The sequence below is a fragment of the Dendrobates tinctorius genome, unplaced genomic scaffold, assembly GCF_039654945.1.
Source record: "Dendrobates tinctorius isolate UK_male_01 unplaced genomic scaffold, ASM3965494v1 ptg000143l, whole genome shotgun sequence".
In the NCBI taxonomy this organism is placed as follows: Eukaryota; Metazoa; Chordata; class Amphibia; order Anura; family Dendrobatidae; genus Dendrobates; species Dendrobates tinctorius.
Window position 1 is genome coordinate 9,555,963 of NW_027361810.1, and position 288,358 is coordinate 9,844,320.

The window sequence follows — 288,358 nt, forward strand, 5'->3', positions numbered from 1 at the left end:
TTTTCCGCAAAATTAATGAGCATGCTGCGTTTTTAACCGCTAAGCGTTTCCTATGCGGAAAAAAATGCATCAATTGGCACAAAAAGGGAAAAATGCATTACAATGAATGGGAAGCTTATTTTAAGCGTTTGTGAAGCGGTTTGACTCCGAAAAACGCTTCAAAAATGCTTACGTGGTCACACAGCCTTACACTTAATGGCCGGCGGCACAAACTGAATGCCGATTGGAAACTTTTAGGAGATCAACAGTTGTTTAATTCACTGTTCACACAAGCAGACGTCACTTATTGATTTGTAACACATCTAGATCGTTCCCAGCAGACTGTCGGCCACGGTTATCGGCAGCGCAGGTCCTGTTTACAATAGATGTTGTGCTGCCAAGAAAGACGATCTCTTGTGCTGCCGAAAAAAATCTCTTCACACGATGAAGATTGATTGGAAGCTCAAGATTATCGCGGAATCAGTATTCATAGGAAGGATCGCTCACACGAATCTGACAGTGTAGACATGTAACTTAACCCAATCACAGAAAATCCATATTAAACAATTTATGAAATTACAGAACATGGAAAAAAGAACATTACTAAGATTGTAAAAACTTCAGTCACACCAAAGACTTTTCTGGCTTCAGGACAGTATCCTATTTTATTAAATTAATAAAGCAATTATATACATAAACAAAAGATCAGTATTATAGTAATTATATTCTTGTATATAGGGGCAGTATTATAGTAGTTATATTCTTGTACATAGGGGCAGTATTATAGTAGTTGTTGTGATGGTGTGATATGTTATGTGGATGTCATTTTTTGTATATTCCTATTTTTCTATTTCAGTTATTTTCATAGTGTTTTTCTTATTACATTGTAAGTCTACAGCCTCACTGTATCTGTCTCTTGATGACCCCCCTGTAGTGCATTAATCCCTAAGGCCCTTTGTTCTCCTCTGGGAGGCCTGGAAACCGCCCCCAACTTGTTTGACTTTCCTTGGACAAGGAAGGGGGTCGGGGGAGAACAGGAGCTGGGCAAGTCAGTTCCAGTGTGGACAGGATCGTGTAAAGACTGCATTTCAGAGAGAAGGACCCATTTTATCCTCTGGTGCTAGAGTTTTGTAATCTCGTTTCCCTAGACATTTTATCCTGTTACTGGACTGCATTCTTATTCTGGACTATCTTATCCTTTGTGTGGTGGACTGAATATGGACCTTTTCATATTTTTGCCTGAATAAAGGTCTTGGAATTGTTCACTCTTCGCTTGCTCTGTTGATTGTGTGATACCAGAGAAGGACCCCGTGACAACTGGTGGCAGCAGTGGGATCAACAGAGCGTAATCCAATGGAGAACCACCCACAGAGTGAGTACAAAAATTGGACTGTATGCAGTTTACAGGAGAGAGCCAGAGACCTGGGCCTGAACTACCAGGGACTGACTAAAGAGGCCTTAATCGATCTACTGGTGGGCGCTAGCCCGGCCACCTCCTCCCAGATGTCTGAAGGACGAGCACTGGAGACAGGGATCCCCATCCAGAAAAGCCAGTGGTTGGTGTGGTATGAAGAAGAGATGGCGGTTCTGGGCCCCGACGTCTCTCAGGAGTACAAGGAGGAGGCTGCCCGCCGGGCACAGCAGAGACAGGAAGCAATGGAGCTTGAAAAAGGGAGTAACGCAATGTGGAGTGTAACCCCAACAATCCGGGAGCCTGTACGGATCACTCGGACAGAGTTTAAGCCATTTGATGAGGCTTCCGGAGATGTGGAGGGGTTCTTCAAGGACTTTGAGCAGCAGTGTGCTGTGATGGAGGTGCCCCACTCTAGCTGGATGCGTTTGTTAGTGGGGCTCCTGAACGGAAGCATGGTGGAGGCTTACCGAACCATTGACGCACAGCGGAATCGGGATTATAACATTGTAAAGCGGACTATCCTGGATTACCATGCTATCACCCCAGACTCATATAGGGCCAAGTTCCGAGACCTCCCATGCACCACGGGGGGATCGTTTAGGATGTATGCACATAAGATGTCCGAGGCATGTCGGAGATGGCTGGAAGCAGAAAACGCCTTTACTGTGGAAGCTGTTATCCAGGCGTTCCTTTTAGAACAATTTCTTGCCAAGTGCCCTGCAGAGGTACGGGAATGGGTCCGGGAGCGCACGCCGTGTACCATGGATAGAGCTGCAGCCCTGGCCGATGAAGCCCTTAATATCCAGCCGCAATGGAGGAGGCTTCTGTACAATGAACCACGGCCTGCTCCCGCGCCCCATCCCCCTCCAATTATATCTGCCCTTCCACCTAGTCGCAAGCCGATGACAATCACGCCTCACAATCCTAGGCCCCAACAGTTCCGACCACGACCTGGGGGTACCACAGAGAGGAGGTGTTATGGGTGTGGGCAACCTGGACATTTGCAGTCTGGCTGTCCCTCCAGGATTCGGAGGGAGCCCCACGCAGCCCCACCTCGTCCAGTGCATCTTGTACACTCCACCACACCTGAGGAAGAGCTACTACCACGCCCACCAGAGTGGACCACCGACCACGGCACCATAGATACCCCTCCTGGAGTGTACGGACTCCGGCCTCTGTCCTTTATCTACTCAGAGCAACGGCAAAGCCACCTGCAGGATGTCTTTATTGATGGATACAAAGTGTCAGGATTTAGAGACACGGGGGCATTCTTGACTATCGCTGACCCCCGTGTGGTTCGACCCGAGGCAATTTACCAGGGTCCGGGAATTCCCATTGTCCTGGCGGGGCGTGCACGCAAATATATACAGCGAGCTTCTGTGCGTTTGGATTATGGTTGTGGAGAAAAACTGTGTTGGATTGGAGTTATGGGAGGACTTCCTGCAGATATCCTCCTTGGGAACGACATTGGGGAGTTACAGTGCCAATTTGTGGGAGCAGTCACCCGACTACAGGCCCTTCAAGCACTACGTCATCCGGACCCCACCGGGGAGCAACCACCACGAACCGCATCAGAGTCGGTAAGCAATACTTTCGCTGCTACTACATTGGGAGAGTCTTGGGACAGAGAGGAGTTTAGGAGAGAAATAGAGGGTGACACTACCTTAGCAGCCCTTAGGCGAAAGGCAGAAACTAGGCACTTGGGAGATAATGGGGATGGTTTCACTCGAGGAAACGGACTGTACTATCATGTAATAAAGGGCAGTGACCAGGGCAACCAAGACGCAACGACCAGGCAACTCATTGTCCCTCAGAAGTACAGGGCACAGCTACTTCAACTGGCCCATGACATCCCCTTGGCTGGGCATCAAGAGAGAAAAAGGACTGAAAAGAGACTCACCCAAAGTTTTTACTGGCCGGGCGTCTCGCAGTCGGTAGCCCATTATTGCCGCACCTGTGATGTGTGCCAGCGAATGCGGCATCCAGGAGCTCGACATAAGGAACCCCTGCAATCCATGCCCATAATTGAGGAACCATTTCAACGTGCAGCCGTCGACATCCTAGGTCCTCTGGCCCACCCCAGCAGGTCGGGGAAAAAATATATCCTGACCGTGGTGGACTATGCCACTAGGTATCCTGAAGCTGTGGCCCTGTCCAGTATTACAGCAGTAAAGGTAGCCGAGGCCCTTGTTACCATCTTTACCCGGGTAGGGTTTCCTAGTGAAATATTGTCGGATCAAGGCACTCAGTTCATGCCAGATCTGGTCCAGTCCCTATGGCATACCTGTGGTGTTCGAGCCATTCGCACCACCCCATACCACCCGTAGACCAACGGACTATGTGAACGCTTTAATGGAACCCTAAAAAATATGCTGAGGGCTTTTGTTGACGTTGAAAAAGACTGGGAAAAGTACCTGCCACATCTCTTCGCCTATCGGGAGGTTCCCCAAGAGTCCACAGGGTTCTCTCCCTTCAAACTACTGTTTAGCCGGAAGGTCCGTGGGCCTCTCACTCTTCTGAAAGAACATTTGGAGGGAGACATCTCAGATACCGGAATGCCCATCGTTCCCTATGTTCTAGAGCTCAGAGACCGTCTCGCCCAGCTAGCTACCTTCGCTAAAGAACATCAGCGAATGGCCCAGTCCAGACAAAAAACCTGGTATGACCGTAATGCCAGGAACCGGGAATTTATGGAAGGACAGCAAGTGCTCATGATTACTGCTTCCCCTGCCAACAAGCTTCAAGCAGTGTGGGAAGGCCCTTATCAGGTTGTCAAGAAAATTAATGACACTAGCTACGTTATTGCCCTGGACTCTAGTGGTCGACGACAGAAAACCGTCCACTTTAACATGCTGAAAGACTACCACGACCGATCTCTGCCTGTTCTAGCTGTCTGCCACCCCCCTAGTGATACCGCCGACGACGAGTATCTCCCAGATCTCCTCCAGTTTGCCCAAGCGGGAGGATCACTGGAACAAGTGCCCCTGGGCTCCCATTTATCGGATATACAAAAGGACGATATTGTTGCCGTACTAAGGCTGAGGGCTGCTGCTTTCTCCTCAAAGCCGGGGAAGACTACTCTCACCAGTCACCATGTGGAAACCCCCGGACAACGCCCCATCCAGCAGGCTGCCTACCGGGTTCCAGAGGCTGTTCAAGGCATGATAAAGAACAAACTGGAGGAGATGAAACAACTGGGAGTTATTCAGCCATCTCACAGTTCTTGGGCCTCTCCTGTCATCCTGGTCCCCAAGAAGGATGGTACAACACGATTCTGCGTTGATTACAGACGACTAAATGATGCCACCAAGAGTGATGCTTATTCCATGCCCAGGATTGATGACCTATTGGATCGTCTGGCCAGTACCCAATTTGTGACCACGTTAGACTTGAGCAAGGGGTACTGGCAGATACCCCTAACGGAGGACGCTCGGGAGCGCTCAGCCTTCATTACTCCATTTGGGCTTTATGAGTTCCTGGGAATGCCCTTTGGGATGAAAACTGCCCCCGCTACTTTCCAGAGACTGGTGGATCGACTGTTACAACAATGTCAGGACTTTGCCTGTGCTTACTTAGACGACATCGCCATTTTTAGCACAACCTGGGAGGAACATCTTAAACACTTGGGCATAGTGCTGGACTGCATCCTTACTGCAGGACTGAGCATTCGCCCTGATAAGTGCCAAATAGGGATGGCTGAGGTGCAGTACCTCGGGCATAGAGTAGGGGGTGGGACACTAAGGCCTGAGCCTGCCAAGGTGGAAGCCATTAGCAACTGGTGTAGACCCCAGACTAAAAAGCAGGTACTTGCGTTTTTAGGAACTGCTGGTTACTATCACAAATTTGTTTCTAACTTCAGCACCTTGGCCAAGCCCCTCACCGACCTGACCCGCAAGAACATGCCTAGGAATGTGACGTGGACGACGGCATGCGAGGATGCCTTTTCAGCGTTAAAGACTGCCCTCGTCACTGCTCCTGTCTTGGCTGCCCCGGATTATAAACGCAGGTTCCTCGTGCAGACAGATGCATCCACCTTTGGGATTGGGGCAGTACTTAGCCAAGTGAACGCCGGAGAAGAACATCCTGTTGCTTTTGCCAGTCGGAAACTACTGGATTGGGAAGTTGCCTATGCCACTATTGAAAAGGAGTGCCTTGCCATCGTATGGGCGCTAAAAAAATTGCAGCCATACTTGTATGGCAGAGACTTTACAATTGTTACAGACCACAACCCCCTCACATGGCTGAATCACGTATCAGGGGACAATGGAAGATTGCTGCGGTGGAGCTTGTCCTTACAACCCTACAGCTTCTCCATCCAATACAAGTGGGGAAGCCAACACCAGAACGCTGATGGTCTGTCTCGACAAGAAGAACCATAGGCTCCCCAAGCCGACCTACCCCTGCCACTGTACAAGGAATTATAAATAACTGAGCAATGTGGACTAAAGTGAGCAGGCCAGAGGTCTGTGTAGACCTCATGGCGCGCTCACTTATTATGGGGGGGGAGAGGTTGTGATGGTGTGATATGCTATGTGGATGTCATTTTTTGTATATTCCTATTTTTCTATTTCAGTTATTTTCATAGTGTTTTTCTTATTACATTGTAAGTCTACAGCCTCACTGTATCTGTCTCTTGATGACCCCCCCTGTAGTGCATTAATCCCTAAGGCCCTTTGTTCTCCTCTGGGAGGCCTGGAAACCGCCCCCAACTTGTTTGACATTCCCTGGACAAGGAAGGGGGTCGGGGGAGAACAAGAGCTGGGCAAGTCAGTTCCAGTGTGGACAGGATCGTGTAAAGACTGCATTTCAGAGAGAAGGACCAATTTTATCCTCTGGTGCTAGAGTTTTGTAATCTCGTTTCCCTGGACATTTTATCCTGTTCCTGGACTGCATTCTTATTCTGGACTATCTTATCCTTTGTGTGGTGGACTGAATATGGACCTTTTCGTATTTTTGCCTGAATAAAGGTCTTGGAATTGTTCACTCTTTGCTTGCTCTGTTGATTGTTTGATACCAGAGAAGGACCCCGTGACAACTGGAATTGTTTAAAAAAAAAAAAAAAAAAAATGACATCCACATAGCATATCACACCATCACAGCTATATTCTTGTACATAGGGGCAGTATTATAGTAGTTATATTCTTGTACGTAGGAGCAGTATTATAGTAGTTATATTCTTGTACGTAGGGGCAGTATTATAGTAGTTATATTCTTGTACGTAGGAGCAGTATTATAGTAGTTATATTCTTGTACGTAGGGGCAGTATTATAGTAGTTATATTCTTGTACATAGGGGCAGTATTATAGTAGTTATATTCTTGTACGTAGGAGCAGTATTATAGTAGTTATATTCTTGTACGTAGGAGCAGTATTATAGTAGTTATATTCTTGTACATAGGGGCAGTATTATAGTAGTTATATTCTTGTACATAGGGGCAGTATTATAGTAGTTATATTCTTGTACATAGGGGCAGTATTATAGTAGTTATATTCTTGTACATAGGGGCAGTATTATAGTAGTTATATTCTTGTACATAGGTGCAGTATTATAGTAGTTATATTCTTGTACATAGGAGCAGTATTATAGTAGTTATATTCTTGTACATAGGGGCAGTATTATAGTAGTTATATTCTTGTACATAGTAGCAGTATTATAGTAGTTATATTCTTGTACATAGGGGACAGTATTATAGTAGTTATCTTCTTGTACATAGGGGCAGTATTATAGTAGTTATATTCTTGTACATAGGGGCAGTATTATAGTAGTTATATTCTTGTACATAGGGGCAGTATTATAGTAGTTATATTCTTGTACATAGGAGCAGTATTATAGTAGTTATATTCTTGTACATAGGGGACAGTATTATAGTAGTTATCTTCTTGTACATAGGGGACAGTATTATAGTAGTTATCTTCTTGTACATAGCGGCAGTATTATAGTAGTTATATTCTTGTACATAGGAGCAGTATTATAGTAGTTATATTCTTGCACATAGGGGGCAGTATTATAGTAGTTATGTTCTTGTATAGGAACAGTATTATAGTAGTTATATTCTTGTACATAGGGGCAGTATTATAGTAGTTATATTCTTGTACAAAGGAGCAGTACTATAGAAGTTATATTCTTGTACATAGGAGCAGTATTATAGTAGTTATATTCTTGTACATAGCGGCAGTATTATAGTAGTTATATTCTTGTATATAGGGGCAGTATTATAGCAGCTATATTCTTGTACATAGGAGCAGTATTATAGTAGTTATATTCTTGTACATAGGAGCAGTATTATAGTAGTTATATTCTTGTACATAGGAGCAGTATTATAGTAGTTATATTCTTGTACATAGGGGGCAGTATTATAGTAGTAATATTCCTGTACAGAGGAGTAGTATTATAGTAGTTATATTCTTGTACTTAGGGGCAGTATTATAGTAGTTATACTCTTGTACATATGGGAAGTATTATACCCGTGTTTCCCCGAAAGTAAGACCCTGTCTTACATTAATTTTACCCCAAAAAGTCCCACCCTGTCTTACTTTCGGGGGAGGTCTTACATTAGCCGAAAAAAAATGACAATTTCTTTTTAACCAATAAATTAACATTTATTAACATGCTGTTATACCCCATAACAGTGCCGTATCCCACTGCACACAGCCCCACACCCCATAACAGTGCCGTATCCCACTGCACACAGCCCCACACCCCATAACAGTGCCGTATCCCACTGCACACAGCCCCATACAGTACATGTTTCCCTACTTGGTTTTTAAATGCTGGACGTTTTCCTCTGCGGTGCGGCTGTGGGTGCGGAAGGCCTGTGCTGCAGGGAACGCTGTGCCAATCAGCAGGGAAACAGCGGTGACGTGGGGCTGGGGCGGCCAATTACAGCCCGAGCTGCTGGACCAATCAGTGCTCGAGCCGGGGGCCGGCGGTGACGTGGGGAACAGGGGCGGCCAATGAGCTGTTGAGCTGGGCGGATTGCGGGGTTAACACGGCGAGTTAACCCCATGAGCGCTGGACCCACCCAGCTGCACCTGAGGACACCTCTGGAGCCTGGGGACCCAATGGGGGACAGCGGCGGCCCAAAGGTAAGGGCCTTACATTTCACAGCGGCCCCCAACCCTGCCTTACATTCGGGGGAGGCCTTACATTGAAGGACCCCCCCCGTAACCCCCACCCTGTCTTACTTTCGGGGGGGTCCTACTTTCGGGGAAACACGGTATAATACTGCCCCTATGTACAAGAATATAACTACTATAATACTGCTCCTATACAAGAACATAACTACTATAATACTGCCCCTATGTACAAGAAGATAACTACTATAATACTGCCCCTATGTACAAGAATATAACTACTATAATACTGTCCCCTATGTACAAGAATATAACTACTATAATACTGCTCCTGTGTACAAGAATATAACTACTATAATATTGCTCCTATGTACAAGAATATAACTACTATAATACTGCCCCCTATGTACAAGCATATAACTACAATAATACTTCCCATAAGTACAAGAATATAACTACTATAATACTGCCCCTAAGTACAAGAATATAACTACTATAATACTACTCCTCTGTACAGGAATATAACTACTATAATACTGTCCGCTATGTACAAGAATATAACTACTATAATACTTCCCATATGTACAAGAATATAGCTGCTATAATACTGCCCCCTATATACAAGAATATAACTACTATAATACTGCCGCTATGTACAAGAATATAACTACTATAATACTGCTCCTATGTACAAGAATATAACTACTATAATACTGCTCCTATGTACAAGAAGATAACTACTATAATACTGCCCCTATGTACAAGAATATAACTACTATAATACTGCTCCTATACAAGAACATAACTACTATAATACTGCCCCCTATGTACAAGAATATAACTACTATAATACTGCTCCTATGTACAAGAAGATAACTACAATAATACTGCCCCTATGTACAAGAATATAACTACTATAATACTGTCCCCTATGTACAAGATGATAACTACTATAATACTGCTCCCTATGTACAAGAATATAACTACTATAATACTGTCCCCTATGTACAAGATGATAACTACTATAATACTGCCCCTATGTACAAGAATATAACTACTATAATACTGTCCCCTATGTACAAGAATATAACTACTATAATACTGCTCCTATGTACAAGAATATAACTACTATAATACTGCTCCTATGTACAAGAATATAACTACTATAATACTGCCCCTATGTACAAGAAGATAACTACTATAATACTGCCCCTATGTACAAGAAGATAACTACTATAATACTGCCCCTATGTACAAGAAGATAATGTCACGTCTCCGTCAGATTTGTGGCCTGCTGTTCCGGTCACAGCCACTAGGAGGCGCCGGGCCGCCACTTCGCCGTCAGACTCGGGGACGGCTGTTCCTGCCTCGGCCACTGGGAGGCGCCGTGGTTTTATTACATCGCCGTCAGACTCAGGGCCTATGGTCCCAGCTTTAGCCACTAGGAGGCGCCGGTCTGTCACGTCACCGTTTGATTCGAGGCCTCCTGTTCCGGTCACGGCCACTAGGAGGCGCCAGACCGCCACTTCACTGTCAGACTCAGGGATGGCTGTTCCTGCCTCGGCCACTGGGAGGCGCCGTGGTCCGCCCGTGAGTTATGGTGGTGACAGAGAAGTGGCTCCTGCGCAGGCATCTGGTGGGCGCAGGCTCCGCCCCTCTGTCAGTCATCAGGGGGTTACTGCAACTCCATCTGGCCTGGTCCTGGGGGCGGCCCTAATGACATCACCAGTCCAGGAACCTGTGAGGGATGACCTGATCCCTCAAATACCTTGGGACTGGTCTTGCAAGCCGCCGGATATATTCTTGGTTCCCCTGTGTGTTATTTAGTGATTGATTTCTGTTTGACTCTGACCTCAGCCTGGATTTCTGACCCCTCTTTTGCCTGACGATTCTGTACTTCTGCTACTCTCCTGGTTTGTGACCTTGGCCTGGATATTCTGACTCTGCTACTTCCTAATGATTCTGTACCTCTGCTGCCCTCCTGGTTTTTGACTCTGTCCTTGGCCTGAAATTGACTCTGCTATTGCCTGCCGTTTTTGTACTTCACTTTGACGACCGTCCTGCTCTGGCCGCTGCTCCTATTCAGACAGTGCCTCCTGGGCTCTGTTGTAAATCCAGATCCCTGTATAGGGGTAAAGGGTATCAGTGTTTCTCGGGGTGTTGCCTGGCTGCAGCCCAGAACCGCAGATGGACGTTACATTATATCCGGCCCTAAAATTAACTGCTTCTTGTGTATATACCCAACATATACAAATGCAGTCTCCCTGAACTTTTTTTTTTTCTTCTTCTGACTGAGCTGATTTTTAGCCTGAACACCTGTTGCAGTGCACAGCCTGGAAGATCTCTCTCATTTTCTTGGACAACTATGCGGCAGTCTGGAGTCTTCAGGGAGAGAGCTGCACCTCAGAGATCCATGCTCCTGGCACGTCGACCTCTGGGCAACTACTCTGGCTATGGTTGCCCAGGGGCTCAGGTATTGCCCGCAGATGCGGCTAAAGTTTTATTACCCATTTCAGTTTCATGTGGTCAGAAATCGCTGTGTTTAAACGCGTATGTGGATAGTGGCTCTGAAGGAAATTTTATGGATTCCTTGACTGCTAGGAATCTGGGTGTAACTCTACTAAAACTTAATGCCCCTATTAAAACCACGGCTATTAATGGCACATCTATTATTCAGGAGGGGGTTAAGTTTGTTACTGCCAAGGTTGCTATGTCTGTGGGAGCCTTACACACTGAGCTGGTGTCATTTTTTGTGATGGACAATTTATCCTCTGCAGTTATTCTGGGTATGCCGTGGTTACGCCAGCACAATCCTGTCATCGACTGGCACTTGGGTGACGTTGTACGCTGGAGTCCACAGTGTCAGAAAAACTGCATATCCTTGGCAGTAAACCAAGTTAAGGTTAAAACCCCCCGCATACCGTTTGTTTTCAGAGATTTTGAGGATGTCTTTTCTATTGTAGAATCTGAAAAGCTACCCCCTCACAGAGAGTATGATTGCCCTATTGATCTGATTCCGGATGCCCGTCTCCCTAAGGGAAGAATATTTAATCTCTCTGGCCCAGAGCGTCAGGCCATGAATGACTATATTGCAGATAGCCTAAGAAAAGGGTTTATCAGACCGTCCATTTCTCCAGTTGGGGCCGGGTTCTTCTTTGTGGAGAAGAAAGATGGTGGTCTCAGACCCTGCATTGATTATCGGGAGTTGAATGCAATCACTATAAAAAACAGTATCCGCTTCCACTCATCCCTGATCTTTTTAATCAGCTAACAGGAGCCCGTTGGTTTACTAAACTTGACCTCCGGGGGGCATATAATCTGGTCCGCATAAGAAAGGGAGATGAGTGGAAAACGGCCTTCAATACACCCCTTGGCCATTTTGAGTACCTGGTTATGCCGTTCGGACTCAGCAACGCACCTGCCGTATTTCAGCACTTTTGTTAATGATATTTTTAGAGACATTTGTGGGGTGTATGTCGTGGTGTATTTAGATGACATTCTGATTTACTCTGCTGACCCTGTGACACACTCTCAACACGTCTGTTCTGTGCTACAAAGACTACGTGAACACTCCTTGTTTGCTAAACTGGAGAAATGTGTCTTTTTTGCTGAGGAGGTACAGTTTTTAGGATACATGGTTTCAGGTAAAGGCTTCCGCATGGATCCTGCCAAGGTCCAGCCTATTAAGGCTTGGGTGCAACCAAAATCGCTGAAAGCGCTGCAGCGATTTTTGGGGTTCGCTGTTTATTAGAGGTTTCTCAGAGATTGCCAAGCCACACACGGATCTGACCCGGAAAGGGGCGGACGTGGCCAACTGGAATCCTGAGGCAATTCAGGCGTTTTCTACGTTAAAAGAGTTTTGTGGCCAACCCAGTTTTGGTTCAGCCGGATCTGGACCGTCCATTTATTGTGGAGGTGGATGCCTCTGAAGTCGGAGTGGGAACAGTGCTATCACAAGGCACTACATCCCTCACTCAGCTTCGTCCATGTGCGTTTTTTTCCCGCAAATTCTCTCCCACGGAGAAAAACTATGATATTGGGAATCGGGAACTATTGGCAATTAAATGGGCCTTCGAGGAATGGCGTCACTTCCTCGAGGGCGCCAAACACAAGATCACGGTAATTACCGATCATAAGAATCTGACATACCTAGAATCAGCAAAAAGGTTAAATCCTAGACAAGCAAGGTGGGCATTGTTTTTCTCTAGGTTTAATTTTATAATCACCTTCCGCCCTGGTACAAAAAATGTGAGGGCCGATGCCCTCTCTCGCAGTTTCTGCCCCTCACAAGCCGAGGACTGTGAACCAGTTCCGATATTGGCCACTGGGATTATTGTGTCCGCAGTGTCATTGGACCTTCTGGAGGAGATCCGTAAATCCCCAGAACAAGCCCCTGACACTACGCCACCCAACAAATTGTTCGTTCCACCTGCATTTCGCCTACAAGTGCTTAGAGAATCACATGACTCTGTTTTGGCAGGCCATCCTGGTCTTAATAATACTGCCAGATTGATAACTAGGAATTTTTGGTGGCCGACGGTGGTTAAGGACTGCAAAGAATATGTCTTAGCATGTGAGGTCTGTGCCCGCGCCAAGTCCTCCCATACTCGCCCTGCCGGCTGGCTCCAGTCCTTGCCCACCCCCGAGAGTCCATGGACCCACATCTCCATGGACTTCATTACGGACCTTCCGTCCTCAGATGGAAAGACGTGTATTTGGGTGGTGGTGGACAGGTTCAGTAAACGATGTCATTTTGTCCCCCTGTCGGGGTTACCTAACTCGGAAACGTTGAGTAAACTGTTTATTGTACATGTGGTACGTTTACACGGTGCCCCGGTCAATATTGTGTCTGACAGGGGTACCCAATTCGTGTCAAAGTTCTGGAGGGCGTTCTGTAAACGCATTGGTATTGAGCTATCTTTTTCCTCGGCTTACCACCCTGAAACCAATGGGCAAACCGAACGTGTCAACCAGGCTCTGGAGCAATACCTTCGTTGCTACATCTCAGAACACCAGTCCGATTGGGCAGAACATCTGCCACTAGCCGAGTTTGCCCTAAACAATCAGTATCAGGACTCCATTAAGTCTACCCCCTTTTTTCTGCAACCACGGGCTGCATCCGCGCTTTGGCTCATTCTCGGCCAGAATGTCGGAGCTTCCTGGGGTAGAGAAAAATATTCATCGTTTAAAAACCATTTGGTCTGAGGTAAACTCTAACTTGAAAGGGGCCCGGGTTAGACAGACCTCGGCAGCGAACAAACGGCGATCCAAAGGACCGCACCTGGGAGTTGGAGACAAGGTTTGGCTCTCCACCAAAAACATCAAGCTTAAAATACCGTCTGCCAAACTGGGTCCCAGATTTATTGGTCCATACGAGATTATAGAAGTGATTAACCCGGTGGCCTTCCGTTTAAAACTCCCTCAGTCTTTCAAATTACCCAATGTCTTCCACAAGTCTCTCCTCAAGTTGTATCGCTCCCCAATTCACCCTGTCCCGTCCCCTCCTCCTCCCGTTTCGGTCGGAGGGTCCTTGGAGTATGAAGTCCAGGGTGTCCTTGACTCCCGCCTTGTAAGAGGGTCCGTACAGTATCTGGTACACTGGAGGGGCTACGGCCCGGAGGAGAGGTCCTGGGTCCCTGCGCGGGACATCCATGCAAAAGCACTAATTAGAAGGTGTCACCTCCTTCACCCTGACAAACCAGGTTTTGAGGGTCTGGAGGCCCCTCTTGGAAGGGGGGGTACTGTCACGTCTCCGTCAGATTTGGGGCCTGCTGTTCCGGTCGCAGCCACTAGGAGGCGCCGGGCCGCCACTTCGCCGTCAGACTCGGGGACGGCTGTTCCTGCCTCGGCCACTGGGAGGCGCCGTGGTTCTATTACATCGCCGTGAGACTCAGGGCCTATGGTCCCAGCTTTAGCCACTAGGAGGCGCCGGTCTGTCACGTCACCGTTGGATTCGAGGCCTGCTGTTACGGTCACGGCCACTAGGAGGCGCCAGACCGCCACTTCACTGTCAGACTCGGGGATGGCTGTTCCTGCCTCGGCCACTGGGAGGCGCCGTGGTCCGCCCGTGAGTTATGGTGGTGACAGAGAAGTGGCTCCTGCGCAGGCATCTGGTGGGCGCAGGCTCCGCCCCTCTGTCAGTCATCAGAGGGTTACTGCAACTCCATCTGGCCTGGTCCTGGGGGCGGCCCTAATGACATCACCAGTCCAGGAACCTGTGAGGGATGACCTGATCCCTCAAATACCTTGGGACTGGTCTTGCAAGCCGCCGGATATATTCTTGGTTCCCCTGTGTGTTACTTAGTGATTGATTTCTGTTTGACTCTGACCTCAGCCTGGATTTCTGACCCCTCTTTTGCCTGACGATTCTGTACTTCTGCTACTCTCCTGGTTTGTGACCTTGGCCTGGATATTCTGACTCTGCTACTTCCTAACGATTCTGTACCTCTGCTGCCCTCCTGGTTTTTGACTCTGACCTTGGCCTGAAATTGACTCTGCTATTGCCTGCCGTTTTTGTACTTCACTTTGACGACCGTCCTGCTCTGGCCGCTGCTCCTATTCAGACAGTACCTCCTGGGCTCTGTTGTAAATCCAGATCCCTGTATAGGGGTAAAGGGTATCAGTGTTTCTCGGGGTGTTGCCTGGCTGCAGCCCAGAACCGCAGACGGACGTTACAGATAACTACTATAATACTGCCCCTATGTACAAGAATATAACTAATATAATACTGTCCCCTATGTACAAGAATATAACTACTACCGTAGTAGTTATATTCTTGTACATAGGGGCAGTATTATAGTAGTTATATTCTTGTACATAGGGGCAGTATTATAGTAGTTATATTCTTGTACAAAGGAGCAGTATTATAGTAGTTATATTCTTGTACATAGCGGCAGTATTATAGTAGTTATATTCTTTTATATAGGGGGCAGTATTATAGCAGCTATATTCTTGTACATAGGGGCAGTATTATAGTAGTTATATTCTTGTACATAGGGGCAGTATTATAGTAGTTATATTCCTGTACAGAGGAGTAGTATTATAGTAGTTATATTCTTGTATATAGGAGGCAGTATTATAGTAGTTATATTCTTGTACATATGGGAAGTATTTTAGTAGTTATATGCTTGTACATAGGGGGCAGTATTATAGTAGTTATATTCTTGTATATAGGAGGCAGTATTATAGTAGTTATATTCTTGTACATAGGGGCAGTATTATAGTAGTTATATTCTTGTACATAGGAGCAGTATTATAGTAGTTATATTCTTGTACATAGGAGCAGTATTATAGTAGTTATATTCTTGTACATAGGGGCAGTATTATAGTAGTTATATTCTTGTATATAGGAGGCAGTATTATAGTAGTTATATTCTTGTACATAGGAGCAGTATTATAGTAGTTATATTCTTGTACATAGGAGCAGTATTATAGTAGTTATATTCTTGTACATAGGGGCAGTATTATAGTAGTTATATTCTTGTATATAGGAGGCAGTATTATAGTAGTTATATTCTTGTACATAGGGGGCAGTATTATAGTAGTTATATTCTTGTATATAGGAGGCAGTATTATAGTAGTTATATTCTTGTACATAGGGGGCAGTATTATAGTAGTTATATTCTTGTACAAAGGAGCAGTAGTATAGTAGTTATATTCTTGTACATAGCGGCAGTATTATAGTAGTTATATTGTTGTATATAGGGGCAGTATTATAGCAGTTATATTCTTGTACATAGGGGCAGTATTATAGCTGTTATATTCTTGTACATATGGGAAGTATTATAGTAGTTATATTCTTGTACATAGGAGCAGTATTATAGTAGTTATATTCTTGTACAGAGGAGCAGTATTATAGTAGTTCTATTCTTGTACATAGATGGCAGTATTATAGTAGTTATACACTTTTACTTCCTCCTCATTTGATATCTCCCTTATTATTATTACATATTATTATAGCGCCATTTATTACATGGCGCTTTACATGTGAGGAGGGGTATACATACAAGTACAGTAATCTTAAACAATACAAGTTTTGTCTGGTAGAGGATGAGCGAGGACCCTGCCCGCGAGGGCTCACAATCTACAAGGGATGGGTGAGGATACAGTAGGCGAGGGCAGAGCTGGTCGTACAGCGGTTTGGTGGATCGGTGGTTACTGCAAGTTGTAGGCTTGTTGGAAGAGGTCGGTCGTCAGGTTCTTTTTGAAGGTTTCCACGGTAGGCGAGAGTCTGATATGTTGGGGTAGAAAGTTCCAGAGTAGGGGGGATGCGTGGGAGAAAGCAAGTGATTGCAAGGAGCAGAAGTAGGAAAAACCTGTATGGAAAAGCTGGGTGACGTACCTGTAGGAAGAATAGAGAAATGGACATGTGATTAGAGTGCGATGGTGGCAGATGGCAGGGTAGAGTCTGTATACATCGTATTAAATTCTGGACTAATTCTTTCATTGCTCCTCACACTTATATGATGCACTGGGCAGACTGACCATACAGCACAGTACTGAGCTGGATGTGACGCTGCCCACAGGGTAATGAGACTAATAGATTTGTTTCTGTTCTCATCTGTGTTCATAGAATCTTATTTCTGCCTTTGTTCTTCCGGTCAGGGCAGACCTCCTGGGTGGGTCATGTTTCTCCTGCTCTGTGGTTCTGAAAGGTTCCCCCCAATTCTTGATGGTTATTTTTGACTGTAGCGGTTTTGATGACAGATGCTGAAGTGTGTGAGCATCGATGTCCCTATAATTATGGCCGGGGCATCTGCTGCAGACACTAACACAGCTGCGGAGCTGAAATCCTGAGACTACATAAATGACGCACATGGAGAAATCACAGTGCGATGAGGACATTCAGGACAAGTTCTGCTGACTTCTGTGGACGGGAGCTTTTAGGGTTCCCATGGGTGACTCTTCCATGATATTTTGTCTTAAGTGCTGTTTTTCGACTCTGCACTTTTGAGGGGCAGCTATCATGATTGACTTCAGCCTAGCCGTGTTTTCTTCTTGAATCTGAGGAAATGTAAAATTCATCCACCTTCTGCCTGTAAAAAATACTTCATCTGCAGGTGTTTTTTTTTCCTTCCAGTTAGTTTCTATCTATAAGCATCAGCCCAGCAGCGAGTGAAGACATGGAGACGATTAATTACAAGCAACTAAATTATCTTATTTGTAGAAAAATCCAGTAATGATACATCAGCGAGAATTAGATACACAGCTCAGCAGACAGTATCACACAGGATAGGATTAGATACACGGCTCAGCAGACAGTATCACACAGGATAGGATTAGATACACGGCTCAGCAGACAGTATCACACAGGATAGGATTAGATACACAGCTCAGCAGACAGTATCACACAGGATAGGATTAGATACACAGCTCAGCAGACAGTATCACACAGGATAGGATTAGATACACGGCTCAGCAGTCAGTATCACACAGGATAGGATTAGATACACGGCTCAGCAGTCAGTATCACACAGGAGAGGATTAGATACACGGCTCAGCAGTCAGTATCACAGAGGATAGGATTAGATACACGGATCAGCAGTCAGTATCACACAGGATAGGATTAGATACACGGCTCAGCAGTCAGTATCACACAGGATAGGATTAGATACATGGCTCATCACAGTATCACACAGGATAGGATTAGGTACATAGCTCAGCAGTCAGTATCACACAGGATAGGATTAGATACACAGCTCAGCATCACACAGGAGAGGATTATATACATAGTTCAGCAGTCAGTATCACACAGGATAGGATTAGATACACGGCTCAGCAGTCAGTATCACACAGGATAGAATTAGATACACGGCTCAGCAGTCAGTATCACACAGGAGAGGATTAGATACACAGCTCAGCAGTCAGTATCACACAGGAGAGGATTAGATACGCGGCTCAGCAGTCAGTATCACACAGGATAGGATTAGATACACAGCTCAGCAGTCAGTATCACACAGGAGAGGATTAGATACACGGATCAGCAGACAGTATCACACAGGAGAGGATTAGATACACTGATCAGCAGACAGTATCACACAGGAGAGGATTAGATACGCGGCTCAGCAGTCAGTATCACACAGGATAGGATTAGATACACAGCTCAGCAGTCAGTATCACACAGGAGAGGATTAGATACACGGATCAGCAGACAGTATCACACAGGAGAGGATTAGATACACGGATCAGTTGACAGTATCACACAGGAGAGGATTAGATACACAGCTCGGCAGTCAGTATCACACAGGATAGGATTAGATACACGGCTCAGCAGACAGTATCACACAGGATAGGATTAGATACACGGCTCAGCAGTCAGTATCACAGAGGATAGGATTAGATACACAGCTCAGCAGTCAGTATCACAGAGGATAGGATTAGATACACGGATCAGCAGTCAGTATCACACAGGATAGGATTAGATACACGGCTCAGCAGTCAGTATCACACAGGATAGGATTAGATACATGGCTCATCACAGTATCACACAGGATAGGATTAGGTACATAGCTCAGCAGTCAGTATCACACAGGATAGGATTAGATACACAGCTCAGCATCACACAGGAGAGGATTATATACATAGTTCAGCAGTCAGTATCACACAGGATAGGATTAGATACACGGCTCAGCAGTCAGTATCACACAGGATAGAATTAGATACACGGCTCAGCAGTCAGTATCACACAGGAGAGGATTAGATACACAGCTCAGCAGTCAGTATCACACAGGAGAGGATTAGATACACTGATCAGCAGACAGTATCACACAGGAGAGGATTAGATACGCGGCTCAGCAGTCAGTATCACACAGGATAGGATTAGATACACAGCTCAGCAGTCAGTATCACACAGGAGAAGATTAGATACACGGATCAGCAGACAGTATCACACAGGAGAGGATTAGATACACGGATCAGCAGACAGTATCACACAGGAGAGGATTAGATACACAGCTCAGCAGTCAGTATCACACAGGAGAAGATTAGATACACGGATCAGCAGACAGTATCACACAGGAGAGGATTAGATACACGGATCAGCAGACAGTATCACACAGGAGAGGATTAGATACACAGCTCAGCAGTCAGTATCACACAGGAGAGGATTAGATACACGGATCAGCAGACAGTATCACACAGGAGAGGATTAGATACACGGCTCAGCAGACAGTATCACACAGGATAGGATTAGATACACTCAGATCTCATGTCCTGGTGCTGGAATTAGTCACAGGTCCAGACCAGGGAGGGAACATAACAAACCCTGAAGCTCAGGAATCTGAGGAACAGGGAATATTTGGGGTTAGTTTGGCTTCAGTCCTATTCACCAGAGATAATAAGAATTCCTCGGTTTTCTCTTAGACTCTCACCCAACGACCAATAAATAACCTGCTATTATGTGACTTCAAACACCATGGCGGCTTTACCCCGACAGCGAAATTATTGCCAGATCGTGGCATCTGCTCAACCGCAGACCCCAGAGAGGGATCAGATGGCGAAGCAAACATTATGTAACCTCCGCAACTTCCTGCACCGAGCAGCCACTGGTTACGGGCACCAGCCCCATCTGCTACTGCTACCTGTGGAACTACAAGTATCAGCATTCACACAAAAATATATTGTTGTGTGTCGTCTTTAGTATTCAGTATTTAGAGCTTCTAAGAACGTTAAATCATTTGTGAACAAAATATATCAGTTGCACTAAACTGGTGATGTCAGGGACTTTAAGAAAGTTTCCAAAGAGCCGTAATTATTATAATATAGCCTTGTGATATCCCCACCTGTCCTGGAGTGACGTCATCACAAATAGCATTCCTATGGCTGGCATCACAGTGATACCTATATGTAGGACTGCAGGGGACCACGAAAGCGGCAGCAGTAATGGAATCATTTTCTTTTGTGTTAATCCACTTTCTTGTAATTCATAAAACCCTTTTTATTTTTCAAATAAGTAATTTCATTTTTCTTGCATACTCTACTCACATATAGAGCTGCAAGAACTCAAGAGCGGACATACCATTGGTGCAACCAATGAACCCGCACAGGGGCCCACATCCACCTCCAAAGCAGCCCATAATGGGGTGCATTATGATGAAATATTGGACTGCAAGAGGCTCATATACTTTTGCACAGGGGCCATCTTCCATCTGTGTCTGCCCCTGCATGAACTCACAGATAATACATTTAATTGGACAATATATTGTAACAAGCTATCAATATTCAATATGGGAAGAATATTTGTACTACTGATGTGTTGATCTCACACATGATTGTCTACTCTGGATACAATTGTGACAAAACCACGTGTGACAAGTATTAGATGGCTGATTTGTGTCTGCGGTGCAGTTTCCACTCTGGCCACTAGAGGGATTCCTTGCTAATAAGATTTTTATTTTTTTCTGCAGCTTGTGACTATGTTTTATTTTTTTTTATATTCTTTATTTGTAGATTATTAAACACAAATGGATATAGCAAGTCATATTTTACATTCTGATTGAATCGCAACATCAAAATGGAAAATAAACCAGGGGTTTATTGGGTGAAAAAGGGGCAAAAACAAACTCACTACATATTTTATTTATTTTACTCATTTACATAGCGCCATTAATTCCACAGCTTTACAGACATTATTACATATAGTTTTTTATCAAGGAAATATCCATGAATTGTAACTATTATTGAAATTATCACTGATTATATAACAGAACCTTTTCTGTCTTCTGTCTTTTTTTTTTTTTTTTTTATTTCATCTCCTTTCCAGTAGTTTATGACAGATCTGATAGTTATCACAGAAGAGAGTTTGCTACAATGCAGAATTGACTTCCCACTCGCCCTATATTGTTTGATGCCTTAGATTTCTCTTCTATAACTCGTCAGTAGCACAAATCTCTCCGCGCGCTGATAATCTGTTACAATGTATCAGTGCAGGTAAGGCTAGGTTTACATTATTACGGACTCTCTGCCGAGCGCTACATCTGAGATTCTGTTGAAAGCCACGAATAGCGGTATTCCGATGGGCACCGCGACAAAGACATTCACTTGAATGAAGCTGCAAATTAACCCTTAAAAACTGATCTCTCACTTTTGCCCTGGTGGTGACAGGTAGAGTTGAGCGACTTTTGTTTTTTAGGGTCGAGTTTCGTTTCGTGAAACCCGACTTTTCCAAAAGTTGGGTCGAGCAAGATCGGCCGACTATAGGGAAAAGTAGGGGTCGTCCCGAAACACGAAACCCAATGTAAGTCAATGGGGAATAAAAGTCGGCAGTGAGAGGAGGACAGGAAACACACCTACAGTGCCCATTTGAATGTCAAAAGCATCAATTCTTCTTACTTAAGCTTGTCAACCTTAATTAACTTCATAATACAAGTTACGCACTGAAAAATAGGGGTTATTTGGCTAAAGTTGTGGGGGGGTAGGGCTGGCTCCAGGTTTTCATGTGCCCTGGGCCAAAGAGCGTCCCTTTAACACATACCACAACTCATCATGCTCCGATACGGCAGAGAAATAGCGGTATAGTACAATGAAAAATACCTCACTTTTTACAGCTCATGACGAGGCCCATCTATTTCTCCATACAGAATCATTGGTCCCATATAATGTTTGAAACAGTATATGATGAGCTCCACATAATGCTACAGTATATGTTGGTCCCCATGGATGAAGCTCCACTGTCTTATGGGCCCAAATAATGCTCCAAACATAATGGGCCCCATTTCTAATGCTCTAGTGTATAATGGGCCCTGTAAATGCTGCTCCAGTGTCTGATGTCCACCTTTGGAATGCTCCAGTGTATGGTGGGCCCCATCTATCATTCTCCAGAGTATAGTGCTCCCCAAAAATTGCTGTCCCAACATTGAAAACAATCAAATAAGTCTCCTCGCTAGGGATTCCCTGTACTAGTCTGGACTCCTCGTCGTCCCCATCTTCCATCTCACTGCACAGTATTTCAACCTTACAAGTGCTGTGATCCTGAGCAAGCAGGGGGGGCCCACTCGTTGGCGACAGCACTGGCACAGGGCCTCTGATAGTACGGTGGTGTGTCTGATGGCGGGTGGGCCGAACCTGCACTTTCATCTGCAGCTTCCTCTTTGTCACCGTGTAAGATGGAACTGTATATGGGAAGGGTAACCTGAGTTTCATCAGGGTCAGATTCAGGCCGGTAGCGTGCGAGGGGAATGTAGTGGTCTGGGTCAATGTACCAGCAGATTCATCGAGCAGTGGCTGGGCATCAGTGCACTTGTGTCGCCCCCAGGAGTACGGTCGCCACAGTGGCATTACCTTCCTCCTAGGGAGTGTGATGTCATGCTTGGGAGCAACGAAGGATCTCTCTAGCAGGTTAACTGATTGGGCGGCGTTATTCCCACGAGTCATGACCCTCCAAACAGCGTTCATGAAGGCAAAGTGTTTGTTTTACGTGGGCAGTATGGTTGCAAAGCTGAACCTTAAAGGAATGTCCAGAAGGGCACCACCAGGAGTGGAGCCTACGGTTAAATTCGACTCCACCTGGGAAACCTCAACCATGCCAGCTACAGAACAGATGCACACATTGCAAGCTTAATTCCGTTAACGAACGAGACTCCGTCATGCCCCGCGGTCCGAGTCCGGCTTACTAGAGGGACACGTGAGGCTCTGGCACATGAGATTGGCCAATAACTGGTGTGTCATGCCCTTACATGTCTGTGGCTGCATGTGCGCTACACTGAAAAGGCCAGCGTTTGTCGCTTACAGGTGCAGATAACCCGCTGAACAACGTTAGTGATGGGGATCACTGATTACAATTATTACCCGCGAACAATGATTTCCCAGTAAGTGCAGGTCAACCGCAGTTCCGGAATTAGGCCTAACCGTCATTCCTGAAAAAATGAAAAACTTACGTGTGCAAACCACAGGTGCTGTAGCTTGCTTAACAGCTCGCCAGCCGTTCTCACGCCCAGTATGGATTACACGTGATTGCACAAAGGTGAGAAAGGGTACCGTATCCCCAGATAACATGTATGGATAGCGTACACATTCAAAATATATGTCTATACATCAGGAGGCAGGCTCAGACGGTGTTAGGCCCAGTATGGATTGCACGTGATTGCACAAAGGTGAGAAAGGGTACCGTATCCCCGGATAACATGTATGGATAGCATACACATTCAAAATATATGTCTATACATCAGGAGGCAGGCTCAGACGGTGTTAGGCCCAGTATGGATTGCACGTGATTGCACAAAGGTGAGAAAGGGTACCGTATCCCCAGATAACATGTATGGATAGCATAGTGTACACATTCAAAATATATGTCTATACATCAGGAGGCAGGCTCAGACGGTGTCAGGCACAGTATGGATTTGACGGCCCAGACTACACAGCGGAGGAGCAGGAGAGAGGTAAAGATTGCAAATGCTGGGGCCCTGCCCAAGCAAGGGGGGCCCACTCGTGGGCGTCGGTACTGGCACTGGGCCCCTCATAGTACGGCGGTGTGTCTGACGGTGGGTGTGCACCACCACCGTCAGACACTTGATTGCACTATGAGGGACCCTGTGCCAGTGCCCGCGCCCAAGAGTCGGCCTACCCACCTGTCCAGGGCAATGGCACTCGCACGGTGTCGTGCGCTAGGTGGTGACCCCGGCCATGGGGGGGGAGGCAGCACAGTTAGGGAGTTTTAGAAAGTGGCATATGTTGATGTTGGACATTCAGCTGATGCAAAAGGCGAAATAGGTGAAGTCCCAGGAAGAGGTGGACCAAAGCAAGCCATTTTTCTGTCACCCTATGTGTCATCAGGGGAAGGTGGGACAAAATCCTTGACAACCCATGCGTGGTTCATTTTAATGAAGGTTAGATCATCCACATTTTGGGTTGACAGACGGATCCTTTTTTCTGTCAGGATTGATCCAGCTGCACTGAAGACTCTTTCCGATAGCACACTTGCAGCTGGGCAAGCGAGCTCCTGTAAGGCATATTGTGCCAATTCAGGCCAGGTGTCCAGTTTAGCGGCCCAATAGTCAAAGGGGAATGACCTGTGTGGGAGAACATCGATATGGGAGGAAAAGTAGTTTGTAACCATAGTTGACAACTGCTGTCTCCTGTCACTTTCCATCGATGCAGTATTACCAGTTGTGTGAGCGGGACTTGAAAAATCAGTCCACAACATTGTCATGAAACCCCTGTCTCCAACGCCACTTCTGCTGTGTGCACCACGAACACCTCTGCCAAGCTGCCCCCGGCCCGTACGGCTCGTGTGAGAACCATCACCGCTGCTGTGTGCTGGGAATGCCTCAAGCAACCGATTTACCAGAGTTGCTTGTTTATTAGCCAATATTAGGTCAAGGTTCTCCTGTGGCATGATGTTTTGTAATTTGCCTTTATAGCGTGGATCCAGGATGCTGGCCAACCAGTAGTCGTCATCCTTCATCATTTTGGCAATGCGGGGGTCCCTTTTTAGGATCTGCAAGGCATAATCTGACATGTGGGCCAATGTTCCCGGTGTCAATGATGCACTGCGAGTGCTGGGTGGAGGAGCACTTTCTGGCAAATCCACATCCCTCCAGTCACGCACAAACCCTGTACCAGACCTTGCCACGCCAACATTTTCACTTGCCCCACGAGATGCATCCTCCTCCCCTAAGTAATCATCCCCATCATCATCCTCCTCCTCCTCTTCTTCCTCCACCTCGTCCAGGAGAGGTCCCTGAGCAGACAATGGCTGAATGTCATCAAGGATTCCCTCCTCCTCTTCCTCCTCATCAACATTGGCTGCAGACGCCTGCTCCTTAAGGTGCGTCAAAGTTTGCATGAGCAGACGCATAAGTGGGATGCTCATGCTTAGGATGGCGTCGTCTGCGCTTACCAGCCGTGTGCATTCCTCAAAACACTGAAGGACTTTACAGAGGTCTTTCAGCTTCGACCACTGCACACCTGTCAACTCCATGTCTGCTCTCAAAGTGCCTGGCCGTGTATCCTCCCACAAATGCATTATGGCCTGCCTCTGCTCGCACAGCCGCTCCACCATGTGCAGGGTGGAGTTCCACCTTGTTGCAATGTTGATAATGAGGCGGTGGTTGGGAAGGTGGAGCAATCGCTGCAGCTTCTGCATACGAACGGAGTGTACAGGCGACCGGCGGATGTGCGCGCACAGTCTTCGCACCTTCTGGAGCAGGGCTGTTAACTCCGGATAATTATTGAGGAAGCACTGCACCACCAGGTTCAAGGTGTGAGCCAAGCAAGGTATGTGGCTGAGTTTTGAAAGGGCTATGGCAGCCACAAAATTACGGCCATTATCACTAACTACCTTGCCTGCCTCAAGATGTACACTGCCCAGCCATGACTCAGTTTGTCGCTGAAAGTACTCGGCCAGCACCTCGGCGGTGTGTCTGTCGCCCAAACACATCATCTGCAACACAGCCTGCTGACGCTTTCCACTAGCTGCTCGATAGGGGGACACCTCGTGTGCAACAGTGGCAGCTGCAGATGGAGTGCTCGTATGACTGCGCTCTGTGGACGAGCTTTCGCTTCTGGAGGAGGAGGAGGAGGAGGAGGGTCGAACGCCTACAGCCAACTGTTTCCTATACTGTGGGCTAGGCAGCACTGTCCCACCACCGCTGTCCCCTGTGGACCCTGCATCCACCACATTAACCCAGTGCGCAGTGATGGAGGCGTAATGGCCCTGGCCATGCCGACTGGACCATGCATCAGTTGTGAGGTGCAACTTTCCGCTCACTGACTGCTTGAGTGCATGGACAATGCGGTCTTTCACATGATGGTGGAGGGCTGGGATGGCTTTGCGAGAGAAGAAGTGGCGACTGGGTAGGTCCTAGCGTGGTACTGCATAGGCCATGAGTTCGCGGAAAGCTGCGCTTTCCACCAACCGATAGGGCATCATCTCAAACGAGATTAGTTTGGCAATGTGGGCGTTCAAACCCAGTGTACGCGGATGAGACACTGAGTACTTTCTTGACCTACTCATAGCGTCTGGGAGGGTGAGCTGGACTTGAGAGCTGCATATGGTGGAAGTAGCGGTGGACAGGGCAGACTGAGAGAGGGTTGATGATGGTGATGGACTTGGTGTTCTTTCTGATGGCCTAGATTCAGTATTTCGTTGATATAACAGTGGGATTCCCTGACTGCTGTGGCCTTGCAACGACACCTCAACATTTGCTGCTGTGCTGACCGGTGGGCTTACAGTGGGGGAAACAATGTAGCGTTGCTGACTACCTTCGTTGTGATCAGTTGCACATGTGGCACTTGAGGTTTGGTGTTGTGTCCACGCTTGCAAGTGCATGCTGGTTAAATGTCTAAGCATGCAACTGGTATTCAAATTTTTCAGATTTTTCCCTCGGCTAAAGGTCTTTGCGCACTTCTTACAGATAACCTTGGCCTGATCATGAGGATTTTGTTCAAAAAAGTGCCACACTGCACTCTTCCTACTTTGGCAGACATTTTGCGGCCTAGCACGCTGTGATATTTTGACCCTCTGGACAAGCTGTCCAGCAACTCTTTTGATGTTTGGAACCTGTCTTTGGAGTGCTCCGTGCCTGCCAGATAACAGCTGTTGCGATGTCGATGTCTGCTGTGGATGCTCCTCATCTGAGCTATTGGAAGCAGCACCCTCTTCCCCCAATGGATGCCAATCTGGGTCAACAACTGGGTCATCCATCACCTCCTCTTCAATGTCATGTGCACCTTCCTCTGTGTCACCGTGTATGGTGGTATAGTGTGCGGGAAGGGGCACCTGAGTCTCATCAGGGTCAGAATCTGGCTCTGTACACTGCGAGGACAATGTAGTGCTCTGACTGAATGTACCAGCAGAATCATCCATCAGCGGCTGTGCATCAGTGCACTCCATGTCAGATTCATCTTGGCCTGGGTAGTTCACCATTTCACTTGATAATCCAGGCATGGTATGTGAAAACAGCTCCATGGAGTAATCAGTAGTATGGCCTGCGTCATCCTTCAATCTTGGTTGGGGTGAAGGACACAAGGAAAGGTGTGGTTCATGAACATGAGCCTCCAATGACGACTCAGTGCTTTTACTTTTTACAACTTCAGAAGAGGAGGCGATAGAGCTGGAGGCTGAGTCAGCAATGTAAGCCAAAACTTTTTCCTGCAGCTCTGGCTTTAAAAGCAGTTTGCCAACTCCTAGAAAAGTAAGCCTTCGAGGCCTTGTGGAGCCAGACGATGACACAGGCTCAACACCTCCTGCATTCGGTCCTATTTTGCTTTTGCCACTACCATCAGATCCAACACCATCATTACCAGCTGCCAACCCCCGCCCAATTCCACGGCCTCTTCCACCAGCCTTCCTCATTTTTGGTAGAAATGTAGACAAAATCCAACAAACTATATAGTAATGTAAAACAAGGTACAAGGTGTCTATAGGACAGGGGAGATTTTGAATTTCTGCACACACTTGTGGACACTGGACACTTATGGATTGTGTGAGACCCACTGAATATCAGAGCGCTATGTCACAGGCTCGATGGCACAGGTGTGAAAAAAGTGACGAGAGGATAATGGAGATTTTGAATTTCTGCACACACTAGTGGACACTGGACACTTTTGGATTGTGTGAGGCCCACTGAATATCAGAGCGCTATGTCACAGGCTCGATGGCACAGGTGTGAAAAAAGTGACGAGAGGATAATGGAGATTTTGAATTTCTGCACACACTAGTGGACACTGGACACTTTTGGATTGTGTGAGGCCCACTGAATATCAGAGTGCTATGTCACAGGCAGAAATTGGCTAGTGTATCAGAAACTACAAGGTGTATATAGAATTGGGCAGAATAGGAATCTCCCTTGAGTGTAGGTCTGTAAGAACGGAACAAGTCCTCCACTTATCCTTCCACAGTGACACACAGCTTCACTGTGGCCGTGATAACAGCCTTTACACGGTAAAGGAGAGGAGCGTGCACGTACACGGCTGTCCGGTGTACGTAAAATTGTCAAGCTCCGTTTTTTTATGTATACGGACTGACACACGCTGTCTCTCTATAGTTTTGAATGGGATCAAACAGCAAATATATTTAACTGTTTGAAAGCTAGACAAAACTAGAAGGTGCAGGTCTGTAAGAACGGAACAAGTCCTCCACTTATCCTTCCACAGTGACACACAGATAGCTTCACTGTGGCTGTGATAACAGCCGTTACACGGTACTGTGTGAGGAGTGTGCACCGCTGTATGGTGTGAAAAAATGGGGATTGCTTTTAAAAAAGCAGTTTGCAGAGCAGTGGGTAAACAGCAATGCAGCCGTCAGGAAGCCTTAGAAGGCAGCCTAACAACCAACACCACAATATAGCCTCCCCTTGCACTGCACACACAGTGACTGGTGTGTTGTACAGGCAAAATCACTAGCAGCAGAAGCAGTTTTTGTTTCTTCTTCCCTGCCTAACGCTCTCCCTACAGAATCAGCAGCAACCTCTCCCTATGCTAAGATCGGCAGAAGTAAGATGGCGGTCGGCATGCACGCCCTTTTATACCCCCTGTGACGCCCACCAAAGCAAGCCAATCACTTGCATGCCCTTCTGAAAGATGGTGGTGACCCCTGCCTATGTCATCACGTTGCCCACAGTGTCCGTGGATCCTGATTGGCTGAAAGAGCGCAAAGCAAACTTATGAAACGCGACTTTGGCGCGTAAGTCGCCGACCTCGTGGCCGACCTCATCCTAGGGTCGGGTTTCGTTTCATGAAACCCGACTTTGCCAAAAGTCGGCGACTTTTGAAATTTTTCGACCCGTTTCGCTCAACTCTAGTGACAGGTCCTCCTTAGGGCGAGTGCGGATTGAGCTGTGGATTTTTCCGGGTGGATCCGCAGGTAAAACCGCAGGTAAAGTGACCTGCGGTTTACCTGCAGACTTGCCAGCGGTTTGACACCTGGACAATGGAACAGGTGTCAAACCGCTGCGGAATCCGCAGAAAGAATTGACATGGTGCAGATTTAAAACCGCAGCAAATTCGCATGGAAAAATCCGCACCGTGTGAACAAGCCCTTAGATTTCTGCTGCGGATTTTTTTTTTGTAATGGCACCTGTTTAAACTTGTTATCAGTATAAAAAGACACCTGTGCACACCCTCAAACAGTCTGACTCCAAACTCCACTATGGTGAAGACCAAAGAGCTGTCAAAGGACACCAGAAACAAAATTGTAGCCCTGCACCAGGCTGGGAAGACTGAATCTGCAATAGGCAACCAGCTTGGAGTGAAGAAATCAACTGTGGGAGCAATAATTAGAAAATGGAAGACATACAAGACCACTGATAATCTCCCTCGATCTGGTGCTCCACGCAAAATCCCACCCCGTGGGGTCAGAATGATCACAAGAACGGTGAGCAAAAATCCCAGAACCACGCGGGGGGACCTAGTGAATGAACTGCAGAGAGCTGGGACCAATGTAACAAGGCCTACCATAAGTAACACACTATGCCACCATGGACTCAGATCCTGCAGTGCCAGACGTGTCCCACTGCTTAAGCCTGTACATGTCCGGGCCCGTCTGAAGTTTGCTAGAGAGCATTTGGATGATCCAGAGGAGTTTTGGGAGAATGTCCTATGGTCTGATGAAACCAAACTGGAACTGTTTGGTAGAAACACAACTTGTCGTGTTTGGAGGAAAAAGAATACTGAGTTGCATCCATCAAACACCATACCTACTGTAAAGCATGGTGGTGGAAACATCATGCTTTGGGGCTGTTTCTCTGCAAAGGGGCCAGGATGACTGATCCGGGTACATGAAAGAATGAATGGGGCCATATATCGTGAGATTTTGAGTGCAAACCTCCTTCCATTAGCAAGGGCATTGAAGATGAAACGTGGCTGGGTCTTTCAACATGACAATGATCCAAAGCACACCGCCAGGGCAACGAAGGAGTGGCTTCGTAAGAAGCATTTCAAGGTCCTGGAGTGGCCTAGCCAGTCTCCAGATCTCAACCCTATAGAAAACCTTTGGAGGGAGTTGAAAGTCCGTGTTGCCAAGCGAAAAGCCAAAAACATCACTGCTCTAGAGGAGATCTGCATGGAGGAATGGGCCAACATACCAACAACAGTGTGTGGCAACCTTGTGAAGACTTACAGAAAACGTTTGACCTCTGTCATTGCCAACAAAGGATATATCACAAAGTATTGAGATGAAATTTTGTTTCTGACCAAATACTTATTTTCCACCATAATATGCAAATAAAATGAAAAAAAACAGACAATGTGATTTTCTGGATTTTTTTTTCTCAGTTTGTCTCCCATAGTTGAGGTCTACCTATGATGTAAATTACAGACGCCTCTCATCTTTTTAAGTGGTGGAACTTGCACTATTGCTGACTGACTAAATACTTTTTTTCCCCACTGTATTTACCAAAACGGACACTGTAGGAGAGATGATAGGAGCCATTCACATCACAATCTGGTTCTGCTTTGGATGTGACTAGAGAAGGAGACCTGGAATAACTTGACTATTAAATGAATGTGACACAATTGATGCGTCTGCCCCTTGTGTAGCTGGATGCACTTGGCAGCAGCCCCATGTAAAGTGTAAGCTGCGGTACATTATGGGATTCGTTCTTGTGTTTGAACTGAGGAAACATATAATTAAAGTGATACCATTTATTGGCTAATAACAGTGTTAAAGTGCAAGGCTTTGGCATAATTAGAGCTTCTCATCAGGCTGTGGGATGATGGGAGTACATAAAGACCACAGGGGTTACATGAAAGCTGAAGGAGGGCATTAGGTAATAGGGTATGGACGTGTCCGGGGGCTCGGATGTTCATTCAAGGAACATTTGTAAATGCAATGTGCTTGATGAATGGGGTAGGTATAAGGAGATCCAGTATAAACTAAATATTGTGCGGCTTTGATTAATAATTTTTTAGAATCGCCATTTTCAAAATTTCTGCTTGTTGTCAGTCAATGAAACCCTCTTGTTTTAGTTTCAAATCTGAAAATGTAGCCTGACCCGACAGTGTTTACGGCTGAGAGAATGCTACAATATCAGGACAAAAAAAAAATCCGCAGCAGAAATCTAAGGGCTTGTTCACACGGTGCGGATTTTTCCATGCGAATTTGCTGCGGTTTTAAATCTGCACCATGTCAATTCTTTCTGCGGATTCCGCAGCGGTTTGACACCTGTTCCATTGTCCAGGTGTCAAACCGCTGGCAAGTCTGCAGGTAAACCGCAGGTCACTTTACCTGCGGTTTTACCTGCGGATCCACCCGGAAAAATCCACAGCTCAATCCGCACTCGCCCTAAGGAGGACCTGTCACTAGAGTTGAGCGAAACGGGTCGAAAAATTTCAAAAGTCGCCGACTTTTGGCAAAGTCGGGTTTCATGAAACGAAACCCGACCCTAGGATGAGGTCGGCCACGAGGTCGGCGACTTACGCGCCAAAGTCGCGTTTCATAAGTTTGCTTTGCGCTCTTTCAGCCAATCAGGATCCACGGACACTGTGGGCAACGTGATGACATAGGCAGGGGTCACCACCATCTTTCAGAAGGGCATGCAAGTGATTGGCTTGCTTTGGTGGGCGTCACAGGGGGTATAAAAGGGCGTGCATGCCGACCGCCATCTTACTTCTGCCGATCTTAGCATAGGGAGAGGTTGCTGCTGATTCTGTAGGGAGAGCGTTAGGCAGGGAAGAAGAAACAAAAACTGCTTCTGCTGCTAGTGATTTTGCCTGTACAACACACCAGTCACTGTGTGTGCAGTGCAAGGGGAGGCTATATTGTGGTGTTGGTTGTTAGGCTGCCTTCTAAGGCTTCCTGACGGCTGCATTGCTGTTTACCCACTGCTCTGCAAACTGCTTTTTTAAAAGCAATCCCCATTTTTTCACACCATACAGCGGTGCACACTCCTCACACAGTACCGTGTAACGGCTGTTATCACAGCCACAGTGAAGCTATCTGTGTGTCACTGTGGAAGGATAAGTGGAGGACTTGTTCCGTTCTTACAGACCTGCACCTTCTAGTTTTGTCTAGCTTTCAAACAGTTAAATATATTTGCTGTTTGATCCCATTCAAAACTATAGAGAGACAGCGTGTGTCAGTCCGTATACATAAAAAAACGGAGCTTGACAATTTTACGTACACCGGACAGCCGTGTACGTGCACGCTCCTCTCCTTTACCGTGTAAAGGCTGTTATCACGGCCACAGTGAAGCTGTGTGTCACTGTGGAAGGATAAGTGGAGGACTTGTTCCGTTCTTACAGACCTACACTCAAGGGAGATTCCTATTCTGCCCAATTCTATATACACCTTGTAGTTTCTGATACACTAGCCAATTTCTGCCTGTGACATAGCACTCTGATATTCAGTGGGCCTCACACAATCCAAAAGTGTCCAGTGTCCACTAGTGTGTGCAGAAATTCAAAATCTCCATTATCCTCTCGTCACTTTTTTCACACCTGTGCCATCGAGCCTGTGACATAGCGCTCTGATATTCAGTGGGTCTCACACAATCCATAAGTGTCCAGTGTCCACAAGTGTGTGCAGAAATTCAAAATCTCCCCTGTCCTATAGACACCTTGTACCTTGTTTTACATTACTATATAGTTTGTTGGATTTTGTCTACATTTCTACCAAAAATGAGGAAGGCTGGTGGAAGAGGCCGTGGAATTGGGCGGGGGTTGGCAGCTGGTAATGATGGTGTTGGATCTGATGGTAGTGGCAAAAGCAAAATAGGACCGAATGCAGGAGGTGTTGAGCCTGTGTCATCGTCTGGCTCCACAAGGCCTCGAAGGCTTACTTTTCTAGGAGTTGGCAAACTGCTTTTAAAGCCAGAGCTGCAGGAAAAAGTTTTGGCTTACATTGCTGACTCAGCCTCCAGCTCTATCGCCTCCTCTTCTGAAGTTGTAAAAAGTAAAAGCACTGAGTCGTCATTGGAGGCTCATGTTCATGAACCACACCTTTCCTTGTGTCCTTCACCCCAACCAAGATTGAAGGATGACGCAGGCCATACTACTGATTACTCCATGGAACTGTTTTCACATACCATGCCTGGATTATCAAGTGAAATGGTGAACTACCCAGGCCAAGATGAATCTGACATGGAGTGCACTGATGCACAGCCGCTGATGGATGATTCTGCTGGTACATTCAGTCAGAGCACTACATTGTCCTCGCAGTGTACAGAGCCAGATTCTGACCCTGATGAGACTCAGGTGCCCCTTCCCGCACACTATACCACCATACACGGTGACACAGAGGAAGGTGCACATGACATTGAAGAGGAGGTGATGGATGACCCAGTTGTTGACCCAGATTGGCATCCATTGGGGGAAGAGGGTGCTGCTTCCAAAAAACGTTTTCTGTAAGTCTTCACAAGGTTGCCACACACTGTTGTTGGTATGTTGGCCCATTCCTCCATGCAGATCTCCTCTAGAGCAGTGATGTTTTTGGCTTTTCGCTTGGCAACACGGACTTTCAACTCCCTCCAAAGGTTTTCTATAGGGTTGAGATCTGGAGACTGGCTAGGCCACTCCAGGACCTTGAAATGCTTCTTACGAAGCCACTCCTTCGTTGCCCTGGCGGTGTGCTTTGGATCATTGTCATGTTGAAAGACCCAGCCACGTTTCATCTTCAATGCCCTTGCTAATGGAAGGAGGTTTGCACTCAAAATCTCACGATATATGGCCCCATTCATTCTTTCATGTACCCGGATCAGTCATCCTGGCCCCTTTGCAGAGAAACAGCCCCAAAGCATGATGTTTCCACCACCATGCTTTACAGTAGGTATGGTGTTTGATGGATGCAACTCAGTATTCTTTTTCCTCCAAACACGACAAGTTGTGTTTCTACCAAACAGTTCCAGTTTGGTTTCATCAGACCATAGGACATTCTCCCAAAACTCCTCTGGATCATCCAAATGCTCTCTAGCAAACTTCAGACGGGCCCGGACATGTACAGGCTTAAGCAGTGGGACACGTCTGGCACTGCAGGATCTGAGTCCATGGTGGCATAGTGTGTTACTTATGGTAGGCCTTGTTACATTGGTCCCAGCTCTCTGCAGTTCATTCACTAGGTCCCCCCGCGTGGTTCTGGGATTTTTGCTCACCGTTCTTGTGATCATTCTGACCCCACGGGGTGGGATTTTGCGTGGAGCACCAGATCGAGGGAGATTATCAGTGGTCTTGTATGTCTTCCATTTTCTAATTATTGCTCCCACAGTTGATTTCTTCACTCCAAGCTGGTTGGCTATTGCAGATTCAGTCTTCCCAGCCTGGTGCAGGGCTACAATTTTGTTTCTGGTGTCCTTTGACAGCTCTTTGGTCTTCACCATAGTGGAGTTTGGAGTCAGACTGTTTGAGGGTGTGCACAGGTGTCTTTTTATACTGATAACAAGTTTAAACAGGTGCCATTACTACAGGTAATGAGTGGAGGAAAGAGGAGACTCTTAAAGAAGAAGTTACAGGTCTGTGAGAGCCAGAAATCTTGATTGCTTGTTTCTGACCAAATACTTATTTTCCACCATAATATGCAAATAAAATGAAAACAAAACAGACAATGTGATTTTCTGGATTTTTTTTTTCTCAGTTTGTCTCCCATAGTTGAGGTCTACCTATGATGTAAATTACAGACGCCTCTCATCTTTTTAAGTGGTGGAACTTGCACTATTGCTGACTGACTACTTTTTTTCCCCACTGTACTTGTTTACTCCATTGTGTAAAATTCTGGACTGTTCTTTTATTAAATCTCTGCATTGTGCTGTTCCTCTGTTGCACCTCCAGGAAAATTACAATGAAATTTGTAGCGGGTGTCACTATTCCCTTTGTCAGTGGGGATGTCCCGCGCTCATTGGCATTGTCAGCTCTGATGGGAGCATATTTTGGGACAACCCCCAAAACTAGTAGTTATTAATTTATTCTTAAAGCTGTATCTCTTACTGGGCTGCTTTCGGTAGTTTTGATACAATCACAGTTTTATCTGCAGAATATTACCACTAGAGGACAAGATGTATCATGCCATGTAGTCCTTTCTGCCTATGCACAGTGTGCACAAATAGCTGTCAATCAGTAGTGTAGGGGCGAGGTCATACAGAGCTCAGCATTCAGAGCACTGCTAGATCTGCAGCAGATAAAACTTTTGTATCAAAACTGCAGCAAGTAGGCACAGTAAGTGACACGTCGCTGGAATTAGCATCTCTGTCCATACATTCTGGTGCACATGGAGTAAAATATCCTGGTGACAGATTCTCTTTAAAACTTTCATAACTTATTACAATAAGTTTGTTTTCTTAATATTATTGACAAGTAGCAGCATGGGATGCTCTAAGTCTCTTGATGACCCCCTGTAGTGCATTAATCCCTAAGGCCTTTTGTTCTCCTCTGGGAGGCAACTTGTTGGACTACCCCTGGACAAGGAAGAGGGTGGGGGGAAGAACGGCAGCTGGACAGGTCAGTTCCGGTAGAGACAAGATGGTGAAAAGGCTGCATTTCAGAGAGAAGGACCCATTTTTTATCCTCTGGTGCTAGAGTTTTGAAATCTCGTTTCCCTGGACATTTTATCCTGATACTGGACTACATTCTTATTCTGGACTATCTTATCCTTTGTGTGGTGGACTGAATATGTACCTTTTCGTATTTTTGCCTGAATAAAGGTCTTGGAATTGTTCACTCTTTGCTTGCTCTGTTGATTGTGTGATACCAGAGAAGGGATCAACAGAGTGTAATCCAATGGAGAACCACCCACAGAGTGAGTACAGAAATTGGACTGTATGCAGTTTACAGGAGAGAGCCAGAGACCTGGGCCTGAACTGCCAGGGACTGACTAAAGAGGCCTTAATCGATCTACTGGTGGGCGCTAGCCCGGCCACCTCCTCCCAGATGTCTGAAGGACGAGCACTGGAGACAGGGATCCCCATCCAGAAAAGCCAGTGGTTGGTGTGGTACGAAGAAGAGATGGCGGTTCTGGGCCCCGGCGTTTATCAGGAGTACAAGGAGGAGGCTGCCCGCCGGGCACAGCGGAGACAGGAAGCAATGGAGCTTGAAAAAGGCAGTAACGCAATGTGGAGTGTAACCCCAACAATCCGGGAGCCTATACGGATCACCCGGACAGAGTTTAAGCCATTTGATGAGGCTTCTGGAGATGTGGAGGGGTTCTTCAAGGACTTTGAGCAGCAGTGTGCTGTGATGGAGGTGCCCCACTCTAGCTGGATGCGTTTGTAGTGGGGCTCCTGAACGGAAGCTTGGCGGAGGCTTACCGAACCATTGACGTACAGCGGAATCGGGATTATAACATTGTAAAGCGGACTATCCTGGATTACCATGCTATCACCCCAGACTCATATAGGGCCAAGTTCCGAGACCTCCCATGCACCACTGGGGGATCGTTCAGGATGTATGCACATAAGATGTCCGAGGCATGTCGGAGATGGCTGGAAGCAGAAAACGCCTTTACTGTGGAAGATGTTATACAGGCGTTCCTTATAGAACAATTTCTTGCCAAGTGCCCTGCATAGGTACGGGAATGGGTCCGGGAGCGCACGCCGTGTACCGTGGATAGAGCTGCAGCCCTGGCCGATGAAGCCCTTACTATCCGGCCGCAATGGAGGAGGCTTCTGGACAATGAACCACGGCCTGCTCCCGCGCCCCGTCCCCCTCCAATTATATCTGCCCTTCCACCTAGTCGCAAGCCGATGACAATCACGCCTCACAATCCTAGGCCCCAACAGTTCCGACCACGACCTGGGGGTACCACAGAGAGGAGGTGTTATGGGTGTGGGCAACCTGGACATTTGCAGTCTGGCTGTCCCTCCAGGATTCGGAGGGAGCCCCACGCAGCCCCACCTCGTCCAGTGCATCTTGTACACTCCACCACACCTGAGGAAGAGCTACCACCACCCCCACCAGAGTGGACCACCGACCACGGCACCATAGATACCCCTCCTGGAGTGTACGGACTCCGGCCTCTGTCCTTTAGCTACTCAGAGCAACGGCAACGCCATCTGCAGGATGTCTTTATTGATGGATACAAAGTGTCAGGATTTAGAGACACGGGGGCATTCTTGACTATCGCTGACCCCCGTGTGGTTCGACCCAAGGCAATTTACCAGGGTCCGGGAATTCCCATTGTCCTGGCGAGCGGTGCCCGCAAATATATACAGCGAGCTTCTGTGCGTTTGGATTATGGTTGTGGAGAAAAACTGTGCTGGATTGGAGTTATGGGAGGACTTCCTGCAGATATCCTCCTTGGGAACGACATTGGGGAGTTACAGTGCCAATTTGTGGGAGCAGTCACCCGACTACAGGCCCTTCAAGCACTACGTCATCCGGACCCCACCGGGGAGCAACCACCACAAACCGCATCAGAGTCGGTAAGCAATACTTTCGCTGCTACTACATTGGGAGAGTCTTGGGACAGAGAGGAGTTTAGGAGAGAAATAGAGGGTGACACTACCTTAGCAGCCCTTAGGCGAAAGGCAGAAACTGGGCACATGGGAGATAATGGGGATGGCTTCACTCGAGAAAACGGACTGTATTATCGTGTAATAAAGGGCAGTGACCAGGGCAACCCTGACGCAACGACCAGGCAACTCATTGTCCCTCAGAAGTACAGGGCACAGCTACTTCAACTGGCCCATGACATCCCCTTGGCTGGGCATCAAGGGAGAAAAAGGACTGAAAAGAGACTCACCCAAAGTTTTTACTGGCCGGGCGTCTCGCAGTCGGTAGCCCATTATTGCCGCACCTGTGATGTGTGCCAGCGAATGCGGCATCCAGGAGCTCGACATAAGGTACCCCTGCAATCCCTGCCCATAATTGAGGAACCCTTTCAACGTGTAGCCGTCGACATCATAGGTCCTCTGTCCCACCCCAGCAGGTCAGGGAAAAAATATATCCTGATCGTGGTGGACTATGCCACTAGGTATCCTGAAGCTGTGGCCCTGTCCAGTATTACAGCAGTAAAGGTAGCCGAGGCCCTTGTTACCATCTTTACCCGGGTAGGGTTTCCTAGTGAAATATTGTCGGATCAAGGCACTCAGTTCATGTCAGATCTGGTCAAGTCCCTATGGCATACCTGTGGTGTTCGAGCCATTCGCACCACCCCATACCACCCGCAGACCAACGGACTATGTGAAAGCTTTAATGGAACCCTAAAAAATATGCTGAGGGCTTTTGTTGACGTTGAAAAAGACAGGGAAAAGTACCTGCCACATCTCCTCTTCGCCTATCGGGAGGTTCCCCAAGAGTCCACAGGGTTCTCTCCCTTCGAACTACTGTTTAGCCGGAAGGTCCGTGGGCCTCTCACTCTTCTGAAAGAACATTTGGAGGGAGACATCTCAGATACCGGAATGCCCATCGTTCCCTATGTTCTAGAGCTCAGAGACCGTCTCGCCCAGCTAGCTACCTTCGCTAAAGAACATCAGCGAATGGCCCAGTCCAGACAAAAAACCTGGTATGACCGTAATGCCAGGAACCGGGAATTTATGGAAGGACAGCAAGTGCTCATGATTACTGCTTCCCCTGCCAACAAGCTTCAAGCAGTGTGGGAAGGCCCTTATCAGGTTGTCAAGAAAATTAATGACACTAACTATGTTATTGCCCTGGACTCTAGTGGTCGACGACAGAAAACCGTCCACATTAACATGCTGAAAGACTACCACGACCGATCTCTGCCTATTCTAGCTGTCTGCCACCCCCCTAGTGATACCGCCGCCGACGAGTATCTCCCAGATCGCCTCCAGGTTGCCCAAGCTGGAGGATCACTGGAACAAGTGCCCCTGGGCTCCCATTTATCGGACATACAAAAGGACGATATTGTCGCCGTACTAAGGCCGAGGGCTGCTGCTTTCTCCTCAAAGCCGGGGAAGACTACTCTCACCAGCCACCATGTGGAAACCCCCGGACAACGCCCCATCCAGCAGGCTGCCTACCGGGTTCCAGAGGCTGTTCAAGGCATGATAAAGAACGAACTGGAGGAGATGAAACAACTGGGAGTTATTCAGCCATCTCACAGTTCTTGGGCCTCTCCTGTCATCCTGGTCCCCAAGAAGGATGGTACAACACGATTCTGCGTTGATTACAGACAACTAAATGATGCCACCAAGAGTGATGCTTATCCCATGCCCAGGATTGATGATCCATTGGATCGTCTGGCCAGGGCCCAATTTGTGACCACGTTAGACTTGAGCAAGTGGTACTGGCAGATATCCCTAACGGAGGACGCTCGGGAGCGATCAGCCTTCATTACTCCATTTGGGCTTTATGAGTTCCTGGGAATGCCCTTTGGGATGAAAACTGCCCCCGCTACTTTCCAGAGACTGGTGGATCGACTGTTACAACAATGTCAGGACTTTGCCTGTGCTTACTTAGACGACATCGCCATTTTTAGCACAACCTGGGAGGAACATCTTAAACACTTGGGCATAGTGCTGGACTGTATCCTTACTGCAGGACTGAGCATTCGCCCTGATAAGTGCCAAATAGGGATGGCTGAGGTGCAGTACCTCGGGCATAGAGTAGGGGGTGGGACACTAAGGCCTGAGCCTGCCAAGGTGGAAGCCATTAGCAACTGGTGTAGACCCCAGACTAAAAAGCAGGTACTTGCATTTTTAGGAACTGCTGGTTACTATCGCAAATTTGTTTCTAATTTCAGCACCTTGGCCAAGCCCCTAACCGACCTGACCCGCAAGAACATGCCTAGGAATGTGACGTGGACGACTGCATGCGAGGATGCCTTTTCAGCGTTAAAGACCGCCCTCATCACTGCTCCTGTCTTGCTTTCCTTGATTATAAGCGCAGGTTCGTTGTGCAGACAGATGCATCCACCTTTGGGATTGGGGCAGTACTTAGCCAAGTGAACGCCGCCAGAGAAGAACATCCTGTTGCTTTTGCCAGTCGGAAACTACTGGATCGGGAAGTTGCCTATGCCACTATTGAAAAGGAGTGCCTTGCCATCGTATGGGCGCTAAAAAAATTGCAGCCCTACTTGTATGGCAGAGACTTTACAATTGTTACAGACCACAACCCCCTCATATGGCTGAATCGCGTATCGGGACAATGGAAGATTGCTGCGGTGGAGCTTGTCCTTACAACCCTACAGCTTCTCCATCCAATACAAGCGGGGAAGCCAACACCAGAACGCCGATGGACTGTCTCGACAAGAAGAACCATAGGCTCCCCAGGCCGACCTACCCCTGCCACTGTACAAGGAACTAGAAATAACTGAGCAATGTGGACTAAAGTGAGCAGGCCAGAGGTCTGTGTAGACCTCATGGCGTGCTCACTTATTATGGGGAGGGAGAGGTTGTGATATGTTATGTGGATGTCATTTTTTGTATATTCATATTTTTAACAATTCCAGTTATTTTCATAGTGTTTTCCTTAATACATTGTAAGTCTACAGCCTCACTGTATCTGTCTCTTGATGACCCCCTGTAGTGCATTAATCCCTAAGGCCTTTTGTTCTCCTCTGGGAGGCAACTTGTTGGACTACCCCTGGACAAGGAAGGGGGTGGGGGGAAGAACGGCAGCTGGACAGGTCAGTTCCAGTAGAGACAAGATGGTGAGAAGGATCCATTTTTTATCCTCTGGTGCTAGAGTTTTGAAATCTCGCTTCCCTGGACATTTTATCCTGATACTGGACTGCATTCTTATTCTGGACTATCTTATCCTTTGTGTGGTGGACTGAATATGGACCTTTTCGTATTTTTGCCTGAATAAAGGTCTTGGAATTTTCACTCTTCGCTTGCTCTGTTGATTGTGTGATACCAGAGAAGAACCCCGTGACACGGATGAATGCAATGCGATAAAAAAATCGCATTGCATTCGTCCCAAAGTTATTCTATGGGGCAGCTCCCATCATCCAATTTTTTTCGGAACGTTTCCTCGGACCGAGACAATCATTGTCACCGATTTTCGGATCGGACTCGCCAATGCAAGTCTATGGGTGCGATTAAAAATCGGATTACAAACGGACCACAAGTGTGACTTGCGATAAAATCGCAAGACTTCTCCAGGTCAACAGGAAAGAGCATCAGGCATTGGCATTGGATGTCAATTGGATGCTTAGATGCGAATAAAATCGGTTCATCGCCGGAAATTCGGATGACAGACGGATCCCTGGACAAGAAACTTTTATGAAATTTCGTACCGTAAAAATCGGACCGATTTTTTTAATCATTGTGTGTGACTCCAGCCTAAGGAGTGTTTTATTTTGATTGTACAAAGCATTGTTTCCTAATCTTCTCCTGCAGTGCTATATGTGTAAAAATCTGCAACCTGTTGCCACCACTAGGGGGAGATCATGTCATAACTGTACATGGCTTTCACTGTCTTAAATAGAAGCTGCTCTCCCTCTAGTGGCAACAACAGGTAGTGCCTGTATATAGATCTATGTATATAGACATCTGTGTACTAGTGAAATAGTGCATTAGACCCATACTAAATATATATAAAAAGTGTTTCAAATACTTTGTACTAATGATTTCCTAGAAAGATGAAGTGTGAAGTTACATTCCCTTTAAATCTACAGTGTAGACATCCACAAAGTCCTCTGTGTAATTAGCGATGGAGTAGGGCAGTAAATATGTGAGCGGCGTAATTACACATTGTGCTGCACTTCTAATGCTCTTTCATCATGCAGCACAATGATAAAATCACAGGTCTGTACAATGACACAGCGCATATTACAGAAAACCTCGCTGAGTTACATTGTTGCTGAAATTCCTATTATGTTGTTGACGCAGATAAAAGCATATTTGCTGCGAGGAGAGTAATTTATGAGCGGCCGCTGTCAGCGCGCGGCGGTGGAGTCTGGGACGCCGCGACATTACAGGGACGCGTAAACTTTTACATGTTACTGTATGTTGTAATGAGAAGAGTGGGACAAGAGCTCCAGGCTGCCGGCGAGAAGTATGTGACTTACTGAAGAGGAGCTTCCCCGGCACAGACTCATGTGTGCATCATCGCAAAGAAATGGTAGAGTTCATCCATAGGAGGGAGGAAGGTCAATATTCTAGTGACGCTTTGCTATTAAACATCATATTACAAGTTATATTAACATGACTGCGTTTGCAAATACATTACTTAGTTTTTCATTTTATTGATTCTCTTTTCCACTCACATCCCCAGCTGCAAAGATACATTTTATCTGCGCTGATACATTGTAACAAACTATCAGGACAGTAAAGATGATGGATTCAGCTCCCAGGGGATACAGACAGAAGAGACCCCTGTGCAAGAACAATACATGGGTCCTTTGCAGCCCTATAGCTTCTCATAAAGCACTATTCCACCTGCTTTGGAGGCAGTAGTGGCCCCTTTACCTCTTGGGCCCCTGTGCGACTGCACCGATGATGTGTCCGTCCCTGGCCTACATTACAAGAAATGATAAATTGTGGAGTTGTCAGAGACACCGCACTACACTCGCTCACAGAGCCAGTGTGCGTGTCCTGAGTACAGAAAGAGACCTAAAAGATACCTGTAGAGCAGGGCAGCAGAGGTGACAATGCGTGCTTCAAAAATTAGTGTCAGGGTCCAGTCAGCGCCGGAAAGTAAAGATGCACAGGACCTGGGGACACTGAAGTTAGCAAGCTGGCACAGGATCAATGGTCAGGTGACTGCAAGGGGGCGGGGCTTAGCATCCTGCTTTCAGATATGACAGGACACCATACAACAACTCAGAGTCAGGCAAAGCGGAGGTCACAACAGTACAGGCAAACGAGGCACAGGAGGGACAAACAGACGGGTAGTCAGACAAATCCAAAGGTCATACACAAGAGGGCGACGTGGTACCAAGGGGACGAGCAGAGAGAAGTCGGGTCACAAGCAGAGAGTCATACACGAGAGGTAGCGCAGTACAAGAGGGGCAGGCAGAACTCGTAACAGGGACAGAACCGGATCAAAACCAAACAAGCAAGCAAGATATCAGGCACAAGGCACACATACACACAAGGTCAACTAACTCAGCCGAGGGCAGGAGTATAACTGACACCGGACCTAGGTCCAGTGAGCATTAAATAGTCACCCTCTGCCAGATAGAGGCGGAACAATTAACCCCCAGTCTGATTAGGACGGGCCAAAGCGAAATCCCGTCCTGGATCATGACAGTACCCTCCTTTCAATGGGGGGCCACCGTACCGCCAGGTCTCTCAGGGTACTTGACGTGAAAGGCCCGGACCAACCGATCCGCATGGACCGATTGAGCAGGAACCCACGACCGTTCTTCAGGACCGTAGCCTTTCCAATGTACCAGATATTGAAGGGCACGACGGACCAACCTAGAGTCGACGATTCGTTCCACCTCGTACTCAGACTGCCCGTCTACCAAAACCGGTGGTGGGGAAGCTGATGATCCCTCCCCACCGGACTTCACAGGTTTCAAACGGGCCTTATGGAAAACATTTGGGATCCGCAGAGATGGCGGGAGCCACAACCGAAAAGCCACCGGGTTAACTGCTTCGGTAATTACATAGGGACCTATAAACTTGGGTCCAAGCTTCGCAGAGGGGACCTTGAGCCATATATTCTTGGTGGACAACCATACCTTATCCCCAATCTGAAACACCGGTCCCTCGGATCGTTTTTGTCCGCAAAAAACTTAAATTTGTCCTGGGCCTTCGTAATGTTACTCTGGACCTCCCGCCATACCTCCCCCAACGGCTGGATCGTCTCATGCGCCCCTGGACACCCAGAATTCAAACGGGAAAATTCTCCAAAATGAGGATGAAAGCCATAATTACAGAAAAAGGGAGATGTACCGGTAGACTGGTTAATGCGGTTGTTAAATGCAAACTCGGCCAACGGTAACACAGAACACCAATCATCCTGTCGGGCTGAGGTCAAGCAACGCAAAATTTGCTCCAGAGATTGATTGGTCCACTCGGTCTGCCCATTAGTCTCAGGATGATAAGCGGATGAAAAGGACAGACCAATACCCAACCTCTTGCAAAAAGCCCTCCAAAATCTGGAAACAAATTCCACTCCTCTATGAGACACCAAATTCAAGGGTACCCCATGCAACCGCACCACATGCTCAACGAACAATCTGGATAACGTTTCCGCATTAGGTAGAGCTGCCAAAGGTACAAAATGTGCCTGCTTACTAAACCTGTCCACCACAACCCAAACAACGGTATTACCCTTGGAGGGGGGAAGGTTGGTGATGAAATCCATGGACAAATGAGTCCATGGTCTCTCAGGAATTGGCAGTGGTACCAATTCCCCGGCCGGTTATGGGGGGTTTTTGCACGGGCACAAACATCACAAGCAGACACATATTCCCCAACATCAGAGGCTAAAGCAGACCACCAGAATACTCTAGCAATGGCCTTCCAGGTAGCTGAGATCCCTGGATGTCCACCTAGAACTGAGTCATGGAACTCCCGGAGGACCTTGAGACGAAACTGAGCTGGCACGAAAAGCTTATCCACCGGCTTAGTCGGAGGTGCCAGAGACTGAGCCTCCCGAATCTCTCGTTCCAACAAATTAGAAATATCTGCCACCACCACCCCAGGCTGAAGAATGGAGGACGGAGGTTCCGGGGGGGACCCCGGATCTAGACTGCGTGACAAGGCATCCGCTCTGACATTTTTAGATCCTGGCCGAAAAGTGATCGAGAAATTGAACCGGGAAAAAAAAAGTGACCATCTAGCCTGTCTGGGAGTCAACCTTTCAGCTGACTCAATGTAAACTAGGTTTTTGTGGTCCGTAATTACTGTTATAGGATGGACAGCCCCCTCCAAAAAATGCCTCCATTCTTCAAAGGCCAACTTTACGGCCAGAAGTTCTCGATTCCCCACATCATAGTTTCTCTCCGCAGGGGAGAACTTCTTTGAGAAAAAGGCGCAAGGTCTCAAATTGGTCAAAGTGGCGGGTCCCTGGGACAATACCGCCCCCACCCCCACCTCTGATGCCTCTACCTCAACAATAAATGGTTCCGACGGGTCCGGTTGAATAAGAACCGGGGCAGACACGAAACATTTTTTAAAAACTGAAACGCCGCTACCGCTGCGGTTGACCAATTCTTGATATCGGCCTCCTTTTGTGTCATGTCTGTGAGGGGTTTAACCACCTGTGAGAACCCCCTTATAAATTTACGGTAGTAATTGGCGAATCCTAGGAAACGCTGCAGTGCCTTCAAATCACAAGGCTGAACCGACTCGACAGTGGCCTGCACCTTATTAGGATCCATGCGATACCCCTCAGCAGACACAAAGAACCCCAGAAAAGACAGTTCCTGGACAAAAATTAAGCATTTTTCTAATTTAGCAAAGAGACAGTTCTCCCGGAGCCTTTGGAGAACTGCCCGAACATGACCAATGTGAGCCTGTTTATCAGGAGAGTAGATCAATATGTCATCCAAATATACCACCATAAAACGTCCAATGAAATCAGAGAACACATGATTAATGAAATTTTGGAAAACCGCTGGATCATTAGTCAGACCGAAAGGCATGACCAAATTTTCAAACAGCCCTTCAGTAGTGAGAAAAGCGGTTTTCCACTCATCTCCATCCCGGACTCGGATAAGGTTATACGCTCCCCGTAGATCTAACTTTGAAAACCACTTAGCTCCGGACAACTGATTGTATAAATCAGGAATAAGTGGAAGGGGATACGTATTCCTCACAGTTATCTTATTTAACTCATGAAAATCGAGGCATGGGCATAAACCACCGTCTTTTTTCTTTACAAAAAAGAACCCCGCCGCTACGGGAGAAACAGAAGGACGAATGTGTCCCTTACGGAGACTCTCGGAAATATATTCTTTCATCGCGGCCCGTTCTGGACCCGAAAGGTTATACAAGCGGGCCTTGGGCAATTTAGCACCTGGAACCAGGTCAACGGCACAATCAAATGGGCGGTGTGGTGGTAAATCCTCAGCCTCTTTTTCGGAGAAAATATCCGTATAGTCTTTCAGGCACTCCGGAATACCTTCCTGACTCACGGACGACACAGACACCATAACAAGACATTTCTCAGAGCAATAGGGACCCCATTTAACAATGTCCCGATATTCCCAATTAATTACAGGATTATGCAATTGTAACCAGGGGAACCCCAACACCAGTCCCGCAGGCAGGTTGTCCATAACAAAACATGAAATACACTCACTGGCCACTTTATTAGGTACACCTGTCCAACTGTGTGTTAAGACTTAATTTCTAATCAGCCAATCACATGGCGGCAACTCAGTGCATTTAGGCATGTAGACATGGTCAAGACAATCTCCTGCAGTTCAAACCGAGCATCAGTATGGGGAAGAAAGGTGATTTGAGTGCCTTTGAACGTGGCATGATTGTTGGTGCCAGAAGGGCTGGTCTGAGTATTACAGAAACTGCTGATCTACTGGGATTTTCACGCACAACCATCTCTAGGGTTTACAGAGAATGGTCCGAAAAAGAAAAATCCAGTGAGCGGCAGTTCTGTGGCCGGAAATGCCTTGTTGATGCCAGAGGTCAGAGGAGAATGGGCAGACTGGTTCGAGCTGATAGAAAGGCAACAGTGACTCAAATTGCCACCCGTTACAACCAAGGTAGGCAGAAGAGCATCTCTGAACGCACAGTGCGTCGAACTTTGAGGCAGATGGGCTACAGCAGCAGAAGACCACACTGGGTACCACTCCTCTCAGCTAAGAACAGGAAACTGAGGCTACAATTTGCACAAGCTCATCGAAATTGGACAGTAGAAGATTGGAAAAACGTTGCCTGGTCTGATGAGTCTCGATTTCTGCTGCGACATTCGGATGGTAGGGTCAGAATTTGGCGTAAACAACATGAAAGCATGGATCCATCCTGCCTTGTATCAACGGTTCAGGCTGGTGGTGGTGGTGTCATGTTGTGGGGAATTTTTTCTGGGCACTCTTTGGGCCCCTTGGTACCAATTGAGCATCGTTGCAACGCCACAGCCTACCTGAGTATTGTTGCTGACCATGTCCATCCCTTTATGACCACAATGTACCCAACATCTGATGGCTACTTTCAGCAGGATAATGCGCCATGTCATAAAGCTCGAATCATCTCAGATTGGTTTCTTGAACATGACAATGAGTTTACTGTACTCAAATGGCCTCCTCAGTCACCAGATCTCAATCCAATAGAGCATCTTTGGGATGTGGTGGAACGGGAGATTCACATCAGGGATGTGCAGCCGACAAATCTGCGCCAACTGTGTGATGCCATCATGTCAATATGGTCCAAAATCTCTGAGGAATGCTTCCAGCACCTTGTTGAATCTCTGCCACGAAGAATTGAGGCAGTTCTGAAGGCAAAAGGGGGTCCAACCCCTTACTAGCATGGTGTACCTAATAAAGTGGCCAGTGAGTGTATGTTCCTGGTGTAAGGAACTCACTTTAAGGAGAAACTCTTCAGTGCCAAACATAACGTTATTCTTAACCAGTGGTGTTTTGTCAATGGCAACAATGTGAATAGGAGTCTCCAACCTAACTGTCCCTAACTTACACCTGTCCACCAAGTCCAAGTCAATAAAGTTCAATGATGAACCGCAATCTATGAAGGCAGAAGTGGATGTGGAGACACTCCCACAGCAAAGTTCCACTTGTAACAACATTTTAGAGAAGGCAGAAAAGGGTACCTGAGAGCCTGGGTGACCTCCATGACAATCACCCGGGCTCAGTCGCTTGTTGGTCAGTGGACCGGAGGGGCAATCCTTTTTCCAATGTCCAGAATCGTCACAGTGAAAACAGCATTTTCCCATGCGCCATTGTCTCCTTTAATTTTCTTTGAGGTCGATGGTTCCCATCTCCGTGACTTCCAATCAGCGTCGGACTGGAACACCTTGGGCCCACCAGAGAAAATCATTCTTGGGGCCCACTATGTAGCTGCATAGAGTTAAATACCAGACCACCAATTATGCGGTAAAACACGCTAATATCCGGGTATAATATAAGGTTGTACAGGTCTTAATTATGTAGCAGGAGTTGGGGTAGCCCCCTCATAGAATATAAAGCAGCCCCCTCACATAGTATAATGCAGCCATCTCATAGAATATAATGCAGCCATCTCATAGAATATAATACTGCCCCCCTCATAGGGGATAATACTGCCCCCCTCATAGGGAATAATGCACCCCCTCATAGGGTATAATACTGCCCCCCTCATAGGGTATAATACTGCCCCCCTCATAGGGTATAATACTGCCCCCCTCATAGGGAATAATGCTGCCCCCTCATAGGGTATAATGCTGCCCCCCTCATAGGGTATAATGCTGCCCCCCTCATAGGGTATAATACTGCACCCCCTCATAGGGTATAATGCTGCCCTCCTCATAGGGAATAATGCTGCCCTCCTCATAGGGAATAATGCTGCCCTCCTCATAGGGTATAATGCTGCCTCCTCATAGGGTATAATGCTGCCTCCTCATAGGGTATAATGCTGCCCCCCTCATGGGGTATAATACTGCCCCCCTCATGGGGTATAATACTGCCCCCCTCATAGGGAATAATGCTGCCCTCCTCATAGGGTATAATGCTGCCTCCTCATAGGGTATAATGCTGCCCCCCTCATAGGGTATAATGCTGCCTCCTCATAGGGTATAATGCTGCCTCCTCATAGGGTATAATGCTGCCTCCTCATAGGGTATAATGCTGCCTCCTCATAGGGTATAATGCTGCCCCCCTCATAGGGTATAATACTGCCCCCTCATAGGGTATAATGCACCCCCTCATAGGGAATAATGCTATATAGATATATAGATATAGAGTTAGATAGATATAGATAGATGTAGAAATAGATAGATATAAAGATAGATAGTAGATAATGGATAGAAAGTAGATAATGGATAGATATAGATAGAAAGATTCATAGAGATAGATAGCTATAGATAGAAAGATATAGAGATAGATAGATATAGAGATAGATAAAGATAGATAATAGATAGAGATATACAGATATTATAATAAAAATAATAATAATAATAATATAGATAGATATAGAGATAAATATATATAGATAGATGGCTATAAATAAAAATAGATATAGAGATAGATAGATATAGAGACAGATAGATATAGAAAGATAGATATAGAGATAGATATGGAGATAATAGCTAGATATAGAGATATGTATAGAGATAGATAGATATAGAGTTAGAAAGATAGATAGATATAGAGAGAGATATAGAGATAGATAGAGATAGCTGGATAGATAGATATAGATAATAGATATAATAGATAGATCAATAGATAGATAAAGAGAGAGATAGAGATAGATATAGATAGATAATGAGATATAGAGATATAGTGTTAGATAGAAAGATAGATATAGAGATAGATAGTTATAGAGATAGATATGGATATATAGATAGATATAGAGATAATATATAGATAGATATAGAGATAATATATAGATAGCTATAGAGAGATATAGAGATAGATATAGAGAGAAAAAGATATAGATATAGAGATAGATATAGAGATAGATAGGTAGATAGATATAGAGATAATAGATAGATATAGAGAGAGATAGATACAGAGATCGATAAATAGATAGAGAGATAGATATAGATATAGATAATAGATAGAGATAGATAACTATAGAGATAACAGATAGATATAGAGATAGGTAGATAGAGATAGCTAGATAGACATAATAGATAGATATAGATATAGAAAGATAGAGATAGATGTAGAGATAGATATAGATAATAGATATAGATAATAGAGATAGATAGATAGAAAGAGATAGATATACAGAGAGATAGATATAGAGATAAATAGATAGATATAGAGAGAAATAGATATAGATATAGATATAATAGATATAGAGATAATAGATATAGAGATAGATACGGAGAAAAGATATAGAGATAAATAGATAGAGAAAGATAGAGCGATAGATATAGAGATATATAGATAGATAGATATAGAGATAGAGATATATAGATATAAAGATAGATATATAGAGAGAGAGCGATAGATAGCGAGAGATATAGATATAGAGATAGATAGATACAGAGAAGAGATATAGAGATAGATAACGGATAGATAAATAGATAGATAGGTATAGAGATAGATAGATATAGATATTAGATAGAGATATATATAGATAAAGATAGATATAGATAGATATATATATATATATATAGATGGTAGCTAGATAATAGATATAGAGTAAGATAGATAGAGATAGATAGATAGATAGATAGATATATATATAGATAGATAGATAGATAGATATATAGAAAGATATGGAGATAGATAGATAGATGTAGATAGAAAGATATAAAGAGAGAGCGATAGATAGAGATAGATATAGATATAGATAGAAAGATAGATATAAGAGAGATAGATAGATAGATAGATAGAGAGACAGACAGAGCGAGAGAGATATAAAAAAAAAAAAAAAAAAATACTCACCTCTCCTCCTCGCTCCCACGCTGATCCCGGCTTCAGTGTCAGGAGCTGCCCCCTCTGCCAGACACACAGCGGGTGCGCGATGTAGTGACGTCATCGCGCACTGGCTGTGAGTCAGGAGCAGAGAGGACTGAGGGCGGCGCCGGCCCTGATGCAGAGCGGCTTACTGGGCTGGGGGCGGGGCCTCTGGGGGTGGAGACCTGAAATGATATTCTCTGCTTCGCAGTGAATATTCATTTCTCTTTAGCAGCGGGGACAGGGGCTCCTGCCTCCTGACACCCGCTGCTGCTCTGCTGGCAGGGGCCCCCATAGCAGCTGCATGGTGTGCGACACACCACTGGCTGGGGGCCCCTGGAGGAGCGGGGGCCCTAGGCAACTGCTGGCCCTGTGTGCCAGCAGGTGCCAGGGCCCACCAGATGCCAGGGCCCACCGGAGAATCCTCCGGTTCTCCGGTGGGCCAGTCCGACGCTGCTTCCAATGTATGACTGGCTCCCCTTCCTTGGGAGAATAACGGTCTCTCAATTTGCATCACTCCGCTCGCCCGTAGCCTGCGATCCATTCGGACGGCCTGTGTCATAGCCTCTTCCAGGGAATCAGGCGGAGGGTGGAGAGCCAAGGCATCTTTCAGATGTTCAGACAGGCCTCTACGGAACAAACCCCGGAGGGCGGCGTCATTCCAGCAGACCTCAGCAGCCCAGCGTCTGAACTCTGAGCAAAACCACTCGGCTGAGTGCTTCCCCTGGCACACACTCATCACCATGTCCTCAGCCATACGCATTCGATCAGGCTCATCATAAATATGCCCCAGGGCTTAAAAAAATGCATCCACATTCATACGCTCTGGGGCCGTGGTCGGAAGGGAGAAAGCCCAAGCTTGGGTGGCTCCCCTTAACAGAGACATAATGACTCCCACTCTCTGACCTTCATCCCCAGAAGAGTGTGGTCTTAATGAAAAAAAAAGCTTTACAGCCCTCCTTGAAAACTCTGAATTTCCTTTTAACTCCAGAAAAGGTATCTGGTAACTTAACCGGAGGCTCAGGGGAAACTAATGTAACATCCCGAGCCCCCGATGAGAATACCCCATGCACAGTGTCAGCGATCAGCTGCTGAGACTGAGCCAGGACTCTTTGTTCTCCAAGGAGTTTCTGAGTCAGGTGCCTCACCTGCTCAGAAAGAGCGTGCATAGGATCCATCACACACACAGGAGAAGGGGAGCAGAGAAAAAAAAATGGTATGGGTCAGTTATAATGTCAGAGACACCGCACTACACTCGCTCACAGAGCCAGTGCGCGTGTCCTGAGTAAAGAAACAGAGCTAAAAGATACCTGTGGAGCAGGTCAGCAGAGGTGACAATGCGTTCTTCAAACTGTTAGTGTCTGGGTCCAGTCAGCGCCGGAAAGTAAAGAGGCACAGGACCTGCGGACACTGAAGTTAGCAAGCTGGCACAGGACCTATGGTCAGGTGACCGCAAGGGGGCGGGGCTTAGCATCCTGCTTTCAGATATGACAGGACACCATACAACAAGCAAAACGGAGGTCACAACAGTACGGGCAAACGAGGCACAGGAGGGACAAACAGACGGGAGGTCAGACAAAGCCAAAGGTCCTACACAAGAGGGCGACGTTTTACAAGGGGACGAGCAGCGAGAAGTCGGGTCACAAGCAGAGAGTCATACGCGAGAGGTAGCGCAGTACAAGAGGGGCAGGCAGAGCTCGTAACAGGGACAGAACCGGATCAAAACCAAACAAGCAAGCAAGATATCAGGCACAAGGCACACGTACGTGCAAGGTCAACTAACTCAGCCAAGGGCAGGAGTATAACTGACACCGGACTTAGGTCCAGTGAGCATTAAATAGCCGTCCTCTGCCAGAGAGAGGCAGAACAATTAACCCCCAGTCTGATCAGGACGGGCCAAAGCGAAACCCCGTCCTGGATCATGACAGGAGTTAACAGGAATGTTTGCATTCACTGATAGGAAGCAGGGATCTTGAATTCAGAATTAAAGATTTATTCCCAAACTAGCAAGTTATCCCCTGATTTTAAGACAGTGGATAACTTGCTGAATGCAAGGGGTCTGATCGCTGGGACCCCCATATATTCCAATAACGGGGCTCTGTTTTTGAATGGAGTGAAGATGCACAAGCTCAATCTCGGCTCCAGTCATTGTCTAGCGGAGTGCTGTATTCAGCTTTCTCCAGCAGTCCCATAGACAATGAATGGAGGGGAGGCCGAGCATGTACTGTACATCTCTGCTCCATTTTAGAGGGGGCTCTGACCCTGTTCTCTGGGCTCCAGAGACACATTCTTGGCAAGGCTGGGGGTCTCAGTGGTCAGACCCTCAGCAATCAGCAAGTTGTTCCTTATCCTATGGATAGAGGATAGATTGCTATTCGGAGAATAACCCTTTTAATTATTTAGATGAATTTTTCAACTGTTACAAAATCATTTTCTGGTTCTTTTCATTCACTGACATCAAGGGGAAATAAAAAAAAACTGCAAAGAATTTGAATACAAAGTATATTAGAAAGTTGAAGAACTTTTCATTACACATTGATTTAAGCGATTTCCCCTCCACAAACATCCCATTTCATTCTGATCACCGCAGGTCATCACAATTTATTTTATTTTCCTCCCGGTTGGCTGCAAATGAGCCAAGATACGTCAAATGACTAGTAAATCATCCCGGGGTCTTTCCTTCCTCACTGCACAGAATTCTGGGTAATATTTTGGCCCCTGTTGGCAGCAATCAGCAGTGAACATGTTAACAGGAATCCCAGGTCCTGCATCCCTGCTAGTCTAGCTGTGAATTCTTAGGAAATTGTCCATGACAAACATGCAGAACCCACCCTGAGACTTTCTCCTCTTGGGCCTTTACCCTCCCGGTCTCAAAGAATTGGGCAGTCAGATTAACCCATTCATTCCCAACCGGTTTTCCAACTATGCGCCACTTTGAAGATCTCCGCTTGCTGTCTCCTCTTCACCAACCCAGACATTTTGAATTAATACTTTTCACAGCTGAGAGTTTATTAGAATTGTATCCAGTCTAGACAATGTTCCATGAGCTAAAACACATCAGATTCAGCAGCTCTAACCTCCTGTGATGAGTGTTTGTTACAATGTATCAGTACAGCTGAAATGTATCAGTCTGGAATCCAGGCTGTTTATCTCATAGATTATTGCCTCGCCTGGAAGAATAAATAAAGTATCATGTCTGGACAGACTTTCAATCTCTAAGTGAAAATTTAAACTTTCCCATTCAATGACAACAAACGGAGATCTATAAAATGCATTAACTTTCTTTTTTTTAAGGCCCTTTTACAAAAAGGCAGAGCAGATTTTGCGTCCATTTCTTTTTGCTACTTTGCACATTTTATCTTTGTAGTGTGATGTCATGCGTGCTCTAAGCCAATCAGATCACAGCAGGCAGTATCACAGACACAGTGAGAAGCTGCAGCTGCATACCCCTCCTCTCCCCTCCTCTCTGTCTTTTCTATAATGACTTACACCAATTTACTTTTTGGGGATAATTTCTGACACTTTTACAGAAAAAGGGAACTACCAGCTGCCTGAGGGAGAGGAAGCTACCATTTTCTCCTAATAACAGATATTTTAGAGTTTAATGTACTCACAAACAATGAGTCCACTTGGCCCTATTTGGGCTGTTACACATTTTACGTTGGTGTGCTATATCCTCTATCAGGTGATTCACAGGTTTAAACGGAACTGGCTACATTTAATATTTCCTTCACGGGAATTATGTAATAGAGCTGTGGTTAAATAAAGGCTTGTCAGCGGTTACTGCTACTTAAAGGGGAAATGCAAGTTTCCCAAATAATTACTAATATATCAATATTGACCATTGTCCCGATCACCTGACCCCGGCATGGTCAACAGAACGGCTCCAAAATAATCCATTAAGGGTCTAAAAGGTTCTCTAATGAATAATTTATCTCCAAAGCTCTGGTAATAAAAAGAGAAAAGAGCATTAACCCCCCCCCAGCAATGGCCATGGAGTCTACCGCATCTTCACACTTACTGTATACCACCCCCTCCTTAAAGGTAAAGCTTCCACAACTATGCTACTTTTATGACGGTTCATCCTTCACCCTTAGGCGACAAGTTAAAAAAGGCCATTTCTACTTTAAAATGTCACCAAGCCCTCGAGTCTTTCGCTTCTATGAAATTTTTGAAACATTTTCTCCCTTTTATTAGACTTGTGACTTCAGATTTTGTATTAGTCTAGCCTGATGAAGAGACCTGAGTAGTCTCGAAAGCTTGCAATGTATTACCATCTTTTCAGTTAGCCATTAAAAGGTATCAACTACTGAGGACTCTCAATCCTGAATATTTTTCCCTTTTATTACTGATAGTTATTGAATGACAACCGATATTACGGCCCCTCAAAGAGAATGTCCCCCCAACGTTCCCAGACTTCTGGGGTCTTACTTATCCAGGGACAGGCTTCTACAATTCCATTAAAAAATCAGTGTGACAACCCCTGTGAGAGTTGTAATGATGGGAGTAGTAGTTGTCAACTCCAGAAAGGCAAACGCTTGCATTTACGCAGCAGAAGATTGTGGACAATTTAGGAAGACTGTCTGACAACCCTTATGAGAGATGTAATGGCAGGAATATTGGTTGTCAGACAGCTTTCTTCAAACTCCTCAGTGGAAAACCTGATGTTTTATGGGGTGGCAGATCCTGTCCTACAATGTTACTGCTTTAGGCTGGATTCACACATCCGTGTGTCGTGGTCCGAGTACGGACTGCAATGCATGGTCTGGCCGAGGGTCTGTTGATCCACATGTGACTGCCTGATATATTAGAGGTGGTGAGTTCTCCTTCAATGGAAGTCTTCAAACAGAGGCTGGACAGGCATCTGTCTGGGATGATTTAGTGAATCCTGCATTGAGCAGGGGGTTGGACCAGATGACCCAGGAGGTCCCTTCCAGCTCTACCATTCTAGGATTCTATGATCTCTATGATGCTGATGACTTCACGGATCATTACATACAGAGGTGTGAATGGAGTCTATTAAAGCAGCATTATCTATGAAGTCTGTCTGACAACCCTTACGACAGCTGTAATGTTGGTTGTCAGACTCTTGAATGGCAAACCTATTAGTAATAAAGTAGCACCCTACCATTTTAATGCCTAACAAAGCACATTCGCCAACTGGGATCCCATGAAAACTGGTTGACAACCTCTCTGAGAGTCGTATGTTGGAAATAATGGTTGTCAGTTAAATTTAGGCGATTACTGAATAGCAAATCTGATTTTTTTACCTAGTAGTATACGCTACACCGCCATTTTACTGCCTAAATAAAGCCGATGTGCCAAATGTGAGTCTATGAAAGCTGGTTGACAACCCTTGTGAGAGCTGTAATGGTACAAATATTGGTTGTCAGCCAGCTTTCCCAGACTCCAGAATGACAAACTCTGTTATTAGCAGATCTCGCGTCACTATTAGAGTACGTAGTAGTTTTTGGTGCGTTTTCTTACGCAAGTAACCTATCTTACTTAATGGGTGCATGAAAATCTGCAACATCAAAACTCACCAAATGCTCATCGTGGGAGCGGCGCCGTATTATACTTCCTAAAGAAAATAGGATTGCCGATTGGGAATCTGCGAAAGCTGGTTGACAACTCACATGAGAGCTGAAACGGTGGGAATACTGGTTGTCAGCCAGCTTTGCCAGGAAGAGCGAACTCAGAAACAGAGCAGATAGCCACCTCTCCTGGAGACTTTGTAGTATTTTAAAGGGAATTGCTCTGTGATGGACTCCTTTGTAAGTAATGGGTATCATTAAGCGGGATAACTTGTGTGGTGAGCGGAATACTTGCTCCTGTCAACAGATGATAGTAGGGGAGGGAAGGACAGAAACAGGGGGAGTGTGTGACTGTCAATGTGGAGAGGGTAATTTAAAGAGGTGGAGAGTCACAGGGGAAGCAGCTCTCAGCAGGAGAGCGCAGAGTGGTGTGTGACAGCTCCCCTACAGCCAGGAGCCTAAACTTATAGACAGGGATCACAAGGGGGAAGAGACTGCCTGGAGGAATTCCCAAGGAATACTGAGGATTATAGGACAAGACAGAGGTAGAAGATCTTGAACCTGTGCAGAGAATGGGATTGGGAATGAACTCCAGGCATCGCTGATCCTAAACCCTGGGAGGTGTTAGAGAAGGAAAAGACCCATCCTAAAAGTTGTCAGGTCTCCTCCATCAGGAAAACTTCTCTCCAGCGGAAAAAAGAAAGATGAACCTTGGAGAGTTACACATCCATGAAATTAGGAAGCAGGGAAGAAACGGGTAAAGGGTGACGGGAGCATCCCAGGCACTGGACACACAGGCACCATGGCACCCTGGCACCTTCCTGGTATCCTCACTATCCTGGTGGGACTCCTGCTCTCCATGCAGAGGTAAAGCTAATCTGAGATAAGGGATGTAGCAGAGATGAGTTTCAATTAGTTCTGCACTGAGATAAGATAATGCAGTAAGTTTCCCTGCAGTCCTATGCAAAAGAGACTATAATAACACATTGGGAAACCATGAGACACTCAACTCTGCTTCATAGTGAGATAAATGTAACAGAATGGGTTATTTATTTACTATTTGATAACTATCTGAGTTGAGTTGATGTAATAGGTGTATCAGCACTCCTATGTAAAAGAGACTATAACACACTGGGAAATTATGAGACACTCAGCTCTGCTTCATACTGACGTAAATGTAACAGAACTAAGTTTTTGGTTAGTTCTTTACTGTTTGATAACTCCATGAGTTGAGTTGAGGCAGTAGGTGTCTTCGCAGTCCTATGTAAAGGAGATTATAACTTTGTGATATCATTATGAGTCACTCAGAGCTGCTTCATAGTGACGTAGATGTAACACAACTGAGATTATAATTAATTCTTCACTTTTTGACCACTTTCTGAGTTGAGATAATGCAGTAGGTTTGCCTGCAGTCCTATGTAAAGGAGACCATAACATTGTGATATCATCTTGAGTCACGCAGCTCTGCTTCATAGTGACGTAAATGTAACATACCTGAGTTTGTCATTTGGGGCTGAATCATTTGGCCATTTTGTTGACTCTAAGTTGATATAATGCAGTAAATGTACGTGCAGTCCCATGTAATATTGCCAATGTGAAATTATTAGTAATCACTGCACTTCCACATCTGGCTCTGCTGTGATATAGATTTTGCAAAGCTGAGTTTATTATAAATGGGACAACATTTTTAAGACTCTGAAAGTAATGATAATGCAGGAGATTTACTTGCAGTCCTGTGTAAAACAGTAAATAGCATGCTGTGAAATCATCATGAGTCACTGATCTCTGCTTGTTGTGGCCTTGCTAAGTAACCTAGTGAGGCAGGAGTAACTCCCATGTAAAATTACTAATGTGAAGTTATCCTGTCGCATTATCGGATGCGTTTCTTGGTCATTTTAATTTTCCTAAAATGTAATAAACAGTAAAATATTCCCCAAACAGACGTTCTGATATTGGAACACTCATTTGTTTGTGGATATTTGGCAAATTAAACTCGCCTTGCAACAATTCCCTTTTAAAATCGATTTATTCAATGTTTTCACGCCAAATTATAACTAAATGGCAAATAGGTCGGATTATTTAGTTTTGTCTCCATAATAATAGTTCTTCATGATGATTTGCTGATCTAAGCTCTTCCACTGACTTCAAAGTGTCGCAGATACCTTGCTGCGTCCAAACCACTAATTGTCCACATGTTTCGCTGGTGGAGAAGAATGTAGTGAATTCTGCTCTGCGTCCTCTCCATATATCGCCATCTACACGGTGACATAGAATGTAACGTTTCCAGCTAAGGCGACAAGTATTCCATTTTTTATTTCTTGAATTCAATAATTATAAAAAGGGATTAAAAAAATTTGGATTAATAAAATATTGGCGCATTTCTTTTCCATTAATTAACGATTGGATGCCAATGTCAATATTCTGTTCCGTTCCAATATAATGTGGCAATTATGCCCCCCCAGGGGCAGAGTCGGACCCCGTGCAGCAGATTATAGACCCCTGTGTGGTTCCTATGTGCTCTGTAGGATGGGGGGGTGAGGGAGTCACGATTTACCCATTCGTCTCTATGGAGTAAATATAATTGCATTACAACAAGTACAGGAAAGTCGAGTGATGAAATCACATTAAAGCGATCGGTCGAGAGAGGAATTAGATGCCCATTTCGATGGCATTTCCAACATTAACCGCTCGTGCGCCAACTGGTGGCTTACACTTTCCATCATTCCAGTGGTTAAAAGAAAATTTGCATTCAGTTGCTCCATAGTTAGGCTGAGTGCACACGTTGCGGATTGCCCTGCAGATTTTTCCGTGCGGTTTTGAAGAAAACCACAGGTAAAACCGCAGGTCAAAACATCTGCGGTTTTTCCGCGGTTTGCGCTGTGGTTTTCTCCTGCGGTTTGACACCTGCCATGGAGCAGATGCCAAACCACGGCAGAATCTGCAAAAAGAAGTAACATGCTGCGGTTTTGAAACCGCGGCAAAACTGCGCGGAAAAACACCGCACCGTAGGCACTGCGGGTTTTTTTTTAACTTTTATTTTAATGTTACTGTACACCGCAGCAGAAACTGACGCGGATCCGCAGGGCCAAAACCGAGGCAGAATCCGCAGCGTGTGCGCACACCCTTACATCCATTCCTGGAAAAAGCTGGGTGAGAAGCAACATGGTGTCTATCAAGTGGCAGATTCTCCATTCACATTCATGGGAAAAGCTGGGTAAAAAGGCTATAATGTGCTGCCATATTGTCCGCCGCCCAGAGTAACTATACTTGGACGCAGTGTCGGACTGGGGTGCCAAGGGCCCACCAGTAATATTGACTTGGGGGGGGGGGGGGGGCACTTTTCACCTGCATACAAATATTACAGTACCCCCGTTCACAAATTTACCTATATCTCTATATAATAATAAACTGGGTTGTTTGGTTCATGAATGATGAGAGGCTGCTTTTTTCTGTACAGAGTGAATTATCCCATGTACTGCTCATACAGGTGAGTTGGAGGCCCAGATCTGCACAGGGGCCCACCGGGGGATTGCCCTGTTACCCCATGGGCCAGTCCGAGCTTGCTCGGACATAGATGTGCATTTCACCGTTTGCAGCAGAAATGGACAGATGTGCGTCTCCCCCCGATCCTTCTTCACAGTAATAATCGTGGCTGCAGATATCACCGCCACATTGGGGACACTACGTGAGAATGAAGCCTTAATGTAGATTTATCTCTGCCAGTTGTCTGCGTTGTTCCTGCGATAAAAAATACACACCAGAGATGCTGAGTGTGAACAGTACCCTATGGGATATTTGGGTAGCTATATTGATTGTTCCTCAGCTTTCCCAAAAAGATAGAGGACCTCATAAGGGTACGCTGACACGCAGGAAAAACACCGATAATTACCAGAAAAATGTAGAGTCAAATCCGCAGTAATTTGTGTAGGATTTGATGCACTTTTATTGTCCAGAAATTAATGTTTTTTTTTCCCTTTGATCTCAATGGGTAAAGAAAGCTAGAAAAACACTGAAAGAATTGACATGCTGCATTTATCATTAACAAAACCAAAATGATGAGGTTTTAGAAATCTCACTCATTTTGCTGCTACTCTAAAACCTTGTTTTTTTTCTCCTTCTACATAACTAGATGGAAAAAAAAACCATCCATCCAAAATGCCAGGTGTTGTGAACAGCACCTTACAGTGCAATTGTCTTTGTTGCCCATGGCAACCAATCAGGGCTCAGTTTTCATTTGCTTAACTGCGCTGGAGAAATGAAAGCTGTGCTATGATTGGTTGCTATGGGCGATAAAGACAGTTTTGATAAAGAAAGGCCTACAGTAATTTAGAAATGGCAACCCATGGCAACCAATGAGAGCTCAGCTTTCATTTTTCAGACTGCTCTGGAGAAATTAAATCTGCATTGTGATAGGTTGCTATGGGCAACAAAAACAACTATGATAAAGCAGGGCCTACAGCAAGTAATTTAGACATGGCAGCCAATCAGGGCTCAACTTTCATTTTTCAAACTGCTCTTGAGAAATGAAATCTGTGCTACGATTGGTTGCTATGGGCAATAAAGACAGTTTTGATAAGGGAGGGCCTACAGTAAGTAATTTAGACATGACAGCTCATGGCAACCAATGAAAGCTCATCTATCATTTTTCAAACTGCTCTGGAGACATGAAAGCTGCTTTGTGATTGGTTGCTATGGGCAGCTTTGATAAAGGAGGGCCTACAATAAGTACTTTAGACATGTCGGTCAATTGCTGCATATGACCAGGCCCTATGAACACTAGTCGCTGATAACACGTTCTCACCAGTTGCTGTATTTGCCCTGAGTACAGCGAAACCTATGATATTAAAGAGAAAGGTTCCAGGTAATGTGTTGTGGGCAATGTGGATGATCCGGTCGCACCGGGGAACAACTCAATTACTAAAGGTTGTAAAACTGTCATCTTATAATATACAACCCAAAACTGCAGCCATAACCAGTTTCTACAGTCGTTTCTTGGTTTCTAGGATGATCCCGATACAGACTGCCGCTATAACCCCACGAGTCATCCAATATGGCTGCCATTACGGCTCGGCACCCAGCTCTCCTGGAGTCCTGGGCGGCAATCCAAGCCACTCATGTGGGGATATAACAGTGTGTATTATTGCATACGATTACTCACAGGGATACATGGAGCTCAGATATAAGGAGCTGCTTGTTGGGCGTCCGCATCATGTAGCTTTAGGCTATGTGCACACGCTGCAGATTCACCTGCGGATTTTTCCGTGCGGATCCGCAGGTAAAACCGCAGGTAAAGTGACCTGCGGTTTTCCTGCGGATTTGCCAGCGGTTTTCCCCTGCGGTTTGACACCTGGACAATGGAACAGGTGGCAAACCACTGCGGAATCCGCAGAAAGAATTGACATGCTGCGGATTTAAAACCGCAGCAAATCCGCACAGAAAAATCCGCAGCGTGTGCACTGTGGATTTGAAATCCCATTGCCTAACATTATACTGTACACTGTCTGCGGAAGAGCTGCGGATCCGCAGAGGCCAATATTGTCGTATCGTATTATTTGGTACTGTCTGGCGGTATTATTTATGAGCAGTATTGGTCACTGATTTGTGTTCATTATATGGTACTATTATGTACGGAGTGCACTTTATGAAAGTACTTCATTCATGGTATGACAGCGCTTTGTGCTATCATATATTATGGTATCCTTAAGAGTTATTCTCAAGTTTGAAAGTTTTCACTGAAGTATAGGATAACTTCCCGCTCCCTGGAGGTCCAACTGCTGAAACCTCCACCGATCCAGAGAACTGATGTGAATGGAGCAGAGGTTGATGACGTGCTTTGCATGGGACTGCTGGAGATAGCACAGCTCTGCGCTCAGTTGGTCCTTGGCACTCCATTCAGAATGCATGATCTACAGCGCTCGAGTTCTTGGTATCACTGGGGGTCCCAGCAATCGGACCCCCATGCTATAAGAAAGTTATCCCCTATCCAGCGAATAGGGAACAACTTTCAAACCTGATAATATCCCTTAAAGTACCACTATACAGTATGGTTCTATTATGTAATCACTATACAGCAGTATAATGTGGGCGATGAATGGTACAATTAGTTTGCTCTGTACAGTGGTATTACTTATGCACTGTAGTTCACTGTGTGCTGTTATATTAGCACTGTATAGCAAAATTATATAAGCACCATATGGCATTATTTTGCTGTCACTATGCAGCTCACGATTTCCCTTTTTCGGTAGAAGCGCCTCAGAGGTTTCCACAGGCCTTTGTCTGTCCTGGCATAGAAGTAGCTGAATATAATATCTTCTGTACTCAAATTTTTGATGTTTATAATGAAAGTGAAACTCTTCCAATGGGAGTCATCCCTTTAAGACACGTGGAAACGGCCACCGTTTTGAAATTCCTTTAAAATAAATGAAAGATTTTTGCTAAACAAAATATTTTGTCTGACACATGAATAGCAGACAAAAGCCGTCGGGACCCTGGTAATGACTTGTGTCTATAGAGGGGGAAGGGCAGACATTATTGAATCACCTAACACATAGGAGAAATTGTCACTTTATGCATCATGTTTGGCTTTATTATGTATTTACTAGTGTGAACCAATACAGGTCAGTATCATGATGGATCCCCCTAATATCAAGATCCCCAAGGAAACCACAACAAGGTAGAAGGGGCAGTAAAATAGAGTTTCCTAAAAGATCTCGGGTTAGATCCAGTTCACCACTACAAAGTCACTAAAACTTATTTCCACTGCGATTTTACTACACCAAAATAAAACCAACAAATAGTGGTCACACATAGTGCCATATAGTACCCACATATTGCCAGCATATAATGAATGTATAGTAATGGCGCAAAATACCCAGATATTACTACCATATAGTGAAAACATAATAACGCCATATCGTACCTGCATATTAGCACTAATTAATGGCATCATAATGTGAAAACAAAATAGCACCAGATAGTGCCAACATAGTAGCATAATAAGGGGAACACATGAGGTGGCTACATAGTGCCTACATAATAGCACCATACATTGAACACTTAATAGGGCCGTATAGGGCCTAAATAATAGCTTTACATATAAGAACCATAGGATGAGCACAAATTAGCACCATGTAGTGTCCAAATAATAGTATCATACATTAGACACAAAATAACACGATATAGTATCCACATAACACTCATGATAGTGTCTTATACTGCCTACATAATAGCTTTTCATTATATAACTACAGTGTGAACTCATGATAGCGCCATATAGAAGCTATATAACAGTGTAGCATCATACAATGAGCACATACGGTAATTAAACCATATAGCGCCCACATAATAGAACTATAAAGTGAACATGTCATATCGCCAAAATGTCCCTACAAGTTAGCACCTTACAGTGAACACTTATTAGAGCCATGCAGTGAAAGTGTAATATCACCATATGGTGCCCACATAATGCTGCAATGTCTATGGGCCTTCATCTTGTAGATATAAATAATTTCGATATGAAATTGTCTCTTAATAACTGAGCAGAGTTACTTTGCAGACTGTAAGAAATCTGAATGATAAGCCCCATGGGAGCTATAATGGTGTCCAAAATGGTTGTCAAAAAGATATTACTAAAAAATAAGTGAAACAGCGCTACTTCAGTATACCCACTAATTACAGGGTATGCAATGGATGCTTAGTTATTGGGTGCTGTTTGTAAAGAAAACATTCTGTAATTCAAAAGATGCAAACATAAAATATTTAAAAGTGATGATAAAATGAAACCCGGTGTCACAAAGTGATCACGAAACTAAACCCGGTGTCACAAAGTGATCACAAAATTGCACAGTGTCACAAAGTGCTCATGCACATGCCCGTAAAAATCGTACAAATGCTATCTGTAATTCTAACCGATAGCACTCGTCCCCTTGTTATTACAGTGGGGAAAATAAGTATTTGGTATTCGGCCGATTCTGCACGTTTTCCCACCTACAAAGAGTGGAGAGGTCTGTAATTTCTATCATAGGTACACTTCACCTGTGAGAGACAGAATCTAAAATAAACACCAGAGAATCGCATTGTAGGATTTTTAACAATAAATTGCATTTTATTGCATGAAATAAGTATTTGATCACCGACCAACCAGCAAGAATTCTGACTCTCACAGACCTGTTAGTTCTTCTGTAAGAAGCCTCCTACTCTTCACTCATTACCTGTATTAATTGCACCGGTTTGAACTCATTACCTGTATAAAAGACACCTTGTCCACACACTCAATCAACCACACTCCAACCTCTCCACCAAGGCCAAGACTAAAGAGCTGTCTAAGAAGCCCAGGGACAAAATTGTAGACCTGCACAAGGCTAGCATGGGCTACAGGACAATAAGCAAGCAGCTTGGTGAGAAGGCAACAACTGATGGCACAAGTATGATAAAATGGAAGAAACATAAGATGGCTGTCAATATTCCTCGGTCTGGGGCTCCATGCAACATCTCGCCTCGCTGGGTAAGGATGATTCTGAGAAAGGTCAGGAATCAGCCCAGAACTACACGGGAGTACCTGGTCAATGACCTGAAGAGAGCTGGGATCACAGTCTCAAACATTGCCGTTAGTAATACACTACGCCGTCATGGATTAAAATCCTGCCGTGCACGCAAGGTTCCCCTGCTCATGGCAGCACATGTCCAGGCCCACCTGAAGTTCGCCAATGACCACATGGATTAGCCAGAGGAGGCATGGGAGAAGACCATGTGGTCAGATGAGACCAAAATAGAACTTTTTGGCATCAACTCCACTCGCCGTGTTTGGAGGAAGAAGAAGGATGAGAACAACCCCAAGATCACAGTCCCAACTGTGAAAGATGGTGGGGGAAACATCATACTTTGGGGTTCTTTTCTGAAAAGGGGACAGGACAACTGCACCATATTGAAGGGTGGGTAGATGAGGTCATGTATTGCAAGATTTTGACCAACAACCTCCTTCCCTCAGTGAGAGCATTGAAGATGGGTCGTGGCTGGATCTTCCAGCATGACAATGATCCGAAACACACAGCCAGGGTAACTAAGGAGTGGCTCCGTAAGAAGCATTTCAAGGTCCTGGAGTTGCCTAGCCAGTCTCCAGACCTGAATCCAATAGAAAATCTTTGGAAGAAGCTGAAACTCAATGTTTCCCAGTGACAACCCCAAAATCTGAAAGATCTGGAGGAGATCCAGGCTCGGACTGGCCCATAGGGTAACATGGGAATCCCCTGGTGGGCCCCTGTGCAGATGTGGGCCCCCAGCCCTACTGTATGGCAGTACTTGGCATAATTCACTTGATTCACTCTCTACAGAAAAATGCAGCAACTCATCATCCATTAATCAAACTACCCAGTTTATTATTATATAGCGATGTAGGTAAATTTGTGATCGAGGGCAGTGTAATATTTATATGCAGCTGAAAAGTGCCCCCCCAAAGTCAATGTTACTGGTGGGCCCTTGGCATCCCAGTCCGACACTGAGTAGATCTGTATGGAGGAGTGGGCCAAAATCCCTGCTGCACCGTGTGCAAACTTGGTCGAGGCCTACAGGAAACGTCTGACCTCTGTAACTGCAAACAAAGGTTTCTGTAACAATTATTAAGTTCGGTTTTTCTAATGCATCAAATACTTATTTTATGGAATAAAATGCAAATTAATTATGTAAAAATCATGCAATTGAAATTTTCTGGATTTTTTTTTTCAATATTCAGTTTCTCACAATTGAAGTGTACCTACAATAAAAATTACAGACCTTAGGGAGGTGGGAAAACTTGCAAAATCATCAGTGTATGGGGCCATGCACATATCCATTTTTAACCCGGACTGAGTTGGTCCAAGGAAAAAAGTTGCAGCATCCATGAGTTGCATTCAATTATCGGATAGCACTCGGCCATTCATGTCTATGGGTCCGTGGGAAAGAAAAAAAAATTGGACTGCACTCGGATGACATCTTAGTGAAGTCCGATTTTCACAGACTGACACAGTGGAGAAGATGGAGAACTTTTTTTTTTTCTTTTCCACATCCAAGAAAATCAGATCCCGCTTTGATCGAACTCTGATCATAGTGTGATTAGTATAATTGGACATATTTTCTCGGATAAGAGAAAAATGGTCGTGTGATCCCAGCCTTACACTGTTTCTAGAAATAAGCACTTTCTAATTAACTTTGAAAACCCCTTTGGCAGTAAAAGCGATAAATGAAGGGGGGGGGGGGTGTCAAGCAATCATAACTGGTTTAGGAGAAGGTTGCACAGGAACGTGTAGGACTCGCACACATAACCCACTTCAAAGTGGAGCTCCTGAACCACAAGGCTGCGCCTCCTTTCATCATGCCCAGTGCGACCGCAGGGCTCCCCCTATCCACGTGCTCGCTGCTCACAATGGAAATCGACTTTGGAAATGTGAACTTGTGGCCTGTTGTGAAGGGCGAGGGCACAAGTACGCGTAAATAAAATATGTCACAAGTAAATTGCGGACGGGAAATGTATCAGAGACTTTGCTTTGATCAGGGGAACACAGGACGTGGAGGGATCACTGGCTATTTTTGGCTGGATTCTTGTTTCATCTGCTGGGGGAATGGCCTCACTTTGATCTAAGGGCCATGAATACAATAAAACAGCAAGCTAGGCCGGGGGTACAAACTTATCCCGTGTACCCTTGTAAACTGAGAGTGCTGCTCATGGTGTAAACTGCATTCAAGTGTAAAGAGTATGTCAGGTCAAGTGCGATTCCTGTACAATGTGCTGCAGATTCTTGCTATGTAATCATGTCCTTAGATACACTATAGGAAAGTATCACACATGATTAGATACACAGGATATGTATCATACATGATAGTACTATTATTACACTATGAGTAATCATAAGCTTTGATACACCGGTCAAGCAGACAGTATCACATTTAACTGGCTTGGATACATGTTTTATAATATAAAATATGGTAAGCTTAGATACACCTGTCACACTTACATTGTTACACTTAGGTTAGGGCTAGATTGCGAGCAGCAACTCAGAGAATTCATGCAACAAAAACATGTGTGCAGCTCGTCTGCAACTTCCTTTCAAGCGGCTATTTTAGAGCTCTGATTTTGCTGTAAAGAATACTGCTAAGTTGCAAATAAGTCGAAGACAACCTGCATTGAAGTCTATGACAAGTGCGTTACTTGTAACTTGCCACCAACAACAGAAAATCCAACACATTTGGACATATACGGAGGAGACAGGTTAGGGATGTCTTCGTAGGTCAGTGTTGGTAGTTTGAACTGGATACGCTGGGAAATTGGGAGCCAATGAAGGGATTTGCGGAGGGAAGAAGCAGAGGAGTATCGAGGAGAGAGATGAATCCAATCAATGGGAAAAGAACGGTGGTTTGATTCACTGATGTCACGGAAGAGGAGGTGATATACGGTATACCAATGGAGTACTGTATTCGAGGAGAGAGATGAATTACTTGGGCAGCACAGTTAAGGACGGACTGGAGAGGTGCAAGTGTGTTAGAAGGTAGGCCACAGAACAGGATGTTGCAGTAGTCAAGACGGGAGATGATTCTGGCATGCACAAGCATTTTAGTAGATTGAGAGTTGAAGAAAGGAAGGATTATGAAAATATTTTTTAGCTGGAGGCGACAGGAGGTGAAGAGAGCTTATATGTGTGGTTTGAAGGACAAGGCAGAATCAAGGGTTACTCCAATGCACCAGATATCCGGTATAGGGGAAAGTGTGGTATCATTTATTGTGATAGATCAGGTAGGTATGGAGGAAAGATAAAGAGTTCAGATTTGTCCACACTGAGCTTGAGGAAGCGACAGAAGAAGGAGGCTATGGCTGATAGACACTCCGGGATTCTGGACAGCAGAGAGGTGACTTCTGGGCCGGAGAGGTAGATCTGAGTGTCATCGGCATAAAGGTGGTAGTGGAATCCGTGGGACTTTATGAGTTGTCCCAGACCAAGGGTACAGATGGAGATGAGTAGGGGTCCCAGGAAAGAGCCTTGAGCAACTCCAACAGAGAAAGGGCAGGATGTGGGGGTGGGAGACGCGAAATGTGCGGTTGGAAAGGTATGAGGAGATCTAGGATAGGGCAAGGTCTTTGATGCCAAAGGCAGAGAGGATCTGTAGTAAGAGGCAATGGTCAACTGTGTCAAAGGCAGAGGACAGGCCTAGAAGGAGGACTATAGAGAATTGTCTTGTAGCTTTGGCTGTAATTAAGTCATTAGAAATTTTGGTCAGGGCTGTCTCAGTGGAATGGTGGGAACGGAAACCAGATTGTAGGTTGTTGAAGAGCGAGTTAGATGAGAGGTGAGAGGAAAATTTGTTGTGGACGTGCTGCTCAAGGAATTTGAAGCAAATGGAAGCAGCAATATGGGGCAATAGCTGGACATAGCGGTTGAGTGGAGGGATTGCTTTTTGAGGATAGGCATGACTGTGACATGTATGAAAGCAGAACGGAAGGTACCAGAAGTTAGTGATAGGTTGAAGAGATAGGTTAGAGATGGGATAAGTGTGGTGGAGAGGTTGGGGAGGAGGTGGGATGGGGTCAAGTGCACCAGTGGTGAGGTGTGATATGGAGAGGAGACGAGTTTGCTCTCTTTTAGTGATCTTGGAGAGGGAAGATATGGGGGAAGGGCATTGGTCTGGTATACAAAGGGGTTGTGGAGGTCGGACAATAAAGACTTGCCTTGTTTGGTCTATCTTATTTTTGAAGTGTGTGGCAAAGTCCGCAGCAGAGATGAGGGAGGTCGGAGGGGACAGTGGTGGGCGGAGGAGGCAGTTAAGTGTTCAATAACTGTTTGGGGTTGTAGGATAAGAAAGATACAAGGGTTGTGAAGCAGACCTGTTTAGCAGAGGTGAGGGCAGCTTTGAATGCGAGTGTTGCTTGTTTGAAAGTGGTGAAGTCGTCTCGGGAATGTGTTTTCTTCCAACACCGCTCCACAAACCTGGACACTTGGTGAAGCTTTTTAGTGAGGTTATTGTGCTAGGGTTGTCTAACATGCTGCTCTGAGTTCAGTGCAATACAAGATAAAGAATTGAACATATTCATGTCCCAAGATCACATTCACTAAATCTTTCTATACCATTTTCTTTACCATCAAATGCTTTTCTTCTGTTCTTTTCTGTCTTTTTTTCTCTTCATCACCTAGGAACCAGTATAAAAGAATTAGTTTAGACGACCATAGTGTCATGATCCCAGTGCAGGTTTTTGAGCTGCACAGCAGGGGTTAATGTCTGGAGCTCAGTGCAGGTTCTGACCTGCACACCTGGGGTTAATGATTGTGGCCTCTCTATGGTTCTGGGAGGGCTTCTTAAACCCCTGGGAAGCTCCAATCCCTGTCAGTTATTCTTTTGCCTTTGGCCGAGTGTGCTGACCTCTGTGTGCCTGTTCGTTGTTATAGCTTGTTTATATGGTTCTGACCCGGTTCTGTTCCTCGTTATGAGTTTGCCTGTTGATTCTGTACTACGCTACACTCTCTGTGTATGACTCGTTGCATGTGATCTGACTACTCTCTGCTTGCCCATCTTGTACCTTGCAGCTGTCTCTTTGTATGACTCATTGGCTACGTCCTGACTATCCTCCCTGTCTATGCCCCTTGGTACCTTTGTCTCGCAGTTACCCTGCTAGGAGTTCTCTTGCAGTTCCTAGCTCTCTGGAGTTTAGGCCACGCCCCCAGCAGTCACGTGCTTCAGGTCCTGCTGTTCTGAAGTACGCACCTACTCGGCTGCTGCCTGCTCCACAGGTATCTTTGAGCACAGTTCGCTTTACTTAGGACACGCGCACTGGCTCAGTGAGCAAGTGCAGTGCGGTGTTCCTGACAAATAGTTTGCATATTATTTTTCTATATGTCAAGTCTATACTATTATCTTAAAAAAACATTTCCTGATGAACTGTGATGACACATCATGTGTCCATCATGTTTCTATTAGGTGCCAACATTTGAACTTTAATGTATCTTTAACTATACAGTAAATGTAACTGCATTGTGTTGTGAGCTATGCTTTTCTTGTCCTGATGAAAAAGTCTGTAGTACTTCAAAATGTGTTGGCTGAATAAAGAAAAAACACATATACTTTCTGTCTAGACTTAGATCTTTTATACGGGATCCCAGCATCGCAGATTATTATTTGTATGCGTTGCTGAATCGCTTGTCCTTGTTTCTATGTGGAAGGTTTAGGTTTTCATCCTCAGTTGTTCAATGAAGACGACTCCTGGTCAGACTTTTACGAACAGTAGTTGGGTGTTGCTGGTCCCACTGGTTGCTGCCAGTTCTGAGCTGATGGCTCTGTTGGACATCTTCTGATTTCGAAGGGAAGTAACATGATGTATCTTTCATCAGCTGCACTAAGTTTCTTTTGCCAACCACTGTATCTGCAGTTCTCAATGTTGTCCTTTTATTGGTGTTTCTTCAAAAGAGCTTGAATAGAATATCGTGAAACTCCAGTTTGATTTGAAACCTTTGCCTGGGAGAGACCTGCGAGATGCAGTATGACTACCTTGTGATTTCTTTCTGCGCTCAGTATTGCCATAGTGTATGACCTGTGACTTGAAATAGTCTTCCACAACCTCAACTTTGTAGCAGGGTTTGGCTGTTCCTCACCAGTTCTAAGCCTCCTACTCAACTGTACCTGTTTTAGTTAATGACTGTGTTTCAGCCTATAAGAAAATGATGATCACTGTCACCGGTTTCTTATAATAAGTTCCTCTTCTCACTGACTGTAATCGCACAATATCCATGACTTTGTGCAATTGTGTATAGGAGAATTGATGCTTTGCTACTGTTTTGGAGGCGACGGACAGTCACACCAGATACCGATGGGATCTACATTTCTCTTTTGTTATTTCACTTTGTATGTTGTTTATTGATACAAATAGACTATTAATTCTTCTATTGTTAAAGCTTTACTTCTTTGCAGTATTTTTTCCACACCTGCCTAAAACTTTTGCACAGTTCTTTACAGTGGCATGTAACAGTTTTGACACCCCTGGTCAAAATTACTGTTATTGAAACAGGTAAGCAAGTTGAAGATGAAATGATCTCTAAAAGGGCTAACGTTAAAGATGACACATTTCATTTGTATTTTAGGCAAAAAGAAAATTGCCATTTTTAACATTTTAAAAATTACAAAAAGGAAACTGGACAGATGTAAAAGTTTGGGCACCCTGCATGGTTAGTACCTAGTATCACCCACTCTTGCCAGTATCACAGCTTGTAAATGCTTTTTGTAGCCAGACAAGAGCCTTTCAATTCTTGTTTGAGGGATTTCCATCCATTCTTCCTTGGAGATTTCCTCCAGTTCTGTTAGATTTCTGGTGCGTCTTGCATCCTCTGCTGTTTTGAGAACTAGCCACAGATTTTAAATGATGTTCAAATGAGGGGACAGTGAGGGCCATTGTAAATCCTTCAGCTTGCGCTTTTTGAGGTAGTCTATTGTGGATTTTGAAGTGTGCTTAGGATTATTATCCATTTGTAGACGCCATCCTCTTCCTCTTTTCACTTTCAGCTTTTTTCCAAGTGGTGTTATGTCTGCATCAAGAATTTGTTGAAATTTCATTGAATCCATTCTTCCCTCTACCCGTGAAATGTCATTGGCTGGAACACAACCCCAAAGCCTGACTGATCCACCCCTCATACTTAATGGTGGTTGAAATGTTCTTTTTCTGAAATTCTGTGCCCTTTTTTCTCCACACATACCTTTGAGCATTGTGGCCACAGATATCTATTTCAACATCATCGGTCCAAGGACTTGTTTCCAAAATGCATCAGGCTTGTTTAGATGTTCTTTTGCATGCTTCTGACACTGAATTTTATGGTGAGGATGCGGGAGAGGTTTTCTTCTGATGACTCTTCTATGAAGGCAATTTTTGTGCAGGTGTCTCTGAGCAGTAGAACAATGTACCACAACTCTACAGTCTGATAAATCTTTCTGAAGGTCTTTTGCAGTTAAGCGGGGTTCTGATTTGCTGCTCAAGCAATTCTACAAACAGCTGTCACTGAAATTTTGAATGGTCTTCCAGACCTTACCTTGACCTCCACTGTTCCTGGTAACTGTCATTTCTTAATTACTTTTTGAACTGAGGAAAGGCCAACTTGAAAACGCTTTGCTGTCTTCTTATAGCCTTCTCCTGCTTTGTGGGCCTCCACGCCACCATTTTCATTGTCAGAGTGCTAGGCAGATGCTTAGAATCCCATGGCTGCTGTTTTTTGGCACAAGGTTAGAGGAAGCTGGGTTTTTATAAAGTTGTTGAATTTGCATCTCCTGGTTTAACCTTGGTTAAAGATATCTGAGCACACAAACGCCCAGGGGTGCCAAAACTTTTTGCATTTGCCAATTTTCATTTTTGTAATTTTTGAAAATGTAAAAGATGGAAATATATATATTTGTTTAAAATACAAAGGAAATGTGTCATCTGTAACTTTAGGCCTCTTAGAAATAATTTAATCTTGAACTTGCTTAACTGTTCACAATAACAGTAATTTTGACCAGGGGTGCCCAAACTTTTACATGACACTATATGTTACTCAAAAATAAGTTGTAAACTTGTTACACATATATGTTACTCTCAGCTGACCAGACTATGACACATAGATAAGTCTGTTCATTGTCATTTCACGAGGTTACATAAGCCAATTACAGCATTAGATAGGATAAATTTAGAAAGTATCAAACATGTTTAAATACATTTTACTGTATCACACCTGAAAGGCTTAGACACACTGGATCAGTAGACAGCATCACACATGAAGGCTTAGATACGCTGCATCAGTAGGCAGCATCATACATGAAGGCTTAGAAACAAGGGATAAGTAGACAGCATCACACTGGAAGGCTTAGATACACTGGGTCAGTAGACAATCTGCCTAGCATAGCCACTAATATTGGTGTTGGAAGCTTAGAACCACTTTAGTCTCGCCCGTGTGCCCAGCAGAAACTGCCCCAATCCTGTTGGAAATGCCCATTTGGGGTCAAGGTTTGTACAAACGGGACACTACAAATTTGCTGGGCCAAGGACACGTGGCATATAACGGCCCAGTAATACAATGAACCTTTGCTATAGAGAAGCCTAGGAATACGAGGTGACAACCTATATGGGCACCCAGAATGGTTGTCACCCACTACCCAATGGCTGAACACAATGTTTTACATTGTAACAGAAGAGGACGAGGAATGTAAGAGAAGCGCATTGCACGTTTACAGCGACAGAACTCATTAACGCAAAATGCTGACATTCTGTGTTATTTTAAGGAAATATTTTTGTGATTTTTCACAATCAGTCACAGAGAAGCTGAAAAGTATGTGAAGTATGGCATCATTCCTGGCGATTTTCCGGGGGGCACATCTCTGCTGTCTTTTCTACCGGCACCTGCGTCTTTTCACCATAACGTGTCGAACATCCGTCAATCCGAGAATCCCGTCTGAAAGAGACATAATTATTTTAATGGCGCAGAGGCAGCACTTGAGAAGAACACACCTTGGGGCTTGTGTAGATAAAAGCCAGAGATGTCTGCACAATGTCAGGCAGGGACAGGCAAAGCTGCAGGATTGATAGGAGATTGACTAAACATTCCAGCTAAGTAGGAGCTAAGCTCACGGACGGTGAAATAAAGACACGACGCGTTTCATGTGACCTCATTCAGGTCCCTGTATCTCCTCATTTGTTCAGCCATCAGTAGTGACTTGTACACAATGGCTCGATTCTTACCACCAGGTGTTTGCGTTTAATACTGTCAGGTGAGACGGGCGCGCTTACCGCCATGGCCTGTCAATCACAGCGTTCGCTCAGCGCAGCTATGTAAACTCATAATTGGGGCAGTGCTATATACTTAACCCGCTTCTCCTGCAATTTTTTTTTAATCTTTTCAGATCATTGACCAATGAAATTCTGGGCCTGAAGATACCGCCAGAACCGGTGCTGAACGCCAATACGGTGTGCCTGACGTTACCGGGCTTGACTCGTCGACAGATGGACGTCTGTATGCGGCATCCGGATGTGGCAGCGTCGGCCATACAAGGCATACAGATCGCCATCCACGAGTGCCAGCACCAGTTTCGGGATCACCGATGGAATTGCTCAAGTCTGGAGACCAAGAATAAGATCCCGTACGAGAGTGCCGTGTTCAGCAGAGGTGAGCGCCACATGGTCAGCTGCAGCATAGCACCAAATTACACGTCCTATGGGAATTAGGCGAAAATGAAAGTATTATCTATGACCGCCATTGTCGGGGGGACCTGCAAAGTTAGACTAGGCTTAAAATGTGCCTAGTTTATCACAGGGCATCTTTGACCACCTAGTCTACGTATACATCACATATTATTTGACTTGGGATCCCCATACACATTTGACTAATCAACGGTCCGGCCAATGGTCTAATGTGTATGGGGGCCGGCTGACAGGAGAGATGTTAACCGTACATGTCCAGTTCCGGACTGCTGATCACATTGCTTTCCCAGAGATAAGTTGCCGCCAGACATGTCAGCTGGCGACATTCTCATAGGGAACACAGGAGTGTACAGCTGAATGAGAGCTCCTGTGTATGGGAGAGACGGCCGAGATGGCTGACAGCCGACTGATTGGCTAAAACTTGGTTTGGCCGGCAGCATCTAATGTGTACGACCGCCTTATTCTGTACCAGCAACGTGCGCCAAAATGTGGTCACATTTTTGGCGCACAGTATAACATGTTAAGCCACAACCCCTTTCTGCAAGGCCATGCCACTGTGTTGGAAAAGGGCACAGAAATGGCCATAATTATTTATTTATGGTACACTTAACTAAAATGTTGCGCAATTTGTAACAATTTGAATGTTTTTCTGCTGATTTTTCAGACTTCTTTTTTTGCAAAAAAACACACCTTGATAAATGAGGGATAATAATGTCTAAAACACACAAAGTATTGTGTAAGTCATAAAAAAATGTGAATTCTGCCATTTTTAAGCTTGGTACAACTCTCTCAATGTTACAAGATGTCGCAAATTACGCGTAGCTTGTAGCCCAATGGAAGGTGGAGTTCCTCCAAGGCGAGAACCTATCTAATACCTGAGAGATCAGCTACAGAAGCGCCAGTCCCTAAAGGATTGAGCACATCAGTGCAATATGTGCACAGCCCACTGGTTTCAGTAGGCACCTTGCAATGCTTCATTTTTCCTCTGGGGGTGCTGCAGACAAATTGACCGCTTGCTGCCAGCTTCCTCCACAGATTCATCGATCGCATAGACAGTGGAGTTAAAAAGGTCGTACAGGATTAGAAAAACGTAGATGTTTTCATCCAGGAAGAGCGCCACACCTGTCAATGTCTGGTATTGCAGCTTGGCTCTATTGCATTAAACAGGTCTGATCTGCAATACCGCACACAACTTACGGACATGAGGGCGCTGTAATAATAATCATGGAAAATCACTTTAAAGTCTGGTGACAAACTGTGAGGTGCACACATCTGAAACCTAACTTTGTGACTTAGAAAAGTGGTGGCTGTAGAACTAGGGTCCCAGCTACACATGGTGCAGAGGTTGCAGTTACATCTTGACCCTTAGTCCACAAAGGAAACCACCAGTCTCATTAATGGCACATGTAGGTGAGGGCTTGGTACAGATTTTGCATCGGAGCTCAGGAGTCATTCATGGCTGGACACAGGACACGGAGACAGATCAGGGCATTTCTTGTGGAGCAGACGGGAATATCAGTTATGGGGGAGGGCTAGTTATAATCATTAGTGACAGCACATGGATGTCTTCAGCGTCTGAAGGGGCGATCCAATTAATCTGACTTCTATTCTTTGGAGAAAAACAAAGATGTCTTTCCTCAGATGTCACATGTCTCTCCCTCATGCCCTATGTAATCCAGGCATCAACAAAGACCGACAGGAGCGGACAGGCGTCAATACAGACAGACAGGAGCGGACAGGCGTCAATACAGACTGACAGGAGCGGACAGGCGTCAATACAGACTGACAGGAGCGGACAGGCGTCAATACAGACTGACAGGAGCGGACAGGCGTCAATACAGACTGACAGGAGCGGACAGGCGTCAATACAGACTGACAGGAGCGGACAGGCGTCAATACAGACTGACAGGAGCAGACAGGCGTCAATACAGACAGACAGGAGCGGACAGGCGTCAATACAGACAGACAGGAGCGGACAGGCGTCAATACAGACAGACAGGAGCGGACAGGCGTCAATACAGACAGACAGGAGCGGACAGGCGTCAATACAGACAGACAGGAGCGGACAGGCGTCAATACAGACAGACAGGAGCGGACAGGCGTCAATACAGACAGACAGGAGCGGACAGGCGTCAATACAGACAGACAGGAGCGGACAGGCGTCAATACAGACAGACAGGAGCGGACAGGCGTCAATACAGACAGACAGGAGCGGACAGGCGTCAATACAGACAGACAGGAGCGGACAGGCGTCAATACAGACAGACAGGAGCGGACAGGCGTCAATACAGACAGACAGGAGCGGACAGGCGTCAATACAGACTGACAGGAGCGGACAGGCGTCAATACAGACTGACAGGAGCGGACAGGCGTCAATACAGACTGACAGGAGCGGACAGGCGTCAATACAGACTGACAGGAGCAGACAGGCGTCAATACAAACTGACAGGAGCGGACAGGCGTCAATACAGACTGACAGGAGCGGACAGGCGTCAATACAAACTGACAGGAGCGGACAGGCGTCAATACAGACTGACAGGAGCGGACAGGCGTCAATACAGACTGACAGGAGCGGACAGGCGTCAATACAGACTGACAGGAGCGGACAGGCGTCAATACAGACTGACAGGAGCAGACAGGCGTCAATACAAACTGACAGGAGCGGACAGGCGTCAATACAGACTGACAGGAGCAGACAGGCGTCAATACAGACTGACAGGAGCGGACAGGCGTCAATACAGACTGACAGGAGCGGACAGGCGTCAATACAGACTGACAGGAGCGGACAGGCGTCAATACAGACTGACAGGAGCAGACAGGCGTCAATACAAACTGACAGGAGCGGACAGGCGTCAATACAGACTGACAGGAGCGGACAGGCGTCAATACAAACTGACAGGAGCGGACAGGCGTCAATACAGACTGACAGGAGCGGACAGGCGTCAATACAGACTGACAGGAGCGGACAGGCGTCAATACAGACTGACAGGAGCAGACAGGCGTCAATACAAACTGACAGAAGTGGACAAGTGTTGTGAATTCGCTTTCTGGCCTCCGTCTGGTTATTACTGAAGGTAGTGGAGCTGGTCAGATCGACAGAGGGGTTGCGAGTTCTCTTTCTGGGCTCCCTCTGGTGGTTACTGGAGGTAATGGTGCTGATCTGATTGACAGAGGCTTGCCACCTGATAATGATGATGACGATTGAGGATCTGGGGTTTCAGATTTGGATTTAAGACAGCCGACTCCCTCTATCCCTGCTGGTAATTTGCTTCCTGTTCCTCCTGAGGTCTGATTTCTCCAGCTCGGTCCCTGCATGTTCAGCTAAGTGGTTTATTTGCTATTCTGTTTGCATTTGATCTGGTTTTGTCTATCTCTTCTTGGTGCGGGTCAGCCAGGTCCGGCTGGGGCTGTGCTTAATCCCCGCCCATATGTTACTGCTTGTGCCAGTTTGTTTTATCCCCTGTTAGATTGGTCTCTTTTTGCTCTGCTTTCAGAATATACCAGAGTGCTGATTGCTGTTTTTTTGCGTGATTGCAGACAGTATCTTTCCTTTCCTGTCCTGTCTAGTCAGTGTGGGCCCCATCATTTGCTCAGTCTATTTTCCTGCCTGTGTTTGTGTTTTCATCTTGTCTCACAGACAATATATGTTTGGGGGCTATCTATTCCTTTGGGGTCTGCTCTGGGGCAGTTTAGATTTCCCCTTTCTTGCTTTAGGCTTAGTTAGCTCTCTGGCTGTGCTGAGGCGTCTAGGATCATCGTAGGTACGCTCCACGGCTACTGCTAGTTGTGTGGATAGGATCAGGGGTCTGCAATCCGCTTAGTTACCAACCTCTCTGGTTTTCTGTGGCTTAGTCTGGATCTGTTCTCCTCCTCGGTGTCCCATTCATAACAGACAAGCTTCGATACAGAAACAGGAGCGGACATGCATCAATACAGACCGACAGGAGCTGACAGCAGAGACTGACAGGAGTTGACAGGCATCAATATAGAGACAGGAGCGGACAGGCATCAACACAGAGACAGGAGTGGACAGGCATCAACACAGACTGACAGGAGCGAACAGGCATCAATACAGACCGACAGGTATCAATACAGACTGACAAGAGGAGCAGACAGGCATCAATACAGACTGACAAGTGAGGACAGAGATCATGTCAGTGTCATTACCCCTTGCCCTAGTTGTTTCTCCATTCTTTGTCAATGAGGCTCAGTTTTTGTATCAAGTCTATTAGTTGCTCTTACTCCCAGAGTGGTCGGTGACTTCTGGGTTCACTTGACTGGTGTGCGTGTCTGTGTGGGTGTGTATATACATAGAAAGAGAGGAGGAGAGAACTGTCTGAGGACTTGAGAACCAAAATTGTTGAAAAATATCAACAATCTCAAGGTTACAAATCGATCTCCAGAGATCTTGATGCCTTTATCCACGGTGCACAACATAATCATGAAGTGTACTGTAGCTAATTTCCCTGGACATGGATGGCAAAAAGAAAAATTGATGAGAACTTGCAATGCAGGATAGTCCGGATGGTGGATAAGCTCCAATCAAGCTCCAAAGAAACTGAAACTGTCCTGCAGTCTTAGGGGGCATCAGTGACAGCGCAAACTATCCGTCCACATGTGAATGAAATGAAAATGCTAGGTCAAGAGACCCAGGAGGACCCCACTGCTAACACAGAGACATTAAAAAGCTAGACTGCAGTTTGCCAAAATGTTTGACTAAGTCAAAATCCTTCTGGGAAAACATCTTGTGGACAAATGAGACCAAGATAGAGCTGTTTGTTAAAGCACATCAATCTACTGTTTACCAAAAAAGTAATGAGTCCTACAAAGAAAAGAATACAGGACCTACAGTCCAATATGGTGGAGGCTCATAGATGTTTTGTGGTCTGGCACTTTGTGCCTTGACTGTGTGCAAGGCATCATGAAATCTGAAGATTACCAAAGGATTTTTTTTGGGTGGCAACATAGTGCCAAGTGTCAGTTAGCTGGGTGTAGGTCCTAGATCATGAGTCTTCCAGTAGAGCAAAGACTGCAAACATACGTCAAGAAGCCCCCAGAAATGGATGGAAACAGAAGCGCTGGAGAGTTCTGAAGTGGCAGCAATGAGTCCAGGTCTAAATCCCATTGATCACCCGTGGAGAAATTGTAAAATTGCTGTTGGGAGAAGGCGAAATAAGAGATCTGGAGCAGTTTGCAAAAGAAGAGTAGCCCGAAATACAGCCAAGAGGTGTAAGAAGCTTGTGGATGGTTATAGGAACCAAACATGTATAACAAAACGTGCAATAATTTTTTGGGAGAAATACTTCATTTTCTGGAACAATTTCAAGGGTGCCAACACACATATATACTTACATATCTATATTAGAGCTCTACTCTGGAGGTGTCACTTCTTGGGCATAGTATCTTTTCAGCTCTCTCTTTGGATGTTAGTTTTTGTCATCTCTACTTTCTGACAAATTGTTGCTTTTCATACAAATCTTTTTTGCAGCTTCTGTAAATCAGGCCCCTTCTTTCCCGCTTACACTGAGGCTCCGACATGGAAAGTTTTACCCTTTTGCCAACTCCATAAAAGTTGTTTTACAAATATAATTTAGCGCCTGGTTCACAGGAAGACAACGACTTGTGATATAAACTATAAACCTGCGGCAGCAATTACTTCATATTGTCACATTCTACTGAAAACATCTGAAATGAACAGAAGCCCCCCCTAGACCCTGAACTCCCACCATGTCATTTACTGGCAAACCCCAGACGATCAGCTACCTCGCTTCCTGAAATACTTTGTGCTGCTTCTTCCAACACAGCAGCAGCACTCACCTCCCTGACTACTGAGAGTCAACTGTCTGCACAGAGTCTTAACCCCAATCAAATCCTAAGCAGGAAAGAAGCATAATGTAGGGGTAAATCCCATATTGAGGCTCTCCCATCCTCCCACATAACTAGCTGATAGTTTTTGTAGTTTATAATACACTGACTTCCATGTAACCAATTTTAACAACCAAAGCTGCAGTGTAAAGCATGGGACCTGAGGCACAGGTTACCATAGACTCCAACAGACAATGGAATCAGACTAGAGTCACTGATCGCAGCTCAATGATCATCCAAACATAGTGACTTATGCACAATGTGAAAGGGATGACTCTTATCCTAGGATAGGCCATCAAGGTGTGATCAGTGGGGGTCTGACGCACACGATCAAGGGTCTTTTGCACTTACTAGTTACACCACTGAAATATGTACCAGCAGTATTAATGTTGGGGAGGGAAAGGGATCTATAAGTCTCGCCCGCAGGGGCATAACTACAATAGCTGCAGAGGTTGCAGTCGCACCCGGGCCCTAGAGCCTAAGGGGCCCAAAAAGACTCTTTGGCCTATATGAAAAGACCAATACTAGTAAAGACTTCCACTAATTGGGGACCCATTGGAGCTTTTGTATTGGGGCCCCTGAGCTTCAAGTTACACCACAGCTCGCCCACTTCTGGCCCAGGAATGCCCCTCCAAGGAGCGGCTGACAAGTACGTCATTACTTCAGGAGATGGAAATATCCCTTTAAATTTCTCTTCTGACATCAAGCAGTATTTGCCTTTAAAAATGAAAAATGTAATTCGCCTAACATGGGATTATTGGAGATGGAGCGCAGATTGCTGGTGAGGGGGTCAGCGGAGGAGAGGCACAGAGGTGTGAACAGAGACACCGTTCGGCTTTATCCTTGTGCTCACACTTAGCGGCAGACGGATGCCGGGGCGTCCTCGGTAATGGCTCTCTGCTCCTCTGGGGACGACGGGTTCTGCACAAAATGTGCCGGGGAGGTCATCAACCCAAATCAGAAGTGACAAGGTCTCGTCAATATTTAATCCCGTTTTCCCACTTCTCACCATCAGCCCAGCGGTGCGTGTGGCCACTGCTGAATAATTTGTGGCTCAGATATTTATACACACAGAGGATAGTAAATCCTTCATGCTCCGTGTAAGAGATCGCCTCGTGAGCGCAGACGTAGAAGCCAAATCTCCAGCCCCTCGCAATGGTCGCCTGGTCGTTACATACCACTCAAAGGGATACTTCCATCAGTAGTGCGGCGACCCGCGGCAAAGTAAGCACTGCTGGCCCCGGAAACAAAAATAATAACCCATGAGCCATGAAGAAAGTCTAAGTGTCTTCTTGGTGCCCCCTTGAAATGTAATGATGGCACCTGTATGCCATCACCCACGAAAAAAAATAAAACACGGTAGATTTTATACTCCGTCAATCTGATTCCTATTGGCCCCGCACTTCACATAGAGCTGGACGGCACAGGTGTCGTCATTGCTCCATGGCACGCATGGGTGTAGGACTGCAGCAGCCTGCAACGTAAGGGTGTGTGCACACATTGCGGATTCTGCTGCGGAATTTTCCACGCGGATTTAGCAAAATCCGCAGGTCAAAAGACCTGCGGATTAGCCTGTGGCTTTGCCCTGTGGTTTGACACCTGTACAATGGAGCAGGTGTGAAATCGCTGCGGATTCCGCACAAAGAAGTGACATGTTGCGGATTTGAAACAGCAGCAAATCCGCGCGGAAAAATCCGCAGCATGTGTACTGCGGTTTTTGTTTTCCATTGAAAATAAAGGTACTGTACAACGCAGCAGAAACTGCTGCGGATCCACAGGGCCAAATCCGTTGCGGATCCGCAGCAGAATCTGCAACGTATGCACACACCCTAAGGGCTGGAGTCTATGGCTTCCTGCTCTACCATAAGATGGAGCGGTATCAAAGTCATGTTGGCGCTCGCCTGGAGATCAGGGGCACCGAGTAAGAATTTGAGAACATGTAAGACTTTTGCACCCAGTCGATCACCCTTGCACACCATCCTCCTCCCTTCCCTCCCGCACTGATTTCCCTTGTATATCATGAAGCCATATTGACTTGACCTTTCAGGGTCCATCCTCTGGGACCCCAATGATCCTGTGAATGAAGGACAGGGCCCTTCTGAAAGGAGCAGAGGTCAAGTACATGCAACTCCACTTCATCCATTGCTTATGGGACTGCCGAAAATAGTAGAGGGCTGTGCGTGGCAATCTACAGAAGTCCCATAGACCAGGGGTCCCCAACTCCAGTCCTCAAGGCCCACCAACAGATCATGTTTTCAGGATTTCCTTAGTACTGCTCAGGTAATAATTGCTTCACCTGTGCAATACTAAGGAAATCCTGAAAACATGATCTGTTGGTGGGCCTTGAGGACTGGAGTTGGGGAACCCTGCCATAGACAATGAATGGAGCAATGGTGCAGTGCTCAACCTGCACTCCAATCAGACGGGCCAGTTCTCAGGATCACCGAAGTTCCCAGTGGTCGGAACTGACAAAGGTGCCCCCATGGAATATGGGATGTTACCCCCGGACGTGACCCGCTGTCAGACACGAATGTGCACAAATTCCACAAGCTCCTTATTTTCTTTACACGCCGGGATTCTTTTTTTCTTTGCAGGAGACAGAAGGTGTTTGGATGAATTGCGACAAGTTGGGATATGTGGTTGGTTTTCAGCCGAGGCAGGTTCACCCTCAGTTTAGGTGGAGTTTGGATGGCGGAGAAGGAGGTGGGGGTTATGTGTTGGTTGCATAGGGGAGACATGTCCGGGCCGGTTCTGCGGAGGAGCACGAGGAAGGACGGCCTTGGCTCTCGCTCCAATCACTTTTCGCAGGAAGGTTGGTAAACAGAAGAGTCGATAAAGAGGATTAATGTAAAGAATGTATCGTAAGGAGCCGCCAAACCCGACGAGAAAAAAAACCACATTCTGAGACAAGAGGAGCGACCACCAGAGACTATAACGCTCCGGTGTCATTATAGGAGCAGAAACGCTCATACAACATGGAGGAACGCTGGAGACGATCTGCTCCAACACGAACGCCTCCTGATAAAATCTCGGCCTCGGCCTGCAGCTGCAGATCTGAGGGCTGCTGACAGCTGTTAATATAATGTCACGGGAAGGAATTCACATGTAAACTTATTGACACCCCGGGCTCATTCACTAATTAAACCGTTTACGGAAATCTGGCCCCGTTATTAGCAGCCGGCCTGTAATAACCATCATCTCAGGGCTGCTCCAACGCTCCTGAAATCAGGAAGATGGAGGGAAGCGTGGCGCAGATTCATCAGTAAGATGGAGAGGGTGGAAACGGCACAACTTGTGCAAAGTGCGTGATAATGGTGCATGTGGCGTGGTGGACATGCTGTCTAGTCCCTGACCTATTTTCAGGATTTGTGGGGATCCCAGTAATCCCTTTGAAGGCTCACCAGTTCTGTGCACTTCCACATCAGAAGTGAGCGCTAATGACAACCTGTACGTGACTAGTAGGTATCATGTAGGTATCCCGTGCTGCTCCTATCCTCTGGAATGCTCTACCCCAAGAAATTAGGACTAACCACAATTTGCATAGTTTCAGGCGTTCCCTCAAAACACATTTGTTCAGAGCGGCCTATCATGTTCACTAATCACAGTCATTCTATGTGTAAGTGTGCGTGTGTAGCCCATTCACTATCTCCATCCATCCTTCACTCCCTCAAGATGGCTGGACCTTCATTGTAAATACACCATTGTAAATACACACCTGTCCTCTGTATCTCCCCCACCTCATTGTAGATTGTAAGCTCTCACGAGCAGGGGCGGCTTATTGTGCTTTAATTACTGTATTGTTAACGTTGTTACTTATGACTTGTGTTTTGAAACTGTTAAACTGTAAAGCGCTGCGGAATATGTTGGCGCTATATAAATAAAGATTATTATTATTATCATGTATGCGTCATGGCAAATGTGCATCACTCGCTTCTGACGTGGAGGTGAGCGTCTCTGGATAACACCTTTAAATGTTGAGAATAACCCTTGAAATAAGAGAATGCCACCAAAGGGGTTCATTTACTTTAGGGTGCATTCATAGTATGCAGTCCGTGGTCAGACTGAGATTTTCAGTGGCAAGATGGGATATTGTGGACTGAGCACTGATGTGTGAATGCAGCAGTTAAAGGAGTTTTCTGTAAAACAAACAAAGACAAACTGAGCTTTAATCACCCTCCCCGGGTCCAGTGTGGAGCTTAGTGATCGGGTCCAGGCCTGTGGATGGGACTAGTGATGAGCGAGCATACTCGTTGCTCGGGTGTCCTTCGAGAATTTTGGCGGGCTCGGAGATTTAGTTTGTGTCGAAGCAGCTGCTAGACAGCCTGAATACATGTGGGGATTCCCTAACAACCCTAACAAACAGGCATTCCTCACATGTATTCTGGCTGTCCAGCAGCCCCAAATCATGCAGCTGCGTCGACACAAACTAAATCTCCGAGCACACTAAAATACTCAGAGGACACCCGGGCAACGAGTATACTAGATGGGACGTCAGCGCTGCAGACAATAGCAGAGCTGTGGTGGAGACTTATAGTTGGGCTGGAGGAGGGTGAGTAAAGCACAGCATGTTTTATTTAAAACAAAAAAGGGATAGGGCTTTTTTTAAAGCCAGAAAACCTTAAAGGTGCATTCACACCCCTCTAATTTCAGTAGGACCAGACGACTGATAAATGTATATTGTAGGGTCGAAATTCATTCAGTAAATGTTGTGAAAATGAATCGGGCATGTATAATTTCAATATTCTTAATCCTATATTCTCAGAGGATCTAAGACCCTGGTAGCTGAAAACTCATGTACACTCAGTAGCCAAGCATGTACATATAGGAGAAGAAAAGAGGTCAGCTGGCCGAGCTGCAGAGGTGTATGGCCAGCTCCAGGGATTTCATGTGTTAAAGCAGGGTTCCCCAACTCCAGTCCTCAACGCCCAGCAAAAGCAATTATCACCTGAGCAATACAAAGGATAATCCTGAAAACATGATCTGTTGGTGGGCCTTGAGGACTGGAGTTGGGGAACCCTGTGTTAAAGGGATTGTCCCATCTTGGACTTCAGAGGCATCTAACATAAATGTCGGAAAGATGAGGGTCCTACTTTTGGGACCTGCGTCTATGGAACGGCCCCATTAACTCCTCCTGGAATGGAGAGGTAGCCAATGCTCCTTGTGTTACTTTGTATAAGAGAATTAATATTTGCAATTTTCAGAATTTTCAAAATGAATGAAGATCCGCACATGTGTGGCCACTACTCCATTGCTGGCGCTGCACAGCGGGGGTCGCACTGAGACCCCTTTAGTGAGGTGCCTGCAATGCACAAGAAGGGTCTAGCCCTTTTATGCTTCTGATAGCAGCTCTTAGATGTGGCTGTTTCAATTCCTCACCATTTTCAATTTCTTTGCTTGCTGCCAGTGAATAGAAATATTCCTATTTATTTCCGCAGCCTGTCCGTGCGGATTTGATACTTCGCAGCACACTGCTAATATTGAATCCAGTTTTTCTCTTGTCCTTCTCTCTTCTCCAGGCTTCAGAGAAAGCGCCTATGCTTACGCCATTGCTGCTGCCGGAGTGGTGCATGCCGTCTCCAATGCTTGCTCCATGGGTAAACTGAAATCGTGCGGCTGCGACGAGAAGAGGAGAGGAGACGAGGAAGCCTTCAGAGCTAAACTCCACAGACTTCAGATGGAAGCCATGAACCGTGGGAAGGGCATGGTACATGGGGTCATGGAAAACATACCGGCGGAGGCACCCGGGCCCCAGGACTCCTGGGAGTGGGGAGGATGCAGTCCGGATGTGGAGTATGGAGAACGCTTCTCCAGGGAGTTCTTGGATTCTCGGGAGTTGTACAGGGACATTCATGCCCGTATGAGGCTGCACAACAACAGGGTGGGCCGGCAGGTGAGTTATCGAGGTACCTGCGGATGATCATTTGATCATACACATCTAATTGCATTCTTAAAGTAAATCTCATAGATCCATAGGTCATTTTCAGTTATAATATAGCAAGAACTGAGCTGCTGTTTAGAGAAGCTTTAATATTCTGACTGCCCACTGTCACCACTAGGGGGAGCTCACTGCATGCAGGTTTATTATTGAGTTTAATCGTATGCAGTGAGCTCCCTCTAGTGGCAGCTGCATAAAACTAAAATCATCAATATAAAGAGGAGCTCTGATCCCTGTAAAGACAAGTCATGAAATTACTCTGCACAAAAGTGGGTAGAGCTGTATAGAGAGTAACACAATTGTATTACTATCGTGTCCTGTGGTCGGCTCAGGTTAGTGGATGTAGTATTCAAAGGATATTGTATAATAGAATTGTATTATGATCATGTTCAGAAGTTGTGTGATGCTGGGAGTTGTAGTGCAATATGTATAGAGTATAATATAATTGTATTGTGATCATGTTCAGCAGTCAGTGATGCTGGGAGTTGTAGTGCTCCATGTACAGAGTATACTAGAATTGTATTGCAATCATATTTGGTGATGCTGGGAGTTGTAGTGTTCTGGGATCTTCTCTCCAGCCTCGGAGCTGACGGCGCTGCATGTACCTGGAGCGGCAGTCTGTTGTGTCTGTGGACATGGCCTCTATCAGATCCAGACCCTTCTGAGGCTGAGCCGCTCCGCAGATTATCCCCTCCTGTCATCTTGGTAGCGGTCCTGGGCTCTGGCATTGGGTGGGGAGTATTCGCCTCTGATCTTGGCTCCTCTCTTGTTCTCTTTGCTGTGTTTGATGTTAATGATCATCTTCTGTAATGACACAAATCACCTGTACAAGTTACTGGTAAAAATCTCAGCTGTGATCGACCCAGCATTACCGCCGCACAATGGGGCCATGCCGAGAGGCTGGAGGGAACATAAAAGCATCCCAAATGTTCTCACACAGGTGCATAATGGTGCGACCAGCAGCAAAGTCATAGGGGCCACAGTCAGTACAAAGCCCCACAGCATGGAGGCCAGTAAGAGGTGTCAGGAAAAGGGTGACAGCGAGGGGATGACATCATGCCGTCAATGTAATGATGTCATCAGGTGGCACCGAGCTAGCCGACCATACCGGAGACTGCTTCATTCATACAATGAGGACCAGGAGCTGTAGGCCGAGTGTCCACATGGCAGCATTAGCAGGGCAGCGGTGTGCCAGGCCGCCAAAAACCCCATGGCGAAACTTATCCACCATTTCCGGATTGTGTTTTTCACCTGGATTTGCCTCGATCCACTGGCAGGTTCATACAGGATGCAAAACTTTCACAACTAAAGTATTTTTATTGTTCCAAAGCATCTAAAGTAAATGTATACAACTTTTACAAAAAAAGAATAAGATTAAAAATGTCCTACCATTTTGTGTAAACAGCACCTCTGCAGATCTATGTGCGTCAATGGTTTGAGAAAAATTCACAGCTCAGCCTTCACTGTAATCCACAGAGGATTTTCTAGGATCCGCAGCATTTCTGTCCATATTAGTGATGAGCGAGTATACTCATTGCTCGGGTTTTCCTGAGCATGCTCGAGTGGCCTCTGAGTATTTTAGCGTGCTCGGAGATTTAGTTTCTGTCGATGCAGCTGCATGATTTACAGCTGCTAGCCAGCCTGAATACATGTGAGGAATGCCTGTTTGTTAGGGAATTCCCAGGTTTATTCAGCCTGTTCAGCAGCCCTAAATCACGCAGCTGAGGCGACAGATGAAATCTCGGAGCACGCCAAAATACTCGGAGGACACCCAAGCAACAAGTATTCTCACTCATCACTACTCACTATGGCTGGTATCTCAGTCTCAGTGCTCTGACGGGGAGTCCTCTCTCTCTGGCGCGCTCTGCTCTGTCTCTGGCGCGCTCTGCTCTGTGCATTGCACGCTCTCACAGCGCTGACCTGAAGAGAGCACTGGAGTTTCCTGTGTTATGTCTCTATTCTCACTACTCTCTCCTGTCCTCCACTCCAGCAAAATCAGCTTTTTCCCGTTTGCCGTTTTCCCTGCCCCCCTCTGCCGATATCACAATGTCTCCCCCTACTGCTGTTCTGTGATGGGGGTCCCCATCTTCTTTATGGCGCTTGCTGCCAGAGATCCTGCCAGCTTATTTCTGTGTGTGTGTACAAGGCTATGTGCACACGTTGCGGAATTCCATTCCGCGGGAAATATCGCATTTTAAACGCCCGCGATTTTTCAGCGGAAAAACTAGCGATTTGCAAGCGTAATTAGCTTCCAGAATTCTAGCGTTTTCCAAGCGATCTGTAGCATCACTTGGAGAACTGATTGACAGGTTGACAAGTGTGACCAACTTTTTACTATTGAGGCCGCCTATGCACCATCAGTAGCAAAAAGATCTAATGTTAAAAATAATAAAAAAAAATTAAAAATCGGGTTATATTCACCTTCCGGCGTCCCGCGCAGCCTTCCCGGGTCTCAGCGGTGCTCCCGTTCCCAGTTATGCCTTGCGAGACCTTTGATGACGTCGCGGTCTCGCGAGAATGTAGCGGTCTCGCGAGGAATAGGGACCGCTACAGTATCGCGAGACCACGACGTCATCAAAGGTCTCGCAAGGCTGGGAACGGGGGCATTGCTGAGGCCCGGGAAGGCTGCGCGGGACGCCGGAAGGTGAATATAACCCAATTTTTTATTCTATTTTTTACATGGATATGGTACCCACAGCCTGGAGGACAGTCTCCTCTCCTCCGGACCGTGGGTACCATCCGCAAATGTACTGCTTACTTTTTGCATGGTGGGCACAGCCACATGCTGAAAGTAAGTGGAACAATAAATTCCTATGTGGGCGGAATCCCCGTGATTCCGCAAAATTAATGAGCATGCTGCGTATTTTTACGCGATGCGATTCCGCCGCGGGAAAATCCGCAGCATTAGCACAGCATTGCAGAATCCCATAGGAATGCATGGGATGCTTTTTTTTGTGTTTTCGCGGCAAAAACGCACGTTAAAAACCGCCGCGAAAACAACGCAACGTGTGAACGCAGCCTAAATGTATACACAGTACTTATATAGTGTACATGTTTAAATCTCTGCATTTATGTGAATGAGTGAATGTGTATATGTGTGACATTTTTAATGATGGTCAGATATTAAAAAGCATAAGCTTTAGCTAAAAGCGTCCCCCCCCCCCCCCCCAAGAAAAAAAAAAAAGCACTTGTATTTAAAAATAAATAAATAACTGGCATTTTTATGTACAGAATAAATTAACATAAAATATACAGCTCTGGCAAAAATTAAGAGACCACCACATCAAAACCCTGCCATGGGCAGCCCAATCTCCAGACCTGAGACGCATGAAAGCTGTAATTAAAAATCATGGATATTCCACAAAATATTGATTTCTGAACTCTTCCTGAGTTAAAACATTAGGGCTCATACGCACATGTGAGAAGCTCGGACGAGTCTCGCACGTCAACACCAGACACGGCCGCTGGCACTCGGTCGGAGCGTTTAGCTGTATGTATTTCTATGTGGCTGAACGCTCCGATCCGAGTGCGGGCGGCAGTGTCGGGTATTGACGTGCGAGACTCGTCCGAGTTTCTCGCATGTGAGAATTGGCACTTAGTATTGATGTTTCTAAATGATTGTAAACTTGTTTTCTTAGCATTATTTGAGGTCTGCATTTTTTTTGTTATTTTGACCATTTCTCATTTTCTGAAATAAATACAAAATTTAGTGCTTGGAAATTCGGAGACATGTTGTCAGGAGTTTATAGAATAAAAGAGCAATTTACATTTTCCTCAAGAATATAAAGAGAAAAATCAGAGAAACTGGAAATTTGAAAGTGGTCTCTTAATTTTTACCAGAGTTGTATATAATATTGCTTATAGCAAATATATAATAGTAAAAAAATTAGCACATCCCTACGCCCAAAGAAGTTAATAAAAGATCATTAAAAGGCTTGTCCCATTTCAAAAATTAGTCCTTAATCTAAGGGGTATATAAAAAAAAAAAACACAGAAAATTAGGGTTTACTCTCTTTATCTTTGATCGGCTGCAGCTGTGAAGTTGTGTCTGCAGTCCTGTAGTCAATCACTGAACACAGCGTCTGATGTAGACTGAGCTCGGTGGAACAGTGATTACAGCACTGTGGGCATGAAGTCACCGCTGCAGCCAATCAACAAAGGCGAGACCAGTGGAAAGAGGCACTGTTGGAGCCCGATAGAGTGAGTAAGGTCTTGTACACAGCGCATCTTTTTCATGGTTAGTTTGCTTGGAAAACAGCTGAAAAAGTACAACCTCCCCAAAGAAAGACTAACGATCAGCAATGTGAAGATGGATTGTACATAAGTTCACTCTTTTTCAGCTTCTTCTAACTACTTTAGGTTTTCAAAGATGAAAATTGGTTAAAAGAAGTCAGCAAGAAGCTCATTATTAACACGCACAATATAAAGAAAAAAAAAGATGCCTGTAAAAAAAAAAAAAAAAAGTCTAATAAGACGCTTCAGAAAAAACACCTCTGTTGTGTTCCTGAAAACTCTCCCTATTGCAAAAACAAAGTGGCTAGGCTGGCGTCTAAAGACGTGTGCACACACCCTAGAAGCTCGGCTTTTGTGTCCCTGAGCCTACGGGTGATAATCTCTTATATGGGACAACCCCTTTATGTGAAGAATAGCTAGGATCACATTAGCATTCAAGGGTTTTATTATTTTGTATCGTTCCAGTAACATAAAAATTAAACTAAGGCCACGTTCACACGCTCAGTATATGGTCAGTATTTTACATCAGTATTTATAGCCAAAACCAGGCGTGGAGCAATCAGAGGAAAAGTATACAAATACTGATGTCAAATACTGACCAAATACTGAATGTGTGAACGTGGCCTAAGAAATGGATCTGTCACATAATAGAAAAATGGCGAAGGACAGAACCAATTGAATATAATCAGGTCTTTGTTGTTTCCGTTAGGTCGGGGTCACACTAGCTTATGGCATCGGATGCGATATAGCTAATGAGCCTCGGCTCCTGCTCAGCTGCGAGTGCCATGCGCCTGCGCTCCGAGCATCTCGCACAGAGAGAATCAGAAAACAGCTGCGAAGGAGGCAGAGAAACTAATTTCTCCATCTCCTCCATTGCCGGCGTCGCCATATATCGCTCCGCACTCAGATGATATCCAAGTGATGTGAGCTGTGTCACTCGCACCTATAGACTTATATGCTGTGATTTTACAAGCACGCTGAATACGCCCGAGAAAATGAACGGTGATGTGAGCGGCCCCATAGATGTTCTGTGATGTTTTCTCGCAGGGCACTCGTCCGTATTCTACGATAGTGTGACCCCGGCCTTAGTGTCCATCTTTTTAGCGGAAAAAAATGTGCAGCGTGTTCTAGTGAATATAATGAAACTTATGACTGAGCCTCCCAACAAATACTACAGCACAAAGGTGTTCCTGGTCTGAGCATTGAAATCTAGAGCGGGTCACAGGAGTCAGCTCCATTGGTGGGCCCTAGGCACCCCAGTCCGACACTGGACACAAGGGTCTGTTTTTCTTTCCAGGGACAGCGCCACAATTGATTATGGACTGCATCGGGTGGTGCAGTGACTTCTGTGGATAGATTGCAGCCCACGGACCAGAGAGGCGCTGTTTCTGGAGGAAAATAAACAGTCCCTTCTGGATAAAAATTGAGACATTTTTGGCAAATATTCCCAGAACTATTTATATTTCTAACCGTACCGCGAGCAGAATCAGAGCTTGAGGTGTTCAGCGTGATACTAATGTCAGCGGGAAAGATTTACACCTTTAATTGTTCCATTGCATCCGAAATTAGAAATAAAGTAGTGTTGGAGAGATCCTTGATTAAAGCTCTCCTACCATCGGTGTACACAGCTCCTGCGCAGACCTAGGTGTCTCCCTGGTTGCAGTCGGATCCTACAGTCCTATTAACATTCATCTGCCTCCTACTTTTTGCTAATTTACCAAATGTATGTCAGACGTAGAGGACAGATGGAAGGAGCCTCAGACTACACAGGGTGTTTGTTGACTGTTACCATGGATACACATAGACCTGCACAGGAGCTGTAACAGTAGGAGAAACAAATATACAGTAATGAGTCGCCAATATGGGGATAGCCTTTAAGTATAGGCAAAGCAATAATTAGGAAGATCTCCCCATCATGTACAGGGGAGACGTCACGGCCAAAAGAGCTTCCTGATTTTCCAAAATGGACCAAAGTTCCAAACAGCCGAATGATGTTGTGCGATGCTCTTTGATCTCTTAATCAGCTTCACAAAATGACAAGTGTGACCACCGAGAACAATGAGCGCAGAACGGATCCACAGGAAGTGGGAGTCTGTGCAGAGAGAGGTCACCACCAAGGAAGCACAGAGAGTACCAGAGTGTGAGGACAGGGTGATTCCCAAAGGATCAGAAGATTGAAGATAAAGTTACAGTGGGTACGGAAAGTATTCAGACCACTTTAAATTTTTCACTCTTTGTTTTATTGCAGCCAATTGGCAAATTCAAAAACAGTTCTTTTTTTTTCTCATTAATGTGCACTCTGCACCCCATCCTGACTGAAAAAAACAAATGTAGAAATTTTTGCAAATTTATTAAAAAAGAAAAACTGAAATATCCCATGGTCATAAGTATTCAGCTCAGACACTCATATGTAAGTCACATGCTGTCCATATCCTTGTGATCCTCCTTGAGATGGATCTACTCCTTCATTGGAGTCCAGCTGTGTAATTAAACTAATAGGACTGGATTTGTAAAGGCGCACATCTCTCTATATAAGACCTCACAGCTCACAGTGCATGTCAGACCAAATGAGAATCATGAGGTCAAAGGAACTGGCCAAGGAGCTCAGAGACAGAATTGTGGCAAGGCACAGATCTGGCCAAGGTTACAAAAGAATTTCTGCAGTACACAAAGTTCCTAAGAGCACAGTGGCCTCCATAATCCTTAAATGGAAGAAGTTTGGGACCACCAAAAATCTTCCTAGACCTGGCCGTCCAGCCAAACTGAGCAATCGTGGGAGAAGAGCCTTGGTGAGAGAGGTAAAGAAGAACCCCAAGATCACTGTGGCTGAGCTCCACAGATGTAGTAGGGAGATGGGAGAAAGTTCCACAAAGTCAACTATCACTGCAGCCCTCCACCAGTCGGGCCTTTATGGCAGAATGGCCCGACGGAAGCCTCTCCTCAGTGCCAGACATATGAAAGTCCGCATAAAGTTTGCTAAAAAACATCACAAAGGACTCCCAGACTATGAGAAATAAGATTCTCTGGTCTGATGAGACTAAGATAGAACTTTTTGGTGATAATTCTAAGCGGTATGTGTGGAGAAAACCAGGCACTGCTCATCACCTGCACAATACAATCCTCACAGTGAAACATGGTGGTGGCAGCATCATGCTGTGGGGGTGGTTTTCAGCTGCAGGTACAGGACGACTGGTTGCCATTGAAGGAAACACGAATGTGGCCAAGTACAGAGAGATCCTGGATAAAAACCTCTTATAGAGTGCTCTGGGCCTCAGACTTGGCCGAAGGTTCACCTTCCAACAAGACAATGACCCTAAGCTCACAGCTAAAATAACAAAGGAGTGGCTTCAGAACAACTCTGTGACCATTCTTGACCGGCCCAGCCAGAGCCCTGACCTAAACCCAATTAAGCATCTCTGGAGAGACCTGAAAATGGCTGTCCACCAACGATCACCATCCAACCTGACAGGACTGGGGAGGATCTGCAAGGAAGAATGGTGGAGGATCCCCAAATCCAGGGGTGAAAAACTTGTGGCATCATTCCCAAGAAGACTCAAGGCTGTACTAGCTCAAAAGGTGCTTCTCCTCAATACTGAGCAAAGGGGCTGAATACTTATGACCATGGGAGATTTCAGTTTTTCTTTTTTAATAAATTTGCAAAAATTTCTACATTTGTTTTTTTCGGTCAAGATGGGGTGCAGAGTGTACAGTAATGAGAAAAAAAAAATCAACTTTTTTGAATTTTCCAAATGGCTGCAATGAACCAAAGAGTGAAAAATTTAAAAGGGTCTGAATACTTTCGGTAACCACGGTATATAATATAAGCTGCCCAGACACATGGGGCAAAGATTGGCATTATGGGCTATTTTTCATATTTTTCATTATTGTATCTAGCCATCTTTTATTTATGGGATAACCCCTTTAACTATTAAAGTGACAGCTGCTTGCCAAGAGATTCATTGTGCTATTTTGAACTACAGCAGGTGCTAAATAGTTAAAATGAATCAGTGGCACTTCTATGTAGGAACACCTCTATATACAGTGGATAACCCAGGATCCACCATTCACAAAAGGAGATGTCACAGCTCACCTCCTCCTCCTGTACAATGACTGACAACACTATATATATATATATATATATATATATAGCAGATAACTCAGGGTCGGATCCACCATTCACAATATTTGATGTCACAGCTCCCCTCCTCCTCCTGTACAATGACTGATAACTCTATATAGAGTAGGTACTACAGTATCCACTATGAACGACATAAGATATCACAGCTCACCTCCTCCTCCAGCACAGGTTACACAGTGTGCCCGCAGCACTCTCTTGTTTAAGTTTTCTCCTGTTGCTTTCTTTGGTCCATGTATCTGCTGTTAACAGAAGTTCAGGAAAGATGGTAAAATCAGGTACAGAAAATAGAATACAAAGGCTACAAGCGGAAAATGACAGACTGTGTCTCAGTATAATATAAAGATGTAGGCGACACCTCCCCTTTAAGAATAGGACCGACATGGCGGACACCGTTCTTGGCGCTGCATCCATTATCATATTACATGTGCGTTTATTAACCGTCAGTGACACAAGACGCTCGCCGTGCCCCAGAGCGAGCGACTCGCAGCATAACTCGCGCCTGACCTTTAACCCCTCTGCTGCCTGCCCTACCTGTGACCTCCGCCGTCACCTGTGGGGCGCGTACCACTTTTCAGAAAACAACTTGTCAGGAGAGCTTTAAGCTTTCATACCAATTTGCTCCAGGCTTGTTTCCATAAATCTTTAAGCCTTCCTTTTATTCACCAAGTCTCATATTGACAGTCGAAGCAAAAAAAATATATACTGTTAACCCCTGAAAAGCTGCAACAGGATCCGGCTTCAAGGGGGTTTCTAGTTTTCAGTGATGGAAGCCCCTGCTCACTGAATAATAAAGCTCCTCAACTTTCTATTGAAATCTGTTTTGACTCCTCATCACTTTCAAGATCTCCTCTTGCTTTTCCGGCACCATCTAATTAGCCGAAATTTGGATTTTAATGATATATAAATTAGGCTGGTACTGGTGGGAGTATTGTGCACTTGCAGCCCTCTGCCCTTCTTACTGCTAGCGTGGTCTCCACTTCTTGATTGACAGCAGAGACAGAGGCACTGCAGTGTCAATCAATAAGCTGGGCAGAGGAGCCGCGGACTGCAAGTGCACTGACAGGTTTGCAAGTGCATGGGTGGGCGTATCGGTGCACTTCACTTTCAAGCCTTAAGGTATGTGCACACGCTGCGGATTCTGCTGCGGATCCGCAGCGGATTTGGCCTCTGCAGATCCGCAGCAGTTCTGCAGACAGTGTACAGTACAATGTAAGTCTATGGGATTTACAATCCGCAGTGCACATGCTGCGGTTTTTTCACTGCAGAAAAGCTGCGGTTTTAACATGTCAATTCTTTCTGCGGATTCCACTGCGGTTTGACACCTGTTCCATTGTCCAGGTGTCAAACCGCAGGGGAAAACCGCTGGCCAATCCGCAGGTAAAACCGCAGGTCAATTTACCTGTGGTTTTACCTGCGGATCCGCAGCATGTGCACATACCCTAATTCTCTCTTCCATAAAACCCAAATAATGGCACGGTGATTGGTGCGAATGGGTGTCTTCCACAGCATTTTACACTGCCCTATCTAGCATTGCACAGGGGCAGTGACATTGACAGGTTCCCTTTACATGCATGCATGTTGGGCCAAAACTAACTTTTGAATTTGTGTTCTAATAAAACTCTGCATTACTGGATTTTTCCAGACTCTGCCCCTGCACAGTGCTGACTGTAAAATGAGTTAACTGAGAACCGGCAGAGAGCTTGTTCTTGATTGCTACGCTTCTTCTGAGCTCAATCTCTAATGATTTATGACCACATTAAAGTTCAGCTCAACTTTCACTCAAAAAAAAAAAAAAAAAAAGTTTTAAACGCTCCTATCAGAACAAGCTCTCTGAAGGATTTTCAGTTAACTCACTTTACAGGCAGCAATGTACAGTGAAACAAAGAGCTTGGAAAAGTCAAAAGGTGCAAAAATTTGAATTGCAAAAATGATTGTTAATCCACAATAAATGAATTTAAGTAAAAAAAAACAAACAAACTATCTTTAAGGATTCTATATCCCTTAAAGGGGCTTTCTCCAGCTACGTCTTGGTGCACACCTATCCCAGCTTCGTGCCTGCTGGTGGCGGTGACTGACAGTTCGGAGCACGGCACATTGGCGCCACTGGACTGAACGGTGCTCTCTTCTAGCTTTAGAGCGAAATGCACAGGAACGGAGGCTTCAACGGATAAAACAGCAAAACTGTCGTAAAGAATCTCCAGTGCCTGATCTTCATAGAACGTTCATTGTTCACAGCTGAGCATTTGCTACAATTGTATCCGGTCTAGAACATCTCTTTGAGCTGCAGTCTGAAGGACAGACTGATAGATACAATGTATCAGGGCAGGAGGGAGGTTTGCCTTTGATGTGTTTGTCCCTCAGACCATTTTCTTGACTGGATACAATTATAACAAACCCCCAGCTGTGAGAAGTAGAAGGTGTTTGTGGGGTCTTAGCCTCTTGGTACACAGCATGGACAGCGCAGAATTCTAGGATTTTGTGTAACTGATTTCTTTTGCTCATTTCCCAGGTGGTGATGGAGAACATGAAGAGGAAGTGTAAATGTCACGGCACCTCCGGCAGCTGCCAGCTGAAGACCTGCTGGCAGGTGACTCCTGAATTTCGAATGATTGGCTCTCTCTTGAAGGAGAGGTTTGCAATAGCCACCCTGATCCGGCCTCACAACCGGAATAACGGGCAGCTGGGTCAGCTGGACCAGACTCACTCTCCGTACAGGAGACGGGCCGGGATCACAGACTTGGTCTATTTTGAGAAGTCCCCGGATTTTTGCGAGCAGGAGCTCCATTTGGACTCAGCGGGGACGCAAGGGCGGATATGCAACAAAACCAGCCCAGGAATGGACAACTGCGAGAGCCTGTGCTGCGGCCGCGGACACAACATCCTGCGGCAAACGCGCAGCGAGAGGTGTAACTGCAAATTCCACTGGTGCTGTTATGTGGTGTGCGAGGAGTGTCAGATCACGGAGTGGGTGAGCGTCTGCAAGTAGAGAGACGAAATATCACACCGCCACTATGTGCCAAAAACCACCAGAGCAGATCGGACAGGCCATACTCCACCATGAGAGAAAACACACGCCTAGATCATCACTGTGTGGAAATGGATCCATCATTGCTTTAGGTCTCATGGCAGAGCCGTGTGCAAGGATACTGTATGGCGGCACAGGTCCGTAATATGCAAGGCCGTATGGTGCCTCCACATGGCACACTATGAATACTACCATATAACAGCAGTTTTCCTGTTGGATACATATGGATAAGAGGTAAAGTGGGACCCAAAACACTTCATGGATGCCGTATTATGGATCAATACAACTGGTATTATGGGCACGAACCCTTAATCTGACCAAAGACTTAAAAAGGAACCAATTCCCTCCCCTGTTTTAGACAATGCCTGCATTCTCCATGAATGACAATACTGGGGCATCTTTTCTTAAAATTTTGCATTGTGCTGTTCCTCTGTTATCCCTCCTGGAAATAAATAAATAAATAAATGGATATTTGGTAATTACCATTCCCTTTGTCAGTAGGGCGACTCCCCGCAGATTCTGATACCGTCCAATAATCGATAAGTGTCAGACTATATAGACGAGATTAATGGAATTGTCCAACGGGCAATGTATTCCTGCATTTCCAGGAGGCATTACAGGGAAACTCTACAATGAAAAGAAGATTTCAAATAGTTTTGTTTTCTTTTTAATTAGGAATCTGTTACTGAGGGAGACAATATCTTTCAGCTGTATTTAGTTACATCTATTCCTGGGAATCACCAATAATGTGAAATAAGTGGTAAATGAGGTATGAATTTGTCATTGTAAAACTAGAGGGATTGGTCATGCAGGATTCTAGGAAAGCTGGGTGAGGACATTCTCCTGGGCAGATACTATGCTAATTTCCTCTCTGGCTTTCTGTGAGATAAATCCGCAGTATTTTACAGCAGCAGCAAACTGCTTGAGATTTTACCACACATTGAAAATGCAATTTATTCTACAGATTTTCACCACATTTGCAAAGCACAAAAACGAAATCCACAGCAAATCAGCATCAAAGTCAGCGACAAAATCCACATGTAACACGTGGAGTTTGTTGTAGATTTTGATGCCGATTTGCTTTGGATCGGCAGCAGAAAATTTGAACACATGAATGTTTCTACAAGATCTTTGAATTTCCAAAGAGAAAACACTGCCGAGATTTCTGTAAATGTCGCTGCAGACTAAAGGCCCCGTCTCACTAAGCGATCTCACCAGCGAGATTGCTGTGTGTGACAGCGATCAGCGAGCGGCCCCCCTGCCGGTATCGCTGATCGCTGCAAGAAACCTCTGGACATTTCTTTGGTCGCTGGTCTCCCGCTGGCCAGCACGCATCGCTGTGTGTGACAGGCAGGAGACCAGCGATCAGGTGTAAAAAAAAAAAAAAATAATTAAAAAAATAAAAAATATATTATTCTCACCTTCCGACGTCGCGTTCAGCCATCCTGCCTCTCTCCACGCTCCGGTCCCAGTGATCCTTTGCACAAATGACTTTGTTATCCCTCGAGACCGTGACATCTCGCGGTCATTCGTGCAAAGGATCACTGGGACCGGAGCGTGGAGAGAGGCAGGATGGCTGAACGCGACGTCGGAAGGTGAGAATAACTATATTTTTATTTTGATTATATTTTTTACAGGGATGGTCAGCGATGCCGGGCGCTCGGCATCGCTGTGCTGATCGCTGGTGAAGCTGTCTGTGTGACAGCTCACCAGCGATCACATAGCGACTTACCAGCGATCCTGACACCTTGATATCGGTGTCGGGATCGCTGGTAAGTCGCTTAGTGTGACGGGGCCTTTAAAGGTGCAGATTTGCTGTGGAATTTAATCACTTCATAGACATATATGAGGCTGTTGAGTTCACGTCAGGAGACCCACGGTCCGTACTTGAAGCGTGAATGCTAGAAGTGTGGATAGAAAATGTTTTTAAGTCACCGTAGTGTAGGGATAAAAGAAAGAAACAAGCCTTACTTTCTGCAGGATTAGGCCGCACTGCTGGTCCGCCTGTCTCCACCGGTGACTCCGCAGCCACCGGACCACGGGCCGGAAGTCCTCGGTTCTGGTTTTGAGGATCGGAGTGTGGGTCAGATTCTGGGGTTTGGTGTCAAGTTTGGCTTGTTTCTTTTATATACATCATTACTCTATGGTAAATAAAAAAGGCGGAGCAAAAAACCCCTTTAAGGATTGATATTTAAGGGGTTGTGTGAAATTTGAAAAATATGGCTGCTTTCTTTTCGAAACACAGATATCGCTGGTCATACTTATTTACTAAATCTGCAATACCAACAACAACCAATGGACAAAAGTGGCGCTGTTTCTGTATGAAAGCAGCCGTGTTTTACTATTTTCATACAAATCCAGCATCACGTATATTCTGCATTGTGGTTTTGACACCCGGACCCAAAGGGATCGGTACATTACTAGATAGTGTAAGAAAGGGTTAACAGCGGCAGATATCACCTGGCACATATGTTCTAATAAACACTTATTCCAGCTGACAGGTAGAACGTTCTGCGGATACTTCGAGCTCATTACATGCAAACCTGAGATTAAAAACCTTCACACCTGCTAGAATCCCCCGCGGACTCCTGGGTACATTCTAGCATCTTCCTGAAGGACTGGATGACACATCGTCTGAGCCACATACCAGGAATACTTCCGCAGAATAATGTTTGTCTATAGGTGACGGTTTTATTTATTCTACCGGATAGCATGTGACTTCCCAGCTGTTGTTTAGCGAGGGGCATGCTGAGACTTGTAGTACGATTTGGAAAGTCATGACTTGCCTAGCCTTCGGCGGTGGTCTGTGCAGCCAGGAGATCTGCGTTATCATCTCCGGCTTATGGCAGTGCAGACAACTGTCTGACGTGGAGTCAATATTAGTTTCTTAGATTCACCCCGTCGATTTTGAAGAATTTTGTGGTGCAATTTTTTTTGTTAAAATTGCACACACAAAAAAAATTGACTGACGTACGGACACCCGCTTTCAGGTTTATGTAAATAGAGTGAGAATTTCTCCAAAATTTTAAATCCACAGTATTAATCTTTAAAATCCACACTTGATTTAGGAGTTTTCATCTTCTGCATGTAAACAAAAATGCTTTAATTCAATGACAGCAAATAGAGACCCTGAAAAATTATCCCAAAGTATATTAGAAAGTCGCAGAATAATTATGTTTCATTTCTATAAAATTGGAAAACCCACTTGATCACATTTTCGGTTTCTGAAGACTTTATGGTAATAGGCCGTATAGTGCAGTATACAATTCATCTGTTATTCTTCTTCTTATTAAAGGGATTGTCCTGTAAACAAGATAAATCACCTATCTAAAGCTTATGAAATACCGGTATGATCTCCGGGAAACCAACTGCTAGGACCCCACACATCACAAGGGGTCCTAACGTCTCCTTTTTCGATGGTGCCATAACGAGTATATGTGACCACTTGCGAATTACTGCTTCCTTCATACAGGGGACTTTGGGACATCTGTTCTTAGGATGGGTGGGGGTCTATGCAGCCAGACCACTAGCAAACTTACATTTATCACCAATATTGTGTTGGGTTTTTTATTGCATTGCAATAAAGGGTTAATAATGAGCAGTTTATTGACAATCTATTACTGACCTGAATCAAACAGTCAAACTTCCTAACTTCTATAGAAAACTTTTGTAACTTTGATAAGTCAAGTTGCCTCAGGTTGGAGCTCAGATTTAAAGGGATTGTCCAATATTTTTTTATATTAATGTCCTCTGGATAAGTCATCATTATTAGCTTGGTGGGGTGTCTGACACATGGCAACCCCACCACTGTGTGTCGTGTCCAGCGCCAGCAGCGTCCAGAAGTACAGTGTACAGCCCCAAAGCACCACAGCGCCATGCTCTGCGTAGTGGCTGTTCTCAGGTACTGCAGTTCAGCTCCTATTGAAGTAAATATAGTCTGAGTGGCAGGACCCAGGAATGCGCACTACACTGCGTACATCTATCCTCCGCTGCAAAAAAACAGATTGCTGGAGGTGTTGGTTGTTTGACCCAATCTAATATTGACGACCTATCGCACAGATTGGTCACTAGTCAGTGTTTCCCAAACTCCAGTCTTCACGATTCCTCAACAGATCATGTTTTCAGGGTTTCCTTGGGATTTAACAGATGAGAAAACCTATGGCAATTTCTAATGCATTGATAATAAATCCATAACCGATGCAGTACTAAAGAAATCCTGAAAGCTTGACCTGTTGAGGAGCCACACGAACTGGAGTTTAGGAAACACTGATCCAAGTAGTGGACATCCTCTTTAGGGTACGTGCACACGCTGCGGATTCCGCTGCAGTTCCGCAGCGGTTTTGGCCACTGCGGACCCGCAGCAGTTTTAGCTGCGGTGTACAGTACCATTCAAATGAATGGTAAAAAAAAAAACGCTGTGTAGACATTGCGGAAAAATCTGCGCGGATTTGCTGCTGTTTTGAAACCGCAGAAAGAATTGACATGTCAATTCTTTCTGCGGAAACCGCTGCAGGTTCCTATCTCCACCATTGTGGAGATGGTGAATCCGCAGGGCCAAACCGCAGGCAAAACCACAGATAATCCGCAGGTCTTTTGACCTGCGGTTTATCTGCGGTTTTTGCAAAATCCGTGCGGATTAATCCGCAGCGTCTGCACACACCCTTAATCTTCTCTGGTTCCGGGGAGGAGCTGGTTTTCTGCACATTGTTGCTCCCTGTTAAGCAGTTAAGGAAAAAAGAAAATCGACAACATCTCAGACCACAGATGTGACACAAGTGGTTGTCAGTTCAGACCAGACTAAGCCGAATGTCCTTACTGCACCTGCACGCTCCGCCGCAGCCAAAGGTAAGAAACGAGAAAATAACTGGAAGTGATGACAAGGAACTAGGTATCCAAAAGCCACTGATATCAGTATGGACAATAAGGTATTTGGGGGTCTCAGTACTGGAGGGTTGTGGCATAAAGTAGTCATCATAGGGGAGCATAGGATCTTGACAGTTATCTCATTGGATAATACTACAGTTTCACCTCTCTGTGGCTGATAACTTAGAACAATAGTTTGCATTAAAGTGCACAGTAAATGGAGATTAGAGGTAGAGGCCATTGTGCCCGTGCTGACCATCTGGAATTAAAGGACATTAGTGTCAGTGAAGTCCCCGGGACACAGACTTCAGAGCAGGAAGCGTAACACTGCGCAATAATTCATGTCCTCATTACCAGGATGAATATTTCATGGTCTAAACAAGTGAAGTTTACTAAGTCTAGAGTATTATAATCCCGTCCTGTGATCGCCCAGATCCTTCCCGCTCCTGTAGACATATACGGACGATATACCTGTGCTCTATACTATAATCACCACTGGACAATCAGATCCCGATCTGTACATTATAGAGCGGGCGAGATGTGATACATTGTGTATAGTACACCCTGATTGTGTTCTATGTGTAATATATTATGCTGTTATTATATTGTAAATTATTCTCTTGTGAAAAGTTGTGAAATAAACTTTGGTTTGGAATTGTCCTTATTTTCGACCCTATTGCACTTGTCTCCTCCAGATGATAGAGACGGCGGCAAAGTGGAATGTGATAAACCGGAATATAGACTGCATACTAGTAACAGGGCAGGCATAGGCCTCAATCAGACATCTATGATTTTACTAGTAAGTAACAACAGACTTTTCAGATGCAATGGGCAGAGACGACTGTCACCAAACACAAGAGTGGAAGAGAAGGAACTGCCCTGTCTGCCGGACATCACAGGAAGAAGAAGAATGGCCGGAAGGAGCAATCTGTGACTGCACTGAGCCAGGAGAGATCGCCGCAGGGTAGCACAGGCAGGTAGTTAGCAGGTACTTGCCGACAAGTGCTCAGCCCTACAGGAGAAAAAAAAAAATCCAGATACCTCCTTTACAGATTAAGGGTATGAGCACACGTTGTGGATTGGGCTCAGGAATTTCCTGAGCAGATTCTGCATCTCTTGGCAGGATCCGCAAGTCAAAATCCACGCGTTTTTTATGTGGATTTTGTGCGGATTGTCATGCGTTTTTTGGCCTGCGGTTTTCTATAATGAAATGTGTGTAGAAACGCAGCGGAATCCGCACAAAGAGTTGACATGCTGCGGAAAGTAAACCGCTGTGGATTCCGTGCGGAATTTTCTGCAGCATGTGCACAGCAATCTTATTTTTCCATTGGTTAACATTGTAAGGTCAAAGACTTGCGGATCTGCAGCGATTCCGCGCGGAACATCTGTAACGTGTGCACATACCCTAAGGCTGGAGGACTAGAACCCTAGCACCATCTATAGGAAGTAGCAATCCTAAAAGTCAATATCGACTCTCCAACTAGCCTTGTCACATGACTTGGGATAAAATCCAAAACCTCAATTTGCAGACCCTGTGTTATGGGGTACTGCTCCTCATCAGTGCAAAGTGTGAGAGGCGTCTGACCCGCGAGCTAAGAAGTAACGTTTCTCCTTGCAGAGTGTGACAGTCGCATGACCACAAGCCTGTGCTGAATTATTACCCACTGGTGGAAATCCTGATGACTATTGGTGCTTCTACAGGTGCAGCTTTACCCTTAGCAGGGGCGCAGTACTGAGCGTCTTAGCACTTGACATCAAGGCATCTATTTGTGTGCGTTCTCTAATATGCACCTAATTAGTGACGAGTGAACGTGCCGGGATAAGGTGTTATCTGAGTATGCTCGGGGGCTAACCGAGTGACTTCGAGGTGTTGAAAAAATATGTTCGAGTCCCCGCGGCTGCATGTCTCATGCCTGTCCTAACAAACAGGTAATCCCTGCATCTGTTGTGGCTGTGGAACAGCTGCGTGCTCAATAACACCTTATCCCAGCACGTTCACTCCCCACTACACACGTATTATCCAGCATTTGGCAAGTTTGTAGCAATTTGACTTTCACTTCCCCTTTATAAAGTGTCCAGGTAAAATCACTATTGATAACGTGTCATCATTTATAATGCCGGTGGCTTCGTATGTAGCAGAGAGGCCGCTCTTGTGATTGGGGGGGCTCCTCGCACTGGTAATATCCATAGCATTCACTTCCGACCACTCAGCTAATGATAAGACATTATTATATATCATCACAATGACAGAACTTGTGTAACATTGCGTAGATTATCTGCTGGTAACGCGCCTCATCACTGCAGTATGATGGTCCTCAGTGTCCTGAACTTTCATGAAGCCGACTGCAGATCTGCCATTTTCTGCTTCATTACTTCATCAAGAAGAATATACAACAGAGGACACATCACAAGGAACAGAATATTATTACGGAATGATGATCCGGCCGATAATTCCCAGCGCACTCCTCTCCTGACATTCTCCGTGCTGCTGGGGTCCTCCTCCTCCTGTGCAGGGCTGCATTCACACACCCGAGCCGCAGTCTGAATACATGAATAATAAAGAAAACTTGGCACTCAACTTCTAGAATATTTTTTGGATTTTTTAGTGCAGCCAGAAAATAATAGACGTTTCGGCCTCACTGGCCTTCATCAGTAACAGACTGCAGTATAGTAGTTAATCGCATTCACTGTGTGATAGTAGAAGTGACACCATAGTCACTTTAAGGCTATGTGCCCACGTAGCGTTTTAAACTGGACACTAAAAACCGGACTCATTCCCAGAAATTGCGCGTTTTTTTCCCCGCGCGATTTTACCGCGATTATGCCGCGATTGTCGCGTGCGAAATTCAAGCACTTTCCAAGCGATTTGAAGCATCGCTTGGAAAGTGATTGACAGGTTGGTCACACTCGTCAAACAGTGTTTGACAAGTGTGAGCAGCTTTTTACTATTGAGGCCGCCTATGCAGCATCAATATTAAAAGTTAGAATGTTAAAATGCTAAAAAAATCGGGGTATATTTACCTTCCGACGTCCCGCGCAGCCTCAACGACGCTCCCGTTCCCAGCGATGCCTTGCGAGACCTGTCATGACGTTGGTCTCGCGTTGCTATAGTGATCTCACGAGACCGCTAGAGTCACGTGAGACCACGTCATCACAGGACCTTGCCGCAAGGCATTACTGGGAACGCTGAGGCCCGGGAAGGCAGCGCGGGACGCCGGAAGGTAAATATACCCCGATTTTTTTATTTTTTATTCTTTTTTTTTTTTTACAGGGGTATGGTGCCCAGGGCCTGGAGGACAGTCTCCTCTCCTCCACACCGTGGGTACCAACCGCACATGAGACGCTTAACTTTGCGCATGGTGGGCATAGCCACATGCGGGAAGTCAGCGATTCTCATGCATTCCTATGGGTGCGGAATCGCGGCAATTCTTTGCAATTCCGCACAAAAGAATGAGCATGCTGCGATTTTTTCCGCGATGCGATTCTGCCACGGGAAGAAGCGCAGCATTAGCACAGCATGTGCGGAATGCCATAGGAATGCATGGGGGGGCGTTCTGTACGAGTTTTTTAAACGTTTTCGCAGCATTTTCGCACCGAAAATCGTGGCAAAAACACTTAAAAATCGCATCGTGGGCACACAGCATAAATGTGCCTGGTCATGCACTAGGCGCCGGGCATGGAGCCTGAATCAAATAGTACCTGGGTGGGTGGGGGCGCCGTGCAGACATCAGCGACCCAGAATCCACTGTTGGTCAATCTGAATACAGTCCACAATGCACGGACCGGCCGCAAGTCTCCTGCCCCGAATTCCACAGCCTCATATGCATATATATGTTTGTCTGAACGTAGCCTTAGGGTGTGTGCACACGTTGCGGATTCTACTGCGGATCCGCAGCAGATTCTGCTGTGTTGTACAGTAGCATTAAAGTCAATGAAAATCAAAAAAACACAGTGCACACGCTGCGGATTTTGCCGCACGGATTAGCTGCGGATTGAAATCCCCAGCATGTCAATTCTTTGTGCGGAATCCGCAGCGGTTTGACACCTGCTCCATTATAGAAATCCGCACAAATTCTGCATAAAATCCACAGTTAATCTGCGCTAAATCCCCAGGTAATACTATTGAAGAGAAATAGCGCAATAGTGCAATATCCAGTGTAGGTATATCAATTTGAAAATAATCCACTCACCAGCTGGAGCTTGTAATAAGCATGGAGGACTCGCTGCTGCAGAAACCACAGATCCACGAGGGACCGAAGTAGAAGATGCAGGATAGGAAAAAAAGGGGTCAGGCAATCCGCGCTGCCAATCACTATGAATAATTATTATTACAGTGGTCTTTATTCGACGCGTTTTGAAGTTTCACAGAACTCCTTCCTCAGGAAAAAAACGCGTCGAATAAAGACCACTGTAATAATAATTATTCATAGTGATTGGCAGCGCAGATTGTCTGACCACTTTTTTTCCTATCCTAAATCACCAGGTAAAATGCAGGACTTTTTACCTGTGGATTTAGCCAAATCCGGGCGGAAAAATCCACAGGACAATCCGCACCGTGTGCACATACCCTAAGGCCTTATTCAGACGTCTGTGGTTTTTCCCATGGGCTGAGTGTCGTCTGTCTTGGATCTAATTTCCATCGGTGATTATGAAAATCTAAATAAATGACAAAGTTTCTCCTATTAATTGCAATGTTAATACCGGACAGCACACGGATTATGCACTGATGACTGATTTTCACGGACCCATAGACTTGAATGGATGATTTTCATTCATAGTGTGGATCGAAAATGGACACTTGGTCCACAAAGAAATCTGGAGGTGTGAACAGTGACATAACTGTTATGAACTCATTTTCTGCTCCTCCATTTGAGAGTTCTCCTTCCGTTCTACCTCTGGTGGTGACAGGAGGTAGTGAGGTTGGTTTAAGTGGTAGTGATCTGCCACCTGATGAGAAGGATAACAATTGGATCTCTGGAGTATCAGACTGGATATAAGACAGCCGACGCCCTATCCTGCTGCTAGTGATTCAGTCTGCTTCTCAGGTCTTGGACTTCAGCTCTCTTCCAGTCTTCTTAAGTTAAGTTTGTTTTTTGCTAATGCTCACACTTGCGCTTGTTGGTCAATTCAGTTTCTTGTGTGGTCAGCTTGCCCCTGCTGGGGCTATGCTGAACTTCCACTCCTACTTATCTGTATTTGCCAATTTGTCTTTTTGTCCCTTATTAGATTGGCCTCTTTTTGCTCTGTTTCAGAATATTTCAGAGTGCTGATATAGTGGGAGAAGTCTAGTGACTTCAGGGTTAATTTTGCTATCAGACGTGTTGGACGTTATTTTTGGTAGGGTTTTTTGGCAGATTGCAGACAGTGTCTTTCCTTTCCTGTCCTTTCTAGTTAGTCGGGCCCCATCGCTTGCTCAGCCTATTTTCCTGCCTGTGTTTGTGTTTTCATCTTGCTTCACCGTCAATACATGTGGGGGGGCTGTCTTTTCCTTTGGGGTCTGCTCTGGGGCAGTTAGTTTTCCCTTTTCTTGCTTTAGGTTTAGTCCTCCGGCGGTGACGAGGCGTCTAGGAACAACGTAGGAACGCTCCACTGCTACTGTTAGTTGTGTGGTTAAGATCAGGGATCTGCAATCTGCATAGTGACCAACCTCTCTGGTTTTCTGGGACTTAGCTTTATGTTGTTCCTCCTTGGTGACCCATTCATAACACATAACGGGTACAAGTTGTATCGTGAAAACCACGTATAGAACATGAATGCAATTCACGGACGTCTGGATGAGATCTGGATTTGCTTCCCATTTTTAAATCTGATACTTTACATCCGTGTGCCGGATGTGATTTTCATCCATTTTTGATTTTACCATCAGTGCCATTTGTTTCTCTTGTACTGATGGAGGATTTCCAGACTTCTCTTTAGCGCAGATGCAGACCCCACCGCATGTTCTCTATCCGAGAAAATCTGTCCCATTAGGCTATGTGCACACGCTGCGGTTTTTGCTGCGGTTCCGCTGCGGTTATGGCAGTTCTGCAGACAGTGTACAGTAGCATGTTTATCCTATGAGATTTACAATTTTCTGTGCACATGCTGCGGATTTTTAACTGCGGAAAAGCTGCGGTTTTGAATCCGCAGAAAGAAATGACATGTCAATCCTTTTCTGCGGATTCTGCTGCGGTTTACCATCTCCTCCATTGTAGAGATGATAAACTGCAGGCCAATCCGCAGGTCATTTTACCTGCGTTTTTACCTGCGGTTCCGCAGATAAAAAAAATCCGCAGACCAAACCTCAGCGTGTGCACATAGCCTCATGATAGTCAGACTCTTATCAGAGTATCCATCATGTTTCCATTCACTGACAGCAAGCAAAGGTTTTGAGGAGGAATTGGAACACAATACGTTTTTCTTACACAATGATGAATCCATACCTAGTTTTATATTCTCACCTCTATACAGAGTCGATCTTTGTGGCTCGGGCCTTTTAGGGATGGGTGCAATTTCAGAGACACATCAAACAGCAATTAACTCCTTCAAAGAAGCTGGTGATTACCCCTCCGCCTTTTGATAATCGCCTGTGTTTGCAGCCATGCACCTGGCGTGGAGCGCTCGCTGGCTGAGCGGGTCTCAGATCCTCCATGTTCCATGCACCTGTCCATTGATCTGCGCACACCGCTAATTTATCCGTCTGTCTTGCAGAGTGATGCATCTCCAGAAGATGAGGCGCCCAACCCTGAAGTCCGCGAAGCACAACTTGTTTTGAAAACTATGAATGATGTTTCTTTGTGAATGTTTTTTGTTACATCTTCTCCCCAGTATTTCCTAAAAGTCCAATTACAAAAATTCTAGCAATGGGATTCTCTACATTGAGGTATTCTATAGACTTAGCACAACACAGGGATTCTCCATTTGGAGTTCTTTAACCCCATAATGACCAGTGGTATTTCCGTTTTTTGCTCCCCTTCTTCCCAGAGCCATACATTTTTTTTATTTTTCCATCAAGAGGACCATGTGAGGGCTGTTTATTGCGGAACGAGTTTTACTTTTCAATGACACCATTGCTTTTACCGTATCGTGTACTGGAAAACAGGAAAAAAATTCTATGTGCGGTGTTCACTAAATGCTAAAACTGACCTGCCATTATGATTCCCCAGATCATTACGAGTTTGTAGATGCCAAACATGAATAGCTTCCTTTTTATTTAAGTGGTGAAAAAAAATCTAGTTTGCAAAAAATTCAACCATTTTCCAAGACCCGTAGCGTCTCCATTTTTCATGATCTGAACGCGGCTATACCAAATATGTGTATTTATTTTTTCAATTGTTTTATTTTGAATGGGGCAAAGAGGGGTGATTTGAACTTTTTTACTTTTTTTTGTATTTTTTTTTTAAACTTTTTTTTTTTTACTTGCTTCAGTAGTCTCCATGGAAGACTATGAGCTGCAATCATCTGCTTTGCTGTTACATATAGCAGGGCTGCATCCCTACTATGTGTAACAAAAATACTGATCTGCTATGAGCACCGACTGCTGGGCGACGCTCATAGCAGTTCAGCAATGACAACCACAGGGGTCTTGTGTGTCACTCCCAGTAATATAGGCTGGATGTGAGATCTGTATGTCTCTCCCAGTAATATAGGCTGGATGTGAGGTCTGTGTGTCTCTCCCAGTAATATAGGCTGGATGTGAGATCTGTATGTCTCTCCCAGTAATATAGGCTGGATGTGACATCTGTGTGTGTCTCTCCCAGCAATGTAGGCTGGATGTGAGGTTTGTGTGTGTCTCTCCCAGTAATATAGGCTGGATGTGAGGTCTGTGTGTCTCTCCCAGTAATATAGGCTGGATGTGAGGTCTGTGCATCCTTCCCAGTAATATAGGCTGGATGTGAGGTCTGTGCCTCTCCCGGTAATATAGGCTGGATATGAGGTCTGTGCATCCTTCCCAGTAATATAGGCTGGATGTGAGGTCTGTGTGTCTTTCCCAGTAATATAGGCTGGATGTGAGGTCTGTGCGTCACTCCCAGTAATATAGGCTGGATGTGAGTGCTGTGTGTATCAGCACAGTTTCTATCCTGTACTCATTTCCTCTTCATGTAATTTCCTCCTGATCTGAATCCTGTTGTGTAACATTTCCGCAGAGCATTTAGCTAGATGTAGGACTTACAGACACTCTGCTGCAGTAAGATGGTAGGATAATTTTAAAAGTTGACTACTTAGAAAGTTTAAAAAAGTAAAAATAAAAAAAAAGTTTTGTGTGAATGTGTTTGTAGTTTTTAAATGCTTGTGTCATGCACCATCCCTTCAGGACTTACACTGGGTTCAAGGTTTTATTGACATATTGTGCTCATATAGCAAAATAAAAATTGCCTATTAAAGGGGTTGTCTAAAGCTAAGTTGGGTCCAACATCTTGGATCCCCACTGATCCCAAGAATTGGGGATCTAAAGAGCTCCATTTGAATTAATCGGTGGTCAGTTATACGCTTTGCTGCTACATTCAATTTAATGGGACCCCCCTAAGATAGCCAAGAGTTTTATTATTCTTTGGCAATCCCATAAAACTGAATGGAGCAGCAGCGATTGGTGGGGGTCCCAGTGGTCAGACTCCCAGCGATCGGGAAGTTATCCTCTATTTTTGAGATAGGGGATAGCTACCAAACTTGAGAATAGCCATTTTAGCAATTAATGAGAAATAGGACTTCAGATTCCAATGGACGCTGCAGCCGAGCTAGAGAAAAAAGGAAACTCTAAAAATGTCTCAAATGACTTTACATGTTCCTGTCGGCGGTCTCCGCTGGATCCCCCTCCCCCATATACTGATGTCGCCATCGTCCTTTGACTTGTTGTAGAAGCTTCTTCCTATGTAATGGTTGTGTTATGAGGTTATTGTCTTCTGTCGCCATCGTCGCCCTGTGACACCCATCCTCCCAGCGTGAGAACTGGGCACCGCTGCCAGGGAGGGACGCCAACGACATCTTTTATCACACTAAACTTCACTTGTCCTCAGGAAGTAGTAAGGAAATGTCCACGCTCCTCCCGAATCGCCAGCCTTTGTGTCGAGCAGGAACAAGTGGGTCAGAATCCGAATATAGAGGGGAACCAGGAGGCGAGGGCTGCCCCCGCAGCCCGGTGCCCGGAGGGTGCAGAACGCAAGAGTAACATATACACCAAGATATGGAAGCCTGAAAATCTCCAGCATACGACGGTCCTCGCGTATTGTGTGTAATCACAGCCAAATACATGGTGACCATGATTACCGTCCCGCTACCCCATGTGGATATATTTTGGAGCTCCGCCCGCACTTTATTTCTTGGTCGTCGCCCCGGACTCGGTGATCACAGCTGATATGGGCTTACGCTGTTTGAGAACTTAAAAGGATTGTCTCCTCTTCTTCCTCCAGGAGCGTATGGCTCCTCCGCCTCTAGGTCTGCCGGTTGCTCTTGATGACTGAGCTAAGCGGCATGGCCGAGGCGTTGGTCCAGTCTGCGCGCGCTCGGATGCTGCAGCAGGTTCAGATTTGTCTCTGCAGCATTGGAAGAGAAAAGCGGCAGTGACCAAGTGATCTGGCAGACTTCACAGCAACACTTCCAAGTGCTGCACTATCACGTTCCAATAGATTCTACTGCTGTGGCGCCATTTTACTGCAGTCAAATGTTCTTTTCTCTTGCAAAATGGCACCGGCGGCGGCGCTTGCGCGGTAACATCTATCAGAACGGCAATATTATAGTCAGAATGCTTTACATGATATTGTGCCGGCACCATTTTGCTCAATGTAATTTTTTTTCTAAACTCATTGTAGTATATCTAGTATGTCAAATGGGGGCGGAGTCAGTGAGGGATCAATGACCATTCATAAGCCATACAGATGAATATGTAGCAGAGAACCACATAATGCCCTGCCCACAGTCACACCCACAGCCCCACCCCAGAGCACCAGAATCTTTTTAACTGAAAATACAGATTACACAACAACTACAAGACAGATTTCGTCACCACTTATCATTGTATTCAGTATAGCGGCGCCGAGCTGACACTGTCTGTAGACACTGAGCACAATCCTGCTGACAGGGGCACTTAAAGGGGACTATTCCAAGGCTGTGAGTTATCCCATATGTAGAGGAATGGGGATAACTTAATGGCCATTTAATAACCAACCGCTAAGGTGCTCACCAATCCCAAGAATGAGGTTCTGCAGAACCCAATCTAAACAGTCAAAGTCTGTAGGAAGGAACTTAATAGTGGAGGACAGGACCCAGCTTTCTCCAGTAGTCCCAGAGACTGTGCAGTGGAGGTGCGTATGGTCAACCTCGTCTGCTCCCATCAGTAGGGAAGGTGTCCTCATCAGGAGCTCTGGAGTATCATACAGGATCAGTAATGTAATGTATGTACACAGTGACTGCACCGGCAGAATAGTGAGTGCAGCTCTGGAGTATAATACAGGATGTAACTCAGGATCAGTAGTGTAATGTATGTACACAGTGACTGCACCAGCAGAATAGTGAGTGCAGCTCTGGGGTATAATACAGGATGTAACTCAGGATCAGTAATGTAATGTATGTACACAGTGACTGCACCAGCAGAATACTGAGTGCAGCTCTGGGGTATAATACAGGATGTAACTCAGGATCAGTAATGTAATGTATGTACACAATGACTGCACCAGCAGAATACTGAGTGCAGCTCTGGGGTATAATACAGGATGTAACTCGGGATCAGTAATGTAATGTATGTACACAGTGACTGCACCAGCAGAATACTGAGTGCAGCTCTGGAGTATAATACAGTATGTAACTCAGGATCAGTAATGTAATGTATGTACACAGTGACTGCACCAGCAGAATAGTGAGTGCAGCTCTGGGGTATAATACAGGATGTAACTCAGGATCAGTAATGTAATATATGTACACAGTGACTGCACCAGCAGAATACTGAGTGCAGCTCTGGAGTATAATACAGTATGTAACTCAGGATCAGTAATGTAATGTATGTGCACAGTGACTGCACTAGCAGAATAGTGAGTGCAGCTCTGGAGTATAATACAGTATGTAACTCAGGATCAGTAATGTAATATATGTACACAGTGACTGCACCAGCTGAATAGTGAGTGCAGCTCTGGGGTATAATACAGGATGTAACTCAGGATCAGTAATGTAATATATGTACACAGTGACTGCACCAGCAGAATAGTGAGTGCAGCTCTGGAGTATAATACAGGATGTAACGCAGCATTAGTGGAGGATAAGTGATGTCATGTATGTACACAGTATATAAATGTTAGTGAATCCTATATGTAATGTTGGGCGGGCCGCCTGCCTCGGCTGGTGGAGAATACTGTACATATCATGCGACTGACATCTTCTTTGTAAATAAAAGTGTAGTAACACTGGGGGATTAGGATTTTTATCCTATAACGTTTCCAGCTAAATGTGTCGGGTTTAGTTACATGATGAACAGCGATATAATATGGAGCGTGGATTTGGGAGGCTTCACTGGCAGATGCCTTTACACAATGGGACGAGTCCGGTGTGTTCCATGTACAGAGCACAGATCCGCCATCGCCCTATGGAGCCGATGCCGCTATCTCCGCCAGGACACTTTGTATCGGATTTCTCCGCTCTATTGTTGGAGTCTTGGCAGTGCCGCGCTGTGTAGGATGAACCCATCCCAGCGATGTGAGCGAAACCTGTCGTGTTCACATCTCATGCCACCTGTCTGAATATCGTCCTGGACAAGCAGCGGCGCAGAGTCGTGTGTGTCAGTGTTTGCAGAGCGCTCTGACTCACGCATCTATGATCAGACGTACAAAGGGAGACTTTGTGCTTCCTCCCTGGGGTGTTACGGGCAACATGTAGGCGAAGCTTTCATTCCAACATCCAAAGGAGTGTCGCTCATTGAGAGCTTCATTCCCAAGAGAGATGTAAAGCGCAGGTTCACCACTACTTTACTATTTTTTTATATTAAAGAGATTTTCCCATTTCAACCATTTCCTGTGGACATTGTAACTGTAGTGGTCTGACCTATGTGACCCTCATTGGATCACTTCATTTGAGCAGTGCTTCAGTGTAAAGTATAGTGAGGGACAAAGCAGAAGTTTATTGGAGCAAAGCTGCAGGGTAAAGCATAGAAAACAGAGCAGCAGTGTATGTTAGGAGACGGCCGAGTTAAAACCACTGGTAAGATTTGGGCCATATGCTGCATTGGAAGTCATGGGAAGAGGTGCAGCAGCAGCACAAGCTTTGTAGGAGACACTGCAGCATTATATGTGATATAACCAGAACTTACAACCCCAAGGTCAGGAATACAAAATATCTTTTCTGGTCGGATCACAGTTGTTATCATTGTGACTATGGACAGTGGCACAATTAGCAGGTTGCAATGGCTTCTGTGTATACGGGATAATTAAGGCGGTATTATGTCATACACGGTTATTAAGTGTAAGGTAAAGTGTTTAATTGTATGTTTTGGACACATCCCAGTTCAGATTCTCCTCCTGGAAGCCGTATGTGCCGCTGGGTCCTCACTGAAGGATTAATGCATTTGTTTTAACTTGCAGATGAGGTCACCATTACCTGATGAGCATTTCCTCCTTAAATAAACACATTAGACCTCAGGTGGTTTGTACAGGTAACCGCATAGCGCAGTGCATGCACTTTTACCCGTGCAGACATCATACCAGGATGAGGGGCATTACTACTGGACGGGGCACGTTCCACTAAAGCACTTGGACTCCAAATCACTTCTGGCAACACCATGTATACAGCTGTGCTCGAAAAAGTTTACATACCCCGGCAGAATTTTTGCTTTCTTGGCCTTTTTACAGAGAATATGAATGACACCAAAAGTTTTTCTCCGCTCATGGTTAGTGTTTGGGTGAAGCCATTTATCGTCAGACTACTGTGTTTTCTCTTTTTAAATCATAATGACAACCCAAAACATCCAAATGACCCTGATCAAAAGTTTACATACCCTGGTGATTTTGGCCACAGAAGTTGACACAAATCAGTTTCAATGGCTACTAAAGGTAACATCCTCACCTGTGACCTGTGACAAATGCCAGGAAAATTGTTCAGGATGCAAAGAAAACCCCACAAATTACATCAGCTGAAATACTGGACTCTCTGAAAACTAGCGGTGTGGATTTTTCAAGATGCACAGTAAGGAGGCACTGGAAGAAAATGTGGCATCTTCTATGGTCGGCGCAGAAGACGGCAGCAGACTTCATCGTGCAATCGACGGAAAGTGACTTGAACGCTGACGTCAGCTGCTGGCCCCTTAATGGCCGGAGGCGTGTTTGGCTGTGCAGGGAGCCGGCGGGTCTCTGCTCCGCGATACATTTCAGCTGAATGTGGGTCCTTGGACGGGGACCTGTTGCACCCTCCGTGACCGCGATCGTTACGCCCCTGCTCACGATGCAAACAAAAATGTATCTATTCATTGACTGCAAGTAAATAGAGGTGGAGAATGTGTGGCGGATGGAGATAATAATAATAATAAAAATAAATCTTTATTTATATAGCGCCAACATATTCTGCAGCGCTTTACAGATGAATGAACGAGGGGAAGGTAATTGTAGTGCGCTGGGGTCCGGCATGTTATTACAGGCTGCCTAGATGACAAATGATTTTCTCGCTGACAGTGCCGGAGGATCACAGCAACTGGCAAAGGGACTTTCCACAAACAATGATAATCATTATAGTGGGAGGGGGGCAACTTTCATCCTGTGGATAGAGGGGGCTTATGGGAGACGCAATGGAGAAAATGCAGGAAAACAGGTGCAGAAGCTATCAGACGGACCACACCAGGAAATATGGCAAGGACGGACTATCCCCATGATCTCACCCCATGGTGCACACATCCAAGTCTCCCCCTGCTATCTCCGCTCCCCCTATGGCTACTCAGCCCACCTGTACTGAAGTGCATGGAATCGTAGTAACCAGACACGGAGCTCTTGTCTTTAGGATATTCGTGAGTGAATCTGTGCCCATTTCTGAATGACTGCAAAGTACAAGAACATTTATAAAACATCTTGTCATAGACATCTGCTTCTTTCTTCCCTTATGAGACACTTCTACTTGTCTGACTTGGTCAAGAAATGATGGACTGCCAGGTTGTGGGTCATAGGGGAAGAGACACAGATTGCTGCTACCTATTAATATAGCGCCATTTATTCCATAGCGCTTTACATGTGAAAAGGGGTACACAGAATAAAAAAAACAAGCACAATAATATTGAACAAAAGGAATCACCGATTGTACAGAAGGAGAGAGGACCTTGCCCGCGAGGGATCACAGTCTTCTACCTACTGAAATCTTTAGAGAGAGGAAGATGAGGGAGCAGCAGAAAGAAGCACCGAAACCAACCATGCTGCTGCTTTCTAGTAGGTGGTTTTATCTCACTCCGGTGCTGGATTCACAGCTAAACTGCTCAGTACTGCTATATATTATCCTCCATGCTGTTGCTTAGTTCTTCTGTACAATGTCCTCCACCATTCTGCTGTTGCTACGTCTGAACATGTGTTACATAGAGAAAGGAGAGCAGGATATCCTCATGCCTCTGTGTGCTGTGTATGGGAGACATTATTGCAGCTAGTCTTCACACAGTAGCACAGAAGCAAATGAAAAGTAGAGATTGAGGCTGTGTGCCCACGTAGCGATTTTTAAGCATTTTTGCCGCGATTTTCAGCGCGAAAACGCTTAAAAATCGTGTACAGAACGCCCCCCATGCATTCCTATGGCATTCCGCACATGCTGTGCTAATGCTGCACTTTTTTCTGCGGCGGAATCACATCACGGAAAAAATCGCAGCATGGTCATTCTTTTGTGCGGAATCGCAAAGAATTGCCGCGATTCCGCACCCACAGGAATGCATGAGAACCGCTTACTTCCCGCATGTGGCTATGCCCACCATGCGGGAAGTTAAGCGTCTCATGTGCGGTTGGTACCCACGGTGTCGAGGAGAGGAGACTGTCCTCCAGGCCCTGGGTACCATACCCCTGTAAAAAAAAGAATAAAAAATAAAAAAATCGGGGTATATTTACCTTCCGGCGTCCCGCGCTGCATTCCCGGCCTCAGCGTTCCCAGTAATGCCTTGCGGCACGGTCCAGTGATGACGTGGTCTCGCGAGATCGCTATAGCAATGCGAGACCAACGTCATCACAGGTCTCGCAAGGCATTACTGGGAACGCTGCTGAGGCCGGGAATGCAGCGCGGGACGCCGGAAGGTAAATATACCCCGATTTTTTTTATTTTTTTTAGCATTTTAACATTCTATCTTTTACTATTGAAGCCGCATAGGCGGCCTCAATAGTAAAAACCTGCTCACACTTGTCAAACACTATGTATGACGAGTGTGACCAACCTGTCAATCACTTTCCAAGCGATGCTTCAAATCGCTTGGAAAGTGCTTGAATATCGCACGCGAAAATCGCGGCAAAATCGCGGTGAAATCGCGCAGAAAAAAACGCGCGATTTCTGGGAAGGAGTGCGGTTTTTAGTGAGCGTTTTAAAACGCTACGTGGGCACATGGCCTGAACTGCTGAAAAGTCCAGAGACAAATCATAAAATTGCCAGAGATAGTGAGATCCTTCATATGTACACACAGGATAAAAAAATTATTTTTCCTTAGTAAGCGCTGCAGCATATCAGCAGAGCAGTATTCATACAGTGCACAGATTGCAGTGGGTGACCTGTGGATATTTCTGCCAAAAGAGATGCAGGGAACCCTGCTGTCAACAGCACTAAACCTTCCAACCTACGCTCCTAAATTAGCGAGGGCATGGAGGAGTGCCAGGCAGCTGATTAAATAACACCAGCACCATGCCAGGCAAACAGGCCATACTGTGTCACTGTGTATCACTTTCCAGAGGATATACAATAGAAGTAACGATCTGCAGATCTCTGAGCATGATGTCTGCCAGGACCCACACAAGCCACATACAGATGTAGAGTGGGATCTTCTTTCCATCTCTGGTGGACCATACCATTCATGGAAAGCCTAAGAGACCAGGTACCCCATGCTCCCCCTTTTGGCATTCGTTTGATGCAGGAGAACTAAGCAGTTACAGGTCAAGAAGACCACTTGGATGACGAAATGTCAGTAAATGAGGTCACTAACCTTCTTCACTAGTGCTCAAACCTCAGCTCCATATGTCCAATCAGGGCTGAGCCTAGAGCACTGCTCATCCTGAACCTCCTGATTCAGGAATATAACATCACAACCACAATGCAGCCAAAAGTAAAGCATGAATGTAATAAAAATGTCTAGATGATAAAAAAGGGAAACAAAATAGTAAACTTCAAATGTGTTTCTGAAGATGCATCAAATTTATCCCAGTGGCGCCCGCTACGTTATATATTTATTATTATTATGCATTTACATAGCGCCATTTATTCCATGGTGAAAAGGGGAAATATAGACAAGTATAATAAACATGAGCAATACAAGGCACACACAAGTACATAAGAAGAGAGGACCCTGCCCGCGAGGGCTCACAGTCTACAGGGATGGGTGAGGATACAGTAGGAGAAGGGAGAGCGGGTCGTGCTGCGGTTCAGTAGACTGAGCATCACTGCAGGTTGTAGGCTTGTCGGAAGAGGTGGGTCTTCAGGTTTTTATATTTGCACAGTTACCAGCATTATAAAGGAGTTGTAGAATACTAGTCAATGATAATCGGTCCAGGGAGGTGAAAAAAAAATAGTTGCTCAACAGTTTTTCTTCATCTTGGACTAAATGTGAACAACAAACTATCAGCAAAGATGACGAAGCATTGAGGGGACAGAAGTGGCGCTAAGATATCTTTTTTTTTTTTTCACTTCCCAAGGCCAGATAGTAAGGAACCATCTTGCAGAGGACAATTCATTTCATGTCTATAATCAGGACATTTAAGCCTGAGGACATGACGTTGGTATTGTCAAGTTGCTCCTAGCGGGGGAGACGAGACCCTCCTAAACCCCCGCGTCCCCCCCTCCAACTCGTATTAAACCCCATACGCCGCATAACACCCAAGACCAAAGGTTTCTTTTGGAATTTATATGGCCACAGCAGCCTTTTATTAAACAAACAACAATAATAAAGTATTGTGAATAACATAAATACAGTAACTTGAACCTGGAAGGAGGAGTCCTTGAAGCCACAAGATCTAGGTGAATCGACCCCAAAAATGCTGTGGACAGAACCCAACATATTACTCCCAGCCGTTACCCCACAGGCTCAGGAGCACCAACCACCGACACATCTGTCCACTAGGCAACTAGGGGATCCGCACTCTTTACGGAAACTCCCCATCCAGTTTTCACCAGATCACCACCACCAACTTATAAACGTAGGAGACCCTATACAGTGAATCTCCAAAACCAATTTCCAAACGACTCCAAGGACTCCCCCCCCCCCCCCTTCCAAGACGCCACAACGAGGGACCTTGAACACCTCAAGGGCCCGAGACCCCCCGAACACGCCATGCTATGGCCCGCTCAATGCCTTCCTGAAGACTGAGAGTCCAAATGTCGGAGCCAACCCCGTTCAAATGAACCCCATCCGCCAACCAAAAATCACCTTCGCCCCTTTCCAGATCAAAGTAACGCACCGCCACACCCCCGTTCCTTACCACAAAGGAAGACACCGCCCTGTTAATTTTAATCCTGGCCTTGTTGACCTTGACCAGGGACCTCATGGAACGCCACCGCCTGCGTGGAACGATTTTGGACCACACAATGGTGACCCCCCCGATACAACAACCACAACCACAAGCAATCCTGCTTGATGTCCTTTATAAGTTCCCGAAACGGCCTGACCGCCAAATCATTGCCCCCGACATGAAGAACAAGAATGTCCGGTGCGCAGTCCAACTGGGCACACACATGAATTTCCTGTAAAACCCTCCGCCATTCCATTCCCCTGAAGCCGAGCCACCGCACCACCGCCGTGTTCCTGGGGAAGCCCAGTTGTCTGCCTTCCTTTCTGAAATCGGCTCGCAAGGCTCCCCAATGAACGAAGGAGTGCCCAAAAATCCAAACCAGCAAAGGTTCGACACTTGCAACAAAAAAGGAGGAGTGATAACATCACAAAATAAACCACCAATGTAAGCCAAACTTAACACTCCTTGTCCTCCATATATGCTCTAACCCGAAAAACCACCCCCCAAAACTAAGGCCTAACGTAACGCCGATATCGGTTAGACTTCCAACCACCAATGTGCATTATAGAAGCCGGATCCAAACCCCCCACTGCCGCTTCCGTCGCTGCCCCTATCCTGAAGGAATGAGGAGCAAAGCGAGAGTCATCCAGGCCCAGCAACCGAACGGACTTCTTAAAACCGGCACCAAACTGATATCGGGACAAACTACCGCCGTCAACATGACACAACAAGGACTCAGTCAAGCTGGGACAAAAGTCCCAAAAATTCCTTATGCACTGAGAAGGGCACATTGAAGAACCAGGCACCCTGCCCAACACCACCCGGCAACCTCTTCCCGACTGATCCTTCTTGGAATGTCGCAACCAAAATTCAACCCCGCCCGAAGTCATTACAACATCCCTGGCCAATAACCCACCCGCCAATTTTTTACTGGAAGAAACAAGTTCACCAACCCGTAAAGCCCCAAAAAATGCGAATGAGAAAGCCAAACGAAACAACGAGACCTCGTAACGCGTAGAACACACAGACTCCAGAGTAAGGCCCAATTGCTCCAATAAATTAAAGGATACCGGCCTCCTCAAATCCCCCTGGCTTCGACACCGACGAAAACCCTTCGCTGCTTGTTTGACTAAAAACGTCTGTCAAATCTCGACTGCCGCGTAAGCGAAAGCCAAAAGACAAACCGGCCTAAACGCGCGAAACTTTTGCACACGACCAGCCTTCAACGGAGCCGCGCCCCAACCAGGCCAACAACATCCCTTCCTGATCTTGCCTGAACCCATCGACCGGGCCAGCCGTGACAACTTCCTCCCACATCCCCACAAGTTTTAGGCGCCAAGGAAGCTTCAATCAGCGACTCTGCGGCCCGTAAGCCAAGCTCCACAGTTCCTCCGGACAAGCTAAACCCTCGACCTCCGCTTCTGGTGCCAACGAGCGGAAACGATCCCACTGCGAACGAGAGAGTCAGCTATGTCATTCTTGACTCCAGGAACATGAGACGCAGTCACATGCGCATTCAAGGACAAGCATAGCAAAACCAACTGTTGCAACACTCGAACGACTGGAGGGGACGACGCGGTAAGACCGTTAATTGCACCCACAACGCCCATGTTGTCACAATTGAAACGCACGCGCCGATCCCGAAACTCAGACCCCCACAAATGCACAGCCACAAGGATCGGAAAAATCTCCAACAACGTAATGTTATGCACCAAATCGATTGCGATCCACTCATCGGGCCAACGAGACACGCACCACTGTCCTCTGAAGTAAGCACCGAAGCCAATACCGCCAGCAGCATCCGTGAACAGTTCTAAGACATCATTGCCAACGACCTCAGACATCACCAAAGAGCGGCCATTGTAGCCATCTAAAAAAGACTCCCAAGCTGCCAAATCTGCCCTGAGATCCGACGACAATCTGATGAAATGATGGGAGGCTTGAATCCCTGCAGTAGCGCTTGCCAGCCTACGTGAAAAAACAAGCCCCATCAGCATCACCCGACACGCAAAATTCAACTTCCCCAGCACCGACTGGAGGTCACGTAACGATATCTTCTTCAAACGACGCGCCCGAACCACTTCCGCCCTCAAATCCACCAACTTGTCCTCAGGTAGCCTGAACTCCCACGCGACAGTGTCGATGACAATCCCCAGAAAACGCAGACACGTACTTGGGCCCTCCGTTTTACCGGGCGCCAGCGGTACGCCAAATCGCTCAGCAACCCATTCAATAGCCTGGAGAATTCTCTGACAACGCAACGAATCACCGACGCAGAGAAAATCATCCAAGTAATGGATGACTGAGTCCAAACCGGAAACCTCTCGAACGACCCATTCCAGAAAAGAACTAAATGCCTCAAAATACGCACAGGACAACGAGCAACCCATTGGTAAACACCTGTCCACAAAAAACTTGCCGTCCCAAAAACAACCCAGCAGCCTCATGCTGTCTGGATGAACCGGTAATAAGCGAAACGCGGCTTCAATGTCAGTCTTAGCCAGGAGTGCCCCCCGACCGCAGCTCCGCACCCACCGAGCAGCCTCATCAAACGACGAGTAGACCACTGAACAAATCAGTGGATCAGTCCCATCGTTGACCGACCTCCCCCGAGGAAACGACAAATGTTGCATAAGCCGAAACTTATTCGGCTCCTATTTCGGAACCACACCCAGAGGGGAAACCACCAAATCCGAAAACGGAGGAGACTCGAAAGGGCCCGCCATGCGGCCCAAAGAAACCTCTTTTTCAATTTTTTCCGAAACGACTGAGGCATGAAGCAGCGCAGAACGCAAATTTTTTAGAACAAGCGGAATAACGAAAGGGGGCTGAGGAATAACGAACCCGTCCTTAAAACCGGCATATAACAATGCCGCTTTCTCTCTGTCCGTATATCTATTTAGATAAGGGACCATTTTTTCCAGATTCACTGGAGTCTCCCCCTTTTGAATTACCGCCCCCGGCTCCTGGCTTCCCTTTCTTAAAACACTTAGACGCTCCGTGTGAGGCACCGTTGCAGGTGGAGCAGAGATGTTTGAATTTGCAGTTCGCCCCAAACTTGCACTGCCCGTCGTTGAACTGCCAGCAAACCCCCAACTTGTGATTTCCTGACTGCCCCTGCCCGCTTCCACTTGTGGCGCTGGCGTTTCCGCTGCTCTGGCTGGTGCTGCCAGCCCCCCCATGAAAGGAACTCCCAAACTTGTTTTGCGCTATGACGCGAATCCACAACCCAATATCCTTCTGGTCCCAACGAATGGCTGGCCGAATGGCCTTCCTCTGCCGGAATTGCTCGTCATACCGCAGCCAAGCCTGACCCCCATAAACTCTGTAAGCTTCCCCGATCGCATCCAGGTAACAAAACAATGCCGAGCAATTATCGGGGGCCTTTTCTCCGATGACGCTTGCAAAAATGGCAAACGCCTGCTGCCAATTCACAAATGTCTGAGGAATGAGTTGCCACCTACGCTTCTCCTCCTCCACCTTTTTGCTATCCTCTTTCTTACTCTTGTCCAAATTAAATTTCTCGAGAGGCCACAATGAGAAAATTTCCACGTATTCGTCCTTCCAAATGCGCACCTTTACCTCTTTTTTTAAATGAGCCCCCAGAGGGCCTTCAAAACATAGGTATACCTCCCCATGAGCCCTGTCGTCCAAGTGCACACGACACTCCTTTTCTTTTTCCGTTTGCACAGACACCGACACCGGGTCTCGTGCACGCCCGGTCGGCTCTGACCCGCACGGCCACACTTGCCTCCCGGCCTGTGACCCCACCCAAGCCGCCAATGGAGATGACACAAGAAAACCCCTTTTCCAAGCGTGACAGTAAATAGCGCACGTCCCCTAACATGTCAACTACGCCCCCTCCCACCCCAGTACCATCCGCCGGGGAGCCCACACCCGCCGAAGAGGAAGACAAATATGGCTGACACACAGTAGATACAGAGGCATACTCACCGGGCTGCGAGGGGGCTGTGGGCCCTCCAGCCGAATGACCAGGATCCACGGATGAGGTTCCACCTGTTCTGTTAGCGATGCTGACACCGCTGGACTGACGCTGATGCCGAGGACTCCCCTCCGGAGGAACCGGGATGCAGGACCCGAAACCCACGGGGGATCCCGCTTGCTGATCTTCTGGTGACCACACTGCCTGGGTCGCCGCTTTGAGGGTCCTGGATCCCCCACCATCTGACCGCGCTGAAACGGCCCCCGGTGATGAGGCATGTGCCCCCGAAGCGCACCCCCTGCCGCCGTCTGTGGGGGTGGAAGCCATGGGCCCTGCCGCACTGCAGGCCGCTGGATCCCTGCTGCAGGACCTCCTGACGTACCGCCCAGCGTGAGAGGCAGACCACGTTGCAGGCACCCCCCCCGCCGCAGCCCCCTGACCCACCCGATGTCCCCCTCCTGGTGAGGGATGAAGCGCTGGGCCCTGCCGCCTGGCAGGCCGCCGCCCTGGAGCTGGCCGACCGTGGCCCGGAGCGGGAAGCAGGCTGTGCTGCGGGAGAGCCGTCCACACAGCCCCCCGATGCCTTTGAGGAGCTGCGTCGCCCGGCGCGTCAGCCCAGCCCCCCGAGCAGAGCGAGACGTCGGGCTGGACACCGCCGCAGGGCCTCCCCGGGCATGCGGATTCCTCCCAAGCCGGGGCCCGCTATTAGGAGGAGCGCGCGGCACCCGGCCTGGAGGGTCCCGAGAGGGGCTCCTGCGCCGACGCGAGGCCCGGGGAGCCGATTCAGGGGAAAGCCGCTCGGGAGGCCTCACCCTTCTTGCACGTCGCTCCCTCATCCCCAGCTGAGCCGCTTGCTCAGGGGTCCCAGGCGTGATGGAGGACAGCTGCGCCGCCAACCAACCCGGCGGCTGCGACAAGGACGCCTCCCGGAGGCACTCCAAGGCCCGATCCACGTCCGACATGCTGAGGCCTGGTGACAAGCTGTCCGGTAAGAGCGGGAACAGAGAGGGAGGAAGGCCCGCCACACCCCCTTATATATGTGCGACGCCCCTTCCCCCAAAAATGCTCCCCCCACCCTCTCCTTCCAACCCCCCGTCATGTTGGCCTCCACCCACGCCTCTTCCGTGAGGGAGGGGGCTCAGCTCCGGCCATTGCTAACAAAGAAATGTCGCCAAAATTCCCAGAAAGAACCCGTAAACAGCCAATTTTGAAGGATCCTAACATAAGCCCCATCCTTTTTTTTTTTTTTTTTGTTTAACGCGAAGGATGAGTGAGTCAAGATTATTGGCAAGAATGGATTTGACATGTTTTGCAAAAAAGTTAAACATTTTCTCTTTACTTACTAATGTGCACGAAAATCTTTAAATCCACAGAACCTTTCTTTTAGACAAATCTATAAGGAATCTAATGAGACATATCTGTTCTTTGTAGTGCAAATTAATAATGAATTTAACAAATGGATTTGCACGAAAAAGTCAGAACAGCGTAGAACAATAGTAAATAAGGCTAAAACCCCGACATCTGTGCATCTTCAAGAGCAATTTCAGGTCAACTGACGATTGTCTAGAATCTCCTTATTCTATGGAGGATAAAAGGCTCCTGCCTGATCAAATAACAAATGTATCATTCTTGTGTCATTTCATTATTGTGAGGTTTTTGCTTCTTTCTTATGGTTCTGTTCCCTTTGAAGACAAACATTGCAGCTTTGGGTCAATAAACAGATTCTTAACTGTGTTCAGCAACTTCGCACATTCTAGAATCTGAAAGCCGCACAGAAAATATAATAAAGCTTTTGATTATGAATCGAGTAATTGGCCGGCTCCTCCTCCGATAACTTCGGTGATACCGGAACTCTGCATCTTTTATGACATTTGCGCTTCTATGGAAAGTCAGACCTGCACTTATAGACATTGTAACCTTCCATTATTTCTAAGGGTCTGAGAATGAGCAGCCAGAAGTGCACAAATACAATACTGCGAGCGTCATTACTGGCTGTCAACCTATAATACCACACAAATGATTCAAGACAATAACCCTGCAATACTGGATCTGCAAATTAAAGGTGGATCAAAGGCTTCAGGATCAGAAACCTGTCTGAAGATTATTTTACTGCTATAAAGATGCCTGAGGCATAGAAAGAAATAAGGGGTTCAATAATGCAAATCATGCAAATCAAAATAACCTCATTAGAGGACAGGAGGGGTCATTTCTGTTTGCCCTTTTCCTATTCCTTATAGGATAGAAGAACCGACTGTCCCCAGGAAGCTTCTCCTAAATGTAATGGTCACTGTGTACATACAGCAGAACAGTGAGTGCTGCTCTGGAGTATAATACAGGATGTAACTCAGGATCAGTAATGTAATGTATGTACACAGTGACTGCACCAGCAGAATAGTGAGTGCAGCTCTGGAGTATAATACAGGATGTAACTCAGTATCAGTAATGTAATGTATGTACACAGTGACTGCACCAGCGGAAGAGTGAGTGCAGCTCTGGAGTATAATACAGGATGTAACTCAGGATCAGTAATGTAATGTATGTACACAGTGACTGCACCAGCAGAATAGTGAGTGCAGCTCTGGAGTATAATACAGGATGTAACTCAGGATCAGTAATGTATGTACATAGTGACTGCACCAGCAGAATAGTGAGTGCAGCGCTGGAGTATAATACAGGATGTAACTCAGGATCAGTAATGTATGTACACAGTGACTGCACCAGCAGAATAGTGAGTGCAGCTCTGGGGTATAATACAGGAGGTAACTCAGGATCAGTAATGTAATGTATGTACACAGTGACTGCACCAGCAGATTAGTGAGTGCAGCTCTGGAGTATAATACAGGATGTAATTCAGGATCAGTAATGTAATGTATGTACATAGTGACTGCACCAGCAGAATAGTGAGTGCAGCTCTGGAGTATAATACAGGATGTAACTCAGGATCAGTAATGTATGTACACAGTGACTGCACCAGCAGAATAGTGAGTGCAGCTCTGGGGTATAATACAGGAGGTAACTCAGGATCAGTAATGTAATGTATGTACACAGTGACTGCACCAGCAGATTAGTGAGTGCAGCTCTGGAGTATAATACAGGATGTAATTCAGGATCAGTAATGTAATGTATGTACACAGTGACTGCACCAGTAGAATAGTGAGTGCAGCTCTGGAGTATAATACAGGATGTAACTCAGGATCAGTAATGTAATGTATGTACACAGTGACTGCACTTGCAGAATAGTGAGTGCAGCTCTGGGGTATAATACAGGATGTAACTCAGGATCAGTAATGTAATGTATGTACACAGTGACTGCACCAGCAGATTAGTGAGTGCAGCTCTGGAGCATAATACAGGATGTAAATCGCGATCAGTACAGGATCAGCAATATAAGGCAGGACACAGATTTGGGAGATAATACAAGAATGAATCAGTTTAATCTTAAGCTTCCTGGGTTAATGTCACCAGGTCTTATAATGTCATCAGGGAATGGTATTTGTTTGCTGGTCCGGGGAGACGCCTCTGACCTCTTGGCACACATATTGACAGATGATGAAGTCAATATTACACTTAAGTGCACAGGAGTAAATCAGACCTGTTATCGCTGACAATGTCCCAACTGTAAACAGTGCCCTGTGCACAAACAGCAACGGGCACAAAATGTAGAAATGCCAACCAGCACCGTTACCAACACAATTATCTGCTGCACTGACTCTGTGTCCCGCGGAGCACGGTATGTTTTCCTGCTCATTCAGGTTGCAGGGGCTCTCCATGGGTTTGTTGTTTCAGCTCAGCTATATTGAATAGATTTAAACTGCCCTGACATACACAACTTGTGGGCAGGTGTGACGCTCTATTTTTTTTAAAAATAATGCAGCCATATTTTTTCTATCGCTGTAAAATGCTATTCTGTAAATAGTAGAATTTGGTTTGCCTGCAGCTGCCTCTAGGGGGAGCTCCCAACGAAATGAGATAAAACTATAGATCTCTATGAAGTGATTGCCCCCAAGTGCCAGCTAAAGGCAGCTACAACTTCAAGCGTTTTTCACACGATTTTCACGTGCGGAATTCAAGCGCATTCCAAGCAATTTGAAGCATCACTTGGAATGTGATTGACAGGTTGGTCACACTAGTCAAACATAGTGTTTGACTAGTGTGACCAACTTTTTACTATTGAGGCCGCCTATGCAGCCTCAATAGTAAAGTATAGAATGTTAAAAACAATTAAAAAAAAAAATTGTGATATTCTCACCTTCTGGTGTCCCGCGCAGCGTCCCCAGGCTTCAGCGATGCTCTCGTTCCCGCTACGTCATCACAGCTCCTTGACGCAAGGCATTACTGGGAACGGGAGTTGGCGGGAGCATCGGTAAGGCTGCGCTGGAAGCCGGAAGGTGAATATAACCCGATTTTTTTTTTTAACTCTTTCTTTTACAGGTATATGGTACCCAGGGCCTGGGGGACAGTCGCATAGCCACATGCGGAAAGTAAGCGGATCAATGCATTCCTATGGGTGCGGAATTGCAGCGAATCTGCAAAAATAATGAGCCTGCTGCGTTTTTTTCCGCTATGCGATTCCGCCATGGAAAAAAAACGCAGCATTAGCACAGCATGTGCGGAATGCCATAGGAATGCATGGGGGGCGTTCTGTATGTGTTTTCGCGGCGAAAAACGCAGCAAAAACTCATACAATCCGCACTGTGGGTACACAGCCTTAAAGGTAAAGTATTAAGGATCTTGGACCCTCAGAGTAGAACTGGATTAAAGTATAAAGTAATAATCTGATCGACTGATGTGGATTAAAGAAAACCAATTGTAAATAAATGGCTTCTCCACTACTTTGATATTTATCACCTTTCCTATGAACCTGTGATTTTCTAACTTCCTATAATATATATTCTTTTCGGCTTTCACTGTTGGCTTGAGAAAAATAGGGGACTTATTACATCAAGGACATAGAAGCTGCATTCGCTTACTCTTACATGCATGATGGAAGTTCGAAGCAAACAGATCCAGAAACTGCTGATACCGGTAGTGCAGCATGAAAGCAAATGGATACGGAATTTGGGATTTAGAGGATCAATGAGAACTGAAATGCCGGCAGTTCGCGGCTTACAGATTTGTGGCTATATTGATACATATGAAATCACTGCGGCTTCTGGTGGGTTTCTGCACAGTTCTGTTTATCTGGTCAAGATTCATGGATTGTACAGATATCAGATATATGATTTGTCACCTGCACCGACACAGTATACAGAGGCCTAAAAATCACAGTTTACATTCTTTCTGGGGAGCAGAGATAATATTCATGTTTCCATTTTCCCAGTGGTTGTACCTGCTTAACCTGCTAACAAGAAAGCAAATGTTACACTGCCAATTTTCCAGGCGGCTAATAATAGGGTGCAAGTCGCATGCAATCAGGGCGCCCCCTGCAAACACTAATGTCTATATATACAGTGCTACTATGCGCACTGTGTCTCCATCTGCTGGCAGAGAAGAGCAACTGCTGGCAGTGATGTATCCTGCAAATTGCTCAGATTTCTAAAAGGATCATTCCGTATAATGTGAATAAATTTGAATTATTTTGTAAATACATTTTAATCATTTTCAGTTCTTCAGTATTTTCACTATTTGTAGATTGTTGCGTACAGGACACGGCAACTAACGGACTGTGTAGCTCTCACAAATGGCTTGCTTCCTTATATAAGTCTTCGATTTTCTGCAACTTATGCTGATGACCGGTTTGGACTCCAGAGTAAGCTCCTAAATTTACAGATACAACGTAGCAAACCCACAGGACTGGACAGAGAGACAATTTCTGTTTTTAGTTAACTGAGAATTTCACAGATTGATACATTGAAAGAAACGTTCATCAGTGATCCAAACTGGGTCAAAAAAAGTTTTCAACCGCTGGATAGAAACTTCCTGTTCACTACAGCAATCTGAAATTCTGAAAATGGTGAAGAGTTGAAACACTATAATCCCAATTCATCATTAACTGTTTTTTATTTATTTATTTATTTATTTATTTTTTGCCTTGTCTTTCTTTTTGCCAAATTTTGCTCCAAATTGATCATTAAAAGTGCACAATGTTTGGTAAATTGAAAAAAAAAAAATTTAAGTCAATTAGATTCTTAAGCCGTTTTGCTTTTTGCACCTTTTTAAAACAAAAAAAAAAAAATCACACAATACTTTCCATAAACATCACACATTAGTTTTCAACCGCACAAAAAAAAATTAAATTTTGTACTCCAAATGTGTACTGCAAGCAAGACTGTCCAAAATCTCCATTCCAGTCCCTAAACAATCCACTAAATAAGTGCAAAAGCAACAATGAATCGGCCCCTGTGTGTACCAGAAAACGGCAAGATATTTCATTTATCATGTTGCTCCCTACTGGTGGATGTGAGAAGTGAATTCAGTCAGTTATAACTTTCAGAAACCATCAGACGTCACTGTGGGTGCCGAGGTCACAACAAAGTGCTGAAACAAAAGCGCAGAATTTCTCAGGCGAATAATGTGTCTTAATGGCAACTATTGTTATAAACTAGCTTTCCCAGTAAAAGATTTTTTAACAACTCCACTTACGGAATGAAGCTTATCTATCTCCTAAAATCTTTTTAAGGCTATGTGCACACGGTGCGTTTCTGCTGCATATATGCAGCAGATTTGGCCCAGCGTATACGCAGCAGAACTGCATGTGATGGACAGTAGCATTAAAGCCTAGGTGAAACAAAATCCGCTGTGCACATGCTGCTTTTTTTTCCGCGCGGATTTGGTGCGGAAAGAAAAAAGTAGCAGGTCACTTCTTTTGTGCGCTTTTTCTTCAGTTTTCCACCCGCTCCATTCTAGAAATCCAAAGGTGGAAAACAACAATAAAAAACCGCACTAAAAAAGCACAAAAAACGCAAGGAAGTTTGTGAAATCTGCAGCTGCGTTTTCTGCCAGGAGATGCAAATTCTGCACACAAATCTGCAACATGTGCACATACCCTAATTGTTAAAAGGAAGAAAAGAATAAAACAGTTGATATTTTTTTTTTACCAACAATCTACAAGTATAAAGTATACGAGCTCGTATATATTGGCTTTCAATACATCATAGTGATCGATAAAGACTGCATCATAGTATTGCTACACAGGCAGCTACAACACACGGAGAACAGTGGTGTTTACACAGTGAGAAGAGATGTCGCTTCTGAATGATAATCTACTACAGTATATAATTGTCTAATTCTGTCTGTCTGTAACGGAAATCCCGCGTCACTGATTGGTCCCGGCTGGGCGCGACCAATCAGCGACAGGCGCAGTCCGGCCGCGAATTTGCGCGGCATTCGAACGACGCACGCCAACGCTACCGTCGGGAGATCTGCGGCGCTAGCCGTGGGTCATCTCCTGCCGCACGTATTTGCCGCAATCAGCGATATTGGCACGGAATTTAAAGGGGATCTGTCACCCCATTTTTGGCCTATCATCTGCAGCCACCGCCATCAGGGGCTTATCTCCAGCATTCTGTAATGCTATAGATAAGCCCCCGATGAAACCTGAAAGATAAGAAAAACAAGCTATATTATACTCACCCCGGCGTTCGGTCCGATCCTGCGCAGGCGTACTTTATCGACCCTTTTGAGGGCAGAGCAGAATACTGCAGTCTGCAGGCGCCAGAGCTCTCTGACATTTCCCGACGCCTGCGCACTGCAGTACTTTACTCCTCCCTCAACAGGGCAGATAAAGTACGCCTGCGCAGGAGCCAAGGGAGAAGCAAGGAGGAGGACATCATCGTATGAAGATGGGAGGCGCCGGACGGGATGGCGACATCCACTGGACCGGACCGAACGCCGGGGTGAGTATAATATAGCTCGTTTTTCTTATCTTTCAGGTTTCATCGGGGGCTTATCTACAGCATTACAGAACGCTGGAGATAAGCCCCTGATGGCGGTGGCTGCAGCTTATGGGGCAAAAAAAAAGGGGTGACAGATTCCCTTTAAATAAACTACATATTCTAGAATACCCGATGTGTTAGAATCGGGCCACCATCTAATTTACTATAATTATAACTGAGCAGCACAAAGAGCAAAACTACAGCGGCAAAACCTAATGCATCCACAACTAGAAGATAATAACAGATCACTGGCGACCACAGAAAGCGAGGTCACGACTGAGCCCAACACTGGAAGCTGTATACAGTGATTACTGCAGACGCAAACATTTCATTACCGATACTTATAAGACATGAATATTACAAAAAGCAACTACAGTATAGTGACAATCAAATAATATTTGAACAAAAGGAAATAATTTCTTAACATAATAATTTACATACATAACAGCAGTATTATAGCAGTTATATTCTTGTACATAGGAGCAGTATTATAGTAGTTATATTCTTGTACACAGGGGCAGCATTATAGTAGTTATATTCTTGTACATAGGGGCAGTATTATAGTAGTTATATTCTTGTACATAGGGGCAGTATTATAGTAGTTATATTCTTGTACATAGGAGCAGTATTATAGTAGTTATATTCTTGTACACAGGGGCAGTATTATAGTAGTTATATTCTTGTACATAGGAGGCAGTATTATAGTAGTTATATTCTTGTACATAGGGGCAGTATTATAGTAGTTATATTCTTGTACATAGGGGGCAGTATTATATACATAGGGGCAGTATTATAGTAGTTATATTCTTGTACATAGCGGGCAGTATTATAGTAGTTATATTCTTGTAGATAGGAGACTGTATTATAGTAGTTATATTCTTGTACATAGGGCAGTATTATAGTAGTTATATTCTTGTACATAGGGGCAGTATTATATACATAGGGGCAGTATTATAGTAGTATCATGTTTTTCTTGAACGATACCGACTTCTTCCTGTACCACTGCTTGAAGAAAGTGTCTTCCAGAAACTGGCAGTAGGTCTGGGAGTTGAGCTTCTCTCCATCCTCAACCCGAAAAGGTCCCACAAGTTCATCTTTGATGATACCAGCCCATACCAGTACCCCACCTCCACCTTGCTGGCGTCTGAGTCGGAGTGGAGCTCTCTGCCCTTTACTGATCCAGCCTCGGGCCCATCAAGAGTCACTCTCATTTCATCAGTCCATAAAACCTTAGAAAAATCAGTCTTAAGATATTTATTGGCCCAGTCTTGACGTTTTATCTTATGTTTCTTGTTGAAAGGTGATCGTTTTTCAGCCTTCCTTACCTTGCCCATGTCCCTGAGTATGGCACACCTTGTGCTTTTTGATACTCCAGTAACATTGCAGCTCTGAAATATGGCAAAACTGGTGATAAATGGCATCTTGGCAGCTTGACGCTTGATTTTCCTCAATTCACGGGCAGTTATTTTTTTTTTTTTTATCAACACGCTTCTTGCGACCCTGTTGGATATTTGCCATGAAACACTTGATTGTTCGGTGATCACGCTTCAAACGTTTGGCAATTTCAAGACTGCTGCATCCCTCTGCAAGACATCGCACAATTTTTGACTTTTCAGAGTCCGTCAAATCTTTCTTCTGACGGATTTTGCCAAAGGAAAGGAAGTTGCCTGATAATTAAGCACACCTTATATAGGGTGTTGATGTCATTAGACCACACCCCTCCTCATTATAGAGATGCAAATCACCTGATTTACATAATTGGCAGTTGGCTTTCAAGCCTATACAGCTTGGAGTAGGACAACATGTATAAAAAGGAAGATGTGATCAAAATACTCATTTGCCTAATAATTCTGCACACAGTGTACATAGGGGCAGTATTATAGTAGTTATATTCTTGTACATAGGAGCAGTATTATATTAGTTATATTCTTGTACATAGCGGCAGTATTATAGTAGTTATATTCTTGTACATAGGGGCAGTATTATAGTAGTTATATTCTTGTACATAGGGGCAGTATTATAGTAGTTATATTCTTGTACATAGGGGCAGTATTATAGTATTTATATTCTTGTACATAGGGGCAGTATTATAGTAGTTATATTCTTGTACATAGGAGCAGTATTATAGTAGTTATATTCTTGTACATAGGGGCAGTATTATAGTAGTTATACTCTTGTACATAGGGGCAGTATTATAGTAGTTATATTCTTGTACATAGGAGCAGTATTATAGTAGTTATATTCTTGTACATAGCGGCAGTATTATAGTAGTTATATTCTTGTACATAGGGGCAGTACTATAGTAGTTATATTCTTGTACATAGGGGCAGTATTATAGTAGTTATATTCTTGTACATAGGGGCAGTATTATAGTAGTTATATTCTTGTACATAGGAGCAGTATTATATTAGTTATATTCTTGTACATAGGGGCAGTATTATAGTAGTTATACTCTTGTACATAGGGGCAGTATTATAGTAGTTATATTCTTGTACATAGGAGCAGTATTATAGTAGTTATATTCTTGTACATAGGGGCAGTGTTATAGTAGTTATATTCTTGTACATAGGGGCAGAATTATAGTAGTTATATTCTTGTACATAGGAGGCAGCATTATAGTAGTTATATTCTTGTACATAGGGGCATTATTATAGTAGTTATATTCTTGTATATAGGAGCAGTATTATAGTAGTTATATTCTTGGACATAGGGGCAGTATTATAGTAGTTATATTCTTGTACATAGGAGCAGTATTATATTAGTTATATTCTTGTACATAGGGGCAGTATTATAGTAGTTATATTCTTGTACATAGGAGGCAGTATTATAGTAGTTATATTCTTGTATATAGGAGCAGTATTTTAGTAGTTATATTCTTGTACATAGGGGCAGTATTATAGTAGTTATATTCTTGTACATAGGAGGCAGTATTATAGTAGTTATATTCTTGTATATAGGAGCAGTATTATAGTAGTTATATTCTTGTACATAGGGGCAGTGTTATAGTAGTTATATTCTTGTACATAGGGGGCAGTATTATATACATAGGGGCAGTATTATAGTAGTTATATTCTTGTACATAGCGGGCAGTATTATAGTAGTTATATTCTTGTAGATAGGAGACTGTATTATAGTAGTTATATTCTTGTACATAGGGCAGTATTATAGTAGTTATATTCTTGTACATAGGGGCAGTATTATATACATAGGGGCAGTATTATAGTAGTTATATTCTTGTACATAGGGGGCAGTATTATAGTAGTTATATTCTTGTAGATAGGAGACTGTATTATAGTAGTTATATTCTTGTACATAGGGCAGTATTATAGTAGTTATATTCTTGTACATAGGGGCAGTATTATAGTAGTTATATTCTTGTACATAGGAGGCAGCATTATAGTAGTTATATTCTTGTACATAGGGGCATTATTATAGTAGTTATATTCTTGTATATAGGAGCAGTATTATAGTAGTTATATTCTTGGACATAGGGGCAGTATTATAGTAGTTATATTCTTGTACATAGGAGGCAGTATTATAGTAGTTATATTCTTGTATATAGGAGCAGTATTTTAGTAGTTATATTCTTGTACATAGGGGCAGTATTATAGTAGTTATATTCTTGTACATAGGAGGCAGTATTATAGTAGTTATATTCTTGTATATAGGAGCAGTATTATAGTAGTTATATTCTTGTACATAGGGGCAGTGTTATAGTAGTTATATTCTTGTACATAGGGGGCAGTATTATATACATAGGGGCAGTATTATAGTAGTTATATTCTTGTACATAGCGGGCAGTATTATAGTAGTTATATTCTTGTAGATAGGAGACTGTATTATAGTAGTTATATTCTTGTACATAGGGCAGTATTATAGTAGTTATATTCTTGTACATAGGGGCAGTATTATAGTAGTTATATTCTTGTACATAGGAGGCAGCATTATAGTAGTTATATTCTTGTACATAGGGGCATTATTATAGTAGTTATATTCTTGTATATAGGAGCAGTATTATAGTAGTTATATTCTTGGACATAGGGGCAGTATTATAGTAGTTATATTCTTGTACATAGGAGCAGTATTATATTAGTTATATTCTTGTACATAGGGGCAGTATTATAGTAGTTATATTCTTGTACATAGGAGGCAGTATTATAGTAGTTATATTCTTGTATATAGGAGCAGTATTATAGTAGTTATATTCTTGTACATAGGGGCAGTATTATAGTAGTTATATTCTTGTACATAGGAGGCAGTATTATAGTAGTTATATTCTTGTATATAGGAGCAGTATTATAGTAGTTATATTCTTGTACATAGGGGCAGTGTTATAGTAGTTATATTCTTGTACATAGGGGGCAGTATTATATACATAGGGGCAGTATTATAGTAGTTATATTCTTGTACATAGCGGGCAGTATTATAGTAGTTATATTCTTGTAGATAGGAGACTGTATTATAGTAGTTATATTCTTGTACATAGGGCAGTATTATAGTAGTTATATTCTTGTACATAGGGGCAGTATTATATACATAGGGGCAGTATTATAGTAGTTATATTCTTGTACATAGGGGGCAGTATTATAGTAGTTATATTCTTGTAGATAGGAGACTGTATTATAGTAGTTATATTCTTGTACATAGGGCAGTATTATAGTAGTTATATTCTTGTACATAGGGGCAGTATTATAGTAGTTATATTCTTGCACATAGGAGCAGTATTATAGTAGTTATATTCTTGTACATAGGGGGCAGTATTATATACATAGGGGCAGTATTATAGTAGTTATATTCTTGCACATAGGAGCAGTATTATAGTAGTTATATTCTTGTACATAGGGGGCAGTATTATATACATAGGGGCAGTATTATAGTAGTTATATTCTTGTACATAGCGGGCAGTATTATAGTAGTTATATTCTTGTAGATAGGAGACTGTATTATAGTAGTTATATTCTTGTACTTTGGGCAGTATTATAGTAGTTATATTCTTGTACATAGGGGCAGTATTATAGTAGTTATATTCTTGCACATAGGGGCAGTATTATAGTAGTTATATTCTTGCACATAGGAGCAGTATTATAGTAGTTATATTCTTGTACATAGCGGGCAGTATTATAGTAGTTATATTCTTGTACATAGGGGGCAGTATTATAGTAGTTACATTCTTGTACATAGGGGTAGTATTATAGTAGTTATAGTAGGGGCAGTAAGGGCAGCACGGTGGCTCAGTGGTTAACACTGCAGCCTGGCAGCGCTGGAGTCCTGGGTTCGAATCCCACCAAGGACAACATCTGCAAGGAGTTTGTATGCTCTTCCTGTGTTTGCGTGGGTTTCCAAGGACATACTTATAGGGAATTTAGATTGTGAGCCCCATTGGGGACAGTGATGATAGTGTGTGCAAACTATAAAGCGCTGCGGAATATGTTAGCGCCATATGAAAATAAAGATTATTATTATTAATTATATTCTTGTAGATAGGAGACTGTATTATAGTAGTTATATTCTTGTACATAGGGGCAGGATTATAGTAGTTATATTCTTGTACATAGGGGCAGGATTATAGTAGTTATATTCTTGCACATAGGGGCAGGATTATAGTAGTTATATTCTTGTACATAGGGGGCAGTATTATATACATAGGGGCAGTATTATAGTAGTTATATTCTTGCAAATAGTGGCAGTATTATAGTAGTTATATTCTTGTACATAGGAGCAGTATTATAGTATATTCTTGTGTATAGGAGCAGTATTATAGTAGTTATATTCTTGTACATAGGAGCAGTATTATAGTAGTTATATTCTTGTGTATAGGAGCAGTATTATAGTAGTTATATTCTTGTGTATAGGAGCAGTATTATAGTAGTTATATTCTTGTACATAGGAGCAGTATTATAGTAGTTATATTCTTGTGTATAGGAGCAGTATTATAGTAGTTCTATTCTTGTGTATAGGAGCAGTATTATAGTAGTTATATTCTTGTACATAGGGGGCAGTATTATAGTAGTTATATTCTTGTACATAGGGGGCAGTATTATAGTAGTTATATTCTTGTACATAGGGGCAGTATTATAGTAGCTATATTCTTGTACATAGGGGCAGTATTATAGTAGTTATATTCTTGTACATAGGGGCAGTATTATAGTAGTTATATTCTTGTACATAGGGGGCAGTATTATAGTAGTTATATTATTGCATATAGGCTTGGTGCACTTCCTCAGACACACATCCAATTGAAAATTTTGCTGAGTACAGAGCCACTGGCTTCCCACCCTTCTTCCTGCCATAAAAAGAGCACCACAGAGTGGGACATTATAATTTATGACAGCCAAAGAAGATGGCATTATATTGCAATGGGGTGCACAGTGGGGGGCATTATACAGTGTAGGGACATAAGTGGATGACATAGTGAATGGGGGATATTATATTTTATGAGTGCCATATACTGTATGGGGGCCAGAATGAGGTCATTATACTGTATGGGGACCAGAGTGGGAGACATTATTACTACACTGAGGTCAGAATTGGGGACATTATTACTGTATGGAGGACAGAATGTAAGACTGACACAATTCCTTTTTCAGTGTTGCGATTGGCAACTCAGCCATCCAATCTGAGGCTGGGGTGTGCTGAGCTGTCAGTGGGGTAGTGACAATCCAGTCTCCAAATCGGGGCCGGGTCCTGCTGGGTTTCCTACAGGTGTCTCCTGTACAGAATGATTCCCAGGCTTTTTAGCTGTCTGCCTCTTATCTCTGCCAGTTGTAGCTCTGCTTAGTTTGATGTGTGTTTGTTCTGTGCTTTGAGTTCTAGCATTTTGATCTTTGTTGCTAGACCTTGGATTTGCCTTTGGCCATCCGTTTCCTTAGCCCCTTTGTCTTGATCTGCTACATTCTTCAAGCTCTGACCCTGGACTGTGACCTGACTACATCTTTGTCTTAACCCTCGGTTAATGACGTACCTTCCTGGCTTTTCACCTCGGACTCTCTAACTTCCCATCCTCACGGTATGTTCATAAGTAGTGATTGGCATCACAGGGACCTTACAGTGTAAGGAGGGCCACAATGGGGGAACATTATTACTGTATGGAGGCTAGCATGGGAGACAATACACATCTACACAAGCCAACTTGAGATGCTAAATGACTGTTGATCGGCTTCTTGTTTGCCAATCGGTGGCTGTTTAATTGTCTGTTTATATAGACTGACTGCATTTAATATGTGTAAAGGATGATCAGTAATAGATTTTTCTGTGCACATAGATTGTCATTGTTCTCAGTGGCACATGCCCTGGTTACAAAGGACGATGTTTCTAACCTAATTTTTAAAATAATTTCACTTAATGAACGAGCCTCTAGCGCAATGTTTACTGAGATTACGTATGTGGTGTATTCACTATTGTCTGATTATCTATATTTATAAGTATTTTTTCCCCTGGATCCATGAATGCACTTACAGTATCTATACAGTGTATTTGCTGCTAATATATACTTGTACAATTTTTTTAATTTGTTCAGGACTAAGAGCAGTTAGCTCGAAAAGTGCAGACTTGGTCGTTTACCCCCTTTTTTCACCATAATTTATTTATTTTCCCTGGTTTTAATTATACAAATAAATGTGATGTTTTAACCACAATTACCATTGTTTCAGCGGATGCGGGATTCATACGCTTCTTCTTGACTGTTCAATTTTATCTTTCCTGGATGTTGATATATTATAATTATGTAGACTGTTTCTTCAGGTTGTCATATATTTATGTGTACGGCTTCTTTGCTACTTATGTATATTTATATATATATATGTGTGTACAGTTTAATTGCTGTATTCTAGTAAATATTTATGTATATGGTTTCTTCCCTTCTGATAATATTTTTATGAGTACCGTTTATTCACTACTGAATTGTGGTATATATGTATATACGTGTGTGTGTGTGTGTGTGTATATATATATATATATATATATATATATATATATATATACACACACACACACACACACACACACACACACACACACAGTATATAATTCCACTGCTGGATGCAGGTGTATATACTCATGTATTCAGTTTCTTTGTAGCTGATATATACGGTATTTGTCTGTACGTGTTATTCACTGCTGATATATACATAGATAAATGTACTGTGTGTATATACGTGTGTGTATATATATATATACATACACACACATACACATACACACACACATATACACAGTATATAATTCCACTGCTGGATGCAGGTGTATATACTCATGTATTCAGTTTCTTTGTAGCTGATATATACGGTATTTGTCTGTACGTGTTATTCACTGCTGATATATATTATAGTTTCTTCACTGCTGTATGCTAGCATATATACTGTATACATATATATACACACACACACACACACACACACACACACACACACACACACAGAGGGAGAGAGAAAATAAAGCAAGAACGCAAAAAGCAGCACAAAAAAGATTGTTGGGTGCAAGAACCTCCCAAGCATGTACCAAACCTTGCAAATAAATACAAAAAAATGGAGGCAGCACACCAGTAGATAGAGATTCACGTGCAGCTTAATTGCCCATATCCAACGTTTCGGTCCAAGGTGTGGACCCTTTTCAAGCCTGGACTGAAACATCGCATATGGGCAATTAAACTGCATGTGAATCTCTATCTACTGGTGTGCTACCTCTATTTTTTGATTTATATGTAAAAACCTTTCTTCTCACCCCCCACGGGGGTGGTCTTTGTTGTCCTTTCTCATTCTCGGGTCCTCTACCAGAGACCTGGGAGTGTGAGGGTTCTGCGCAGGATCTTAGCTGTTCCCAGCATTGCTCTTTTCTGGACAGAGAGTTTAGATGTTGCTCCTGGGATCTGTTGTAGCCATTCTTCCATCTTAGGGGTCACTGCTTCATGTGCTCCTATCACCACTGGAGTCACTGTTGCCTTCACCTTCCACATCTTCTCCAGTTCTCCTTTGAGGCCCTGGTATTTCTCCAGCTTCTCATATTCCTTTTTCCTGATGTTGCTGTGACTTGGCACTGCCACATCTATTATCATTGCTGTCTTCTGATCCTTGTCTACTATCACAATGTCTGGTTCCTGGATACAATTCCCACTACTTGGTTCTGGCGTTCGGTATACGCTCTTCTTGCGTTTTGCATCCTGCCACTATGTGTTGGACGGTTTCTGACGTTTCTTTGCATTGTTTGTACCTTGGGTCTTGTCTTGTGTGGTAGATTCCTGCTTCTATGGATCTGGTACTTAGTGCTTGCTCATGTGCTGCTATGATTAGCGCCTCTGTGCTGTCTCGGAGTCCATCTTTCTCCAGCCATTGGTAGGATTTCTCCAGGTCAGCCACCTCCATTATCTGTCGGTGGTACATCCCATGCAGCGCCTTGTCTCGCCATGGCGCTTCATGTTCCTGTTCTTCCTTCCAGATCTGTTTCTGCCTTAGGCTTTCTCTCAGCATCTCATCTTCTGGCGCCATTCTTCTGATGTATTCCTGAATACTCCTTGTTTCATCCATGATGGTGGCTTGGATGCTCATCAAGCCTCGACCACCCTCCTTTCTGTTGGTATACAGTCTTTGGGTGCTAGACGGAGGGTGGAGACCTCCATGCATTGTGAGGAGCTCTCGTGTGTTCACATCGGCAGCTTCCATCTCTTCTTTTGGCCAGCACACTATGCCAGCAGGGTATAACTGGCAGGGCATATGTATTGATGGCACAGATTGTATTCTACCCATTGAGCTGCTTCTTCAGGACCTGGCTTACCCTTTGATGGTATTTGGATGTTGCTGCTTTCCTCAACTCCTCATCATGGTTACCGTATCCCTGTGGGATGCCGAGATACTTGCAGCATGTCTCTGTATCTGCTACGTGCCCTGCTGGCAATTCCACTCCATCAGTCCTGACTACCTTGCCTCTCTTTACTACCAACCGCCCGCACTTCTCCAGTCCGAAGGACATCCCGATGTCATCACTGTAGATCCTTGTCAGGTGGATCAGTGAATCGATGTCGTTCATTTTTATATATAGTTTATCCACTGATGGTATATACTTCTGTATTCAGACTCTTTGTAGGTGACATATTTATGTGTACAGTTTCTTCACTGCTGATATAGATATATATAAATATATATAAATATACATATACAGTCACGGCCGAAAGTGTTGGCACCCTTCAAGGAAATTATTGCAATTACACACGTTTTGTTATACACATGATTATTTCCTTTGTGTCTTTTGGAACAACACAGAAAAAAACTGAGGAAAAAAAAGTTAAAATAGGAAGACTTTGCAGGTGTTTTTTGTTAATTATTCTAATTTACTGAGATAATGACTTTCGGGTTGTCTTTGGCTGTAAGCCATAATCATCCACATTACCAGAAATAAACCCGTGACATAGATCACTCTGTGTGTAATGACTCTATACAATATAGGAGAGTCACTCCTTGTATTGAAGAACTGAAATAAATTAAATTTTGATATTCTAATTTTGTGAGAAGCTCCTGTATATATCACGTATGTGCACAGTTTATTCTTTGCTGGACACTTGTTTGGACAGAAGGGGCACGGTTTCATTTTTCGCAGTACAGCCAGCATCGCCCCAGCTTACTCCCCTCATTTCTCCATAAAGTAGATGTAATGGTTTCTGAGTAAGACAGTAGAGAAGATGAAGGTGAGGACATGGTCCTTATCCCCGGTGTCTTCGCCACTTTACTTTTCTCCATTGTTTTGGTCTTGCTGCTCTTAGTTGATGCCGCTATGGCCAACCTCCGCCGGCTGCCACCACCATGCTGCTAATGTCAGGGAGACAGAGGGCAAGCGGCAGAGCAATCCAGTCAGGGGTAGAGACTGGCGGCGGCCCGGAGCGCTGGTACGATCCCTGCTCCGACATGCCCGGCTCGTGACACGGGGAGGCAACTAAGCGTTTTAGTGCCCCCAGGCTTGTGTGTGATGGGCGGCTCCATAAGTACATCAGGGAGATTTAGACACCATTCCCATGAGTCACATCTTACTCAGCGATGACAGATCTTCGCCATAGGCAGCTCAGGACACTCCATTTAACCTGCTGCATGCTGGAAAGGTGGAAAATACCTGCGCCAGGATCCGCAGACACGACCTGTGGCAGCCACACGGTTAAATCTATGGGGACCCCATCCGCATTCCCCATTAGAGACGACGGGGCTTTGATGCAACCGTTGTCATAGGTCAGGCAGGACATAAAAAGGATGCGTCTCCTCTGATGAAGCCCAAACACGTCTTTGATTTATAGAGATGAGGCCCTGGATTCCGGGAGCCAGCTCCATCACTGGGGAAATTAATCTTTCATTACATGGACAGACACATCAGGAACAAAAGGGAGATGTAATCACCTCCATGAGATAAAGGACAAGGGAAACTCATGACAAGACGCCTCACAGCGACAGGCGATTGGAAAAGATCCCACGGATCAGGCAGGAGAACCGGAATTATTACCTGTCAGCCCCAGAAGGGGTTAACTGCTAAATTAAAGCATCCCAGTGACTAAAGGAAATGACTCCCTGCATTGGGGTTACCCACTAAAAGGAATCACTACTTGTACATTTTAGAAGGAGTTCTCCTTTAAAACATCAACAACTTGTAGTAGAGTCCCTGGGGTCACCTAAGACCCACTATTGGGGGTTCACCCAAAAACTATCAGGACCAAAATACCCTGGTAAAAAAAAAAAAAAAATATGAGGGAAACGCGTAAATCACATCTCAATCCAATGTCATCCTGACATCCCATAATGTGATCAGTGTATGACCCCACGTGTCTGTATGTACCCTGACATCCCATAATGTGATCAGTGTATGACCCCACGTGTCTGTATGTATCCTGACATCCCATAATGTGATCAGTGTATGACCCCACGTGTCTGTATGTATCCTGACATCCCATAATGTGATCAGTGTATGACCCCACGTGTCTGTATGTATCCTGACATCCCATAATGTGATCAGTGTATGACCCCACATGTCTGTATGTGTCCTGACATCCCATAATGTAATCAGTGTATGACCCCACGTGTCTGTATGTAACCTGACATCCCATAATGTAATCAGTGTATGACCCCACGTGTCTGTATGTAACCTGACATCCCATAATGTAATCAGTGTGTGACCCCACGTGTCTGTATGTAACCTGACATCCCATAATGTAATCAGTGTGTGACCCCACGTGTCTGTATGAATCCTTACATCCCATAATGGGATCAGTGTGACCCCACGTGTCTGTATGTATCCTGACATCCCATAATGTGATCAGTGTGTGACCCCACGTGTCTGTATGTATCCTGACATCCCATAATGTGATCAGTGTGTGACCCCACGTGTCTCTATGTAACCTGACATCCCATAATGTAATCAGTGTATGACCCCACGTGTCTGTATGTAACCTGACATCCCATAATGTAATCAGTGTGTGACCCCACGTGTCTGTATGAATCCTTACATCCCATAATGGGATCAGTGTGTGACCCCACGTGTCTGTATGTATCCTGACATCCCATAATGTGATCAGTGTGTGACCCCACGTGTCTGTATGTATCCTGACATCCCATAATGGGATCAGTGTGTGACCCCACGTGTCTGTATGTATCCTGACATCCCATAATGTGATCAGTGTGTGACCCCACGTGTCTGTATGAATCCTGACATCCCATAATGGGATCAGTGTGTGACCCCACGTGTCTGTATGTATCCTGACATCCCATAATGTGATCAGTGTGTGACCCCACGTGTCTGTATGAATCCTGACATCCCATAATGGGATCAGTGTGTGACCCCACGTGTCTGTATGTATCCTGACATCCCATAATGTGATCAGTGTGTGACCCCACGTGTCTGTATGTAACCTGACATCCCATAATGTGACCAGGAGTAGAGGAATGTACTATGGGGACATCATACTGTGTGTGGGGGAATGTAAGGTGGGAGCATCATACTGAATGCGGGGGTATGTACTATGGAGACATCATACTGTGTGTGGAGGAATGTACCATAGGACATTATACTATGTGGGGGGATGTCCTGTGATTACAACACACTGTGTGTGGGAGGGTTGTGGGGACATCATACTGTTAGTGGGGGAAATGTACTGTGGGGGCATTATACTTTGTGCGGTGAGCACTGTGGAGGCATCTTACTGTATAGGGAGTACTCTAGGTACCATGAACTCTGTGTGGTCACCTGTATTGGCTTTCCTAGGCGCAATATATCTATACGGGCACATATACACAACTAGGTTACGGGGCTGAAAATGCTGTGCTGTGTAGTGCACCACAGTATGTGTCCTTCTTTCTTATTTTTAAAAGTTGGAAGGTATGTATGGGGTTGTAATATCAGCACCACTCACCGCCGAGGCAGTAGTGACCGAGGCAGTAATGACCAAGGAGGTTGTGACCGAGGATGTTGTGACCGAGGAGGTTGTGGCCGAGGAGGTAGTGGCCGAGGAGGTAGTGACTGAGGAGGTAGTGACTGAGGAGGTAGTGACTGAGGAGGTAGTGGCCGAGGAGGTAGTGGCCGAGGAGGTAGTGAACGAGGCGGTAGTGAACGAGGCGGGAGTGGCCGAGGAGGTAGTGGACGAGGAGGTAGTGGCCGAGGAGGTAGTGGACGAGGAGGTAGTGGACGAGGAGGTAGTGGACGAGGAGGTAGTGAACGAGGTGGTAGTGGCCGAGGAGGTAGTAGCCGAGGAGGTAGTGAACGAGGCGGGAGTGGCCGAGGAGGTAGTGGACGAGGAGGTAGTGAACGAGGAGGTAGTGAATGAGGAGGTAGTGAACGAGGAGGTAGTGAACGAGGAGGTAGTGGACGAGGAGGTAGTGGACGAGGAGGTAGTGGACGAGGAGGTAGTGACTGAGGCGGTAGTGGACGAGGAGGTAGTGGCCGATGCGGGAGTGGCCGAGGAGGTAGTGACTGAGGCGGTAGTGGCCGAGGAGGCAGTGGCCAAGGAGGTAGTGACTGAGGCGGTAGTGGCCGAGGAGGTAGTGACCGAGGCGGTAGTGGTCGAGCCGGGAGTGGCCGAGGCGGTAGTGGCCGAGGAGGTAGTGACCGAGGCGGGAGTGGCCGAGGCGGGAGTGGCCGAGCCGGGAGTGGCCGAGCCGGGAGTGGCCGAGGCGGGAGTGGCCGAGGCAGTAGTGGCAGGCTCCTCCTCTGGAGCTAGGCCTTTCCTTTTTGAATCAAAGTGGCAACATCAGTGTAAAAACATAAAAGATACAAAAATATTGCAACTTTTTATGGTAATTTTCTGGTATAAGATTGGTACTTGTTTCCCCGCAGTCTCCTCATTTTACATCTTATTACGAGGAGCAGCTCGAAGTTCGGGGACTCAAAATGGAAAATCTGTAACAGGGGCCTCAGCTAGCATGCAGTATTGGGGCCAGGATGCGGGTGCATCTGCCACCTCTGCATCCTCCATAGCTCCCTCCTGGCCCTCATTATATTCTGCGCTGGTGCCTAATTGCAGGACTCCAGAGATAGAAGTCTTTCCCTCCCCCACAAGCTTCTGACAGCAGGGAATAGATGTGGGAAGCATGGTCGGCTACACAGTGCCCCACGCAGAGATGTGCAGACATTGTGTCTGAGGACAGTGAACGCCATGTACTACCCCCCCCCCACCGATGCATACAATGGGGCGATAACTCACAGGTGAAGCTGCGTCACTCACACACAGGCGAGTGCCCATCACTATCCCAGGATGTCATACCTGCCTACTCCGCTGATGTATGATACTTTCTGGGAATGCATCGGCTCCACCAATAGTGGAGATTAAGGCCGGCAACTCCTCCTGGAAATACTACCAAGTGCACAGACAACAGAGCGCCATTGCAGCCCACCAGTACTATCACATAAAAAAGCTAAATTCCCACGATGAGAAATTGGTGCGTTTTTGATATTGCATTTTTTCATTTCCAAAAAAAACCCCACAGCAGTTTACAGCAAAATGTATGGGACTTCTAGAAATCTCACGCCCACTGTGCTTTTATTATGCTGCAGAATTTGACATGCGGGGTGACTTTGCAATCTGCAATATGTCAATTTCTCTTGTGGTAAATATGCATTTTATTGGCTGACTTTCCCCTAAGACTTGAATGAGACACATGTAACACAGGAAAAAGTAGATTCACACTCACCACATGGAATGATAAAACACAGAGCGCTTTCTCAAGGTACCTTGATTTTTCGCTCCATGACCATGAGTGAAAAGGACGCACCTTGAGAAAGCGCTCTGTGAGTGAAACAGTTGTATCTCGAGAAAAAGGCTCTGTGTGTGAAAAAGAAGTACCTTGATAAAGTGCTCTGTGTGTGAAACAGTTGAACCTTGAAAGAGTGCTACGTGCATGAAACATCCGCGCCTTGGGAAACCACTGTTTGCATGACACAGTCGTATCTTGAGAAAACACCCTGTGTGTGAAATGGCAGTACCTTGATAAAGCAATCGGTGCGTGAAATGGTCGTACCTTGATAAAGCAATCCGTGCGTGAAATGGTCGTACCTTGATAAAGTATTCTATGCGTGAAATGGTCGTACCTTGATAAAGTATTCTATGCGTGAAATGGTCGTACCTTGATAAAGTATTCTATGCGTGAAATGGTCGTACCTTGATAAAGTATTCTATGCGTGAAATGGTCGTACCTTGATAAAGTATTCTATGCGTGAAATGGTCGTACCTTGATAAAGTATTCTATGCGTGAAATGGTCGTACCTTGATAAAGTATTCTATGCGTGAAATGGTCGTACCTTGATAAAGTATTCTATGCGTGAAATGGTCGTATCTTGATAAAGCAATCGGTGCGTGAAATGGTCGTACCTTGATAAAGTATTCTATGCGTGAAATGGTCGTATCTTGATAAAGTATTCTATGCGTGAAATGGTCGTACCTTGATAAAGTATTCTATGCGTGAAATGGTCGTATCTTGATAAAGTATTCTATGTGTGAAATGGTCGTATCTTGATAAAGCAATCGGTGCGTGAAATGGTCGTATCTTGATAAAGTATTCTATGTGTGAAATGGTCATACCTTGATAAAGCAATCGGTGCGTGAAATGGTCGTACCTTGATAAAGTATTCTATGCGTGAAATGGTCGTACCTTGATAAAGCAATCGGTGCGTGAAATGGTCGTACCTTGATAAAGCAATCGGTGCGTGAAATGGTCGTATCTTGATAAAGTATTCTATGCGTGAAATGGTCGTACCTTGATAAAGCAATCGGTGCGTGAAATGGTCGTACCTTGATAAAGCAATCGGTGCGTGAAATGGTCGTATCTTGATAAAGTATTCTATGTGTGAAATGGTCATACCTTGATAAAGCAATCGGTGCGTGAAATGGTCGTACCTTGATAAAGTATTCTATGCGTGAAATGGTCGTACCTTGATAAAGCAATCGGTGCGTGAAATGGTCGTACCTTGATAAAGCAATCGGTGCGTGAAATGGTCGTATCTTGATAAAGTATTCTATGCGTGAAATGGTCGTACCTTGATAAAGCAATCGGTGCGTGAAATGGTCGTACCTTGATAAAGCAATCGGCGCGTGAAATGGTCGTATCTTGATAAAGTATTCTATGCGTGAAATGGTCGTACCTTGATAAAGTATTCTATGCGTGAAATGGTCGTACCTTGATAAAGTATTCTATGCGTGAAATGGTCGTATCTTGATAAAGTATTCTATGCGTGAAATGGTCGTACCTTGATAAAGCAATCGGTGCGTGAAATGGTCGTATCTTGATAAAGTATTCTATGCGTGAAATGGTCGTACCTTGATAAAGTATTCTATGCGTGAAATGGTCGTACCTTGATAAAGTATTCTATGCGTGAAATGGTCGTATCTTGATAAAGTATTCTATGCGTGAAATGGTCGTACCTTGATAAAGCAATCGGTGCGTGAAATGGTCGTATCTTGATAAAGTATTCTATGCGTGAAATGGTCGTACCTTGATAAAGCAATCGGTGCGTGAAATGGTCGTACCTTGATAAAGCAATCGGCGCGTGAAATGGTCGTATCTTGATAAAGTATTCTATGCGTGAAATGGTCGTACCTTGATAAAGTATTCTATGCGTGAAATGGTCGTACCTTGATAAAGTATTCTATGCGTGAAATGGTCGTATCTTGATAAAGTATTCTATGTGTGAAATGGTCGTATCTTGATAAAGCAATCGGTGCGTGAAATGGTCGTATCTTGATAAAGTATTCTATGTGTGAAATGGTCATACCTTGATAAAGCAATCGGTGCGTGAAATGGTCGTACCTTGATAAAGTATTCTATGCGTGAAATGGTCGTACCTTGATAAAGCAATCGGTGCGTGAAATGGTCGTATCTTGATAAAGTATTCTATGCGTGAAATGGTCGTACCTTGATAAAGCAATCGGTGCGTGAAATGGTCGTATCTTGATAAAGTATTCTATGCGTGAAATGGTCGTACCTTGATAAAGCAATCGGTGCGTGAAATGGTCGTACCTTGATAAAGTATTCTATGCGTGAAATGGTCATACCTTGATAAAGCAATCGGTGCGTGAAATGGTCGTACCTTGATAAAGTATTCTATGAGTGAAATGGTCGTACCTTGATAAAGTATTCTATGCGTTAAATGGTCGTATCTTGATAAAGTATTCTATGTGTGAAATGGTCGTATCTTGATAAAGCAATCGGTGCGTGAAATGGTCGTATCTTGATAAAGTATTCTATGCGTGAAATGGTCGTACCTTGATAAAGCAATCGGTGCGTGAAATGGTCGTACCTTGATAAAGTATTCTATGAGTGAAATGGTCGTACCTTGATAAAGCGCTGTGTGTGTGAAATGGGAAATTAGTAGAAAAGGGCAAAATTTACTATTCAGTTGTAATCTATGCAGTTAACTTGTTACTCTAGCCAGAATCATTCATACTTAGTGACTGGGAAGGTCAAAAATGCCAAATTGGTGGGGGTTCAACCACTAAGACTTCCAGAATGTACGTCACCGGTTCACGATTAAGAGGAGTTTGACTGGCGCAGTACTGGAGAATGTGCAATGCATCTCCAGTGTAAACATATAGCACTAACAGAAACAGGTGATGGGTGGGGGTACCAGCAGTCAGACCCCTACAAACCCACCCATCCAGTGACCAAGTGATACATTCTTTAGGCAGAAATATGAGCAAAAATTAAAATCCATTCTGCATGGGCAGTGTTTTCCAGGGACAGGAAGCAGATGGCGGACTATTGGCAGCCATGTAGGATCTCATGGAGATATTTCTCCGTCACTTAGACACTTATCCAGTTTGGAGTCACTTCCAGGTTGGACGGATACAAGATTTTCGTCTTCTAAACAAATTAGTGGAAAAGCAAGGAATGCTGGGAAGTTTAGTTCTAAGTCACTTCTCCCACAACGTGACTTTTCACAGAAATGACCAACAAGTCATAACCAAAAGATACAAGAGTCACACACTGTTGGGGGGGATTTATAATGAGGGGAACTCATTAACTCCGCTTTGCTTGTGGCCGCGCCGCTGTCATTTGTGTGATGCACAATGTTTCATAGATTTGGGGACTATTTAGAAAACCTTAGGAAAGTTACTCCTCTTGTTACGCGCCATCTCCCTATTGGAGCGACTATTGCAACTTTTCTGTGACTTTCTAAGAAGTCGCCATTCATGAATAAATATTTGCATAACTAAAGAATCCCACTTTCCCATCCACTATTTAAGGGTGGCCAGAGCCAAAAGTCGCACATAAATATATAAATATAGCCAGATCTAAGGCAAATCATCCTGCCCGGCATCATTCCCAGATATGGACTCTAAAACTATGATTTTTATTATGGCTATGTCTCCTACAAGGAGCTGTCCTGGGTTTAAACAGTCATTTTGCGATGACAGACTCCCTTTAACTACAGATGTAGCAGAGTTGAGCTTGCAGTGTAGCAGAGCTGAGCTTGCAGTGCAGCAGAGCTGAGCTTGCAGTGCAGCAGAGCTGAGCTTGCAGTGCAGCAGAGCTGAGCCTTGCGGCAACATTTTGTCACAGAAGGGACAAAAACACAAATGACATCATTAAAAAAAATCTAAATGATATCACAGCAAGGAAAGCCATGACTTCTGCAAGAACAATACCTAGAGCACTAGCGCTACCAAGTGGTCGCTCACGTTACTGCAGGCGACACATTTTCCCCTATTTTTCCATATGCAAATTGCCTCTTCAGAAAGAAAGAGGACTTTTACTCTACAGCGCCACCTATTGGTAGTAGCGATCCTACATGTCACTCTCCGCAAGGAGAAACCTTACCTCTTAGACCTATTTTTCCAGACACTGGATGACCTTACGGGAACAGATTCATCAGAAATCCAATAAAAGTTTAACTGTTGAAGGAAATCCCGAAGATAAATGTCACATAATCGACCATCCAGGATTTGTCTTCCGGTTGTATTCACCGTAACACTCCGCGCAGCCTGAAATGATCAGAACTGTCACAGCCTCGGGTGAAGGGGTTAAAGATGTCTGATCACCGCCACAAAATCTTATTAAAATTCCTTGCATGGGGTTCGGAGGATAAGTGTATTTTCTATTTGTCTTAAACAATTACGTTGGCAATTTGATTTCGCCCGCGCCCGGAGCAGCCGAGCGCAGCCTCTGGAAATAATAAGCCAAATGAGAGGGTTATTTTTAATATAACAATGGCGCGCCTGTCTGCAGGAGCCAGGAATTCTGCGTTATCAATCACCTGCGCATATTACTTCTGCAGGGACAGGTCCTGGAGAAGAATGCCGGGGTGCAGAGGGGACCCATAAATCAAACCCCGAAAAAATCATTAATTATACAGACAGGTAGCAAAAGCATTTCCAACGTGTCTCCATCAGTACTGTGGGGTCACAACAAGGATAGAGGCGCCCGATATGTCACCCAGGGACATCCAGTGTGCAGACCCCCCCAACTAAACCGGGGGTTTGTATAGACGCCCGGGTAATAACAAGAGAAAAATCCCGCAGGGCTGCGTGCACACGATCAGTATCTGCAGCAGATCTTCCTGCGCCAAAAACCAGAGTGTTGGCTGTAAAAACACATTGTGAAACACACACGTTTTTGCGTTTTTCGTGCATTATATTTATGTGCTTTTTTGCCATTTATTTGAATTGGCTGAAAACGCTGCGAGAATTGACTCTGCAGGGAAAAAAAAAAAAAAGTAAAACATAAGAAGCGCGTGCACGGGATTTCAGAAATCTCACTCACTTTGCTGGTACTGGAAAGTGCAGCATTTTTTACCCTGTGTGTGAACAAGTCCTTATTTGTACAGAGGGGTTTTATTTTGAGGAGCTTATTATGGTGGACACTTCGCTGCATCTCATCTGACGCTGCGGAGTCCGGGCTGTCAGGTCTGACAATCCCACAGTCGTGTCCTGGACTTTCCCAGGCCCTGACATCCCTTATCTTGGTGACTACACAGCTGCATTGGCGCGGTGCCCCCCAGACCCCTCCTGCCGTCTCCCACCTGCAGCTGCACCGAGAGGTAAAGCCCCTGGTGAAGGAGATGATGGTCGCCGTTCCCTGATAGCGCTGCGGAGAAACAACAAGCCTTTGTTCATGAGGGGCCATCCTAAAAATATTAATGAGAAAATGGGTTATCCCCGCAGTTATAAGAAACGTGTGCTGCAAATTACAACCTGTGCTGGTCGCTGCAAATCAGGATAATGGGAGGACGCAAAAGGAATTGTACTTGTTACAAAGGGCACTTAAAGGGGATGTCCAGGATCTTAAAACATGGTGCCTTCCTCCAGAAACCGCGCCACCTCTGTCCACAGGTTGTGTCTGGTATTGTAGGCAGCTCCGCTCGCATGTTACAGTTTCAGACACAACCTGAGCGCAGCTGCCAGCGAGGAAACCGAGAGGTAACAGCGCAAAACGTCACACGTGATGATTAAAATCCGTTTTCTCACCATCTGACCTTGCAGCGCTGCCCCCCTTTTTTGGATTTGTATACAAGAGGTTTTGGTGTTACCCTTGAGGGTTTTGCAACCAATTTTCGCATGGAAAGTGCTGCTTTTATTTTTATATCTTTTAGCTCTGTCCATGGTCGACGCTCTTTCATGGCACATACGAGGATGACAGATCTCCCTCTCAGTTCTCTAAGAAAGCAATTGTAACATCATCTGATCTTCACAGTACCATCAAAGGAATAAAAGAATCCACAGTATCCATAAACAGAGAGATGGTGAGGGAACACTGAGATAATTTACATCTCCTGGTCCAGATGAATTACATCCTAGGGTACTGAAAGAATTAGAGAAAACAGCAGAACCACTAGCCAGAATCTTTGAAAAATCCTGGAAAACAGAAGAAGTCCCAGAAGATTGGAGAAGGGCAAATGTTGTCCCTATATTCAAAAAAGGAAAGAAGATGGAGCCAGGAAATTACAAGCCAGTGAGCCTTACTTCTATACCAGGAAAGATCTGTGAACAAATTATTAAACAGCATGCATGTAAGTAATTGGATAAGAATACAGTAATTAACCAGAGTCAGCATGGGTTTGTAGCAAACAAGTCATGTCAGACTAATCTAATTTCCTTCTATGATGGAATCACTGACTTGGTGGATCAGGAAAATGTGGTACATATAGTATATCTCAACTTAAGCATTTGATAAAGTATCTCATACTATCCTTATTGAAAAAAATTACCAAGTATGGGATTGACAAGGCTATGGTTAGGTGGATTCATAAATGGCTCAGTGATCGTACTCAAAGAGTGGTAATAAATGGTTGCACATCAAATTGCAAAAGTGTTTCCAGTGGGGTACCACAAGGCTCTGTTCTGACCCCAGTGTTGTTCTACATTTTTTCATAAATGATCTAGATAAGGGAACTGAAGGTAAACTAATTAAATTTGCAGGTGATGCAAAGCTAGGAGGGATAGCTAACACTAGAGAAGACAGAGTAAGGATACAGAAGGGTCTAGATAAGCTAGAGCAATGGGCAGTGACTAATAGAATGTTATTTAACAGGGATAAATGCAAGATTCTACATCTGTGCAAGAAAACCAAACTTTCCATCTACAGAATGGGAGGAATAGAACTAAGCAACAGCACGTGTGAAAAAGACATGGGTATACTAATAGATCACAGACTGCACATGAGTCATCAGTGTGATGCAGCAGCAAAAAAGACAATCACAGTTCTAGGATGTATAAGAGAAGCATAGAGTCTAGATCAAGTGAAGTAATTATCCCCCTCTGCTCCTCCTTAGTCAGGCCTCATCTGGAATACTGTGTCCAGTTCTGGGCACCACATTATAGAAAAGACATTGAAAAACAGGAGCAAGTTCAGAGAAGAGCGACCATGATGGTGAGCGGACTGCAAAGTATGTCCTATGAGGAAAGGTTAAAGGATCTGGGAATGTTTAGCTGCAAAAAAGAAGACTGAGAGGAGATTTAATAGCTGTCTACAAATTTATAATGGGCTGTCACAGTGTAGAGGGATCATCATTATTCTTATTTGTATATGGAAACACGAGAAGCAATGGAATGAAACTGAAAGGGAGAAGATACAGATTAGACATTGGAAAAAACTTTTTGACAGATAGAGTGATCAATGAGGGTAACAGGCGGCCACGAGTGATGGCAAGTTCTCCTTCAATGGAAGTCTTCAGAGGCTGGACAGACATCTGTCTAAGATGGTTTAGTGACTCCTGCATTGAGCAGGGGGTTGGACACGATGACCCTGGAGGTCCCGTCCAACTCTAACATTCTAAGATTCTGTGATTTCCCATTTATGAATGTTGATAGATCTTCATCCCTTCACTAGAAGCGCAGACTGGGCAGAGCCGAACAGAGGTGAGCAAAAAGCTTCCAAAACTGACCATGAACAACAAGTCACCTGAGAGAGTGAGGTCTGAGCTCCCTGACACACAGCCGCTGTATAGACTCCCTCACCTCACAGGACCGCTGTACAGACCCCTTCACCTCACAGGACCGCTGTACAGACCCCCTCACCTCACAAGACCGCTGTACAGACCCCCTCACCTCACCGGACCGCTGTACAGACCCCCTCACCTCACAGTGCCGCTGTACAGACCCCCTCACCTCACAGGGCCACTGTACAGACCCCCTCACCTCACCAGACCGCTGTACAGACCCCCTCACCTCACAGTGCCGCTGTACAGACCCCCTCACCTCACAGGGCCTCTGTACAGACCCCCTCACCTCACAGGGCCACTGTACAGACCCCCTCACCTCACCGGACCGCTGTACAGACCCCCTCACCTCACCGGACCGCTGTACAGACCCCCTCACCTCACAGGGCCTCTGTACAGACCCCCTCACCTCACAGGGCCACTGTACAGACCCCCTCACCTCACAGTGCCGCTGTACAGACCCCCTCACCTCACAGTGCCGCTGTACAGACCCCCTCACCTCACAGTGCCGCTGTACAGACCCCCTCACCTCACAGGGCCACTGTACAGACCCCCTCACCTCACAAGACCGCTGTACAGACCCCCTCACCTCACAGTGCCGCTGTACAGACCCCCTCACCTCACAGTGCCGCTGTACAGACCCCCCTCACCTCACAGGGCCTCTGTACAGACCCCCTCACCTCACAGGGCCGCTGTACAGACCCCCCCTCACCTCACAGGGCCTCTGTACAGACCCCCCTCACCTCACAGGGCCTCTGTACAGACCCCCCTCACCTCACAGGACCGCTGTACAGACCCCTCACCTCACAGGGCCTCTGTACAGACCCCTCACCTCACAGGGCCTCTGTACAGACCCCTCACCTCCTGAGGCTCAGCTGCAGTAAAGTAGTACAATGTCGCCCCCTAGTGTTCATGTAGTAAAGTTAGAGGTTGAAGAATGATTCTGGTCCATCAAATTGTGTTATTTATGTTCAACCTTTCTCCAAAGTTTATACTGTAACAATAAATACCATCAGGAAGGAAACACAAAGCATCACGATCCGGCCCACGAACCACACAAAGTTAAAAATGTTTTCAAATAGTAATTTTTTTTGCAGATTTGTGCCAAAATCAAAGACAGTAAAATTCGGAGACTCAATGATGAAGATGCATGAGAAATGCACTTATTGCCATGAGCTCGTGGCAGCATGATCTGACATCCTTGTGGTCGATCATGCACTAGGACCATCATCGGGGCATTACTGCCCTTACTGGCGTATGGGGCCCGGTGAGCAGAGGGGGCCCAGACCGCACCCATAGAATCATAGAATCATAGAATCGTAGAGTTGGAAGGGACCTCCTGGGCCATCTGGTCCAACCCCCTGCTCAAAGCAGGATTCGCTAAATCATCCCAGTCAGATGTCTGTCCAGCCTCTGTTTGAAGACTTCCATTGAAGGAGAACTCACCACTTCTCGTGGCAGCCTGTTCCACTCATTGATCACTCTAACTGTCAAAAAGTTTTTTCTAATATCTAATCTGTGTCTCCTCCCATTCAGTTTCATCCCATTGCTTCTAGTCTTTCCTTGTGCAAATGAGAATAAAGTTGATCCTTCTACAATGTGACAGCCCTTTAGATATTTGTAGACAGCTATTAAGTCTCCTCTCAGTCTTCTCTTTTGCAAACTAAACATTCCCAAATCCTGCAACCTTTCCTCATAAGACAGGGTTTGCAGACCGGTCACCATTCTGGTCGCTCTTTTCTGAACTTGCTCCAGTATAGTATCCATGTATAGGATCCAGCCACCCAGCAACTGGAAGCACGTTCAGTTAAAATCTATTACCTGTTCCCGCATGGCAATAGTTAACAGTAACCAGCCAATCACAGGACGGCATATGACGTCACTGCCATGCGCCTCAAAAAGCATGAGGGAGAGACATGCCGCTAGATCGTGGCCAGGTAAGGAGACATTTTTTTTTACTGTCCTTTGTACCGAAAGCCGCAGGATGGAGACACGTGGGGGGCACGATGGAGACACGTGGGGGGCACGATGGAGACACGTGGGGGGCACGATGGAGACACGTGGGGGGCACGATGGAGACACGTGGGGGGCACGATGGAGACACGTGGGGGGCACGATGGAGACACGTGGGGGGCACGATGGAGACACGTGGGCCAGGATGGAGACACAAGGGGCCTGGATGTGGGACATTACAAATATATGGGGAAAATTAAGGGGCATTATCACTGCTGTGATGTGTGATATTTTCTGAGAATTCTGATTTCAGTGGGAGGTCATTATGTCACTTTTTTTCTTCATCTGGTGTAGTGTAAAAGTGGGGGAAAAATTGGGGAATGTGCTCTGGATTTTCTGTAGAGACAAGTCCTGGCTGGAAGAAGAGATGGTGGTCTGTATTGGATGAAGAAGAAAGTATCACTCATATTATACCAGTCTCTCACAGTCACTACTTGGTTTTAGGGATGGCAATTGTGCTTGCCACCAAGAAAATACTGCCAGGAAGTGTTACTTTCTATTTGATGGTCAGTGGAGGGACATAGCATTCCCAGGTGTGCATAAGTGTTATCTGTGGGTGATATGTTGTGTGCACGCCTGGACATCTTTTATGGATTAAGATATATGCGGTTGCTTTATCGATAATATTAAAAGTTATGTTTTATATAGTAACAATTCTACATTATTTTACATTATTAGTATTGTCTTTATTTTGGTAATAGGTGGTCTGGTTATGGTGTGGCTGTATTTGTCCCCTGTATGTGGCATTATTCGGTCACTATGTGTTGTTCATATGTGATCTGGTCACGGTGTGGTGGTATTTGTGCATAGTATGTGGTATTATTCGGTCACTATGTGATGGTAATTTATGGTCTGATCATGATGTGGCAGCATTTGTCCCTTGTATATGGTATTTTTGGACACTTTAAGGGAATGTCTTGCATACCTTTTTTAAAGAAAAATAGCTAAAAATATACCTAAAAAGAGTAATGAATATTTTAAGAAATGTTTAGCAGGTTAGAGTAGAGTAGGGCCTGGCCAAAAGAGTTTACCGTGTCGTGGTGGCTATGTATGTGATCTGGTGATGGGAACTGTTAATGTGTGAATGGTGAGGACGGAGTGCAGAAGTAGAGTTTTTCCAGTAGTGGGAGAAGGGAATGTGGAAGGTTCGAGGGGTGGAGGCGGGGCTGGGGTGGCGCTTGGGCGGAGTCTCAAGTGGGGCCAAATATTTTGCCAGTATCGGGCCCTGAAATTCCTGGTGGCAGCACTGCTCAGCACAATCTGTGCACATGTGATGTACTGACAGATGGAAATGATCCACGATGTAACTGCGCACTCTGCTGGACAAGACCAGAACTGCATGATGCAAACTTAAACAGCTGTTACTATTATTATTTATTTATATAGCACCATTGATTCCATGGTGCTGTACATAGGGGGTTACATACAAATGTTCACACCTTTGATATAGGAAAAAAATATCTTTACATGTTAGTGGTTACCTTTAGTTAAATGGGTTGTCTAGTATTGAGCAACCTCTTATTAATGGGCATGGGGGAAGTGAATAAAAAATATATGCTCACTTCCAAGACTGGGCGCACTCCACCATATTCAGCACTTCGACCCTCGCTGATCTGCTGGGATCCTGCCAATACAGAATCACTTAGCAAAAAAGGCACACATCCTTTAAAAATCTATCGGCCCGTCAATCATAGCTATCCCGCCATAACTATTCTCCGCTGTAGTTTTACTATGCCAAGATTGTGAACTTAAAAATAAAGTTTTTTCAATGCAAAAGTACAGAAATAAACAAGTTCCAATTAATGTTCTAAAAAAATGTAAAATGTTTTATAACAGAGAAACCCTAAATACCACATGCGCAGAACTCCACAGTGTGCAGTTCCTCTGTTGTTCCCCCTGGAAATGGGTGAATAATCCTACATTTGGATGTAACAATTGCCGTGGGACTGCAGTCCGACATTTCCACGCACCCATAGACTAGAATGGGCGACTCTAGTCTGATTTACGTGTCAATCCGCAACGGGGTGACAACTTTTTGTCATGCCGAATCATTATGAGAAAAAAATAGCTGATCAGCACGGCCCCATAGTATAACACTGGTCCGAGTGTGATCAGATAAAAAGTCAGATAGCACTGAAGCGATTAATACAAGGATTCACTTTATAGAACACACGGAGTCAATTAATGGATTAAGTGAATGGAACACCTGGAATAATCTATCCCAAAGAATACAAAGGAAATTCCCCGATTCTCAGGAACCGTTCACATTCCAAACATGAATCTTGGGTAAGAAGCTACAAAAGCAACTGATGTATAAATAGGCAGCAATACGAGAAAAATCCAGCGTCGTTAATGACTACGACGAAACTAAGAACTCGCTCTGATTTGTGCAAAGAACAAGCTGTACTGCCAAGATGCCTCGTCATTAAGTCAGAATGTGCAGACGCAGAGAAGTCACGTACTGAACCCTCAGCCTCATCCCAGCAGGAAGATCTCTGCAGGGTGATCTACAGTCCCCCCATGTCCCTACAGCAAAGTAAACTGTTATCATAAAGCTAAGTATACAACAATCCTGAATAGAGCACCCAAATAATGAAAAAAATCATATAAATCAACATCTGCTCTCATACGTACAAAAATATAACTGCTATAATACTGCCCCCTATGTACAAGAATATAACTACTATAATACTGCCTCCTATGTACAAGAATATAACTACTATAATATTGCTCCTATGTACAAGAATATAACTACTATAATACTGCCCCTATGTACAAGAATATAGCTACTATAATACTGCCCCTATGTACAAGAATATAACTACTATAGTACTGCCCCCTATGTACAAAAATATAACTACTATAAGGCTGTGTGCACACGCTGCGGATTTTGCTGCGGTGTACAGTACCATGACTCCTTATGGGAATCAAAAACCGCAGTGCAGATGGTGCGGAATTTTCCGCGCGGATTATCTGCGGTTTTCAATCCTCAGAAAGAATTGACATGTCAATTCTTTCTGCGGATTCCCCTCCGGTTTGCCATCTCCTCCATTGAGTAGATGAAAAACCGTAGGGCAAAACCGCAGAGCAATCCGCAGGTAAAACCGCAGGTATTTTGACCTGCGGTTTCACCTGCGGATTTTACAAAATCCTCGCGGATGAATCCGCACCTAATCCGCAGCGTGTGCACACAGCCTAATACTGCCCCCTATGTACAAGAATATAACTACTATAATACTGCTCCCTATGTTCAAGAATATAACTACTATAATACTGCCCCTATGTACAAGAATATAACTACTATAATACTGCTCCCTATGTACAAGAATATAACTACTATAATTCTGCTGCCTATGTACAAGAATATAACTACAATAATACTGCTCCCTATGTACAAGAATATAACTACAATAATACTGCTCCCTATGTACAAGAATATAACTACAATAATACTGCTCCCTATGTACAAGAATATAACTACTATAATACTGCTCCTATGTACAAGAATATACCTACTATAATACTGCTCCTATGTACAAGAATATAACTACTATAATACTGCTCCCTATAATCAAGAATATAACTACTATAATACTGCCCCTATGTACAAGAATATAACTACTATAATACTGCCCCCTATGTACAAGAATATAACTACAATAGTACTGCCCCTATGTACAAAAATATAACTACTATAATACTGCCCCCTATGTACAAGAATATAACTACTATACTACTGCCCCCTATGTACAAGAATATCACTACTATAATACTGCCCCCTATGTACAAGAATCTAACTACTATAATACTGCCCCCTATGTACAAGAATCTAACTACTATAATACTGCTCCTATGTACAAGAATATAACTACTATAATACTGCCCCTATGTACAAGAATATAACTACTATAATACTGCTCCTATGTACAAGAATATAACTACTGTAATACTGCCCCCTATGTACATGAATATAACTACTATAATACTGCCCCTATGTACAAGAATATAGCTACTATAATACTGCCCCCTATGTACAAGAATATAACTACTATAGTACTGCCCCCTATGTACAAAAATATAACTACTATAAGGCTGTGTGCACACGCTGCGGATTTTGCTGCAGTTCCGCAGCGGTTTTGGCCGCTGCGGACCCGCAGCAGTTTTTGCTGCGGTGTACAGTACCATGACTCCTTATGGGAATCAAAAACCGCAGTGCAGATGGTGAGGAATTTTCAGCGCGGATCATCTGCGGTTTTCAATCCGCAGAAAGAATTGATTGTCAATTCTTTCTGCGGATTACCCTGCGGTTTGCCATCTCCTCCATTGAGGAGATGAAAAACCTCAGGGCAAAACCGCAGAGCAATCCGCAGGTAAAACCGCAGGTATTTTGACCTGCGGTTTCACCTGCGGATTTTACAAAATCCGCGCGGATGAATCCGCACCTAATCCGCAGCGTGTGCACACACAGCCTAATACTGCCCCCTATGTACAAGAATATAACTACTATAATACTGTCCCCTATGTACAAGAATATAACTACTATAATACTGCCCCCTATGTACAAGAATATAAGTACTATAATACTGCTCCCTATGTTCAAGAATATAACTACCATAATACTGCTCCTATGTACAAGAATATAACTACTATAATACTGCTCCCTATGTTCAAGAATATAACTACTATAATACTGCTCCCTATGTTCAAGAATATAACTACTATAATACTGCTACCTATGTACAAGAATATAACTACTATAATACTGCCCCTATGTACAAGAATATAACTACTATAATACTGCCCCCTATGTACAAGAATATAACTACTATAATACTGCCCCCTATGTACAAGAATATAACTACTATAATACTGCCCCCTATGTACAAGAATATAACTACTATAATTCTGCCCCCTATGTACAAGAATATAACTACTATAATACTGCCCCCTATGTACAAAAATATAACTACTATAATACTGCCCCCTATGTACAAGAATATAACTACTATAATACTGCCCCCTATGTACAAGAATATAGCTACTATAGTACTGCCCCCTATGTACAAGAATATAACTACTATAATACTGCCCCCTATGTACAAGAATATAACTACTATAATACTGCCCCCTATCTACAAGAATATAACTACTATAATACTGCCCCCTATCTACAAGAATATAACTACTATAATACTGCTCCTATGTACAAGAATCTAACTACTATAATACTGCTCCTATGTACAAGAATATAACTACTATAATACTGCCCCTATGTACAAGAATATAACTACTATAATACTGCTCCTATGTACAAGAATATAACTACCATAATACTGCTCCCTATGTTCAAGAATATAACTACCATAATACTGCTCCTATGTACAAGAATATAACTACTATAATACTGCCCCCTATGTACAAGAATATAACTACTATAGTACTGCCCCCTATGTACAAGAATATAACTACTATAATACTGCCCCCTATGTACAAGAATATAACTACTATAATACTGCTCCTATGTACAAGAATATAACTACTATAATGCTGCTCCCTATGTTCAAGAATATAACTACCATAATACTGCTCCTATGTACAAGAATATAACTACTATAATACTGCCCCCTATGTACAAGAATATAACTACTATAATACTGCTCCTATGTACAAGAATATAACTACTATAATACTGCTCCTATGTACAAGAATATAACTACTATAATACTGCTCCTATGTACAAGAATATAACTACTATAATACTGCTCCTGTGTACAAGAATATAACTACTATAATACTGCTCCTATGTACAAGAATATAACTACTATAATACTGCCCCCTATGTACAAGAATATAACTACTATAATACTGCTCCTATGTACAAGAATATAACTACTATAATACTGCTCCTATGTACAAGAATATAACTACTATAATACTGCTCCTATGTACAAGAATATAACTACTATAATACTGCTCCTATGTACAAGAATATAACTACTATAATACTGCCCCTATATACAAGAATATAACTACTATAATACTGCTCCCTATGTACAAGAATATAACTACTAAAATACTGCCCACTATGTACAAGAATATAACTACTATAATACTGCTCCCTATGTACAAGAATATAACTACTATAATACTGCCCACTATGTACAAGAATATAACTACTATAATACTGCTCCTAGCTGAGAGGACCTGTCTCAGCAATTCTCCTCATGTCTCGAGCAAGCCCAGGGAAGGGCCACCCTGGGCGGGGAAGCTCCCCAAGCAAGGCCCAGGCTTTTTCTAATGGGAATACATATCCCAGAGTCGCCATTATGCAATGTAAAACAACAAGCCAAAGCTCCACAGCTTCCATGAAGGAAGAAAGCAGAGTGAGTGTGAGTAAAGTTATGGAAGATACACCAGCTACATTAGCAACAAGGAAACCTGAGGTGAAAGAGTCAGTTAGTAAAGAAATGCAGCAAAGCCGAAGGTCCAGTAATTCCCCAAAGGAATTTTCTGGCAGTAAACAGCCCCTGCCTGGTGCACAGAAGGTGAAGGAGCCGCCATTACCGACCTCAGGTGTGCAGCTCACTCCTCCACACAGGCAGAGCCGGACATCTCTGGAGAGGCAGACATGGCAGGAAAACCTGCAGCAGCAAGACATGGTGACCGGTATGGCACGCTCAGGACGCACAAGGTCGCTGGTGGGTGGCAGCAGTAAGGGTGTGTACACACGCTGCGGATTCTGCTGCGGCAGAAATGTTAGAGGGAAACGGTGCGTGCACCAGAGCTGCAGCTGGCGGAGGAGATACCGGCCCTGGCGGGCAGAAGGGGCTATCGCCCTGGGGCCTCGTCACATGAAGGGGCCCACCAAGAGTGACTGTCACTTTTTAGATGATGCAGAACACCGCACAAGAGGAGAGCAGGAAAATGCCGGCTCCCCTGCCTGACGGAGATTCTGCACAGTGGCCAGTTGCAGAGTTTCCCCCTGGCTCCTGCAGTGTACGGTGTCGGCTCTACTGACCTGAGCAGCTTCTTCTGGGTTGCAATTTGGTGCACGCTGGGTCCTAGTGTCCAGTGTCCACCCTGGATTTCTCCCAGACACTTCCTGGTCCTGCCTCACTGCCTGCAGCACAGTTACCTGGTGAGTGGGGATAAAATGTAAATGTAGATTGATTAAATGTAGGCATGTCATGGTCACTGGGGGGTGAATGTGAGAGGACGGGGGTATTGTGGGGGAGGGGGACAAGGCACTGGGGAGTTAGGGTGTGTGCAGACGCTGCGGATTAATCCGCATGGATTTTGCAAAAACCGCAGATAAACCCTGCGGATTATCTGCGGTTTTGCCTGCGGTTTGGTCCTGCGGATTCACCATCTCCACAATGGTGGAGATAGGAACCCGCTGCGGATTCCGCAGAAAGAATTGACATGTCACTTCTTTCTGCGGTTTCAAAACCGCAGCAAATCCGCGCAGATTTTTCCGCAACGTCTACACAGCGTTTTTTTTTTACCATTCATTTGAAAGGTGCTGTACACCGCAGCTAAAACTGCTGCGGGTCCGCAGCGGCCAAAAACGCTGCAGAAACGCAGCGGAATCCGCAGCGTGTGCACATACCCTTAATGTGAGAGGATGGGTGTATTGTGGGGGAGGAGGGACAGGGCACTGGGGGTGAATGTGAGAGGATGGGTGTATTGTGGGGGAGGAGGGACAGGGCACTGGGGGTGAATGTGAGAGGATTGGGGTATTGTGGGGGCTGAAGTGGTTGAGGGACAACAGAGCCCTGGTGGGCTGATTATTATACTGTTTTGATAGTAGATTATATGCACTCTGTTACATGTAATAGTTGCTGTCTGGGGGGCTGGAGATGGGGAGGTCGGGGGCTTTTGTTACTTACAGCTGGGTCTTATACAAGTATTAGTATAACAAGCTCCCATATAGTAACCAGGAATTGCATCACATTTAAAGGGGATCTGTCCCCCTTCCCGGGACCTATATGACCTATTAATATGGGCATACAGGTAATACAAATATTTATGCCTCATATTTATGGTCAGGGGCAGCACGGTGGCTCAGTGGTTAGCTGGGTTCGAATCCCACCAAGGACAACATCTGCAAGGAGTTTGTATGTTCTCCCCGTGTTTGCGTGGGTTTCCTCCGGGCACTCCGGTTTCCTCCCACACTCCAAAAAACATACTGATAGGGAATTTAGACTGTGAGCCCCATCAGGGACAGTGATGAAAATATATGTGCAAACTGTAAAGCGCTGCAGAATATGTTAGCGCTATATAAAAATAAAGATTATTATTATTGTGCTGTTCCATGCATGTTTCTAGTTAAAGAAATGTATTTATGTTTTTTCGCTTGTCTCTGCTGCCATCTACTGGCCAGACCATTTAGTTCCTCAGTCTTTCCTTGTTCAGCCTATGGGGAGGGGCTTCTCTTCAGCCTCTTCTCTTCCTGTTTGCTCAGTCATCGGCAGACATCTTACCTGAGAGAACTGTTCTCCCTCATGAGCTGAGGAAGCAAAGTCTTTTGACCCGCAAGTAGCGACTCCAGAGACAAGCTCCATGCAAGAGACTCAGTGTAATGTTTGAATCGTTATCTACGGAATAAACCAACATTGTTCTTCATCACAACGCGTGTATGCTTATCTGAGAAGCTGCTAAGGGTCATGTCTGCCTCGCTTATTGGATACACAAAGGTAGGAACTTCTCTCACTTACATGTCTGCATACCTTTAATCGCCATTAAGCGGGGACAGAACAGTCAAAAGACTAGCTTGCCGGCCCATACAAGTCAAAAGACTAGCTTGCCGGCCCATACAAGTCAAAAGACTAGCTTGCCGGCCCATACAAGTCAGAAGACTACTTTTAAAGCTCATAAGCAGCTAGAAAACCTCCTTATAGCCCAGCACCCCAGCTACAGATCTCCATCTGCCCCGTCTCCCTATGTGTAATCTGCCCAGCAACAAGCCTCGCACACCAGTCTGCCTGCAGCAGTGCACGTCTGGACAAGCCTAGAAGTAGCTCCACCACCTGCCACATCTTGCAATAACTCTGCTCGTACTGTTAATGAGGACTGTCTATGCACCTGCTGTTTTCCTTCTGGCCACATCGCTCCTAAAGGCCTGCAGTACTCCATACCTCATTACCGCGCATCAGCGGCCAAAGCCACTCTGGGAATCTCATCCGGGACCTCCTGCAGAGCCGCACAGCGATTTTCGGACCCCGATTCAAAAGTTGAATTTTTTAAAGAGACAGTACACCTTTATTCAAAATGGCCGAAAAAGACCTCGGACAGGTCCCTACTGCTGAAACAGTGCAAATACAACCTGATACCGTCCACGATGAAGCCCAGGAGGCAGACCCCACATCTCAAGCAGACCAAGTCACCCGACCAAAACGTTCTGCCAAACCAACTATAAAGGTGCTTGAAAACTATCACAATATGAAAGATGAGCTATGTGATCACCTGGAAGAACAGTGGGAATGCGTCACCTCTTATATTTCAAGACTCGAATCCTCATCAGGCAACGCCGCAAGCTTGCAATCCGTCATGGAGCGGCTGAACACCGCCCGTGAAAGGTACAAGAGACTATCAGCAAAGTACATCGCTCTTCTAAAAGTTTTTAATTCTGATGAAGCTCTTCCAGACCTCAGTGAGGCGCTAGAGACGGACAAGGAGAGAGACGCCAAGGTCCAACATGCCATAAACAAGGCTGAACACCGTATCTCTCACCTGCAAGAAACCAGGTCACACCGATCGACCTCATCTAAACGTTCCTCTCGGTCATCCAGGGCATCGTCCTCAAGAAGTTCAACCATGAGCGACAGGATACTAGAGGCCCGCATAAAGGCAGAGGAATCCAGAGTGAGACGTTCTTTCACTGAGAGAGAAGCTAAGGCAGAGGCAAAAAGGGCAGAAGCAGACATGGAAGCAAAAAGGGCAGAAGTGGAAGCAAAAAGGGCAGAAGTGGAAGCCAAGAGAGCAGAAGCAGAAGCGGAGGCTCAGCTGAAGATTCTTCGGTCACAGATGGAAGAGGAGGTCGCACTAGCTAAAGTGAGACTGCTTGAGCAGGCGTTGATCCAAGGTCCTGATGCAGCTAACTCGCCACCACTGGAATCAGACGATCCAGTCAATCGCACGAAAGACTATGTACTAAACCAGCTACCTGTAGCAACCCCGGTCTACAGTACCGTCCAAGTCGACGACACCAAAACCTCCAACGTACTTCCAGAGGTGCCAGTACCCTCGAAGGCACCCGAGCTAATTAATGACAGTCACCCAGAGATACCTTCTCAAACACAGTCACCACCACAAGATGGCAACCAAGTGTTTCCTGACCCACCTTCACAGCTCAAGCGGTATTCGTCAGATTCTTCAAGGGCTAAACCACAGCTCAACCCTGCAGCAACATCATTCTATCCGGGAACAGCTCATCCATTCACACCAGGCGGCCCATACGCCCCAGGGGCATCACGAGTCGTCGTGGCAACGAGTGGTGAGAAGTTGGATATGTCCGAGTTCGCCAGGTTCATGGTGAGCAGAGAGCTAATCAACACCAGTCTTACGAAGTTTGATGATCGTGCAGAGAGCTACAGGGCCTGGAAAGCAACCTTTAAGGCAGCCATCGCCAATCTCAACCTAACTGAAGAACAGGAACTTGACCTCCTGATAAAGTGGTTAGGTCCAAGCTCTTCAACCCGCGTCAGGAGCCTCAGAGCGGTCCACGTGGGACAAGCAGAAGCAGGTCTCGCTGCCGCATGGCAAAGGCTGGAACGCACCTTTGGCAGCGCAGAGGCAATAGAGAAAGCCCTATTCAAGAGACTGCAGGATTTCCAAAAGATCAACCTTAAAGACGTCCACAAGCTGCAAGACCTAAGTGACCTGCTAATGGAGCTGGAGCTCGCCAAAAGAGACCCTCGTCTGTCTGGGCTGTGCTATCTGGATTCAGCCCATGGAGTAAACCCGATCGTGGTGAAGCTGCCATACAGCCTGCAGGAAAGGTGGGCAATGTCAGTATCAAGATACAAAAGAGTGAACGACGTTACCTTCCCTCCATTCATCCACTTCTGCAGGTTCATCGATGAACAGGCCCAGATGAGGAATGACCCCAGCCTCGACTTCCTAGAGTCCAACGCTTCGACAGCCGCACCAACTCCTGCGCCAAGGTATGAAAACACCACATACAAACGCAGAGACACTAAGAGAGCTATGAGCGTTAGGAAGACCGAGCTACCGTCACCTGCAACGCCCACAGACGAACAGAACATCGTCTCAACACGAGATAAATCCTTTAATCGTGAATGTCCCATCCACAAGAAGCCACACTCGTTGACCAAGTGCAAAGGGTTTAGATCCAAAACCCTACAGGAGCGCAAGGAGATCCTCACAGAGCTCGGGGTTTGCTTCAAATGCTGCGCATCACTTGAGCACATGGCCAAGGACTGCAAATCCACAGTCAAGTGTGGGGAGTGCCACAGCGAAAAGCATGTTTCAGCCATGCACTCAACCCGAATAGCTAGAGACACACCGGCTGCAGTCACCACTGCTCCCGCTCCAAGTCATGGCGGGGAGCCACAGAATCAGACCGACACCGCCACAACTGTCTCCTGCTCATGCTCAGAAGTATGTGGAGAGGGCCGCATGGAGAAATGTTGCGCCCGAATATGCCTCATCAAGGTTTACCCCGAAGGACATCCAGAAAAGGCAATGAAGGTGTATGCCATCATAGACGACCAAAGCAACCGGTCCCTGGCAGGAGCCAAATTCTTTGAAGCCTTCGGAATTAGTGGACCATCAGAGCCCTACACCTTGAACACCTGCTCAGGCCGCATAGAGACTAGCGGCAGAAGAGCCCAGGGATTCATCGCTTCTCCTATCAACGGGAAGACTGAAATACCTCTGCCAACGCTAGTTGAATGTGACCAAATACCCAGCCATAGGAGTGAAATTCCTACCCCAGAAGCTGTACTTCATCAGCCGCACCTGAAGCACCTCGCAAGCGTCATCCCACCTATGGACAACAACGCGGAGATTCTACTCCTGCTCGGCAGAGACAACCTGAGGGTACACAAGGTGCGACAACAGTGCAACGGACCTGACTACGCACCATACGCCCAGAGACTGGACCTCGGATGGGTAGTCATAGGAAACGTGTGCGTTGATCGATCAGAAATCGACTCCTTCAGGACCTACGTCCATGGAGACGGACGCACAACCTGCCTAAGGCCATGTCCTCATCACTATGAAGTGAAAGAGAAGCCCCCAGACTCAATACAGCTGCCTGACATCGCTTCTTCTCAGCGTACCGACAACTTGGGAAGATCAGTCTTTCACATCACCAAGGACGACGATAAAGTAGCCTTGTCAGTGGAGGACAGAGAATTCATCGACATAATGGACCGTGAGTTCTCTAAGGACAAAACCGACCACTGGGTCTCTCCATTACCCTTCCGATCCACCAGGGTAAGACTGCCAAACAACCGAGACCAAGCTCAGAACAGATTCAACTCTCTTCAACGTTCAATGAACCACAAACCTGAAATGAGGGAGCATATTGTCGCCTTTATGGACAGAATATTTCGCAACAACCACGCGGAACCCGCTCCTCCCGTGAAGAAGAACGAAGAGTGCTGGTATCTGCCTTCATTTGGTGTCTACCACCCACGGAAACCGAACCAAATCAGGGTTGTCTTTGACTCCAGCGCCAAACATGGAGGCGTATCACTCAACGATGTCCTCCTCACAGGTCCCAACCTGACGAACAACTTAGTAGGAGTGTTGCTGAGGTTCAGGAAAGAACTCGTCGCCATCACTGCCGATATCGAACAGATGTTCCACTGTTTCCTAGTCAGGGAGGACCACCGGAACTTCCTCAGATTCCTGTGGTTCAAGGACAACGACACCAACAAAGAGATGGTGGAATACCGAATGAGAGTCCATGTCTTCGGGAACAGCCCTTCACCCGCAGTAGCAACCTACGGTCTCCGAAGGACCGCATCAGAGGGAGAGTCTGAGTATGGCACAGACGCAAGAGACTTCGTTGAAAGAGACTTCTATGTAGACGACGGGCTCAAATCACTGCCCACTGAAGAAGCAGCCATTGATTTGCTCAAGAGGACCCAAGGTATGCTGGCCCAGGCAAGGCTCAGGCTTCATAAAATCGCTTCAAACAGCCCGACCGTAATGAGAGCCTTTGATTCGGGTGATCACGCCCCTGGATTCAAGGACATTGCCTTGGGGCTAGACAGCCCACCCGTGCAGAGGAGCCTAGGCATCAGATGGGATCTCGCAGCCGACTCCTTCGGGTTTCAAGTGAATTGCTCGGACAAACCGTTCACAAAACGTGGTGTCCTCTCCATAGTGAACAGCTTATTTGACCCGCTGGGGTTCGTGGCGCCCATCACCATACAAGGCAAATCCTTGTTGAGACAACTATCTGAAACTGTCAAGGATTGGGATACCCCGCTCCCCTCCGACAAAGAGAAAAAATGGGAAACTTGGAAACAGTCGTTGTGCGGATTGAACAATATTCACATCCCGAGATGCTACACCAAAATCTCCCTTGCCTCTAGCGGAAGGAAAGAACTCCACGTCTTTTCAGACGCCTCCACAGAAGCCATAGCGGCGGTTGCATACCTGAAGGTGATGGACGCCAGCGGGCAAAGCTACGTCGGATTGGTGTTCGGCAAGGCGAAGCTAGCCCCGAAGCCCGACCACACCATCCCCAGACTCGAACTCTGTGGAGCCGTCTTGGCAGTGGAAATTGCTGACTTCATACTACAAGAACTGTGTATCGAAATAGATGAGGTCCAATTCTACACCGACAGCAAGGTCGTTTTGAGTTACATCTACAATACATCGAGACGATTCTACGTGTATGTCAGTAACCGCATCGAAAGGATCAGGAGATCCTCCAAACTGGAACAATGGCGTTACGTACCATCGGAGCTGAATCCAGCAGATCTTGCAACCAGACCCATGTCTATATCTTCTTTCGTTAACTCTTCTTGGCTTACAGGTCCAGAGTTCCTGCTGAGACAGTCAGAAGAAGGTGTCCAGGAAGACTTCAGCATCCTAGATCCAGACAACGATCCAGATGTCCGAACTGAGGTCCATACCCTGACCACCAGTGCTGAGAAAACATCCAACCTCGGCTGCCAACGTTTTGAACGTTTCTCCAGCTGGTTAAGACTCGTCAGGACTGTTGCCAGGTTAGTGCACATTGCCAGATGTTATCGTGCAGACTTTAAAGACAAGGACTGTCATCGCTGGCATGTATGCCACAGACCTCTTTCTGCTGAGGACATCTCCCGTAGTGAGTCCCTCATTATACGCCACCTCCAACAGAGCGAATTCGCCACCGAATGGAAGTGCTTAAATAACAAACAGCAGATTCCATTAAGAAGCCCCCTCGCCAATTTAAACCCAGTAATGGACAGCTTCGGCTTACTGAGGGTTGGCGGTCGTTTAAGCCAGGCTCGTTTCGGTGTCGCAGAGCAAAATCCTCTCATCATTCCCAACAAACACCACGTTACAGTCTTACTGATCCGTCATCATCATGAAAGGACTGACTGGCCTCTGGGATTTGTTACCAGGACACTGCCTAGCCAGGACGGCAACATGCGGAAGGTGGAGCTGAGGGTCTTTAGGAAGGGTGAGACGAAGATCTTTGCGAGGCCAATCCATGAACTCGTCCTCTTACTGCCTATCGAGAGCGCCACTACGGGATGAGCGTTCTGCACCCGAAGTTTGGCCGTTTTTCTGATTTTTTGAACTTTAATTGTTGCATTTAACATGCCCTTTCTTTTAGGTTTATTATTATTATGGACAATAGTGGAATCCCCATAGTGAATTCCAGACGGGGAGTGTGCTGTTCCATGCATGTTTCTAGTTAAAGAAATGTATTTATGTTTTTTCGCTTGTCTCTGCTGCCATCTACTGGCCAGACCATTTAGTTCCTCAGTCTTTCCTTGTTCAGCCTATGGGGAGGGGCTTCTTTTCAGCCTCTTCTCTTCCTGTTTGCTCAGTCATCGGCAGACATCTTACCTGAGAGAACTGTTCTCCCTCATGAGCTGAGGAAGCAAAGTCTTTTGACCCGCAAGTAGCGACTCCAGAGACAAGCTCCATGCAAGAGACTCAATGTAATGTTTGGATCGTTATCTACGGAATAAACCAACATTGTTCTTCATCACAACGCGTGTATGCTTATCTGAGAAGCTGCTAAGGGTCATGTCTGCCTCGCTTATTGGATACACAAAGGTAGGAACTTCTCTCACTTACATGTCTGCATACCTTTAATCGCCATTAAGTGGGGACAGAACAATTATTATTATTATTATTATGGTCTTGTTGTGGAGAAATGTTATATTCTCTTATGTTAATGATTTCTTCCAGGCGTGCGGTGCTGTAGGGCTATGTGCACATGTTGCGGAATGTGCTGCGGATTTGGAAAAATCTGCAGGTCAAAAGACCTGCGGTTTTCCTGCAGATTAGCCTGCGGTTTGACACCTGGACAACGGAGCAGGTGTAAAACCACTGTGGAATCCGCACAGAGAATTGACATGCTGCGGATTTAAAACCGCAGCAAATCCGTGCGGAGAAATCTGCAGCGTGTGCACAGCGTTTTTCACTTTCCATTGACTATAGTGGTACTGTACACCGCAGCAGAATCTGCAACGTGTGCACATGGCCTTAGAAATCCCTGACTCCTGTCTTCATTGTGATACCCCCTCCCATCAGAGTCAATTATTACTGTGTAAGGGGCACAGTGGTGACATTATTACTGTGTAAGGGGCACAGTGGTGACATTATTACTGTGTAAGGGGCACAGTGGTGACATTATTACTGTGTAAGGGGCACAGTGGTGGCATTATTACTGTGTAAGGGGTACAGTGGTGGCATTATTACTGTGTAAGGGGCACAGTGGTGGCATTATTACTGTGTAAGGGGCACAGTGGTGGCATTATTACTGTGTAAGGGGCACAGTGGTGGCATTATTACTGTGTAAGGGGCACAGTGGTGGCATTATTACTGTGTAAGGGGCACAGTGGTGGCATTATTACTGTGTAAGGGGCACAGTGGTGACATTACTATGTAAGGGTGACAGTGGTGACATTATTACTATGTAAGGGGCACAGTGGTGACATTATTACTGTGTAAGGGGCACAGTGGTGACATTATTACTGTGTAAGGGGCACAGTGGTGGCATTATTACTGTGTAAGGGGTACAGTGGTGGCATTATTACTGTGTAAGGGGCACAGTGGTGGCATTATTACTGTGTAAGGGGCACAGTGGTGGCATTATTACTGTGTAAGGGGCACAGTGGTGGCATTATTACTGTGTAAGGGGCACAGTGGTGACATTATTACTATGTAAGGGGCACAGTGGTGGCATTATTACTGTGTAAGGGGTACAGTGGTGGCATTATTACTGTGTAAGGGGCACAGTGGTGACATTATTACTATGTAAGGGTGACAGTGGTGGCATTATTACTGTGTAAGGGGCACAGTGGTGGCATTATTACTATGTAAGGGGTACAGTGGTGGCATTATTACTGTGTAAGGGGCACAGTGGTGGCATTATTACTGTGTAAGGGGCACAGTGGTGACATTATTACTGTGTAAGGGGCACAGTGGTGGCATTATTACTGTGTGAGGGGCACTGTGGTGGCATTATTACTGTGTAAAGGGCACAGTGGTGGCATTATTACTGTGTAAAGGGCACAGTGGTGGCATTATTACTGTTTAAGGGGCACAGTGGTGGCATTATTACTGTGTAAGGGGCACAGTGGTGGCATTATTACTGTGTAAGGGGCACAGTGGTGGCATTATTACTGTGTAAAGGGCACAGTGGTGGCATTATTACTGTTTAAGGGGCACAGTGGTGGCATTATTACTGTGTAAAGAGCACATTGGTGGCATTATTACTGTGTAAGGAGCACAGTGGTGGCATTATTACTGTGTAAGGGGCACAGTGGTGGCATTATTACTGTGTAAGGGGTACAGTGGTGGCATTATTACTGTGTAAAGGGCACAGTGGTGGCATTATTACTGTGTAAAGGGCACAGTGGTGGCATTATTACTGTGTAAAGGGCACAGTGGTGGCATTTTTACTGTGTAAAGGGCACAGTGGTGGCATTATTACTGTGTAAGGGGCACTGTGGTGGCATTATTACTGTGTAAGGGGCACAGTGGTGGCATTATTACTGTGTAAGGGGCACAGTGGTGGCATTATTACTGTGTAAGGGGCACAGTGGTGGCATTATTACTGTGTAAGGGGCACTGTGGTGGCATTATTACTGTGTAAGGGGCACAGTGGTGGCATTATTACTGTGTAAGGGGCACAGTGGTGGCATTATTACTGTGTGAGGTGCACTGTGGTGGCATTATTACTGTGTAAAGGGCACAGTGGTGGCATTATTACTGTGTAAAGGGCACAGTGGTGGCATTATTGCTGTGTAAAGGGCACAGTGGTGGCATTATTACTGTGTAAGGGGCACAGTGGTGGCATTATTACTGTGTAAGGGGCACAGTGGTGGCATTATTACTGTGTAAGGGGCACAGTGGTGGCATTATTACTGTGTAAGAGGTACAGTGGTGGCATTATTACTGTGTAAACGGCACAGTGGTGGCATTATTACTGTGTAAGGGGCACAGTGGTGGCATTATTACTGAGTAAGGGGCACAGTGGTGGCATTATTACTGTGTAAGGGGTACAGTGGTGGCATTATTACTGTGTAAGGGGCACAGTGGTGGCATTATTACTGTGTAAGGGGCACAGTGGTGGCATTATTACTGTGTAAGGGGCACAGTGGTGGCATTATTACTGTGTAAGGGGCACAGTGGTGGCATTAATACTGTGTAAGGGGCACAGTGGTGACATTATTACTGTGTAAAGGGCACAGTGGTGGCATTATTGCTGTGTAAAGGGCACAGTGGTGGCATTATTACTGTGTAAGGGGCACAGTGGTGGCATTATTACTGTGTAAGGGGCACAGTGGTGGCATTATTACTGTGTAAGGGGCACAGTGGTGGCAATATTACTGTGTAAGGGGCACAGTGGTGGCATTAATACTGTGTAAGGGGCACAGTGGTGGCATTAATACTGTGTAAGGGGCACAGTGGTGGCATTAATACTATGTAAGGGGCACAGTGGTGGCATTATTACTGTGTAAGGGGCACAGTGGTGACATTACAATGTAAGGGGCACAGTGGTGACATTACAATGTAAGGGGCACAGTGGTGACATTATTACTATGTAAAGGGCACAGTGGTGGCATTATTACTATGTAAGGTGCACAGTGATGGCATTACTATATAGGGCGGTAAGAGGAGCTGTTATTGTACCACACAGCAGGTGCTGTAGGACACATATGGCAGCAGCAGCTCAGTATTGGGGCATCAGCAGCATGAGTAGTTTGCTCAGGTTGGGCATAGATATGGACGGTGCAGGAAATGTGAGAAGTCAGAGGTGTCTTTGTTGTATTATCTGCAGATGAGTCCTGGCTGGAGAAGTTGTCATGTCGGTCTGGGCCAGATGGAAAAGATGGGAAAAGTGAACGATTCCATAAGAAGGAACGTGAGCAGTAAGTCACCATCAATAGCTGTACTGTGACCTCTTATATGGTCTGCAGGACTTGTGTCTACACCTACTGTATGTGGTCTCCATATAGTAATAGCAGTGTTCGTTTTTGTGTGTAGATTTAATTTCAATCACAGCGCGGTCATCTGCTGATGTTCCCCTATACTCACAATTAGGGTGCACCATGTAGCTGTAGTCAGGATTACCTGGTTAGGGGCCCACTCAGATTTTTTGCCACTCCCCCGTACCCCCAAAGTTAAAACACTAGCTAAGCCTCTGGGCCCTGGTGAAGAAGATGGAGGAGTTACAGCAGCACAAAGAAATGCTGTAAATGGAGTCTGATATAAAATATAAACTAAAGGCCGCTCATCCTGACAGGAAAGCTGTGTGTGACCAGAGACTTTACTCACTGGGTAGCTGGCCAATGTGGTCAGAGACATACACTGTATCCTGGAGTGGATGGGCCCCTGGCAGAGACCTACAGAAACCAGGAACGGTTCACATCTCACAAGCAGGATTTTGGTGTAGAGTCCACGGCCTCTGAGTTTGGATCAGAGACTGGATGAACTTCAGAAGCAGCAGACACGGCCCGAGCTACAATCTGCACATTTCTGTTTCCAGGAGGGACAAATACTGCAGCAGCAAAATGCAACTCAGATTCATGCAGCAGAGGCACCACAAGTCCCAGAATGTGCTACACAAGAGCAGGACATTGCATGTGTGACTGTGTGTATTGATGGTGCACAGTAGAGCCCTAATACTGACTCACAGACTGGGGATTACCACACTGTACCCATGGGGTTGGAGGCTGGAGCGGGCTCACATTGCCTGATGATAATGGTATTATTGTTGATAATGTGTGCTATTTCCCCCCTTTAATACCTAGTGCACAAGAGGTGACAGGTCCCCCTGCAGCAGACCCTCACCCCGTCAGTCATCCCAGTGTGACCCGGCAGGTTCCACCCAGTAATGCATGGAGCCGTGGTGCACCGTCCTTCACCTCCGGTGCCAACTATACCGGCCAGGAATTCAAAAGAAGAAATGTGCGATTTAAGCACAGAGGTGCCAATGAGGACCTGCCAGACAGGAGGTTTGAGGTCAGGGAGCTCCTGTGCCACCAGATGGGGTTTGTGCCAGTCAGCATCTTGGCAGTGATTAATCTTCCAGACAGACAGGGCTATGATGTCAGCTTTAAGCTCATGCCTCATCTGGACAGATTTGCCCAAGTTCAGGGACGTGGACGGTTGGAACAAATTTATCTTTGTTCCCATTTCCAGGCCAGATACAGTTACTGTAAATATCGTCTTTTGGAATGAGGCTGTTCCCCCGCAGGACATTGTGGTGTGGCTCCGGAGGCATTGTGACCTTGTCTCTGATCTCACCAAGAATCGAGACGATGATGGTATCTGGACGGGAGGGTGGAAAGTCTTGGTGAAGCTGCAGCAGAATAACAACATTACTGCCCACTTACCCAACTGCTTCTTCATTGGGAGGGAGAAGGGCGTTTGCTTCTATCCTGGGCAGCCTCGAAAGTGCTTTAAATGTGACAAACAAGGTCATCTGGCAAATACCTGTACTGTGGTCAAGTGCAGCCTGTGTGGGGGAAGTAGGCCATGTAGCTGCAGACTGCCAAAATATAAGGTGCAACCTGTGTGGGAAGATATAGTATAAGACGTTATACACCGGGGGGCATGAGTGGAGGGATGCTATACACTGGGGCGCTGGATGTTACACACCGGAGGGCGAGGGGCCGGATGTTATACACCGAGGGGCCAAATGCTATACATCGGGGGTCCAGATGTTATACACCGGGGGGTGAAAAGAATGATGGAAAAACCTACTTAAGATGTCGCAGCTCAGTCACCAGGTCTCCAGGCTCAGCGGTGCTACCTTCAGTGATAGTATGAGGTGCATGGTCACCTTTAATGCTAGCGGGAAATACCGAATTGCAGCCAGGCCGCTGCAAAGTGTCTAAAAAACCCCCTAAAATATCAGCTCCACAGCTCCATCATATACACATGTATGGCGGGGCGGATCCACGCCGCCATCTATCTGCTCACACCTGAGGACGCTGCTGGCGGCAGGTGACTTGCGAGCGGAGTAGGGATTAGGTGACTCAGGGGACATGATAAAGCCCCGGAAAGAAGTGGGAAGGTGAAAGCGTCTTTATGGCAGCGATATGATGGACATGACTACCCGCAGCAATGCGTGAGTTCAGGAGAGGGGAAAATGGCCGTATTATAAGAAGCTTTTGTCTCACATGGAGAAGATTATGGCCGGCCATAGACATATTATCTCATACCTGTTACTTGCTGCGGTCACATTCTGCAGGTCGCTGCCGCCCCCATGTGTAACGTATATAATACAGGGGCATTCAATGCCCCAATCCTGCAGGGTCCAGATGTGACACAGTGCAATCTGCAGCTCTGCGCTCAGTCGGAACACGCGCTGTCACCGTGTCACTCTGGGGGGACTAAGGGAACTAATTACCCTAATTATCCCCGGTAGGGTCTAATTTTCAGTTTTCTCTGAGCCGTTAGGTGGAGTCTGGCTGATAGGAGGTCTCCTATATGCAGCACAGAGACACAAGGGATTCCTGCTCTAATATTTTTATGCACCGCATGTGGAAAGCTTACATATTAGTCCATACGACAACCTTTACAACCAGAGGCGTAGCTAGGGTTTTGGTTCGGGGGGCGAAACTTCTGAGTGGGCCCCTAACCAGAGAACCTCAGCAGATAACCGCGCTGTTGCCAAAAATAATCTATATATAAAAAGACCAATATTGATATTACCGCCATATGGACAGTGGTAAATAATACCAGTCCTACAGAACATATAGATTACAGCAGAGTTACAGATAGTGTCTTACCGCTGACGATCTTTCTGATGGAATCGTTCACTTTTCCCGTCTTTTCCATCTGGCCCAGACCGACATGACAACTCCTCCAGCCAGGACTCTGCTGCAGAGAATACAAGAAAGACACGTTTCACTTCTCACATTTTCAGCACCGTCCACATCTATCCCCAACCTGCACAAACCCCTCATCCTGCTGATACCCCAATACTGAGCCGCTGCTGCCATATGTGTCCCTATTACTGCACCTGATACCCCAATGCTGAGCCGCTGCTGCCATATGTGTCCCTATTACTGCACCTGATACCCCAATACTGAGCCGCTGCTGCCATATGTCCCTATTACTGCACCTGATACCCCAATGCTGAGCCGCTGCTGCCATGTGTCCCTATTACTGCACCTGATACCCCAATACTGAGCCGCTGCTGCCGTATGTGTCCCTATTACTGCACCTGATACCCCAATACTGAGCCGCTGCTGCCGTATGTGCCCCTATTACTGCACCTGATACCCCAATACTGAGCCGCTGCTACCGTATGTGTCCCTATTACTGCACCTGATACCCCAATGCTGAGCCGCTGCTGCCGTATGTGTCCCTATTACTGCACCTGATACCCCAATGCTGAGCCGCTGCTGCCGTATGTGTCCCTATTACTGCACCTGATACCCCAATACTGAGTCGCTGCTGCCGTATGTGTCCCTATTACTGCACCTGATACCCCAATGCTGAGCCGCTGCTGCCGTATGTGTCCCTATTACTGCACCTGATACCCCAATACTGAGCCCCTGCTGCCGTATGTGTCCCTATTTCTGCACCTAATACCCCAATACTGAGCCGCTGCTGTCGTATGTGTCCCTATTACTGCACCTGATACCCCAATACTGAGCCGCTGCTGTCGTATGTGTTCCTATTACTGCTCCTGCTGTGTGGCTCTGTGTGACCTCTAAATTCTAAAGCAACTCTCTGGAATATAGTAATGCCTGGTGCAATTGCCCTAGAAAACAGTGCCCTCATTTTGTCCCCTAGAATGTAATATTGCCCTGTGTGTGCCCCTTTGACAGTCACAGTAACCTGAGTTCCCCTATAACAATAAGTGCCCACTTTACATTTAATAATGACCAGAGTCCCCTCTACACAGTATAATGCCCCCTCATTGTATATATACTGACCCCTTAATATCCCCAAACTATTTAATGGCTCCAACACTGTATGATGGCCCCCTCACTGTAATCTCCATGCTGTATGATGGCCCCCTAGATAACATCCATATAGCACAGTGGTCTCCAACCTTTCTGACCTTGATAGCCACATCCAGCTCCCATCTCCATCAAAGTAGAGTCAACCAAAGCCCCCATTACAGTTATAATGATAACCAAAGTTTTTCCACAGAAATCACTCCAGAGCAGTACACTGAGATCCAGGGGTCCCCATAATCCCCCCATTCAGTATTCTTCCATCAAGGACTCCCAACACACTATCACATCCAGCTTTGAGCACCTCCTCTAACAGGTAGTACCATCCTCCCTCCTGCGTACCATACCTAAAACATCTCTAAACCCCTAAGACCAGTAAAATGCATCCATATCTGCTCTTCTGTGCAGGGCTACCCACAAAAATCACCATTTTGAGATGTGCTCCTTATACCTGTTTGCTAGACCTGGAGCTAATGCACCAAGCTGGCAGACAGTCGCGAGCCACATGTGGCTCCCGAGCTACAGGTTGGGGGACCCCTGATATAGCATAATACACCAGATAGTCTTCAATATAGTATAATGCACCCCCATAGGTAGAGTCTATATTATAATGCACCCCCATAGGCAGCCTCTATATTATAATGCACCCCCATAGGCAGCCTCTGTATTATAATGCACCCCCATAGGCAGCCTCTGTATTATAATACACCCCCATAGGCAGCCTCTATATTATAATGCACCCCCATAGGCAGCCTCTATATTATAATGCACCCCCATAGACAGTCTTTGTATTATAATGCACCCCCATAGGCAGCCTCTGTATTATAATGCACTCACATAGGCAGCGTCTATATTATAATGCACCCCCATAGGCAGCCTCTGTATTATAATGCACCCCCATAGGCAGCCTCTGTATTATAATGCACCCCCATAGGCAGTCTTTGTATTATAATGCACCCCCATAGGCAGCCTCTGTATTATAATGCACCCCCATAGGCAGCCTCTGTATTATAATGCACCCCCATAAACAGCCTCTGTATTATAATGCACCCCCATAGGCAGCCTCTGTATTATAATGCACCCCCATAAGCAGCCTCTATATTATAATGCACCCCCATAGGCAGCCTCTCTATTATAATGCACCCCCATAGGCAGTCTTTGTATTATAATGCACCCCCATAGGCAGTCTTTGTATTATAATGCACCCCCATAGGAAGCCTCTGTATTATAATGCACCCCCATAGGCAGCCTCTGTATTATAATGCACCCCCATAGGCAGCCTCTGTATTATAATACACCCCCATAGGCAGCCTCTATATTGTAATGCACCCCCATAGGCAATCTTTGTATTATAATGCACCCCCATAGGCAGCCTCCGTATTATAATGCACCCCCAAAGGCAGCCCCTGTATTATAATGCACCCCCATAGGCAGCCTCCGTATTATAATGCACCCCCATAGGCAGCCTCTGTATTATAATGCACCCCCATAGGCAGCCTCTGTATTATAATGCACCCCCATAGGCAGCCTCTGTATTATAATGCACCCCCATAGGCAGCCTCTGTATTATAATGCACCCCCATAGGCAGCCTCTGTATTATAATGCACCCCCATAGGCAGCCTCTGTATTATAATGCACCCCCATAGGCAGTCTTTGTATTATAATGCACCCCCATAGGCAGCCTCCGTATTATAATGCACCCCCATAGGCAGCCTCTGTATTATAATGCACCCCCATAGGCACCCTCTGTATTATAATGCACCCCCATAGGCAGCCTCTGTATTATAATGCACCCCCATAGGCAGTCTTTGTATTATAATGCACCCCCATAGGCAGCCTCTGTATTATAATGCACCCCCACAGGCAGCCTCTGTATTATAATGCACCCCCATAGGCAGCCTCTGTATTATAATGCACCCCCATAGGCAGCCTCTGTATTATAATGCACCCCCATAGGCAGCCTCTGTATTATAATACACCCCCATAGGCAGCCTCTGTATTATAATGTACCCCCATAGTCAGCCTCTGTATTATAATGCACCCCCATAGTCAGCCTCTGTATTATAATGCACCCCCATAGGCAGCCTCTGTATTATAATGCACCCCCATAGGCAGCCTCTGTATTATAATACACCCCCATAGGCAGCCTCTGTATTATAATGCACCCCCATAGACAGTCTTTGTATTATAATGCACCCCCATAGGCAGCCTCTGTATTATAATGCACTCACATAGGCAGCGTCTATATTATAATGCACCCCCATAGGCAGCCTCTGTATTATAATGCACCCCCATAGGCAGCCTCTGTATTATAATGCACCCCCATAGGCAGTCTTTGTATTATAATGCACCCCCATAGGCAGCCTCTGTATTATAATGCACCCCCATAGGCAGCCTCTGTATTATAATGCACCCCCATAGACAGCCTCTGTATTATAGTGCACCCCCATAGGCAGCCTCTGTATTATAATGCACCCCCATAAGCAGCCTCTATATTATAATGCACCCCCATAGGCAGCCTCTCTATTATAATGCTCCCCCCTATAGGCAGTCTTTGTATTATAATGCACCCCCATAGGAAGCCTCTGTATTATAATGCACCCCCATAGGCAGCCTCTGTATTATAATGCACCCCCATAGGCAGCCTCTGTATTATAATGCACCCCCATAGGCAGCCTCTGTATTATAATACACCCCCATAGGCAGCCTCTATATTGTAATGCACCCCCATAGGCAATCTTTGTATTATAATGCACCCCCATAGGCAGCCTCCGTATTATAATGCACCCCCATAGGCAGCCTCCGTATTATAATGTACCCCCATAGGCAATCTTTGTATTATAATGCACCCCCATAGGCAGCCTCCGTATTATAATGCACCCCCATAGGCAGCCTCTGTATTATAATGCACCCCCATAGGCAGCCTCTATATTATAATGCACCCCCATAGGCAGCCTCCGTATTATAATGCACCCCCATAGGCAGCCTCTGTATTATAATGCACCCCCATAGGCAGCCTCTGTATTATAATGCACCCCCATAGGCAGCCTCTGTATTATAATGCACCCCCATAGGCAGCCTCTGTATTATAATGCACCCCCATAGGCAGCCTCTGTATTATAATGCACCCCCATAGGCAGCCTCTGTATTATAATGCACCCCCATAGGCAGCCTCTGTATTATAATGCACCCCCATAGGCAGTCTTTGTATTATAATGCACCCCCATAGGCAGCCTCCGTATTATAATGCACCCCCATAGGCAGCCTCTGTATTATAATGCACCCCCATAGGCACCCTCTGTATTATAATGCACCCCCATAGGCAGCCTCTGTATTATAATGCACCCCCATAGTCAGCCTCTGTATTATAATGCACCCCCATAGTCAGCCTCTGTATTATAATGCACCCCCATAGGCAGCCTCTGTATTATAATGCACCCCCATAGGCAGCCTCTGTATTATAATACACCCCCATAGGCAGCCTCTGTATTATAATGTACCCCCATAGTCAGCCTCTGTATTATAATGCACCCCCATAGGCAGCCTCTGTATTATAATACACCCCCATAGGCAGCCTCTGTATTATAATGTACCCCCATAGGCAGCCTCTGTATTATAATGTACCCCCATAGGCAGCCTCTGTATTATAATACACCCCCATAGGCAGCCTCTGTATTATAATGTACCCCCATAGTCAGCCTCTGTATTATAATGCACCCCCATAGTCAGCCTATTATAATGCACCCCCATAGTCAGCCTCTGTATTATAATACACCCCCATAGGCAGCCTCTGTATTATAATGCACCCCCATAGGCAGCCTCTGTATTATAATGTACCCCCATAGGCAGCCTCTGTATTATAATACACCCCCATAGGCAGCCTCTGTATTATAATGTACCCCCATAGGCAGCCTCTGTATTATAATGTACCCCCATAGGCAGCCTCTGTATTATAATACACCCCCATAGGCAGCCTCTGTATTATAATGTACCCCCATAGTCAGCCTCTGTATTATAATGCACCCCCATAGTCAGCCTATTATAATGCACCCCCATTGCAAAAATAATCCAATACTCACCTCTCTTGCTCCCGGCTCCTGCGCTGCTCACTGCTCTCGCTCATTTCCTGACAGCGGGCGCCGGGCAATGATGTAATCACGCCCGCTGTCAGACGCTGAGAGGGGGATGATGGGAGGAGCGCTCGCTCCTTCTCTCATCAATGCGGTTAGCTGTATCAGCTAGATGCCGATACAGCTGACCCTGCAATGACGGGCGGGGGGCCCACTGCTGGCACAGGGCCCCCCACCGCCTGCTCAGGGGCCCATAGCGGCCGGGCGGCAGTGCAGGGAAATCGATTCTCCATGCTCTGCGGCTGCCGCAGAATTTCTCTGTATCCGTTGTGCTGTGCATGTCGATACAGTTACAGTAGCATAGCTCCGGGTGGGCCCCCTCAGAGTGCAGGACCCGGGGCCACCGACCCCTCTGCCCCCCCCCCCAGTAGCTATGCTACTGTTTACAACACAGGTCACACTCCGTAGCACGAGATACTGGACGAACTCAGAAAACCGGGTAACAAGGAAAGTGTAGAATAATAAGAGATTTTATTAATACAATTAAAACTGATGCCTTGTGTGATGGTGTGATATGCTATATGGATATCATTTTATGTATATTGCTATTTCACTGATTTGCATAGTGTTAATCTTGATGCCTTGTATGTTTGCAGCCTGACTTTTATCTATGACTCTTGATGACCCCCTGTAGTGTCATAATCCCCCAGGCACCTTTTGTCAAGTCTGGGAGGCCTGAAAACCGGCCCCAACCTGTTTTGACTCCCTGGACATAATGAGGGGGCTGGGGAGGACAGGGGCTGGGCAAGTCAGTTGCTGTGTGCAGAGCTTGGTGTGAAGACAGGACTTCAGAGAGAAAGAAGAATATATGGAACATGTTATCACTGTCAACTGGATTTTGGACTCTCATCTCCCGGGACATGTTATACTGTTACTGAACTGCATTCAGATTCTGGACTATCTATCCTTTGTGTGGTGGACTGAATATGGACCTTTCATATTTTTGCCTAAATAAATGTCTTGGAATTGTTCACTCTCCTCTTGCTCTGTTGATTGTGTGATACCAGAGAAGGACCCCGTGACAACTGGTGGCAGCGGTGGGATCAACAGAGCGTCACCCAATGGAGAACCACCCACAGAGTGAGTACAGAAATTGGACTGTATGCAGTTTACAGGAGAGAGCCAGAGACCTGGGCCTGAACTACCAGGGACTGACTAAAGAGGCCTTAATCGATCTACTGGTGGGCGCTAGCCCGGCCACCTCCTCCCAGATGTCTGAAGCACGAGCACTGGAGAAAAGGATCCCCATCCAGAAAAGCCAGTGGTTGGTGTGGTATGAAGAAGAGATGGCGGTTCTGGGCCCCGGCGTCTCTCAGGAGTACAAGGAGGAGGCTTCCCGCCGGGCACAGCGGAGACAGAAAGCAATGGAGCTTGAAAAAGGGAGTAACGCAATGTGGAGTGTAACCCCAACAATCCGGGAGCCTGTACGGATCACCCGGACAGAGTTTAAGCCATTTGATGAGGCTTCTGGAGATGTGGAGGGGTTCTTCAAAGACTTTGAGCAGCAGTGTGCTGTGATGGAGGTGCTCCACTCTAGCTGGATGCGTTTGTTAGTGGGGCTCCTGAACGGAAGTTTGGCGGAGGCTTACCGAACCATTGATGCACTGCGGAATCGGGATTATAACATTGTAAAGCGGACTATCCTGGATTACCATGCTATCACCCCAGACTCATATAGGGCCAAGTTCCGAGACCTCCCATGCACCACGGGGGATCGTTTAGGATGTATGCACATAAGATGTCCGAGGCATGTCGGAGATGGCTGGAAGCAGAAAACGCCTTTACTGTGGAAGATGTAATACAGGCGTTCCTTATAGAACAATTTCTTGCCAAGTGCCCTGCAGAGGTACGGGAATGGGTCCGGGAGCGCACGCCGTGTACCGTGGATAGAGCTGCAGCCCTGGCCGATGAAGCCCTTACTATCCGACCGCAATGGAGGAGGCTTCTGGACAATGAACCACGGCCTGCCCCTGCGCCCCGTCCCCCTCAGATTATATCTGCCCTTCCACCTAGTCGCAAGCCGCTCAATATCACGCCTCCCAGTCCTGGGCCCCAACAGTTCCGACCACGACCTGGGGGTATCACAAAGAGGAGATGTTATGTGTGTGGGCAACCTGGACATTTGCAGTTTGGATGTCCCTCAAGGATTCGGAGGGAGCCCCGCGCAGCCCCACCTCGTCCAGTGCATCTGGTACACTCCATCCCGCCTGAGAAAGAGCTACCACCATCCCAACCAGAGTGGACCACCGACCACGGCACCATAGATACCCCTCCTGTAGTGTACGGACTCCGGCCTCTGTCCTTTGGCTACCCAGAGCAACGGCAACGCCACCTGCAGGATGTCTTAATTGATGGATACAAAGTGTCAGGATTTAGAGACACGGGGGCATTTCTGACTATCGTGATACCCGTGTGGTTCGACCCGAGGCAATTCACCAGGGTGCAGGAATTCCCATTGTCTTGGCGGGGGGTGTTCGCAAATATATACAGCGAGCTTCTGTGCGTTTGGATTACGGTTTTGGAGAAAAACTGTGCTGGATTGGAGTTATGGGAGGACTTCCTGCAGATATCCTCCTTGGGAACGACATTGGGGAGTTACAGTGTCATTTTGTGGGAGCAGTCACCCGACTACAGGCCCTTCAAGCACCACAACATTCGGACCCCACTGAGGAGCAATCTGTTTGGCCAGAAGGTCCGTGGGCCTCTCACTCTTCTGAAAGAACAATTGGAGGGAGATATCGCAGACATTGGAATGCCCATCATTCTCTACATTCTAGAGTTTAGAGTTCAGAGATCGTCTCTCCCAGCTAGTGGCTAATGATCAACAGCAAATGGCCCAGTCCAGTCAAGAAACCTGGTATGACCGTAACCCCAGGACCCGGGAATTTATGGAAGGACATCAAGTGCTTATAATTATTGCAACCCCTGCCACTGTACAAGGAACTATAAACGATTGAGCAATGTGGACTATAGTGAGCAGGCCAGAGGTCTGGGTAGACCTCATAGCGTGCTCACTTATTATGAGGGGGGAGAGGTTGTGATGGTGTGATATGCTATATGGATATCATTTTGTGTATATTGCTATTTCACTGATTTGCATAGTGTTAATCTTGATGCCTTGTATGTTTGCAGCCTGACTTTTATCTATGACTCTTGATGACCCCCTGTAGTGTCATAATCCCCCAGGCACCTTTTGTCAAGTCTGGGAGGCCTGAAAACCGGCCCCAACCTGTTTTGACTCCCTGGACATAATGAGGGGGCTGGGGAGGACAGTGGCTGGGCAAGTCAGTTGCTGTGTGCAGAGCTTGGTGTGAAGACAGGACTTCAGAGAGAAAGAAGAATATATGGAACATGTTATCACTGTCAACTGGATTTTGGACTCTCATCTCCCGGGACATGTTATACTGTTACTGAACTGCATTCAGATTCTGGACTATCTATCCTTTGTGGGGAGGACTGAATATGGACCTTTCATATTTTTGCCTAAATAAATGTCTTGGAATTGTTCACTCTCCTCTTGCTCTGTTGATTGTGTGATACCAGAGAAGGACCCCGTGACACCTTGTATCAGAGAAAAAAGACGCAGCGAGGATTGGCAACACGACCAAGGTGATGGACTCAATTATATTTAGCAAAGTGATCAAGTTAATCCCATGCACAATAACTGTATAAACCGAGTAGGGGATACTTTTCCAAAGGGATTAATTCTATGGCGTTGTAAGGAGAAACACTGATAATAGTGCCAGGCACAGCCCCTTTCACTCTATACAATTAACAGTGCATGCGAAAAAGATGCTGTCTGGTAAAGAGGAGGCTACAGTATAATATTTAGGGACAAGTATAGTTGTATCTGCGCTACTATAGACGAGAATCAGCTGGACAAAGTTAACATAAAGTGCCCCTGTGCATATAGATTAAGATGTTGCTGAAGTTTTCAGACCAACGCTGAAAATAAATAAAAGCAGGCTCCTCACCAGACCAACAAACATTGTGTTCTCCAAATAGACTATCAGTACGGATTAGAACCACATTGCAAAAAAAAGTGCAAGTGCATTTGTTTTATCTGAGTTGTGGGTCACATAAAAGCAAGTAGCATCTACGTCTCCCACCCTGACGCGCGTTTTGCGTAACTGCACCAATAGTCAGGATGTTAACTTTGACCAGTCGGTTCTCGTCTATAGTAACACAGATACAACTATACTTGTACCTAAATACTGTACTGTAGCCTCCTATTCACCAGACAGCATCTTTTTCACATGCACTGTTAACTGTATAGAGTGAAAGGCGCTGCACCTGGCACTATTATCAGTGTTTCTCTTTACAATGCCATATAATTAATCCCTTTAGAAAGGTATCCCCTACTCATTTTATACAGTTATTGTGCATGGGATTAACTTGAACACTTTGTTAAATATAATTCAGTACATCATCTTGATTGTATTGCCAATCCTCACTGTGTCTTTTTTGTCTGACACCAGGCATCCTTTTTAATCAGTTTTAATTGTAATAATAAAATCTCGCTTATTATTCTACGCACTCCTTGTTTCTCGGTTTTCTGAGTTCGGCTAGTATCACGTGTTTAAAGTAGCAGCAAAATGGAGGACATTATACAGCAACAGCGAGCAGTGTAGCTGTGACTTCAGCTCTGGAGAGAGATAAACTCTTACTATAGAGCACAAGCATTATGGAAGACATCACAGTACTGAGCAGTGTAGTTGTGATACACACTACTTGTGCCTCAGTTACTTTGCTTCCCTCATACACCCATCTCCATAGACTGCAGTAAGCAGCTGTAATCTGATTCGTCAGTGAGCTTGCAGTGCACATCAAGGCACATTTTGTCTCTGTTTTGGAGTGATGAATGAGCTCAGGAGGCAGGAGAATGAAGACTAGAGGCTCATGAGAGATGGAAGAAGGCGATTTCTATGATCCGATATATTACAAAGTTTCTTATAATAAGGATTTTTGTAGCGTTATTTGGAACAACAGTGGCCATTTGGGGCTGCGTTCACACACAGCTTTTTTTTTGTTGCCTGTAAAAAATAATGGGAATTTTCCAAAAAAAAATTTTCAGAGCGTTTTTGAGCATTTTTTTCCGCTCTATCATTCTAAAAAATTAACAAACACTTATTTCCTAAAACTGTTTTTGTTGATTTATGTCTTAAAGAAAAAGCTTCCTTTGTCGCACACAGTGAGCGATCACCGCGCAGCTTTCATTTCCGTTTTTTGCTGGACCGTGGCGTTAGTTGCAATGTTTTCTCTGATGTTGGTATTTCTTGATCAGTTTTTCTTCCCTAACGCCTATCCGCGCCGATCCTCTCGGATGACAGGCGCCATGCAGAGATTTAGGACCACCAGCAGCATCTGCCTGTAAATTTGCTTTGACAGCTGAAATAAGAAGAGATGGACGCTCTTAAAGTGATCACTCACCTCCGCGGACAGATGAAGACACAGCACCCACAGAGGAACGCCAAATCAGGAGATACAAAGGGAATCTGAGAAATGACGGCTCCGTATTTTACCTTCTGTGTTAGAAGACATGTGCACTGAACGAGCGCATAAATCTGACATGATGGAAGACTTAGTGGGGGAAAATCTGCACCAAAACACATGGAAAAGATGCATAAAAAACTGGCAAAAAGTCGCCCATTTTATGCAGCGTTTTTCCAGCCAAAAGATGCAGAAGTTTCTGCACGAAATGCTAAACATTGTGCCCATACCCCTACAGGGGCTGTCCGGGCACAATCGTGCTGATGGTTAGTAGATATCCCGTTAGTGGGGGTCCACCATCCGACACTGGAGCAAGTAACAGATTATTAGTGGGGATGCCGGGGTCAGACCCTCACTGATCCGATAGGGATGACCTGTCCAATATTTCCTGTTTGGACAATCCCCTTAATCACACATTTAAAGGGGATGTAGACCTTTAACACACTTTTGTCTCAATACATCTAAAATGAACAGTGAAGTAACTTTGAAAATAGTCTTGTTTACATATCGTCTACCGTTTCGTGTATGCAGTTCCAATGCAGAGAAGTGTTAGAGCCTACGAATAAACTGTGTAGTCTGAATGGTGGTGTATTACGCCACCCTCCTTTTCCTGACTGAGTCGCCCACAAGCTGCAGAGCAGCAGGTCGTGTTTGCCCACAATTGTTTTAGTTACAGCGGTGAAAAGAGCAATCTAAAAAGTAGCCACAACCTGCGATCTATTTTGTCAAAAAGAAAAAATAATTAGTGATTTCACTTGTGTCCTCTTCTTGATATGGCCCCTTAGTATTGGTTCCTCCTTGGGACGGTCTCTCTTTAGTATGACCCCTTCCTCAAAATGGCTGCCTGCTTGGTATGCCCATTTACTTTGTATAGTCCTTTCCGTGGTAAGGTTCTTTCCTCAGAATTGCCCCCTTCCTTGGTACAGACCTCTACATTTTATAACCCCTTAATTGGTATGCCCAACCGGGTATGTTTCCCTCCTTTGTATGACGGCCTTCTTGGTATGACCCCCTCCATAGTACCGACCTCTCCTTGGTGTGGACCCTTCTTTGGTTTGTCCCCCTGCTTGGTATCTCGTCATTCTTGGTATGGACCCCTCCTTGGTATATTTACCTCCTTGGTATATTTCTCTCCTTGGTATGATGTCCTTTAGGTTGAGGAGATCCAGGATAGGGCGAGGTCTTTGAGGCCATTGGAGGAGAGGATCTGTAGTAGGAGGAAGTGGTCAACTGTGTCGAATGCCGAGGACAGGTCTAGAAGCAGGAGTATAGAGTATTGTCTGTTCGCTTTGGCTGTATGTAGGTCGTTAGTAATTTTGGTCAGGGCTGTCTCAGTGGAATGATGGGGCGGAAACCAGATTGTAGATTGTCAAAGAGCAAGTTAGATGAGAGGTGGGAGGAAAGTTGAGTGTGGACGTGCAGCTCCAGGAGTTTGGAAGCGAATGGAAGCAGCGATATTGGGCGATGGCCGGACGTAGCGGTTGGGTCGAGGGTTGGCTTTTTAAGGATAGGCGTGATTGTGGCATGTTTGAAAGCAGAAGGGAAGGTACCGGACGTTAGCGATAGGTTGAAGGCAGGGGCGGGACTACCGCAGTTGCAGCACGGGGCCCGGAGTCCTTAGGGGCCCGATCGCGGAGCTGCAGCTGCTCATTGGCTGTGCAGCTCTGTAGCTGCCAGGCTGCAATTGGCCTGATGCTATGGCTGCTCTGTGCCCACAGGACCTATGATGATGTCACAGGAGGGGAGGAGTCAGGGGTCACATGATCAAGGTCCTGCAGGACTCTGCTGTGCTGGTTGTTATGATGCTGGATGAGGGAAGTATGTTCGGGGTGAGGAGGGGTTTACAGGGTGGATGTAGCAGAGCTTGTGTGTACAAGGTGTACGGAGCGGAGCCGCGTGTGTACGAGGTGTACGGAGCGGAGCCGCGCGTGTACAAGGTGGGCGGAGCCGCGCGTGTACGAGGTGTGCGGAGCGGAGCCGCGCGTGTACGAGGTGTGCGGAGCGGAGCCGCGCGTGTACGAGGTGTGCGGAGCGGAGCCGCGCGTGTACGAGGTGTGCGGAGCGTAGCCGCGCGTGTACGAGGTGTACGGAGGAGCCGCGCGTGTACGAGGTGTGCGGAGCGGAGCCGCGCGTGTACGAGGTGTAAGGAGCGGAGCCGCGCGAGTACGAGGTGTAAGGAGCGGAGCCGCGCGAGTACGAGGTGTAAGGAGCGGAGCCGCGCGAGTACGAGGTGTACGGAGCGGAGATTTGCATGTATTTTGGCATTGGGGGGGCCCCATTTGAAAGTTTGCACCGGGGCCCATAACTTTGTAGTTACGCCACTGGTTGAAGAGGTGGGTTAGAGATGGGATAACAGTGCTATCACCTGACACATATGATGTCACAGAGCCGCTGCTCTGCGATAGGGTGGAATGATGACATCATCACAAGCCTTAGATTCCTGCAATATACTGTGATTTTGGGTTGGTCTTTGCACAGATCCCTGGCAGGGGTGTGGTGGGTTTAGTGGTGCGGACACCATTGGGGCTGAAAACTAAAAAACTCTGCCATCACAGAAGCCATAATGTGAGGACACAGTCTGACTCGCTGCTGCACTACTGTAACCAGCAGGGGGGATGATGGCAGAACAGGCCACAGTTTATATCCTGTACTGTATGATGTCACACTCTGGGGTCACTAATGACGTCACCCTAAAAGGTCTACAGAGGTAGCGGCTGTCGGCAGAGCAGTAGAGTATGACGTCATGGATCTGGAAACCTGCAACCAAATGACGTCACGGTGTATTACAGCTCTCCTTCGCACTGCGATCTCGGAGCCTTTGGAGCATTAGTGACGTCACGTTCGATATGACGTCGTAGCGCACCACCTTGCGACCCTGAAACCACTGAGGTGTCTTGTGTGGACGGCGCCTCCATATCACGGGGATGAAGCTCCAGCCTCCACCCGAATGCAGTCCCACACCCACCCGCAAACCTGCAGCCAGCGGCCCACACATCTCCGCCCGGCGTACTGTGATTGGAGGAGCCGCCTGTCGTTTTCTCAATGCTCGCCCCTGATTGGCCGGCGGCTGTTGCGGCTCCCTCCCCCGGTGTCGGAGCTGTGGTCCCCGGCGCTGAATGCTGCAGAGCGGGAGGAGCGGCTGACACCGCGCACATCTCCGGCCGCAGGACCCCGCCGCCCCCGGGCACTGCACCAACCCCGCCGGTAACTCCAGGAGCTCACGGGCCTCACATCCTGCGCCCCGGGCTCTGCAGAGCAGCAGGTAACCTCCCCACAGCTCCAGGTGACAGCTGCGCCCTTCTGCCAGCTCCTGCCATCATGGGCACCGTCCTCTCCCTGTCACCTGCACCTGGCAAGGCAGGACCCCTGGATGAGAAGAAGCCAGAGCCACCCGGGGTGGGTGGCGGATACCTGGCCATCCCCAACAGTAAAAATGGAGGCAGCAAAGCGGAGAAAAGCCTAAAGAGACACTCGGTGCTCATCTCCGCGCTCACCTGGAAGAGGCTGGTGGCGGCGTCCGCCAAGAAGAAGAACGCCAAGAAGGTTAACCCCAACCCTGGACCCATCCACGGCCCGCTGCTGCCCAACAACAACCCAGTGGAGCAGCTCAACCACGAGAACCTGCGGAAATCTCAGGTCAGTCCTGGTCGTAGGGAACCCAAGCCTGTGCCCGTGCCCACCGTACCCATCAGCTCCATCGAAGGCCAGAAGATCCAGCAACAGCAGCTGGTGGCAGTGCAGAAGCAAAGTGGCCGGTCCCTGTGCTCGCCCCGCCGGGTCATAGTCCAGGCCTCCACCGGAGAGCTCCTCAGATGTCTGGGAGAATTTGTGTGTCGTCGATGCTATAAACTGAAGGAGTTGAGCCCGGGAGAACCCACCATGTGGTTCCGAAACGTTGACCGCTCGCTGCTTCTTCAAGGCTGGCAAGACCAAGGCTTCATCACGCCCGCCAACCTGGTGTTTGTCTACCTACTCTGTCGAGAGGCCATTGGGGATGAACTGGCCACCGAGTACGAGCTCCAAGCCGCATTCCTCACTTGCCTCTACTTGGCTTATTCCTATATGGGCAATGAAATTTCCTACCCGCTCAAGCCCTTCCTGGTGGAGACTGACAAAGAGGTCTTCTGGCAACGCTGCCTGAGCATCATTGACCGTATGAGTGCCAAAATGCTGCAGATCAACTCCGACCCCCACTTTTTCACACAGGTCTTCCAAGATCTGAAGAATGAAGGAGAAACCAGAGAATCCAATGGGCACTGGACTATAAATTTGGACCGTTAGGGTGGCGGTTTGGGTGATGGGTAGGGTTGGGTGAGGACTCTAGTTATAACCAACAAAAGTGTCCATGATCAACTTGAAGACTGGGGCGTAAGTCCAGGTCACCCAGGCTGCGGACAGGAAATCGGGCTGCGATCTACACGGGGCCACTGCTGCCCAAAAAGTTGGAACATTGCCTCATACATTTGCTGGAAAGGTTTGCAGCCTGCATACTGGTAGCAAAAGGGTTAAGAGAAACTTGTCTTTTTTTTTAGTTCTGGATTTGAAGGCTGACGGCGGTTTTATTTATTTTTGTATTTATTTTTAGATTGTCTTATAAGTTGGAGGTCACCCCTAGATAATTGAGGGCCATCTCTAAGGCTTCTAGGTATTGATGTTCTCGTTGCAGGATTCGGGCAGTGACCAGGTGGTTGTCAGGATTCATTTCTCCTCCAGGTCACCCGTCTCGTTTCCAAAGCTCTTATATTTTATATTGTTTTCAGTGTCCTCCCTCCCCCCCCCCATCATCAGAAGCTTGGAGGTCCCGTCCATCACACAAGAACTAGGGACAGTAATGGTGGCTGTTGAGGGCCTTGAGCTGTTTTATAGGATACGGTACTGCCCCCCACCACCTGGGCATATACTGTGTGTGTTTCACGCCGCAGGGGGTTTCTAGGCTTCGTATCTGGGTCTGGACATTGCATATTTCAGATTTATCAAACATCGTATAGTATGTATGAATGTAACAAATACCGGAACACGAGAAATGCCGCAATCTGTCCGACATTGAAACTGTTTAATGTGCCAACGGTGTTCAAATGTACAAAAAGCGTAATGTTTTATATTGTATAAAAGAAAAAAAGAACATAAAAGTGATTGGATCTCGTACGGAGTGTGACGCCTTCTTGGGTTTATAGACTCTGGTTATTGGCTTCTATCGGCAGATGAGTATATACAGGTGGTGTATATGAAGGCATACAGTGTCTGTTCATAGTACTGTTATCATGGGTGGTCTGGATGAAAGGTCACCAGGTCTTACCTAGATGGACCTTTTCTTTTGGGGATTTATCAAAAATTTGGTATATTCCAAGAAAACCAAGGACAACAGATGATAAGATGATAATTCAGCTATTATTTACACTGTATCCTACTTCTGCTCCCCCTGTGTGTATGTGTGTGTATATATATATATATATATATATATATATATGATGTGTGTGTGTGTGTAATGTATAAATATGAAGCATTAACAATAACTCATTTTTCATACTTCATATTTATCAACAGTAAATTACAACACAGGGAATGGTTACATTTTATCTATCTTTCTCATCTATCAGTTTATCATCTGCCAGAATTGAGCTCATAGTCATCTATCCTTCTAGCCATCAATCGTGTATCTGTCATATATCTGTCTCCTGTGTATATTTATCATCTACCGATCTAGCTCATATGTATCATTTATCTGCAAGCTATCTTCTTCATATCTATCATCTACCTCTCTCCTATCTATCTGTCTTCCATCTATATCTTGCTTTTATCATATTTATTACCTATCTATGTACTGATGTCATGTTTCCATGTCCAGGAGCAGTAATGTCAGGTGGTCGGTGACGCTTGCGGTGAATAGCGCTGCAGGATTTCCCACCCACACTGGAATTATCCATAATTTATATTCATTATTTCATGGAAGCGAGAACGTCCTAGGAGACAAAGGCCGGCGCTGCCAACGCTCTTACCAGTGTCTGCGCTGCTACCTTGTTGCACAGGACTGGTGCTGGCCTTGGTGCTGAAGCCTAAGCCAATAATTCCTGCTCTGCTGTCAAGGTTTCATCTGCTATTTTATAATGGGATTAGAAATTATCTCTGTGCAGTTCAGACATTACCAAATCGCCTCATTATTTTTATGTCTACAATGTGTCGGGTTTATTCCATCTCTACTGTTAGGTTCTAATGGTTAAATGGCTGCGTGAGTATAAAGGGAATCGGTCACCAGGTTTTTGCCACCTGGCATAATGTAGGGACAGAGGCTCTGATTCCAAAGATGTGTCACTTACTGGGCTCATTGCTGTAGTTTTGATAAAATCGTCAGCAAGAGATTCACTGGAAGACTAGTAAACCTGCTGCCACGCGGTCCAACCCTGACCCCACCAGTGATTGGCAACTTTCTGCCTATGCACAGTGTATACAAAAAGCAGCAAATCGGTGGTGTGGGTGGGGTTATACAGAGCTCAGCATGCAGAGATCTGCTAGATCTACAGCAGATAAAACTGTGATTTTTATCAAAACTGCAGCAAGGAGCCCAGTAAGTGACATCACTGGAATTGGAGTCTCTGCTTCTACCCTATGTTGCTCCTAGATGGGGTAGCAAAAACCTGGTGACTGATTCCCTTTAGACCTTTCATAACTGGTTACAGTAGTTTTTTTTAATGTTTTTTTAATTATTATTGATAAGTAGCAGCATGGCCGCCTCCAGACACCTTAAAGGGAGGCTCTTAGATTGCACAAACTGCATTGTAATCTGGCGCAAATTACAACTTTGCCAGTTGCAGTGGAGTCAGATGGAGGGATTCAGTTCGTGTTGTATTTTTACGTTGCAAAAACAATTGCATAATGGTGCAAAATTGGAAATGACAAGCCACGCCCCCTATTGCCGTACAGCCCCGCCCACTCAGGACCGATCCCACCACCCTCGCCCCTAGGCTGTGCATAAGGTGTCCTGTGCCGGCCTCCAGTACCGGGGCAAAACAGTGATTGAGGTTTCTTTTTAGTTCTTCGTTTTTCTGCCATTTTGTTGCTAGATATAAGCGTCCTTCCGTGTGATTGCAGAAATACGTCTGTCCGTGAGTAGATCTGCAATCCCAGTGTAAAGCCCCAGCTCCGGCCACATTAGAAGAATACAATGTAATTTCCAGGCTGCAAATGGAATCTGTGAATTTCCGAAGCGCTTAACACAAGGGATTACTGCGCTCCTGAAATTCTCATTCACACTGAGCTGCGTCCCACAATCTATATTTATATGGTCGGGGGACGATCTCCGTAGCCAGCTTTGTGCTCTTATTTTTAGATTGTCCTTATGTTCTTATTTTTATGTGCAATTTCTGATAATGGAAACCGATTACCGTCCTACAATAGAGAATATCAGCTGTTTATGACACCCACCATACTTTATACTGCAGCTTTTCTTAAATCTTCTGCATGAGACCACCATATGGTTCTAAATATGATTGACAGTTGTCACAGTCCCGTGCCTTATTAGGGTAAAACCACTTGTCACTGATTTCACCTGCAGATTTCTGCATTGGTTTCCAGTACCAGGATGAGGTACAGTGGGGAAAAAAAGTATTTAGTCAGTCAGCAATAGTGCAAGTTCCACCACTTAAAAAGATGAGAGGCGTCTGTAATTTACATCATAGGTAGACCTCAACTATGGGAGACAAACTGAGAAAAAAAAATCCAGAAAATCACATTGTCTGTTTTTTTTTCATTTTATTTGCATATTATGGTGGAAAATAAGTATTTGGTCAGAAACAAAATTTCATCTCAATACTTTGTGATATATCCTTTGTTGGCAATGACAGAGGTCAAACGTTTTCTGTAAGTCTTCACAAGGTTGCCACACACTGTTGTTGGTATGTTGGCCCATTCCTCCATGCAGATATCCTCTAGAGCAGTGATGTTTTTGGCTTTTCGCTTGGCAACACGGACTTTCAACTCCCTCCAAAGGTTTTCTATAGGGTTGAGATCTGGAGACTGGCTAGGCCACTCCAGGACCTTGAAATGCTTCTTACGAAGCCACTCCTTTGTTGCCCTGGCGGTGTGCTTTGGATCATTGTCATGTTGAAAGACCCAGCCACGTTTCATCATCAATGCCCTTGCTGATGGAAGGAGGTTTGCACTCAAAATCTCACGATACATGGCCCCATTCATTCTTTCATGTACCCGGATCAGTCATCCTGGCCCCTTTGCAGAGAAACAGCCCCAAAGCATGATGTTTCCACCACCATGCTTTACAGTAGGTATGGTGTTTGATGGATGCAACTCAGTATTCTTTTTCCTCCAAACACGACAAGTTGTATTTCTACCAAACAGTTCCAGTTTGGTTTCATCAGACCATAGGACATTCTCCCAAAACTCCTCTGGATCATCCAAATGCTCTCTAGCAAACTTCAGACGGGCCCGGACATGTACAGGCTTAAGCAGTGGGACACGTCTGGCACTGCAGGATCTGAGTCCATGGTGGCATAGTGTGTTACTTATGGTAGGCCTTGTTACATTGGTCCCAGCTCTCTGCAGTTCATTCACTAGGTCCCCCCGCATGGTTCTGGGATTTTTGCTCACCGTTCTTGTGATCATTCTGACCCCACGGGGTGGGATTTTGCGTGGAGCACCAGATCGAGGGAGATTATCAGTGGTCTTGTATGTCTTCCATTTTCTAATTATTGCTCCCACAGTTGATTTCTTCACTCCAAGCTGGTTGGCTATTGCAGATTCAGTCTTCCCAGCCTGGTGCAGGGCTACAATTTTGTTTCTGGTGTCCTTTGACAGCTCTTTGGTCTTCACCATAGTGGAGTTTGGAGTCAGACTGTTTGAGGGTGTGCACAGGTGTCTTTTTATACTGATAAGAAGTTTAAACAGGTGCCATTACTACAGGTAATGAGTGGAGGAAAGAGGAGACTCTTAAAGAAGAAGTTACAGGTCTGTGAGAGCCAGAAATCTTGATTGCTTGTTTCTGACCAAATACTTATTTTCCACCATAATATGCAAATAAAATGAAAAAAAAACAGACAATGTGATTTTCTGGATTTTTTTTTTCTCTATTTGTCTCCCATAGTTGAGGTCTACCTATGATGTAAATTACAGACGCCTCTCATCTTTTTAAGTGGTGGAACTTGCACTATTGCTGACTGACTAAATACTTTTTTTCCCCACTGTATAAGGACAAATCTTTAACTTGTCTCATCCTCATGATGCTAACATTTTCTGCATGAAAAAGTGACCAGTGGTGCCAGTTTTTATATTCACTACTTGTCATTGTCTGTTATGGACACAGCACGGATTTATTGCAGATTTTCCAAGGGAAGGAAGACTCTGCAATCAAGTTCTATTGTGAATCTTGCTGTGGAATCTTTGTGGATTGTTCTTCAAATTTACAAGACGATAAATATTAAAACAAAAAATTGCAGCACTCTTCTCGCCAGCCCCATTGCTTTCTATGGTGACACTTTCCTGATCCCCCTTAGTGTCTGCTTATTGGCCTCTAGGGATAACGGCTGCATCCATCACAGAACGGAGGTCACAGACGGCTGCGATCTCCAACTTGTAGCTCTCCAGATGTTGCACAAATAAACTCCCATCATCTCCTGCCAAATGAGCCTGTCATGGCTGGATGGCAGTTACAGATTAGTAACAGCTGAGAGCCACAGATGTAGGAACGTGACATCATCCAATTGTCCCATCCAACTAATTAGATGCATTCAATACTGATGTAATGTATGTACACAGTGACTGCACCAGCAGAATAGTGAGTGCAGCTCTGGAGTATAATACAGGAGGTAACTCAGGATCAGTAATATAATGTATGTACACAGTGACTGCACCAGCAGAATAGTGAGTGCAGCTCTGGGGTATAATACAGGATGTAACTCAGGATCAGTAATGTAATGTATGTACACAGTGACTGCATCGGCAAAATAGTGAGTGCAGCTCTGGGGTATAATACAGGAGGTAACTCAGGATCGGTAATGTAATGTATGTACACAGTGACTGCACCAGCAGAATAGTGAGTGCCGCTCTGGAGTATAATACAGGAGGTAACTCAGGATCAGTAATGTAATGTATGTACACAGTGACTGCACCAGCAGAATAGTGAGTGCAGCTCTGGAGTATAATACAGGATGTAACTCAGGATCAGTAATGTATGTACACATTGACTGCACCAGCAGAATAGTGAGTGCAGCTCTGGAGTATAATACAGGATGTAACTCAGGATCAGTAATGTAATGTATGTACACAGTGACTGCACCAGCAGAATAGTGAGTGCAGCTCTGGAGTATAATACAGGATGTAACTCAGGATCAGTAATGTATGTACACAGTGACTGCACCAGCAGAATAGTGAGTGCAGCTCTGGGGTATAATACAGGAGGTAACTCAGGATCAGTAATGTAATGTATGTACACAGTGACTGCACCAGCAGAATAGTGAGTGCAGCTCTGGGGTATAATACAGGAGGTAACTCAGGATCGGTAATGTAATGTATGTACACAGTGACTGCACCAGCAGAATAGTGAGTGCCGCTCTGGAGTATAATACAGGAGGTAACTCAGGATCAGTAATGTAATGTATGTACACAGTGACTGCACCAGCAGAATAGTGAGTGCAGCTCTGGAGTATAATACAGGATGTAACTCAGGATCAGTAATGTATGTACACATTGACTGCACCAGCAGAATAGTGAGTGCAGCTCTGGAGTATAATACAGGATGTAACTCAGGATCAGTAATGTAATGTATGTACACAGTGACTGCACCAGCAGAATAGTGAGTGCAGCTCTGGAGTATAATACAGGATGTAAATCAGGATCAGTAATGTATGTACACAGTGACTGCACCAGCAGAATAGTGAGTGCAGCTCTGGGGTATAATACAGGAGGTAACTCAGGATCAGTAATGTATGTACACAGTGACTGCACCAGCAGAATAGTGAGTGCAGCTCTGGAGTATAATACAGGATGTAACTCAGGATCAGTAATGTATGTACACAGTGCATCAGCAGAATAGTGAGTGCAGCTCTGGAGTATAATACAGGATGTAACTCAGGATCAGTAATGTATGTACACAGTGACTGCACCAGCAGAATAGTGAGTGCAGCTCTGGCGTATAAGACAGGATGTAACTCAGGATCGGTAATGTAATGTATGTACACAGTGACTGCACCAGCAGAATAGTGAGTGCAGCTCTGGAGTATAATACAGGATGTAACTCAGGCTCAGTAATTTAATGTATGTACACAGTGGGTGCACCAGCAGAATAGTGAGTGCAGCTCTGGAGTATAATACAGGAGGTAACTCAGGCTCAGTAATGTAATGTATGTACACAGTGGGTGCACCAGCAGAATAGTGAGTGCAGCTCTGGAGTACAATAAAGGCGGTAACTCAGGATCAGTACAGGATCAGTAATGTATGCACACAGTGACGCCACCAGGAGAATAGTGAGTGAAGCTCTGGAGTATAATACAGGATGTAACTCAGGATCAGTAATGTAAAGTATGTACACATTGACTGCACCAGCAGAATAGTGAGTGCAGCTCTGGAGTACAATACAGGAGGTAACTCAGGATCAGCACAGGATCAGTAATGTATGTACACAGTGACGCCACCAGCAGAATAGTGAGTGCAGCTCTGGAGTATAATGCAGGATGTAACTCAGGATCAGTACAGGATATAGAAATGGATATATTTGATAAGTTAAAGTTGTGTGAAAAGGTGTTTGCCCCTTCCTGATTTCTGATACTTTTGCATGTTTGTCACACTTATTTGTTTCCAATCACCAAACAAGTTTAAATACTAGACAAAGATAACACAAGTAAACACACAATGCAGTTTTTAAATTAAGGTCTTTGTTATTAAGGGAATAAGTATTCCAAACCCATAGGGCCATGTGTGAAAGTGATTTCCCCCCCCCAAAAAAAAAAACAAAACATAAATTAACTGTGTTTTATCACATCTTTAGGAAGTTGTATTCAAATTTCCTAGCCACACACAAGCCTGATTACTGCAGCATCTTTTCTCAATCAAGAAATCACTTAAATGTATAAGTGTGTGTCCCATTACATCTAGTGTAGAAGTAACACAAAATTTCAAAAAAGGAACATCATACCAACAGTAAAATGTGGTGGTGGTAGTGTGATGATCTGGGGCTGTTTTGCTGATCAGGACCTTGAAAACTTGCTGTGGTAAATAGAGCCATGAATTCTGCCATCTACCAAAATATGCTGAAAGAGAATGTCCGGCCATCTGTTCATGACCTCAAGCTGAAGAGCACTTGGGTTATGCAGCAGGACAATGATCCAAAAAACACCAGAAAGTCCATCGATGAATGGCTTAAGAAAAACAAAATTAAGACTTTGGAGTGGCCTAGTCCAAGTCCTGACCTTAATCCAATTGAGATTCTGTGGCATGACCTTAAAAATGTGGTTCATGTTCGGAAACCTCCAATGTGGCTGAATTACAAAAATTCTGCAAAGATGAGCGGCCAAAATTCCTTCAGAGAGGAAAAGACTCATTGCCAGTTATCTGAAACGCTCGATTGTAATTATGGCTGCTAAGGGTGGCCAACCAGTTATTAGGTGTAGGAGGCAATCACTGTCTCACACAGGGCCCTGTAGGTTTGGATTTCTTTTTCCCTTAATAAAGATCTTCATTTATAAACTGCATTTTGTGATTACTCGTGTTATCTTTGTCTAATTTATACATTTTTTTGGTGATCTGAAACATTCAAGTGTGACAAATATGTAAAAGAATAGGAAATCTGGAAGGGGTGAACACATTTTCGCACAACTGTATATGACCGCTCTGACAGTAAGAAGTCTGGGTGGGTTGATCTATTCTGATATTATCGCTTACTGTTGGGTGACTTTTCTGCTGACAGGTTCCACATTGATAAGTCGCAGTGCAGACTGTGTTTGTGCATTGATCCTGGTTGTCTATGAGCTTTTCCCGATGTATCCTGTAACATTCCCGTAGTCCCTCATGCACAATATGGAGGCCTAATTCTCTTCTCTGCACCTCCATCTTGCAGATCTGTGTCTGAGCTACTTGTCTTGCAGTATAGGAAGGCGCAGCAGTCTGGCAACAATGAACATCACAAAGCTGATGAAGCAGAAGTGGTCGTCAGCTGCCGCTGCCCATGATTTCCCCAAATTAGTAGTGAGACCCATCATCACCCATTTACCAGGATCCACTCTCTGTATTGGCCCCTGATGGGGTCTGCGTACTACAACCCCCCGGAGTTTCTCCTTCTACATGACCCCTCTTCTGGCTGCAGTCAATGGGTCCGGAGTAAGGTGTCTGCACGATGGAGCCACTTTTCTGCCACATACAGTAAGTCTATATAAAGACTATATCCAAATCTGCATACGGGGCCCCCTACAACTGACCGGGCATCGTCTTCCTGGGGGTCTCCTGTGCACGTTGCTGCATTTAGCTGTAATGTTTCTAGCAGCCATTGATTATGACGCGTCCTTCCGGCGGCCATCAGGATAATTAGTTTATGTGTAATTCGGTAAATTAAATAAAAAGCGTTTCTCCAGCAGATCACAATTGTGACATTCAATTCAGCTATTTCCTCCATCAATTATTGTTACAGAAGGAAATTCCCGGGCCCTGACCTTAGCGCAGGCGACTTATATCCAGGAAGACCCTTCCCAAAGCTTGTAGAACCACCCCATTAAAGGCATATTTGCAAAATCCCGTCCCTTTATGGTGTGGTTAATGTGAATGTCCTACAGAATGTCCTACAGTTCACTAGTCTTGAGCCCAATTTCTGGACCCAGTGGCTTCTTGTTTAATACGGGAAATTATTCTTTAAAGAGTTTCTTGGCCGGCCTTGTCATTGGTTTGTGTCTGGTGTTGAAGAAATGCTGCAATACCGCACCCAGCCACACACAGGCGTGGTGCTGTTTTCAGACTAATGGAACATTATTTATAAATTAAAAATCCCTTTTAAGATATCTTAAAGGGGTTGTCCTATAAACAACACTTATCACCTATCTTAAATGTATGACTCCTGGGGGTCGGACTGCTGGGACCCACACAGAACAGGGGTCCCCAAATCCCCCCCCCCCCCCCCGTATGAATGGAGCAGTAGTGCAGACGCATGACCACAGCTCTTTTCGTGTCATGCACATTCATATTCTCCATTTTCTTGATCGGTCGGACCCTCATTAATCATACATTTATCCACTATTGGTGGACAATGATTGTTACTTATGGGCAGCACAGGGCGTAATAAATGGAAACTGCGACATAAAGAATAACTACAGTGAGAAGGAAAAGGACGGAGAAAAAAGAAAACATCAGCTGGGAGAAAGGAGAAAAGGCCCAAATGAAGTCCTAACCAGACCCTACGTCCTCTACCCACAGGGGCCACAGACTTTCTGATCATTCTGCAGGTCAGGGACAAACAAGCGTAAGCTTAGCGTAAAGAAAGTAAATGTAACAATTCTTTAAATAGGTCCCAAGATTGACTTATATTCCATATCCAAAGGATAGGGGGAAAGTTGGCAATCAGTGGGGGTCCGACTGCTGAGCCCCACAGCGATCAAAAGCCCCAGGACTTTGCCGAGCCCTGTCTGCATGGAGTGGGGGTCATTAATGTGGGGGTCAGTAATGCGCTGCTCTGCTCCATTCACTGTCTATAGGACTGAAGGGGAAAGTCCAGCGCCCAGACGTAGATCTCAGAGCTGCAAAGAAGACAGAGAAGGGTCCTCGGCTGCACAGAGTATTTCAGCACAAAAGCAGGCTAATCATGAGGGTGGAAAAGACTTTCAATGTCAGGATCATGGGGGTTCTCAGTGTCCAGACCCCCAACGATCTTTACATGATGGCATATCCTACCAATCCGCCATCACTTACTAAAATGGGAGCAACACTTTACACTAAATATGTGAATCGATTCCCAGGACCCAAGTCCAGTGTCAGGACAGTGTTCAGTTACTGCTGGATGGGAGTCCTGCGATCCGTCTCCTACCTGGGCGGCTAACCAAAATAAAGTCACCAGTGCCATCAGGAGGTGGCCAGCAGGGCTCCCATCCTCAGCCACAGAATACGGGCCTGACGTTGGACCTGCGTCCTACAAATTTATTCACTCAATTCTAGATCTTACTTAAAAAGTTCACTTTACAGCCTGCATTATTCTCCAGAGCTGTCGCAGTCCACAGGTCTCCAGTCACTAAACAAGCGGGGAATGCTGGGAGAGTTTAGCTCTGAAGCCTCAAAATTGGGACTGCAGCTTTGTGCTGTAAGGCAAAGTTTATGAGTCCACAGCAAAGCCTATTTGGCAGATTCCTTTTCCAGATTTTTTTATGCCGATTTCACTCATTACACTGCAAAAATTAAAATCCAAGACCAAATCTGTGGCACAATCTGTGGAGAGTGAAAGTAATTACAAACCACACAACTTTTTATGTAGTTTATGTCTGTATCTATAAGGGGTGCAGAGGCCATTAACAGATTTACAATTGGGCCCAGAAGCATCAAATTATGTCTCTGGCTCCTAGAACTCGAGTTTAGTTACATGTTTGCAATGTTGGAATCCAGCTGAAGGTGACATTAAGGAGGAACATAATGATAAGATCCATCCAATCCACATGGCCGAGAATATTCCCAGAGATCCTGATTGACTGAGAGCAACTTACTGTCCATAGTAAGACAGACATTCAGCAGCATGCTGGAGAGAATGTGTATCACCTGTACATGCTGGAGAGAATGTGTATCACCTGTACATGCTGGAGAGAATGTGCAGCACCTGTGCATGGTGGAGAGAATGTGCAGCACCTGTCCATGGTGGAGAGAATGTGCAGCACCTGTGCATGGTGGAAAGACTGTGCAGCATCTGTGCATGGTGGAGAGAATGTGCAGCACCTGTCCATAGCGGAGAGAATATGCAGCATCTGTGCATGGCAAAGAGCATGAGCAGCATCAGTCCATGGCGGAGAGAATGAGCAGCATCAGTTCATGGTGAAGAGAATGTGCAGCACCAGTCCATGGTGAACAGAATGTGCAGCACCAGTCCATGGCAGAGAGAATGTGCAGCACCAGTCCATGGCAGAGAGAATGTGCAGCACCAGTCCATGGCAGAGAGAATGTGCAGCACCAGGCAATCACAAGCAGAATGTGCAGCACCAGTCCATGGTGGGAGAATGTGCAGCATCTGTGCATGGCGGAGAGAATGTGCAGCACCAGTCCATGGCGGAAAGAATGTGCAGCACCAGTCCATGACAGAGAGAATGTGCAGCACCAGGCAATCACAAAGAGAATGTGCAGCACCAGTCCATGGCGGAGAGAATGTGCAGCATCGGTCCATGGCAAACAGAATGTGCAGCACCAGTTCATAGTGAAGAGAATGTGCAGCACCAGTCCATGGTGGGAGAATGTGCAGCATCTGTGCATGGCGGAGAGAATGTGCAGCACCAGTCCATGGTGAAGAGAATGTGCAGCACCAGTCCATGACAGAGAGAATGTGCAGCACCAGTCCATGACAGAGAGAATGTGCAGCACCAGTCCATGACAGAGAGAATGTGCAGCACCAGTTCATGGTGAAGAGAATGTGCAGCACCAGTCCATGGTGGAGAGAATCTGCAGCACCCGTCCACGGCGAAGAGAATGTGCAGCACCAGTCCATGGCGGAGAGAATGTGCAGCACCAGTCCATGGCGGAGAGAATGTGCAGCACCAGTCCATGGTGAAGAGAATGTGCAGCACCAGTCCATGGCAGAGAGAATGTGCAGCACCAGTCCATGGTGAAGAGAATGTGCAGCACCAGTTCATGGCGAACAGAATGTGCAGCACCAGTCCATGGCGGAGAGAATGTGCAGCACCAGTCCATGGTGAAGAGAATGTGCAGCACCAGTCCACGGTGAAGAGAATGTGCAGCACCAGTCCATGGCAGAGAGAATGTGCAGCACCAGTCCATGACAGAGAGAATGTGCAGCACCAGTCCATGTCGAAGAGAATGTGCAGCACCAGTCCATGGCGAACAGAATGTGCAGCACCTGTCCATGGCGAAGAGAATGTGCAGCACCAGTCCACGGCGAAGAGAATGTGCAGCACCAGTCCATGGTGGAGAGAATGTGCAGCACCAGTCCATGGTGGAGAGAATGTGCAGCACCAGTCCATGGTGAAGAGAATGTGCAGCACCAGTCCATGGCAGAGAGAATGTGCAGCACCAGTCCATGGCAGAGAGAATGTGAAGCACCTGTCCATGGTGGAGAGAATGTGTATCACCTGTCCAATGCGGGAGAGAATATGCAGTACCTGTCCACGGTGGAGAGAATGTGCAGCATCTGTGCATGGTGGAGAGAATGTGCATCCCCTGTCCATGGTGGAGAGAATTTGCAGCACCTGTTCATGGCGGGAGAGAATGGGTATCACCTGTCCAAGGTGGAGAGAATGTGCAGCACCTGTCCACGGTGGAATGTGCAGCACCTGTCCATGGCGGGAGAGAATGTGCAGCACCTGTCCATGGCGGGAGAGAATGTGCAGCACCTGTCCATGGTGGGAGAGAATATGCAGCACCTGTCCATGGCGGGAGAGAATGTGTAGAACCTGTCCATGGTGGAGAGAATGTGTATCACCTATCCAATGCGGGAGAGAATATGCAGTACCTGTCCACGGTGGAGAGAATGTGCAGCATCTGTGCATGGTGGAGAGAATGTGCATCCCCTGTCCATGGTGGAGAGAATGTGCAGCACCTGTCCATGGCGGGAGAGAATATGCAGTACCTGTCCATGGCAGGAGAGAATGGGTATCACCTGTCCAAGGTGGAGAGAATGTGCAGCACCTGTCCACGGTGGAATGTGCAGCACCTGTCCATGGCGGGAGAGAATGTGCAGCACCTGTCCATGGCGGGAGAGAATGTGCAGCACCTGTCCATGGTGGGAGAGAATATGCAGCACCTGTCCATGGCGGGAGAGAATGTGTAGAACCTGTCCATGGTGGAGAGAATGTGTATCACCTATCCAATGCGGGAGAGAATATGCAGTACCTGTCCACGGTGGAGAGAATGTGCAGCATCTGTGCATGGTGGAGAGAATGTGCATCCCCTGTCCATGGTGGGAGAGAATATGCAGCACCTGTCCATGGCGGGAGAGAATATGCAGTACCTGTCCATGGCAGGAGAGAATGTGTAGAACCTGTCCATGGCGGGAGAGAATGGGTATCACCTGTCCAAGGTGGAGAGAATGTGCAGCACCTGTCCACGGTGGAATGTGCAGCACCTGTCCATGGCGGGAGAGAATGTGCAGCACCTGTCCATGGCGGGAGAGAATGTGCAGCACCTGTCCATGGCGGGAGAGAATGTGCAGCACCTGTCCATGGCGGGAGAGAATGTGCAGCACCTGTCCATGGCGGGAGAGAATGTGCAGCACCTGTCCATGGTGTTAGAGGAAGTGCAGAAATACTTATCTTGGCAGGAGAGGACCATGAAGCAGCACCTGTCCATGGCTGGCCCTGCTAGGAGACAGCAGCATTTGGAATTGACGCCCACTCATTGATTCAGAACAGTAGGTTCTGGCTTCATGGCAGCGAGGCGTGCGCTGACTCACAGTAACAGCGTGCCCAGCTCTGAATGAGGGCACACATACGCTGTGGAGGAGAGATCCTGGTAGCCTACATTCGGTACTTTGATTTCTCAAGCAAATGCTGAACATATGGGCTTATATGTGGGTCAGGGGATGGGCAATTGTTGAGATTCATGTTTGGATGGATTTGTGGGAGACGACGCACGTAAAATAGTGCGACAAACATGAGAAATTCCTATGTAGGGTTAGAGACTGGGCCATACCAGGATCCGGCCAGCCTGTGCCACAAATCCGGGGCTTGCTTTGCTACTTGTGACCCAATGCCAGCAGATTCAAGTGACGGCTGAAGACAGAGGAACTGGAAGGAGCCTTTATATTGTCTGTTATGAGGTTCATACACATGATATCAGGGTATTCTGACCCCCTCCCTATGACCACACGGTCGGGAAGCCATTTGGCGGTCCGGGGGACCAAATCTCTTCCCTTTTCCTTTACAGCCCCTTGTGTGGTCTATAGAGGAGAATAGAGGAATGACTCACCCATAACAGGAGACGCTGGTGGTATAAATGGCGTCCACTAGTATGTCCAGTAGCCGTGCGCTGTAACCCTTACACTGCTGGCACTCGGTGATTGGCACTTGCTGTGCTGTTGGGATCATTTACACATCAGTCTCTGGTGGCTTCTCCTAATTCTCCCCTGGACGTCTGTAACAACAATGGGGATCTGAGCACATCTATTTTTCATGGCTCACCCTTGGGTTCTGGGTTATGTCACGTTTGCACCAAAACATATATATTGTTTCGGACTGGATTGGAAAGGAGCAGACATTGCCCAGCAGGACAGTCGTGTGTGTCTGTGACTGGTCCTGTGCGGACATCACCCCCACTATCACAATGTGGCATCAACCGAGCAATGTGCCATCCATGCCGCTGCCCCATCTCAGGGGCCATGTTGGGGGGAGCAGCACTACCACCTGTGGCTGCCAGGTCAAGAGCAGTGCCCCAAATCCTTACTGTTTCGGGGTCTCGCTGCATTGCGTTACATATATGGCTCCTCGTTCTCATACAACCAATGGACTTTGCCTTGGACCTCACCATCGCGTTACTCTCGGTGTCATATGCGTCTTCCCTCGTGCATGGCATGATGACACTCAGGACTCACCTTGCTTTTGTGATTTTCCTGCAGCCTCCACAATAGTTTGGAATTTGCTCCATGATTCTTCCCCGGGCAGATAAAGAGCAGGTGTTCACCTCATACTAAGGGATGGTGCCATGTTCTCCATACAAATAGGCTCATTAGCTAAGTGCTGAGGCGCTGGCAAGGCCCCGACTCTACAGGATGGGCAGTCATTACCGCGCAGAGGCACAGATTGTGATCAGCACGTGGGCTGCAGACGCCCGCTCCTGCCAAAAATGAGGACACAGCATCGCAACAGATTAGCAAAGCTGAATATTACACTCAGGAACACGAACAGGCTGCAACGTGCATGGTGGTAATCAGCGATGGCAATAAGGTCCCGGATCTCCACCATAACTGTAGTGAATCGGAGATATTGCTGCTGGTGCCATCACTGTGTGCATACATTACATTACTGATCCTGAGTTACATCCTGTATTATACCCCAGAGCTGCACTCACTATTCTGCTGGTGCAGTCACTGTGTACATACATTACATTACTGATCCTGAGTTACATCCTGTATTATATCCCAGAGCAGCGCTCACTATTCTGCTGGTGCCATCACTGTGTGCATACATTACATTACTGATCCTGAGATACATCCTGTATTATACTCCAGAGCTGCACTCACTATTCTGCTGGTGCAGTCACTGTGTACATACATTACTGATCCTGAGTTACATCCTGTATTATACTCTAGAGCTGCACTCACTATTCTGCTGGTGCAGTCACTGTGTACATACATTACATTACTGATCCTGAATTACATCCTATATTATACCCCAGAGCTGCACTCACTATTCTGCTGGTGCAGTCACTGTGGAGATACATTACATTACTGATCCTGAGTTACATCCTGTATTATACCCCAGAGCTGCACTCACTGTTCTGCTGGTGCAGTCACTGTGTACATACATTACATTACTGATCCTGAGTTACATCCTGTATTATACCCTAGAGCTGCACTCACTATTCTGCTGATGCAGTCACTGTGTACATACATTACATTACTGAGCCTGAGTTACATCCTGTATTATACCCTAGAGCTGCACTCACTATTCTGCTGGTGCAGTCACTGTGTACATACTTTACTGATCCTGAGTTACATCCTGTATTATACTCCAGAGCTGCACTCGCTATTCTGCTGGTGCAGTCACTGTGTACATACTTTACTGATCCTGAGTTACATCCTGTATTATACTCCAGAGCTGCACTCACTATTCTGCTGGTGCAGTCACTTTGTACATACATTACATTACTGATCCTGAGTTACATCCTGTATTATACCCCAGAGCTGCACTCACTATTCTGCTGGTGCAGTCACTGTGTACATACATTACATTACTGATCCTGAGTTACATCCTGTATTATACCCCAGAGCTGCACTCACTATTCTGCTGGTGCAGTCACTGTGTACATACATTACAGTACTGATCCTGAGTTGCATCCTGTATTATACTCCAGAGCTGCACTCACTATTCTGCTGGTGCAGTCACTGTGTACATACATTACATTACTGATCCTGAGTTACATCCTATATTATACCCCAGAGCTGCACTCACTATTCTGCTGGTGCAGTCACTGTGTACATACATTACATTACAGATCCTGAGTTACATCCTGTATTATACCCCAGAGCTGCACTCACTATTCTGCTGGTGCAGTCACTGTGTACATACATTACATTACTGATCCTGAGTTACATCCTGTATTATACCCCAGAGCTGCACTCACTATTCTGCTGGTGCAGTCACTGTGTACATACATTACATTACTGATCCTGAGTTACATCCTGTATTATACCCCAGAGCTGCACTCACTATTCTGCTGGTGCAGTCTCTGTGTATATACATTACATTACTGATCCTGAGTTGCATCCTGTATTATACTCCAGAGCTGCACTCACTGTTCTGCTGGCGCAGTCACTGTGTGCATACATTACATTACTGATCCTGAGTTACATCCTGTATTATACTCCAGAGCTGCACTCACTATTCTGCTGCTGCCGTCACTGTGTACACACATTTCTTACACTGTAACAAGTTTGATTTGTTACGAAGTAATGATCTTTTGAGTTGAGTGTCAGCCTCTTCTATTATGGTGAAGTAGAGGGAGGACCTTTTGGAGAGGAGGCTGTTACATTTCAGGACCATGGAGAGCATTAAGAAGCATTTATTATTTGCACAGACACTGAATGTCTCCAAGTATACAGTGGCGTGAAAAAGTGTTTGCCCCTTTCATTATAAAGGGGGTTCATGCTCGGAAACCTCCAATGTGGCTGATTTACAACAATTCTGCAAAGATGAGTGGCCCCAATTCCTCCACAGCGTTGTATGAGACTCACTGCCAGTTATCGCAAACAATTGATTGCAGTTGTTGCTGCTAAAGGCGGCCCAGCCAGTTATTAGGATTAGGGGGCAATCGCTTTTTCACGCAGGGCCCTGTAGGTTTGGATTTCTTTTTCCCTTAATAATAAAGACCTTCATTTATAAACTGCATTGTGTGGTTACTTGTGTTATCTTTGTCTAATATTTACATTTGTTTGGTGTCTGAAACATTAAAATGTGAAAAACATGAAAAAGATTAGGAAATCAGGAAGGGGCGAACACTTTTTCACACCACGGTAAATATATAACGGACAGAATTATGGGTGAAAGATGCTGCAAGTGGCAGAATGCATCCCCCATTTCTGATGGCTAACTACTACAAAGCGTCCGCTCGCCTTTCCGGAGTCTCTCCGCTCAACCTATTATTATGCATCAAACGATTTCGGATCCTAAGTGCGCTGCCTGCCCACTTAGCAATATGATTGGAATCTGCAGCTTGTGATGCCAGCTGGCACGAGTCTGGTGCTGTCTGTCTGGCTGAAGCAGGACTGGGGCTACTTAATATACACAGCGAGCAGCAATCATGCAGAAAGAGCACTCTCATCAATAAAAAAAAAAACAAATCTTATATGAAAGGATGTAATAGAATAAAATGTTCCACCAGGCAGGACCCCTCCCCCACCCTCCATGATATGGGGTCATTAGCATTCTGCGCGGCCGGCCAGACATGGATATGATTGGAGTTATTATAGATCAGTGGTGAAAATATGAAGGAGCTGACCCCCAAGTGACGGCTCCTTATGTAACACTCATCTTCCTGTTTTTCCAATTAAAACTGATTGAATGATTGATTAATTGCTGGGGCTAACAGCCCTGTGATAGAAAACAGAGACTCGGTCTGTTTTTAAAGAAAACTGGTCTCTGACTTTTTAACAAATGTTACATAAATCAGTAGGACAAGTGAATAAGAACATTTGTAATGCATCATCAGAGAAATCTGCATTTTCCTACATTTATCAGCTACTTCTTTCCTTTTTGCTGCCTCCTGAAGGCATCATTCATTCTGATAAATTGCTAAAATACATCTTGCTTAAGCCAAAATTTATTGACTGCTCACTGAGGTGCCAGGTTACAGCTGCCTATTCAACTTTATGCGGAAGGAGAGTAGCAGAATGAGAAAGCAGCACAAACAAACTCATATCTTCTGCTCCCCACTGTTTAACTTACCTCAGAGCTGGATGCACATCTACACTGCTCATCACAACTGATGCAATGAAGGAAAAAAACATGGTTGCAAGAAGATCTATTCCCTTTAAGGACCTACTAAACTTCAAAGTGGTACTTGTACTCTATAAAGTGATGGCTCTGACATTACTTTGATGGTCAGACCTCTGGTCACCCACTGATCCTGAGAACACAGTGACCACAGCACCATATTCTTCTAGTTAGGTGAGAAGAGGAACGCAAGTGTTTTAAATTAATGGGTTTTTCAACTATAGAGGTTCCTTGCCATCGACTGTGCCTGTGTGCTGAAAGGATCCATTGTAATTAAGCCAATTACAGTGTGCCCTGCTACAATTACCCCAATGATTTCCATACAGCGCCTCCACAGGGAACATGAAGGATTACGTGGTGCACAATTAAATAGTGAAGGCCTATGGAGCCGCTCGTCACTAAGGCTAATAGATGAAAGTTCTAAAAAAAAAAGAGACCCTCACCGATCCTTATTTTTCCTGATAGGATATTTAAAGTCATAATTAATATAAATGTTAGGAAGGGGGCACTGTTTTAAATTTAACATTGGGACTGAGGAGTTGAGGGCTGAGATTGTTTCAACAAACTTTGCTTAAATCAGTAGTACAAGTGCTACGAGAAACTTTATAATGCATCTTATCAGTACAAGTTTCTTTTTTTCTCCACTTATGAGCCATGTTTCCTCCTGTTTCTTTAACTTATCAATCACTCTGATAAACTGCTACAATCTGTCTTATTCAAAACAAGATGGCTTACCTGCTTTACAGCTGCACATGCCATTTTAGGGACAGAAGGAGAAAAAGGGAGAAGAAAGGTGAGAGAGATGGGGAGAGAGGGCGAAAGATGGAGAGACAATTACACTGATAGTGCAGCTGCTTTCTAGTAGGTGTTTTATGTCATTTCAGTGCTGGATTCACAGTTACACTGCTTAGTACTGCTGTTTATTTTCCTTCACGCAGTTGCTGCTTCTGAACATTTGTTACATAGAGTCAGGAGAGCAGGAATCCCTCATCTCTGTGTTCACTGTGTATGGGAGATATCAAAGTCTACACCCACTAGCTCAGAGACAACTGAAACTTAAAGATAGAGCCTGCAGAAGGAAAACTGGGGAATAATGCAGGATACAAGTCATATAACTGCCAGAATTATTGTTATTCTTCTTGTACACATATGGCTGTTTATTCTGGAAAGTCACTTGAAAAATGCTTTAACTATGGAAGAATCTAAGGGCTTTTTTTTTCTACGTGGATGACCCCTTTGCTAGGTGCAGATCTGTTAGCGATCCCTTTGTAGCTAAAACTCCCAGTGATCAGCGGCCACTACAGGAGAAATGTGGCATTACATGGTTCCTAATTAAATGCAGCAAGAACTGCTATATGCAGTCGATTTCTAATGTTGCTACAATAGGGAACATTAGCAGGGGATCCTCGATGTGATGTCCATATTCCCCAATATACACAGTTGTTTTAAGCCCTTTAACTACTACACGTATTAATCAAATCTCTGAAACTTACATTTTTGTATGTGCTGATTATGCATAAATGTGTAATATACATCATGTTGTCATCTGCGTCACTTTGAGGTCCGATAAAAACATAGCACATACATATAGCCCAATAATATAGTATAGATGTCAAACTAGATTGTCAAATTTATAGGGAGGCTGTGCCACAAAATACCAAAATCTTACATTACGTGTTAAAAATAACAGATTGATAAAATATCACAATGATGGAGGATTAAGTTGCAGAATAGAGTCATGATCTTTTTGATACAATATCACTGCGAGCCTCTGTAATAGCATTTTGTCAGGTCATAACATGGGATTAAGGATCCAGGCGGGGATTAGCAATTACTGCAGATTTATTCTAAGGACTGCTATTTATAAGGCAGCAAAGAACAAACAATGGTGATCAGAGACGCAGAGGCGCACTATGTGGTTTCTGTAGTAGTTTTAGTGATGTGACGCATTTAAGAATAATCAAAATAAAGAGAAAGACAATAAGAAAGGTTTAAAAAAAGAATTAATAGACAGACGCTAAGCAAAGAGGCTCATGTCAAGCTGCAACAGAAAAGGTTGCAAAAACATGAAAGTGACTGATAAATAACTAATGCCCTTATCAATACTATGTAAGAATGTTGAGTTCCCAAGTGGAGGAGGTGAAGGGAAGAAACAACTACATTATGTACATTACTCATTTATAAAGGTAATCAATGCTCAAGCAATTGTCCCAACAAATTGATTTCTAGATAGACTACACCAGCAGAAAGAAAATACTTCTCCTTTTAAGCAATGTCATCTACACCAACGTACAAGAAAATACTTGCTATAGTACTGCCCCCTCTTTACAAGAATATAACTACTATAATACTGCCCCCTCTTTACAAGAATATAACTACTATAATACTGCCCCCTCTTTACAAGAATATAACTACTATAATACTGCTCCCCTATATACAAGAATATAACTACTATAATACTGGCCCTATGTACAAAAATATAACTACTATAATACTGCCCCTATGTACAAGAATATAACTACTATAATGCTGCCCCTATGCACAAGAATATAACTACTATAATAGTGCACCTATGTACAAGAATATAACTACTATAATACTGCCCCTATGTACAAGAATATAACTACTATAATACTGCCCCTATGTACAAGAATATAACTACTATAATACCGCCCCTATGTACAAGAATATAACTACTATAATATTGCCCCTATGTACAAGAATATAGCTACTATAATACTGCCCCCTCTTTACAAGAATATAACTACTATAATACTGTCTCCTATGTACAAGAATAAAACTACTATAATACTGCCCACTATATACAAGAATATAACTACTATAATACTGCCTCCTATGTACAAGAATATAACTACTATAATACTGCCCCTATGTACAGGAATATAACTACTATAATACTGCCCCTATGTACAAGAATATAACTACTATAATACTGCCCCTATGTACAAGAATATAACTACTATAATACCGCCCCTATGTACAAGAATATAACTACTATAATACTGCCCCTATGTACAAGAATATAACTACTATAATACTGCACCAATGTACAAGAATATAACTACTATAATACCGCCCCTACGTACAAGAATATAACTACTATAATACTGCTCCTATATACAAGAATATAACTACTATAATACTGCCCCCTATGTACAAGAATATAACTACTATAATACTGCACCTATGTACAAGAATATAACTACTATAATACCGCCCCTATGTACAAGAATATAACTACTATAATACTGCCCCTATGTACAAGAATATAGCTAATATAGCTACTATAATACTGCCCCTATGTACAAGAATAGAACTACTATAATACTGCTCCTATGTACAAGAATAGAACTACTATAACACTGCTCCTATGTACAAGAATATAATTACTACAACTGTCATGGTCCATTTTAGGATCGATGTCAGATCTGGCTCCTCATATATAACCTTTTTTCCTTTCAGGCCATCGGTGGTTAATATCAGTTTTTGCCCCCGGTGGCTGCTGGTGTAATTGCATGGCTGGTCTATCTGTTCAGGCAGGTGGAAACCACTCCCACCTTCCTATATAAGCTCACCAGGTGCACCAGCTAACTGTTGGTGATATTATCCCTCTTTGGAGACCAACCAAGCTGGAGTCAGGACCTGGCAGAGTTTTGTGGTGCTTCAGTTATATGCTGTTGTCAGGTGTCTAACTCTGCTGTCCAGGAGCATTGCAGCAGAGCAAGCTAAGTGTTGTTTTGTTTTACCCTGTCTGTTGAATCCTTTCCTTTTGTTTTTTTGTGCAGTACACTTTCTCCCTGTCTCACCTCCTGGGGAGGGGGTTGGGGGTTTAGCTCAGGGTTAAACAGGAGATAGGGACAGGTCGGAGACTTGGGCCTCACTACCATAAAGTGTACCCCCAAGTTAAGGAAAGTCAGGGCACCCCTGTAGCCATAGGGGCAGTTCAGGGGCCCTGGTTCCATGTCCCATGCTTTTCCCCAACTGCCCCGTGAAAATAACACTGCTCCTATGTACAAGAATATAATTATAATAATACTGCTCCTATGTACAAGAATAAAACTACTATAATACTGCTCCTATGTACAAGAATATAACTACTATAATACTGCCCCTATGTACAAGAATATAACTACTATAATATTGCCCCTATGTACAAGAATATAACTACTATAATACTGCCCCCTCTTTACAAGAATATAACTACTATAATATTGCTCCTATGTGCAAGAATATAACTTCTATAATACTGCCCCTATGTACAAGAATATAACTACTATAATACTGCCCCTATGTACAAGAATATAACTACTATAATACTGCCCCTATGTACAAGAATATAACTACTATAATACTGCCCCCTATGTATAAGAATATAACTACTATAATACTGCTCCTATGTACAAGAATATTACTACTATAATACTGCTCCTATGTACAAGAATATAACGACTATAATTCTGCTCCTATGTACAAGAATATAACTACTATAATACTGCCCCTATGTACAAGAATATAACTACTATAATACTGCTCCCTATGTACAAGAATATAACTACTATAATACTGCTCCTATGTACAAGAATATTACTACTATAATACTGCTCCTATGTACAAGAATATAACTACTATAATACTGCTCCTATGTACAAGAATATAACTACTATAATACTGCCCCTATGTACAAGAATATAACTATTATAATACTGTTCCTATGTACAAGAATATAACTACTATAATACTGCCCCTATGTACAAGAATATAACTACTATAATACTGCCCCATGTACAAGAATATAAATACTATAATACTGTCCCTATGTACAAGAATATAACTACTATAATACTGTCCCTATGTACAAGAATATAACTACTATAATACTGCTCCTATGTACAAGAATATAGCTACTATAATACTGCCCCTTATGTACAAGAATATATATAACTACTATAATATTGCTCCTATGTGCAAGAATATAACTTCTATAATACTGCCCCTATGTACAAGAATATAACTACTATAATACTGCCCCTATGTACAAGAATATAGCTACTATAATACTGCCCCTATGTACAAGAATATAACTACTATAATACTTCCCCCTATGTATAAGAATATAACTACTATAATATTGCTCCTATGTACAAGAATATTACTACTATAATACTGTCCCTATGTACAAGAATATAACTACTATAATACTGCTCCTATGTACAAGAATATAGCTACTATAATACTGCCCTTATGTACAAGAATATATATAACTACTATAATATTGCTCCTATGTACAAGAATATAACTTCTATAATACTGCCCCTATGTACAAGAATATATCTACTATAATACTGCCCCTATGTATAAGAATATAACTACTATAAGACTGCCGCTATGTACAAGAATATAACTACTATAATACTGCTCCCTATGTACAAGAATATAACTCTTTTCCCTGTATATCCCCTGGCATCTTATACAGAGATGTCATCTAAATAGATGAGGAGCATTGTATTGTGTTCAGTTGTGTGTGATGATTGACAGGAGCAGGATGTCGGCTGTCACATCTTATAAAACCACTGGAACATTCTGCAAGTCTTGATAAGAGAGATCAGCTGAGCTCAGGATGGAAGAATGCAGATAACCTAGGGGCTGTGGTGCCAACCCGAGCCGTAGAGTACCAGTCAAGAGATGAGTATGAAGTCAGGAGCCTATTTCAATAATAAAGAATTACATCCATTGCCCACAGTCTATATCACAGATGAAGCTACCGGTCCTCGGATGTAACATCATATAACGGCATTTTACAATGACTGGGATGTCATAGTAACTGTGTATATATTGTGCGCCTTGGCTGCAGGCAGCTAGAAATGTGTCTTTTACAGGGGCAGTTAGACAACGTAACAAGTTCTTGTAAATTAAACTTACTAATAGCCTCTAATTTTCTAACATCACCAATGGCCCTGACATGTGATCCTGAAGGAAGGACGACACTGTGTAACCCAGGCATGGTGCGCTCCATCTTTGTGTGTTGGAAAAATGTACATGTAAAGGGGGCTGTGGCTCAGTTTAAGAATGATGCCAGCCCTCCTCCATTAGAATAGGGGGGCTTCCTTAGCTTCCTAAATGAGCCAGCGACCAGCTTTTTTCATACAAGACACTGACATACAAAGGTAGGAGAACCTCTTTGCCTCTATTGCAGCGTCAGTTCCGGCTCCTGAGACCACTTAATGGGATCCAAAAATTGGGTCATTGGCAACATTTAGAAAATCAATGCATATGCAGAAAGTTTTATTGACTTACAAGAACTTTTTATGTTGTCAGATATCATCTTTAATTCTTTAACATAAAGCAAAGAATTTAAAACATTTCATGAAAAGATTTACACTCTTGACCCCCATAGTACTCACGCAATTGATCAAATGGTCAGTCTACTAATAGGGTCTTTTAGGAACCGACGGCCCCCTCTGCAGTTGCGGGGTCCATGGGAAGAGGAACAGTAGCACCGTTTGCTTGTCACCCCTTATTAAAGTTTAGTGACTTGTCAAGTTCTGATCAGCGTCAGAAAACACAAAGTTGGCTCATACAAAGTACATACAAATATTCAAGATGCAGAAAGTTTGGAAGAACTTTAACCCAATTAGTCTTAATTCTCAGCGACATTTGGAAATGACTAAACAATATCCCATAGGTCACTGAGAGAGGATTCTTCATCTGAATACCTCGTCATGTCCTCTGATCCTCACAACTGATGTCTCTATGGTAACAGAATCAGAATGTAAACAAGAATGCAACAATGTATCTGAGGACCTGAAGTACAAAACATTGCTACAGTCTAACACCTGCAAATATGGATCTATAGCCCTCAATGCAAGACAACTGCTGCAAAATCGGCCCGAGTGGGATACATTGCTGCCATTAACCTCTTTATGGACATTTGTTCTCACTCTGTCATCAAGCCCAAAGCGTTATTCCCACCATCATAGATGTAAATTGTCCAATAGAGGTAAAAACAAGTGCTTCAATTTACTACTTATTAAAATTTGCAGCCGTTCTTGATATATCAACACGTTTATTTTCCTTACTTATATAGCACCATCATATTCCGCAGGGCTGTACAAACCTCATCATCACTGTCTCCAATGGGGGCTCAGAATCTAAATTCCCAGTCAATATCTCTTTGGAGTGTGGGAGGAAACCAGAGAACCTGGAAAAAACTCACAACACAGGGAGAACACCACACAGACTCCAGGCTGATGTCGTTCTTGGTGGGATTTGAACCCAGGACCAAAGCAATGGTGCTAACCTCTGAGCCACTGTGCTGCCCTATATATAGCACAGTGCTAACCAAGGAACCCCAATGCTGCCATATATATAGTACAGTGCTAACCACTGAGACAACATGCTGCCATATATGTATAGTACAGTACTAAGCCAACGTGATGCCCTATAGAACAGTGCTAATCACTGAGCCACTGTGCTGCCCTATATATAGTGCAGTGCTAACCACTGATCCACCTTGCTGCCTCATATATAGTGTCACCAAACTCATATTTATCATGAAATACTCACAGGAATATGAAGAGATCCCAAATACAGTAATGTTAAAAAAATAAATTGTATTTGTCAATGACATAAAAACAAGGTGAAAAGTAAAAAGCAAAAAATACTGTCAAGAGGACACCAAGTGATAAAAACACCAATGGATGATATATGTAAGAGGGATATCACATGAACAATTATGCCTTATAGATGTAATTTATGAGGCACTGAGAATAAATAATCATAATAGATAATATGTATAATAATACAAATACAATCTCAGTAACACTAAGCTCCCTACATATTACTTTGGGCCAAAGAACTAAAAAGATATGTAAATTAGAAAACACGAATGTGCCTTTAACATACAATTATAAGAGGCACCAAGAATATAACAATTCACCTGCAAGGTTATTTATCTAATAAACAACATCATATGACACGTGTGAAGTCTCTGCACATGTCAACAAGACCAGTGACTCATAAAGGTCTTGAAATCAGCGTTATAAGAAAAATAAATAATGGCCTCAAAATAAGTACTTAAATAATAATTTACCGGTAAGGCAGGTGCTGAGTGTCCACTCGGTGTCCCCTCACCATTGGTGTTTTTACCACTTGGTGTCCCCTCACCTCGACGTGCGTTTCACCACAAGCTTCTTCCGGTGGCATGTCAGAGTGAGGGGTAGCCGAATATTTATGTGATGCGCCTCCAATCAGCGCTTGGCAAGGGAGGAAGGACAGTGCCGGCACTTAATAGCGCATGATGTGTCCACCCGCCTCGTCTATGATGTACTTCCTTGACGACGCTCAATGATATGCAAGCTATGATGCCTGCATGTCAGTGTATGAGTGTCATGGGAAGTATCGGAGGTCGGGATGAACGCGCATGCGCACAGGCAATCATACACCGTAAAGGGAAACATATGAACAGGATACACTGGATTCAAAAACACAATAAAGTTCTAATACCATCACTCTAGTTTTAATAATATTTTTAGGCACGATCACTTTAATAAAATATTACATTTATACTATGGTTAAATATTGTCAGTGAGTATTGTTTTTCATATCACTCACATCACTGCGGCACTGTAGCTATAATTAGTGAAACGCGCATCGGGGTGAGGGGACACTGAATGGACACTCAACACCTGCCTTAACGGTAAATTTTTATTTAAGGACTTATTTTGGGGCCATTATTTGATTTTCTTATAACGCTGATTTCAAGACCTTTATGAGTCACTGGTCTTGTTGACATGTGCAGAGACCTCACACATGTGTCATATGATGTTGTTTATTAGATAAATAACCTTGCAGGTTAATTGTTATATTCTTTGTGCCTCTAATAATTGTATGTTAAAAGCACATTAGCATTTTTTAATTTACATATCTTTTTAGCTCTTTGTCCCAAAGTAATATGTAGGGAGCTCAATGTTACTCAGATTGTATTAGTATTATTATACATATTATCTATTATGATTATTTATTCTCAGTGCCTCATAAATTACATCTATAAGGAATAATCGTTCATGTGATATCCCTCTTACATATATCATCATTTGGTGTTTTAACCACTTGGTGTCCTCTTGACAGTATTTTTTGCTTTTTACTTTTCAGCTTTTTTTATGTCATTGACAAATAAAAGTTATTTTTTAACATTACTGTATTCGGGATCTCTTCATATTCCCATGAGTATTTCATGATTAATGGGAGTTTGGTGACGTTATTTGTAAAAGGGCTCTCCTAATTCTTTGGACATATTGGTTGATATATGTCCTATATATAGTACAGTGCTAACCAATGAGCCACCGTGCTGTAATATCTATAGTACATTACTAAGCTGATGTGCTGCCCTATATACAGTACAGTTCTAACCACCGAGTCAACATGCTGCCCTTTATGTATAGTACAGTGCTACCTACTGATCCACAGTTCTTCCCTGTGTATACTATAGTGCTCACCACTGTGCTGCCTTATTTATACTACAGTGCTATCTAGTGAGCTACTGTGCTGCCCTGTGTATGGTAAAGTGCTAACCACTGAGCCATCATGCTCCATTTATATAGTACAGTGCTAATCACTGAGCCTGCAATACCTGCACATTAAGAAAGAGTCATAGCGAATCAGAACAACTATCCTACATTTCTAATTGGAGGTAATTGCTAATATTATTATTATTACACCTACTACATATTGGGATAGGATCTTGGAGATGGGAATACCATTTTAAGTTACAGACGTCCTCCAACTCTTACAGGATCCTGAAGCTGGCGGCATGCTATCGGTGTGCTCCATCCTTCTCCCCAGCTGAAACCTGGAGCTGGAGTTTAGTTGTCATTAGCGGCGCGGTACCTGTGCGGTTCTGAGGAATCCCAGCTATAAAAGCAATCAGAACCTGGGATTTAACCACTGATCAACTGCATTAAAGGAGGCGTAACTGCTGCAACTCATCCGTCCTACAGAGAATAACGCTCCTGTACACTCACGTCCTGCGCACCCGGGGGACGTATCCTAGGATGAAATCTTATGGAAAAGTGTTCTGTCTGGAGGACAATTCCACATATAATGCAGGAATATGGAGTAGTCACAGATAGTGGATGTGGAACTACAAGTCCCAGCAGTTATAGCCATGTCACTACCTACATCTGCAGGTACATACTCTATCTATAGGGGGTGCAGAGGTGCCACATAAGAAGGCAGAGGTGTTATATACAAGATGGTGCTGAAAACCTTGCTCTGAGTTCCAGGAGTACAAATGAGGGGGAAGAGGGGAAAGGGGGGAAGAGGGGAAAGGGAGGAAGAGAAGAGGGGAAAGGTAGGAAGAGAAGAAGAGAAAGGGAGGAAGAGAAGAGGGGAAAGGGATTGAGATAAGAGGGGAAAGGGAGGGAGAGAAGAGGTGAAAAGGGAGGAAGAGGGGAAAGGGAGGAAGAGAAGAGGGGAAAGGGAGGAAGAGAAGAGGGGAAAGGGAGGGAGAGAAGAGGGGAAAGGGAAGAAGAGGGGAAAGAAAGAAGAAGAGGGGAATAGTGAAGAGGGGAAGAAGATGGGAAGAGGGAATGAGGGGAATTATCTTGGGGGAGAAATAGGTGCATTATCTATCTATCTACACCTATCTGTTTTCCTGACTCATATTTATCTATCTCCAGGGGCAGAGCTACAATATGTGCAGGGGTTGCAATTGCCCCGGCCCCTGTAGCCTATGGGGTCCAAAAAGTCCCTTTGACCTATATAAAAAGACCAATGCTATTAAAGACTTGCAATAATTGGTGGCTCCATTGTAGCTTTTGCATTGGGGCCCATAAGCTTCAAGTTACACCAGTGCCTATCGCTCTGATTTTGGTAGCACATTGTTATGGCTGATCTGTATATAGAGTGTACGCTGAGAAGAGCAGTGCGCAGGTTACAGGCAGGGTTGTGCATGTGTTTGTCCTCCATCCTCATGTTGGGATTTTTTTTGGACATTCCATGAACGTTGCGTTCATCGATTCTCCTACCGGTTGGTACCAGAACTTCACTCGAACTTCAACCAGAACCCATACCCCATTGAAAACAATGAGGACCCGCTTCCTCCCTCCTTCTCCCCCTTTCTCCCTTTCCCCTCCACCCCCAGACCTTCTAACATTGCGACAAACTTCCGTGAGAAGTCCATGTTTGGCGTTTATCAACGAACACTAACTACCCAATACATTCGGGTTCTATCACCTCTACTTATAAGGGGAAAGTCAAATTAAACAATTCCAATCTAAAAAAACAAACAAAAAAAAACTAAAAAGTAAATTCACTCCAATAGGGGATGAAGTAAAGGAGATAAACAGCTCTGACCAGAAGTGTGGAATAAAAAGAGTCGGTCGCACGTATCAAACATTGTGCAACACTTTCATAAAATAGATGTAAATGATTGCAATATGACCACAAGGAAAACAACCTCAAAGGTTCCCCTTGTGATAAATTTCTCAAAGTAAAATGAAAACACAAAGCCCCCTTTTAGATAATAAATATAAAATGATGGAAAGAGTTCAAACCGAAAGAAAAAGGCGCAAACCAATAATTAAGGCGACAGAAAGGAAAAAAAAAGATCTACTCTAATGTTCGCAAAACACTGGGAAAAAGAATCAGCAAACATTTTCGGATGGTGAAGAGGCGCACACCAGAAGAGAATAAAAAATGTGGAATAAAAGGGAAAAAAAGGAAAAATGGACCCCATAATTGTTATCACCACCTTCCATTGTTCTCCGCTGTCCCCAGGCAGATCATGTTCACACCAGATGCTCGGATAAGGATTTTCTGGAAAGGTGTCGATGAATTCTCCATTTTAAGCAACTTGGTTGTCACAATACAGATTGGAAGTAAATGGTAATTATCACCTCATTTGCAGAATGGCGGCTGTGGGGAGGGGGCTCAGCAGTCCCAGAGACATTTCTAGATGCAACATGTACTAGATATACCGCGGGGGGACATGATGCATCTGCGCCCACAGCTGGGGAGGCCTCCGCTGACTCACAATACACCCCCAGCTGTGGAGGAGACCCCACTAATGATGGAAAACATTCATCACAGCCACTTCCTATGTAAATCTCATGTACACATTGGGCAGGCGTGTCCCTGACACTTAATCACGCGCTAATTAATTCATCAGCGGCTCCCTCTGCTGTAATTAGCTCCAAATTTTAGGAAATAGAAGCAAAGTCGAGGGATCGGCTCCATGTAAGAGCCGCAGTGCATGAATGAACCTGACGAAATGCTGCAGAAAAGTGGGGATGAATTCAGGGGGGGTTAAAGGGGAAGCTTGTAGCCGCAGGGGATAGGACAGAGAGTTAAGGGCCCGTTACACATAGCGATATCGCAACGTTTTGTGACGCAGCAGCGATATTGCTAGTGATATCGCTATGTGTGATACTTACCTCCGACCGGCTCCCCCGCTGATTATCGCTGATCGCGCGAGAATCTCCTTGACCGTTTCTCGTCGTGCGCTTCCTGCTGGGCTTCCTGTGGCGCCGACGAGCGACGCGTGGACGCGGGCGGGAGGACGTCAGGATCGCCTCGTCTGACAGGTAAGTAGCGACCCCCGACCCCAGCGATGTCGCTGGTGAGATCTGCCTGTGTGGCAGCTCACTAGCGACCACTTAGCGATGCACCAGCGATCCATATCGTTGTCGGGATCGCTGGTGCATCGCTAAGTGTAACGGTACCCTTAGGGTGGGTTTCCACGGGCCGGATTACATCCGGATTAGCTGCGGATTGAACGCTGCGTCCAGCCGCGGTGTCCAGATGTTACAGCATAGTGGAAGGGATTTTATGAAATCCCGTCTCCACTATGCGTGCGAACACGCATCCTGCGTACCGTAACTGCTGTCCCCCGGGTCAGGTACGTTGACACTAAATTAGGACTTAGTTCAAACACTGCAGTCTATGATACTGGATGAGGGTTTGGCCACTCATGGTCCAGGGCATAATGTTTATGCTCCAGCCACACTGAGACCAGAGGACTTCGAGAACAAGACTGGCAGCATCAGGACCAGGGGACTTTGGATACAGGACTAGCCACACCAGAACCAGGGGATAATGTTCAGGCCCTGGCAACTCCGGGACCAGGGGACAAGGTTCAGGCTCTGGCCGCTCCGAGACCAGGGGACAATGTTCAGGCCCTGGCCACTCCGGGACCAGGGGACAATGTTCAGGCCCTGGACACTCCGGGACCAGGGGACAAGTTTCAGGCTCTGACCGCTCCGGGACAAAGGGACAAAGTTCAGGCACTGGCCACTCCGAGACCAGGGGACAAGGTTCAGGCTCTGACCGCTCTGGGACCAGGGGACAAGGTTCAAGCTCTTAACGCTTCGGGACCAGAGGACTATTGATACAGGACTGGCCACACCAGGTCCAGGGGACTACGGATGCAGGACTGGCCACACTGGGACCAGGGGACCTCACAACTCACTAGCAGTACACCCTTCTAACTAATGATTCTACACTTTGGCGACTCCCTAGGGGAGAGGGACTGTATTATACACGATGCCTCTCAGCTATTGGCTGGGAGCCATCTTGCTGGTGCACTACATTATATTAAATGCCTCTCAGCAATAAGCTGAGGGCATTTTGTATATGCGAACGTCACCCTGAAAAATAAAGTGCAAAAAACACATATCAATGTATGTGAGATATTAGTTGATATTATGGCCAAAATATGGAAGCTCGCAACGCATGTCAAGGGTACCCACGTTTGCGAGTCCTATTACTGAACATCAAAACAGAGCTCACTGACACAAAAAGAGGACTTAGAAATCCTCCAAAAAAATTTAAAAAAACACCAGAACAAAAGCAGAGATGCTTACCTGCCCAGGCCTCCAAACAAATGCACTATCAGGGTCCAGTGGGCCCAGTTGGCTCTGTAAACTGTGGCCTCTGTTCATACAGGATGCATTTTGGTTAGCACTGGGCAGCCCGCCTGATCTAAGAGTGTGGGCGTCAATAATAGGCTGTAAGCCAGATGCTCTGCATCACCTGTATGTGAATAAAGCCGCATACAAATTATCTTTTGTGCACTAATATACCAAACAACCACCCCCTCCATGGATTGGTAGGTTGTGAGTGGTTGTTTCATCGGTATTGCTGCCATCTTTAATCGGGTCCATTGCACCCGATAGTGCATTTGTTTGGAGGCCTGGGCAGATAAGTATCTCTGCCTTTGTTCTGGTGGGTTTTTTTTTAATTTTTGGAGGATTTCTAAGTCCTCCTTTTGTGTCAGTGAGCCCCCACAGTATAATAGTGCAACTTCTGTGCTCCCAAACTGTAATAGTCTCACTTCTGTGCCCCCATACTATAACAGTGCCACTTCTGTACCCCCATGCTATAATAGTGCCACTTCTGTGCCCCCATACTGTAATAGGGCCACTTCTGTGCCCCCATACTATAATAGGGCCACTTCTGTGCCCCCATACTATAATAGGGCCACTTCTGTGCCCCCATACTATAATAGTGCCACTTCTGTGCCCCCATACTGTAATAGGGCCACTTCTGTGCCCCATACTATAATAGTGCCACTTCTGTGCCCCCATACTATAATAGTGCCACTTCTGTGCCCCATACTATAATAGTGCCACTTCTGTGCCCCCATACTATAATAGTGCCACTTCTGTGCCCCATACTATAATAGTGCCACTTCTGTGCCCCCATACTGTAATAGGGCCACTTCTGTGCCCCCATACTGTAATAGTGCCACTTCTGTGCCCCCATACTGTAATAGGGCCACTTCTGTGCCCCCATACTATAATAGGGCCACTTCTGTGCCCCCATACTATAATAGTGCCACTTCTGTGCCCCCATACTATAATAGTGCCACTTCTGTGCCCCATACTATAATAGTGCCACTTCTGTGCCCCCATACTATAATAGTGCCACTTCTGTGCCCCATACTATAATAGTGCCACTTCTGTGCCCCCATACTGTAATAGGGCCACTTCTGTGCCCCCATACTGTAATAGTGCCACTTCTGTGCTCTCATTCTATTCTGATTACACAGTGATAGTAACATAGTAACATAGTTAGTAAGGCCGAAAAAAGACATTAGTCCATCCAGTTCAGCCTATATCCTGTCACAATAAATCCCCAGATCTACGTCCTTCTAAAGAACCTAATCACTGTAAGATACAATATGGTTACGCTCCAGGAAGACATCCAGGCCTCTCTTGAACCCTTCGACTGAGTTCGCCATCACCACCTCCTCAGGCAGGGAATTCCAGATTCTCACTGCCCTAACAGTAAAGAGTCCTCTTCTATGTTGGTGGAGAAACCTTCTCTCCTCCAGACGCAGAGAATGCCCTCTTGTGACCGTCACCTTCCTTAGTATAAACAGATCCTCGGAGAGATATTTGTATTGTCCCCTTATATACTTATACAGGGTTATTAGATTGCCCCTCAGTCGTCTTTTTTCTAGACTAAATAATCCTAATTTTGCTAATCTCTCTGAGTATTGTAGTTCCTCCATCCCCTTTATTAATTTTGTTGCCCTCCTTTGTACTCGCTCTAGTTCCATTATATCCTTCCTGAGCACCGGTGCCCAAAACTGTACACAGTACTCCATGTGCCGTCTAACTGTGGCGCCCCCAGGAGTATGGCCGCCACAGTGGCTTTGCCTTCCTCCAGGGAGGGTAATGCCAGGCTTGGAAACAGTGAAGGGTCTCTTTCGCAGTAAACCTATACATGCAACACAGTTCCACTCCAGGCCAGCAGGGGGGACTCTGAACCGGAATTGAAGGGAGGAGTGCTCTCTGAGGGCCAAGAGGAAGGAGTGGTCAGTTAGTGTGAGGAGGGTGAAGTGTGCAGACGTGATGGAGAAGCGCGGAGATCGAGCGGAGAGGAAAGGCTCATCTCCAGTGAGAGCGCATGAACCGGAGCCTGGTCTCCATGGTTGTACGGATACTAACGGTCCTGCAACAGATACCAGAGGAGTAGGAGGCTGTAAATGCCCTGCTCCCATCTAAGACTCGGAGGCACAACAGCACGGAGTGAGCCAAGAAAGGAATAGCGGCTACAGCTGTATGCCATACGAGGAGTGCTAGTAGAAGAGAACTAGGAGGAACTTCAGTGTAACTCAGTACTAGGAGTACGTCACTCAAATAAGCGCTAGGGAAGGAGACTGCACAGCCCGTCTGCTGAGAGAGAATCCTGAGTTGCTTCCAGGCTAGCCTGCTCCGGTACCATCTGTAATCAGGACCCTGGACTGCATTTATCAAGTAAAGGTACAGAAATTGCACCCTGCTGTGTCTTTGTCTGCTTCCTACCCTTCCGGCACTGCTACATCCCCGTGCCAAGCACATTTACACTGCCCTGGGACTACAGCTCCACCTGTGGGGAGCTTTTACATCTTTTCTGCACCATACCATCAGTCCCAGTGGATCTGCATGCAGCGTCGGCTTAACATCTCACTTGCCGAACACCACAGGTGGCGTCACAAACTATTCATTTAATCAACTACATTCCACCATTCAATCTCCCCCATTACTTGGGTGCCCAGGGCCACGGACCGGGTCACCGCTGCTGTGACACATCCCGCTGACACCGGCCCGGTACCGAGTACCCCACAGCCCTGGGAGGGCAACCCAACACCAGAGATTTGTACAGAGGCAGTATAATGCTCTCATCATGTGTATCCAGACCTCTTTTATTGCACCCCATGATCCTGTTTGCCTTGGCAGCCGCTGCCTGGCACTGGCTGCTCCAGGTAAGTTTATCATTAACTAGGATCCCCAAGTCCTTCTCCATGTCAGATTTACCCAGTGGTTTACCGTTCAGTGTGTAATGGTGATATTGATACCTTCTTCCCATGCGTATAACCTTACATTTATCATTGTTACACTGCATCTGCCACCTTTCGGCCCAAGTTCCCAACTTATCCAGATCCATCTGTAGCAGAATACTATCTTCTCTTGTACTGACTGCTTTACATAGTTTTGTATCATCTGCAAATATTGATATTTTACTGTGTAAACCTTCTACCAGATCGTTAATAAATATGTTGAAGAGAATAGGTCCCAACACTGACCCCTGCGGTCCCCATTAGTCACAGCGACCCAGTTAGAGAATATACCATTTATAACCCCCCTCTGCTTTCTATCACTCAGCCAGTTACTTACCCATTTACACACATTTTCCCCCAGACCCAGCATTCTCATTTTGTGTACCAACCTCTTGTGTGGCACGGTATCAAACGCTTTGGAAAAATCAATATATACCACATCCAATGACTCACCTTGGTCCAGTCTATAGCTTCTTCAAGGTAAATTATAAAGTGTCCAAATATTGTAATTATTATCCAATGAAAAGTTATGTTGTTTTCTGATCTACTTTGTAACAATATAATGTTTTCAATATCTCCACTTGCTGTCAGTGAACGCAAGCTTTCCTGTTTACTCCCAGAGGCTAAAAATTAAACCATAGAGACCTAATTCTGCTCACAGCTGAGGGTTTGCTACAAGTGTATCCTGTGAATCCTCTGTGACAGCAGCTGAACTAGCCACGTACCCACGTACATTCTTTGGGAGCCATTGGGCAAAGACAATATAAAAATACTAGAACGATAAGAATGCATCTCTTTATGGCCAGGGTCACACGACCATCTTCTCCATCAGCGAAAAACGGTCCGATTATGCCAATCGGACTCTGAGTGGGATCCGTTTTCCTCAAAGGTGTATAGAAAAAAAAGTTTCTAAAAGTTTCTGCACCTTCTCACTTCAGTTAGCCTGTGAAAATCGCACCGCACTCTGATGTTAGTCTAGTGTGATCCGGTGTTTTATACACTCGTGGACTTGCATTGCTAATTTTGATCTGAGGCCGGGATCACACTACTGTATGTGATGCGAGAAACTCGCACAAGTCTACCGCCGGCACTTGGGACCGGAGCTGCGACTGCATAGAAATACATGCAGCCGCAGCTCCGGTCCTGAGTGTCGGCGGCAGTGCTGGGTGTTGATGCAAGAAATTCGTGCGAGTTTATCGCATCACACACGGTAGTGTGATCCCGGCCTGATTCTCAAAATCGGACATGTCAGAGATTTTTTCATTGGACCACTAGACCCAAGGAATAAAAACAGTCATGTGCGCAGCCCTATGGAATATCATAGGTACGAGTGCTGTCCATCAAAACCACGGATTACACTCGTCCTATTCAAACTGCTCTGTGCGCGAAACCATTTCCGGAAGTAATAATGAAGAATGCCACTTTGTATGACTTTTTCTGGAACTTTCAGGAGTGGACTTTCTATCCTACATTTTGTCTGCATGACATAAATCCCATAGCCCAAATTCCTGGCGCAAATATAAGTCTGATGAGCTGAAGTGGCAGCGTCTTTGATCCTTCTATTGCTGGCAATGATCCTACCAGCGGTCATGTAATGTTGGCACAATTATGCGCCCATTTCTTTCCAGCGTGATCTTGGTCTCTGGATGGCTGACTATACGCCATTAGCTTGCACAAATTTTCCCCTAATTGTCACCTTTTTGCAATCATTCACGATAGTTGTTTGATCTTGATTTATCAGACAGATGCGATAAACTCATCTCCATCTGTGCACACTAGTAACCATCCCATTTATTGCCTGACAACAGGCTCCTTACACGTCACAGCCTCCTCATTCATTCCCTGCAGGAGCAGCCTTGGATCTGCTTCCGTCTCCTCCCAAACTCCCACTTTTAATTCAGAAAGAATGGGAAACCAAAAGGATATGTGACTCAATCAGCGCCGAGGAGAGGTTAAATGCATCCTTGTGACATCATTATCCTGCGTGGGGGGAGTGAAATGAAGAACTGCAAGCTAAATTACTACCCCCCCTAATGTCTAATATTTTATGGACAGTGTCAATATTATCCAAAATAATTCCGGTAAATTACAAACTCTTAAAACATAATAATGTAATTCAGTTGTTCTTGCATTATATCTCTGCTTGCTGGCAAAAGGATAAAGCGATTTGTTTCTTTTCATCCAGAAGATGAAAGCGTACAGATCAGTTGTTTGTGGTTTGGGTATGTTCTCATAATCGGATAAATACCAGGCAGAAATTCAAACTTGACCCCCCCCCCCCCGTGTTTCCGGTAAGATTTTAACCATCTATGCAATATGCAGAGTCTTGGCTATATTCTCATTCATTCCACGGAGGAGACAAAAATCTATCTAAAAATTGTCTATTTCATGCATTGCAGAAACCCAAATCACATATACGGGATGAAAATTGCTACTGGATTCTGCGCGGATTTCGGCACTGAATCTGTTCTAAAATGAAAATCAAATCTGAGATCTGTCAATATTTACTTGAAACTAAAGGTTTGTTACACTTGTAGTTATTCCAAACAATCCCCTGTGAGCAAAACAACCTGAATCCACAGCTGAAATATTTTACTTGCACTGATACATTGTAACAAACGACCAAAGCAGGTGAGAGAATTGTGATAGGATTTCACAGCCTGGATGCAACTATAGTACAAGAATGCATCTACTGTAGTAGAAGCTCCGTAGGGGCCTAAATCAGTATCATGTTCATTGACAGCAAGCGGAGATTATGAAAAATGAAGAAGAAAGTTGCAGAAATGTTAATTATACAGTGACCCCTTTTAATAGAGGTTTTCTTCCTTTATATTTGGTTTTGGCCAAACCCCAAATCTCGCTGGTTTGGAAATAAGTTTTCAGAATGATGGCAGATTTGGTGAAATTTGGGAAAATCATAGAAAAAAAAAAATTCAAAATGATATACTGTATATGTGCATCCTTAGCCAGAGGGGAGAATAGCCAAAGACTCCATGGAAATAATTGCACATCCCACAGATTGCAAAAAGGTTAGGTGCAAGGCATTCCCCTGCTGATAACCTGGGGCCCCAGCTGTGGCCCTCCCCTATGTAATGCGCTTGTCAGCAGAAGTAATACCCAGTGCAAGACGCTTATTATCACCATGGTGGTGCTCAATGTTCTCTACATTGCTGCTGATTTATGTTGTTGCTTTTTCCATCAAGCAGGTGAATTCTGCCCGTGCTCAGTGCTACGTCGCATTTTTTCCTTCCAGATCATAAATAGTTAAGATAACAATACACCGCCAGAAGAAAAGCTTTTAGCAAAGGCCGTCCATAATCAATATTCAGTGCACTCCGGCGGCGGTTATAAAGGGCTTAAAAGGAAATTCTGTAAGAAATTATGAATCAACAGCACATGGCACCGAGGAGTGCAGCCGCTGATTGGCTGCAGTTTGCTGCAGTCTGCTCTGATCAAACAGCATGGCCATGAGTGAAAGGTGCAGAGCACGTCCTCCGCCTGATGCATAATACAGGACTGCGGAAGCTTCCGTGTTTCCATGGAGATGTTATTCCTGGAGGTGCATGGGTGTGTAGGTGGAATCCATAGGGAATAACATGCATGTCACAGGGAGAGAGGAGTCTGTTTAACTGCTAAAGAATGAAAAGGTTATTCTGCGTGCAAGGAAAGGTAGTATACTAGCTGAAGAGCCCGGCGCTGCCCGGGCATAGTAACTAACTGTGGTTAGTTATAGCAAATTATAATTATCCTCCATCCCATAGTCCCGTGCCCATATACCCATCATACATATCCTCCATCCCATAGTCCCATGCCCATATACCCATCATACATATCCACCATCCCATAGGCCCGTGCCCATATACCCATCATACATATCCTCCATCCCATAGTCCAGTGCCCATATACCCATCACACATCCTCCATCCCATAGTCCCGTGCCCATATACCCATCAAACATATTCACCAACCCATAGTCGAGTGCCCATATACCCATCATACATATCCTCCATCCCATAGTCTCGTGCCCATATACCCATCATACACATCCTCCATCCCATAGTCGAGTGCCCATATACCCATCACACATCCTTCATCTCATAGTCCCGTGCCCATATACCCATCATACATATCCGCCATCCCATAGTCTCATGCCCATATACCCATCATACACATCCTCCATCCCATAGTCGAGTGCCCATATACCCATCACACATCCTCCATCCCATAGTCCCGTGCCCATATACCCATCATACATATCCTCCATCCCATAGTCCCATGCCCATATACCCATCATACATATCCACCATCCCATAGTCGAGTGCCCATGTACCCATCACACATCCTTCATCTCATAGTCCCATGCCCATATACCCATCATACATATCCTCCATCCCATAGTCCCATGCCCATATACCCATCATACATATCCTCCATCCCATAGTCCCGTGCCCATATACCCATCACACATCCTCCATCCCATAGTCAACCATTATGACATCATAATGAGGGGCGGGGCTTGATACACACACACTTTTTCCCCATTATGTAGATAGGGGCTATATTGTTTGGTGAATTGGAACGCGCAGGGTTAAAATTTTGCCTCACAACATAGCGTAGGACACTCTCGGGGTCCAGACGTGTTACTGTGTCAAATTTTGTGGCTGTAGCTGCAACGGTGCGGATGCCAATCCCGGACATACACACATACATACATGCATACACACACTTGAGCTTTATATATTAGATAGATAATACTGCCCCTATGTACAAGAATATAACTACTATAATACTGCCCCTATGTACAAGAATATAACTACTATAATACTGCCCCTATGTACAAGAATATATCTACTATAATACAGTCCCTATGTACAAGAATATAACTACTATAATACTGCCCCTATGTACAAGAATATAACTACTATAATACTGCCCCTATGTACAAGAATATAACTACTATAATACTGCTCCTATGTACAAGAATATAACTACTATAATACTTCCCCTATGTGCAAGAATATAACTACCATAATACTGCTCCTATGTACAAGAATATAACTATTATAATACTGCCCCTATGTACAAGAATATAACTACTATAATACTGCTCCTATGTACAAGAATATAACTATTATAATACTGCTCCTATGTACAAGAATATAACTATTATAATACTGCCCCTATGTACAAGAATATAACTACTATAATACTGCTCCTATGTACAACAATATATCTACTATAATACTGCCCCTATGTACAAGAATATAACTACTATAATACTGCCCCTATGTACAAGAATATAACTACTATAATACTGCCCCTATGTACAAGAATATATCTACTATAATACTGTCCCTATGTACAAGAATATAACTACTATAATACTGCCCCTATGTACAAGAATATAACTACTATAATACTGCTCCTAGCTGTGAGGTTGTGTGCTTGTAGCTCTCCTGATGTCTGGAGCAAGCCCAGGGGGAGGCCACCCTGGGCGGGGTAACTCCCCAAGCAAGGCCCAGGCTTCCAGGCCTACACTTGGAAGTAGCACTCAAGTTGTGTCTAAGGCGGATGCAAGTCCCAAAGTTGTTTCTGAGGGAAAGAAAGCTCAGAATGGAAGTAGCAGCAGCAGCAGCAGGAATAATGAAGCTGTGAAAGTGCAAAAAGTAACGGAACAAGGAAAAGCCATGGCTGTGGGTAAGAAAGTTCCAGTTAAGCAGTCGGCCAGCCAAGGCAAACAGAGTGAAGGACAACTAGGAGAAATCCAGAAGAAATCTACTGGTGAGAAGCTGAATGGAGGAAAGCAGCCTGCAGCTCAGGAGGTGCCATCACCATCTTCAGGTGTGCAGCTGACTCCCAGCAGACAGAGGAGAACCTAACTGGAGAGACAGACGCTCCAGGAGAACCTGCAGCAGAAGCATGTGGTGGCCAGCATGGCGAGCTCTGGGCGCACAAGGTCGCAGTCAGGTGGCAGCAGTAAAAGTGCTGTGGAGCCTGGAACCACGAAACCAGCGGTGGTGAAAGTTAAGGAGACGTCTGGTTTCAAGCATCCAGGGACATTGCTGAAAGCAGGATCCCAGGAGGAGACGCCATATGCACCTGAGCTTCAGGTCGCAGAGGAGATCCCAGGACTGGTCAAGAGGCTCGGTGAGTTACAGCAGCACAAAGACTTGCTGCAGAAACAGATAGAAATGGGCTATAATGTAAAGGCTGCTAATCCTGGTGGAGATCACACCTTTTATGATCAGACTCTGAACATGCTTGGTATACAGCTGGCAAAAGTGGTGACTGACATGGACTGTGTCCTAGAGAAGATGGGGCCCCTGGCAGAGACTTATAGGAACCAGGAACTGTTTATGTCACACAAGCAGGACTCTGCAGGTTCCAGCTCAGACATTGTCCCAGGTGGGCCCCAGAAGCCGGTGCGGCCAGTGCTGCAGCCTGCAAGTTTCTGCTTCCAAAAGAGTCAAATACTGCAGCCGCAGCAGCCTGCGGCAGACCCCAAGCAGCAGCATGTTATGCAGATTCCAGCAGGTGTACCACAAGTCTCAGAATGCCCAGCACAGCAGCCTGCAGCAGATTCCAAGCAGCAGCATGGACTGCACTTTCCAGCAGAGGGACTACAAGTCTCAGAATGCCAAGCACAACAGTTGGGAAGTGGACATGTGCCGGTCATTACTGATGGTGCCCAGCAGGGCTCTGATGCTGGGGACAACCGCACTGTATCTGGGGGGTCGGGGGCTTGGGGGAGCACAGTATATTTGGTGGACGCTGCACAGTCTGATAATGACATTGATGCTGATGATAACAATGTGCATGATAATGTCTGTGATTTCCCACCTTTAATTTCAAGAACACAAGGTGTGGCTGCCCCTCCTGCTGCAGACCTTCACCCCGTCAGTCAACCCAATGTGACCCCGCACGGTCCCCCCAGTAATGCCTGGAGTCGTGGTGCTCCGTCCTTTACCTCTGGTTCCAATTATACAGGCCAGGCGTTTAAACGGAGAAACGTCGTGCGTTTCCGGCACAGAGGTGCCAAGGAGGATCTGCCGGACAGGAGGTTTGTCGTCAGGGAGCTCTTGTGCCACCAGATGGGGTTTGTGCCAGTCAGCATCCTGGCAGTGATTAATCTTCCAGACAGGCAGGGCTATGATGTCAGCTTTAAGCTCATGTCTGACCTGGACAGATTCTGGTCTAGTTTCCCCAAGTTTAGAGACACGGAGGGCTGGAGTAAGTTCAGCTTTATTCCTATCTCTAAGCCAGATACTGTCACTGTAAATGTCATCTTCTGGAATGAGTCTGTTCCCCCGCAGGACATTGTGGTGTGGCTCCGGAGGCATTGTGACCTGGTCTCTGACCTCACCAAAAGCAGAGACAGTGATGGTATCTGGACGGGAGGGTGGCGGGTTTTGGTGAAACTGCGCCAATGCAATAATATCACGGCCCATTTACCCAACTCCTTCTTTATTGGGAGGGAGAGGGGTGTGTGTTTCTATCCTGGGCAGCCTCGTAAGTGCTTTAAATGTGGCAAGGCAGGTCACCTGGCAAATACCTGTACTGTGGTGAAGTGCAGCCTGTGTGGGGAGGTCGGCCATCTAGCTGCAGACTGCCAGAACATCAGGTGCAACCTCTGTGGTAAGATCGGTCACCCTCACAGGAACTGTCCAGACGCCTGGCACAATATCTGTAAGGACTTTCCTGACGAGGACTTGGTGGCAGGGGCAGAGATTCTGGAGGAGGCAGCTTTACTGTCAGGAGAAATACTGACCAGACCAGAGGTCCACCAGGGGTCTACTCAGCTAACACCAGAGCAGCAGGGTTCAGGGAGAGAACAGGGGAGTATGGAGGTTGTACCTCAGGGGCAGCAGTCACAGGAAGGCATTACTTCAGTGCTACCATCTGTGTCTGAAGAGTATAGCAATAATCAGAAAAGGAAGAAAAAGGACAAGGCCTCCCGTAAACCTGAGGGGTATGACACTGGCCAAGGAGCCGGGAAGAAATTCCAGAGCTCTGCAGGTGTAATGGTCGTATCTAACAGGTTTGATGTTCTGTCTGAGTCTGACGGCGAATTTGAAGATGACCTTAAAAGAATTGACGCAGAGTGTGATAGGGAAGTAGAGGACTGTCCTCCGCCAAAGCGGAAGCCCTTACCTGAGGGCACTCGGGTAGAGTCTGAGATGGAGACCGGTGGTGAACAGAATAACTCCGACTCAGATCTGTGACGCTGTCAACCAGATAATGTCTGAACTCAGGGAAAATCATTAGGAGAAATTAGGAAATGTTAAGATAGAGAAGGATGAGTCACTGGGTAGGAACATGATGAGCTCTGTTTGCAAGTGTTTTTTTTTTTTTGGTTTTTTTTTTTTCTCTCCTCAAACTAGGAGTATGGACTCTAAGTTAATTTGATATGTATAAACTGGATATGTAATGAATGTATGTACAATCCTAGTGAATTCAGTTTTGTATTATTGGAGGAATGTTATTTGTATTTGTTTTGTTTTTACAATAAAAATTGCCCCTATGTACAAGAATATAACTACTATAATACTGCCCCTATGTACAAGAATATAACTACTATAATACTGCCCCTATGTACAAGAATATAACTACTATAATACTTCCCCTATGTGCAAGAATATAACTACTATAATACTGCTCCTATGTACAAGAATATATCTACTATAATACTGTCCCTATGTACAAGAATATAACTACTATAATACTGCCCCTATGTACAAGAATATAACTACTATAATACTGCTCCTATGTACAAGAATATAACTACTATAATACTTCCCCTATGTGCAAGAATATAACTACCATAATACTGCTCCTATGTACAAGAATATAACTATTATAATACTGCCCCTATGTACAAGAATATAACTACTATAATACTGCTCCTATGTACAAGAATATAACTATTATAATACTGCTCCTATGTACAAGAATATAACTATTATAATACTGCCCCTATGTACAAGAATATAACTACTATAATACTGCTCCTATGTACAACAATATATCTACTATAATACTGCCCCTATGTACAAGAATATAACTACTATAATACTGCCCCTATGTACAAGAATATAACTACTATAATACTGCCCCTATGTACAAGAATATAACTACTATAATACTGCTCCTATGTACAAGAATATAACTACTATAATACTGCTCCTATGTGCAAGAATAGAACTACTATAATACTGCCCCTATGGACAAGAATATAACTACTATAATACTGCTCCTATGTACAAGAATATAACTACTATAATACTGCTCCTATGTACAAGAATATAACTACAATAATACTGCCCCTATGTACAAGAATATAACTACTATAATACTGCTCCTATGTACAAGAATAGTACTACTATAATACTGCCCCTATGTACAAGAATATAACTACTATAATACTGCTCCTATGTACAAGAATAGAACTACTATAATACTGCCTCTATGTACAAGAATATAACTACTATAATACTGCTCCTATGTACAAGAATATAACTACTATAATACTGCCCCTATGTACAAGAATATAACTACTATAATACTGCTCCTATGTACAAGAATATAACTACAATAATACTGCCCCTATGTACAAGAATATAACTACTATAATACTGCTCCTATGTACAAGAATAGTACTACTATAATACTGCCCCTATGTACAAGAATATAACTACTATAATACTGCTCCTATGTACAAGAATAGAACTACTATAATACTGCCTCTATGTACAAGAATATAACTACTATAATACTTCTACTATATACAAGAATATAACTACTATAATACTGCCCCTATGGACAAGAATATAACTACTATAATACTGCTCCTGTGTTCAAGAATATAACTACTATAATACTGCTCCTGTGTACAAGAATATAACTACTATAATACTTCTACTATATACAAGAATATAACTACTATAATACTTCTACTATATACAAGAATATAACTACTATAATACTGCCTCTATGGACAAGAATATAACTACTATAATACAGCTCCTGTGTACAAGAATATAACTACTATAATACTGCTCCTGTGTACAAGAATATAACTACTATAATACTGCTCCTATGTACAAGAATAGAACTACTATAATACTGCCTCTATGTACAAGAATATAACTACTATAATACTTCTACTATATACAAGAATATAACTACTATAATACTGCCCCTATGGACAAGAATATAACTACTATAATACTGCTCCTATGTACAAGAATATAACTACTATAATACTGCCCCTATGTACAAGAATATAACTACTATAATACTGCCCCTATGTACAAGAATATAACTACTATAATACTGCCTCTATGTACAAGAATATAACTACTATAATACTTCTACTATATACAAGAATATAACTACTATAATACTGCCCCTATGGACAAGAATATAACTACTATAATACTGCCTCTATGTACAAGAATATAACTACTATAATACTTCTACTATATACAAGAATATAACTACTATAATACTGCCCCTATGTACAAGAATATAACTACTATAATACTGCCCCTATGTACAAGAATATAACTACTATAATACTGCTCCTATGTACAAGAATATAACTACTATAATACTGCCTCCTAGCTGTGAGGTTGTGTGTCAGTGGTTCTCCTCATGTCTGGAGCAAGCCCAGGGAGGGGCCACCCTGGGCGGGGAAGCTCCCCTGGCAAGACTCAGGCTTCCCGGCCTACACTGGGACTAGCCTCCCAGGTTTCTACCAATGGGAATGTTAATCCCAAAGCCACTGTGAGACCAGTGAATGCAGCGAGTCAAAGCTGCAGCAGTTCGGTGAAGGAGGAAACAGTTGTGACTAAAGTTTTGGGAGGAAAGCCAGCTCCAGTTCCAGCAAAGAAACAAGAAGGAAAAGTGTCAGTGAGTGATGGAATCCAGCTGAATGTGAAGTCTTGTAGCTCCCCAGTCAGTAAGCAGCTCCTGCCAGGTGCACAGGTGAGATCGGCCCCAGCTGTGCAGATCACCTCTCCTGCTTCCAGGCAGAGACGGACGTCTTTGGAAAGGCAGACAATGCAGGAGAACCTACAGCAGCATGGCAGTATGGCGCGGTCAGGACGCACACGGTCACAGTCAGGTGGCAGCGATAAACCTGCTGCGGAGCCTGCATCCAGCCAAGGGGCCACAAAACCATCTGTGGTGGACCCGCACAAGACTGTCTTCAAAACCCCTGTACCCGTGGTCAAGACTAAACCTGTGGGGCCGGCGCGTGCACCCGAGCTGCAGCTAGCGGATGAGATACCGGGACTTGTCCGGAAACTGGGTGAGTTACAGCAGCAAAAAAAAGCGCTGCAAATGGAGGTAGACTTCATCTATAGTCTAAAGACCACTAATCCTGCCAGTAATGACTGACGCGTATGACCTGAGACTGAACACACTGGGTGTACAGCTGGCGAGTGTTGTGCAGGACACTGAATCTGTGCTGGAGAGCATGGGGCCCCTGGCAGAGACCTACAGGAACCGCGAGCGGTTCGCCTCCTATAAGCAGGACTGTGCTGTAGAGGCCAGGACCCCTGATGTTCACGACGGGACCCCCCAGCAGCGGACACGGCCAGTGTTACAGGCTGCCCGCTTCTGCTTCCAGGAGGGAAAACAACTGCAGCAGCAGGCAGCTCAGTGTGAACAGGAGCATGCACTTCAGACTGCAGCAGAGGCACCACAGGTCCCAGAATGCCCCACACAGGAGCAGGACAGTATATGTGAGACTGTTTGTGCTGCTGAGGCAGCCGAGTGTGAACAGGAGCACACACTGCAGACTCCAGCAGAGGCACCACAGGTCCCAGAATGCCCCACACAGGAACAGGACAGTGTATGTGAGACTGTTTGTGCTCATGAGGCTGAGGCTGAAGCACAGACTGTGGCTGGTGATGCTCTGCCCATGGGGTCGGGGGTTGGAGGGGTTTCACATTCTGTAATGGACGTCGCACTGTCTGATAATGATGCTGCTCATGATAATGTGCATGATATGTGTGATTATCCCCCTTTGCCATCTAGTCCACAAGGTGTGACAGCCCCCCCTGCTGGAGGCCCTCTCCCTGTCAGTCAGCCCAGTGTGACCCGGCAGGTGCCCCCCAGGAATGACTGGAGCCGCGGCGCCCCATCCTTCACTTCCAGCGCCAGGTACACCGGCCAGACATTCAAACGCATTAATGTGGTGCGGTTTAAATACATAGGTGCCAAGGAGGATCTGCCACAACGCAGGTATGTGGTGAGAGAGCTGCTCTGCGGCCAGATGGGGTTTGTGGCAAATGAGATACTGGCAGTGTCTAATCTTCAGGACAGGCAGGGCTACGAGGTCAGCTTCAAGCTCATGTCTGACCTGGACAGATTCTGGGCCAATTACCCCAAGTTCAGAGATGCTGAGGGCTGGAATAAGTTTGTGTTGGTTCCTATCTCCAGGCCGGACACTGTCACAGTGAATATCACCTTCTGGAATGAGGCCGTTCCTCCACAGGACATCGAGGTGCGGCTCCGGAGACACTGTGACCTCGTCTCTGGACTCACCAAGGTCAGAGATGAGGATGGTATCTGGACAATGGGGTGGCGGGTCTTGGTAAAATTGCGGCAATGTGATAACATCACTGCCCACTTACCCAACTCCTTCTTCATTGGGAGGGAGAAGGGAAGGTGTTATTATCCCGGGCAACCCAGAAAGTGCTTCAAATGTTGTGGGAAAGGTCATCTGGCTAACGCCTGTACTGTGGTGAAGTGCAGTCTGTGTGGGGCAATCGGCCACGTCGCTGCGGACTGCCGGGACGTCAGGTGCAACCTCGGTGGTAGGATGGGCCACCCTCACAGGGACTGTCCAGACGCCTGGCACAACATCTGCAGAGTCTTCCCTGATGAGTTAGTGATGGCAGGGGCAGAGGCTCAGGAGGATGAGGATGTGGTGGCAGGGACACATGAGGAGGAGTGTTTAATGTCAGGAGAGATGCTGACCAGCTCAGATGCCCACCAGGAGTCCACTCAGGCAGCACCAGAGAAGCAGAGTGCAGAGGGGAACATGGAGGTCGTCCATCAGGCCCAGCAGCCTCAGATAGCCCCCCCTTCAGTATCACTGTCTGTATCTGATGACTGGAGCATTAATAATAATAAAAGGAAGAAAAAGAACACATCCTCCCGTAAACCTGAGGCAGAATATGACACTGGTCAGACTGCTAGTAAGAAGGTTCAGAATTCTGCAGGAGTGATGGTCGTGTCCAACAAGTATGGAGTTTTATCTGACTCCAATGGTGACGATTATGAGGAAGAGTTGAGGAAAGTTGAAGCTGAGTGTGACAGGGACATAGAGGACCATCCCCCGCCAAAGCGGAAGCCCTTATCTGTGGACCCTCAGGTAGAGTCTGACATGGACACCAGTGGTGGACAGAACATCTGACGTAAAGTCATTATTGCCCTCTACTCCTCTTTGGTCAGACCTCATCTGGAATATTGTGTCCAGTTTTGGGCGCCACATTTTAAAAAAGACATCAACAAACTGGAGCAAGTTCAGAAAAGAGCGACCAGAATGGTGACCGGTCTGCAAACCCTGTCTTACGAGGAAAGGTTGCAGGATTTGGGAATGTTTAGTTTGCAAAAGAGAAGACTGAGAGGAGACTTAATAGCTGTCTACAAATATCTCAAGGGCTGTCACATTGTAGAAGGATCAACTTTATTCTCATTTGCACAAGGAAAGACTAGAAGCAATGGGATGAAACTGAATGGGAGGAGACACAGATTAGATATTAGAAAAAACTTTTTGACAGAGTGATCAATGAGTGGAACAAGCTGCCACGAGAAGTGGTGAGTTCTCCTTCAATGGAAGTCTTCAAACAGAGGCTGGACAGACATCTGACAGGGATGATTTAGCGAATCCTGCTTTGAGCAGGGGGTTGGACCAGATGGCCCAAGTGGTCCCTTCCAACTCTACGATTCTATGATTCTATGATCTCTGACTCATGATGATGGCTGTTACTCTGCTCCTTCTATATTGTGCTGTGATGGCGGGGTTCTCATTGACAGTGACCTCGAGTAATGTGAATAGCATTAAGCTGAGGAGAACTAGACACACGGTGTATGAACATCTCAAATATCTGGACACAGATGTCATCTTCCTGCAGGAGACACGACTGACATATCTGGGGCTTATGAGAGAGGCTGAGAGGGAATGGCGGTCCGGTCCTTCTTTCTGGTCACTGGCTGTGGAGCCTTATGCCGGGGTCGCAGTCCTGTTTAGCACCAATGATGTGACTGTGCATAGGATGACGGAGGTGGCCATGGGAAGATGTCTGGTCCTGGAAGTCACTATCCATGGGAGGCGACTCCGGCTTATTAACATCTATGGGCCACAGACAGTGACTGACAGGATCCAGCTGTTTAATGACGTCAAGCCTTACCTCTTCACTTCTCTTCCAGTGGTGATGGCGGGGGACTTTAATGCCATAATGACATCAGGTGACAGCTCCTCGGGCAGGGCAGTGACCAGGGACGGTAAGGTCCTACATAACGTCATAATGCAGGCAGGTCTGACTGACGTTTTCACACAGGGTGGTCGACAGCCAAAATTCACATATTCATGTTCCAACAGGAGCAGTAGAATAGATTTTGCTTTTGTCAGTCCTACTGAGGCTGTCGGCGCCCTGAGTGAGAAGGTCGTCCCTTACTCTGATCACCTCGCCTTGTGCTTCTCTTTGGGGACCTCTAACCGTCCGGACATTGGTAGAGGGTTGTGGAAGCTCAATTCCAGTCTCCTGGATGATGCCTATGTTCAGAGCCGTGTTCACTCCCTTATCCAGCTTCATCTAGACAGGGTTGACTTCTATGACAACATGACCGACTGGTGGGAGGACGTCAAGGAGGATATCAGATCCCTCTTAAAGAGACTGTCAGTTAATAAAGGGAGGAATAAGTACAGCCAGTACCTAAAGCTGCGCAAAGAATTGGAGTCACTGTATTCGGCGGGCGGGGATGACAAAGTGAAGATCGACCGGCTGAAATCTGAGATAAGGCAGTATCAGTATAGCAGGTATACCTCCCTGGTTCTTGAACGGGATTATGGGTCCTTAGGGGCCCCTGACTCCTTTGAGAATTGCAGGGAGAGGGTGGCCAAAAAATGGTCACGGGTCTCATTGACTCCCAGGGTGTATTGCAGGATTCACGGGAGGGTATCCTGGAGGTGGTGAGATCTTACTATGCTGACTTGTTTCAGAGGAAAGTTTTGGATAAAGATAAGATGGCTCAATTCTTGGAGGCAACTCCAACACCTGATACTAATGATCTGGACTTTTCTCCTTTGACAGCAGAATTAACGGTTGAGGAGGTTAAGGAGGCTATTGATAAGTTATATCTGAAGAAGGCACCAGGTCCAGATGGTATAACAGCAGAATTTTATAAGAAATTCAGAGACCTCCTGGCTCCAATCCTCTTGGATGTGTATAGAAATTGTCTAGAAAATCACCTGATGCCTCCATCCATGAGAGTGTCCTCGTTAATTCTGCTGTCTAAAGGTAAAGAACCGAGCGACATCAAGAACTGGAGGCCGATTGCCCTCTTGAATGTGGACAGGAAGATTCTAGCAAAGATCCTATTTTCTAGATTAGTCTGTTTGTCCCCGACACTGTTGGTAGGCTCTCAGTTTGGCACAGTAAAAGGGCAGAACATCTCTGGAGCAGTCATCTCGATACGGGAGATGTTTGAGAGATGTAAAGCTCTGCGGTGTGGGAGATATGTTGTTAGTCTGGACCAGGCTAAAGCCTTTGACAGGGTTGATCATGACTATCTGTGGGCCACTTTGTCAAAGTACGGTATTCCGGGACAATTTGTGGATTGGCTGAAGACGTTGTACAGAGAGGCGGTGAGCTTTCCTCTGATTAATGGTTGGCAGGGTGACACTTTTGGAGTTGGGGCGGGGGTGAGACAGGGCTGCCCACTGAGTCCGCTCCTGTATGTTTTTGCCCTAGACCCGTTTCTGAGGTCACTGCAGGAGTGCGATTTTCAGGGGGTGCCGATCCCCCACTGCCAGCCTCTGAATGTTGTTGCCTATGCGGATGATGTGACGCTGGTGATCTCCAATCCTCGTGAGGTGCAGATGTTATCTGCGTCCATCAGAAGCTACTCAGAGGCCTCCGGGTCTCTGGTCAACCTTGAAGAGAGGACATTAGATACTGAGCCCAGCTTTGAGCTGCCGCAGTTTTCCAAAGCCTCCACCCATATTAAGAACCTAGGGGTTAATTTTGGGAGGGATGATAATGCTACGCTAAATTGGGAGGAGAAATTGGAAACCGGAAATGCAAAGGTTCAGCGATGGAAGAACTGGAGGCTGACCTACAGAGAAAGGGTCACAATGTTGAAGACGTACCTGGTCCCCGTTTTCTTGTATGTCTCTGTCGCTTTCCCTTTGCCAGAATCTTTCTCAGCGAGGCTCCTCAGCCTGTTCTTCCAGATCTTGTGGGGGAATAGGATGAACCTAATAAAGAGGGGAATAATGTACCTACGGCGGAGAGAGGGTGGGCTGGATATGTTGAATCCAAGGGTTTTCTTTGACTCCTTGTTTCTAAAGGTGAATTTTTGGAACATGGACTCAAACAGTAGCTCCCTGTGGGTAAATAGTATCAGGTACTGGATATTGCCTTTTGCAGAATCTTGGGTGCGAGGCGGCAGTCTCAAGAGGAGGAGATGGACAGGTGACCACCTCCCCCAGTATCTGGACTATGGACTGAAGTGTGTTAGGAGGTGGGGACTGGAGAGGTCTTACATTAAGAGCAATACCAGAAGAGACCTGTATTCTCGTGTATGTAGGACTTTCTTCTACTCTCCACTGGCCCTGAGAGATTGTGTCACCACCACCCTGCAGGAAAGCCTTAGGTTCCTAAACGGGAAACGGCTTCCTCCTAAACTGTTTGATGTCACTTGGCTTTCACTGCATAGTCGGCTCTTTGTCAGAGGGAACCTGAAACATCTGTGTGTCTCTGATCGGAATTGTCCCCTTGGTTGTCAGCAGGAGGAGACTATGGAGCACTTTATATGTGATTGCTGGGGAGGGAGGAAGATCTGGGAGGAAGTGTCAGATAATCTAAAAATCCCCAGACTGCGGACCCTAAAGTATCCCCACATAATCTATGGTGTCCCCTCCACTGTTAGTGACATCAACAGAGAGACGATGTACATTATAATCAGTGTCATCAAATATTATCACTGGCACATGAGAACCCGGGTGTCACTGCACAATGAGCTGTTCAATCACACCGCTGCCGCCAATCAGGTTATGTCAGAATTCCGGTGGATAAAATCACTGGAAGTTGGAAGGAGTCCAAGAAACACAATGTTATGGAGAAACGTAAAATTCAGTTAGGAAATATGAATTTTTATTTTTTTTTTCTCTCTAACTTTCTTTTTCCATCCCCAGGTGTGGACACTTTAATTTATTTATGAATATGTTCTGATTATTTAGTGCTGTGTAAATATAACATAAGTGATTTGTGTTATGTAATGCTGGATGATTTTTGCTTTACTATAATTGTATTTATGTTTGGTTTTATAATAAAAATTGCCGCTATGTACAAGAGTATAACTACTATAATACTGCCCCCTATGTACAAGAATATAATTACTATAATACTGCCCCCTATGTACAAGAATGTAACTACTATAAAACTGTCCCTATGTGCAAGAATATAACTACTATAATACTGCCCCTATGTACAAGAATATAACTACTATAATACTGCCCCTATGTACAAGAATATAACTACTATAATACTGCCCCTATGTACAAGAATATAACTACTATTATACTGCCCCTGTGTACAAGAATATAACTACTATAATACTGCCCCTATGTACAAGAATGTAACTACTATAAAATTGCCCCTATGTACAAGAGTATAACTACTATAATACTGCCCCCTATGTACAAGAATATAATTACTATAATACTGCCCCTATGTACAAGAATATAATTACTATAATACTGCCCCCTATGTACAAGAATTTAACTACTATAAAACTGTCCCTATGTGCAAGAATATAACTACTATAATACTGCCCCTATGTACAAGAATATAACTACTATAATACTGCCCCTATGTACAAGAATGTAACTACTATAAAATTGCCCCTATGTACAAGAATATAACTACTATAATACTGCCCCCTATGTACAAGAATATAATTACTATAATACTGCCCCCTATGTACAAGAATATAATTACTATAATACTGCCCCCTATGTACAAGAATGTAACTACTATAAAACTGTCCCTATGTGCAAGAATATAACTACTATAATACTGCTCCTATCTACAAGAATATAACTACTATAATACTGCTCCTATGTACAAGAATATAACTACTATAATACTGCTCCTATCTACAAGAATATAACTACTATAATACTGCTCCTATCTACAAGAATATAACTACTATAATACTGCCCCTATGTACAAGAATATAACTACTATTATACTGCCCCTGTGTACAAGAATATAACTACTATAATACTGTTCCTATATACAAGAATACAACTACTATAATGTTGCTCTGTGATTATACTGTTAACATAAGGAGTTGACTATAAATGTGTACAAGTCCTGAATAGAGCCAAGTTCTACAAAAGCCTGATTGAGTTCATGGTTGGACATCTTTGTGGAGATGATCTCTTATGTCCGGGTCATGCGTCAGTCTTACACTTTATGACCTTGTGTCACTAGGGGATATCTTACTTCTTGACCTGAGTGATGCACATTAAAATCTTATGTAACTTGACCCTGTGAATGAGTTGCTACAATGTTCTATTCTCGGGATTTGGAAGCTTTTTCTGTCCACTACTTACTGGACAATGATCCACTTTTTAGGTTCTTATAATCCAATGACATTACATTGGGAAGCTACTACAGTACAAAACATTTTTGTTGCATTCCAGGCAATCTCCATTCTAACTCTTCCTTCACATGTACTGTTCAACCCGAGCTTCCTAGTTGTGTGTATATATATATATATATATATATATATATATATCCTCTCTCATTTGGTCCTGGATTGACACTAGGTCCTGGCAATGAGAATCACCTTATCGTGGCTGCTGGGTACACATGAATTGGCCAATTTATGCGCTAAGCATTCTCACTTTTTCCTATTTCTGCTGCAGTAATGCAATTCAATTTTTATATTTCATATTTTCATGCTATAACGTTACAGAGTGCTGATTTTTGTGTTTGATGTCAATCGACATTGATCTGGGGCACCATGCAAAATCTCACTTCGTGGGGATTCCTTCCTTGATCATGAGGAAGGTGAGAGATCTGCCTAAAACTACACAGGGAAAACTTGTTAATGATCTCAAGGCAGCTGGGACCACAGTCACCAAGTAAACCATTGGTAACACATTACGCCGTAAAGGTTTACAATCCTGCAGTGTCCGCATGGTCCCCCTGCTCAAGAAGTCACATGTGCAGGCCCGTCTGAAGTTTGCCAATGAACACCTGGATGATTCTATGAGTGATTGGGAGAAGGTGCTGTGGTCAGATGAGACAAAAATTGAGCTCTTTGGCATTAACACAACTCGCTGTGTGTGGAGGAAGATAAATGCTGCCTTTGACCCAAAGAACGCCACCCCCACTGTCAAGCATGGAGGAGGAAACATTATGCTTGTGGGTGTTTCTCTGCTAAGGGCACAGGACTACTTTACTGCATCAATGGGAGAATGGATGGGGCCATGTACCTTAAAATCCTGAGTGACAACCTCCTTCCCTCCGCCAGGACATTAAAAATGGGTCGTGGCTGGGTCTTCCAGCAAGACAAAGACCCAAAACACACAGCCAAGGCAACAAACGAGTGGCTCAAAAAGAAGCACATTAAGGTCATGGAGTGGCCTAGCCAGTCTCCAGACATTAATCCCATAGAAAACTTATGGAGGGAGGTGAAGCTCCAAGTTGCCAAGCGACAGACTCAAAATCTTAACGATTTAGAGATGATCTGCAAAGAGGAGTGGAGCAAAATTCCTCCTGACATGTGCGCAAACCTCATCATCAACTGAAAAAAAAAGCCTGACTGCTGTGCTTGCCAACAAGGGTTTGACCACCAAGTATTAAGTCTTGTTTGCCAGAGGGATCAAACACTTATTTCTCACTGCAAAATGCAAATAAATTTATATAATTTATACCATGTGATTTTCTGGATTTTATGTTTTATATTCTATCTCTCAATGTTAAAATTAACCTTCCCTTAAAATTATCGACTGTTCATGGAATTGTCAGCAGGCAAACTTCCAAAATCAGCAAGGGATCAAATACTTATTTCCCCCACTGTAAGTATAGTCTATATGGCAGTAATGCGGTATATAAGTACAGTCTATATGGCAGTAATGCGGTATATAAGTACAGTCTATATGGCAGTAATGCGGTATATAAGTACAGTCTATATGGCAGTAATGTGGTATATAAGTACAGTCTATATGGCAGTAATGCGGTATATAAGTATAGTCTATATGGCAGTAATGCAGTATATAAGTATAGTCTATATGGCAGTAATGCGGTATATAAGTACAGTCTATATGGCAGTAATGCGGTCTATAAGTACAGTCTATATGGCAGTAATGCGGCATATAAGTACAATCTATATGGCAGTAATGCGGTATATAAGTACAGTCTATATGGCAGTAATGCGGTATATAAGTACAATCTATATGGCAGTAATGCGGTATATAAGTACAGTCTATATGGCAGTAATGCGGTATATAAGTACAGTCTATATGGCAGTAATGCGGTATATAAGTATAGTCTATATGGCAGTAATGCGGTATATAAGTACGGTCTATATGGCAGTAATGCGGTATATAAGTACATTCTATATGGCAGTAATGCGGTATATAAGTACAGTCTATATGGCAGTAATGCGGTATATAAGTACAGTCTATATGGCAGTAATGCGGTATATAAGTATAGTCTATATGGCAGTAATGCGGTATATAAGTACGGTCTATATGGCAGTAATGCGGTCTATAAGTACAGTCTATATGGCAGTAATGCGGTATATAAGTACAGTCTATATGGCAGTAATGCGGTATATAAGTACAGTCTATATGGCAGTAATGCGGTATATAAGTACAGTCTATATGGCAGTAATGCGGTATATAAGTACAGTCTATATGGCAGTAATGCGGTATATAAGTACAATCTATATGGCAGTAATGCGGTATATAAGTACAGTCTATATGGCAGTAATGCGGTATATAAGTACAGTCTATATGGCAGTAATGCGGTATATAAGTATAGTCTATATGGCAGTAATGCGGTATATAAGTACGGTCTATATGGCAGTAATGCGGTATATAAGTACGGTCTATGTGGCAGTAATGTGGTATATAAGTACAGTCTATATGGCAGTAATGCGGTATATAAGTACTGTCTATATGGCAGTAATGCGGTATATAAGTACAGTCTATATGGCAGTAATGCGGTATATAAGTACAGTCTATATGGCAGTAATGCGGTATATAAGTACAGTCTATATGGCAGTAATGCGGTATATAAGTACAGTCTATATGGCAGTAATGCGGTATATAAGTACAATCTATATGGCAGTAATGCGGTATATAAGTACAATCTATATGGCAGTAATGCGGTATATAAGTACAGTCTATATGGCAGTAATGCGGTATATAAGTACAGTCTATATGGCAGTAATGCGGTATATAAGTACGGTCTATATGGCAGTAATGCGGTATATAAGTACGGTCTATATGGCAGTAATGCGGTATATAAGTACGGTCTATATGGCAGTAATGCGGTATATAAGTACAGTCTATATGGCAGTAATGCGGTATATAAGTACGGTCTATATGGCAGTAATGAGGTATATAAGTACAGTCTATGTGGCAGTAATGCGGTATATAAGTACAGTCTATATGGCAGTAATGTGGTATATAAGTACAGTCTATATGGCAGTAATGCGGTATATAAGTATAGTCTATATGGCAGTAATGCGGTATATAAGTATAGTCTATATGGCAGTAATGCGGTATATAAGTACAGTCTATATGGCAGTAATGCGGTATATAAGTACGGTCTATATGGCAGTAATGCGGTATATAAGTACAGTCTATATGGCAGTAATGCGGTATATAAGTATAGTCTATATGGCAGTAATGCGGTATATAAGTACAGTCTATATGGCAGTAATGCGGTATATAAGTACGGTCTATATGGCAGTAATGCGGTATATAAGTACAGTCTATATGGCAGTAATGCGGTATATAAGTACAGTCTATATGGCAGTAATGCGGTATATAAGTACGGTCTATATGGCAGTAATGCGGTATATAAGTACGGTCTATATGGCAGTAATGCGGTATATAAGTACAGTCTATATGGCAGTAATGCGGTATATAAGTACAGTCTATATGGCAGTAATGCGGTATATAAGTATAGTCTATATGGCAGTAATGCGGTATATAAGTATAGTCTATATGGCAGTAATGCGGTATATAAGTACAGTCTATATGGCAGTAATGCGGTATATAAGTACGGTCTATATGGCAGTAATGCGGTATATAAGTACAGTCTATGTGGCAGTAATGCGGTATATAAGTACAGTCTATATGGCAGTAATGCGGTATATAAGTACAGTCTATATGGCAGTAATGCGGTATATAAGTACAGTCTATATGGCAGTAATGCGGTATATAAGTATAGTCTATATGGCAGTAATGCGGTATATAAGTATAGTCTATATGGCAGTAATGCGGTATATAAGTACAGTCTATGTGGCAGTAATGTGGTATATAAGTACAGTCTATATGGCAGTAATGCGGTATATAAGTACAGTCTATATGGCAGTAATGCGGTATATAAGTATAGTCTATATGGCAGTAATGCGGTATATAAGTACAGTCTATATGGCAGTAATGCGGTATATAAGTATAGTCTATATGGCAGTAATGCGGTATATAAGTATAGTCTATATGGCAGTAATGCGGTATATAAGTACAGTCTATGTGGCAGTAATGTGGTATATAAGTACAGTCTATATGGCAGTAATGCGGTATATAAGTACAGTCTATATGGCAGTAATGCGGTATATAAGTATAGTCTATATGGCAGTAATGCGGTATATAAGTACAGTCTATATGGCAGTAATGCGGTATATAAGTACAGTCTATATGGCAGTAATGCGGTATATAAGTACAGTCTATATGGCAGTAATGTGGTATATAAGTACAGTCTATATGGCAGTAATGCGGTATATAAGTGCGGTCTATATGGCAGTAATGCGGTATATACAGTAAGTACAGTCTATGTGGCAGTAATGTGGTATATACAGTGGGGCAAAAAAGTATTTAGTCAGTCAGCAATAGTGCAAGTTCCACCACTTAAAAAGATGAGAGGCGTCTGTAATTTACATCATAGGTAGACCTCAACTATGGGAGACAAACTGAGAAAAAAAAATCCAGAAAATCACATTGTCTGTTTTTTTTTCATTTTATTTGCATATTATGGTGGAAAATAAGTATTTGGTCAGAAACAAGCAATCAAGATTTCTGGCTCTCACAGACCTGTAACTTCTTCTTTAAGAGTCTCCTCTTTCCTCCACTCATTACCTGTAGTAATGGCACCTGTTTAAACTTGTTATCAGTATAAAAAGACACCTGTGCACACCCTCAAACAGTCTGACTCCAAACTCCACTATGGTGAAGACCAAAGAGCTGTCAAAGGACACCAGAAACAAAATTTTAGCCCTGCACCAGGCTGGGAAGACTGAATCTGCAATAGCCAACCAGCTTGGAGTGAAGAAATCAACTGTGGGAGCAATAATTAGAAAATGGAAGACATACAAGACCACTGATAATCTCCCTCGATCTGGTGCTCCACGCAAAATCCCACCCCGTGGGGTCAGAATGGTCACAAGAACGGTGAGCAAAAATCCCAGAACCACGCGGGGGGACCTAGTGAATGAACTGCAGAGAGCTGGGACCAATGTAACAAGGCCTACCATAAGTAACACACTACGCCACCATGGACTCAGATCCTGCAGTGCCAGACGTGTCCCACTGCTTAAGTCTGTACATGTCCGGGCCCGTCTGAAGTTTGCTAGAGAGCATTTGGATGATCCAGATGAGTTTTGGGAGAATGTCCTATGGTCTGATGAAACCAAACTGGAACTGTTTGGTAGAAACACAACTTGTCGTGTTTGGAGGAAAAAGAATACTGAGTTGCATCCATCAAACACCATACCTACTGTAAAGCATAGTGGTGGAAACATCATGCTTTGGGGCTGTTTCTCTGCAAAGGGGCCAGGACGACTGATCCGGGTACATGAAAGAATGAATGGGGCCATGTATCGTGAGATTTTGAGTGCAAACCTCCTTCCATCAGCAAGAGCATTGATGATGAAACGTGGCTGGGTCTTTCAACATGACAATGATCCAAAGCACACCGCCAGGGCAACGAAGGAGTGGCTTCGTAAGAAGCATTTCAAGGTCCTGGAGTGGCCTAGCCAGTCTCCAGATCTCAACCCTATAGAAAACCTTTGGAGGGAGTTGAAAGTCCGTGTTGCCAAGCGAAAAGCCAAAAACATCACTGCTCTAGAGGAGATCTTCATGGAGGAATGGGCCAACATACCAACAACAGTGTGTGGCAACCTTGTGAAGACTTACAGAAAACGTTTGACCTCTGTCATTGCCAACAAAGGATATATCACAAAGTATTGAGATGAAATTTTGTTTCTGACCAAATACTTATTTTCCACCATAATATGCAAATAAAAGGAAAAAAAAAACAGACAATGTGATTTTCTGGATTTTTTTTTCTCAGTTTGTCTCCCATAGTTGAGATCTACCTATGATGTAAATTACAGACGCCTCTCATCTTTTTAAGTGGTGGAACTTGCACTATTGCTGACTGACTAAATACTTTTTTGCCCCACTGTAAGTACAGTCTATATGGCAGTAATGCGGTATATAAGTACGGTCTATATGGAAGTAATGCGGTATGTAAGTACAGTCTATATGGCAGTAATGCGGTATATAAGTACGGTCTATATGGAAGTAATGCGGTATATAAGTACAGTCTATATGGAAGTAATGCGGTATATAAGTACGGTCTATATGGCAGTAATGCGGTATATAAGTACAGTCTATGTGGCAGTAATGTGGTATATAAGTACAGTCTATACGGCAGTAATGCGGTATATAAGTATAGTCTATATGGCAGTAATGCGGTATGTAAGTACAGTCTATATGGCAGTAATGTGGTATATAAGTACAGTCTATATGGCAGTAATGCGGTATATAAGTACAGTCTATATGGCAGTAATGCGGTATATAAGTACAGTCTATATGGCAGTAATGCGGTATATAAGTACGGTCTATATGGCAGTATTGCGGTATATAAGTACAGTCTATATGGCAGTAATGCGGTATATAAGTACGGTCTATATGGCAGTATTGCGGTATATAAGTACAGTCTATATGGCAGTAATGCGGTATATAAGTACAGTCTATATGGCAGTAATGCGGTATATAAGTACAGTCTATATGGCAGTAATGCGGTATATAAGTACGGTCTATATGGCAGTATTGCGGTATATAAGTACAGTCTATATGGCAGTAATGCGGTATATAAGTACAGTCTATATGGCAGTAATGCGGTATATAAGTACAGTCTATATGGCAGTAATGCGGTATATAAGTACGGTCTATATGGCAGTATTGCGGTATATAAGTACAGTCTATATGGCAGTAATGCGGTATATAAGTACAGTCTATATGGCAGTAATGCGGTATATAAGTACGGTCTATATGGCAGTATTGCGGTATATAAGTACGGTCTATATGGCAGTAATGCGGTATATAAGTACGGTCTATATGGCAGTATTGCGGTATATAAGTACGGTCTATATGGCAGTAATGCGGTATATAAGTACAGTCTATATGGCAGTAATGCGGTATATAAGTACGGTCTATATGGCAGTATTGCGGTATATAAGTACAGTCTATATGGCAGTAATGCGGTATATAAGTACGGTCTATATGGCAGTAATGCGGTATATAAGTACAGTCTATATGGCAGTAATGCGGTATATAAGTACAGTCTATATGGCAGTAATGCGGTATATAAGTATAGTCTATATGGCAGTAATGCGGTATATAAGTACGGTCTATATGGCAGTAATGCGGTATATAAGTACGGTCTATATGGCAGTAATGCGGTATATAAGTACAGTCTATATGGCAGTAATGCGGTATATAAGTACAGTCTATATGGCAGTAATGCGGTATATAAGTACAGTCTATATGGCAGTAATGCGGTATATAAGTACAGTCTATATGGCAGTAATGCGGTATATAAGTACAGTCTATATGGCAGTAATGCGGTATATAAGTACAGTCTATATGGCAGTAATGCGGTATATAAGTATAGTCTATATGGCAGTAATGCGGTATATAAGTACAGTCTATATGGCAGTAATGCGATATATAAGTACAGTCTATATGGCAGTAATGCGGTATATAAGTACAGTCTATATGGTAGTAATGCGGTATATAAGTATAGTCTATATGGCAGTAATGCGGTATATAAGTACAGTCTATATGGCAGTAATGCGATATATAAGTACAGTCTATATGGCAGTAATGCGGTATATAAGTACAGTCTATATGGTAGTAATGCGGTATATAAGTATAGTCTATATGGCAGTAATGCGGTATATAAGTACAGTCTATATGGCAGTAATGCGGTATATAAGTACAGTCTATATGGCAGTAATGCGGTATATAAGTACAGTCTATATGGCAGTAATGCGGTATATAAGTACAGTCTATATGGCAGTAATGCGGTATATAAGTATAGTCTATATGGCAGTAATGCGGTATATAAGTACAGTCTATATGGCAGTAATGCGGTATATAAGTACAGTCTATATGGCAGTAATGCGGTATATAAGTACAGTCTATATGGCAGTAATGCGGTATATAAGTACAGTCTATATGGCAGTAATGCGGTATGTAAGTACAGTCTATATGGCAGTAATGCGGTATATAAGTACAGTCTATATGGCAGTAATGCGGTATATAAGTACAGTCTATATGGCAGTATCACGGTTTACAGTTCGTGTGTTCGCGCTTTGCTCGTATCTCGGTGCACACTGTGGCTGCTGCTTTCTCTATTGTGTACATAGTTTTATCCGTATGACGGTGGTCTCGGGGTGGCTGCTGCGTCTTGCCTTCTTTATTAGCTCCTCGCTTTTTATTAGCCAGTGTCCGGTGCAGTAATTGGCTTAATGATTTAGTTATCACGTGTTGCTCGATCCGGTTCTGTTGGGGAGAGAAGAATTAAGCAGCTTTGATTCCCAGCAGCCGCTCACACTAGATTCGGGGTAATCCTGTCGCTCGTACACCGCACTTCAGTGGAGAAATAGGGCAGCGCGGCCTGTGACATAACAGCGGAGGACATGGCGCGGCTTCTCCCTGTGCTGCCGCTGAGCTCGTCACAGTCTCCATTATTAACCCTCTCACTTCCAGAACATCATTAGCACTTATGGCTGAAGCTAGGCAGAGGTCTCATACTGTTATACAAATGTCAGACCATTTATTGCCACTGAGAGTCGTACATTATAGCCTGTGATGTTAAAAAAAACTGCAACTCCCAGAATGCCGCCTCTGTTAGGAGCCGCTGGGACTTGTAGTTTCACAATAGCTGCAGTGTCACAACATTGCAATGGACAACGAGAATAGAAAGACGCTGAATAATGGTTTATATGGAGGAAAGATGGGGACATGCAAAGACTATCACTCCCATCTGTGCACATTCTCTGTGACCTGCAGTGAAGGGGTTAATTACACCTATAGGAATGGAAAAGTGAGCCCAAGCCCATCACATGCCATACCATCTGCGTGGGCTCTGACTGATGCTCAACTACAACTCCCAGCAAGCTCAAGGGTGACACATTAGGGCTCCTAGCACTTAGGACATTAATGTGCAGCTTTCAGTTGCAAAACTACAACTCTCAGCATGCCCTACAGAGCTACTTTATCCCGTATTTAACCCTTGTACTTGGCACAGAGAGGGTTAAATAGGTGGTGCTGTGTGTAGATGCGGTGCCAGGCCGACCCTTTGTACCATGCAAGCTGCCATCCTCTCCTGTACATTGCTATAGCAACTGGCGGATGTGATTCAGGACCATGGAGAGCGCCCCCTGGCTGCAATACAGGCTCATCTGCTCCCTGCAGGAGGACAGGAGAGGATGCGAGAAACACAGGAGCCTCTCACAACATTAGAATATCATCAAAAACTGACTCTCCTCTATTCTATAGAGTCATTACACACAGAGTGATCTATGTCACGTGTTTATTTCTGGTAATGTGGATGATTATGGCTTACAGCCAATGAAAACCCAAAAGTCATTATCTCAGGAAATTAGAATACTTTATGACACCAGCTTGAAAAATGATTGTAAAATCTGAAATGTATGATCAGTAAATGCCCTCGATACTTGGTCGGGCTCCTCTGCATCAATTACTGCATCAATGCGGCGTGGCATGGAGGCGATCAGCCTGTGGCACTGCTGAGGGGTTATGGAAGCCCAGGTTGCTTTGATAGCAGCCTTCAGCTCGTCTGCATTGTGGGGTCTGGTGTCTCTCATCTTCCTCTTGACATTACTCCATAGATTCTCTATGGGGTTAAGGTCAGGCAAGTTTGCTGACAATCAAGCCCAGTGATACTGTTGTGTGTACACCAGGTATTGGTACTTTTGGCAGTGTGGACAGGGGCCAAGTCCTGCTGGAGAATGACATTTTCATCTCCATAAAGCTTGTCGGCAGAGGGAAGCATGAAGTGTCTAACATGTCCTGGTAGACGGCTGCGCTGACTTTGGTCTTGATAAAACACAGTGGACCTACACCAGCAGATGACATGGCTCCCCAAACCATCACTGATGGTGGAGACCTCACACTAGACCTCCAGCAGCTTGGATTGTGGCCTCTCCACTCTTCCTCCAGACTCTGGGACCGCGATTTCCAAATGAAATGCAAAATTTACTTTCATCTGAAAACAACACCTTGGACCACTGACAACAGTCCAGGTCACTGTGACTGCACCAGCCGAATAGTGAGTGCAGCTCTGGGGTATAATACAGGATGTAACTCAGGATCAGTAATGTAATGTATGTACACAGTGATTGCACCGACAGAATAGAGAGTGCAGCTCTGGAGTATAATACAGGAGGTAACTCAGGATCAGTAATGTAAAGTATGTACACAGTGACTGCACCGGCAGAATAGTGAGTGCAGCTCTGGAGTATAATACAGGAGGTAACTCAGGATCAGTAATGTAATGTATGTACACAGTGACTGCACCAGCAGAATAGTGAGTGCAGCTCTGGAGTATATTACAGGATGTAACTCAGGATCAGTAATGTAATGTATGCACACAGTGACTGCATCGGCAGAATAGTGAGTGCAGTTCTGGAGTATAATACAGGAGGTAACTCAGGATCAGTAATGTATGTACACAGTGACTGCACCGGCAGAATAGAGAGTGCAGCTCTGGAGTATAATACAGGAGGTAACTCAGGATCAGTAATGTAATGTATGTACACAGTGACTGCACCAGCAGAATAGTGAGTGCAGCTCTGGAGTATATTACAGGATGTAACTCAGGATCAGTAATGTAATGTATGCACACAGTGACTGCATCGGCAGAATAGTGAGTGCAGTTCTGGAGTATAATACAGGAGGTAACTCAGGATCAGTAATGTATGTACACAGTGACTGCACCGGCAGAATAGTGAGTGCAGCTCTGGAGTATAATACAGGAGGTAACTCAGGATCAGTAATGTAATGTATGTACACAGTGACTGCACCAGCAGAATAGTGAGTGCAGCTCTGGAGTATATTACAGGATGTAACTCAGGATCAGTAATGTAATGTATGTACACAGTGACTGCACCAGCAGAATAGTGAGTGCAGCTCTGGAGTATATTACAGGATGTAACTCAGGATCAGTAATGTAATGTATGCACACAGTGACTGCATCGGCAGAATAGAGAGTGCAGCTCTGGAGTATAATACAGGAGGTAACTCAGGATCAGTAATGTAATGTATGCACACAGTGACTGCACCAGCAGAATAGTGAGTGCAGCTCTGGAAGTATAATACACACAGACAGTGCAGGTCACACGGATTATTTGTGGGTGTAGTTCGCCCTCTAGTGGCAAAAAACTGGAACTGACCAATCACTGCCAGTTGTACTGTATAATAAAACCGATCATTATTACTAGCAGCTACTTTCCTGATGATTTCACATCGTTGTGATAATCACACACTTATATGGTCTGCGTGACTTATCCAGTGCCAATAAGTGCACGAGTGTGCACAGAGACCTGTGGCCGTGCGACATAAGACCCCAATGTTATACTGCTACATCACAACGAATGATGAACATGTTCCTGAGTCGCCTAAGTCACCATGATACTACAAGTGGCAGGAATCCAAATCCATCATTAGTTCCAATCTTAGAAATGTGAAAGCTCAGCCGAAAATTTCGCATGTGAACTTGGCCTAAAGCCGATCGCCTCCCTCTTCTCACCTGTAGTTTGTGATCATTCTGTCCTTGCTGTAATAGACATCTGTTGTCCTGCTCTGCCCAACTGCTATAGAAGTCAACCTTAACAAGCAGAGCTGCAGTGTAAAGCATGGGGGAAAGGAAAAGTAGCAGATTAAGTATCCAGAGAGATAGTAGATAGATCTGCAGAGAGCAGATAAGTGATACTTCCCGATGGGCTGCACTATGGGAGTAAGTTCTAGTTACTCGTCTTTGTGGCTCCATTGTTGTTATTTGAGCTAAATCTATCAGTGTCGCACGGAGTTTGATGAATCCGTAAGTGACGGACGACATGTCACATTGCATCTGATGAAAGTCAACAACATCGGGACTTTTATAAAAAAAAAGAAAACAATCTGTGGTGGCCAATGACGTGAGACCTTGTTTCCGTAGATTCCAATGTAACCTGCGAGCGACCGACATCTTGAAGCTCTAAAATGTCTGAGAATTGCTGTCACTCTTGTCGTGGATTGTAATATTCCATTACTACCTGCAGGGGGCGGCAGAGCGTATTTCTAATTCCTTACTCATTTCGTATCTCCGCTGTGTTATGGCGGAACATTTGGCCATCGAAGGCAGAAAGAAACAATGATCTGTTAGCCGTCCTCTGCTCAAGAATGAAGATGGATTTTTATTTTATTCTTGAGTCGATATGTGCAGGAAGTGAGAATGTGAACCTATGAAAGAAAGTGTTTGTATTCACTCATTGTATCTCCTGATCTACATGGCAGTATTACTTACCTACCAGCAGAGGGCAGCAGAGTACAGATGTCAAAATAAATATGTTCTTCCAGGAAATGCGAGGTTCTCCTGCACACAAGTGTCCAAACCAAACTGTAAGCAGAGAACTGCAACCTCACTTATATACATACACCACAGCCAATCACAGGCAAATCATCATTGTCCCCATAGGGACTCTATTCCATATCAGTCACTGACGTGTGGGAGAAAAGAGGAGTATCTGGAGAAAAATATGTGACAAAATGTATGGGCTGATGTACACAGTGACAGCACAAGCAGAATAGTGAGTGCAGCTCTGGAGTATAATACAGGATGTAACTCAGGATCAGTAATGTAATGTAGGTACACAGTGACTGCACCAGCAGAATAGTGAGTGCAGCTCTGGGGTATAATACAGGATGTAACTCAGGATCAGTAATGTAATGTATGTACACAGTGACTGCACCAGCAGAATAGTGAGTGCAGCTCTGGAGTATAATACAGGATGTAACTCAGGATCAGTAATGTAATGTATGTACACAGTGACTGCACCAGCAGAATAGTGAGTGCAGCTCTGGAGTATAATACAGGATGTAACTCAGGATCAGTAATGTAATGTATGTACACAGTGACTGCACCAGCAGAATAGTGAGTGCAGCTCTGGAGTATAATACAGGATGTAACTCAGGATCAGTAATGTAATGTATGTACACAGTGACTGCACCAGCAGAATAGTGAGTGCAGCTCTGGAGTATAATACAGGATGTAACTCAGGATCAGTAATGTAATGTATGTACACAGTGACTCCACCAGCAGAATAGTGAGTGCAGCTCTGGGGTATAATACAGGATGTAACTCAGGATCAGTAATGTAATGTATGTACACAGTGACTGCACCAGCAGAATAGTGAGTGCAGCTCTGGGGTATAATACAGGATGTAACTCAGGATCAGTAATGTAATGTATGTACACAGTGACTGCACCAGCAGAATAGTGAGTGCAGCTCTGGAGTATAATACAGGATGTAACTCAGGATCAGTAATGTAATTTATGTACACAGTGACTCCACCAGCAGAATAGTGAGTGCAGCTCTGGGGTATAATACAGGATGTAACTCAGGATCAGTAATGTAATGTATGTACACAGTGACTGCACCAGCAGAATAGTGAGTGCAGCTCTGGAGTATAATACAGGATGTAACTCAGGATCAGTAATGTAATGTAGGTACACAGTGACTGCACCAGCAGAATAGTGAGTGCAGCTCTGGGGTATAATACAGGATGTGACTCAGGATCAGTAATGTAATATATGTACACAGTGACTGCACCAGCAGAATAGTGAGTGCAGCTCTGGGGTATAATACAGGATGTAACTCAGGATCAGTAATGTAATGTATGTACACAGTGACTGCACCAGCAGAATAGTGAGTGCAGCTCTGGGGTATAATACAGGATGTGACTCAGGATCAGTAATGTAATGTATGTACACAGTGACTGCACCAGCAGAATAGTGAGTGCAGCTCTGGGGTATAATACAGGATGTAACTCAGGATCAGTAATGTAATGTATGTACACAGTGACTGCACCAGCAGAATAGTGAGTGCAGCTCTGGGGTATAATATAGGATGTAACTCAGGATCAGTAATGTAATGTATGTACACAGTGACTGCACCAGCAGAATAGTGAGTGCAGCTCTGGAGTATAATACAGGATATAACTCAGGATCAGTAATGTATGTACGCAGTGACTGCACCAGCAGAATAGTGAGTGCAGCTCTGGAGTATAATGCAGGATGTAAGTCAGGATCAGTAATGTATGTACACAGTGACTGCACCAGCAGAACAGTGAGTGCAGCTCTGGGGTATAATACAGGATGTAACTCAGGATCAGTAATGTAATGTATGTACACAGTGACTGCACGAGCAGAATAGTGAGTGCAGCTCTGGAGTATAATACAGGATCTAACTCAGGATCAGTAATGTAATGTCTGTACACATTGACAGCACCAGCAGAATAGTGAGTGCAGCTCTGGGGTATAATACAGGATGTAACTCAGGATCAGTACTGTAATGTATGTACACAGTGACTGCACCAGCAGAATAGTGAGTGCAGCTCTGGAGTATAATACAGGATGTAACTCAGGATCAGTAATGTAATGTATGTACACAGTGACTGCACCAGCAGAATAGTGAGTGCAGCTCTGGGGTATAATACAGGATGTAACTCAGGATCAGTAATGTAATGTATGTACACAGTGACTGCACCAGCAGAATAGTGAGTGCAGCTCTGGAGTATAATACAGGATGTAACTCAGGATCAGTAATGTATGTACACAGTGACTGCACCAGCAGAATAGTGAGGGCAGCTCTGGGGTATAATACTGAAGGTAACTCAGGATCAGTAATATAATGTATGTACACAGTGACAGCACCAGCAGAATAGTGAGTGCAGCTCTGGGGTATAATAAAGGCACTGAAAACAAAAGACAAGAAATGATGTAGTGAACTACAATATGGGGATGGGTGAAGATATAAGGGGGTTGTGAGGTAGACGTTGCTCCTATGTCCAGGTGCCCTATATGCCCAGAGACCCCTTTATTACTCATGATACCACAGATTTTGTATTGGGAGACTGGATTTTTATGTCGTAATAAGGAGCCTGAAAGCACACAACTGGACAAGATTTTTTGTAAAATGATAAACTGATTGTCAAAAAAAGTTCAACTGAAAATATCAACATTTATTTATTTTTATTATTTTTTCTTTGCTTTACACAAGATCTTTCATAGTTTCTATATAATTTGCCTTTGGGTTTCGGTGTAGGGTTTGCTGCAGAATGTGAAACCTCTGACCTGTGGTGGATCAGTAATTCCCAGATTCGGCTCTTCTACGTCCGTATTTAAAATAATTTGTTTGTAGAGAGAAGAAGGGGCCGATCTTCAGACGTCTCAGATCTTCTGTCTGTGACACATAATGTCTCGTGCATACAATGAGGAATTGCGTCATTTATCCACTATGATAGAGAATGGGTGAAATGAAACCTCTGCGATCATGAGAAGCTTTCAGCAGTTTTTCTTTTCGCAGATTCGGTGTTTCAATTTCTCATCATTTCAACATCTCTGCTTCCTGTCAGTGAAAGGGAACATTCTGGGCATCAGCAGCTCAGCTCTGCCTCCTCCTAGTGGTTTGTATCATTGCAGGTAAAATGTATCAATCTGAAGCACAAACTCCACAGATCCCAGAGGATTTTCTATGTCTGTGAGGTTTTCAGCCTCTGGATATTCATTTTAATGTTTCCAATTGTTGACAAGTAGCAGAGGGCTCAAAAATAGCGTGGAGCTGAAACCAAACTGGACAAAATTGCAGACTTTTTCAGTCATTCGGCTCTGTAGTTTTCATATGGTGCATGTATATATATGTATATATTTATATAACATTTACCCCCCTCTTGCCTGAAAAATTCAGTAAGATACAACAGCCGATTACATTTGTCTATACATCAGATATAATACATTGTGATATGAAGGTCGTGGGTGTGAGACCCTTATATCCGTCAGTGTCTGTAATTACAGCCTTGGTTGTTGTGGAGCCCAAAACTTTACTGTAGTCCCATTCATCAGCTTGTTAAAGCGCCTGTCAGGTCTCCAGAACTACCTGATGTAAGAACAGGACAAGGGGCGACCCGGGAGGAAGACGCTTCCCATTATGTTATTCAATATTATTACATAAAAAGCTGTTTACCTGTGGCCGGGAGCCATAGAGAAAGCTGCCGAGCCATAGAGAAAGCTGCCGAGCCATAGAGAAAGCCGCCGAGCCATAGAGAAAGCCTCTGAGTCATAGAGAAAGCCGCCGAGCCATAGAGAAAGCCGTCGAGCCGTAAAGAAAGCCACTGAGCCATAGAGAAAGCTGCCGAGCCATAGAGAAAGCCGCCGCTGAGCCATAGAGAAAGCCACTGAGTAATAGAGAAAGCCGCCGAGCCGTAGAGAAAGCCGTTGAGCCGTAAAGAAAGCCACTGAGCCATAGAGAAAGCTGCCGAGCCATAGAGAAAGCTGCCGAGCCATAGAGAAAGCCGCCGAGCCATAGAGAAAGCTGCCGAGCCATAGAGAAAGCTGCCGAGCCATAGAGAAAGCTGCCGAGCCATAGAGAAAGCCGCCGAGCCATAGAGAAAGCCGCCGCTGAGCCATAGAGAAAGCCTCTGAGTCATAGAGAAAGCCGCCGAGCCATAGAGAAAGCCGTCGAGCCGTAAAGAAAGCCACTGAGCCATAGAGAAAGCTGCCGAGCCATAGAGAAAGCCGCCGCTGAGCCATAGAGAAAGCCACTGAGTAATAGAGAAAGCCGCCGAGCCGTAGAGAAAGCCGTTGAGCCGTAAAGAAAGCCACTGAGCCATAGAGAAAGCTGCCGAGCCATAGAGAAAGCCGCCGAGCCATAGAGAAAGCCGCCGAGCCATAGAGAAAGCTGCCGAGCCATAGAGAAAGCCGCCGAGCCATAGAGAAAGCCGCCGCTGAGCCATAGAGAAAGCCACTGAGTCATAGAGAAAGCCGCCGAGCCATAGAGAAAGTCGCCGAGCCATAGAGCAAGCCGCCGAGCCGTAGAGAAAGCCACTGAGTAATAGAGAAAGCCGCCGAGCCGTAGAGAAAGCTGCAGAGCCATAGAGAAAGCCACTGAGCCATAGAGAAAGCCCCTGAGTCATAAAAAAAGCCGCCGAGCCGTAGAGAAAGCCGTTGAGCCGTAAAGAAAGCCACTGAGCCATAGAGAAAGCTGCCGAGCCATAGAGAAAGCCGCCGAGCCATAGAGAAAGCCGCCGAGCCATAGAGAAAGCTGCCGAGCCATGGAGAAAGCCGCCGCTGAGCCATAGAGAAAGCCGCCGCTGAGCCATAGAGAAAGCCGCCGAGCCATAGAGAAAGTCGCCGAGCCATAGAGCAAGCCGCCGAGCCGTAGAGAAAGCCACAGAGCCATAGAGAAAGCCGCAGAGCCATAGAGAAAACCGCCGAGCCATAAAGGCGCCAAGCCATAGAGAAAGCCCCTGAGTCATAGAGAAAGCTGCCGAGCCATAGAGAAAGCCGCCAAGCCATAGAGAAAGCCGGCGAGCCATAGAGAAAGCCATTGAGCCATAGAAAAAGCTGCCGAGCCATAGAGAAAGCCGCAAAGCCATAGAGAAAGCCACCGAGCCATAGAGAAAGCCGCAAAGCCATAGAGAAAGCCACCGAGCCATAGAGAAAGCCGCAAAGCCATAGAGAAAGCCACCGAGCCATAGAGAAAGCCGCCGAGCCATAGAGAAAGCCACTGAGCCATAGAGAAAGCCGTTGAACCATAGAGATAGCCACCGAGCCATAGAGAAAGCCACTGAGTCATAGAGAAAGCCGCCAAGCCATAGAGAAAGCCGCCGAGCCGTAGAGAAAGCCACTGAGACATAGAGAAAGCCGCCGAGCCGTAGAGAAAGCAGCCGAGCCATAGAGAAAGCCACTGAGTCATAGAGAAAGCCGCCGAGCCATAGAGAAAGCCGCCGAGCCATAGAGAAAGCCACAGAGCCATAGAGAAAGCCACAGAGCCATAGAGAAAGCTGCAGAGCCATAGCGAAAGCAGTTGAACCATAGAGAAAGCCGCCGAGCCATAGAGAAAGGCGCCAAGCCATAGAGAAAGCTGCAGAGCCATAGAGAAAGCAGTTGAACCATAGAGAAAGCCGCCGAGCCATAGAGAAAGCCCTTGAGCCATAGAGAAAGCTTCCGAGCCATAGAGAAAGCCACTGAGCCATAGAGAAAGCCGCCGAGCCATAGAGAAAGCCGCCAAGCCATAGAGAAAGCCGCCAAGCCATAGAGAAAGCCGCCAAGCCATAGAGAAAGCCGTTGAACCATAGAGATAGCCGCCGAGTCATAGAGAAAGCCGCCGAGCCATAGAGAAAGCCACTGAGCCATAGAGAAAGCCGCCGAGCCATAGAGAAAGCCGTTAAACCATAGAGAAAGCCGCCAAGCCATAGAGAAAGCCGCCAAGCCATAGAGAAAGCCGTTAAACCATAGAGAAAGCCGCCAAGCCATAGAGAAAGCCGCCGAGCCATAGAGAAAGCCGTTAAACCATAGAGAAAGCCGCCAAGCCATAGAGAAAGCCGCCAAGCCATAGAGAAAGCCGCCAAGCCATAGAGAAAGCCGCCAAGCCATAGAGAAAGCCACTGAGCCATAGAGAAAGCTGCCGAGCCATAGAGTAAGCCGCCGAGCCATAGAGAAAGCCGTTAAACCATAGAGAAAGCCGCCAAGCCATAGAGAAAGCCGCCAAGCCATAGAGAAAGCCGCCAAGCCATAGAGAAAGCCGCCAAGCCATAGAGAAAGCCGCCGAGCCATAGAGAAAGCCGCCAAGCCATAGAGAAAGCCGCCGAGCCATAGAGAAAGCTGCCGAGCCATAGAGAAAGCCGCCGAGCCATAGAGAAAGCCGCCGAGCCATAGAGAAAGCCGCCAAGCCATAGAGAAAGCCGCCAAGCCATAGAGAAAGCCGCCAAGCCATAGAGAAAGCCGCCGAGCCATAGAGAAAGCTGCCGAGCCGTAGAGAACACTGCCGAGCCGTAGAGAACACTGCCGAGCTGTAGGGAACAATATCGAGCCACAGAGAAAGCCGCCGAGCCGTAGAGAAAGCTGCCGAGCCATAGAGAAAGCCGCTGAAGATGTTTTAACCATTTCAAATAAAATTGGGCTTCACAGACCGGTGAGTGCCACCTATTCTTCTTTGTTACAAGGACTTCAAGTACTGTTGTTTCTCAGGTGGGCCCCCGAATGTCCAGGTTTCTATGCCGGCAGCGTGATCACATACCAATCTGTTATTATGTTTCACAAGTGTTAGCGGTGCAGATTGCTTTTCTACTTATGTATGTGGTTTACCTTGTTATTAGAATGTGCACATTGTAGATTCAGACTTAAAGGGAACCGGTCACATCCAGAAATTCTACTTACTGGGGGGCGTAAGAACTGCAGTCGCAGAGGGTGCGACTGCAACTGGGACCATGTGGGAGAGGGGCATAGTACCAGGACCAGGATGGGGGACATTATGCCAGGAAGAAGGTCAGGATGGGAACATTGTTATTGAGAGGTATTTTTACCGGAAGGGGCCCAGAATGGGGGATATTATTACAAGAAAGGCCCAGGATGGGGTACATTATTACTTGGGGGACTAACGTGCATGTCCTTAAAGGATCAAGGATCCTACAAGGGCCCGTACATATGACCATCATGCAGGTGGTGCCCCACTTATAAATTTTGCCGTACCGGGGCCCATGAGACTAGTTATGCCACTGCTATTTACCAGCTGGTATAGAGATAATAGGGTAAATCCTGTATAAACCATGTGTAGCTAACTTATTGGAGCAGTGGCTAGAGGGAGAAAATGAATGTATATCCTCCCTGCGGCTTCTCACATCAGTCATGGGTGTGGTGTAGGGAGCGGTCACAGACGCACAGTCACTGTGACCAGGCTTTCAATCAGTCTCACAGTATAATGAGTGGGGACTGTAATAGCTCCGTGCACCGCTCTAATGACTGTAAGCGAGAGGCTGCAGGGAGGAGAGAACTTTATTTTCTCTCTGTAGCCACTGATCCAATAAGTGAGTAACACAAGATTTAAATGCTTTTTACCTGCAGATTACCCACATATCTGCAAGAAGGTAAAATTTCTAGCTATTAAGGAACGTATATGGAAACAAGGAGTGAAAAAACACGTGTGACACAAACCAGAATATATGTTATGCCTTAGATTCCTCATGTACCCCCTGTTAGTCTGACAGCTTTACTCCCCTTTGTCATCCTCTCCACAGCTTCATCAGGTCGTAACCTGGAATGGAATCAGGTCGCCTCGTCAAGAGTTAATTTGTGGAATCACCGGCGTTCAGAGAGTGTTTGCAATCATCGGGTGTGTGCTGTAGAGGTCGTGATGACGGACAGCTCCGCTCAGAGCTAAGCCTATTCCACAACTGTTCTCAGCCAAAATATGGTAAGAAACACTCAGCTAAGTAAGGTGAAACCACAGTCCAGCATTACTGTAAGACATGAAGGTTGCTCTGAAGAGTTGCTGGAAGCTTAAAGACATCCTAAAGTGCAGTCATGAAAACCATCAATTGCTATAATAAAACTTGCTCTCATGAGGAAAGGAAGACAAAGAATGGCCTCTGCTGCAGAGGATAAGTTCCTCAGAAGGACCAGTCTCAGAAATGGCAAATTAATGGTGCTTCAGAACAGCTCACAGAAACGATGCCCAGAAATCAGTTAGCAGATACATTTCAACATGAGGAGACTGCGAGGAGCAGTCCTAATGGTCACATTTTTTAAAAAAAAGTTACTACTGATGAAGAGAAACTAGAAGAGACTTGTATAGACCAAGCAACGGAATGACTGGACTTTAGATCAGTGGAATCTGTCCTGTACCCAGATGAAGCGAAATGTGAGACTTTTGGTTCCAACACCTGCCTTTGTGAGATGCAGAAGAGGTGAGTGGATGGTTTCTACATGTGGTGCTCACTGTGAAGCATGAAGTGGAGGTGTGATGGTGACACTGGTGGTGATTCATTCCACATTCAGGGCACATTACCCAGCATGACGACCACAAAGTTATACAGCGATCGCCAGTCCATCTGATCTGGTGGGACCATTTGTATGATAGCAGTACAATACAATGACCCAAAACACCTCCAGGTGATGTGTCCAGAAGGAGAGGGATGGAGGCCTCCACAATCACCGACCTCAACCCAATGGAGATGGTTTGGGATGAGTTGGACACAGAATGAATGAGAAGCAGCAGGCAAAGAGCTCAGCAACTCTGGGGGCGAATTCAGGACTGCTGGAAGTCATTCCTGGTGACGACCTGATGGGGCTGCTGGAGACAATGATAAGGGTGTAAATTCCCTGCTTCTTTTTCCACTGTGAGTCCTGCTTGTTTACAAGGCTTTATGCACCCATGGAGAGGGAATAGAGGCCTCACAGGTTTCCTCTACTACTGTTCAGAGCCAGACTCACAGGCTTTCTCAATGTCTGTGCAGAGCCGGACTCACAGGCTTTCTCTATGTCTGTGCAGAGCCGGACTCGCATGCTTTCTCTGACTGTGCAGAGCCTGACTCACAGGCTTTCTCTACCACTGTGCAGGGCTGGACTCACAGGCTTTCTCTATGACTGTGCAGGGCTGGACTCACAGGCTTTCTCAATGACTGTGCAGGGCTGGACTCACAGGCTTTCTCAATGACTGTGCAGAGCCTGACTCACAGGCTTTCTCTACCACTGTGCAGGGCTGGACTCACAGGCTTTCTCTATGACTGTGCAGGGCTGGACTCACAGGCTTTCTCAATGACTGTGCAGGGCTGGACTCACAGGCTTTCTCAATGACTATGCAGAGCCGGACTCATAGACTTTCTCTATGACTGTGCAGAATGGGACTCACAGGCTTTTTCTATGGCTGTGCAGAGCCGGACTCACAACCTTTCTCAATGACTGTGCATGGCTGGTCGCCACAGGCTTTCTCTATGACTATGCAAAGCGCGACTCACAGGCTTTATTTATGACTGTGCAGAGTGAGTCTCACAGGCTTTCTCTATGACAGTGCAGAGTCGAACTCACAGGCTTTCTCTTTGAATTCTGACAGCTTTTTACATGAAAATACTGAATAAAATATTAGATAATGATATTTCCTGGCGCTCGGCGCATCTTCCTCAGTCCAGTTTCGCCCTCAGGTACAGACCTGACAGATCTGCTTTAGTCCTATCCATACTGCTGTTTTCCACATTATGGTGACTCATACAACGGGACTCACTTGTCACCTGAGCACTTACTGTATTTTGATGGCCCATTTCTTACCCGTATCCAGCAAACAATGAGTTAATGGTAATGTGCGCTCATGTTGCCCACACTGTTCATGGAGCTGAGATGAGTGGTGGACACTGCACCAAACCCCCCAGGGGCAGACTGCAGGCTGTGAGTGGGGTACAGGGCTGAGGGGGTGCTCGGCCAATATGAAAATCCAGCGGGCGCTACCCCGGAGGTCATGAGGTTCAGCTTGGATAGTCCTGGGAAGGGTAAGTGCGGCAGATTGCTCTGGAACTTATACAGAGACTGTTCGGTGCTGGGTGCAGACTGGCAAACCTGTGCCAAGCCATGGAAGTCAAACTTGTAGGCGTACCTCTTGCCATGGACCTTGGCCATTATGTTCTTGTCGTAGTAGTAGCGCAGGGCTCGGCTCAGCTTGTCATAGTTCATATTCGGTTTGCTTTTCCTTTCCCCCCAGCGTCGGGCAACCTCATCGGGATCGGTCAGCTTGAATTCTCCGTTGGTGCCTTCCCAAGCAATACAGTTGGCATTGGAGTGATCGGACAAGAGCTCCAGGAGGAACTGCCATAGCTGGATCTGTCCACTGCCTGGAGGAGAGAAATATATTAGTACTCTGGAGGATGCACACCGAAATCACAGGGGCACAAGGTGAAGCTCAGGACAATGCACACGGAAATCACAGGAGCACAAGGTGCAGCTCAGGACAATGCACACTGAAATCACAGGGGCACAAGGTGCAGCTCAGGACAATGCACACCGAAATCACAGGAGCACAAGGTGCAGCTCAGGACAATGCACAACGAAATCACAGGAGCACAAGGTGCAGCTCAGGACAATGCACAACGAAATCACAGGAGCACAAGGTGCAGCTCAGGACAATGCACAACGAAATCACAGGAGCACAAGGTGCAGCTCAGGACAATGCACACTGAAATCACAGGGGCACAAGGTGCAGCTCAGGACAATGCACACCGAAATCACAGGAGCACAAGGTGCAGCTCAGGACAATGCACACGGAAATCACAGGAGCACAAGGTGCAGCTCAGGACAATGCACATGGAAATCACAGGAGCACAAGGTGCAGCTCAGGACAATGCACACTGAAATCACAGGAGCACAAGGTGCAGCTCAAGACAATGCACACCAAAATCACAGGAGCACAAGGTGCAGCTCAGGACAATGCACAGTGAAATCACAGGAGCACAAGGTGCAGATATGGACAATGCACACTGAAATCACAGGGGCACAAGGTGCAGCTCAGGACAATGCACACCAAAATCACAGGGGCACAAGGTGCAGCTCAGGACAATGCACCAAAATCACAGGGGCACAAGGTGCAGCTCAGGACAATGCACACCGAAATCACAGGAGCACAAGGTGCAGCTCAGGACAATGCACACTGAAATCACAGGAGCACAAGGTGCAGCTCAGGACAATGCACACCAAAATCACAGGGGCACAAGGTGCAGCTCAGGACAATGCACACCAAAATCACAGGGGCACAAGGTGCAGCTCAGGACAATGCACACCGAAATCACAGGATCACAAGGTGCAGCTCAGGACAATGCACACCGAAATCACAGGAGCACAAGGTGCAGCTCAGGACAATGCACACCAAAATCACAGGGGCACAAGGTGCAGCTCAGGACAATGCACACCGAAATCACAGGAGCACAAGGTGCAGCTCAGGACAATGCACACCGAAATCACAGGAGCATAAAGTGCAACACCAAAATCACAGGACAATACACAGCGAAATCACAAGAGCACAAGGTGCAGCTCAGCACAATGCACACCAAAATCACAGGAGCACAAGGTCCAGCTTAGGACAATGCACAGCGAAATCAGAGGAGCACAAGGTGCAGATCAGGACAATGCACAGTGAAATCAGATGAGCACAAGGTGCAGCTCAGCACAATGCACACCGAAATCACAGGAGCACAAAGTGCAGCTCAGGACAATGCACACCAAAATCATAGGAGCATAAGGTGCTGCTCAGGACAATGCACACTGAAATCACAGGAGCACAAGGTGCAGCTCAGGACAATGCACATCGAAATCACAGGAGCACAAAGTGCAGCTCAGGACAATGCACAATGAAATCTCAGGGGCACAAGGTGCAGCTCAGGACAATGCACATGGAAATCACAGGAGCACAAGTTGCAGCTCAGGACAATGCACACTGAAATCACAGGAGCATATGGTGCTGCTCAGGACAATGCACACTGAAATCACAGGAGCACAAGGTGCAGCTCAAGACAATGCACACCGAAGTCACAGGAGCACAAAGTGCAGCTCAGGACAATGCCCACTGAAATCATAGGAGCATATGGTGCTGCTCAGGACAATGCACACTGAAATCACAGGAGCACAAGGTGCAGCTCAGGACAATGCACACCGAAATAACAGGAGCAGAAGGTGCAGCTCAGGACAATGCACACCGAAATCACAGGAGCACAAAGTGCAGCTCAGGACAATGCACACTGAAATCACAGGAGCACAAAGTGCAGCTCAGGACAATGCACATCGAAATCACAGGAGCACAAGGTGCAGCTCAGAAGGATGCACACCAAAATCACAGGCTCGTGTACTTTAGGCAGGGGCTTGTGTACTTTCTTTCCATAGTTTACCCCACTTTTGTGGCATACATTAATTTTATGATGAATTTGTTGGGTGAAATTACCCACGGCCTCCCGCCCGCCCAAGTCCTGCACAAAAATTTGGTGGATCTGGTTGGGGTTGGTGTAAAAACATCAAAAGTTGGTATAATTTCAGTCATTTTTGCAACAAAAACTGATGAATCCTAATCATAATATTTAATAGGGTACGTACCCATTTGCGAGAAAAACGGACAAGTGCAATGTGATATAAAATCGGACTGCACTCTGACCATTGTTATTCAGTGAGTTACATCTCATCTGCGATTTTTTTCTCAGCTGAAATCGGACTGAGAAAAAAATCACAACATGCTGCGTATTGCAGCATATCGCGAATGAGACTCGCCAATGCAAGTCGATGGGTGCGAGAAAAATTGGACAGCACTCGCACCAAGCGCAAGCCATCCATTTTTTACAGATCCCTTACCATTCTGTGCCATAGAACACTGTAAATGGTCCTGTAAATGATTGTAGAAAAATAGTTACTGAGAAAAAAACGCATTGCATCCGGATGTCACACGGATGCTATATGAGAAAAATTGCATTGCACTCGCATGACACTCGTCCGTTTTTTCGGAAGGTTTTATCTCTCGCCTTTAGGTACGTCCCCATATAGCATAATACTGAAATGTAGGCAGAGTATCACAGGTGGTGGTGGCACGTTCTGCTCCTGGCTGGCACAACAGTCCATAACTATCACCCTGCTGAACCAGCCGCAAAAAATGCACCAAAATCTGCAGTGAAATCCATGGGGCTGATTCATAAAGCAGTTTTGTGGTGTAAAACTAATTAATGTCACAACCTTTGTGCACAACTTGTAACCCCCACAAATTTTTGGAAATTGGGAAGAGCTAAGCTGTAGCCGAGCGCAACCAACAAATTCAACATCATTTACAGAGAAAAAAAAGTAAAATTCCAACTAGAATATATTCCTGTCCTTGACTCAAATGACATTTTTTGGGGTTTGACGCATTGCAGCGGAAGGAAAAGCCAATCTGCTGAGCGAATCCCTCATTGAATCTACATTCGCACAGATCAGCTTTGATATGGAATTTGGCGCAGATTCCGCATGAAATACAACCACAATCTGCAAATTACACATGAGAGCAAGGTTTCCCCAATCCTGTCCTCAGGCATTGGAAATTCGTGGTGCAGAATTTTGCAAATCAAGGTAATGCAAACTGCAAATCTGTGGGACATCCGCAGCCGAAATCTGATTAGGATCTTCCCTAATTTCTGCTGCAGAAAATGATCAAACCCTCAAAAACTTCTCACAAAAACAACCAAAAACATTTACTGAGATATTTTGTGAAATTATATATAACTGAGCAGAAGTGTTTCCTAATAGAGCTCTATAGATTTTTTTTTCCTGTCATCGAAAATAATAAACCATGTTTGTATGTAACCCCTTCTTATGTACCGCACCATGGAATCAATGGTGCTATATAAATAACAATAATAATAAACCACTAATCAGAATATTACAGTTTTGGTCCTATCGGGTTTGTCATATTTTCCTTTAATTTCTGACAATAAATGCAAAGAAATAGTAAGAATTAACACCTTCACTAAAACCAATAATAGCATTGTAGCAGACAGATTCTAATCATAATTAACGAATGTAATAATTATTAGCAATTTATATAATTATTACATAATTACCTGCCTCCTATCACTTCTCCTGGACTCAATTAATGATTTAGAAGTAACAGAAGTAAATCAGACTTATTATTCCTATGGATCTATATAAATCTCTCTGCAGTAATGGCACCTAAAGAACTCACTGACATATGCAACCTTCAATATAGAAAGTATCTGTATAGATCCAAAGCCAAAAGCCAGAATGGAGACCTGATATTAATCACATTCATATAGCAGGGAGAATGATACAGCAACAAATAAAAAAATGTAAAAACAGCACAAGAATGTGCTAGAAATAAGCATAGAGGTGTACAAAAATATGTATGTATGTATCTACAATGTGCAAAACTATATACACATACATATATATGCACAGTGATGGATGATAGATAGATAGATAATAGATGGATAGATAAAAGATATATTAGATAGATGATAGATAGATTGATAGATAGATAATAGATGGATAGATAAAAGATATATTAGATAGATAGATAGATAATAGATGGATAGATTAAAGATATATTAGATAGATAGATAGATAGATAGATAGATAGATAATAGATAGATAGATAATAGATCTATATCAGATAGATAGGTAGGTAATAGATATTTGGTTACAATTAAGAAAGATCATATATATATATTATATCTGTATATATATATATATATATAGTACTGTACATAATTGCTGCTGTTAATGAAGTATTTGTTAATTTTAACCACATCTGAGATCTTAAAATAACCTCAAAGATTTCACTTATAGTAATTTCCTTGCTGCAGCAATTAATATTATTAATCATGATGATAATAAAGATACAATTCATTTATATCAGTTACATATTTATAATTTCAGTTTTAATGTATGAATTAATTTATATATTTTTAATCATTTTTTTCTGATTTTTTTTAATTTATTCACAAAATTACAAGATGCTAAATATAAAGCTGGAGCTAATGTTAGTTATTAATAATACTATTATTATTATTATTGATGCTATCATTTGACTGTTCTGAATGGGAATAATCATCCATCAGTCACTTGTCCTGTAATTTACAATGATGTAATAATAAAAGTGATGTGATTAAAATAATCATAATATTGGTTTATTACCAGTGAGATATTAATGATAACAATACATTCTTTTTACTATTACATGACAATATTCTTTGCTGTCTCTGTGGGGAACTCAGAATTCAGTCTGACATATTCCCCCCGACAATTGCTCCATAAAGGAACCCCACACTATCTGTGAAGCTTTGGCTCAGACATTCCTGAGCTTTGAATCTTCTGGTTCCTTCATGATAAAATGATGAAATGACAGACGAGCTGCAGGAGAATGGCTGCACAGTCCGACCATTGCTGGGGATTGTATGCAGACTACACAAACCCTTTTGTAATTAATCCATTATTACTCTTGCCCCCAATGTCAGTGCTAGACCTGCATTCGTTATATCCATGCATGATATTCTTATATACAGCGATATATCCCGACACATCCATGTTCTCACCTTTCTGGACTCCGGCAGAGAATGGCCTCCAGCTCTGAGCTTTTTCCTTCAGGAAACTTTCACCTACAGGATCTGATCCCAAGAAATAAGGTTTATTACACAGAAGCATCGCAGGTGATATCCCGACCCCACAACCATCGCTGCATATAATGGGGGCTCTGCAGGACTAGTCCTGTGTATGAGGCAGAGACTGGACCAAGACCCCCAGAAAGTAAAATATGTGATGGAGATATTGCAGTAATGGAAACAAGGATCCCCCTGCAGCTCTGCACCCCCCATTCTCCCTGCGAGCCCCCAATGGATCACTTGGCTGCCTGGGGATCAATAGTTATTCAGGGGTCACAGTGAGATTTGGAGAGTATCGAGTATGGAGGTTTATGGGTGTCCGTCATATGTAGGGATTATTGTGGGGTCTCTGCGGTTTGTGGGGGTCTCTGGGTGCCCCAGTAGTTTGTAGGTGTCCCTCTGATTCGTGGGTGTTCCCTGGACTCAGGATGGGAATGTAAGGGGAGATGGCAGGAAACGCGTCCAGGAAAAAGGAAATCCGACTTCTCAGGGACATTATAAGGCTGCGACTGAGGGAGAAGAGAAGGGACTGAGACGAGTGGGACCAGAGTGGGGTCTGCAGAAGAAAGGACCGTGGGGTGTCAGGACAGAGGAAGGAGGGACAGTGGGGTATCAGGACAGAGGAAGCAGGGACAGTGGGGTGTCAGGACAGAGGAAGGAGAGACAGTGGGGTGTCAGGACAGAGGAAGGAGAGACAGTGGGGTGTCAGGACAGAGGAAGGAGAGACAGTGGGGTGTCAGGACAGAGGAAGGAGAGACAGTGGGGTGTCAGGACAGAGGAAGGAGAGACAGTGGGGTGTCAGGACAGAGGAAGGAGAGACAGTGGGGTATCAGGACAGAGGAAGGAGGGACAATGGGGTGTCAGGACAGAGGAAGGAGAGACAGTGGGGTGTCAGGACAGAGGAAGGAGAGACAGTGGGGTGTCAGGACAGAGGAAGGAGGGACAGTGGGATGTCAGGACAGAGGAAGGAGAGACAGTGGGGTGTCAGGACAGAGGAAGGAGAGACAGTGGGGTGTCAGGACAGAGGAAGGAGAGACAGTGGGGTGTCAGGACAGAGGAAGGCGAGATAGTGGGGTGTCAGGACAGAGGAAGGAGGGACAGTGGGGTATCAGGACAGAGGAAGGAGGGACAATGGGGTGTCAGGACAGAGGAAGGAGAGACAGTGGGGTGTCATGACAGAGGAAGGAGAGACAGTGGGGTGTCAGGACAGAGGAAGGAGGGACAGTGGGATGTCAGGACAGAGGAAGGAGAGACAGTGGGGTGTCAGGACAGAGGAAGGAGAGACAGTGGGGTGTCAGGACAGAGGAAGGAGAGACAGTGGGGTGTCAGGACAGAGGAAGGAGAGACAGTGGGGTATCAGGACAGAGGAAGGAGGGACAATGGGGTGTCAGGACAGAGGAAGGAGAGACAGTGGGGTGTCAGGACAGAGGAAGGAGAGACAGTGGGGTGTCAGGACAGAGGAAGGAGGGACAGTGGGATGTCAGGACAGAGGAAGGAGAGACAGTGGGGTGTCAGGACAGAGGAAGGAGAGACAGTGGGGTGTCAGGACAGAGGAAGGAGAGACAGTGGGGTGTCAGGACAGAGGAAGGCGAGATAGTGGGGTGTCAGGACAGAGGAAGGAGGGACAGTGGGGTGTCAGGACAGAGGAAGGGGAGACAGTGGGGTGTCAGGACAGAGGAAGGAGGGACAGTGGGGTGTCAGGACAGAGGAAGGAGAGACAGTGGGGTGTCAGGACAGAGGAAGGCGAGATAGTGGGGTGTCAGGACAGAGGAAGGAGGGACAGTGGGGTGTCAGGACAGAGGAAGGGGAGACAGTGGGGTGTCAGGACAGAGGAAGGAGGGACAGTGGGGTGTCAGGACAGAGGAAGGAGGGACAGTGGGGTGTCAGGACAGAGGAAGGACGGACAGTGGGGTGTCAGGACAGAGGAAGGAGGGACAGTGGGGTGTCAGGTCAGAGGAAGGAGGGACAGTGGGGTGTCAGGACAGAGGAAGGAGGGACAATGGGGTGTCAGGACAGAGGAAGGAGAGACAGTGGGGTGTCAGGACAGGAAGGAGAGACAGTGGGGTGTCAGGACAGAGGAAGGAGGGACAATGGGGTGTCAGGACAGAGGAAGGAGAGACAGTGGGGTGTCAGGACAGAGGAAGGAGAGACAGTGGGGTGTCAGGACAGAGGAAGGAGGGACAGTGGGGTGTCAGGACAGAGGAAGGAGAGACAGTGGGGTGTCAGGACAGAGGAAGGAGAGACAGTGGGGTGTCAGGACAGAGGAAGGCGAGATAGTGGGGTGTCAGGACAGAGGAAGGAGGGACAGTGGGGTGTCAGGACAGAGGAAGGGGAGACAGTGGGGTGTCAGGACAGAGGAAGGACGGACAGTGGGGTGTCAGGACAGAGTAAGGAGGGACAGTGGGGTGTCAGGACAGAGGAAGGAGGGACAATGGGGTGTCAGGACAGAGGAAGGAGAGACAGTGGGGTGTCAGGACAGAGGAAGGAGAGACAGTGGGGTGTCAGGACAGAGGAAGGAGAGACAGTGGGGTGTCAGGACAGAGGAAGGAGAGACAGTGGGGTGTCAGGACAGAGAAAGAAGGAGACCGAGGGTTGTCAAATATTAATAAGTCAAAGAAGAGAGTGGGCTGCTATATTTTAAGGAAAAATGTACTAGCCGGTCGTCAGCTATTTGTGGTAGAATGAAGAGTTGTCAGAGGATGCGGGAAGAGTCTTATTCCAGAAATAAGAAAGTCGGTCGGTGCCACAGAGACAATTCTCATATTATCGGTCGTACGAGGGTCAGAAGACGATGATGAGAAGAGCATAGTGTGGTGTCAGACAGTGAGAAGAGGCAGGCAGTGGGTTGTCAGATGTTATTGGGTAGTGGGGTGTCGGATCTTTTCCTATGAGATGATAATGGGGGGCCAGGTCTGTTCCAGAATTAGGAAAGTCAGAGACATGTAATGGGATGCAGAGTGCGGGTCTTCAGAGGACTATGAAGTACCAGGTGTGTGAGCAGAGGACAGGGGTCTGCTGGAGTGAGGAGAACTGTCAAGAGGAAGCGGAGGAGCTGAGGGAGCGAAGCGGCGGAGGAGCTGAGGGAGCGGAGCGGCGGAGGAGCTGAGGGAGCGGAGCGGCGGAGGAGCTGAGGGAGCGGAGCGGCGGAGGAGCTGAGGGAGCGGAGGAGCAGCAGGACTGGAGGGAGCAGAACAGCAGGATCAGGGACAACTATTGGAGCGCAAAGACGGATCATGACGGATGATGGAAGAGAAGAACAGAAGAAACCGGAGGTAAAACGCCAAAAACAAAACCTAAAATTCCAGGATTCCAAAGTCATCAGATGCCAGAAGCTCCAGGGATCCATCACCCCAAAAGCAAAACTTTTTGAAGTCTCCCAATCCTGACACCCCAAATCCCACAGGTAGGGTCTGAGTCTCTACCTGTCAGGTACATGTTGAGCAGGAGCTGGGATCCACTGCCCTGAGCCATGGAGCTGAGCACTGACACCCTGGGCGCCCAATGATGAGCCCTAATATTAATCCCAGGACTATGGTTACTAGAGGAGGAGAGGAGAAGGAATCACAGAGGAGAGATGAGAGGAGGCAGATAATATCCCGGCAACAGGCACCGGCTGAGGATGGGCCCCTGGCTGCAGCTCCGGGCCCCTCCCTGCGGCGCCATCATTTCCTGCCTAAAAGTCTTTTTAATTAAAGAGCCATCTGACTGCGCCCTGTTCACACAGACCCATATCAGCCCATCTGAGGATTAATAAACCTGACTGTTAAGGATCTGTGTTTCTCCGGTGATGCCCCCCACCCTCACCCCTATTTTACGCCTGTTAACTCTTTGCAAACAGCGTCCAGCGTCAGAGATGAGGCTGGTATTGATCTTTGGGCATCTCCTCATGCTTCATTGCCTCTGAGACAACAAGCTGATGGAAGCCTCATCCAGGGAACAGGCCATAAAGCTGCAGTTAGAGAGACTCCAAACACCCAGGCTTGCCATTAACACCCATTACTACCCCATCACCCTGGAGCAGCACCCTTTGTGTGCCGGGGCTGCGTCAGTAGCACAGTGTGGGCACCTTCTGCATGGAAGGAGAAGGATGAGTGGTGCCAGGGTCTATGATGCACTGCAAGGCAGGAGGAGGATGAGTGGTGCCAGGGTCTATGATGCACTGCATGGCAGGAGGAGGATGAGTGGTGCCAGGGTCTATGATGCACTGCAAGGCAGGAGGAGGATGAGTGGTGCCAGGGTCTATGATGCACTTCATGGCAGGAGGAGGATGAGTGGTGCCAGGGTCTGTGTGATGCAAGGCAGGAGAAGGATGAGTGGTGCCAGGGTCTATGATGCACTGCATGGCAGGAGGAGGATGAGTGGTGCCAGGGTCTATGATGCACTGCATGGCAGGAGAAGGATGAGTGGTGCCAGGGTCTATGATGCACTGCAAGGCAGGAGGAGGATGAGTGGTGCCAGGGTCTATGATGCACTGCATGGCAGGAGGAGGATGAGTGGTGCCAGGGTCTATGATGCACTTCATGGCAGGAGGAGGATGAGTGGTGCCAGGGTCTATGATGCACTGCATGGCAGGAGGAGGATGAGTGGTGCCAGGGTCTATGATGCACTGCATGGCAGGAGGAGGATGAGTGGTGCCAGGGTCTATGATGCACTGCATGGCAGGAGGAGGATGAGTGGTGCCAGGGTCTATGATGCACTGCATGGCAGGAGAAGGATGAGTGGTGCCAGGGTCTATGATGCACTGCATGGCAGGAGGAGGATGAGTGGTGCCAGGGTCTATGATGCACTGCATGGCAGGAGGAGGATGAGTGGTGCCAGGGTCTATGATGCACTTCATGGCAGGAGGAGGATGAGTGGTGCCAGGGTCTATGATGCACTGCATGGCAGGAGAAGGATGAGTGGTGCCAGGGTCTATGATGCACTGCATGGCAGGAGGAGGATGAGTGGTGCCAGGGTCTATGATGCACTGCATGGCAGGAGAAGGATGAGTGGTGCCAGGGTCTATGATGCACTGCATAGCAGGAGGAGGATGAGTGGTGCCAGGGTCTATGATGCACTGCATGGCAGGAGAAGGATGAGTGATGCCAGGGTCTATGATGAACTGCATGGCAGGAGGAGGATGAGTGGTGTAAGGGTCTATGATGCACTGCATGGCAGGAGGAGGATGAGTGGTGCCAGGGTCTATGATGCACTGCATGACAGGAGAAGGATGAGTGGTGCCAGGGTCTATGATGCACTGCATGACAGGAGAAGGATGAGTGGTGCCAGGGTCTATGATGCACTGCATGACAGGAGGAGGATGAGTGGTGCCAGGGTCTATGATGCACTGCATGGCAGGAGAAGGATGAGTGGTGCCAGGGTCTATGATGCACTGCATGACAGGAGAAGGATGAGTGGTGCCAGGATCTATGATGCACTGCATGACAGGAGGGGGGTGGGTGGTGCCAGGGTCTGTGCACAGTGTGGGCACCTTCTGCATGTCAGGTGGATGAGCTGTAAGAGCTGTCAGTAGATGTCAAATGTCAGCTGTCAATGAAGACACTAAAATAAAGTTTACCCCATTGGTCCCTCCACACCTCACTGCTGCATGTGTCTGGACTTCTCCACAGGGTCGTCACCTAGCTTTCAGACGAGCGGGAGAAACCGAGTCCAGCCCGGCACGCCGACATAGCAGCCCCACATGTCTCATACGGACTCTGTCCTCCATTGTGCCCCATAGTGTCAGTCCAAACAGGCTAATATCAACAACACCCTCAAATGGGGTTTATACAATCTCTTTTTGTATATATACATTTACTTATCAGCATATTTCTCTGATCATCATAGGAGGCACAATATAGATCTAACTCTTGAAGCAGATATATATGAACACTTGGTTTGATACCGGGTTACTTCACCTTGTTAGCGGTCGGCAGACTGACGAAGGCCGATTGTGGGCCGAAACGTCTTTCTAGGACTGCATAAATATATATTACAAATAAAATAACTCCATGTGCAAAGGATCATTCAGTTGAGTGCCAAGTTATTTGTATTTCACTTTGGTCTGGGTAACCTACTTGCGCACCTTGTGGTGGTGCCACGCTATACTTGACACTAGCTTTACCAATGTCCTGAATGACAAATCACCCTGATTATGATGCTGTGCTGCAAAACTGTCTCCTAGCCCAGATTCAGGCTGATTTGCCTTTCAGAGACTCAGGAAAGCTGGCCCTATAGGATCTGCAGCCAGAGGATGTCCCCAGCTAATGAAGACCTGAGTGTGATGCTGGGTATTGTAGTGCTCCTGGACTGCACCACACCCATATTAGCTAACCATTCAGGATAACTGGCTGAGCCGTAATACCAGACTGCGCCACACGACCAGGGAGGCGTTTTGTCTAAAACTGCCTTTGTTTTTCCTGATTAATAGAAGTCCCACTAATTACATATAAAAGGCCACAGATCAGCTGAAAACTTTATTTCCAAGATGACGAAAAAGCATTTTAGCTTTTCTAAAAGAAAGAAGTAAGTGACTCTAGAATATGGATTCCACAATACAAGTGAATGGGATCAGGCTCTGCCTAAATGACCCCACCCCTCTGTGACATCATCTCATATCCAAATATATATATATATATACACATATATAACCCTGCCCCATCACCCAGTGATATCATCTCCAAATATAACCCCACCCCATCACCCAGTGATATCATCTCCAAATATAACCCCGCCCCTTCACCCAGTGACATCATCTCCAAATATAACCCCGCCCCATCACCCAGTGATATCATCTCCAAATATAACCCCACCCCATCACCCAGTGATATCATCTCCAAATATAACCCCGCCCCTTCACCCAGTGACATCATCTCCAAATATAACCCCGCCCCATCACCCAGTGACATCATCTCCAAATATAACCCCGCCCCATCACCCAGTGATATCATCTCCAAATATAACCCCTCCCCATCACCCAGTGACATCATCTTCAAATATAACCGAGCCCCATCACCCAGTGATATCATCTCCAAATATAACCGTGCCCCATCACCCAGTGACATCATCTCCAAATATAACCCCTCCCCATCACCCAGTGATATCATCTCCAAATATAACCGTGCCCCATCACCCAGTGATATCATCTCCAAATATAACCGTGCCCCATCACCCAGTGACATCATCTCCAAATATAACCCCGCTCCATCACCCAGTGATATCATCTCCAAATATAACCCCGCCCCATCACCCAGTGATATCATCTCCAAATATAACCCCGCCCCTTCACCCAGTGATATCATCTCCAAATATAACCCCGCCCCATCACCCAGTGATATCATCTCTAAATATAACCCCTCCCCATCACCCAGTGACATCATCTTCAAATATAACCCCGCCCCATCACCCAGTGATATCATCTCCAAATATAACCGTGCCCCATCACCCAGTGATATCATCTCCAAATATAACCGTGCCCCATCACCCAGTGACATCATCTCCAAATATAACCCCGCCCCATCACCCAGTGATATCATCTCCAAATATAACCCCGCCCCATCACCCAGTGATATCATCTCCAAATATAACCCCGCCCAATCATCCAGTGACATCATCTCCAAATATAACCCCGCCCCATCACCCAGTGACATATTCTCCAAATATAACCCGGCCCCATCACCCAGTGACATATTCTCCAAATATAACCCGGCCCCATCACCCAGTAATATCATCTCCAAATATAACCCCACCCCATCACCCAGTGACATCATCTCCAAATATAACCCCGCCCCATCACCCAGTGATATCATCTCCAAATATAGCCCCGCCCCTTCACCCAGTGATATCATCTCCAAATATAACCTCGCCCCATCACCCAGTGATATCATCTCCAAATATAACCGTGCCCCATCACCCAGTGATATCATCTCCAAATATAACCCCGCCCCATCACCCAGTGATATCATCTCCAAATATAACCCCGCCCCTTCACCCAGTGATATCATCTCCAAATATAACCGTGCCCCATCACCCAGTGATATCATCTCCAAATATAACCCCGCCCCATCACCCAGTGATATCATCTCCAAATATAACCCCGCCCCATCACCCAGTGACATCATCTCCAAATATAACCCCGCCCCATCACCCAGTGATATCATCTCCAAATATAACCCCGCCCCATCACCCAGTGACATCATCTCCAAATATAACCCGGCCCCATCACCCAGTGACATATTCTCCAAATATAACCCCGCCCCATCACCCAGTGATATCATCTCCAAATATAACCCCGCCCCATCACCCAGTGATATCATCTCCAAATATAACCCCGCCCCACCACCCAGTGACATATTCTCCAAATATAACCCCGCCCCTTCACCCAGTGACATCATCTCCAAATATAACCCCGCCCCATCACCCAGTGATATCATCTCCAAATATAACCCCGCCCCATCACCCAGTGACATATTCTCCAAATATAACCCCGCCCCATCACCCAGTGACATATTCTCCAAATATAACCCCGCCCCATCACCCAGTGATATCATCTCCAAATATAACCCCGCCCCATCACCCAGTGACATCATCTCCAAATATAACCCCGCCCCACCACCCAGTGACATCATCTCCAAATATAACCCCGCCCCATCACCCAGTGACATATTCTCCAAATATAACCCCGCCCCATCACCCAGTGACATATTCTCCAAATATAACCCCGCCCCATCACCCAGTGATATCATCTCCAAATATAACCCCGCCCCATCACCCAGTGACATCATCTCCAAATATAACCCCGCCCCACCACCCAGTGACATCATCTCCAAATATAACCCCGCCCCACCACCCAGTGACATCATCTCCAAATATAACCCCGCCCCATCACCCAGTGACATCATCACACCTTATTGATCTGCAGTTTAGTCTGTTTGGTCGTTATGTCGCAGGAGACAGGATAAAGATAGTGACAAATAACTCATGGCTCCGGTGATATCTGTATGACCTTCTATTACATCTGTGTGGCCCCCATTATTATTTATTATTATCCTTTGCTTATATAGCACTATCTTACTCAGCAGTGCTTTACAGACATTATTATCGCTGTCCCCATTGGGGCTCACAATCTAAATTCCCTATCAAGATGTCTTTGGATTGTGGGCGGAAACCAGGACCCCAGAGCTGCAAGGCTGCAGTGCTAACCACTGATCCACCATGCTAACCACTGAGCCACCGTTCTGCCCTATCACACCTGTGTGGCCCTTATTACAACTGTGTGGCCTCTATTATACCTGTGTGGCCCTTATTACACCTGTGTGGCCCTTATAACACCTGTATGGCCCTTTTACACCTGTGTGGCCTCTATTACACCTGTGTGGCCCCCATTACACCTGTATGGCCTTATTACACTTGTGTGGCCTCATTACACCTGTATGACCCTATTACATCTCTAAGGCCCCTATTACACCTGTATGGCCCCTATTACACCTGTGTGGCCCCATTACACCTGTAAGGCCCCTATTACACCGGTGTGGCCCCTATTACACCTGTGTGGCCTCTGTTACACCTGTATGACCCTATTACACCTGTGTGGCCCCCATTACACCTGTATGGCCTTATTACACTTGTGTGGCCTCATTACACCTGTATGACCCTATTACATCTCTATGGCCCCTATTACACCTGTATGGCCCCTATTACACCTGTGTGGCCCCATTACACCTGTAAGGCCCCTATTACACCGGTGTGGCCCCTATTACACCTGTGTGGCCTCTGTTACACCTGTATGACCCTATTACACCTGTGTGGCCCCGTTACACCTGTAAGGGTACGTGCACACGCTGCGGAATCCGCTGCGGATTAATCCGCACGGATTTTGCAAAAACCGCAGATAATCCGCAGGTCAAAAGACCTGCGGATTATCTGCGGTTTTGCCTGCGGTTTGGTCCTGCGGATTCACTATCTCCACAATGGTGGAGATAGGAACCCGCAGCGGTTTCCGCAGAAAGAATTGACATGCAATTCTTTCTGCGGATTCAAAACCGCAGCAAATCCGCGCGGATTTTTCCGCAGCGTCGGCACAGCGGTTTTTTGATACCATTCATTTGCATGGTACTGTACACCGCAGCTAAAACTGCTGCGGGTCCGCAGCGGCCAAAACCGCTGCGGAAACGCAGCAGAATCCGCAGCGTGCGCACGTACCCTAAGGCCCATATTACACCTGTATGACCCTATTACACCTGTGTGGCCCCATTACACCTGTAAGGCCCCTATTACACCTGTATGACCCTATTACACCTGTGTGGCCCCATTACACCTGTAAGGCCCCTATTACACCTGTATGACCCTATTACACCTGTGTGGCCCCATTACACCTGTAAGGCCCCTATTACACCTGTATGACCCTATTACACCTGTGTGGCCCCTATTACACCTGTGTGGACCCTACTACATCTGTATGGCCTTATTACACCTGTATGACCCTATTACACCTGTGTGGCCCCATTACACCTGTATGGCCTCTATTACACCTGTAAGGCCTCTATTACACCTGTATGGCCTCTATTACACCTGTGTGGCCCCTATTACACCTGTGTGGACCCTACTACATCTGTATGGCCCCATTACACCTGTATGACCCTATTACACCTGTGTGGCCCCATTACCCCTGTAAGGCCCCTATTACACCTGTATGACCCTATTACACCTGTGTGGCCCCATTACACCTGTAAGGCCTCTATTACACCTTTATGACCCTATTACACCTGTGTGGCCCCTATTACACCTGTGTGGACCCTACTACATCTGTATGGCCTTATTACACCTGTATGGCCCCATTACATCTGTATGACCCTATTACACCTGTGTGGCCCCATTACACCTGTAAGGCCTCTATTACACCTTTATGACCCTATTACACCTGTGTGGCCCCATTACACCTTTATGGCCTCTATTACACCTGTATGACCCTATTACACCTGTGTGGCCCCATTACACCTGTAAGGCCCCTATTACACCTGTATGACCCTATTACACCTGTGTGGCCCCATTACACCTGTAAGGCCCCTATTACACCTGTATGACCCTATTACACCTGTGTGGCCCCTATTACACCTGTGTGGACCCTACTACATCTGTATGGCCTTATTACACCTGTATGGCCCCATTACACCTGTATGACCCTATTACACCTGTGTGGCCCCATTACACCTGTATGGCCTCTATTACACCTGTAAGGCCTCTATTACACCTGTATGGCCTCTATTACACCTGTGTGGCCCCTATTACACCTGTGTGGCCTCTGTTACACCTGTATGACCCTATTACACCTGTGTGGCCCCCATTACACCTGTATGGCCTTATTACACTTGTGTGGCCTCATTACACCTGTATGACCCTATTACATCTCTATGGCCCCTATTACACCTGTATGGCCCCTATTACACCTGTGTGGCCCCATTACACCTGTAAGGCCCCTATTACACCGGTGTGGCCCCTATTACACCTGTGTGGCCTCTGTTACACCTGTATGACCCTATTACACCTGTGTGGCCCCGTTACACCTGTAAGGGTACGTGCACACGCTGCGGAATCCGCTGCGGATTAATCCGCACGGATTTTGCAAAAACCGCAGATAATCCGCAGGTCAAAAGACCTGCGGATTATCTGCGGTTTTGCCTGCGGTTTGGTCCTGCGGATTCACTATCTCCACAATGGTGGAGATAGGAACCCGCAGCGGTTTCCGCAGAAAGAATTGACATGCAATTCTTTCTGCGGATTCAAAACCGCAGCAAATCCGCGCGGATTTTTCCGCAGCGTCGGCACAGCGGTTTTTTGATACCATTCATTTGCATGGTACTGTACACCGCAGCTAAAACTGCTGCGGGTCCGCAGCGGCCAAAACCGCTGCGGAAACGCAGCAGAATCCGCAGCGTGCGCACGTACCCTAAGCCCCATATTACACCTGTATGACCCTATTACACCTGTGTGGCCCCATTACACCTGTAAGGCCCCTATTACACCTGTATGACCCTATTACACCTGTGTGGCCCCATTACACCTGTAAGGCCCCTATTACACCTGTATGACCCTAT

General features: G+C 45.3%; 3 protein-coding genes and 1 long non-coding RNA gene across 8 annotated transcripts; 2 read left to right on the forward strand and 2 right to left on the reverse strand.

Moving 5' to 3' along the window:
• The first annotated feature begins 10,790 nt into the window (after positions 1–10,790).
• Positions 10,791–98,139, forward strand: WNT10A (Wnt family member 10A). 2 transcript variants are annotated; one of them, XM_073545418.1, is made up of 4 exons: positions 10,791–10,939; positions 74,167–74,429; positions 85,846–86,219; positions 97,145–98,139. In XM_073545418.1, exons 1-4 carry the CDS (start codon positions 10,920–10,922, stop codon positions 97,619–97,621), a joined length of 1,134 nt encoding a protein of 377 aa, XP_073401519.1. In that variant the 5' UTR covers positions 10,791–10,919; the 3' UTR covers positions 97,622–98,139. The 2 variants fall into 2 exon arrangements, with proteins under 2 accessions (XP_073401519.1, XP_073401520.1); XM_073545419.1 differs by lacking the exons at positions 10,791–10,939; positions 74,167–74,429 and adding an exon at positions 82,991–83,141.
• Positions 73,527–163,985, reverse strand: LOC141049216 (uncharacterized). Of its 4 annotated transcripts, none has more exons than XR_012220285.1 (4): positions 163,874–163,985; positions 94,787–94,874; positions 86,870–87,068; positions 73,527–73,718 (listed from the first exon to the last, which is right to left on the reverse strand). It is a non-coding gene; the product is annotated as an uncharacterized lncRNA (long non-coding RNA). The 4 variants fall into 4 exon arrangements; XR_012220286.1 differs by lacking the exon at positions 163,874–163,985 and adding an exon at positions 99,632–99,906; XR_012220287.1 differs by lacking the exon at positions 163,874–163,985 and adding an exon at positions 98,144–98,281.
• A 28,070-nt stretch (positions 163,986–192,055) lies between these two features.
• CDK5R2 (cyclin dependent kinase 5 regulatory subunit 2) lies at positions 192,056–194,252 on the forward strand. Its single transcript, XM_073545417.1, has one exon. The coding sequence runs from the start codon at positions 192,150–192,152 to the stop codon at positions 193,386–193,388; it is 1,239 nt and encodes a 412-aa protein (XP_073401518.1). The 5' UTR covers positions 192,056–192,149; the 3' UTR covers positions 193,389–194,252.
• Positions 194,253–269,842: 75,590 nt separating this feature from the next.
• FEV (FEV transcription factor, ETS family member) lies at positions 269,843–280,274 on the reverse strand. Its single transcript, XM_073545252.1, has 4 exons — positions 280,186–280,274; positions 279,710–279,825; positions 276,222–276,293; positions 269,843–270,998 (listed from the first exon to the last, which is right to left on the reverse strand). Exons 1-4 carry the CDS (start codon positions 280,272–280,274, stop codon positions 270,463–270,465), a joined length of 813 nt encoding a protein of 270 aa, XP_073401353.1. The 3' UTR covers positions 269,843–270,462.
• Between the last annotated feature and the right edge of the window lie 8,084 nt (positions 280,275–288,358).

Coding starts and splice junctions, on each gene's coding strand:
- WNT10A (XM_073545418.1), top strand. CDS start 10,920: ATGGTTGCCCAGGGGCTCAG. Junction 10,940..74,166: donor ATGGTTGCCCAGGGGCTCAG/GTATTGCCCGCA, acceptor TAATCTTTTCAG/ATCATTGACCAATGAAATTC. Junction 74,430..85,845: donor GAGTGCCGTGTTCAGCAGAG/GTGAGCGCCACA, acceptor TCTCTTCTCCAG/GCTTCAGAGAAAGCGCCTAT.
- CDK5R2 (XM_073545417.1), top strand. CDS start 192,150: ATGCTCGCCCCTGATTGGCCGGCGGCTGTTGCGGCTCCCTCCCCCGGT.
- FEV (XM_073545252.1), bottom strand. CDS start 280,274: ATGGCAAGCCTGGGTGTTTGGAGTCTCTCTAACTGCAGCTTTATGGCC. Junction 279,826..280,185: donor ATCAGCTTGTTGTCTCAGAG/GCAATGAAGCAT, acceptor CTCCTCCTCTAG/TAACCATAGTCCTGGGATTA. Junction 270,999..276,221: donor CTCTGCCGGAGTCCAGAAAG/GTGAGAACATGG, acceptor TCTCTCCTCCAG/GCAGTGGACAGATCCAGCTA.